The sequence below is a fragment of the Lissotriton helveticus genome, chromosome 1_1 (assembly GCF_964261635.1).
Source record: "Lissotriton helveticus chromosome 1_1, aLisHel1.1, whole genome shotgun sequence".
Classification (NCBI taxonomy): Eukaryota; Metazoa; Chordata; class Amphibia; order Caudata; family Salamandridae; genus Lissotriton; species Lissotriton helveticus.
The window spans coordinates 1,363,611,057-1,363,899,414 of record NC_136057.1 but is presented as its reverse complement, the minus strand read 5'-3'; the positions used below and the strand labels follow the sequence as shown (position 1 = coordinate 1,363,899,414).

At 46.1% G+C, this 288,358-nt stretch overlaps 1 protein-coding gene across 2 annotated transcripts; it reads left to right on the top strand.

Moving 5' to 3' along the window:
* The first annotated feature begins 75,079 nt into the window (after nucleotides 1–75,079).
* TAB1 (TGF-beta activated kinase 1 (MAP3K7) binding protein 1) lies at nucleotides 75,080–258,432 on the top strand. 2 transcript variants are annotated; one of them, XM_078683463.1, is made up of 11 exons: nucleotides 75,080–75,247; nucleotides 79,116–79,252; nucleotides 82,756–82,909; nucleotides 244,931–245,017; nucleotides 245,176–245,314; nucleotides 245,475–245,588; nucleotides 246,392–246,503; nucleotides 250,475–250,619; nucleotides 253,159–253,381; nucleotides 255,365–255,521; nucleotides 255,762–258,432. In XM_078683463.1, the coding sequence occupies exons 1-11, from the start codon at nucleotides 75,215–75,217 to the stop codon at nucleotides 255,976–255,978; spliced, it is 1,518 nt and encodes a 505-aa protein (XP_078539589.1). In that variant the 5' UTR covers nucleotides 75,080–75,214; the 3' UTR covers nucleotides 255,979–258,432. The 2 variants fall into 2 exon arrangements, with proteins under 2 accessions (XP_078539589.1, XP_078539585.1); XM_078683459.1 differs by having other exon boundaries at nucleotides 250,475–250,628.
* The last annotated feature ends 29,926 nt before the right edge of the window (nucleotides 258,433–288,358 follow it).

Here is a 288,358-nt window from a genome sequence, read left to right as displayed (position 1 = left end):
CCATAGCCAATATAAAAGTACAGACAACACCTGTCAGGTATCTTGGGATTTACCGAAACTCAGATATGTCTGAGACCTATGCCTCAAATGTAGGGGTACACTTAGCCTTGAAAAGAGTGTGCAGAAATGGCTGTGATTCCTGAGGTCCTAATGGAACGAATAGCCATAAGTAAGATGACCATGCTCCCCTGGTGCTCTACATGCTACAGCCCATGCCAGTGTGCATCCCTGAGTCCTGCTTTTGCTAACTGGATGAGTTACTCTGGCTGTTATACTGGGGACATAGGAGAGCGCAGATCAGCCTGTAGGTTATGTGACTCCCATGGGATAGCGGGGGACTACAGGATTCATACTTCAAGATATATTACTGGACAACTCATATCCAACACACAATACCATGGTTCCAGGGAGAGGTTACTAATCCTGTTGCAGGAATGCTTGTTGAACTGTTGTTTATTCCCAAGGGTTCATGGGAATAATAGTTTTCTTGCATCTTTGAAATGGCTGCTATGTGATATTAAAGTGAAGAGAGTAAAGTATAATCCTCGCCTCCAGTCCTGACATAGAATTGCAGAAGAGTGACTCGTAACACACGGTTAAAGCTGATATATCATTAATGTGTACCCAGGGATTATGTCACACCACAATGGTTGCACAGATTAGCCTCGACCAAGCAGGAACACTGTCCCAGATGCTGGCCAACCTCATGGACATATATTCATACATGGTGGACATGCCCAAATGGGGGTGCTTTCTGGGGCAAAGTGATTCAGGTGTTTTTGTCTTGTTGGAGGGGGGGGGCAGGGGGGGTCTTGACCGAACTACCATTGTAGCCCATGATGAAGCTGTGTCCTTGATCCAAAGACACTAAATATGCAGAGAAGATAGCAGAACTGGGTCTAGCCATAGCGAAGAAATGTATAGCATTGAGATGGATGACTAACCGATCACCTACTAAGTAACAATGGCTGTGGGAACTAGCACGATGGGTGCAAGCAGAATGCGGGGTAGGGACACAGATTGGTATACAGCGGGACCGACCACGGGGGTAGAATAGAGTGGGACATGGCGGTGATGCGCTAACTGCGAATATGCTGGAAGGTTTAAGGGGAAGTGTGTCTACAGGGAGTCGGCACCACCATGTGTACTGTATACAGTTTTATTTATGCTGTTTGAGTATCATGTCCTGGCTTTCAGTGAAACACGCTTGTACAGTAATACCTCTCTATCTGGATCTGTGTGGGGTGGGGGAGGGATGGAGGAGATGTTATTACCTTTGTATAGTTGCTTGATGGCAAAAATCATTAAAAGAAATATGAGAAAAGAAATATGTTTTCACTTTTGAGATGCTACAAATGAGGAATGTGAAACAAAGCAATTAAAATGCCTTAAATGAGAAAATAACTGGCTCTAAACTACTGAGTTAATGGACAATCAGTTTGCCCCTGAAGGCACCTGCTTGATATCCCTTAAGCAGGGTAATGTATGTCTAATTTTGCTGTACAAGGAACATGAAAATAAACTATCTGCAAACTCCACTCCTTCATCCATGGAAATATAATAAAACCATATCAGATATTATGTGAAACTGTGTTGAAGGTGATCCTAGACATATGTGTCGTGCCCGTTTCAAAGTTCTTCAGTAATGGTGGATAGAGAGACGGGAGCAAAGGGAAAACATAATTTGCCCAAGAGCAAACAATTTGGTCAAGTAGGAGAACTGAGATTGCAATTTATGACTGCTTGATCCTTCAAAGCTTACCAATTTTTTGGCTTAGTAGACTTTTAGATTGGGTGCGGTCTCCCTGAAGTAGTATAAAACATTACTTGGGTGCCAATTTTGTTCTCCTAGTGCAAACTTGCTACCAACTTTTATCCACTGTATGTTTTCCGAGTCTTGGTAAAAAGATGCTGGTCCTCCCGATGAACTCCTCCAGGTAAGGGGAAATGGGAGCTGCCATTTTTCTGTCTGCTGTTCCGTTCCCCGGGGCCTTGTACCACACTCAAGGTGCACAAAGTAACAACAGAGGCACTATTGGAAAGAGGCAGAACTACCCTCAACAAAGGACTCCTGCTTGGGAATTGCATCTACACCCACGCCCCCAAACAGGAATCCACGCGGATTTATTTACGTTTTTGGGGTAGATGTCCCATGGCATCAAAGCTGACCACCTTTTGGTATATATTGAAATTGGCGATTTTTCCTTCCCTGATTAGGCCCTGATGCTCCCCAATCAGCCCCACCAGGCAAGAGACTACGACAGCCGCCATATTGGTTTTGGTTTGCTGTGTGCCTGCAGGCCTTGAGCAGTCCTCGGGCATATAGTTACATGAGAAGGCTGAGCAGTTTGCTTTTCGATTTAAATGGATTGTCTTTTACCAGTGATTTCAGGTACCTTTTTGCTGATTTAAAAAAATAAAATAATTGTATGCCCCACTCTTGCTCGCACTGCATTGCGTTCACATTTCTTCTCACATCACACTCACTTAGCATCATTTTAAGTACATACATATTACTACAGTTACCTCGGCTTCCTAGGTAGCACACAGGATTTGAAGACAAAAGGTTTAGGTAGGAAACAGACATGGCCTCTTGTTCCTTGACTGCTCCCAAGCCTTAAGATAAATAAAGGAGGACGACTTTGAGGTCAGATGTGATACTGGGACTGCATCCCATGCTGAGAATCATGGATCTGGGAGTTATTTTTAAGTGATGGAGATCCGCCACGTCATGACTCCTCTTCAAGTACATCTGAAGAACATTGCAAGAGGCACGGCAAGGCAGTCATGATGTTCACTCACAATCATAACCTGTGCTTCTGTGACACTGATGGATTGAGCCACAGTCCAAAGTGCAGACAGGTGCAGCTCAGAAGAGCCCAGCAAGAGTGCTCATCTGGCAACCCCTTATTGGATTCCAGCCTGTACATCCTGCTTTCACTTGAGCTACCGGATGCAAATTGAATGCTGCAATTTATTTGGCCGTTAACTACTCCCACCTTTCCTAGAGGATGTATTCCTTGATGCAATTGTGCAGCAAACTAATTTGTGTGAAAAACTGTTTTTGAGGAAGCATGGAGACACTCTGGTGCCTCATTCTAGCGTACACTGTAGTATCCTGTGTGTCTCTATTTCCTGTATGTCTGAGCTGGTGTCTGGAATGCTGAGAGTGAATGGTGTAATGGAATGTTGATGTCTGGGCTGGAGGGGGGAGGCAGAGCCCTGACAGGACCTGCCTGCTGCTGCTGTAACATAAGGGCCTAACATTAAAGAACTTACCTCCTACCGGTGTGGCCTCAGTTTCTTATAAGAAGTCCTTCTCCTCCATCCACAACATTTGGCGACGAGTTCTTAAAGGACATGCGTGAAAATGCAGTAAGAGTCTGGGGTCAGTCGGGAGTCATCTCTGACCGAGGCAGAGGCCTGTTGTGAGAAGGAAGATGGCCCTGTGACAATGGACGACTAGTGTGGGGATGACCACCCTCAATCCACTGTCAGGTGGTGTCAGCTATTGCTGCTGGACAAAAGAAGCTCAGTGAGGAGGGTGAGTAAGGTCTGGCACACACGAGAATCCAGCAGAGGGGGGCTATACACTTGTGATGTGTCCCAATGTTTTTAATTCTAAGCTTAAGGACTGTGCCATGGAGAGAGTGTTGTAAGGTCAGCACTGTGGAGAGGCAGTAGTACATTCAATGGTGACCTATGGAGACATGTTGGTAAGTGTGCAGTACTATTACCCAATTAAGGTGACTGTGGCATGGGCTAGTCGATGCCTTGGGAGGGTCTTGTGTGCCCGGTTGGTGTTAGGGGACTGCAACAGTTGCACATTGCTCCATTTGGATTAGAGTATCATGTATGCTGGGCTCATGCATCTCTCATGACCAATAGTCACTGCTCTGTTGAGAGGCACAAGCAATGGCAGCATCGTGAGATGAGCATGCGTTGATTGACTCTGGAGCATGCATGAGGTCTAACTGAGTTTGAGCAGAACTGTGAGGTCTCTAAGCGCGCAGGCTATAGGCATTCGGCACATTTTATGATGCTCAGAGCATAGTGACCAGAGAAGATGGCTCTGCTTCTGCTAGCGCTGTGGTCAAGTCCATTGACATAGGTTTTGTGACAATGCTTAGCATCAAGAAAACTAGAAACATTCTTCTCCGGTGCGAATCAGTCTGGACCGGACGAAGCGGGTGCGGTGTTTGCAGCCATAGCAGCACCAGTATCTCGGATTCCACACCTGGGAATGTGAGCGGGGCACTGGCTTTACTTGGAGTCACAAAGGATGGTAATAAGCAGATGTTTGATTGAGACAGGTCTGGAGATGTTGAAGATGGACTACCTAGGACACCCCAGTTAATTTAGTAAGAGACCAAGGACTATTACTGCGATCATTGGAGATAGAAATGAGACAGTGTTGTTTATGGCAATAATATGTCCTGAAGCCATGGTAAGTCAAATACAAAAAGAACAATTGATGGACAGAATGCAGAACAATGTCATACATTCACCCCAGTACAGAGATCTGGGCCTTTTTGCTCACCATGCCATTCCAGTTTGGACCCAGCCATATGCAAATCAGTCTTGACCCTGCGCCCAATGGGAACAGTCCAGCCTGAACTGCCAGGCCAGGTCCTCCCTGGACTGGAAACAAGCACCCTAGGACCAGTTTTGGGCTTTCACCCCTTATCAGCAAGGATAGCTTGACTCCAGTGGTATGGAGAGCACGAGACCCATGGTAAGTCAAAACATCACCTTCCTGGCATTTGTTCAATTGCAATGTTAAAATATGACATTCAGCTAATTAATCTGTGGGGTTATTTGGCATTCATTAAGTTATTATCAATCTATGTTCTTCTAGTAAGAAATATGCCTTGTTTCCCACTAATTGTGAGGTTCATTAGGTTGGGGAACAGTTTGCTGGGCGATTCTTGCATATTGGCATGTGCCATGCACATCTAATTGGGAATGTGTGTGTTGGGTTAGTATGTTTCGGTGTCAGTTGCCTTCTGTTGTTTGGGTATTGCAGTTTATGTGAATGGTTGTGTTGTTATGAATGCTTAGTACTTCAAGACAAGCTGGGAAGTTTAAATCATGAACCTTTAGGTTGTTTTGGGAGTACTGTGTGAGCATTTACACTCAACTCCATATGTTAGACATTTGGTGGCAAGAGTGTAGTATCTATCTACATGTTGTTGTCTGCGCCCGTCCGCGCACGACCGGGCTCAGGGCCAGACCCCATGCCGGTCGGGCACACCAAGAGGGTGAGTTACTCGCCACGTGCCTTACTTAGTCTCAGACCTACAAAAAACATACATTGTAACTATGTTCACGACTCAGGCGGAATTTTTACTAACTGTGCCATATGCAGCCCGATCAAATTACAACTGACTCAAGCGCCACTGACATCCGCTGGCCTGAAATTAGCTGGACTTAACTGCAGGTCTCTCCCCATGCACGCCCTACTTATTAACCATCTGCTCGTGGATCATGAGCTGGACATCCTATTTCTTACAGAAACGTGGCTCGCACCGCACTCTGACTCGAATTTGGTCCTGGCTCTGCCCCCGGGTTTCCTTATCCAGTCCCAAGCACGCCCCTGTGGCAGAGGAGGCGGACTGGCCATTCTGCATAGAAACCACCTCTCTTGCAGAATTAGCGATGCTCACATCAAGGACTCAGAGAGCTGCCACTTCACCATTCATTTAACCCCGACAACCTCACTGACAGGTATCCTGGTGTACCGCCCCCCCCCGGCCACTTCGCCCCCTTTGCCAGCGCCCTACTGGATTCCATATCTACTCTTGCCCACTCTACACCTAATTTTACTGTGCTAGGGGACCTCAATATCCACTTTGACGACCCACTAGACACAGGGGCTGCTGACCTGGTATCAGACCTGGCTGCCTATGGTCTCCAACTAGTAAACTCCGGAGCCACCCATATTAAGGGCCACCTGCTAGACCCAGTTTTTACAAATGTCCATACCCTCCAGGCTAGACCTTCTCTCCCCCTCCCCTGGACAGACCATTTCCTGGTGCCCCTTTTTCTGACAGGAGAATTTAGGAAGCCCCCCAAGCCCACCACGTACATCCGGGACAGGGCATGGTCCAGACTCTCTAGCCAGGACTGGGCCAATGCTCTAGAATCAACGACCCCCGCCCCCTCCGGGGACCCTATTATAGCAGACAGTAACTTCAGGAAGTGGATTTCCGACTCACTGGATTCCATCATTCCTATAAAAACCCGCGAAGACAAGAGCGGAAAGATAGGCTCAGCTCCTTGGTTTAACTTGGAACTTAGAGCCCTCCGCAAGGATTGTAAAAAAGCCGAGCGAATGTGGAGGAAGGACTGGCTTCACTCCAATAAAGACGCATACCGAAGGACTGTGAGAACATATAAAGCTGCTCTGAAGATTTCTAAAGCCTCATACTATGATGTTAGGATAAAAAAATGCTACTAATTCTGCAAGAGAATCCTACCTCATTGTTAAAGAACTGCTAAAGGTTCCTGAACCCCCATCACTGATCAGGTCCAATCCAGACAGGAGTGGAGAATTAGCAAAATTCTTTGACTCCAAAATCTCTCACATCCTTGACTCACTCCCGCAGCCCAGTCAGCCAACCTGCTGGGACACTGTGGGGCCCGACACCTGCCCAGTAGGCGCCTCTCGCCCGCGGCTTAATGCCTTTAGGGCGGTTACTGCGGACAAAGTCGAGAAGACTTTGGTTAAAATGAAAAGCGGCTCACCCCTTGACCCCGTACCCATGAGGTTTCTTAAAACTATCGCCCCTGCGATTGTTCCCCCAGTGCTGGAGCTGATCAATGCCTCTTTGTCCCAAGGCATCGTCCCTCCTAGTTGGAAGGGAGCGGTAGTCAAAGCCCTGCTAAAAAAGCCCCAACTGGACCCCGCCGAACTGGCCAATTATAGACCAATCTCGCTCCTGCCAGGCATTAGCAAAATTGCCGAAAAACTGGTCAACGCTCAGCTGTCCCAATTCTTGGAAGTGAACAATCTGCTTCGACGATCCCAAACGGGATTTCGCCCTGGCCAAGGCACGGACACCGCCCTCCTCGCCGTCATCGAGGAGGCAAGGTGCATTTTGGATTCAGGGGGGTCAGTGGCAGTGATCCTCCTGGACCTTAGTGCAGCCTTCGACACGGTGAACCACCGTGTCCTGCTCCACCGGCTGGCCAGAGCAGGAATCGGGGGCAGAGCTCTGGCCTGGTTAGAGTCATTCCTGTTGGGCCGCTCATTTCAGGTCTGGGATGGCAGCTCCCGTTCTGACTCTCTTCCTTTGACAAGTGGGGTCCTCCAGGGTTCCTCACTGAGCCCCACCTTGTTTAATGCCTACATGGCCCCCTTGGAGGATGTAGTTGCCCCCTTCAACATCAAGACTGTGAGCTACGCGGACGACACGCAATTGGTCATCTCGCTCTCACACTTAGACCAATACCCAGATAATCTTCTGCACTGCCTCCAGAAAATCCACCTCTGGATGTGCGAATCCTCGCTCAAACTTAATGGTTCCAAGACAGAGGTTATGCTGATGGGCAAGAAATGGGCAACAATTCCACCATCCGTCTGGCCCGACATCATGGGTGAGTTACCCACCCCCAGAAAAGAAATTAAGAGTCTGGGGGTTTGGCTTGAACCGGACCTATCCATGAGAACCCAGGCTACTAAAACAGCGGGAACCTGCTTTGGACTTATGCGGTCAGTCCGCAAGATCCTCCCTTTGCTCCCCCCCCCTTTCCAGGAAACTGCTGGTGCAAGGACTGGTTCTTGCACGACTGGATTACAGCAATGCTGTTTACTTAGGAGCCCCTGAAGCGACCCTGGGCAAGCTGCAACAAACCCAAAATGCAGCTGCTCGGATGCTGATGGGCCTCCCTTCCAGATCCTCCGCCAGATCGGCCCTTAAGGCACTCCACTGGTTGCCAGTGCGAGAGAGGATCGAGTTCAAGGCTATGTGCATTGCCCACAAACTCCTCAATGGACAAGGCCCTTCTATCCTAGGGGACATGGTCACCCCCTACAAAGCTCCGAGATCCCTGCGCTCAGACAATGAGCGTCTGGCAAATGTCCCCAGGGTTAGGAGGGCACGTACCGGAGGTCGCCGCTTCTCAGTAAAGGCGGCCTCCCGATGGAACCTGCTCCCCCGCAGTCTGCGATTGGAACCCTGCTACCTACGCTTCCGCAAGCAGCTTAAAACGTTGCTTTTCCCTAAATAAAATCGTTTTTCTCCCCTTTCCCCCCTCTCAGCCAACCTTACCGGTTTTATAGCGCGGGGATGCCTCCGGGTCACCAGGCGCTCTACAAATCTCTAAATAAATAAATAAATAAATAGATACTTGCTGGTTGTGCATTTCCAAGTGTCACAGATGTGGTGAAAAGTAGTACTTCATTGTGAGAGACACAAGTGTAGTATACTTGTGTCTGCCGGTGCACACCAGGGAAAGATCGGTACCCATTCGCTAGAGGTTGTATAGGGGAATGACCGGCGCAGCTGGTGGAATTTGAAACTGGTGGGGCTTATGCAGAACGAATCAACGTATGGGAGTAAGGAGGGTTTGCGGGGGTTCTCTCCCGGTGAAGAAAGTTTTTAAAAATTGCATCTTTTTGGTGCGATTTTCCGCACTATTTCTGTGATAAATGGACTAAAAAATCAGTTCTTCTAGGCATTCATAAAAGAAAACTCATACATTATTTCAGAGAATTTCTGGGTTGCCAAGCAAGTCTGACTTCTGAAGGGGCCTAGGGTACTAAGTAAGACTGCTTTGGCTCTACCCTTTCCAATAGAAAACACTAGTTAGCTATGTGAACAAGTTCAATGGACAAACCTGGGGTCTAGGGAGAGTCCCTCTCCGGAGAAAGAAATTTAAAACAAATTGGCAAATGGTGCATTTTAAAGCAAATGAATACAGCTCTAAAGATGCTGGAATCGGTGCGGAAATACCGTTTCAAATGAGAAAACTCGTAGTCCAGAATAGGTCTTGCACCAGGGAATAATTTGCTCGATTCTGCGTAAATAATACCTAAAGCCGCTCATTAGATAAGGAATTTTGGAAAGATATTGTATCCACCAGAAATAGTGTATGGAATGGAAGTTATTCTACCTGCACTCTTGACGACTTTGTGTGTATCTTGCTGTTTCCTGTGGTGTGTGCATTTGAGAGAGAGGGCAAACCTTCTGCCCATGTTGTACGAGTTTTGTGTATAAAAAAGGCGTACATTGTTCCTGCCTGTCCTGCTTTGCAGCATGAGTGATGCTAGCACAGCTAGTGGCCATGTTTTCCATGTACTGTTCAGCAGAATATATGTGTTGCTGCACATATTAATGTAATGACGGATGCTTGTACGACTGCTGCTCATGCGGTCTATGCAGTGCCAGGTCAATGTTCAGGCAGAGAATGCACATTCCTAGGGCTCCTGAGGATTATTGCAAACCTACAATGTTATGTCACCATGTGCGTTCTACTCCACCTCTAGCTGTATCCGCTCTATCTCTGAGAGTTGTAAAGGAAGGTGGCATATTTGGAGAACTAAGCAGCCTGATTTCACCTCTTGATTTGCTGCTTTTAAAAGGTGATAATCTCTTTAAACTCACATACTTCAATGATTTTGGGCATTATCTAGATAGCTGTTTATCATGCGCCATGTCTCACTCTACCCCATGGTGGCCCGTCTCTTCTCTCTGCTGCTTGCTAGTCTTTCTTCGAGACCCTGCCTTTTCCATGCTGTTTGCTCCTTTCCCTTGGCGGAACGCAAGCCTGGGAGTGGCAAGGCACTGTTTCCCTCCAGCCTTTTGTGGGCCCCTTCCTTCCCTTCCACTGACAGAACAAAAACCCAGTGGAGATATAGCCATGCCTCTCAAAAACCTCATGTGGGCCTTTGCCTTTTCTTTGGCCAAAAGCCTGATAGTCGGGAGCCCCTGTCTCTCTCCAACCTCCTGTGCACCCCAACCTTCCCAACCAGCAATGGATCAAAGCTCAGGAGTGGTGAGCACATGTGTCTCTCCAAGCATCGTTGGGCCCTGCCTTCCCTACCACAGAGGAAACAATAGCCCACGAGAAGTGTGCCCATGTCGCTCATCAAACACTTATGGGTCCTGCCTTCCTTTCCAATTAGATGCACAAGGCTGGAAATGGTGATCTCCTGTTTCACTCCAAAGGCCCTTGTCTTCCCTATCAATGAGAGAACACAAACTGACTGTGGTGTACCCGTGCTTCACCAAACTCCAATGAGCCCCTGCCTACTCTTACGTCGAGGAACACAACCCTGGTAGTGATACATCACTGCCTCTCACCACCTTCAGGGGCCCCTGACTTCTCTTCCAGTGAGGAAACAAGGCTGGTGGTGTCACTACCCCGTCTCACACCAACTGCCTGTGGGCTTTCCCTTTCAACAATGAATCACAAACCTGGCAATAGTGAGCCCCCTCTCTTTCTCCAACCTTCTGCCCTCCAATGAGTAGACACAAGCCTGTGAGCCCCTGTCTGTGGTGTAGCGCTCTAGTGTTCCCGTCACGTGTTGTGACAGGGAATGCTGGGAGCACTGGGCGGACATTTCAGGACAGCCGCGAGTTATGGAGAGTGTGATTATTCCCAGCGCTCTTTGAGGAAATAAATACTTATGCTGCAGAGTTCCTCAGTGTCTGCCTGATCTTTATACCCCCACAGCCACACTACAAATTGCCGATGAGGCTGGGGGAAAGCATCCAGCTGTCCCGGTGTACCAGCGTGCTACACGTTCCAAGACACTGAGGCGGACGGCACCACCTGGAGAGCGTGGCAGCGGGACACAGAGCTGCCTCCCCGCCATTACCTCACTACAAGTCCACCAGCTTTTCAGCAGAGCCAACAGAGGGGCCGTGAGAGGCATCACAGAACCAGCACCAGCCACTCCACTCCACTGGAGCAGCCAAGGCAGCCAGCAGCAACCGTGAGTGGGGCAGTGTCCAACATTGACCATGTTGCAGGGCTGTACAAAAGGGGGTGGTGGTGGTGGTGGTGATGGACGGAGCATCTGAACCAATCAAACACTCACACCCAGTCAACAGCTCTGGGTTTAATCCATCACCGTTCTTTAGCCCACTCTGCCACCCCAGTTCAGACATGGCCATATGCAAATCAGTCTGACCCTGTGCCTCATGGGAACAGTCCAGCCCGAACTGCCAAGCCATGCCTTTCCTGGAGCGGAAACAAGCTTCCTAGGACCGGTTTCTGGCATTTCAGCCGTCTTCAGCCAGGCTTGCTTGTATCCTGTGGCAAAGTGAGCAAGGGACTCACGTCTGAGCATATCCTGCCAACTTATGGCGAACAAAGCGGTACAAAAGGGGTTGGTGATGGACGGAGCATCTGAACCAATCAAACACTCACACCCAGTCAACAGATCTGGGTTTAATCCATCACCGTTCTTTAGCCCACTCTGCCACCCCAGTTCAGAAATGGCCATATGCAAATCAGTCTGACCCTGTGCCTCATGGGAACAGTCCAGCCTGAACTGCCAAGCCATGCCTTCCCAGGACCGAAAACAAGCTTCCTAGGACCGGTTTCTGGCATTTCAGCCGTCTTCAGCCAGGCTTGCTTGAATCCAGTGGCAAAGTGAGTAAGGGACTCACGTCTGAGCATACCCTGCCAACTTATGGCGAACAAAGCGGTACAAAAGGGGGTGGTGATGGACGGAGCATCTGAACCAATCAAACACTCACACCCAGTCAACAGATCTGGGTTTAATCCATCACCGTTCTTTAGCCCACTCTGCCACCCCAGTTCAGACATGGCCATATGCAAATCAATCTGACCCTGTGCCTCATGGGAACAGTCCAGCCCGAACTGCCAAGCCATGCCTTCCCTGGACCGGAAACAAGCTTCCTAGGACCGGTTTCTGGCATTTCAGCCGTCTTCAGCCAGGCTTGCTTGAATCCAGTGGCAAAGTGAACAAGGGACTCGCGTCTGAGCATACCCTGCCAACTTATGGCGAACAAAGCGGTACAAAAGGGGGTGGTGATGGATGGAGCATCTGAACCAATTAAACACTCACACCCAGTCAACAGATCTGGGTTTAATCCATCACCGTTCTTTAGCCCACTCTGCCACCCCAGTTCAGACATGGCAAAATGCAAATCAGTCTGACCCTGCGCCTCATGGGAACAGTCCAGCCCGAACTGCCAAGCCATACCTTCCCTGGACTGGAAACAAGCTTCCTAGGACCGGTTTCTGGCATTTCAGCCGTCTTCAGCCAGGTTTGCTTGAATCCAGTGGCAAAGTGAACAAGGGACTTGCTTCTGAGCATACCCTGCCAACTTATGGTGAATAAAGCGGTACAAAAGGGGGTGGTGATGGACGGAGCATCTGAACCAATTAAACACTCACACCCAGTCAACAGATCTGGGTTTAATCCATCACCGTTCTTTAGCCCACTCTGCCACCCCAGTTCAGACATGGCCATATGCAAATCAGTCTGACCCTGTGCCTCATGGGAACAGTCCAGCCCGAACTGCCAAGCCATGCCTTCCCTGGACCGGAAACAAGCTTCCTAGGACCGGTTTCTGGCATTTCAGCCGTCTTCAGCCAGGCTTGTTTGAATTCAGTGGCAAAGTGAACAAGGGACTCACGTGCTTATCTACCGCATTGCCTCCATCTAAAAGCGTCTATGGTCTAGCTGTTTATATGTTTGTTTTTATCATGCTCAAAAGCTATATATGAATGTTTATAACGAATATCAATTTTTGAAATAAAAAAAAATTCGTACATATATGAGGTCAATCATCCAAACAAACATCCATGACTCATAATAATCTTACAAGTATATAAATAAATATCTAATTAATAAAATGAATATATTTTCCATTACTCATGTGTGACTAGTTTTGATCTATGTGGGATACAAATTATCATCATTTTTTCTATATTCTATATTCTATTTTCTATTTTAGTATTTAGTTTGTTACTTTGTTAAATATTGATTGGCTTAGCTATAGACCTTCACTTAAACTAGCTATGTTCCCCATGTATAGCAAGTCTATTAGACATATAGGGGTCCCCTTTTTCCAAATTAAATTTCAGCTGTCTTCAGCCAGGCTTGCTTGAATCCAGTGGCAAAGTGAGCCAGGGACTCACGTCTGAGCATACCCTGCCAACTTATGGCGAACAAAGCAGTACAAAAGGGTCCATCACCACCCCCTTTTGTACCAGGTTGCAGGGCTGGCAAGAGGATCACACAGGGCTGCATGAGCCAGTCATTCCCCAGGGAAACCAATACTGCCAGCAGCAACTGTGAGGACATAGTGCCCAGCATCCACCGGCACATAGCACCCCCCTGCCACCAGCCCCACAGCAACCCTCCAGGGAGGCCTGGCTGCCGCAATTGACCCAGCTACTGCTACCTAAGGAGCCTCTACACTCCAGTCCATTATCGCTTACCCAGACCCACCTCCGGCACCTGACCCTGGCGCACCAAAGCCAAGACCAAATGGGGGAGATCTCACGGCACAGGTAGAGTCTGCTCATCAGCACAACCAGGTCGTGCCTGGAAGCCCCCCGCCCATGACAGAAGGCTCTCTACCACAGAGGCCAGCCAATATGTGTGCGCAAACATTCTCCCTAACAAACCCGGTCCCCTTTCTGCCAAAACCAGGGGAGTCAGCCATGAAATGGGAGGATTGGAAAGGATACTTTCTAAACTATTTATCTGCTCTGGAAGACGAAGGTGAAGAAGTTTTTCCAAGTAAACGCAGGAAAAAAATCCTCTTGCACAATTTAGGTCCAGAAGGCCTCAGAGTGTACCTGAATATGGTAAAAAAGACTAGGCCCCCCGATGATGACGATGTGTTCCAGAACGCATTAGAAGACTTGGACAGCCATTACCAGCCGGTAGTATGCACTGCCATAGACCGTTTTAACTTCTTTCAACAGAAACAGACTGCAGGGGAGTCGGTTGATGACTGTGGCGGCGCTTAAGAGGTTGGCGAACACATGCAAATTCGGTGTGCTTCACGATGACTTGAGTGATCAAATAATCATGCACATGGTGAATACGTCCATACGGAAAAAGCTATGGGTCAGTGGCGATGCCCCCCTCAAGGAGATAGTGGCCTTGGTCAAGAAGGCAGAACTCTCCAAACATTGTGCAGAAGTGGCAAAAAAAGACAGCGCAAGTAATGCCACGGTGTGCAAAGTAAAAGACACAACCTCCCAAGAGCACAAGCTGCCGTCCACAGTCGGCACAAGGCAGTACAAGAAATTCACACCTAAGGGGTCCGCACCCCAAAGGACCCCTGGGGATAGCAAGAATAGTTGCAACAGAAGTGGCAGCCGAGCACATGCAGCCAATGACAGACGATGCCCGGCCTTCAGAGCCAAATGTTTGTATTGTGGGGTGATGGGACATTTTGAGACAGTGTGCAGACGCAAGCCCCGCAAAACCTTTGTAAAAATGTGTTCTGCAGGACTCTGACATAGAAGAAGGGGTGGGCGAGGAAGAAGAAAACTGTGTTCTGTGCATTGATGACCAGAGTTTGGGAATAGACTGTTCCAGAACAAAGAAACCTTCGTGTGTATTTTCCATTGGGGGGGTACAGGTATCCGTGGTGGCAGACTCAGGTTCCCCATACACCATCATCCAATGCAACATCTGGGACCGAGATTTCGCACACACGATAGGCACTCACCTACTCCCCACAGACATCCACCCAGTCAACTTCACAGGGGAACTGATTCCCATGGTAGGGTTCCGCCCTCTTCAGTTTGAGTTTAAAGTCCGAACCGCTGATGGCAAGCTGTACGTAGCTGAAAAAGGGCCCTTGGTGTTGGGGTGGGTCGACCAGGGAGCGTTAGGGATTCAACTAAAGCCAGGTGGCACGAAGCAGGTACTCATGACAGACCACTCCCAACATACAAGAACAACACATGGAAGGCAGACTTTCCGGCCGTCTTTGGCGGCACCATTGGGAAACTCACAAAGTTCACACACAAAATATTCCTCAAAGAGGGTGCCAAGCCAGTAAGTCACAAAGTGAGGAACATTCCATTCAATTGCAGGGAGGCAGTGCAACAAGAATTACAACGCCTAGAGGACAACAGAGTAATAGAACCAATTGAGGGTGCAGAATGGCTAGTGCCATTAATAGTAGCCCGAAAACCCAATGGAAAAGTGCGTCTCTGCCTAGACTTGCAAGAACTCAATAAAAACATAATAGTAGACAAATTCCCGTTGCCTAAAATAAATGAAATGTTGGCCCAGACCAAAGACATTAAATGGTTCTCCACAATAGACCTTACCTCTGCGTATCACCAAATTGTGCTACACCCCGCCTGCAAGAAAATTACATCCTTTATCACGACATTTGGTTGCTACAGGTTCCGGCGGATGCCCTTCGGATTGGCATCCGCCGCAGCAGTGTTTCAGAAGTTGATGCAGAAGCTATTCAAAGACACTAAGGGGATGCAATACTTCCAGGGTGACATCCTAATAATGGGAAAGACTAAATCTGACTATGACGCCAAGCTTGCTACAGTGCTACGCATATTAGCACAGAAGGGCCTCACAGCAGAGTGGGACAAGTGCAAATTCGGCCTACGCGCTGTTCCTTACCTAGGCCATGAAGTAAGCGACAAAGGAATCGCACCCAAACGTGCCAACGTGGAAGCTATTAAGAACGTACCCACACCCCGAAACAAAGACGAAGTCTGCTCCTTCCTGGAAATGGCGGAATTCTATAGCAAATTTGTGCCACATTTCGCCACCAACACCCACCACCTACGCCAGATACTCAAGGAGAAGAATGCCTTCGCATGGCCGGTGGCTGCCCACGAAGAATTCCAACCAATAAAAGACGACGTTTGCGCTGCAGTGCCTCTACATGGCTTCAACCAAACAGCATTATCTATTCTCACCACAGATGCGAGTGACAGAGGACTGGGAACAGTCCTGATGCAGAGATTCACATAAGGTGAAGTAACAACGGTTAGCTTCGCGTCTCGCTACCTCGCCCCCAATCGAAGAAAAGTTTAGTGTTCTTGAGAAAGAGATGCTAGCAGCGATCTGGGCGATGGAAAAATTCCGCCAGTTCCTATGGGGTTCCAGATTTCTCCACAGAACAGACCACAAGCCGTTGGTCAAAATACTTACATCCAGCGGACAAGCCAGTGCCACTTCACAAATAGCGAAAATTACGCTCTGGCTGCTAGACTATGTGTATGATGTAGAATACCTACCAGGCACCAAGACCAAAGTCGCAGACTACCTCAGCAGAGCAGCAGTGATGGAAGAGGCACCAGAGCACACAGACTGGGATAAGTACACAATAACTTTCGCAGAGAACCAAGAAGCAGCAATCAGTGCACAAGACTGGAAAACGGCATATGAAAATGACACGTGCCTCACGACCGTCAAACGATTCATCATGAAGGGGTGGCCGGAGAAGAAGCACCTGAACACCGATCTCTGGAAATTCTAGGAGGTCCGAGAAGAACTATCTGTAGGAGACGATGCCACATTCCTTCTGTGGGGAGACAAGGTAGTCCGTCCACAGCAGCTTGTGGACCGCCTGCTGGCGATCCTGCATGAAGGTCCTCTCGGGATCGTAAAAATGAAGCAAAGAGTCAAACAGGTATATTGGTGGCCAGCAATGGACAACCAAGTGGAGAAGCACGTCAGGGCTTGTGAGCAGTGTAGCAACGCCGACAAAGCACACACTATGCTACGACCTCCGTTGGGGAAGTCCATCAACCCCAGCAACCCTTGGGAAGAATTGTCAGTGGACATTCTGGGCCCAATACTGGATGTGCAGAGCGTTCCCAAGTATGCCATTGTCCTCATAGACCGATATTCTAAGTGGCCAGAGGTTGACCTATGTGAAACTGCAGACACGGACACTGTCCTAGCCTTTCTCACTGCCAGCTTCTTGAGAGAACGCATACCAAGGGTCATCACGTGTGATAATGGCCCACAGTTCACGTCCGATAAATTGAAGGCGTTCATGGAACGGAATGGCATCGTGACCAAGCATACCCCAGTGTATCACCCAGCGGGGAACGGTCTTGCAGAGAGGTTTAATCGAGTGATCATGGGATCGGTACAGGCAGCCATCAGCGCTGGAAAGAACTGGGAATCGAAACTTAGATGCACAGTGTGGGCGTACCGCATTACACCGACTGCGACTGGATATAGTCCATTCAAAATAACTCAGCGTGGACACAGCTCATGTTACAGAGCAAATGGTCGCCAGCAGTAGTGCGCAGCAACTTGGAAAAAGCACAAAGAATTTATGCCAGATCTGCTCTATTAAGTGACGGAAAGGTATGGTCCCAGGACAGAATGGCCAGGTGTAACAGAGTAATGAGATGGGACAAGACAGGAGCGGGCCACCAGAGAAGAACGACAGTTGGAACCTGGACGAGGAAGAACAGGCGTCAGAAATAGAAGTGTAGAGAAACAGGAGCACAAGCGCCAGGAAACAAGAGACTAGTGCACAGAGAAGTTCGGAGGATGCAGACCACACATGCTGCCAGAGAACTTATTGTGGCCGTGTCTCCTTTCAAGGAGACATTCCTGGCCGCGCGCATCGCCTTGGAGGCGATTCGAAAGGAGCACGCGCACGCGAACGCGCTCGCTGCATTCCCAGGGCTCGGCTGAACGCGCGGAAGGAACAGGGACTGTAATGCTTTTTTTTTGTTTGCTACGGGAGGGGGCTAATGCTCACTGCTGGAACGTTAATCGAAAGTTTACGGTAAAAAAAACACGCGTGCAAAGTCGGGGCTACTCGCAGTCGCAGCTGAACGCTGAACAGCTGTTCGCTACAGTTTTACAAGTCTGACCCCAACCATCCCCCAGTTATAAACTTTTTTTTATTATTACAGTACTTGCTGCTGCCGAAATGCAGAAGTGTCTTCGTTTGAATAAGTATGTTAGTGTTTTTGAGAGGTAGCCAGTGCCGGCAGTAATGCTGCTCTGGAAGCCGCCTGTTCCAAAAAGATCGCAAAAACATCCTTGCGAAGGGAACATTATATTGGGGGCGAGGGATGGTGGGGGTTGCATAGGCAGAGGGAAAAGCGGCACTGTCAGATGACTGCAACAGAAAGAGCGAGCGGCACCGTTACAGAGTCACACGGTGCAAGCTGTCCAGGGGGCATGCTGAATATGATGTGCTCCAGGGCGAAGTTTCAAGTGGTGCAACAGGTGCAGTGACTCCAGTACCCTGATTATAGCTATATTTTAGGAGTCAAACAGCGGCTAGGGGGCATTTCCTTCTCTGCCTTCGGGCCCATGGCACACTGGCTCCGTTATTGGTCTGCTCGTCATAGTCACTGGGTATCTGCGTGTGGCGGCCTGGAAAGGATCAGCTGCTTCTGCCATGGCCACCCTCACACCCCATTCAATAACTGACAACACACATTTGTAATACCTTCAGGTTCCGAGCTATGAGCACCAGCCTCCTCGCACCAAGAGCCGCAGGAGTGTGGCCACCCCCAACCTCCTTGGAGACGCCCATTGCTGGCTCAGCACCGCCCCTGGCGTCTCAGACTCCCACCCACCTCCACCTGGCACCTCCCGCTCAACACGCAGAACCCTGGAGGTAGAGCAGCAGGCGAGGGGACTCCTCCGGGACTGGGGGATACTTACACAGTCTGACTTTACTACACGTGTCCACAGAGCTGCAACAGGGGCGCGACCCTGCACTCCCTGCTACACGGGCTGCTGTGCCCTCCCGCCCGGGTCTTGACCTGTACACACCTCCCCCTTGTATTCCACCCATCCCCTGCCCCCTCACTCCTCCACTGTCCCCTTTACTCTCTCAACTGAGAACTTTTGCACATGCACTCTGCCCGGCGTCTTCTCGCCGCGCACTGTCGTGCTCTCTTTTCTCTCTTCTGTGTTTCCTGCCCCTCACTTTCTCTCCCTCCTTCACTTTCTCTCGCCGGGATTCACCTGGCCTCCTCTTCTGCCCAGATCTCCTCCCGTGCCTGGGACCCAGGTGTTAATGATTCCTGTGGAGGAGTGTTGCCATTGGGGGTGGGGGGGTATGTGTGATGTTGGGTTCCCTTGGCGTTGGGGCTCAGACCATCACGAGTCACATTCGCAGGCTTTGCCACCTCTCCTGTCGATTCTCCTAACTTGGGCCATTTAAACCCGGCACCAGGCGGCGAAAGGGGTCCCGGGAGGCCTGAGCGACGAGCGGCTCTGGCACCTATTCAGCGCCCTCCCTGGGCGAGCTCCGGCTTCCCACACACAAAGTACGAGGCCACATCAACGAACAGCATGCGCGGCACGGGGTGTTCACAGGAAACAGAGGGGGGGCCTCCAAAGTAGTTTTTTTCAGATTAACGTCTTCTGGGTGAGGGAACCCGTCGGGTATAGACAGGGAATACAAAATACAGGGTGAGCAGTGTGAGAGTGTGTAGGATGAGCAGTGTGTGTGTGTGTGAAGGGTGAGCAGAGTGTGCAGGGTGAACTGTGTGTGAGTGTGCAGGGTGAACAGTGTGTGAGTGTGCAAGGTGAGCAGTTTGTGAGTATGCAGGGTGAGCAGTACGTGGGTGTCCAGGGCCAGCAGTGTGTGAGTGTGCAGGGTGAGCAGTGTTTGAGTATGCAGGGTGAGCAGTGTGTGAGTATGCAGGGTGATCCGTATGTGGGTGTCCAGGGCCAGCAGTGTGTGAGTGTGCACGCTTTCTCCGGGCACAAACACCACCAGCCGTCAGTGCACGCTTTCACCAAGCACAAACACCACCAGCTGTCAGTGCACGCTTTCACTAGGCACAAACACCACCATCCGTCAGTGCACGCTTCCACCAGGCACACACCACCAGCCATCAGTGCACGCTTCCACCAGGCACACACACCACCAGCCATCAGTACACACATCAATTGTTAACGCATCCACAATTAACTATTGTAGCAATCGCAGTATTGCATACTTTACTTTTAAACATAATCATCTAAAGCTCAGCATGCCACCATTGCTACAATTCCAATCCAACCCACATAATTCCACTACACACCACATGCATACACTCCATAACACATGGCGAAAAGACATTGCCATTTACAATGCCATTTGCTCTAACTCAAATAAATCCGAGACCTATTGCATTTCCAATGCTTGTTCTCTGGTAGCCGGTGAAGTTCTCTCAATAAAGGTAACAAAGAGGAACCTGGTGGGCGGTTTTGTATCATCCTTGCCGCAGTGTTTTGGATCACTTGTAACTTGGAAAGCAGTGTCTCGCCCACTTCCGCCAATAGTGCGATCCCGTAATCAAGGCGACTCATCACCATCGCTTGGACCACGGTTCTTTGATGTTTCATTGGCAAGTAGGGGAGTATTTTGCGTAGAAGGCATCAGCCATAGTAACAGGAACTGATGGTGGTTGTAATGTGATCCTTCATAGTAAGGGTAATTTTACGGACTGAGTTGGGTTGGGAGCCGCTCCCAACTGATCAGGCCACCAATCAGCCGCCCAGATGGTGTAAGCTTTACCCAAGAGCATAAGCTCTGGAGGCAATTTTTCGTCATCCAATTTGAGATGGTAAGCATACCTGCAGAAAATCGTATTTTCTCATCTTCGAGATTCAAACCCATTGGGAACATCAGCTAAGTATCAGCGTAAGAGATTATTTAGAACCCAAATGGTTCAACAATTTTGGCCAGAGGGGCCATATAAACATTAAAAAGTGTGGGGATCAGACAAGAGCCCTGAGGCACACACTTATCTAGACAAAATGTCTGGGACAAATACGGTCCGAACATTATGGTTTGGTGTCTGTCTGACAGAAAGTTTACAAGCCACTTTAGGGCTAGTCCTCGAATGCCACCTGCGTGTAGTCTCTCCACGAGCAGTCGATGAGAAATGGTGTTGAAAGCCGTGGAGAGATCTATGAGGATCAGAACCATTGATCCCTCCGCATCCATAACCTGCCTCACAGAGACAGCAACTGCCAAAATGGCTGTTTCCGTGCTAAAAACCTGGGCGAAATCCAGATTGTGAGGGGTCTAAGAGCTTATTAGATTCTAGGTAGGAACTCAGTTGCTTATTTATTATAGTTTCCAATTGCTTGCCCAATAGAGGTAGCAGAGATATAGGTCTGAAGTTGCTGAGCACCTGGGGTCGGCAGTAGATTTTTTCAAGATGGGACGTACATAGGCTTCCTTCCAAATGGATGGGATCCTGCCAGATTGAACCGAACAGTTAAAAATTTTAAGAATTTCCGGCGCACATCTAGAAGAGAGAAGGGCTGTAGTTTTTGGTGGACACAGATCGCCTGGTGCACCCGATTTTGCAGACAATAGTAAATTAGTAATCTCATCAAGCGTAATTATTTCAAAATGGTCAAGAAAACTAGCAGCTGGAGTTGCCGACTCATCTGGTCCAGTGATTGATGCTAGGTTCTGAGATTCAGAAAAGTTTGTATAAATCAGTGAGATTTTTTCATGAAAATAGCTAGCTATTGAATCACAGAGTTCCTGAGACTCAACTGGTGACTGTTTACAGGCTTGAGGTGAAACAAAGTCTTTAACTACGTTAAATAAAGCTTTAGAAGAGTTATTAGACTGGTCGATTTGATTCAATATATAGGTTCGTCTGGCCTTTTTTATGTTCTGATGGTAACTAGATAGAGCTAGTTTATAGGGTTGTCTGTCCAATGAGTTTTTACTACTTCTCCATTGTCTCTCTAGCGCCTTGCAATTTGATTTGTCAGTTTTCAGCTCACCTGTATACCAGGGGGCAGATTGCCGCCGCTGGGCTAGGCACTGTTTTCTTTGTGGCATAGATCATGCGTGTTAAGTCGCGGCTCGCAATACTCGCGGGAGGGGGTGGTGTGGGAGTCGCATGGGGTCAGGAGTCGCGCAGGGGTCAGGGCAGGCCGTTTAAAAAAAAAAATCCTACCTGACCGGGTCCGCGCTGCTTCTGCTCTGGGGTCCTGTTGGCACCTACAGGTCCTGGAACAGCCACGCTACTGCTGGCAACCCCTCTCAACCAATCCTGGCGCTGCTCCAGCAGCTCCAGGATTGGCTTAGGAGGGCTGCTCACCGCCCGCCTGCCCATTAAGAGACCGAAGTTTGAGCCTTTGCTCAACCCTCGATCTCCTAATGCGCAGCCAAAGCCCGAGCAGACACAAGTGCGCATTGCTGGGCTTCTCAGAAAAATTCGCTGACCTTCCCCAGTCATGCACACTTGTGCATTGTGCTGCTGCCTGCCCCTGGTGACGGTCTGACAATGCATGTCAGTCAACATGAAGCCGGACCGCCCACCCCCTTCAGCCTCTGAAATTTCAATGTTTCACTAAAATCTCCCACTTTCCTCTTCGAAAATGCTGGCATGTATGGTCAATAGATCAACAAGGCGAGATCCTTTGGCTTTGCCACTGCTTGTTTAATATGGCCAAAAAACGTTGGTTTGCCGTTCCTGTGCAATATTTCCTTTCTGTCTATGCTTGTACTCAAATGGTTGAAAAGGGCCCTTTTGTGATGCACTCACAGAACACCAATAGTAGGTTTGCACATCAAGATTTATTGGGAGAGATGACTGCGGTTGGTGCCCCTCTCCAGCCAGTGAATAACTCTCTCCAGAGAACACTGCAGACTCATAGAACCTGAGCACACTAGAACCCTAACATACAAATATTCTACGTAAAACATTTTAAAGATACTAAACATCTTCTCCCCTTTACATAGTAGAACTATCGTCCCCCAAACCTGAAATGGAGAAGACAAAACAACACAAAAAGAATACATAAATATATATACATTACATTATATAATTATGTCAATGCCAAGGTGGTCAGCGGAACCTCCGTGTTTCTGGTGATATCCTGCCTGCCACCATTCTTTTCACTGTCTACCTAGTGTTGCTGGGGACAACACCATCTCCCCTTTCACTGGGCTCTTGATACCTAGTATGGCTACTGACATGGCTTCTCACATCTGTTCCTACATTCCTACCCAAAACAGTTTCAGCTCTCCACACCTTCTACGCTGTTGCCATCTCCTTTCTCATATGTTATTATTATGCAATCTTTATTCAGCAGTGACTCCGCCATAAAAGAGATGGTAGATTAAGAACAGAATCGAATTAATTAAAAAAACATATTTCATCATACAATAAACATACAAAAGTCACTATCATTCTCCTGGGGATCGGGACAATCTTGATCTTTAAAATAACTCTCAGTAGTAAGACAGCATTAAATAATTACATACATTTCCTATAGCATAAATACATTCATAAAATCTTTAAAATCTTCACTGTACATTTAATTCTGCTATCAAATAAACACGAATCCCTAATATCCCTCCCAATCTTAGTCGTGTCTGGATTTCCTAGATCTTAACATTGCACTTAAAAAATGTGTAACAACCGTAGAACATGGGTAGAATTCAGGGGATCCATTGGAGGAGGCGGGCCGGGGGCTCCCGCTGGGGTCCGCAAGCCACCTCCACCGCGACAGATACTTCAGCTGTTTTTAGGTATTGGGGTGGGGGGGTGGTAGTTGGATTGTTTATGTTGTTCACTTGCACTGGAACACTGTTATGTAGGGATACTACTTGTGCTCGAAACGTAGATCACTTTATGTCTCATGTTCGGAGATGCTTCCATTGTCTCACTACACGGCGTCATTGGGTTCCTAAACCACTCCATATTTGTTGGTTCAGTCTTGTCCTGAGTGTTAAAACCACCGACTTCATTAATGACAACTCCCACGGCTAGGTCGCAGGCCCCCATGGGTGATATCCAAATAGTGAGTTGGAATGTTAGGGGCGCGCTGGACAAAGTAAAGAGGGGGGCCATTCACCAACAGGCCAAACGCAATAGGGCAGATATCCTGCTGCTGCAGGAGACACACATGCTGGGAACGAAGGCCCTTTGCTTCCGTAGATTTGGATACCTGCAAGTGTTTCATGCCAAGTTCACGAAGGGTTCTTGGGGGGTAGCTATACTTATTCATCGCAGGGTCAATTATAAACAATCCAAGACGTGGGTGGATACCCTGGGGCGATACATGTTCATTATGGGTGCTATGAGGAGCAGGTGATACTGGGCAGTATTTATGCCCCCACTGCCCTTGACCTGGTCATCGGTTGAGCGCCTCACGACTGTATGGGTGGATATACCAGAAGGGCTAGCAATTATAGGGGGAGACTAGAATGATGTTATGGATATGTCGCGGGATAGGTGGAAACGGGGAGGTCAATCTATGGTGGGCCAGACCACCAAACTATACTCCCTGGTGTCAAGTCTGGGCTGGATGGACCCCTGGCGTAGGGTGCACAGAAAAGAACAGGGTTACACATATCTTTCATCAGTACATGAATCATTCTCCAGACTGGACTATATATTTGTACCACTGCATGCAGCTGGTAGGGTGAAGGAGGTAGAGATTCTCCCGAGGGGACTCTCTGATCATTCCCCAGTAGCACTAACAATACAACTAGGCCCTGCAAAACCGCCTTTTTCATGGCGCCTTTCTCCCTGGAATCTGCAGGACGAAAAGTATAAAGATCTTATAGGTCAGGCCATCTGCCTGTATTTGGAGCTTAATGTAGGCTCAGTGGTAACAGCTGAACCCGTATGGGAGGCCTTAAGACAACTATAAGAGGGGTGAACATATCGTATTGCACCGCGGCACATCGGACTCGGAGGGAATCATTGTTGAAATCAGAAGCCCATATTATGAATCTTGAGCAGATAGTAGAGAGGAAGGGGGTGGTCTGGCACTGTGTCAACTGCTGTTAGCAAGGCAGGCACATGCAGCCTTATTGATGGACGAGGCACGATTGGCATGGCTGGCATCCCGTAGTACGATTTACCAGTGGGGGGACAAATCTAGCAAGTTGCTCCACCATTTGTGCCAGGGAGACTCGAGCCCCCTGATTCTTCCCGGAGTGCCAGGGCCGGACGGGAGGGTGCTTTGAGACCCCACTTTGATTGCTGAGAGTTTTGCGAGTTACTTCGCGGAACTTTACGCATAAAAGGAATTCCTACCAGAGGATATGGTGCACCGTTTCATAAGAGACCTCCCAACCCAGACCCTCTCTGATGTAGCCCGGGCGGACTTGGACCTTCCGCTTACAGAGGAGGAACTGTCTACAGCGCTGAGAGACCTAAATTCTGGGAAAGCCCCAGGCCCTAATGGATACCCATGAACATTTTTGAAGCGGTATTCCACGTAATTGGGACCTCTTCTGCTTAGAGTAGTAGAGGAGGCGCGAACATGCGGAAGTCTCCCGTGTGATTGGCGGCACGCCGAGATAGTCGTCTTTCACAAACCGTGTCATGTTTTGGCAGCTCCTGAGTTAGCGTTTAGCACAGCTACACGGTCTTTTCTGTTAACTTGACCAAAACGAACGGGGGCCATTTTGAATCCCTCTGACTTCCGTTTCCTATGAACACGCTGCCTCGTGGTCAGTGTGCCCTTTCGTCCTTTCTCGATACCCATGGTCACTATTCTGCTCGGCAACAGGCTATTTTTAGTACTGGTCAAGCGCACATGCGCACTATGCATCAACTGGTCACTCTTTAGGAATGTTCACACTAACTGACCAGTGCTGTTGAACTCCTCCCACGTGCTGGCTGTGTTCCAAAAATGACCTTATATGTACCTAAAATGTGTAACTTGTAACCGCCTATCTTTTTATTGCTATTAAACTGTATAAAAGAGGTCGCGCACCAATGTTCGGTGTGCTACTTCTTACATTGCCGAAGGGTGCTGTAGGAATGTATCACCACCCCATGGGGTCTTAATAAACTTGTCTTTTACCTTTTCCAGTGTCCGTGCCAACTTCTATACTAAGGCGTTCGAGAGTTTAGCAGAGTATGTAGGCCTGATTTGAACCCAACACCACAATTGGCGACCACGAAGGGACTCATCGGCGACTCGGATGCCCGAAGGAGAGGTCGTGACGAAGGTCAGGAAACTCGCCATGGACGCGTACGCTGCCACTGAGTGACCCGAGTCTTGGCACCCACGGTGTGTTTTCCCTTCCTTCCGATCTGACCTTCCAGGTGGCGCCGGTCCTCGACTGAGATTCTGATCTTGGATTGTCGTGATGTGCCGTTTTGGCTGATTTGACCACAGAACTTGGCAGTTGGACTTTGGACGTTTGAAAATATTTGGTAAGCTTTTGAGCGGTGAGGTAGTCTACTGACACTTACTGTGGCTTTTTGAAACTTTGAATTTGAATTTGAATTTGTTAGCTAACGTTTTGAATCTTTGAATTTGAATTTGAATATGTGAAGTGCACCTCACATAGGCAGGCATGTAGGGATATTTCTCTGATTTATTTGATTTGAACGGTACACCGCGTTAGGTGGCATTTTTGTAGTATCACATTTTCGTGGTACTTTTTGAAACATGCCTGTTTTTAGCACACTCCGTAGGATGTGCTGTTCTGAAAATGGTACCAATTATCGATTAAGTGAAAAGCAGCCGGCTCCCCCAGAGGGGACTCCAAATCGTGAAATGTATGTCAAATTCGGTATTCCACCTATAATGTATAGTACATTATGGCATAAGTATACTAAAACTGATCGTGAATTACAGTGGCCGCTATATGGGTCGTTTGACCTTCAAAAGGTACAGTATGTAGAGCAGTGTTTGTTTCAGCGAAGGTCTAGACAAGATATGTTTGATTGTGTGCGTATGTGGGAGAAAGAGGTGCGTGAACGAGCGAAGCGTGAGGAAGCCTTGGCGGAGAAAGTGCAGCGGAAGGCTGCACATGACAAAGCTTTACAGCTACAGGAGAAGGAATTACAGGAAAAGAAAGTGAGGGAGAGACGAGAACGCAATTTACAGGTTAATGGTCAATTCCCTATCAGGCGTCCTCTTTATCCAGTCCTTACTAATGAAACAGATGATTTTTCATTACTAGATCGTTGTCCGCCTCCGTACGTCGTACCTACGGCTCCGAACGAGGACTCGGACGAGGATAGTGATCGAACACAGCGTACCAGGTTACATGCGGAACGAGCTGCGGAATTACGTTCATTTGCACGAAAACTAAATATTAATACTGTTACTGTTTCTGACGTTACTGAACAAATGGAACAGTGGCCTGATAAGGAACGACTGTATTTTTTAGATCATTTTGGAGATGAAGTTGTTGAGCGGTATAGAAAATATTCTCTCGAGTTAGAACCAAAGGAGATATCCAAGGGTCGCGAGAATTTTCGTAAAGGTCTTTTTGTTCTTTCAGATGCGGACGACTTCTTCAAGCGTTTGATTGAACTGCGTAATGAGGCGACACGACTACGGGAGTTGGAAAAGTCGAAGAATTCGTCTACGTCCGGAGCGACGGGGATATCCAAAGAATGCCCTATCTTTGAAACAGATAAGATCGCTGCGATTAATGTTAGACCTATGCGAGAAGCTGCGCCTTTATATGTCCCTCATAAAGGGGATGGCACAGATGATGATAAAAGATCCAAAGACGCGAAAGGGTATTTTGTATATAATTGGGTTTATACGCCTTGGAATAGAGCAGATGTCATGGCGCTTAAGAATGCTTTACCTGATCCCCGTAAAAACCCTGCGGCTTTTTATGAAAATGTTGAAAGTGCAATTTCTTCATGTATCATGACGTTAGTTGATATTGATCTATTTTTCGGGTTGATATTGCCCCCTGATATGTGGAGAGCGATTCGTAGGTTTGATGACCTCACGACTCTCGGGGCCACTTGGAAAGATCTTGTTCAGGCTGATTTAGATAGAGAACCAGCATGTAAGCCGTGTCAATTAATATTAGACCTTCCAGGGGCCATACTGACAAAACTAAAGACTCTTGCTCCCGCTAAAAAGATTGATTGGACTATATTAGCCTCTTGTAAGCAGAAAGCGGATGAATCAGTTTCCGATTTTTTCTCTCGCTTCGAGGAAGCGTTCCATGATTACAGTGGTCAATTATTGACAGAAGATACTGGCAGGCATTTATTCGTTGATAAGTATGTGGCTAATCTCCTACCGGAGATTGCGAAACGATTGAAAACGAGTGAAAGTTCATGGACCACAGCAACCCCTGCTTCTTTATTGACTATGGCTCAATATTATGAAAGACAGGAATTAGAGGCAAAAGAAAGTAGTGAAAAGAAAGCAAAGGATTTGAAGACGAAGGTAATGTTAGCCCAGGTTCAGGCTACGAGAGGAAATAACAGAGGAGGGCGAGGATCATACAGTAATGCTCCTCCCCCTCGTTCTGACATTTCTGTGAATCAATGTGCATACTGCAAACAGTTTGGGCATTGGATTGCAGACTGTCCGGTGTTTCGAGAGCAGCGTAATTTGAGGGGACGAGGAAGTGGAAGGTCTAGGAATTATTATGGAGGGTCAAGAGGAGGTTATGGCACGAATGATCGAGGAGGCTATGGTACGAATGATCGTGGAGGATATGGAGCAAGGGGTCGTGGTCAGTCTGATTATAATACGTTTGATAACCGCAATCAATATCAGATAAATGAGGGTGGTCCTGCTGAACCACGGGATGAGCATTATGCATAGGATTGCGTAGGATGGGGTGTGGAATCGGTTGAGGTACCAGTTGATCAAAGGGGTCCATACATAGAAGCACATGTTCTGGGTTCCACTGATCAATTTCTGGTCGATACAGGAGCTACTCGTAGCGCTTTGTCCAAATACTTGGTTCCAAGGGCTCCCCTGTCTGGCGAGGTAATTACAGCAATAGGGTTCGATGGAACACCTACTTCTAGCCCATTGTCTCAACCAGTTGCATTTCATGTTGATAAATTTGCTGCCCCTTGTCCCTTTTTGTTGTCTCCAAATACACCAGATAATATTATTGGACTCGATATGTTAAAACACTTTCGAGCTACTATTCGCTGTGCCCCAGAAGGAGTGCGAGTTGTGTTGAATGAGAATTACCCAGACTTTGAGCGAGTGTGTTTTCTCCATGAATCTGAAGTATTGGCCTCCTTACCAAACACGTTGTGGGCCACTTCTGACACGGATGTGGGGCAGATGTTAATCCCTCCAGTACGTATTACTGTAAAGGAGGGAGTATCTCTACCACGTGTCCCACAATATAAGATTTCCAGAGAAGGAGAACTTGCTTTGATGCACATTGTGAACGATTTGATTTTGGCAGGAGTAGTTGAGGAAGTCCCCTACAATGTTTGCAATAGCCCAATTTTACCGATCCTTAAAAGAGATACAGATGCTAAGGTTTACCGTTTCATTATTGATTTGAGGGAAATAAACAAGATAGTAGTGCCTCAGTACCCGGTGGTGTCTGACATCACCACGTTGCTTACGTTGGTTCCATCGACGGCAACTACTTTTACAGTCATCGATTTGAAGAATGCCTTCTTTTCGATCCCTGTACATCCTGACAGTCGATATCTATTCGGCTTTACATTAAATAATAAATCGTACAGATTCTGTCGAGTTCCTCAAGGCTATACTGAAAGTCCTAGCATTTATAGTCAGGCATTAAAAAGACAGCTTGATTCCTTTGACTTACAAGAGGGAGTGGTTCTCATTCAATATGTAGACGATATCTTACTTGCTGCAGACACGTTAGAACAATGTGAGAAGAGTACCTTTTCTTTGCTTTCCTTCCTGGCCAAACATAATCATAAAGTTTCGAAGAAAAAGCTGCAATATTGTAGACCAAAGGTGACCTACCTCGGTCATCTTTTGTCGAAGGAGGGCCGTGCATTGACACCAGATCGAATTCAAGCAATCCTAGATACTCCAGTCCCTCGCACTCAGAAAGATGTTCGCGCCTTTATAGGTTTGACGTCTTTTTGTAGGCAATGGATATTGGGTTTTTCACATATCGTTAAACCATTGTTGGCATTGTTGTCTAAAGATACACCGATTCCCATTGAATGGACGGATGAATGTCAGAATGCTTTTGAGCAATTGAGACAAGCTCTTTGTTCTGCACCAGTGTTGGGTACACCTGATTACACGAAGATCTTTACATTATATGTACACGAGAAGGATGGGTGCGCATTGTCAAGGTTAGTGCAGACACACGGAGACAAACAGAGGCCTTGTGCATACTTCTCGGCGGTACTCGACCCTGTGGCTCGAGGATTGCCTGGATGTTTTCGAGCAGTTGCAGCAACAGCAGTTGCGATACGACAAAGTGAGGGAATAGTTTTGTCACACAAATTGTTGGTGCTAGTTCCCCATGCGGTAGATGCGTTACTGAATCAAACGAAAACACAGCATCTAACTAGTGCCCGTCTGACAGGATATGAGCTAACGTTGTTGGCGCCGCACATCACACTAAAACGATGTGCGACACTAAATCCTGCTACTTTACTGCCGGATCCTGTTGCTGAGACCCAGAAGGAAGAACAACATGATTGTGTTTTTCTGACTGAGGAACAGACAAAGGGTCGTATCGATTTACAGGATACGCCATTTCCAGATGTAGATGGGGAACTGTGGGTTGATGGATCGTGCGTGAGGTTACCAGATGGTACGACTTCCGCAGCTTATGCGATCACGACACTTAAGACCGTGGTAGAAGCAGCACGAATACCCCAGAAATCGGCTCAGGCAGCTGAATTGATAGCCTTAACGAAAGCATGTGAGTTAAGTGCTGGACTATGTGTGAACATTTACACGGATAGTCGTTACGCTTTTGGAGTAGTGCATGATTTTGGCCTACTTTGGAAGGAACGAGGATTCCTGACTTCACATGGAGTACACATCATGCATGGAGAATTGGTACGCGATCTCCTGAATGCACTGTTATGCCCAAAGAAAGTTGCAATAGTCAAGTGCAGTGCACATAAAAAGGTGACGGACAAAATAGGGCAAGGCAATGCTTTTGCAGACCGCATTGCGAGAGAGACCGCTATGCTGCAAAATAATTTCCCCATGTATGTGGTGAAGTCACAAGCTGAGCGGTGGCATGATGCTAGAGAAGAAATATTAGATATACAGAAGTCAGCATCAGAGGCAGAACTTATGAAATGGGCCACTGAAGGAGTATTGGATGATGAGGGTTGCTGGCGTAGTAAAGATATGGAGAGATGGAAACTACCCATGGCCTATTTACAAACAATGGTGCAAATGACACACGGACTGGCACACATTGGAGCTCTCGCAATTACTAAATTGCTTACACGAGTTTGGGAAAATGCTGACATTGCTAGCACGGCTAAGAGAGTAGTGCAGACCTGTCTGATATGTTTGCAGCACAATCCTGGACAAGGGACTCATACTCCTAAAGGAGGGTTTGTTCCACCTACTGCACCATTCGAAGTACTACAAATGGATTACATCCAGCTGGAACGCTGTAATAATCTCAGGTATGTCCTAGTAGTGGTGTGTGCCTTCAGCAAATGGATTGAGGCTTACCCTACGAAAGACAATACAGCATTGACAACAGCTAAGGTGTTACTTAAGGAGTACTTCCCGCGCTACGGTGTTTGTAAACTTATGTGGAGTGATAATGGCCCTCATTTCATCGGGAAAGTAGTGGAATACGTCCTGAAAGGATTGGGAATCAAGCAACGATTCCATGCTGTCTTTCATCCGCAATCAGCAGGTTTAGTAGAACGATACAATGCAACTCTGAAGCTGAAGCTAGCAAAGATAGTGGCATCTACATCTCTGAAATGGCCGGATGCTTTGCCTCTGGCATTGCTGTCCATTCGATCAGTGCCACATTCTCGATCTGGCCTCACACCCTACGAAGTGGTGTTTGGAAGGCCTATGAATATTTGGGGAGTTCCAAAACCTCGTTTGATACATGATATGCCTTGTATAATGATGAACGATTATCTGGCACGATTAACAAATGATTTGCTTTCTATTCATCAACAGGTTCGAGAGGCGCTCCCTGATAACTTCACTGGTGAGGCTCACGATCTCCGCCCTGGGGACCACGTGATGGTCAAAGTATTTGAACGATCCAGCAGTTTGGAACCGAGATGGCATGGCCCTGAGCAAGTGCTGCTGGCTACGCGAACTGCTGTGAGAGTCACTAACAAGAAGCGGTGGATACATTCAACGCACTGCGGACGTGTCTCTCCGGATCTGGTGAGCCCTGTGGTACTATCCGACTACAGAAAGATTTTGGATACAGAAAAGAGCCCAGCTGTCACGCCTGATGAATTGGAGGGAGCCTTCCCGGACCACGTTGTTTCTGATAAAGTGAAGTACAATCTACGCCCCAGGAAATAAGATTCCTTTTGTGTTTTTGAAACTGGTTGGTAACCGCTCTGAGGTTTGTGAAACGGAAGCCGGGAATATCAAGGGGGGGGGATCAGTTCTGCCCAGTGTAGCGACACCCGTCTTGAATCCCGGAGAACAAATCAACGGCAGCCTCGGTTCAGAAACATCGTTTTTATTTTTCCCGCTTAGTGTTGTTTTTGAAGAGTATTGTTTTGTGAACTATGGCATCTCCTTCGACACGAAGAGGGAGAATTCTTGGTGCTGTTTTGTTTGTCTTGACCGTAGTGGTGATCGCAGTATTAGCTTGGACTATAGAACTGTTGTTTCCTGTACGAGAGCATTTGCTGCCCACCACTCCAAGTCCATCTGAACATTTTCATTTCACTCTGCCTTTTCACGAAGAAAGACATAGGCAGACTTATTTGAATAACAGCTTTATTAAGCTTCTGCATCATACTCATAACATGACCAACACGTCCAATTGTTGGGTGTGTGGAATGTTGCCCGGACATCAGAAGAAGGGAGGAACACCACTCATTCCTCTCCCGTTTTCTCATAATGGTTCTTGTCATGCTTGGTACACTCTTCTTTTTACTCTGCGATGGCCAACGAAAGGTGGACTACTTTTTCGGTTGAATAAAATATGTTATAACGACAAAGATGGCTATCCACACGCTGAAGGAACTAAGTTTGAATGGGAAGAGTACCGTCCGGACAATGTTTCTACACCTCGTGTATATACGAACCAAAGACTTATAAATGTGACAAGCCTATACATGATAACAGTTATCGATACAAAAGCAGATTTGTGTATTAGAAATAAAGGTACAATCCCTGTAGGCCGCAGTGAATGTAATATTACACTCACCTTTGATACACCAATTGGAATTGCATTTGTAGCTTCACGTAACACATATTTCATTTGTGGAAATAAGGGATACCATCGTCTACCATTGGGATGGTTGGGAACGTGTTATATAGCTTTTGTATTACCACCTGTATTTATTGCTCCTCCCATGTACCACAATGATTACGTTCTGTACCATGATTTCATACTGAACAGGGTCAAACGAACAGTAGATCTTGATGAAATAGACCAGACTGATACCACTTTACAACAATATGTAGATTTCAATTTGGGGTTATTCTCATTCGTAGGAGCTGCACTGAATAGCAGGAAGATAAGGCGGCTTACGCGTGTGGTGGAAGCAGTCGCTAACGAAACTGCCTCCGCTTTAGGGAATATTACTGAGGAATTGCAAATTACCAGAATTGTGGCGCTCCAGAATCGAATGGTTCTAGATGTGATACTAGCTGATAGAGGTGGAGCATGCCGCGTCATCGGAAGTAGTTGTTGCGTGTACGTACCAGATAACTCACCTTCTGTATATGATTCGATTACAAAATTACATAAGATAGCTGCTGAGATCCACCCAGAAAATGGAACATGGACCTTTTCTGGTTGGTTCTGGACCCTGCTTAGTACTTGGGGTTGGAAATTATTAACGATTCTCTGTGTTTTTATTGGAGTACTATTTTTCCTTTGTCTATGTATTCAATGTGGCCCTACATTATGTTCTGTATGTATCACAGCCTGTATTCCGTCCAAACGAGCTATTGTTAAGCAAGAGAAACTGATCAATGATGAAGTATTGAAAATAATGGCTATTAACATTGAGGATGAACATTCTGACTACGTCCACTATGAGGTAGCTTTTGCTAAACGCTAAAAGGGCCGTCTGTCGTGTTTTGGCAGCTCCTGAGTTAGCGTTTAGCACAGCTACACGGTCTTTTCTGTTAACTTTACCAAAACGAACGGGGGCCATTTTGAATCCCTCTGACTTCCGTTTCCTATGAACACGCTGCCTCGTGGTCAGTGTGCCCTTTCGTCCTTTCTCGATACCCATGGTCACTATTCTGCTCGGCAACAGGCTATTTTTAGTACTGGTCAAGCGCACATGCGCACTATGCATCAACTGGTCACTCTTTAGGAATGTTCACACTAACTGACCAGTGCTGTTGAACTCCTCCCACGTGCTGGCTGTGTTCCAAAAATGACCTTATATGTACCTAAAATGTGTAACTTGTAACCGCCTATCTTTTTATTGCTATTAAACTGTATAAAAGAGGTCGCGCACCAATGTTCGGTGTGCTACTTCTTACATTGCCGAAGGGTGCTGTAGGAATGTATCACCACCCCATGGGGTCTTAATAAACTTGTCTTTTACCTTTTCCAGTGTCCGTGCCAACTTCTATACTAAGGCGTTCGAGAGTTTAGCAGAGTATGTAGGCCTGATTTGAACCCAACACCACAACCGGGCCGTCCTCCGGACCAACACACCTCATATCGCCCTCTATCATTGCTAAATATAGAGGCCAAGATCCTAGCCAAGCCCTTGGCCAATCGTCTTAAATCCCATGTTACCTTCCTGATTCATCCGTACCAGGCGGGTTTCATGCCTCACAGAGCGACACGCCCCAATGTACGCCGGGTGTAGGAGAGTAGGATCTGCTTACTATGGTTACCCCCACTTTTTGATGGTGTTTCACTGTTTTTCGACTTTAGTCTGGCTGGGGCCCTGCTATTAAGGACCCCAGCCTAGCTGCTTTCTCTCTAAAATGATTACATGTACTTTAGGTACACTCCAGATTGGTTACTGGGTTACCCTTGTGAGTCCCTAGTATATGATACCTTAGGTACCAAGGGCATAGGTATCCCAGAGGCCTACCAGGGGCTGAAGCATGTAATATGCCACCCCTGGGAAGCCTTCCAAAATGGCACCAGAGGACTGCTACTGCAGTCTGGGTAAGGTGGTGCATGCACCCCTTACTAAGATATACGTTACCTATATCTACCTTTAATCACTGACACATATAAACCTATAAGTCACTCCTATAGCAGGCCTTATCAATTCTGAAGGCAGAGTGCTTGGTTTTGTGTGAGAGGGTGCCCATGCATGAGCAGGACCCCTCTGCAGCTTTCGGAATCTATTCTCTGAGGCTGTTCTGTGATGCATCCAGACCATATACTCTAAGAGCATTATAACCTCACAGTAAACGCTAACTTTGGAGTTGTAACCACCTCCCAGACAGGCTTTAGTGCATTGGGGCTGGGTGGGTGCATTCAGAGAATGCTTTTCAGACAGTGCTAGGGGCACACTTGGTGTCCCTGTGCATACCCCAGTTCAAACCGGTTGCAGGGGCACTCAACCCCTGCTCTGGCGTGAAACTGGACAAAGGGAATGGGTGTAACCACCCATCTTCCCAGACCCTCCCATAGGTGGGTCCCCAGAGTATGTCCAACCCCCTTTCTTCAAATAAGTATGGGACCCCAGTCCTTAGGACTTCAGATTACACCTGGACGAAACTCTGCAACATATATCCTGGAACTTCGACATTCTACACGACTAGAAGATGGAAGAATCTCCCTTGGGGTCAAGGAGTGACTCCCCTGTTCAAACAGGCTCCAAAGAAGCATCTTGTTGGTCTGCATTTCCGAGGTTCCCGCTGGAGCCGAAGTATTTGCGACTCAGGACACGGACTTCCAGACTTCTCAGAGGCCGACACGAGGTCCCAGCAAAGCTGAGACCTGCAGCCCTCACGAGTGACGTGGAACTGGAACTCCTGGTGACCCTTCCAGGTCGCTCCACCTACCGCACGGCCCCCGTGTGCTGGCCTCCACCACTGCTCCTGCTTGCTGCCGCCGCTGATTGCCTCCAGGGACCCCGCCCTCAGGCCTTCCCCCTCGCCGCCTCCTCCTCGCTGTTTCCCGCCTTCCAGACCCCCGCCGCTGCTCCCCTGCGGCCCCGCCCCCTTCCTCTGCCCCGTTCCCCATTCGCCGCCCCGCTCCCGCCTCCCAGCTCCTCCTCCCTCACTCCGCCCCATCCCACTCTCCATTTATGGCAGAGTCCGCGCATGCGCGCAGTGGGCGCGCCAAAGGCAAGCCCATCTGCGCCCGTCCACGCCTGGACCGCGCCCAGCGCCAGGACCCCTGGCCCCCGCCGCCGATGCAAGACTCCCCGACAGACCTGCGACGCCGCCACTCTCAACGCACTCAATGCCGGCCGGAACCCTGCCTGCTACCGAGCAACCCAGAGACGCACCCACGGACCCTTCGCCTGCCAAGCCTGCCGATTCACCTGCTACCGGACCTGCACCACCCCCGCCAAGTCGAGCACCAGCAGCAACCACCTGAAGTGCATCCTGCTCAACACCCGCTCCGTCCACAGGCACGCCGTGGAACTCTGGGACCTGCTCGACGCAACAGCACCGGACGTCGCCTTCCTCACCGAAACCTGGATGAACGCCTCCTCAGCGCCCGACATCGCCATAGCCATCTCGGATGGATACAAGATCACCCGGAAGGACCGCGTCAACCAGACGGGAGGAGGCATCGCCATCGTACACAAGAACACCATCCGCATCTCGACGAACTCCGACGAAACCTTCACCGCCGCCGAACACCTGCACTTCCAGATACACACTGACCCCAAGACCACCCTCCGAGGCACCCTCATCTACCGACCACCGGGACCACGCACACAATTCAGCAAAGACATCGCAGACTTCACCAGCCCGCACGCCCTTCCCTCTGCTGACTACATCCTCCTAGGGGACCTCAACTTCCACCTGGAGAACAACAACGACAGAAACACCACCGCCCTGCTGGACAACCTCGCCAACCTCGGACTCAAGCAACTGGTGAACACCCCCACCCACTACGCTGGCCACACGCTTGACCCCGTCTTCTCATCCAGCAAGCACATCTCCTTCAGCCAAGCCACCGGACTCCACTGGACCGACCACAGCTGCGTCCACTTCAGCTTCAGAAGAACTACGACCCACCACCACCCGCAACAGGTTCCCCGCCGAAGCTGGAGCAAGATCACCGCCGAGCAGCTCTCAACCCTCAACCAAAACACTCCCACCAGCACAACGGACCCCAACGAAGCAGCCAGCAACCTCACCAAGTGGCTGACCGCCTGCGCCGATGACCTCGCACCACTAAAGAACCCTCCCAGCAGACCCGGCAGCAAGAAAACCCCCTGGTTCACCGACGAACTCAAGGAATCCAAGAAGAACTGCCGCACCATCGAGAAAGCCTGGCGGCTCGACCAGACCACAGACAACAGGACCGCCCTCAAGCACGCCACCCGCAAACACCATCAGCTGATCCGCGCCATCAAGAAGACGGCACTCAAAGAACAACTGGACAACAACACCCACGACAGCAAGGAACTCTTCAGCATCGTCAAAGAGTTCTCCAACCCCAGCGCCGGAAACAACGACGTCACTCCCTCGCAAGACCTCTGCAACTCACTCGCCTCGTTCTTCCACCGCAAGATCGCCGACATACACAACAGCTTCGACGCACAGACCACGCACCCTACCACCGAACCAACGCCCGCCACCACCACCCTCTGCAACTGGACCCCGATCAGCACCGAAGACACCACCCGCACGATGAACTCCATCCACTCCGGATCACAAACCGACCCATGCCCACACCACGTCTTCAACAAAGCCGACACCATCATCGCACCCCATCTCCGAGACATCATCAACTCCTCCTTCCACACCGCCACCTTCCCGGAGAGCTGGAAGCACGCCGAGCTGACCGCCCTCCTGAAGAAACCAACGGCGGATCCCACCGACCTCAAGAACTACCGTCCCATCTCACTCCTTCCTTTTCCGGCCAAAGTCATCGAGAAGACCGTCAACAGACAGCTTGCCGCCTTCCTTGAGACGAACGGATCCCTCGACCCCTCGCAGTCCGGGTTCCAGGCCAACCACAGCACCGAGACCGCCCTAATCGCTGCCACCGACGACATCAGAACCCTGATCGACAACGGGGAAACAGCGGCCCTCATCCTCCTGGACCTCTCAGCGGCGTTCGACACTGTCTGCCACCGCACCCTAGTGAAGCCCCTCAGCAACATCGGAATCCGAGAGAAAGCACTGGAGTGGATCATCTCGTTCCTCGCCGGAAGAACCCAGAGAGTCCGCCTCCCTCCGTTCAGATCCGAGGCCACCGAAGTCATCTGCAGCGTACCACAAGGATCTTCACTCAGGCCAACCCTCTTCAACGTCTACATGAGCCCCCCGCAGCCATCGCACGCCAACACAACCTCAACATCATCTCCTACGCCGACGACACCCAGCGGATCCTCTCCCTCACCAACGACCCCACCACCGCCAGAGCCAACCTACATGAAGGGAAGACGTCGCCGACTGGATGAGGAACAGCCGCCTTAAACTGAACTCAGACAAGACGGAAGTCCTCATCCTGGGATCATCACCCTCCGCCTGGGACGACTCCTGGTGGCCCCCAGCCCTGGGCACCGCTCCCAAACCAACGGACCACGCACGCAACCTGGGCTTCATCCTGGACTCCTCCCTGTCGATGACCAGACAAGTCAACGCCGTCTCATCCTCATGCTTCAACACCCTGCGCATGCTCCGCAAGATCTTCAGATGGATCCCCACTGAAACCAGGAAGACCGTCACCCAGGCACTCGTCACCAGCTGACTGGACTACGGGAACACCCTCTACGCCGGAACCACAGCCAAACTTCAAAAAAGACTCCAACGCGTCCAGAACGCCTCCGCACGACTCATCCTGGACATCCCTCGACACAGCTACATCACCGGACACCTGAGAGACCTGCACTGGCTCCCCGTCAGCAAGAGAATCACGTTCAGATTCCTCACCCACGCACACAAGGCTCTCCATGACCTGGGCCCCAAATACCTCAACGACCGCATGACCTTCTACACGCCTGCCAGCTACGATCGACCAGCCACGCCCTCGCCACCGTACCACGCATCCGCAGAGCCACCGCCGGAGGAAGATCCTTCTCCTACCTGGCAGCCAAGACTTGGAACTCCCTCCCCACCCACCTTCGGCGAACCCAAGACCATCTCTCCTTCAGGAAGCAGCTCAAGACCTGGCTGTTCGAGCAGTAACATACCCCTCTCCCCCAGCGCCTTGAGACCCTCCCGGGTGAGTAGCGCACTTTACAAATGCCGTGATTGATTGATTGATTGACTGGACACTATGCACGTTTGCAAGTGCATTAACTTCCCGAGCTTTCCATAAATTGTGCGTTGGGCTACTTGTAGTCCAAGCCCCAAGCACCATCTGCACCGAAAATTGTGGGCCTACACTCCACAAGTGTTTCGTGGGCCCACTTCTAGCTTTTGTGCTCGAGGCTCCTGCGCGATCCCTGGTCCGTCGACTGATGGGTCCCCACAAAGGTAACACTGCTGTTTCTTGGGCTTTCCTGGTTGCTCCAGAGGTGCCCTGACTCCCCACCAAGTGGTGAGTCCCTCAGATCTTGGTGGTCTGCACCAACGCCAATCTTTGCTTTCTGCGTGGGTTGCTGTTGCCAAGGCTTGTTGGGTCCAATCTGGAAACCGACACTGCAACACTTGACATCCTTTGTGGGACAGCTCGAATCCAGCACCTAGTCATCGTCGACGCCTCCTGGTTCTCGTGGCTGAAGAGTCAAGCTTCACCTTCTTCACCTGAAATGACCCGACATCGGTGGGCATCTGCTCATTGCCTTCCTGGTCACTGGCTAGTGACCCAGGCTCTGTACCCTCTGCTTTCAGGTTCTTCTCATCCTTGATTCAGGCTTGGATCTCTCTGGACACTTCGGCTTGGTCGCCAGCAGCACTTTGCAGCAGATCATCATTGAAATCGACAACGAAACCCGACACCAAAAGACACTTATGCACCTGGCTTCCCTGAGTGAGGTAACTCGAGTACTCCAGTGCTCTGTGGGTATTGACTCTAGAACTGCCTAGTTCTAAAGGGGTTTGCTCCAAGTCCTCTTCTAAGTGTCCTTTATCTATGAAAATTCTAACCGCAATTTTCCTCATAGAAGTTAATAGTGATTCGCGGCTGTGTTTAGACACTGCACGCGTCCCCTGTGGGTCCCCTGTGTCACTACCTTGGGCGGTTCCTGGTAGCCCCAGTGGTTCTAAAGGCTCTAGGCCTTGTATCTATGTCAGTTATGGTTCTTATACCACTTTCTTAATATACAGTTTGGTACGCCCCTAGGGCTCAACATATATTGTGATAATTTACTGTGTGCTAAATAAGTTTACTGAATGTACTTTTGCCTCCTTAAAGACTAAGGCTGCTCTCCACAGCTACTACTAGGATAGCTTTCTCTATATGTTGTCTTTAACCCCTTCGCTGCGGGGGTTATTACCCCGCTGTGCTGGGGGGGGAGGGGGCGCGCACAGCGCCCCCATGCTCATGACGAGCTCAGCTCATCATGAGCGTCGAAGAGGTTAAACCTACCATCAATAAGGGTAGTTTGGACTGGTGCAAGGTGTCCACTAGAATAGTGGACAGCATATGGCAGGCCAACTTCTCACACCGGGCACATGTTGCCGTAACCGCAATTCGGGACTTGGATCAGGCAGCTGCACTTCTCCAAGCAGATATGGATAGGGCATTCGATTCCCTCAGCTGGACATATTTGTTCGCCCTACTAGATTATTTAAATATCGTTCCACGCTTCTTGTCCTACCTCAAACTATTATACACAGACATGACGGCATCAGTCCGCAATGCGGGCTTTGTCTCATTTACGTTCCCTATTAGACAGGGTACCCGACAGGGCTGCCAACTGTCACCATATTTGTTCGCGTTGGCGATGGAGCCCTTGGCGACCTGGGTGCGGATGGATGCACAAGCGGCAGGGTTTGAGTGGACTCGGGGACCGTCTGAAAGCATCGCATTGTATGCGTACGATGTCCTGTTCTTCCTGACGGATATCAATAAAACTGGACCGAGGCTACTACGTATTATGCGTGTATTTGGGGAATCGTCCGGTCTGTTTATGAATCCCCGTAAATCTACCCTATGGGTGTTGGGGAAACACAAAGAATTGGGCACTTGGGCCTCGGCAGTACAGGTCACTACAATAGGGGTAAAATACCTGGGAGTCTTTTTGTCCGATTTAACAAGTGTTTCTTGGGACCGAAATATTGTGCCGTGTGGACACATGTTCGGGAAGAACTGAAGACTTGGTCCCATATGCCCCTCTCTATCCCCGGTCGATCGGCCGTCTTCAAAATGGTATCGCTAACACGATTGCCATATCAACTACAGAATCACCCCTATCCGGTTACTCCGGAGTGGTTTCGCCAGGTTAATCCAGTCCTGGGCCCGTTTTAATGGAATGGAATGGAATTACCATCAGGCATCTTGCTTGGGACCACCACTTGATTCAGTGACCCTTTCTCTACAGACAGGTTCTTATGTGTTCTTACATCTTTATTTATACTACTAGCTGCCTGTAGTTGCGTAGTTGGAGGAGGAGGTATTTTGGGAACAGTTTTCAGCAGGCACTCTGCGCTGTTAAGTGTTTCCTTGGTGTCTGTTAGAACTTTATCCAGATTATCCCAAAACTGGGAAATTAACTCCGTCACCACATGCGCAAAAATTTTCTTTAGAGTGTTCCAAAAATCCCCCATATCTGCCACACCAAGCTGTATTAATGCTGCTTCCACTCTCCGTGTGCGCTAATTTTTCTTTCTTGATTTGCACAGACTTTTAGGTGCCGGAAAACCAACTGGCTCAGTCCCTTCTTTATTGATAGCTCCAGAGGAACTAGCACATTCATCTCCCCTTCCTGTGTTATAGCGCATATGGCCAAGGCATGTGAATTATCAGAATTGGCGGTCTGGGGATTCCTATCTGGCAAGTCAGTTACTTCTCTGGTATTTGATGGTAAATAACGAATTCTGAAGGGCCGGTGGCACTGTTTTCAGTGACACCTACATCACAAATTAGCAATTCGGTAAATTTACCGAATCGGTAAATTTACCGAATTTGTAAATTTACCGAATCGATAAATTTAAGGCCCCCTACATCTGAAACTCCGGTATTTGGCCTCCTAATCATGCACTTCTTTCACCTTAAACAGACCACGAAATTTGATCAGGTCACCTTCAAAGTGTCCTGACTTCACTTTTACCAGGTCGCCCACCTTAATTTTCCTATTATTTTCACTCTTAAATTCACCTCCACCCTCAAAATCTTCCTGACCGCCTAACACTTTCATCCATGCTTATGACATTTTGGTATTGGCCTTTTGTCCCATCATCACATAGAAGGGAACTTTCTTAGTCACACTACTTTAAATGGTCCTATACAATCAGACTAAATTGCTCACCATGGCCTTGACCTCTCCTTTCTTTTCCACCGCCAACTGTATTACTCCCTTTACCATGCAATTCTCCCTCTCAACACCATTCACCTGGGGATTGTACAATGAGGTACGGGCTGCATTATGCCACAAAAATTGAATAATTTCTTCGGATGTCAATTGAGTACCATTATTTAATCACTTTTTTATGGGATATCCTTTCTCTTTGTCCAACACACTGATAGTGTACCTCCTAGACAAACCACCTGCTTGGTTATTCCTCCAATCTGGTATGCATTATGCTATATTAGAACTTCTGTAGGTGAGCCGCTAAGGGAGCCCATCTCGCAGTACCTTTCCCTGCTCCACCTGGGGATAGGATTTTTAGGTCGCTGCCTAATAGACAGCTGCACTGTCTGCTTTGTTAAAGACATCATGGGGACATTCAGAAAGTTGACCCAGGAATACATTCCGCCCGTTGCTTACCATTTACTTTTTGGTTTGTAACTCACATTTTTCTGGCATTCAGTTTGCAGGCTTTTTTTGCTTTAGGCTGTCCAGCTCAAGTTCACTTCTCCCATTGCCCCAACATTGTTTACTGTATTCTTCCAAAAACTCGCTTTATGTAAACTGGCATTAAACTTTATTCTTATCTTGTCACATTTTCTGTGCAGTCAAAGATAGAGGTCAAATGTCTGTCTATGTCTTCCAGGGAGCTTGGTGTTTCTTTTTTTTCTCTGACTTCAAAGTGAGAGGATTTATATGACATCCATGCTGGCTAGTACGGGTCTGCTTGAAGAAGGCTCCACGCATTTTTTTTCCAGCACCCAACAACATTTTTAAATGTCTGACAATCAAATCAATACATTGGATGATGACATATCCAGATATTAAAGTTTGTGCGCTGTATACTTTTATCAATGAAACTTTACGTGAGCTTCAATGTAATGGTCATTTCCATTGAAGATGTGTTTTCTGCAATGGCAGTGTGCTACCACACCATGCATACTCCACATTACCCCACTCCTAGCCGCGGACCGTGCAGGTAAGGGCTGTGAGCTGGGTGGGAGGGGGGATTTCGACAGACGTCAACAAGGGAAAATTAATTATTTAATTTTCCCTCATCATCTGTCAAAATCCCCCACCGCTCTTACTTGCATGAGCCACAGCTGCCCACTCCACTCTACCATGTACCACACCACTCTACTCTGCATCAATCCATACTACCCCACTCCACTTCACACTGCGTCACTGAACACTACTCTGCACCTCTCCATGCCTTTCTATGCTACACCACTCCACTCTATGCACTCTACCCCACACTGCTCTACTATTCACCACTATACTGTTTGTCATTGCAATCTACACCACTGTCCGCTACTCCACTCTATGCTGGCCTACTCTGCAACACTGCACTCTATTCCACTGCACTCTATGCCAATGCACTCTACACCACTTTACTAAAAACCAATGCACTCTATGACAATTGCGATTCTCATATTACCATGACTAGAGAATCTGAATTTCATTAAAGACACGGAGGCTGACTCTACGCCACTGCACTCTATGCCCCTCTATTCTACTCTGCGTCGCTGCGCTCTACGCCACTTTATTCTGCTTTCCCTCAGAGTATTCTATGCCACTTCTCTCTACGCCACTCTTCTCTGTGCCACTGCACTCTATGGCACTCTACTGTGCACCACTGCACTCTACACCACTTCCCCCTAAGCCACCCTACTATACATAACTACACTATACAAAATTATACTCTGCAACACTACACTTACTGAACTCAACACTACTGCACTCTAATCCACTCTACACTGCACCACTGCACTCTACAACACTCTACTCTATACCGCTGCACTCTACGCCACTTCAATTTACTCTGAAACAATCTACTCTGCCACTGCAGTTTAAGCAACTCTATTGCACTCTGCGCCACTCCACATTACATCACTCCACACCACGCCACTGCACTCCACACCAATGCACTCTACACACTACACTCTACACCACTGCACTCAAAACCAATACACTCTATGCGGCTACGCTCTATGCCAATCGACACTGCACAACTGCACTGTGCGCCACTGTACTCTACTCTATGCCAATGCACTCTACGCCAATTTACTCTACACCATTGCACTGTACGACACTTAACCGCACGACTGTACGCTACACTAATGCACCCTACACCACTCCGCTGTATACCACTGCACTCTATGCAACTCCACTCTGCAGCACTGCATTCTCTGCCACTGAACTCTATGGCACTTTGCTCTGCGCAACTCTACTCTGAGCGACTCGACTCTACGCAACTTTACTCTAAGTTACTGCACTCTACTCTGCATCACTCTACACCAATGCACTAGTCTACACCACTCTAATATACTGTGCGCAACTGCACTCTGACACTGCAATATATGCCACTTCACTCTATGCCGCTCTACTCCACTCTGTCAGTAATAAGGGGTAACTGTTCCTGTGGTGCTGTATCTCAGGTTGGGTATGTGGTAAGGGAGTGTCTTCCTTATTAGGAAGGGATGCCCTCACACACCCGTGAAGGGGCCATTCTTCATCATCAGGCTTAGCTCCTCGTGGGGTTGACACTGCAGTACCCCCTAGGCCCCGCGAGAGGGCTCTTTAGTGGAGATCTTTTAAGTAAAACCAAGCCATGTTGGTGAGTGCGGGTGTGTGGGAGATAAGTGAAGAAGTGAATTAAAACTACCTGTGGGGTACCACAAAGTTAAATTTAATCCGGGGTCCCCTCGATAGGGATGAAAAGTGAATGTAGATAGTGCACTTCTCGTAATGGAGAAAGGCAATCTACCACTGTATATAGGTCTACATATTTCATGCCTCAGTGTTCCAGGAGGGATCCATGGATTTTCATCAGGACCAAAGAAAGTGAGAATCCCTACCCTTAGTCACGGTTGCATGGGGGGTTGTATGTTTTTGATATCCAATAATTACCACAGAAAAGAATGTATAATGGAGGGGAGTCACATTGGTACCTACTAATCAATTGACCAAAGATAGGGTCTCAACATCCAACCTTCCAAATAGGAATAATGTGCACCATGGGTCCAGGTAGAGGACAGAGACAGTGCTGCGGGAAATGTTTATGGATCGTCGCAGCACAGTCATCTACCCTTTCTTCTGCCTGCCCAGAGGCGCTAACCTTGATGGTGAAGCATGACACCTTCACTGGTGTGTGAGGGCATCATACCCAACCTGAGATACAGCACTACTGGAACAGTTATCCCTTATTACGGACATAGTTGATCTTGGGAGCAAGGGTTCTGGACCTCTTGTTAGCTCCCCTTCCCCCCTCTTATTGATATTTATCTCTACTCTACTCTGCACCACTCTACTCTATGCCAGTGCACTCTACCCCATAGCACTTTACATCACTTCACGCCACTCCACTCTGCAACAGCGCACTCTACGCCAATGCACTCTATGCCACTACTCTGTACCACTCCACTCTCTACCCTGTACCCTACCCTGCACCACTCCATTCTATACCACTTCACTCTACTCTGAAACAATCTACTCTGCACCACTGCATGCTATGCCACTGCACTTTGCCACTCTACTCCACTCTACACCACTGCAAGCAAAGCTGTGCCACTCTCCTCGATGACACTCTTCTCTTTGCCACTGCACTCTGTACCAGCACTCTATGCCACTGCACTCTACCCTGCCTCACTATACTGTACCTTGCACCACTATACTCCATTTCACTCTACTCTAAAACAATCTACTCTACACCACTGCACTCTATGCCACACTGCTCCACTCCACTTTAAGCCACTGCACTCTACGCTGTGCCACTCCACTTTATGTCACTGCACTCTATGCTGCGCCACTCTACGCCACTCTACTCTGCAGCACTGCATTCTCTGCCACTGATCTCTATGCCACTCTACTCCGTGACATTCTACTCTGTGCCACTCTACTCTGCATCACTTTAATCTATGCCAATGCACTCTACTCTGCACCACTGTATTCCACTCTTCTGCCCTCTATGGCAATGCACTCAATGCCACTCAAATCTACTGTGCACCACTTCACTCTGACACTATAATCTACGCCACTTCACTCTACACCTCTCTACTCTATGCTGTGCACTCTACCCACTCGACTCTGGACCACTGCACTCTTCCCCACTGCACTTTACACCACTTCAAGCCACTCCACTCTGAAACAGTACACTCTATGCCAATGCACTCTACGTCACTAATCTACCGTGCACCACTCACTCTATGCCACTTCACTCTACTCTGAAACAATCTACCGTAGAGCGCTCTACTCTATGCCACTGCACTTTACGCCACTCTACTCCACACTATGACCCTCCACTCTATGCCACTGCAATCAATGCTGGTTCACTCTACTCAATGTCACTCAACGGCACTGTGCTCTACACCAGTATTCAATGCTATTGCACTCTACCCTGCACCACTATACTCTACCCTGCACCACTCTACTCCACTTCACTCTACTCTAAAAAATCTACTCTACACCACTGCACTCTATTCCACTCTGGGCCACTCCACTAGATGCAACTGCACTCTATGCTGTGCTACTCTACGCCACTGCACTCTACTCTATGCCACTCTACTCTAAACCACTGTACCTATGCCAACTACTTTGCACCACTTCACTTTACACCACTATACTCTACAACATTCTACTTTATGCCACTGCACTCTATATTATTGCACGCTACGTCACTCTACACAATTGTGTCCATGTCACTGCACTCTATGCCACTCTATTCTACTCTGCACCACTGTACTCCACGTTACTGCTCTCTGCCCCACTCTACGCCACTGCACTCTACAACACTACTCTGCATAACTGCACTTTACACCACTGCACTCTATGCCACAGCACTCAATGTCACTCTTCTGCACTCTATGCCACTCTAATGCACTCTGCCACTGCACCCCTCTAATCTATGCCAATGCATTCTACCCTGTACCACTCTACTCTGCACCACTCCACTCTATACCACTTCACTCTATGCCACTCTACTCTGCAACACTGCGCTCTCCGCCACTGAACTCTCCACCACTTTACTCTGCATCACTCCCTCCAATCTACCCCACTGTAGTCTACACTACTCCACACCACTCTAAGTCACTCTAATCAACTTTGTACCCCTGCACTCTATGACACACTACTCTCTACCATTGCACTCTACGTCACTTCACTCTACTCTGAGATGTCACTGCAGCTTACTCCACTCTATTCTACTCTGCGCCAATCCACTATAATGCACTCCACACTATGCCACTCAATGTTATACCTCTGCACTCTATGCCACTGCACTCTACATCACTTTACTCAAAACCAATACTCTCTACCCCACTGCACAGTATGCCAATCGACTCTGCACCGCTGCACCCCTGCACTGTATGCCACTATACTCTACAACACTGTACTCTACACCATTGCCTTCTGTCACTTTAATCTGTACCACTATACACCACTGCACTCTACGACACTCTACTCTGCAGCACTGCACTCTCTGCTACTGAACTCTATGCCACTCTACTCTATGCCATTCCACTCTGTGCAACTTTACTATACTCTGCACCACTCTACACCACTCAAATGCACTCTAAGCCAATGCACTCCACGCCACTCTAATCTACTATTCATCACTGCACTCTACACCATTCCAGTCTAGACCACTCCACTCTGCACGACTCTACAGCACTCTGCAACACTGCACTCTATGCCAATGCACTCTACACCACTACTCTATGCCACTCTACTCTGCACCACTCCACTGAACACCACTTCACTCTACTCTGAAACAATATACTCTAATCCACTACACTCTACTCCATGCCACTGCAGTCTACGCTATGCCACTGTACTCTAAACCACTGCACTCTACGCCAATGCAGTCTACACCATTTTACTCAAAACCAATGCGCCATACAGCACTGCACCTACACCAACTACTTTGAACCACTGCACTTTACACCATTCAACTCTTTGCCACTGCACTCTACGCCAGAGCATGCTATGTCACTCTTCACCACTGCACTCTACGTCTCTGCACTCCACACCACACTATTCTACTTTGCACCTCTGTACTCTATGTCACTGTGAAAAGAATTAACACTGAGTCGATGAAAGATTCAAGGTGAGTTTAATACATCTAATCAGGAGCACGACAACCAGCCAACTGCATACTCTGTCCGTGTTGTAGAGCCTGGGCACACAGCCAGGCTATAGAACCCTTCACCAACCTTCTGTATCACCTTTAGATAAGGACATAACACATCTCCTTCCATAAACTATAACAAATTGCAATATTGATAAATTTACAATAAAGCAAAATAATTTTAAAATGTATCCGTTATAACATCTATAGAAATAAGACGCCTTTTCAAAACTAAACTCAAATCAATACATAAGATACAAAATATAGGATAAGATGTAAAGATTAAATTATCATATAAGTAAGCATAGCACATCATAAATCAATAAATAAATTACATCAGAAATTCATCATACCTTCTCAGAGTTTTGACTTCACGGTGATTTATATGGACTCTGGGCTTGTTTTTATCACACACCCCTGGCTTGGATTCATCATTCAGTTTACTCTGGCCTTTCTGTTCCTTCCTCAATGGAAACCTCACTACGTTTTTCCAATTCCATAGATTTACATCACTCAGTAGGTGTGTATTTATTCACGTTACTCACCTGGAGAGGTTCAGAATATTTAGACTCTCCTTTTCTAACCATGTGCCCATTCTGCACATGGACCCAATCACCAATCACATAGTCACCTGCCTTTCTGGTTTCACTTTCCAATGCAACCTTGCATTGATCCACTCCTTTAGACATCAATGCCCTGGTCTTGCATTCTCTCATCACTATGAAAGGAGATTTCCCTGTCATGCAATGAGGCATGGTGCGATAATACTGCAACAACTTCCTCATTGCCACGCTCCAATCTTCCCCTCCAGCCAACACCAGCTGTAAACCCTCCTTCAATGTCCTGTTCCACCTCTCTAAAAGACCATTGCTTTGAGGATAGATGATCGAATGTGTTCTATCCCGTATTCCTGGAAAAAATATGTCACGCACTATGAAAGAAATTGGACACCATTATCTAATACCATGGTCTCTGGCACCCCTTCTCTCATGAACAACCCCTTCAGAAAGTCAATTACCATCTCCGAAGTGACCTCTCCAGGAAATTTCACTTGAGGCCATCTTGACAAATAGTCAATTACCACAATGGCATATTTGGGACAACTTCCCATAACATGCAATGGACTAGTAACATTGATACCTATTTTTTTTCCATGGAGCATCTGATTTATCAGACTCTACTAGAGGGTAACTCACGTTTTTCTATGACTTGTAACTCCAAGCACACAACACACACTCTCTAATGTTCCTTTCTACCTCTTGATCCAATCTGGGCCACCAATGTTCCTCTCTTACATTTCTCTTGGTGGCATTCATTCCTATGTGCCGGTTATGTGCTCGTTCTCTTGGTGTCGATGGCACTACCAGCAAATCTCCATGCATCAAAACTCCGCTCTCCACCGACAATTCCTGACTCAGAAACACTCTGCATCCATTGAAGCACTTCCTTTATTCAGCCACCCTTCACAGAGATACTTTTCAATTTCTTGAAACACACTGACCTCCTTGAAGGCCACCAACCATTCCTCATGAGATATTCTGCCTTTAGTAATTACACTCATAAATGCCCATCCAATCATCTTCCTCATTCACAGAACTTGCCACTACTCCGGAGGGCAACCTGGACTAGAAATCAGCTAACACATTGTTCTTTCTTCTATGCGAAAGTTATACTCTGACAGACCCATAGTCCACTGGGAGATGCTCTCCTTCCACCACTTGCTGAGAACAGCTCCACAAGTGGACGATGGCCAGTCCTTTCTGTAAAAGTTGTATCCCATACATACTTTCTAAAATAATTTACTCCCCACCACACAGCTTTCGCTTCTTTCTAGTGGAGTAATTTTTCTTTGCATCTTTCAATGGTCTTAATGCATAAGCAATTGTGACATTTACACCGTTCCTCCTCTGTAGTAGTACTACAACGAATCCCACCAGACTGGCATCAGTGTTTACCATAATGGGATCATTGGTGTCAAAATGTTTAAATGCTGGCACCATTGCTAAGATTATCTTCACAGGTTTAAATTTAGTCTCACAATTCTCACACCAAACTTCTTATTCTTAACCATGAACTCAAGCTGCAAACCTTACAAAATGCAGCCACTCGGTTGCTGTGCTGTTGCTGTGCAAGGTCCCCAAACATCAATCTGTTTTAAAATTTATCTCTAAACTTTCAGTGGCTCCCTGTGAGGCAGAGGGTCATGTTTAAAGCACTGCGTATGGTATTCAAGACTCTGCACGGGCTTAGCCCTGATTTTCTGAGCAAGAGTTTCACTTGGTTTGTCTCTGCAAACTGCTGACAGTTCCCCGATTTAGATACGCCAACTGGGAAGGTAGAAGCTTTTGTGCGTGGAGCTTCTAAAGAATGGAATTCCCTTCCTTTACATATTAAATTCCTTCCTAATCTTCTTTCATTTAGAAAGCCGGTAATAACCTGGCTCTTTTCTGCTTGTTAACTGTTTTTTTTCTTACTCTGCTTTCTCTACTCAGCTAACGCCATTACGCCCTATTGGACAAGCAAGCGCTTTACATAAATTTGGAAGAGAAGCTGCCGCCGAGGCTAAGCTAAAAGGCATACGTTTATACCTATATGCTCCTTCAGGCCTGACAAAAGAAGTTAGCGGCCTAGATTCAGGATGCAGCACAATTTGCTGATAGTCCGCGGAATTATCTAAAAGGAAAAACACTTTAGCTCCCTTAATAGTTAAACATTTCTCCTATGTAGGAGAGAGGAGACCTGTCCACCTAGATTGCCACATTCAAATCCATTAAGTCTACACACAGCTTGATGTCACTGTTGCCCTTCTTAGCAATCACCACAGGAGCAAGCCACTCCGGTGATTCGATTTCTTCGATTGTCTTCGATTTCTGGCATTACCTTTGTAGTTCTGGATGCAAAGGTTCATTCATTACCAGTGGTACTACCAGAGGTTTTTGGGCGTTTGGAGTTACACCATCCCTCAACACAATCTTATGCGTGTACCCTTTGAGAGCTCCCAAATCATCCTTAAAAATATCAGGGTACTCAGCGAAGTACGGCAACCCCGTATTTACCACGCACACATCAGATTGTGTTCCCAACACCTGATCAGGATGATTCGGATCTAAACGAATTCCCAAATCACTTTGTTGAGGCCAACCCACAAACCCCCCTTAGCAAAATATACTTTAGATGTCACGACAATCTGTTGAAACTCTAGTTGTGCTTCAATGAAAGCCACTAATTCAACGGGCTTGTGACCATAAGCCACCGACCTCACATACGGACTCTTGAGTACATGATCTGAAAATGTATTAAACTATTCCTCTCTAATACGAGTATACATGGATCCAGATTCTGCCATCATTCTCATATCAACACCATCTATTCTGATAGTGCAAAATGGATTGCTTTCACCAACCTTACCGATCTGTTGATTAGCATTACATTCTGGCATTCCTCATTATTCTCGGCTCCCTCTATTACACTCACTGAGGATCTACTTTTCTCACACCCCCATTCTTCCTTTATACATTCTTGCAAAATGTTTGTTGTTATTGCACCTTCTACATACTTGTCGTGTTGCAGGACATGGTTCATTTGTTGCTACATGTCCTCTGTAACCACACTTATAGCATGTCCAATATCTCTTATCCGCCATTCTTTTTGACACTACTGTCCTCTACTTTTCTTGGTTTGCATGTTTTTCTTTGGACTGCTTCAACCTTTTCGTCTGACTTCAACTCCTTCAGCCCTTCATCTGTCATTTCTGACCTTTTCATCAAATCAATAGCCATTGGAGAGTTAATCCTTCCATGTTCAAAAGTTTCTCTTGCTCTTTCCTGTTATTTACTTTTAAAAGCAGCTGGTCCCTTAACATTTTATCTTTGTAGTTACACGTTGCAGCAAGCAATCTCAAACTGGCAACATAGCTTTTTACCAACTCACCAGGAAGATGACTTATTTACATAAATGTAAACCTCTCTACCTCTTAATTTTTCTTCTTTCCAAAATTGACATCCAATTTCCCAGCTGCAACTTCCCATTAATCGTTTTCTTCTCTTTCTTAGTCTTCCTCTTTATCTACATCAGACGATAAAGCAGGCACGAGGTTTCCCTCTTCTCCTAAACAGTGTTTTAGTATGACTAACTTGCTGGCTACCATAAACATGTCGCACCAATGGCTTGAGCATATGCTTCAAAACCCTTCTCCCAGGGCATTGTAGGGCTTCCCAGGACTTTGCAAAAAATATGTTGGTGCTACTAAACCTTCCATAACTAAGACCAACGTGACTGCTATCTATAATTGCCTTCAAGAGCTCTAATTCAATGAAATGTTGGTAGCAAAAGCAAACTGTCCTGTGTCATTTCCTAAATGTCTACAACGGTAATGCAAAACAAACAGATTTATTTTTCCGTATGTTTCAGTACCAAATATGCATTTTATATAAGACATGGAGTGTTGCACTCTAGCGTGCGTGTCACTGAAATAATGGTTAAAGTGATGTAACATGCAATATATTTCCAGTATGCCTGTCATTGAGTAACTAGATGCCGAAATACACCCCTTGCTGAATGTTCTGTCAGCTGCACAATGTAAACTGGCTTTTTCTTTAAGGGCAGGCAACAACAAAAACTCAACTGCAACGAGCAGTGATCACTCCTGGCAGCCGAGACACACCCCTCACAACATGTTCTAATACCGGCGTAATAACACTGCCTTGACGTACAACACTCTCCTCGTGACACTTTGAAAATTCATTGCAGCTGAGAAGCGCTCTTAGCAACAGTTGCTAATGTCATAAAACTGCTGCCTTGACATGCAGTGATCAATCCTCCTGTTTGACATTGCTAAGCAACCTTCAAGTGACGCTTCACCCAAGACATCCAGTGAGCTTCCCTCATGATCCCATGTTGTGCAGTTAGGCCACTTCCTCACTACTTTATATTTTTAATTTTTTTTATTGATTTTCAAAAAATGGCATAACAATGATATATCCATAAAATACATTCATCACACATAGTCTTGACCAATAACAGAGCCAAAAAATATTACAAAGGAACCGCCCAGCCCCCCACCCACCCGAGCCTGTTGATCTGCAAGTTAGAACACACTTCAGCATAATCAGACCTTATCCACTGATGGACTTGTATGTCCGCCCCAGTACACCCCATCTTATCGCGAGCTTGTACACCCTCATCTAAGACCTCAGCAGGTATCATTTCCCCGTCAATCAGTGTGAGCATTCACAGTATCCTCAGCTTGCTCACTGCGGGCCAGCAAGTATTCCCGTAGCGGGGCCCAAATGTCATTAGGACGGGATCCCCTCGGAAGTTCTTCTTCTTAAAGGGTCAGCTGTTCTAGACAATATGCCATGTCAGTAAACCATTTGGTAGTTGTCGGGCATCTTTTCCAATCCCAAGTGAACAGCACTCTTCTTTGAGCCAACAGCAGAGCAACTCTTACAAAGCGTCCTATTGCCCCCTGCACCGCAGGTACATATCCCAACAAGCATAATAGTGGGGAGCAATCAAGCCAGTGCCTAGTCATTGTGTAGATCATCCCCAGCACCTCTTCCCAGTATGCGTGCAACCCCCTGCATTGCCAAGCCAAATGTACAAAGTCTGCTCCTTCTTGGCCACATCGCCTACAGCAGCTATTGTCTCTGAGTCCCATTCTGTGGAGCCGTGCGGGAGTGTGATATGTCTGATGTATAAATTTAAGGTGTATGATGCGTAAGTTACTGTTAGCTGATAGCTTCCCCGTCATTCCACAAATCTGTCCCCACATTTCCAACGTGACCTGTGAATCTAAAACCCCGTTCCTTCTTTCTAAGCTCCTGTCTTCCGAGAGTACCGACTCTTCCTGCACCATCTTATATAATTTAGTGAGGAGGTGTTTCTTGCTGGCGTCCGTTATAACCAGTTGCAGTGACTTGGAGATTGCCGGCTCCTCTGGGAATGTTGGATAGTGGTCTCTGATGGCTATGCGCAAGCGATAGCAGGTATAAGTGAATAGCAGTGTGGGGTTAGAAATATACTATAAATCCTCACCAGTGAGATATGTCCCGTCCTTGTATAGATCACCCATCACCGAAATGCCCGCCTCTTTGAGTGCGCGAATCGACCCACGCTCCTGCGCAACCGACAGAGCACTATGACCCTCAAGAGGCATGTTTGGCGCATACAACAGGAGTTTTTTTGTTCTTTTACCTATAATCTGCCATGCAGACACCGTGGCGTCAATTGTGTTTATCTCCGACTTGGGCGTCAGTCTGCGAACATGTGTAATAATCCCTTGTAAAGGGGTCTCACCGGCGTCCCCTTCCTCGACCGCTACATGTGGAATAAACTCATGTGGCCGAAACCAGAAAAAAGCGCATTGGGCCAGTCCGCACAAGTAATATACAAAGAAGTCTGGGGCGCAGAAACCCCCTTTTCAAAGGGTAATGTGAGCGTAGCCCAGCTAATTCTCGGCGGTTTCGCCCCCCAGACCAAACGAAGCAATTGTGACTGCACCGTTTTAAAAAATTGCTTGTTTAAGCGGATCGGAATGTTACAGAACAAGTACAAAAATATAGGCAGTACTACCATTTTGATTACAGCTATACGGTACGCTAAGGACAAGGGTAGCCCCACCCATTTATCAATCTGTTGTATCAGTTCCATGTAGGCCCTTCCATAATTTTCCCGAATTACCGTCGCAGGATCTCGATGGATCCATATCCCCAGGTATTTCACAGGGTCCTCTGACCATAGTAAGGGGTAATCTACCTGAGGTGCTCTGGTGGCCGGTGTAAGGGGAACAATTACAGACTTCTCCCAATTAATGGTTAGGCCAGAGTACATCCCGTAACGAATGTATTCACGGATAACCTGCAATAAATATACTTGTGGTTCTCGAATATATAGGACCATATCATCTGCATACGCAGATTTGCCAACTGGTCTATTATTAAAATTCAGAGCCGCCGCCCTGTGGGTTTGGCGTATCCTACGAGCGAGGGGTTCCAATACAATGGCGGAAAGGGGATAGGGGGCACCCCTGTCTAGTACCACGCTGTATGGTGAACGAATCTGAGGTTAGGCCACCCACTCGCACACGCGCCGAAGTGTCCGTATACAGAATCTGTATCCAGCAGACGAAGATGGGGGGAAACCCCATCCTGTACAGAATGGATAGCATGTATTTCCATTCAATGGAATCGAACGCCTTGGCCCCGTCCAGGAGCACGGCCACAGCAGGCAGTTCAGGGTTCAGCACATGAAACATGGAAAAAATCGTTCTAAGGTTCCAGGAGGTGGATCGGTCTGGGATGAAACCAGCCTGGTCTGGTAAAACCAATAGGGGCATTTAAGGATGTAGTTTGGTGGACAATATTTTCGCGAGGACTTTAGCGTCAATATTAATTAAGGATAAGGGGCGGTACGATTCGCACCGAGACGGGTCCTTATCTTTCTTCAACAGGGTGATTATGAGTGCCTGTCTTATAGATGGTGGGAGGTGGCCAACCTCAAGCGCCTCAGCATACATTTCTAGCATGTGAGGCGTAAGCAGATCCACATATTGCTTGTAAAATTCTGCTGTCAGCCCATCAGGCCCAGGGCCCTTTTGTTAGGCAATGAGAGAATAGCCTCCCTAATATCTGTCTCGTCAATGGGCAAGCTAAGATTTTCTATGCACGTCGGACAACCAGGCGCACGCTGTATCCGATAGGTAGTCGCTCAGGGCGTATAGCTCCTCATAGAAACTGCGGAATTGACCCAGGATGTCCTCAGGAGCAAAATGTCCCCCCACCACATCATCTACAATGTGCTCTACCTGGGACGCATCTGCACGTTCACGGAGCCGATTAGCCAACACCCTACCGGGCCTCCCACCTTCCCCATATGCTCTCGCCACAAACCTCTTGGAGAGATACTTCACCTCAGAATTAGCTAGTGACTTATGTTCCTCAATGTATTCTCTAATGAGTGCCAGTGTCTCAGGTGTAGGCAGTGGGTCATACGAGGCCTCCAGTCCTCAGTACGCCGCAGTTGTCCCCTTAGATCCCGTAATATACCTGCCGATGTACCTATGCATACTCCCCTTATAGTGACTTTGAATGCCTCCCATAAGGTGGCTGCACTATCGACCAAGCCCACATTCAAGTCGAAGTATTGTACTATAGCTTTCCTAATTGTGTCCTCATATACAGGGTCTAAAAGAGAATCCGCGCGCAACCGCCAGGTGAATGGGTGGCGCATATTGAGTGGTACCAAGAGCTGCAGCAGAACTGGATTGTGGTCCGACAGAGTCCGTGGCAAATTCCTAACTTCCGTAACCCAGCCAGTAGCTACACTATCTAACAACCAATAGTCCAGTCGCGACCATGTGTTATGAGCTGGTGTGATATGTGTGCCCTCCCTATCCCTTGCATGACGTAGACGCCAAGTGTCTGACAGCCCCATCTCCTCCATGAAATCACGCACACATTGAGCCACCCTCACCATACGATTACTAGTCGAAGCAGACCTGTCCATCTGTGGATCTAGACATGTGTTCAAATCCCCCCCAAGCAACAATGCCGATTCTGGCCATGCACGCAACACCTGAAATAGAGACAGAAATTATGCTGGCTCATCGACCACCGCCCCGTAAACACTGGCTATAGTCACCATCACCCTCCCCAGCTTACCCCGCACCACCGCCCATCGTCCTTCTCCATCTGTCCTGGTGTCAAGCGGTTGAAATGGGGTACCCTTCTTGACAAGGATTAAGACTCCTCTGGCATAATTAGAGTATGAGGAGGCCAACCGGAAGGTCGCCCAACGCCGTTCCCTCAGTGTGTGTGGTCAGATGGGTTTCCTATAATAAGGCAATGCGTACGTCATGCCTGTCCAAGTGTGCGAGTACCTGTCTGGTTTTTTTAGGTGTGTTTAGTCCGCGCACATTCCATGTAATGCAGTTGTACCTCTCACCCGCCATCAGTCACCCCTGTGGGCCATCGTGAGCCAGCATCTTTCCATAGTGGGAATTCAACAAGCTCCTGCACAGAGAGTGTCAGAGTGTGTGCATACATCCATAACATATCCCGAAAGCAGATGAAAGGCTCAGGCTCAGGCCCCCCCCCCACCCACTTTGGCAACCCCAACCCGCCCCGCCAAAGACGTGATACACCCGCCCCCCCCCCCCCCCATCCCAATGGAAACAAGAACATTCGTAATACTTTTTGGGTCATTCCAATTGAGGGCCATGGCGGCGACAAACACTCCCGGCACTAGGCGGAAGTGGGCCACCACGTTCGTTGCGTCTTGTCCCCCCCCTGTAACTCGGTGCCAATAGCAGAATACGTAGCATTTCTAGAGCAAGCAGACTGCCAGTCATCAAATTTGAACTTGTATTGTGCAGGAGTCCCTCCCTTCTCCCATAAACATTTCAGATATATCCCATCAGCAGAGTCAATCTCATGTCACACCTGCAAGAGCTGTCAACCATTCGGACACTCTCCCGTCCCTCGCACTATCCTCAAAATCTCCGACATCATGTAAGAAACATTTTGCTACACAGGCAACAATAAAACAAGAATATGCAGCTTGAACATTGTTATACTCAGTCTTCAACGTCGGATGTGGAGCCAGGAGATCTGCGCCGTTTCTGTAGAGTCTTAGCATATGCCATCCCCTGTTTCGGTGTCGTGAAGATTTTCCCTCCTTCAAACTCGCCGATACCCAGTCTAGCGGGGTATAGCATGGTGTACAGGATATTTTCTTGCAGTAGCAGTTTCTTCACATTCGGGAAGTCTTTCCGCGCAGCTTTTGCGCAGTGAAATCTGGGTAGAATGATAGCGGAGTGTTCTGGTAGAGTACTTTGCCCTTTTGTCTAGTAATGCGTAGAACTGTGTCTCTGTCCCTGTAGTTGAGCAGGCGCACGATAATGGGCCTCGGCGGGGTGTCCGGGGGTGGGCGAGCCGCCAAAGACCTGTGAGCTCTTTCAACCGCAAACATAGGGATAGCTTATCCACTTCGCACACTTCTCGCATTATGGTCTCAATGTAGTCCTCTAGCCGGCCCACATTCGTCGACTCCGGTAGCCCCAGCACGCGAATATTATTGCGTCTTGACCTCGCTTCCATGTTCTCATTCTTTGCTTGAATGACCGCCAGCAGCTTGGTTATATCCGACGTTTTTTCTGCCACCTGTTGGAGACCGTCCTCTGTGTCAGAGATCCTCTGTTCCGCCTCTCCAATGCGCGTAGCTTGTTTGTCTAATTTCGTGGAAAATTGGTCCATGCGGCCATTCAGGGCTTCAATCTTCCCATCTATCGCTTGCAGGCTATTTTGGATGGCCGCCAACGCTTTCTCCAGAGTAGATGAACTCTGTGATGCGGACTCCATGTCAGGGTCTGATGTCTCAGATAGAGACGGTTTGCCGGTCTTACGGAGTTCAAATGTGAGTTTCGATTGGGCTTTGTCCGGTTTGCCCATGTCGTCCCCAAGAGCTTGCAGCCCCCTAAATCCAGACATGCAGCCACCGCCCTACTGATTTTATGATCTTCAACACTACACTAGTGGTTTTCTGGGACGGTCCCTTCAGCCACGCACACTTCGTATTATATCCACTCCCTACGCACTGCCACGAGGAGGCTCACCTTCACAGTCTTTGCAAATTACTGTGGCGACCCACCTCGGCCCGAGCACGTGGAGATCTGTTCACTCAGGGGTTGTCAGTTGTCATGCAGCGCCGCCTCACCACCTCCTCACCACCTCCTCTTTAGCTTCTGCTAGGCCCCACGAAGATTCAGCACAGGTCACAGGTTCCCCGTGAGTGCGGCGAAATTCACAGGCTATGGTTGAAAAGCAGTGGAGGACTCAATACACAGGAGTGTGCACAATCACCCAGCCAGTAGGCCTCACCGCCGAGTCATCCCCCGTACTGCTGCCTGGTCAGACTGTATATGGCAAAGCTCTCCAAGTAGGACCAGTGGCTCGATCACGAGAGCTGCGGCCCACCCGTGGCCCAGTGTATTCTCCGGAGCCAGCCGCTGGCGTGCTAGAGGGGCTCAGCGTCCGGGATCCCCATCCGGCCGCACGAAACTCGAGGACCGCCCACAGAGCCTTATAGGTGTCCCCCCGCTGTTCTCTCCAAGGGGGGCGACCGCGTCCAGGGGCAAGTGGTTCCTGTAGTCTCTGCCCCCGCTGTGTCTCCAAAGTCTGTTCGGGGATTTGGGAAGGGGAGAAGTCCGCGGCCCACTCCCTGGCCCTGTGCGTGATCCGGCCCTCAACGGCAGTCTGCTGCCCAGCGGTAAGCCTCTCCCCTCGGAGTCTCAAAACTCGAGGGCCGCTCGCGGGCGGCCGCAGCGTCCCGCAGTCGGAGCGCTCTCGCCAGGCGCAATCCTCTCCGTCAGCTCCACACTCGTGCGTACAGGCAGCCAAAGTCGTCCGGAGCAGTGGCCAGTGTCTCAGCCACACTCCGCTCCGTACTCAGCCCCACGAGACCCCAGAGTCAGCAACTAACCTGCGCCTCTATCAAAGCGCCGCGGGCCCCCACAGCTCCGGTCAGCCTCTCAAACTATAGCCTCAGGTGTCCGCAGTCTGCTCCGCGCCAATATTCGGGCAGCTGTCTCGGGCAAAGGAAGGATATTTAAGGATATTTCACGGTGGCCGGCGGAGCAGCACTACAGCGCTGCCATATTGCCGCGTGCCAAGCCACGCCCCCCACTTCCCCACTAATTTACGTTGCGCAATACCGGCACTTGAAAACCACAAATTTCCCCCAAAATTTGACCACAAGTCCTACGGACCAGCATTCCACATGGTAATACTGAGCGGCAACTTCCCAAAAGTTATCAGTGTTCATCAATCAACCGGATCTCGAGCTCCAAACGAAGACCTTGCAGGGCATGACTGTCGAGGAATACCACTGGGGAATATCTGTTGGTCTTCATGTGACCTTCCTCCCAGTCAGAAGGCCATGCTGCGTCGTCAATAAAAAGAATCAATGCTGAGACAATGAAAGATTCAAAGTGAGTTTAATACATCTGAATGGGAGGGAGGCTAACAGCCAAGTGCCTCCGCTGTCACTGTCCTAGAGCATGGGCACAGCCACGCTCTAGAACTCTTCACCAACCTTTTGTATCACCTTTAAATAAGGAAATAACACACTGCTCTCGGCACCACTCTACTCTGCACCACTTTATGACCCTGCACTCTACATACCTGCACTCTATAACCCAGCACTCTGACACACTACTCTGCATGACTGCACTGTATGCCACTGCACTCTACTCTGCACCACTCAGCTCTGTACCACTCTACTGCACTCTACACCACTGGACTCTACCCTACTGCACTCTCCTCTGCACCACTACACCCTATGCCACTTCACTCTACGAAACTCTACTCTGTGCCATTCTGCTCCACTCTACTCTAGACTGCACCACTCCATTCTATGCCATTGCACTCTATGTCACTGCAATCTACTCTGCACTGCTCTACTCTATACCTCTGAACTCTACACCATTTTCCTCAAAACCAATGCACTCTATGCCACTGCATTCTATGCCATTCTGCTCTGCACCACTGTACTTTATGCCACTTCACTCTAGCCCACTTTATGATGCTCTACTCCATTGAACTCTGCTCCACTGACACTATTCTATTCTACTCCACTCTGCTCCATTCTGTGGCATTCTACTACAGTACTCCACTCTACAACACTCTATGCAACTCCCTCTATGCCACTCCACGACACTTTACTCCACTCTGTTCTATGACACACTGCTCCACTCCACTCTATGAAAATCTACTTGGCTGTATGCCACTCTACAGCACTCTACTCCACAACACTCTACTCGACTGTATGCAACACCTTTTACGCCACTCCGCTCAGCTCTACAACACTTCACAACACTATATGCCACTCCACTCTATGACAATCTACTCCACTGTGCGCCATTCTACTCCTCAACATTCTCCTCCACAACACTCTTCTCCACTCTATGCAACACCTTCTGTTGCACTCCACTCTACACCACTCCACAACACTCTATGCCACGCCACTCAACTCTATGCCCTTCCACTTTACAACACTCCACAACATAGTCCACTACTCCATGACACTCCACTTCATTCCTTTCCACACCACTCAACTCTACTATACGCCACTCCATAACACTCTACTCTACTTTACAACACTCCACGCCACACTCCTTTACCCTACTAACATTTAGAGGAGTTGTAGTTCTTACATTGGATAGACCTATTTGCTTTGTAAATGCTTGTTAACAATGGCTTATGATCTGTTTTCAAAATTAAGAGAAACCCCTATAAATACGTCCTAAAATCATTCATGCAAATAGACCCAATTCAGGTAGAAGATCACCATTTTTCTAAGCAGAAAATGGCTCATTTTGGGTGTCTCCCGCCTGAAATTGTCTCTGCTTCAGTAGAAGTCAATGGGGAAAATACATTCTCCTGATTCTTTTTTTAAATCTCCCACTTTTCTTTCCTGTTGGCGTGTAGGTAAAATGCGGCTGCCCGCGGCCCCCGCAGGGGGCCACCTCGGAGGGCGGCCACCCTTAGTGCCATTTAGGCGCCTCCCCCATTCGCTTCTGCTGGACTCCAGGAGGAGTCCCCTTACAGGCCACGCTGGACACGTCATGTCCGTCGCGCCGGGGGATGGGGAGGGGTATTTAGGCCTCCCCGCCATTGTTGGGCTTCTTTGCTGCCCGACACGTCGTCTCCCACCCTACCACGTACCCGGTTTGGGGCAGGCAAGGGGAGTTTGAGGATGTTGTAATGTTTTCTTTGTTGTTGCAGGCGGAGTTACGGGGCGATCTGGAAGCAGTCTGGGTACAGAAGGATACCTCTGCAAGAGCACAATAAGGGTGCCAGAGCCAAATCCCAGGAGCCTCAGGGGAGGGTCCTGGTACAATGACGTTGGCGCCCCGTTAGTCCTTCGGGCGGTTGTGGGCCTGAACAACCGGGGGCTTGCCTTGCTACACTCCGCCCTGAAAGGGGTGTGCCTAATAAGGGACCAATGTGTCACGTGATCCAGTAAGGGGATCACCCCTATAAGGGGAGCGCTGATTGGGTTTCCACAGTGCTTGGCTCATCAGACGGGCAGGGTAGCATAGGTATAAACCTGCAGCCATATATTTTCTCCAAACAAAAAAGTTGTGTGGTGTATTTAAGCATGCCTTTTCTACTTTGGTGCGGGTGGGGATCATCCTGCGCCGATAATGGAACTATGCTCCTTCTCCAGCCAGTGAATACCTGTTTGTCCAGGGAACGCTACTGATAGAATACTGGAATGTTGAGATCTCAATTTAAGGAGTAACTCTAGCTTATGGCTGGTAGCAGCCGGGAGCTCAAACAGTTCAATGGTGTCTATATATTTCTCCCTTTTTTATTTATAACCTTATACCCCTAGAGCCGTGGTTTCCAAAGTGTGCGCCGCGGCACCCCGGTGCGCCGTGATGAGGAGCCCGGGGCGCTGTGCCGCCGCCCAGGGTGTGGGTCGTTAAAATTGCAGCCGCAATTCCTCCCCTTCCTTTGTGCTGAACGTGATCCCAGCGATCGTCCTCTGCATTTAAATGGCTCAATTAAGAGCTCGTGCGATTACGGAGGGTGCTGTGGACATGTTGACAGTGCACCTGGGTAATACTGTCGGATTCCAGTGGTTAGGAGAATGGGTCAAAGGTATTCCTTAGGATACTTATAGCTGGATACATACGGGAGGTTAGTTACTAGCTTTACTTTGAAACTGGCATTCGAATGAAATGAAATGAAATGAAATGAAAACAGTTTTATTAAGCGCTAACAGCTGCCCTGAGGCGTCCAGGCGCTAAGACTACAAACAGTACCTTCAGAAAAAAGAGCAGGGGAAAATCCAACTAATTAAACAGAAAAGTCTTGAGCTGTTTGCGGAAGCTCAACAGGTTAGAGTCAGCTCTAAGATGAAGGGGAAGAGCGTTCCAAAGTTTAGGGGCTTTATAAGCAAAGGATCAACCTCCGGCCCTCGCTCTTTGAATCCTAGGAACTTGAGCTAAAAAAGCATGTGAAGAGCGGAGGGCTTTAGTGGGTTGGTATGGTGATACCAGAGAGTGGCTGATTTTGGACCGGATTTCCAGTAAGCTTGGTGGGCGATGCACATGGATTTGAACTTGACTCTCTCTCTAATGGGGAGCCAGTGCAACGTTCTTAAGCCAGATTTTATTGAGGTTCTACGGGGAGTTCCAAGCAGTGTGCGGGCTGCACAGTTTTGAATACGCTGCAGTTTTTGTAGAGTGTACTCCGGCGCCCCCAGGTACAAAGCATTGCTGAAGTCAAGGCGAGATTGAATTAAGCCCTGTATAACTATCTGCCTGGCCTCAAAGGGAAGAAGTGGAAGAATTCTTTTAATCATCCTCAAGAGGCCAAAGCAGGTCGCTGAGACTTTAGTAGCCTGCATGTCGAAGGTCAATGATTTGTCCGTCCACACCCCCAGGCTTTTGATGTTATCTCTGGGGGTGGGGGCTGTGCCCATGCTCAGAGGCCATAACAGCCCCAAGGTAGAAGGGGCTGAAGGGCCTAGGAGCATAAGCTCTGTTTTATCGTCATTGAGCTTCAAACAGGACTTCGTCATCCAGCTCTTGACCTGTTCCAGGCATGTTGTTAAATTGGACTGTGGTTGTGGGCTGCTCTTTTGCACGAGGGAGACCACTAGCTGGGTATCGTCCGCATAGGTGATGATGTTAATACCATGCGGACGCACAATCCCAGCCAGCGGTCCCATGTATGCATTAAAGAGCGTAGGGCTCAATGAAGAGCTCTGCGGCACCCCACATCCCAGTGGCTTGCTGGAAGAGACCGATGTACCTTCAAAGACCTGGAAAGTTTGATCACTTAAGAAGGACCTGAGCCAAGCCAGGGCTTCTCCTGATAATCCCAGGTCAAGGAGACGGTTTAAAAGGATTTTATGATTTACCGTATCAAAGGCGGCGCTCAGGTCAAGGAGGATCACTGCCACCGACCCTCCCTGATCCAGGATCCGCCTTGTCTCTTCTGTCACAGCCAGCAAAGCAGTCTCCGTCCCATGTTTGGGGCGGAAGCCTGTCTGGGAAACGTCAAGCAGATGGTTACGCTCGAGGAACTGAGTTACAATGATGTTAATATGTTTCTCTAAGATCTTGGTTACCCAGGGAAGAAGTGATATCGGACGATAGTTGTTAAAGTTCGACGGATCCAGAGCGGGTTTCTTCAGCAAAGCTCGAACCATGGCATGCTTCCATGCCTGTGGCACTATCCCACTTACTATGGAAGAGTTCAACAACTCCATGAGTGTGGGAAGAATGACTTTATTGGCTAGGATCAGCGAGCCAGGGGGAGCAGGGTCACATGGAGAACCCAATTTTATTTGGTTTATTAAGAGCTCAAGAGTGTCAAGGTGCAGCAGGGGAAAGTGGACCAGGAAGCCTCTATCTCTATGGGTAGGTCCGATCTTTGAGTGGACAAATCTACGTCTGGATCTGAGAAGGAGAGGTAGATTGTGTTTACTTTCAGAAAGAAAGAATTAGCCAATTCGTCTCATCGAGAGGATGAATTATCATTACCTGTCGAGGGAGACGGCAGCCTAGTTAGTGTTTTCACTATCTGATAGATCTCTTTAGGCTTGGACTTAGCCAACCTAATCTTTTCAGTATAGTAAGCAGGCTGTGTGATTTTTATTTCGATTTTATAGGTCCTAATAGCTTCCCTATAGATCGCTTTGTCCGTAGAATCATAAGTCATACGCCACTTTCTTTCTAATCTTTTACAAAGACGTTTTTTCCCCCTGAGCTCTTCTGAGTACCAGGGCGCTGTTTTTTGCTGCCTTTTTGTACCAGAGGTACGGAAAGGAAGTGCGGAGTCCAAGGAGCTTGTGATCCAGTTGTTAAATAACTTGTTATTAATGCAAGGGTCACAGGAGAGTGAGGGACTAGTGGCAGTAAGAATACTGATACTGGACCAATTATCTATACTGAGCTTAGACCAGTTTCGAGTTTTTCGTGGGAGGGGGATGAAGGATGGGGATTTAGAAGTAGTCCAGGTTAAAGGGATCAAGAAATGATTAGTCCAGGGAAGGTGGCTGATACTACCCACTTTAAGGTGTTCGCTGTTACTGAATACTGGGTCTAAAAGATGACCTTTAATGTGTGTTGAACCTAAGACAAGTTGCTTTAGTTGGATAGCAGCTAAGCTGGCTGTCATTCCTGTGGCGACGGTATCTAAGATGTTATCGAAACGGATATTAAAATCTCCAAGTAGTGTAAAATTTGAGGGAGATGTGACCAATTCTGCCACGACAGAGGGAAGAGCTATTTGAAATTGTTTGATAGGTCCAGGGGGACGGTAGATAAGAATGCCAGAGAAGCTGTTATTTGGTGAAAATTCAATAACAAAGGGCAGACTTTCACAGTCAGCAATAGACTCCGTCAAACAGCGACATGTATAGATGTCCTTATAAAGGATCGCAAGGCCTCCGCCTTTGCCCTGCGGACGATCTAATCGGGCTATCTGATAGCCAGGAATAAGGGCTTGCACTAGATCACACTGGGAATCTTGGGTCAACCAAGTCTCAGTTAAAAAGACTGCATCCGGGGTGTGCTCATCCAACAACATGGATATCTCTAGGCTGTGTTTTGGAAGAGACCTGCAATTAAGAAGAAACATATGATAGTCCTTTAGAACCGGCTGGGTCAATGGATTAGTTATCTCAGACTCACAGTGAGGGCAGAGATGGGGGGTCTCCAAAGGGTGAAAGTGGTGATAGCAGCATGCTAGTGTGAAGGGTCGCAGTTGGTGCAGGGAGTCCCTATTATATATCAACCTCTGTCTCTGAAAGTGGACAGGGGGGTGGCCCCTGGTCCCGGTCGGGCGCGGACGGGCGCAGACGGGCTTGCCTTTGGCGCGCCATCGGCGCGCAGTCTGCGTGCCCGCTGCGGACGTAGAGACGTGATATTTCTATGGTGCAGAGGAGGGCGGGAGGCGTCCTGCAGCCAGACTGCAAACCCCTTAGCCCTCTCAAGATGGCGGCTATGAGCGGCTGTAAGCCCCTGTCCCTGTCCCTCAGCGCCAGCACCTACTTGGCTGCGCAGGGGATCGGGGTTGGAGGTTTGGCGAGCTCCACCATCTTTTTTAAAAATTCCCCACAAGTAAGTAAAGCTGCTTGCAGAGAAACACGGCGCAAATAATAAAAATGCAGTTTCACAGTTCGAACACAGATCCACGAACAACTCAAATCAAACAAAGGGCAACTCCTCCATCTAGTGGCATCTAATGGTGTCGATTAATATCTAGACTCTAGCAGGGTCCTTCAGAGCATTCGTTATCATCATAGTCCAGGATTTTTTGCATTTTTAGGTTTCGCCCTGGCTGTAGCAACTGCGTAGCAGTTGCTCCGCCCAGGGCAAAATCTTATGTCCTACATATGGGGCTTTGGTCCCGCCTCTGTCTTCCATTGGCTAGCTCCATAAATGAAGGCTAGCCATTGGAAGACATCGACTGTCAATCACTTTCTCCCGGTCAGAACGCGAATCGTGGGCGTTTCTGACTCTTTTTTTAAGTCCCGCCCCTTGATGCTGTGTGTCCCGGGCCGCGCTGTGATTGGCTGCCGGCCCGGGACACCCCCGTGACGTCCTTCCCCGGGCCGCACTGTGATTGGCTGTCGGCCCGGGACACCCCCGTGACGTCATTCCCCGGGCCGCGCTGTGATTGGCTGCCGGCCCGGGACCTGACTTGTTTTAGGTGGTTGTGGGTTAAATTTCAGTTTGACCACAGTTTGTAGCTCTAAAGGCAGTCAGCTGGTTGTTGAGAACTTCCTCAACAGCCATTAACATAACCCTATAATTGTATGTGCTAAATACACAATGGGACAGAAATCTGCCATTTTTTTGTTTCATTTTGTACTTAGTTCCAGACAACTCCCGCTCACCCCGCCCCTCCTGCTACAGCAACGTCTGATGCCAGAAATGTAAATTGGGGAATGATGGGACAGAACAATGTTCCTCTGCAGATTAATACCAGGAACACAAACATGCAATATCCTGGGTCTTCCGCGCCGTCCTGTTTGCGGCTCGGGCCCAATACATGAAAGCACTCGGTGGAAGCGAGGGAGCTTGCAGTCTTTCTAAAGTCTTTAGGGGACCGACAGGCTGCCAAAGAATGCATCTGTGAAACCACTTATTTCCGTCGGCTTGCCTCGCGGAGATCCATTACCAGGCAGAACACGGAGTTTTTGCTCTCAACAGAAACAAATGCACGTCCTTCCATGAAACACTTCCACGTCTGTGGTTCCAAGGTATGTCATTGTTTGCTCTCGGTTACAAATGGCTCTGCAAAAACATCCGCCCCGCTGGAGCGCACTTCCTGCCATGCCAGTCAAAGGCGGGCAGGTGCAGCTGCCTTCTCCCCGAGGGCACTGACCCGCGGCAGGGGCGCCGCGGGCGCGGAGCCGGGAACCAGCACCCCAACAAGAGAAAGGTCACGCTCGACCCCCGGAAAGGCAGAAGCCGCGAGCTTTCGGCGACAAGCAGAACATTTCTCACGCTGCGTCCAATAATGCGCCCCTTGACAAAAGGTCACCGAATCATTGATTTTCTTTGGCATTTGGCTAATCCTTTAGATGGGTCCTATTTCGGAACGCGAATTTTACTTTCAGTGCCTGTATAAGATCAGTTGTACATATCGCGCCGAGCCATACTGTCAAAAAGCTTGACAGAACAAATAGCATCAGTCTTGGTAGCCATTGCCTGCAGTTAGGATAGGAGGATTAAAGGCAGAGTCTTCCCAACGGAATTTCAAACTGTGACTCGCTCGTCGCAGCAATTGCATTAACCCACTGCGCTGGCTCCCGGTTCTGCTGTGATCTTACTGTGCGGGGATGCCACCCAAGCATGATTTCCAAAATGACAAGTTGTCACTTTCAGAATAAAATGCAAGGCTGTTTGTCACAGTTTGATGCCGTGTAAAGCCTCAGGTGTCAACAAGTATGTTGAAATAGTTTTTTAATGCTGTACAAAAATACGGTGTTAAAAATAAAAATGATTAATGTATACATTAAATGATCTACTATTTTCTTTATGCATTTTCTTTTATTGAATAGTGCTTGGCTCTGGGCGACTGTTGCGCTTACAGTCTTTTTAGCAATTAATCTCTTCACCTTAGCACTATGCCACAGCCTGATTTGGGCAGCTGACGATTTCTACAATTTGGCAGTTTAAGGATTATTTTACTGAATATTTAAAGACCTTTGTTTTAGTCCTTTGCTGGATCCTGGTTAAGGCAGAGAGGACCAAGTATACAAAGCCATTGTGTGACACCCAACAACCTCACCTGTGATTCTGGGCAAATCATTTAATCTCACCGTGCATAACACAATGAATGGGTCCCTCTTTAACGCAACGGGTGCTCATATAAAGTGCTCTGATACCTTCGAGTTGAGTTCACGCTATATAAAACTCCCTCCATCCCCAAGAAAGACTGACAGAATGGGTGGGAATAGAAGGAGTGGTTGCGAGAAAGATAGAAGAAGGCGCGAAGGTAAGGTTTGAGAGGGCAAGGGATGAGAGAGCGAGGGGCAAGAAAATAGGAAAGACTGGAAGGGGAGAGATGTAGGAGGGGGAGGAGAAAGGAAAGGAGATACGGTGAAGTGACAGGCAATGGAGGGTGAGAGCGTGTCTGTGTGCACACACTGGGGGAAGTGATTGAACAGCTATTGGTGTATTTACTTAACAGTCGTATATAGCGCCTATGCACCAACAGTTGCTAGGATGCTCTACATATAACCCTGGAGTTACACGCAATTACAAAAGACATGCCTGGAAACAAGCAAGCAAGTTGGGAGGTGGAACACAGACCAGGTCGTGGCTTCTGAGTGGGGAGAACATTTGTTGAACAATGGCAGCACCTACACAACTACTACTAATTAGCACACTGCAAGTGCGACAATTCAGTCTATTCCAGGCCCCCAAAGATATAAAAATAGCTTGGGCAGCAGGTATTTGTTGTTTTTAAAGCGCACTGAATTAATAAACATTTGCTGTTTGCTCATCTCTAATTTATACAAACAGCATCATAATGTGGTGGCTGTCATAAGTGCCAGTGTCGGCAATTACATGTCGGTGCAGACAATTAAATGCTGGTGCCAAACATTAAGTGCCGTTGCCGAGCACCGGAAACCACTGGCTCAAATTACGCACTGGGGAACAGATGTGCTTCTAGGTGCTTCCCCAAAGCAGAGAAGGTGGGCTCAATTCTGGAGCCGAGAGGTGAAGTGTCCAAGCAACAGTAGGGCTGCACAGCGTCCCTCGAGCATACCAAGACACCCTCACCGCAGCACAGCACAGAGTGACAGTCATTGTTACTGCACTGGAGAGACCTCACTGCAGAACTGTAGTGCCTGACCCTCACTGCAGGGCTGAACAGCATCCCTCCAGTATACCAAGACACCCCCACAGCAGCACTGCACAGAGGGACCACCATTATTACTGCACTGGAGAGACCTCACTGTAGAGCGTGACCCTCACTGCAGGGCTGCACAGAACAGCCCTCCGTGCAGTACTACACAAAGAAGCGCTTAATGGAGAAATGCACAGAATAATCCTCATTACCACACTACAAACAGTACCCCCCTCAGCAGCACTGCACTAGAGGGCAACACTGCAAGGTGATAATCATTACATCACTGCCCAGACCGACTCTAATTACAGCACTGCACACTGTGGCCTCCTCTGCAGCACTGCACACTGTGGCCTCCTCTGCAGCACTGCACACTGTCTCCTCCTCTGCAGCACTGCACACTGTGGCCTCCTCTGCAGCACTGCACACTGTCTCCTCCTCTGCAGCACTGCACACTGTGGCCTCCTCTCCAGCACTGCACACTGTGGCCTCCTCTGCAGCACTGCACACGGTCTCCTCCTCTGCAGCACTGCACACTGTGGCCTCCTCTGCAGCACTGTACATTGTCTTCTCCTCTGCAGCACTGCACACTGTGGCCTCCTCTGCAGCACTGCATATTCACCCTCACTGCAGAAATGTGTGTGTGTGGCTGGCTCTGTGTGTGTGTGTGTGTGTGTGTGGCTGGCTCTGGGTGTGTTTGTGTGGCTCTCGGTGTGTGTGTGTGTGCTAGTAATTGCTGTCTGCTGAGCTCGTCCGTAGGGTACAATAGGTCTCACATTTGCGAGAGATTAAGCTAATGGCAATGTAAATGACAATGCCATTTATTTATCAGGTTTTCAAAACCAACACATAAATACAAATGTTGTCATTTACATTTACAATGCCAATAGCTCAAACTTTTCCAAAGGCGGAACCATTGCATTGTAAATGCTTGTTTTGATTTTTTATGTAACAAATGGGGCCGCATTTTATGAATGAAACGGTTTTGTATTCCAGTTTCCACGAATCCTGTTCTAGAACAAAGAACAAGGTAAAAAAAAAGATAGAATGGCCACTGTATCCTTGTGGGTTTTTTTTGTTGAAGAACTCTAGTTGTGGAATACGATTTTTGATTCATCTTTTCGCTGGGGTCTGAAGGCCCAGATCTTATCATGTAACTCTTTTCTTAAAGCTAAGTGAACCTAGCGCCTAGACACCGTTTAGTTTATTTGGTTGCATAACACATGCATATATTATGTTATTACAGTAGGCGTGTAAAGAAGAACTCAGAGAAAGAGTGTCTGAAGTCTCGAAGGTTTTGCAGCTTCTAGGGATGGTGGAGGGTGAATAATGAGAAAAAGAATGTAAAACACATTGCAAGAAAATCTACACCCAGAAAAAGAGGCACTAAGGAGACCGAAATAGCCTTTGGGAGGACATGCCTTCGGTTTATTGCTTAGCTGCCATTGAGTTGTATAAATATATTTATTTCTATTGCGCTTTAAATACCCTTGGATTCCCAAAGCGCTTAATGTTTCTTTGCTGGTCCGTTTTTTTCTTCTTATACGGATCCTCATTAGCACACCCTGCCCTTTCTCTGTCTTTATACTAATTTGACTGTTGTAAGTCCTTGTAAATCCTAAAAGGGGAAAAGGAGTTGTCAGAAATACCCAGGGAGTCTATGTCCACCCGAGCAAGAAATAGCAGACTCATGCCACGTACCCCCAGCTTTGAGGCTGCCTGGATTAGCATCTCAAACAAAGGCAGCACACACGACTCAACAGAAAGAAATGCCACAAATGATGGCCTGTCGCAGGTCAGCAGTGCTGTGTGACAGCGGGAAAAGGGGAAACGCCAACTGCTGCAAGCAATCTGTTTTTGAATGCACCGGCACAGCTGATGTTGATACATTTGGATTAAATGGCGTCATCTCTGTTTTTGTACTTGACGTATCTACATTTTTGAATAATGCACATGGCTAATTAGTTGCAGCCCCTCCCCGCCTCCTGCGCCACAGCCCTTTTCACAAAGTGCGCTAACAGATGACCCTGGGGCCGGCGTGGGCAGTGCACGGCTGCCGACTGTGACGTGGGCCTAAGTCCGAGGTTCCCAAAGTGTGCGCCGCGGCACCCCGGTGCGCCGTGATGAGAAGCCAGCGGCGCCGCACCTGTAAAAAAATGGTGGGGAGCCGCGGCCAACTGCCAATTAGGTCAAGGGAGCCACGGGTCAAAAAAGTTTGGGAACCACTGCCCTAGAGGGTGGGATGTTCTATAGCCTTATATAGCCCTACCTCGAGCTATACCAGTTGTTAAAGCCCATCTGCAGGGCCTCGTCGTACTCTGGTAGTCAAGGGCTTTTAGAATGGTATAACCCTCGGCAGCGGGATATAGGTTACATTATAGAACCTGAGCACACTAGAAACCTTACAATACAAACATTCCATGACACGTTTAAATACACAAGCCCAATTAAAACAAGCATTGAAAATGCAATAGGTCTCGCAATAGAAGAGTTTAACATTTTTCGTTTTGCAAATGGATGAGTGGCGTTGCGTGGATGAGTGGCGTTGCGTGGATGAGTGGCATTGCGTGGATGAGTGGCATTGTTTGTGTGAGTGGCGTTGTTTGTGTGAGTGGCGTTGCGTGTGTGAGTGGCGTTGCGTGTGTGAGTGGCGTTGCGTGTGTGAGTGGCGTTGCGTGTGTGAGTGACGCTGTTGTTTGAGTGGCGCTGTTGTTTCAGTGGCGTTGCGTGTGTGAGTGGCGTTGCGTGTGTGAGTGGCGTTGCATGTGTGAGTGGCGTTGCGTGGTTGAGTGGCGTTGTGTTGTTGAGTGGCGTTGCATGTGTGAGTGGTGTTGCGTGGATGAGTGGCGTTGCCTGTGTGAGTGGCGTTGCATGTGTGAGTGGCGTTGCGTGTGTGAGTGGCGTTGCGTGTGTGAGTGGCGTTGCGTGGCTGAGTGGCGTTGCGTGGGTGAGTGGCATTGCGTGGGTGAGTGGCGTTGCGTGGTTGAGTGGCGTTGCGTGGGTGAGTGGCGTTGCGTGTGTGAGTGGCGTTGCGTGTGTGAGTGGCGTTGCGTGTGTGAGTGGCGTTGCGTGGTTGAGTGGCGTTGCGTGGTTGAGTGGCGTTGCGTGGTTGAGTGGCGTTGCGTTGTTGAGTGGCATTGCGTGTGTGAGTGGCGTTGCATGTGTGAGTGGCGTTGCGTGTGTGAGTGGCGTTGCATGGCTGAGTGGCGTTGCGTGGGTGAGTGGCGTTGCATGGGTGAGTGGCGTTGCGTGGGTGAGTGGCGTTGCGTGGGTGAGTGGCGTTGCGTGTGTGAGTGGCGTTGTGTGTGTGAGTGGCGTTGTGTGTGTGAGTGGCATTGCGTGGTTGAGTGTCTCGTCTTCATAAACGTTGGACAGAGTAGCGGATTGCCTCGTTGACAAAGGCCACATAAATTAGACAAACGGAAATCCAGGTAAGCACACACTGACACGGGAACTGAACAGAAAAAGACAAGCATGCACATGCATTAAAGGACATACACACAAGCCTATGAAAACACATACAATGCTAAACTAAAGCACTAGTTAGTCAGATGAGACGTTATGCAAACCTTCTTTACACAGTAATCCCGCACCAAAATTAAATAGCAGGGCTAGATTTTCCTAGAGGTTAGAGAAGCTATGTGGCCTTTAATTGAGATAGATGGCCGCGTATGACAACTCCATGTTTGTTCTGGAGTGGTTTATTGTCCCAGGAGAGCCGCAGAGTCTCATGTGAAGCAGAGGGTTGAGGAGTGTCCGCATTTTGGCAGCCCCTTTATAACAAGCATGAGATGGGACCCGAAAACACTGGAATGAGAAGGGGCTGAAAGGAGCTAGTGACAGAGTTCAACTGGAGGAGAGGTGGGCAAAAACAATGAAAAGGTGGACAAGGGAGGAGAGAAGGAAAGGTGACAGAGAACTGCTGGAGGAGCAAAGAGGAGAAAAGAAATGCGACACGGCGGGCAAGGGAGGGGGCGGAGCGGGTAAAAAAAAAAACAAGACGGAGGGAAAGGCAGATAAGGGGAGGGGGGAGGAGAAATGCGACACGGCGGGCAGGGGAGGGGGCGGAGCGGGGAGAGGGTGTGAACAAATATGTTTACTCACAAGTTAAGTAATTTCACTCCATACCTTCTGGTGCTAGCACATACAATTACATTAAGAATATTACAGTGAGTGGATTGATTTTGTTACGGTAATTTTAGCAACATATCATCTTCGAGCAGCGTTTTCACTAGACTTCAATGGAATTAACAATATTTGAGGATTCTGTCAATTATTCAATCATTTTAAGGTCTGTTTCTTTCTGATGTAAACAACGAGAACACTAGCAAAGGAGTAAAACGTGATGTGTGCGAGTGATTAATCAATGCTTGTACTGCGTCTGTGTGGTGTTTCCTGGTGCGTGTCTGTCCGTTTTCCCGTGCATTTGCAGGCAAAGGGAGCTTAACCCCAAGCATGAGATGGGACCCGAAAACACTGGAATGAGAAGGGGCTGAAAGGAGCTAGTGACAGAGTTCAACTGGAGGAGAGGTGGGCAAAAACAATGAAAAGGTGGACAAGGGAGGAGAGAAGGAAAGGTGACAGAGAACTGCTGGAGGAGCAAAGAGGAGAAAAGAAATGCGACACGGCGGGCAGGGGAGGGGGCGGAGCGGGGAGAGGGTGTGAAAGCAGCAGGGGACTGGAGTGCGGCTGAGGGAACTGAAGGGCACGCGCTTTTAAGCTCAATGAGCATGCGCATTGAGCTTAAAAGTCACGGGCACTGCAAGGAATCGCCACGATTCCTTGCAAGTTAGTTAAAGAGTGGTTAAGCCCCAATAGTCTCGCAAGGTCGATGCGCATGCGCATCGACAGGCGAGACCTAAAAAAGGCCTCTAAACAATAGCATCACATGTCTTTTGTTGGTTCCTTAGAGGTACGAAAAAAACGAGATAAAATGTTTACAAATGATTTTCTAATAGACTACCTCCCATTTGACGGTGCATGGACATTTATTACTGAACATTACTTATAGTTCGAAGGCTATTGTTCTTGTCAATGTTAACGTATAATTTTACCTGTTCTAAGATGGCCGACATTCTTGTATTTGCGTCGAAATGTCCCGACTACTTTTCCCCGCTCCACGCCTATAGCTCGTTTCTCATTGTAACAAGGGAGAACGATCCTTTTTCAATATGGCCTCCAATGCTGACGAACTTTGTAGAAATAGAAGACAGACGTATTTTGTTGACAGTGGTGGGTGCGAAAGCGTCTACCTGGTCAAGTTCAATGAACTTTAATTATATTTTGAGAGAGCAGATCACCCCCAGGGAGAGGCTGAAGTTACCTTTGGCGAAGGATGGCCGCGCACAGAAGGAGCCTGCCTCAGAATGTGAGCAACTGGGAACCTGTATGGGCAAAGGGCAATAAAGACTAGAATCACATTATGGTCCTCTCATTAGGGGGCTGCAAAATATGTCTCGGACGAGTCGCAGACCCATTAGCTGATACTGTCTAGTTGCGGTGATTTGGTGGTGTCTCTGCACATAAGGCAGAGGGATCTGCGGCTTCTGGACATTGGGATGGGGGTGGTAAGGCGTCGGGGGTAGCCTTGTTGTGGGACTTTTATAAAAGGGCGCTAGAGGGTAGCAACCACCACCTCAGTAAGACCTGTAATTGTGTGAGGTACGGGGTTTGGGGGTGAGTTACAGAGAGGGTAGGACGGGAGTTGCCTCCCCATAGGCGATTTCGAAGAGGGGAAATCTATGTGTCACTTAGCAGCTGATACCATGTGCTTTAGTTTTTTTTTTTTATCCAGACGTAATATATATTTTACAAGTTCACTTTGCATAAAAAGGCTTCAAGTTTGACTTTTTCCATTTTAAGCAAGTTGGCTCTAAAACGCAGCTGACTCGGTGCACCCATGGCATCTGCAGAGTGGCCCGTGGAAACCCTAGCATCGTCAAATTGCTCTAGAGATTGAAGGCCATGCTAAGATTGCTGCCGTTCAAAACCCGTGTTTGAGATAGAAATAATGAAGTTCTGGCACTCATAATATCTGAGTACCGGGTTGTTTTCTCCGGAAAAGGTCCGCTCCCATTAGAAGCATTTACATCCTGCTGAGGCGTGCAGGTACCCATACCCTCCACCTTTAAAAATAATTGAAGTACCGATACACCCTACCTGACAGCACCTATCTATTTAAAACAACGTGAAAACATGTGTTTAAAGACATGCACATATGTATATAATGTTAGTATAACGGATATGACAGGGTATGTATTTCCTCATTTCACGTATGGCTGTACCTCAAAAAAAATATTATTGTAACTCAGTCTGTCTGTAATCTGAAAGGGTTGGGTCGGTTCGTTGCTCACTTAAAGTGATTCTATGCCCTCCAGGTTAGATCTGCACCAGAAAAAATAGGTATGAAATACGCGCTGGCAAAGCATGAAGGTCTTGCCTTTGCGATTGTATTTTTCTGGTGCTGTATTGTATAAATTAATAAAGTCAGTATTTGTAAAGCTTGAACTAATCACCCCTAAGGGTCTCAAGGCGCTGGAGGCCGTTGGGGATATTAAGTGAGCTGTTGTCCATGGCCACATGATGTTGACCTGCCACAGTCCCCGGGGATCGAACTGTGAGTCCCACAACCTGGAGTCAGCCACTCTAGCCACTGCGCCGCAGCTCTGTATCACCCCCCCCCCCCCTTCCCCACAAAAGGCACAATAGTGCAGCCAATGTTGATGGAGACATCATTCTTTAGACAAACATGCGCCTATAAAATGACATGGGCACTATTTACTTAGATTTCTTTTTTTATCAATCAAAGATGGCGGGTACCCCTTAGATTGGTCAATTACAAAAAAGACGTATGTATGCGAAAGTGCTTTTGTCGGCAACCATTTGCTGCCTGGCTGTAAAAGAAAAGAAAAGTATTTATAAAAGAATGGTGAAGGTATGGGACAGTAGGGGAGTGGGTTGGAGATGAGCATCAGAGGAGTTGGCAAGGACACCAGGGAGAGAGCAACTCGAGCAGGGGTAGAAGTATGCAGGAGAGACAGCAACACAGTGGGCAAGAGGAGAAAAGCATATAGACGAAAGAGCAGTGCGAGGAGGGAGAAGCGCATGGTAAAGACGGAGCAACAAGGAGCCCTTGGTTGGGGAAAGAAACATGAGGGAGATTAGTGGAAAGCAGATGCTTTCTGATGGAGTGCTAAAGCAAAAGGAAAAAAGTATTTCCCTAAATGTAAGCAGTGGAAGGATAAAAATAAAGAGGCTGTGCTCCAGATAAGGTATAAACTCAAGATGGACCAGGCAAGCCATAGAATAAGAAGCAAGCAAATGAAGGTGACAATAAAGCCAACCAATCAGGGCTCGAGTTGGGGAACCACGCGGGTGGACGGCGTCCCCCCACTGATTTTACCGGGGGGATGCTGTCCCCCCTGCCAAACAGCTGGACTTCACTCTTTGGCCTCTCTGAGACGAGGGGCTCAGCACCTTTCGTGACGTCAATTCCTGTCGTGACGTCACTTCCGGTGACAGCGTCCCCCCACTTCTTTATTTTACGACTTGTGCCCTGCAACCAATGATAGGCAATGGGTGGGCTTTAACCCCTACATTAGTTTACAGTAGGTGTTTTGCATCAAGACAGCTTGCTCTGTTAACCTAAATAAAAATGGATTCTGTATTAGGCTTGATGGATTAGTGTATATATAACGTAATTAAATGGCATGGAGTGACTTGCAAAAAAAAAAATGAATTGCATGGCAGACATCACAGCAACATTTTGTTACCCTCCAAGTATGAACTTCTGTCTCAAAAACCATAACGGGTGGAGACAAAAGCCCATGTGTTGAAGAAAAGAGGGACTTTAGACGTCTCGGAGGCCTTGAAGAAAAATAAGTAGGGACTACGGTCCTCTCACAGTGCTCTGGAGATTTGGAGTAAAGGAAAACAAGATGGCACCCTCTTCACATTGTATTGCTGTAGTGAGACTTTGCAAAGAACAGCAGTGGCTGGGCTCTTCACAGATACCTCTAGGACAGGCTTCTCCAACAAGTAGCTCGTGAGCTACTGGTAGCTCTCCAGATACCTGTATGAAGCTCTCCTCTATTTATTCCAGCCTACTAAATTGGAAGCTTCTGCTTGGTTGAATAGATGGGCAGATGCCAACATTGTGTATACAAGACAAAAAAGTATGCCTTTTCAGCACTCATAAGCTGATGTTTGGAGACAAAATGGCTGAATTTCTAAAATATATGAAAGCTGATTTTTGAGTGATAAATCATATGGGGAGACCTATTACTAATATTATTACTTTCATGCCAGGGGAACCTCGGCCATGACGGACATGTATTACCTACAAAGAGGCATTCCAAATTGACAAAGCCTTTTTTACATTGCTGCTGGCAATGCTACCTGATGAGGTGATCACAGCTGGTAATCTTGCATATGGAGGTTAGGTCTGGGTGTGAAAGTCCGATCTGCTCGCAGAGTTTGCAGAGTTTTCCCTGCTCCTTGTAGTGCAGAGTTCCTGAAAAACTCTGCCTTGCGTAGCGGAGCAGAGGTTTTTTTCCTTGCTCGGGCGGGCAAGGAAAATATTACTCCAGACCACCTCCTGGTGAGATTTCTCCATGCGGGTGGGCGCAATTGGCAGCTACCGCTCGCATTGAGAAAACTTCTGTTCACGTTGAGGAAGCTGCAGCTCGAGTAGAACATCTACTCGAGCGGCAGGAAGGAGCAGCGCCCTCTTGCCCTCTACATGGTGCTGTTCGTGGTGATATTCCAGCGTGGGACAGACACCCGGCGCTAAAATTCAGCGCGACCTAACTCACTTCGCCGCTTGCCGAACTCCACGTAGCGTGGTGGAGTTTTTTGCGGAACTCCGCAGACTCCACGCAGGCCTAATGGTGGCCAATAATGTAATCTTGTCTGATGTGGTCACTATTATAACCCTAATAATAATAGCAGCTCACAACGTTTTCGATTGAACATAAGTAGCTCTTATTACACAAAAGGTTGGAGTGCCCTACTCTAGGAGTTAAAGAGCTTTGCAGGAAGGTGGAACTCAGATGAATCTTGTGTAATGAGAACCCTCAACAGAGACAAGCAAATAGCTTAATTGTAATTCTGTTCCCACCCTTTACATGATGTTGCCCCTCCATCCCCCCACCATTGCGTGTGACGCCCCAGGCAAGCCCTTTCCCCCTCTGTACTTCAGTGATTTATTCGAAGTTTCTGATTCTCGTTTTCTGCAGGAGCAGCAACCAAGCTGGACAGATGATTTGCCACCCTGCCAGCTCTCTGGTGTGGGCTCAGCCCCCAACTGTTCCTACACTAGTGAGGGCCAAGACAAAGAGGAACACCCATTCGAGGATAATTGGCTCAAGTTCAGGTGAGTTATCACTGTGGCATGCATAACACCTGTTACAATACCAGTTGTCTTTAGGCACTAGTACAGAGAGGGCAATGCATTGTCTTGCACCATGCACCCTATTTCTTTCTACCACACATGTCATACTACATTTGCTGCTGTTTCTGTTTACATCCCTGCACCCCTCCTAGAAGTAGTCTGCATCAAGGTGAGGAGCACTGAAAACTTTGGCACCCTGTATTAATATCTGTGAGCACTTCAAAATTGGAGATGTCAGTTTATGAAATGGCTACGCTTTGGCAAGCCTCCCGTGAGCTGACTACATCACATGAGGGCAGGAGAATTTTGCCTGCAACTGATGTACATTAGGGGGAAATCACTGTAAACATTCAGCACTGAAAGATGGTCAATCTAACATGAAGAAAACCCCAGCCTTTATAATGATGCTGCAAAACCAAAGGGGCTGATGGACGGAGTGTTGAACATTGCACTCACTCGCCCCCAGTCAACTGATCTGGGTTTAATGCATCATCATTCTTTAGCTCACTCCGCCACCCCAGTTCAGACATGGCTATATGCAAATCATTCTGATCCTGTGCCTCATGGGAACAGTCCAGCCCGAACTGCCAAGCCATGTCTTCCCTGGACTGGAAACAAGCATCCTTGGACCAGATCAGTTGACTGGGGTGAGTGCTTGCAATGTTCAACACTCCGTCCATCATCCCCTTTGGTTTTGCTTTATAAGGATGCTGGCTTATTCCTTTAAGGCCCAAAACGGCTGATTTCATGTGGTGAGTGGGATTGTCACACAGATATACTTGCTGGATTAACGGGGGGGTGTTAGGGTGGTTGCTACAACTGAGGCATATGATTCTGTCATATTTCTGGGCTACTACCAGTTTTATTCCTAGCAGTTGGGTGCAGGTACATCTGATAATTCCTCCCAAAAAAAACAGCATATTAATATCCTACTGAGATCACAACAGTGAGACACCCCCTTTCACAATAGTATAACTCAGCACCATGCTTTTAACATCCCGAAAGTCCTTGCTTCCCTTCTGCCTCCAATAACACTCTGGTATCCCGTTGAAATGTCCCTAGCACCCTGCCACTCCATAATACATTGGTGTCCTCCACCTAGTGGCATACCCCTGGGATCTTCATAACATCCAAGTGGCAGTATGTGAACATTTTGGGATCCACTTATCACTTCAGAATCCTCTGGCATTTTGCTAACATCACAGTATCCTGGGGTGCCCCCTAAAGTTCCTACATTGCCCTGGTATTCATCTATATTTCAGCCTTTCTGGAAAACCACTTACCCACCATATCCTCCTGAAATTCCCCTAGAACTAGCACCACTTAACATCAGCACATATTTGCTATTTCTCTTAGTTCCCAGCATTCCTGGGATAATAATTACCTACCTACCTTGGTTACCGTCCTTATCAGCATCCTGCTAGGATCCTGCATGTCACTAATATCCTAACACACCCTCGTGAATTCCCCTAAGACCCTAGAGTCTAGAAAGACCACACATGCTTAGTTCCTAACCTATCACCAATACCTTGGTAGTCCCAACACGCACCTTGGCTTCTCCCAGCACCCCTACAATTGTGCATTCTGGTTGCACGCTTTAGCAACATGGACCCCCCCTCCCCCCATAGGAATCCTGACAACTGCACGATCCCAGATGAATCACTCCGATTATCACCTAACACCTTGGGTCTCCCTGGCAGAACGCTAAAAAAAGATAGCCAAATGACCCAGAATACACTTCTGTTCATCTGACTTAGCCACTTCTCCATTGCTCCTCCTTACCCCTTAACCCACACATTCCAATACATGCTTACCATTCCAATGTTGAAAATGGGATGCTGTTGCAAAGAATTGGTTTGCCGGGTGCTATTCCCGGTGGATGGTTTGCCCACTCCCGTACCCCCTAATTAGCCCTCACTAATATACCCTAATGGACCACAAGGTTGAGGTATCATATAGGAGGGCAACCTAGTAGGATGAGATGAAGCTGATTTGTTTACGGTGGTTCTGTCACACTCTGCCACCACAGGAAGATGGCTGAGCCTACCTCACCCCCCCCCCCCCCTCCAACAGGCCGGGACAGCAGGCTATGGCCACTTTGAAGAAAGAAGAGTTTGCGCTAAGCGTCAGCTCAGGCAGATGGAAAGAGATGAAAAAAGACCATGGGGCTTGGTACTAAGAGTTGGGTATCCGTCACAAGCCAACAATTAATTAAATACATAAATAAATACTGCACATAGTCACACATACACAGGCTGCCACAAAGGGTTAGTTAAAAAACAGTCAAAGTTATAATACCCTTTGAGGTCGCTCGTCTTTCAAATTACCCTGCATACATCCATTCTCTTCATATACATTCACCCAGTCTTGAAAGAGCTGAGAACTCCACAGAATACTGAAATATTTATATCTCCAGGCTTTTTAATAGAAAATATTATTCTTTTTCCAATGCGTCTATTAAAATGAGACAACGTTAATAACAAAACATATACCTACAATCTACACAAATACAGATAAAGGGAGAGACAACAAATAAGACAATCACATTTGTCATAGAATCAAGTTAATTTGTAGGGATTCATAAAAACAGCACATTGCAGAAAACAATTTCTTTTCGAAATGTGTTATTATATTCCACAAATTTAACAAACTCCAGGCCTCGATGCTTTTCGATGGATTGTATATGATAAAACCACCTTCTTCAGGACCGCAACAAAATATATTCCTCTCCTATCGATATTATAAAATGCCGGTGAGAAGCACTAGTTTATATGTTGCTACATTTGTGTTTTTCAGCAATAAATGCGGAGACCTCATATATATTTTTATATATATATATATATAAGTTTAGATAACTTTTCCGCTTCAAATCCAAATACCCTCCAATGTGGGTATTATCAACCTTCGTAATGGCATTGAAGTTAACTTGCAGCGTTGTATAACAGAGGAGCTACGAGACAAAAATAAGAGGGCGTTCTTGCCTCCAGCTACTGGTATCTCTGCCCAGCGGTAACAGCATAGGGAGGCTTTTCAGCTCCATCCTCATCTAGCATCATCACTCCTTATTTTTGTCCTCCTTCTGTCATAAGAACCCCTTTACCACCTAACTCAACCAGCACACTGTTTCTCTCCATACCTCTGACTACTATCCTAGCCGAGCCTATCTTTCAAACCTCCTTGGTAGTCACTCTATTTCATTTCTCCCAAATACCAGCCTGCCCATCCCATCCCATCCCCCAAGAGCCTCTTCTCTCATTCCTTACCTAGGATCCCACACCCATACACCTTTCCTAACACCCAGCCCTTGCCCAAGGAATGTTTCCTTCAATAATACCCTCTCCTTCCTTCTTCCCCCACCTTCCATCCTTGACCATCTCCCCACGCTCCTTCCTCAGCTTGAACCCTTCTTAAGTGCCTCATTTTGCTGTGTCTTAAAGGTATTAGTGTTGCTGACTGGTGTTGCATTTGTCTCTCTCCTTCAACAGAAGTGACGACCGTGTGTTCCTCTACGGCGTCTTCAACGGCTACAATGGTACTCGAGTCACAAACTTTGTTGGACAGCGGTTGTCTGCAGAGTTAGTCCTTGGGCAGCTGAGCCCAGATTACAGTGACGCGGATGTGCGGCGAGTGTTGCTTCAGGTAGGGCAGTGAATGCTGCCAGTGTGTGAAAGAATAACTGGGGTGGAGGCTGAGGGGGCAGTGTTGACCTTGCACTTATACGGAGGCCTGGATAGCAAGAAAATACTTTTGCTGAAATGTTATTGTGTTTTGTTTTCTTAAGCCTACGTAGGCACATGAGGAATTCTTGGAGTGCCCTAGTTTGCGGCTTAAAACTTAATCCATGCTTTTGTTCTTAAAGAACCAGAGTTACAATAACATATGTGGTATGAGACTAATTCCTTCTAATTCCCCCTTTTTTTTGTTGCATAAATGGACCATGGAAGATCTCTTAGTCCTTATGTGAGCCTGATACCTTATTTTCTCCTTTCTTTATTAGGGGGCTGAAAAGTAGTTTCACAGCACCATAATGAGATTTTCTTTCTCCAGTCCCTCCAGCAGCGGCTGCTGTTTATTCTACGGTTTGATGCTCTTGCAATCCAACTTGACTTGTTTTTTTCCTCCCTTACACTTTTAACCAGCTTTGGCAGTGTCAATAGGCCTGGCTTATAACTTTGTGGATCAGTGATTGAGGTTAGACACTCAGTAAGTCACCAAACATGTACTCCCACTCATCCTTTCCCTCAAAGTGGAACATAACAATTAACTAGCTAATGGGCTACCAGATCCCCTCCCACTTGACGCCCTGTGAAGTGTCTCCACTAGCTAGACCAGAATGCACTATTCTGCTCACTCCCAAAAAGGCAGAACCCTTTTCTCGGTGTGTGGAGCTTCGTAGCCCAACCCAAAGGTGTGGCTATCTGGGGCTACACTCCCCTTGAAAAAACAGTTTCATCACAGCTTCTCTCTCTGCCCAAGTTGCCAGCCCGTTTGCTAAAAAAGAGCAGCCCCTCTTTTGTGTGAGACTACCATTTGCCCTTCTTCCCCTTTGAACCTCGCCTTTTGGGCTCACATTCTGCTAGGAAGAGGTCACACATCATCCCTCGGCAGGTACTTTGTTCCTCTTGTGGAGAGTCATTCTCTACTCTCACCTGGAGGGCAGAAGGCTGTCTCGAGGACAGCAGCTTGTGTGCAACTATAAACTGCTACTGGAACTTTTGGACATCAATGTAATGTAAAAAAAGTTACATTAAAGTGGACTTGGACAACAAGTTGGGCTTAATGTAACGATTTGTTTGATACCTTGAAGTACCATGTTTAGTAGTACTATTTGGAAGTTAGCACTGCTGAGTTATCAACATGTAACTTCATATTCACCTTTCCACATTAACAAACGACAATGCCAGTTGTCAGGACATGTACATTTAATAAAAAACATGTTGATCTTCATAATATAATACACCCCTACTTTAGGGCTCAGTGGACCTGCCTTAGGTGTGACTCAAAAACAGTAAAAAAAAAAGAGTCTAGGCAGTGCCATTGGTTTAAATGGCAAAGTCAAGTTAGCAGTTTAAACATCTGTCAGACAGTGGCATGGCTATGGAAGATGCCAACAGGACATGAGTGCTCTGTCCTCCACAGAGACAGTCCTGCAGCCAATTGCCTGCAGACCACGCTCCTTACAAGGTGTTGAGTGATCGGAGCCCGCTTGGAGTGCAGAGAGACACTGCTAGCCTCCTGTGCCACTACACTGGCAGTCATTTTTACCGGGCCATGCCGACTTGCTGTGGCCAGCCCGTGCACAGCTAGCACTGCTTCTGTCTGGTGGCCTGAAGGCTTGGACCTGCTGATCGACCAGCTTTGAGAGAGTTCCTGGACGGCAGGTCCTTGCTGGAGAGGGAGAATGGTGCTCCTCTTTGGACTTCCCCTGGATCAGGATGTTGGCTGCTGTGATCCACCATGCAGCCTTTTGTGCTCTCTGCTGCATGTGACGAACATAAGCTATGTTCCTGGTAGCTAATGTGAGCCAGTCCCCTGGATGCAATGAGGAGAATGTTGGACTGGTTGGGTGGGCACCTGGCCTAAGTTTGAAAGAATTGCAGCACTGATGAGCCCTGTTGGATGAGAAAGTGAGACTGTAGGGTTCACAGGTTAGGCCTAGAGATGTAACATACCTGGGAGTGGAGAACTGCGCTCGGAGTAGCTCCAGGGTGCACACGAATGGTGGTGCTCTCAACCGCGGCCCCCCTCCTGAGCATAGGCTGTACAGAACGCTTTCTGGAGTATTGCAACCCATGGGGAGGAGTGCATGGACTTATTGAGGGGCCTTCTTACACACGCTGGATTGAAGAGGGATGACCTAGTTGCATCGCCCTTTAAAGACTCGGAACGCCCTTGTAATCTATTTTGGTAAGTTTCCCTGGGGGAGCAGAGGGGCTTGTGCGATGGTGAAAGACAAGATGGTGAATCTGCAACAGAACACGATCAGGCAGTACACTCTCCGCAGAGGTCCACAAGATAGATGGATGACCAGGGACCGTTGCCACATGGGACGATGACTGAGGAGCCCACTGGAGCCCCCTGAGCTGTCATACTGGTTTACAGTAGAGAGAGCTCATAGACACTGGCTGGAGAGGCCTCCGCCGGAGTCACCTCCTCGGGCTCTGATAATCCACATCCTTAATCATAGGGACAAAGAATGCATACTCGGAGCTTTCTGTCCCGCTGTGGCCCTTACCTTTGAAAACCATACTATTGCACTCTAGCAAGACTACATTAGGAAAGTTCAGCTACAAAGCAAATCCTTTTTGAAAGTAAAACAGAAGCTTTGGGTGTTAAACCTGAAATATATGCTCCTGTTCCCAGTACATCTGAGTCATTGCGCAGGGGGATAGTAATTTCTTTGAGCAGCGAGACGTGGTGTGGAACTGGCTTGAAATGTGGGACAAGATATGGCTGCCAAGGGGAAGTGGGGCTCCCGCTCGCGGGGGTGGCTGTGCCCGCAGTCAAAAGACCTAATTGGACAAAGGCGGTGGCCCTTCCAGAGAAGCAGAGACGATTCTAATGACACCTTCTAGGGTGATTATCCAAGAAGATTGTACTATGGCTGTGGTGACCAGGAAGACAGACTGGGGTTGGAAAATCCACAAGTTGTCATGCTAGACACAGAAATGGAGACAACACCTAACAAGGTTGTGACTGCTTTTGCCTTAAACAAAGAAGGACTAGCTTTTGTGCTCCCACTTTATATACATAAATCGTCAGTATATATTAATAGGCCAGTCAGAGTGCACTAAATAGAATACTCCATATAGATTATCAATACATAAAACCATATGTGACTGTCTATGTGCTGTGAAAAATGGCTGTTTATTATAATTCAATTCAATTTAATAATGTCCATTGTTCACATATACAAACCAATTCACAGTTAAAAGTTTAAAAGCATAGGGAGGATGAAAATATAATCTTAGTACATATATCCTGTGGAAAAGCTGCTGGTTCTGTTGATGAATATGCTCAATACTGATGTGAAAATGTTAAGTGATGCCCTTGCCAATAGACTTTTTGGGACTGTGGGTTCCCTGAACCCATCTGATTAGACGTAGGTACATTCCGGTAGGAATACTGAATATAACATCAATCAGCCTTTGTATAGTGTAGCACTGTCACCCCCGGGAGGGATATCTGGGCACTGGGGTGCGGGGTCTTCGTCAAAAAGCCAGGTCTTGAGGAAATGGTGTGAAGAGGGAAGAAAGGAGCAGAGAAGGCAAAACAGAGGGCAGAAGCAGAAAAGCATAACGACAGAAGAGGGATAAATATAGCGCAGAAAAGGCCAGAGGGCAGATAACAAGCAGAAAAGGCAAAACAATGGGCAGAAAAACCGATAGAAAAAGGCAAAACATGGGGCAGAAAAACAAGCTGAAAAAGGCAAAACAGGGTGCAGAAAAAGGCAAAACAGGGCAGAAAAGAGCAAAACAAGGCAGAAAATGTTCAGAAAAGGCAAAACAAAGGGCAGAACAACGAGCAGAAAGGCAAAACAGAGCAGAAGAGGGCAGAAAAGGTAAAACGGAGGGCAGAAAAAGGTAAAACGGGACAAAAAAACAAGCACAATAAAAGCAAAACGGATCAAGAAATAATCAGAACCACAAACAGAGGGCAGCAGTTAGACAGGCAGCAGAGGGTAGCGGAAGGGCAGACAAACTGGGCAGAAGAACGTACGGGGAGCTGGCACAAGGACCTACACAATTTGGTCACTCTGCGGCCTCCATTAAGTAGGTCCTTGGGGGAAGTGGGGTGCTGGGTGGCGGAAGGAGGGAAACACAGGAAAAACAGAGGGAAGAAAGGCAAAACAGGGCTGAAGAGAGCAAAACAGGGCAGAAAAGGCAAAATGGTGGGCAGAAAAACAACCTAAAAAGGCAGACAAAATTAGCAAAGAAGGCAAAACAAAGGAAGAAATGAGCATAGGAGACACAGACAGAGGGCAGCAGGTAGACAGGTAGCGTACTGCGGGCAAGCTGGACAGGAGAACTGTCGCAGGGGGAGCTGGCACTAGGAGCTGCTCCTCCTGTTCTCTACATATGTAGATTCTTGTATGTGATGCACGTGATAGAAACATCAGATATCCAATGTGTGGTGGCATCTGGAACTTGCCTTTGACATAATGAATGGCAGTTCCTGTAGGCCGTGTTGACAGGTACGGGGTTTAGCCCATACTATGTAAGTTGGGTACAATTAATTTACAAGGGACCTAGGCCAGAGTACGCACGGGAAACATTGTGTCTGAGTCATGGTTCCTGTAACAGGGAACCAGACAGGGGTGCCCACTATCATCATCTTTAATATTCGCAATGGCATTTGAGCCATTTGCACATAGTCTGCAGAAAAGATTTTACCCATGGGGTATTAGAGAGGGAAACGTGATTCATGTGATCTTTATGTATGCGAATGATACACTAGTACATTTTAGGAGATACACAAAGATTGGTTTCAATACTACTGCAAGACCGAGAATTTTGCAGTAGCAATGGGTTTACATACCATTTGTGGTAAATCTCTGCTGTCCCCTGTGGTCGCTTAGGGCACGTTGAAGACTATTTTCCATTAAGCGTAGGACTGAACTGGGTAGGCGGCAACTTTAGATATCTAGGAGTATGGGTGACGCTGTGCCCAATATGCATGCAACATAAGCAGAGTGATGGCTGGACTGAAGCACTCTGTACCATTTTGGAACACCTTACCCCTCTCAATCATGGGCCTATGAGTTTTAGCAAACAATGTGTCTGAGGCCCTGGTGACAACCCGCAGATTAGTTTGTTGAATACATTTGTATAAGCAGGGAAACAAAGTCAAGTGTTGTTAGACATATTGAAACTTCCATCGGTGGAGGGAGGCCTTGGTCTTTTGGATCTGTTTCTGTACTTGCTGCGGTACAGTTGCAGCACGTGGTGCATTGGCCGGAGGATGTCCCTAACTAGAAGAAACCGCTCCATACTCGTATGACTTTTGGAGGAATTCTACCAGAATTATTCATAATGGGCTGCAGAATCCCAATTTGCACTCCAGGTCTTATTCGTCAGGTGTTAGGGCTGTCGCATATGGTGGTGGTCGAAGTCTTCAAAAGAAGTCTTCAGGCAATTTGCCCCTCCGTATTCTTAAACTTTTTCTGGATATGAAGCGCGAGGTGTCTTTCCACGCTTGGCAGGAGGGAGGCTGTCCCAAGGAAGTATTTAAATTATAATTTTATTACATTCAAACAGGCACAGGAACAATTTGGGCTGGCCAGTTCTTACAGTATGCCAAATTAGTGGATTCTGTTTGCTCCTTTTGGAACACATTTGCCAAGCCCTTAGCTGACCAAGTGACAATGTGCTGACTGCTGGACATGGCAGGCAGCAAAAAACGGTTTACGGTGCTTTATGCTGCAGTGGTGGTAGAGGGGAAGGGAGAACACCAGTAAAGCCAGGGAACGCTGGACGGCAAACAGCCCAGAGGACGCAAATCTTTTCAAGATCGGCTGGGCACGAAACCACAGCTCCCAGACTGCCCCGCTCACCTGCCAGTGCCAGGAGGCACACAAAGCAACACGCTGAGGCCCACTGTGTGAAACACGTGTCGTGTAGTTCCTATAAAAATATTATACAGGATCTGCGTGTTTGCACAGCATACACTGTAGGTTTAGTGTCAGACTGACTCTGTACACCCCCACCGGGTATGTTGACCTTCTGTATCAGCTAGCTCACAGTGCCACTAGAATCTCCTCTTACCGGGGAGAGAATAGTTCTTGGCAACCATCGAACATGACAACCCTGATCCCTCAGGACCGTGGAAACAATATACTACTTTTCGCTCAGTCACTTGTGTTCACTGAGTCTGTCTCAGAGATATACACAGAATAAACAGGCTGGGCGTTTTCAATAAGTATTTATTGAACAGTTGTTATTCTGGTGTAGAATAGATGAGCTGCAACAACCCTTAGACAGTATAAGATATAAATGATTAGCAGTACTAAAAAGGTAAAGGGATGGAATAGCTCTACCATCTTACAATAATCATGAATACATACGAGTATATAAAACACATGATAAAAATATGTGAACTCCTACGATGCCTTCCTAACTAGATGTACCTAAATGTACCTAGCATGTGTGTTAAGCCAAGAATCCCTCTAGGATTTAGTCAACTCAGTTATCTGAAGTGAGAGACTTTGGGACTCCGTCCTGGTCTCGAGTTGGACACCCCGCGAGGGATGTTAGACCACAGCGAGCTGGAGTGTCTGCATGCAGGAACCTCAGCGTCTCTGGTCAGTGTGTCGGCCGGGAAGTCTTGGTCTCCTCTGCCTATCTTAGCAAGATGTGATGTGTATATACCCATAGGTCTCCCCAGGGATCCTACCTTGCTATGTTACTGTGTCGGCCTAAGGATGACATCTGGCATGAACTTTATTCATAGATATTATACAGGAGATGGTAGTCCTGCTGTGGTTCTAAGAAACCTCATGCATTATGTATGAGATTCGAACTGGGGAAAACCCGCGTTCTGAATGCAGTGTCCTCTCTAGGTAAAAGGTCAGTCCCTGTAAACCGTTATAAGTGTAATGTAGGGAAGAATATAGATGAAGGGTCACAATGTTACGTGGGCCTATATTAGAGTATCTATATGAAATATAACACGCGTGTGGGCCGCACCTGGGGGAAGCCCGTGCCAATGGCGGGCCCGTCCTTGCCAGGACGAGGCAGGGCCACCCCACTTGTGTCTGGCTTCCTGACGATTTGTCGCGGACCGACTACTGTTCCACGAGGGACTGTAATTTTCTTGCTTGTTTGTTTGCTGGCCTAGGGTCAGGGTCTGGCCCTTCTAGCCCAACTATTTATTTGGCCATCTTCCAACCTGCTATCCGGCATTGAGCACTTCCCTTGGCCTGCCCAATCAACTGTTTTTAATTTCCCTCTCAAGCGCTCCCATCTGCTTTTTGGGAGAGGTTTATTTTGGTTCCTTGAGTATCTTTTAGTCTTGAGATTTTTGAAGGGACTTTTTGTTTGGTACTCTTGATCTGCCTTTCGGGGAGGGTTAAAATCCCTCGGTGGCACATAATCTTCTGTTAGCCTAAGCACTCTAGTTATTCTTTCTAGCCACTTGTTTATAACTTGTGGATAAGGCTTGGTCCCTCGATTTTTACCCTGTCCCGGACTGTGTCCTTTGAGGCTTGAGACCCGAGGCCTGGGATGGGGAAAAGGAAAGCAGTGGAGAGTGCTGGAGGCAGGTTGGCAGGGAAGGAGAAAAAAGTTAAAAAATTGTCCAAGCGCCCAGGCAGTAAGTGCGTCTTAGATCACATCGATTGGCTGCTAAACGAATGTGAAGGCATTTTAGATGCAGAGCTAGCTACTACTCTATGCAATGCTGCCAGTCAATCTTCTATCAGCACCACCAGTCTTGGCGGCTCACCAGTTATCCCTGATATGTTCAGGATATCGTTATCCAAGAGGATGTCCTAGAGCACTCAGGGGGTAGCACTCCATACTGTGAGGGCCCATTCACCACCCCCTATTTCTATATGCTGCCCCACAAACCAGCCAGATCTCGCTCTTCAATGTGCTAACCGGTTTATTCGCCTTCTGGACGTGACCGATGACCTGAAGGGTGATACTACCCACCAGCCTTCTGACGTGCTAAGCGAAATGACACCTGCACCCAATTTAGATGGTCAGAATCCGTGTGTACGTACGAACTCATTAACGACCTCAGAGCAGAATTAGGAGCTATGAGATCCATGATAGATGGCCTCACAACATTAGTTAAACAATTACTGCAGAATGGACCAGGAGCTCCATTGCTTACCGAGTCCGCCCTGCGAGTAGGCAACCAACCCACTTATGCCGGACCCACCCAACATTTGCCAGCACTCCAAAATGCGACCCCCCCCCTTAATAGGCGCCTTAACCCACACCCTGTTACTATTACACACACACAAGAACTACCTGAACCCAATGCTAATCAAACGAACTATCCTCCTAATGCAATGGCAGAGAATAGACCTTTCAAACATCTTGGGGTAAGAAGTAATAATTTGCAACTGGGGATAGCACTGCAAGAACAAGGTAGGCTCCAGTCAATATGACTAGTTCCCACCTGTACGGAAAATCTACATGGTCAATGTCCCCAAACTTGGTGGAAGAGCGGGTCCTGAGGGGGAAGTTGCATTAATCAATACAGCAATCCAGTGGATCTGTCATGTCAGGGGATGGCGCTTCGTGATTCGTGATGACATTGTAAGAGCCAGAAGATGTACTTCCCTCGACCAGCCCTTTGATTGTATCGAACTTACACTCCAAGAGGTAGAGCTGGCCAAAAAACTCCTCGCTCTAGAACACCAAACATGCTCCCCCTACACTTCCTTAATCCAATTCAAATGTTATATTTCCCAAGAGCAGATAAATCCCAATGTATTCCCACCCTTGGGTGGAACAACCAGAGGTTCTCAATTAGAGACCAACAACTGACTCTTGGGAGAAGAGTACCAGCATGCTAGACTTCTCCCTACACATCCCATTATCACTACCACCAGTGCTACCCCACTAGACCCCCAGAAGTCTGCCTGTTCGAGGGGGCAGATCCCCTGCCTGCTGCAGATTAGGGCAGTCTACTGACTTATTTTAGAGGGTCGGACCCCAGTACGAACACCAACTCCCAAGTATTGTCCCAGGCTCCTAGAAACAATTGCCCTGCCAGCTCAAGAGCTGCATAGCCCTCTAGCACTGAATCCCATCAACAGCTCAGATTAGTATTGTGGAACGTGGCAGGGTTAAGTAGTAAAATGTCACTTCCCCGCTGAAAAAAACTAATTGAAGGTTACAATATTTGTATTATCCAGGAAACCTGAAGTGTTGTCCCTTTATTTAAATCCGGCTATGCATGTTATTGTACACCAGCAACCACTAGAGGGAGAGGGTGCCCGGCAGGGGGACTGATTATTTGGGTGGGGGTCGCATTGGAATGTCAGATCAAATTTTTTAAGTGAGGAACCAGCCAATATCTCCTGATTCTAGTGTAGGCTCCACAGAACAGAACCACATGCAAGTCATTCTCCGATTTGTATGCACATGCCGGGCACGCCCCAGTCTCTGATCCACCTGCCCAAGCCTTTGTAAATGACCTTAGGGGGAGAGACCCATACCTCCATTGCAGAAAGATCTTCCTTGTAAACACCGGTGTCATGCCATCCAAAACACATTCATGGCTGTACGAATCTTTGATTTTGATAAAGAGATCGGTTAGGGACCCCTCCCGAGTGGTATCCAGGGTTTTTTGGAGCATGTAGTTGTAAAACAAAGTAGACAATGCTTTTCTGGAGATCCTTGTGCACGCGCTTTCTGGATCCGACCATAAGTCAGGCACTCCAAGAGTCACACACATTCTCCTTATGTACTTTAGCCAAGGAATTTTAGTGGCGTTTGGTAAAGTAAGAAATTCCTGGAGCTCCGCTCTGTAGTTGGCAAGATCCTGGCTACTCCACAGGCGACGCCAGTAGGTCAGGGGTTTGAGGCCCAGTTCTTCCGTGATAGGTCTCAGAGCCAGGTCTAGTCTCAGTGGGAGTAGTGGAGTACTTGGGGGAAGGGCAGCCAGCTGTCTGATGAATTTATTTTCTATGGTTTGGATAGTATGTGTCGGGGTATAACCCCACAGCTCGCTTCCATAGATAATTCCCCGCCTGAGCTTTGTAAATGTGGATGGCAGGTGCCAAAGGGCGGAGTGGGGATTTCCTAGCAATTCTCGTGATGCCTCCCGCCCTCTGCGATAGTTTCATGCTAGCTTTTGTTATATGGGCCGACCATGTTAAATTCTGGTTTAGGGTTATCCCAAGGTATTCTATTGTGTGAACCCTTTCCAGACATGTTGTGCCCAGGCGGGTATTTGGACGATTGTTGGCCTTAGGATTGAGAATCATAAATTTTGTCTTTGCAGGGTTGATTTCAAGCCCCCTTTCATTACAAAAGCCCAGGAATCCGTCCAGGACCCTCTGCAGCCCCATAGGTGATTTGGACAGCAGCAGGGTGTCATCCGCAAACATAATTGCAGGCACCCTGCTGCCGTTCAATTTTGGTGCATCAATGTTAGCAATCCTCCTCAGATGCTCTATCACCCCGTTCACAAAGAGGCAAAACAGGGTCGGGGCCAGCACACAACCCTGCCTCACCCTTCTGCGAACGGGGAACCTATCGGTCAGCTTGCCATCTTTCCCGCATCTAACTCGTGCGTAGTTATCTTTGTGGAGTCTGATTAGGATTTCAAGAATATCTCCAGGGACTCCCAACTCGGCCATTACCTCCCACAATTTTGCCCTTGGGACCAAATCGAATGCGGCACGTAGGTCCACAAAGACATCGCTTTGTCCAGGCCAAAGGGGTGTTGGCATATAGGAGTCAACGTCCTCCGACAATAATACCACTGTGAGGACAGCCGAAACGCGTCAAGGCAGGAAATTGGAAACACACAACAAATGCACATTTTTGCACAACCGGAAAGTATCGGCACCCTTCTTTTGAGAAAGGAGGAACAGTGGTCATATATATCAGTTGTTGTAATACAAGAACTTTTTCCCACCAGTGGCCGCACACAATTTCCGCCCATCTGAAATGTGCACTCAAGTGAAATAAACTTTTGCGCGGAGTCATATCACCTGTTTAAGCAGTGTTTCTTAAAGCTCTTTTTCTATTGGTCACATAAGGTCTCTCGACAGCTGCACTGTCAGGCCAGACCTCAAAGTACAAATGTGTATCCAGACGGACCAAGCGGAACATGCACAGCGGTAGTATGCTTTAGTGGCTGAACTGCAAAGTTCAATACCAGGGGACCGGCTATCTTCCTGGCTAGTCTACTTGGTCATATTTTGCCCATGTAGTGTAACTCTGACGAGTCACCGTCTCTGCCAACCACCCTCTCACCTTATTTGGCAAATTGTGACCAGGCTAGCAGTTACTTAGTAAAATAATCAAAGCCACTTAGAGTGTACATGGGAGGCTGCTGTTAATAACCGAGGGCACCCCAGTGACATTGTTAAGTCTGTTAGTGCTGGGTTAGAAGAGGCCATGAAGATAAATGACAGTAAGTACTGTTGAATATTCTACAAATGTAGAAACATTTAACTTTGCTGTTTTTATCAGCTCACTCTACACTCGAAAGCAAGCTTACATAAGTAATTATTAACTGTATAGATTAATCTATATCTATACTACTATTATAAAGAGAGAACTGTGAACCTTTGAGGCGGGTAAACTCGGGAACCACAGCGCCAATCCAAACACTCAATACATCATTGGAATTGTCAGGGTCTGCAGAGTGACGTAGGCTATATACCACCCAAAAATATACGTTCTTTAAAAAATATACGTTAAAAAAAAAAGTAGTCTCTTGGAAGTAGCGCCGGCCGTGTGCGCTAACAACGTGCGTGATGACATCATCAGGAGCCCGGGGAGGATCGGCGGACAGGAGCGCGAGGAGGAGTGGCGAACAGGAGCGCGGGGAGGAGCGGCGGACAGGAGAACGGAGTTTAGCACACAGGACCTCGGGGAGGAGCGGTGAACTTTTGCCGACTGCGCTGTGGGCTGAGGTAGGTGAGAGGCGCCCGCGGTGGGCTGAGGAGGTGGTTGGGGGCCTGGGTTTGGCCGACTGCAGCCGACACGCGCGGGGAGGAAAGGTGAAGTTTAGCGGACAGGAGCGCAGGGAGGCTGTAAGCAAGCCTGATTGCCCCCGGACAACGTCGGGACGGGCTGCTAGTTTGTTATATAGCGCTTCATAATATTTCTTCTCAAAGGTTTTAAAGAACAGGCGTTTCTTTATTGGTGACTTCAAGTGCATTTAATATTTCGTCCTTGGAAGGTTGTATTCACCTTGCGAGGTCCTCAGCCAGGGTGGGGGCTCTGAAGTTCCTCAGTAGACTGAGCATAGGGAGGCAGTTGGATGGGCAAGCTACAAAGGGGGGGTGATGTTTGCTACTGCTGTACAGAGCACAGGTGGCCGAGCAGAGAGAAAAACAGAGTTTATCCCTCAGCCACTTTTAGTCACTCTACCCATAGTTACTAGGAGTAAAACCTGGCCATTTGTGTGGCTGGGACATGCAACATTGTTGTAGCACTAAACGCAAAAGGTTGGAGGCAGGAGCAGTTGACGGGGCAATGGTCAAGGGTGTGAAAGGAAGCAAGAAGTGAGCGGGAGAGAAGCTAAAACCAGGAAACAATGAATGACTGGGGAACTGGGGCAAGCAGAAGTGGGCCATCTGTAAGGATGGGGGCAGGGCACAAGTCGGGCGAACACGTAGGTGGACTGCATCCACCCACTATTTTGACAGGGTGGACACCATCCATCCTGCCTAGAAGTTGGACCACGCTTTAAAATGCTGAACTCTTCCCGGTGCAATTTTCAAACACCAGGACACATTCAGAAGCGCCTGCATGTTGTCGGCTTTCGATCCGCGCAACAACATACCGGCGGCAGTGCGGGGCCTTTCATATTTCAGATGCCAGCTGGGCCTATAACAAAGGCTCAATTTAAGGAGCCCTCAGGCCTCCTTTTGTTCGAGTATCCAGGCTGGAAGCTATCTTACACCTAGAAGCAAATGCAGTGCAGGGGAAACAATGGCACACCCACCGCTTCTAAGCACTTCACATTAACTTAAGAAAGGCATGGTTTTGACTTTGTTCAGTCCCTGTTTATAGGAGATATGCATACGTTGTAAGAATGTCAGGTGTGTTGGTCTGTTCCAGTATTTACTCAAAATAACCATTTAAATACCACTATTTTTTATTTGTTTTAAAGCGCTACTTATCCCAAGGCAGGGTGTCAGAGCGATTGACATACATACGCATTATATTGACAATAAATCATCCAAGTTTGTAAATCAATGTACAGAATGTGCTACATAAGACAGTGAGGGTTACGTAGTGTAGGAGTCAATTATCATCCTCCATAGCTCACTATGCTATATTAGAAGGATTACAATGCAACTGCAAGTAACAAAAGGATCTGTGGTAAAAGCAGTAACCTACTTACCTATCTACATAAAACAAAAATCTGTCATCTGCATGTTACATGATGTGCTTTGAGGTGACACATTAAACCTCTATGCTACTTTGAGTCGAAACTGGGAATAGACCAAACACAGATCTAGGTCTTTCCAGCAAATGGTTAAGCACCAAAGTTATCTTACTATTATTATTCCCTCAGATTTACTGGGAACCCAAAGATCTCTGGAGCAGGTGCCTTAACTCTATAAGATATATTTTTTAAATTGAGACTTTTGCAACCATTTAGGCAGAACAGACGAGGCCCAGATCTTTGGGATTTAAAGTGCCACAAATATCCTGGTTGCGTGGCTTTGTGTTAAAAAAATAAAAAGTGTCACGTAGACGTTACATGGGTGGTGCTTGGGCGTTCCCCTGCATCCACCCATGTATTTTGATGCAAACCCATATTTACAAAGACTTGTAAACATAGGTTTGCACAAAACTGGTGGGTCTACATGAGGTTGGCGTAATGAGGAGAAATATCTTTATTTCTCCTCATTATTTCCTCTTTGCATATATGCTGCATTCTGCAGCTCACATACAAAGAGAAAATAGCCCCACAGGATAGTTTTTGCTTGGCTTTGTTAAAAAGAAAAAAAAAATGGAAGTGCATAGTGCTGCCTTGCGTTACCATGCGTCAGGTAGGCATTACATGCATGGTCGTTCCCTTGCATAGGCCCATCTATTTTGTGACAAAGCTTCCCTTTGCTCGGAATGCACCCTGGGCGGAAATAAATTTGCCACCCTTGCTGCTGCTGGTGTACAATTGGGAAGCATGGAGCTGCTTTTCATAGTCAGTTCCTGACTGAAATCAGAGGCAAGTCACTGCTTTGATGAAGCCAATCATCTTGCACCTCCCCCAACTCACCTTCAGCTTAAGACTGTCAGGCTGGTGCCAAGTTGTTTGTTGGTGTGGGGAGGCGTTGTTAGTGGACGGCAGCAGGGGATCAAAGGTACAGAAGGGGAGTGATAGCGTGTTAAATACAGCCATTGCGACATATTAAAAATTATTAGAATAGCACGATTTCGCTAATTTATAAAAAGTTGATCAACACCAGGACTGATCTGCTAGATAGTCTTCGAGGGTTGTGGACCAGAGATGGTCTAGAACTCGATGATGAGGACTGGCAGTCCGCTCTTTCTTCCCCGAAGGAAGTGGCTATCCCGGCACGTCTTCGGTTCGTTCAACTGAAAATTTTGCATAGGGTGTATGTGACTGGCCCACGTCTGGTTCGAATGGGATTTTCGATGGATGGCTTGTGCAGGCGCGGCTGCGGTATGGTGGCTATGTTCCTTCATATTATTTGGGAATGCCCTGCTGTGCTACGTTATTGGAACCGCGTGCATGAAGTAATGAGTGAGGTCACGGGAGTGCGATTAATGCCTGAAGCGCGACGATGCTTGTTGAATGTCTGGGAGCCGAATGACTACAATCAAGCGCAGCTCCGTTGGGCGACCTTGGGCAACATGGTAGCCAAGCGTGATATTGCCCAATTGTGGGGCGCTCAGAGGCCTCCGACACTTCTGGGGTGGACACAAAACATGGATTGGTGCATGTTTCGAGAAAAAACTGTGTATGTTTCCCGTGGCAGACCAGGCAAGTGGGGGAAAGTTTAGACCCAATGGAACGCATACCGTGGAGATATATGTACTCCCCCATTGTCGGAATTTGATGATGATTTGTCTTCCTCCCAACCTGACGTTTCCTCCGCAGGAATATAGTTGTATTGTATATATTTTGGTCTCATCCCCCCCCCTCTCCTCCCCCCCCCACTTATTGATTCCACTACCGCTTGATTCTCTATGTACCCCCCCCACAGACCACGTGATGACCCGTTTTAATGTACTGCCTTGTTTTGTATTGTTTTTTTGTTTTCTTGTTTTAAAATTAATAAAAAGTTAAAAAAAATAAAAAATTATTAGAATAACTTTAAACTAAATCGCTGGAACCAAGGTAGAGGAACGTTGCTGTGCGCAGGACCTTCATGCAGAGAAAACGCTCCATAGCCCCTGTGATGATTGTCGCCCTGGGCCTGGACCCAGCTCGCCCATGCCAAAGGTTTTGTTCATAAATAATATACGTAGTCTTCTTAAGGCAGTCACACTAGCTTTCCCTGGGTCAGCTCAAGAGTCCCACTTCCCTGTCAAATGATTGTGGTTACTCCCCATTTATATGAGGAGACATTACAGCAAGGTCCCGCTAGTGAGTGTAAGTCTTAAAGGTTCCACGATGGCTTCAAAAAAGTCAAAGTCCCTCTGCACTTTAGAGTGTCAGTCAGAGTAAGTTGCCCCAAGGCCTGGCGGCCCAGTATTTGGTCTTGCCCGCTCTGTTCGGAGAGCCCCGCATGTGTCTGTGGTCTGGTGCTGAGCAGAAGTCGGGATGCTACAGTAGAGGCAACATGTTCCCATTCGCTCCTCTGCCTATGCGATAAGCCTCTTTGAATCCGGTGGCTGGTCTTGAGTCCTCCTGGATTGTTGGGTAGTTGAAGCGTTGCCCTTCCTCTGCTGGTAATGGCTTGTTTCTTCTTCAAAGCTGCACATTGCTCCAGGGTGACACCCCTTTCACTTCACCACGCCCCTCCAGGCATATGGGGTTTGTAATAGTGCACACAGCGAAATGGCCCCTTCCGGTCACAGCATTGCACAGGGCGACTGCCCTCTTCTCGACAGAGCAATGCACCAGGGTGACATCCCTCAATCATAACCACAACCCCCACCTGGCATACGGATGTCATTGGCAGCACACAGATTTTCTGCATTCATTTTGTGCAATTCAGCCACTAAATGGACATCTCTTTATTTCACCTATTTCACATCAAAGATGAATGTTTTGTCTTTAATACTTGGCGCATAAGGTTAGAGTGTTGCTGCCAGCAGAAGCCACATGAAAGTCAATTCATCTTATATCTGGCCTTGATTCTTACTATACATGGTACAACATTACAGCCTATGAAATCAAACCTAGATAAGTCTAGGAACACTCAATTTGGTCCAGCTGGGAAGACAGGATTGATTCCAGGTTTCCTGCTTTCACACTGTTTATTTCAGCCATTAGATGAACATCTCTTTCGGTCTCTAATTTCTCCTGTATTACATCAAAGGGTAATTGGAGGTGGAAGCTGTAACTGTGAAAGTTTCACTTCAAATAACGACTGCCTTGCATAGTCCTACTTTTTCCTCCATAATGACCCAAATCTTTCAGTTTTATGCAGGAGTATCTAAATCTGTCACAGCACAACAACAAAAATTATTTCCAAACATTTGAAATTATGTGCTTTACTTACAGATTCCAATCACTAAATGTCAAAGTTACTTTTTTGTACCATCTCCAGTGCACCAAGTTGGTATTGTAACATGTCTAGGATATGATTACTGGCCATAGTTTGTGGTGTCTCTCGCTGTTCCTACATCTTCCCACTTGGGTAGTTTTTCTATGCTAATGAACAGTATTTCCTTCGGAAGGCCAATGTCTACCTGAAAGTGCTATTTGGGACTGGAACTGCATGTGCCTTTTTGGGTGAATTAACTTTATTACCATGTTCTTCTCATCTTTGGATACTGGATGGCTTTTACTAATTTTAATGTGGAGCTGCTACCTGGTACTGTGAATATGAAGGTGGTTTAGATATAGAATATGAACACAAGAGATGTCCGCTGCTAAATGTGAAGGGGGCTACAGGGTGTAATTTGTAAAAACATAAGTATAGAGCCCCAAACTTTTTCTGCTGGTCCTATTCTTGAATGACAGGGCTTACATAAACTTTTTCTTCCACTCCTCTACACTAGCTTATTCTTGCAGGCTCTTTTTTCATCCCCTTTTCTGCCTTCATCATTGTTATTAGGTCTCTCTTTCTCCTTTCTTCCGTTTTTAGGTTTTGCCTAGCGAAAGCTGCGCTCTGCGCAGCTTTTCGCGCAGGCGAAATCCTGTTGAGAACTGTAGGGTGCTTTGGGTCGGCCCTCGTCATTGATTGGCTGGCTCCGTAAACGGAGCCTTGCCATTGGACGAGGGGCCTGTCCGTCAATGCCGGACCAGACACGGGGGCGTTCCTGACATTCTTTGCCTTTTGCCGACGTCACGCGACGCCGGGAACGCCCCCGAGTCTGGTCCGGCATTGCCGGCACCTCCCTTGCTCTACTGTCATCACCACAACACTGCGCCCATTTTATCCCAAGCTAAACACTCGGAGAGGCGCAGTGACCGGGTCTTTGAAGGCCGCTCTCCCAATGAAAACAAGTTTTCTCTCCGAGTCAGCACGAGCAGGAAGACGAGCAGCGCGCCTCCCAGCTGGCCTCTCGCATCAGCATCCAGAGCTGCCCTGCGCGGTGTGTAGCTTCAGTGGAGCTTCAGAGTGCAGAGTGGAGCTTCAGAGTGGAGCTTCAGAGTGGAGCTTCAGAGTGGAGCTTCAGAGTGGAGCTTCAGAGTGGAGCTTCAGAGTGGAGCTTCAGAGTGCAGAGTGGAGCTTCAGAGTGCAGATTCAGAGTGGAGCTTCAGAGTGCAGAGTGGAGCTTCAGAGTGCAGATTCAGAGTGGAGCTTCAGAGTGCAGAGTGGAGCTTCAGAGTGGAGCTTCAGAGTGCAGAGTGGAGCTTCAGAGTGCAGAGTGGAGCTTCAGAGTGGAGCTTCAGAGTGCAGAGTGGAGCTTCAGAGTGCAGAGTGGAGCTTCAGAGTGGAGCTTCAGAGTGCAGAGTGGAGCTTCAGAGTGCAGAGTGGAGCTTCAGAGTGCAGAGTGGAGCTTCAGAGTGGAGCTTCAGAGTGCAGAGTGGAGCTTCAGAGTGGAGCTTCAGAGTGCAGAGTGGAGCTTCAGAGTGGAGCTTCAGAGTGCAGAGTGGAGCTTCAGAGTGGAGCTTCAGAGTGGAGCTTCAGAGTGGAGCTTCAGAGTGGAGCTTCAGAGTGGAGCTTCAGAGTGGAGCTTCAGAGTGCAGAGTGGAGCTTCAGAGTGCAGAGTGGAGCTTCAGAGTGGAGCTTCAGAGTGCAGAGTGGAGCTTCAGAGTGCAGAGTGGAGCTTCAGAGTGGAGCTTCAGAGTGGAGCTTCAGAGTGGAGCTTCAGAGTGGAGCTTCAGAGTGGAGCTTCAGAGTGGAGCTTCAGAGTGGAGCTTCAGAGTGGAGCTTCAGAGTGCAGAGTGGAGCTTCAGAGTGCAGAGTGGAGCTTCAGAGTGGAGCTTCAGAGTGGAGCTTCAGAGTGGAGCTTCAGAGTGGAGCTTCAGAGTGGAGCTTCAGAGTGGAGCTTCAGAGTGCAGAGTGGAGCTTCAGAGTGGAGCTTCAGAGTGGAGCTTCAGAGTGGAGCTTCAGAGTGGAGCTTCAGAGTGGAGCTTCAGAGAGGAGCTTCAGAGTGGAGCTTCAGAGTGGAGAGTGGAGCTTCAGAGTGGAGCTTCAGAGTGGAGCTTCAGAGTGGAGCTTCAGAGTGGAGCTTCAGAGTGGAGCTTCAGAGTGGAGCTTCAGAGTGCAGAGTGGAGCTTCAGAGTGCAGAGTGGAGCTTCAGAGTGCAGATTCAGAGTGGAGCTTCAGAGTGCAGAGTGGAGCTTCAGAGTGCAGATTCAGAGTGGAGCTTCAGAGTGCAGAGTGGAGCTTCAGAGTGGAGCTTCAGAGTGCAGAGTGGAGCTTCAGAGTGGAGCTTCAGAGTGCAGAGTGGAGCTTCAGAGTGGAGCTTCAGAGTGGAGCTTCAGAGTGGAGCTTCAGAGTGGAGCTTCAGAGTGGAGCTTCAGAGTGGAGCTTCAGAGTGCAGAGTGGAGCTTCAGAGTGCAGAGTGGAGCTTCAGAGTGGAGCTTCAGAGTGCAGAGTGGAGCTTCAGAGTGCAGAGTGGAGCTTCAGAGTGGAGCTTCAGAGTGCAGAGTGGAGCTTCAGAGTGGAGCTTCAGAGTGCAGATTCAGAGTGGAGCTTCAGAGTGCAGAGTGGAGCTTCAGAGTGGAGCTTCAGAGTGGAGCTTCAGAGTGGAGCTTCAGAGTGGAGCTTCAGAGTGGAGCTTCAGAGTGGAGCTTCAGAGTGGAGCTTCAGAGTGGAGCTTCAGAGTGGAGCTTCAGAGTGGAGCTTCAGAGTGGAGCTTCAGAGTGGAGCTTCAGAGTGGAGCTTCAGAGTGCAGAGTGGAGCTTCAGAGTGCAGAGTGGAGCTTCAGAGTGGAGCTTCAGAGTGCAGAGTGGAGCTTCAGAGTGCAGAGTGGAGCTTCAGAGTGGAGCTTCAGAGTGGAGCTTCAGAGTGGAGCTTCAGAGTGGAGCTTCAGAGTGGAGCTTCAGAGTGGAGCTTCAGAGTGGAGCTTCAGAGTGGAGCTTCAGAGTGGAGCTTCAGAGTGGAGCTTCAGAGTGGAGCTTCAGAGTGGAGCTTCAGAGTGGAGCTTCAGAGTGGAGAGTGGAGCTTCAGAGTGGAGCTTCAGAGTGGAGCTTCAGAGTGGAGCTTCAGAGTGGAGCTTCAGAGTGGAGCTTCAGAGTGCAGAGTGGAGCTTCAGAGTGCAGAGTGGAGCTTCAGAGTGCAGATTCAGAGTGGAGCTTCAGAGTGCAGAGTGGAGCTTCAGAGTGCAGATTCAGAGTGGAGCTTCAGAGTGCAGAGTGGAGCTTCAGAGTGGAGCTTCAGAGTGCAGAGTGGAGCTTCAGAGTGGAGCTTCAGAGTGCAGAGTGGAGCTTCAGAGTGGAGCTTCAGAGTGGAGCTTCAGAGTGGAGCTTCAGAGTGGAGCTTCAGAGTGGAGCTTCAGAGTGGAGCTTCAGAGTGGAGCTTCAGAGTGGAGCTTCAGAGTGCAGAGTGGAGCTTCAGAGTGGAGCTTCAGAGTGCAGAGTGGAGCTTCAGAGTGCAGAGTGGAGCTTCAGAGTGGAGCTTCAGAGTGCAGAGTGGAGCTTCAGAGTGCAGAGTGGAGCTTCAGAGTGCAGATTCAGAGTGGAGCTTCAGAGTGCAGAGTGGAGCTTCAGAGTGGAGCTTCAGAGTGGAGCTTCAGAGTGGAGCTTCAGAGTGGAGCTTCAGAGTGGAGCTTCAGAGTGGAGCTTCAGAGTGGAGCTTCAGAGTGGAGCTTCAGAGTGGAGCTTCAGAGTGGAGCTTCAGAGTGGAGCTTCAGAGTGGAGCTTCAGAGTGGAGCTTCAGAGTGGAGCTTCAGAGTGGAGCTTCAGAGTGCAGATTCAGAGTGGAGCTTCAGAGTGCAGAGTGGAGCTTCAGAGTGCAGAGTGGAGCTTCAGAGTGGAGCTTCAGAGTGCAGAGTGGAGCTTCAGAGTGCAGAGTGGAGCTTCAGAGTGCAGAGTGGAGCTTCAGAGTGCAGAGTGGAGCTTCAGAGTGCAGAGTGGAGCTTCAGAGTGCAGAGTGGAGCTTCAGAGTGGAGCTTCAGAGTGGAGCTTCAGAGTGGAGCTTCAGAGTGGAGCTTCAGAGTGGAGCTTCAGAGTGCAGAGTGGAGCTTCAGAGTGGAGCTTCAGAGTGGAGCTGCAGAGTGCAGAGTGGAGCTTCAGAGTGCAGATTCAGAGTGGAGCTTCAGAGTGCAGAGTGGAGCTTCAGAGTGGAGCTTCAGAGTGCAGAGTGGAGCTTCAGAGTGCAGAGTGGAGCTTCAGAGTGGAGCTTCAGAGTGCAGAGTGGAGCTTCAGAGTGGAGCTTCAGAGTGCAGAGTGGAGCTTCAGAGTGGAGCTTCAGAGTGCAGAGTGGAGCTTCAGAGTGGAGCTTCAGAGTGCAGAGTGGAGCTTCAGAGTGGAGCTTCAGAGTGGAGCTTCAGAGTGCAGATTCAGAGTGGAGCTTCAGAGTGCAGAGTGGAGCTTCAGAGTGGAGCTTCAGAGTGCAGAGTGGAGCTTCAGAGTGGAGCTTCAGAGTGGAGCTTCAGAGTGGAGCTTCAGAGTGGAGCTTCAGAGTGGAGCTTCAGAGTGGAGCTTCAGAGTGGAGCTTCAGAGTGCAGCTTCAGAGTGGAGCTTCAGAGTGCAGAGTGGAGCTTCAGAGTGCAGATTCAGAGTGGAGCTTCAGAGTGCAGAGTGGAGCTTCAGAGTGGAGCTTCAGAGTGCAGAGTGGAGCTTCAGAGTGGAGCTTCAGAGTGCAGAGTGGAGCTTCAGAGTGGAGCTTCAGAGTGGAGCTTCAGAGTGGAGCTTCAGAGTGGAGCTTCAGAGTGGAGCTTCAGAGTGGAGCTTCAGAGTGGAGCTTCAGAGTGGAGCTTCAGAGTGGAGCTTCAGAGTGGAGCTTCAGAGTGCAGATTCAGAGTGCAGAGTGGAGCTTCAGAGTGCAGAGTGGAGCTTCAGAGTGCAGAGTGGAGCTTCAGAGTGGAGCTTCAGAGTGGAGCTTCAGAGTGGAGCTTCAGAGTGGAGCTTCAGAGTGGAGCTTCAGAGTGGAGCTTCAGAGTGGAGATTCAGAGTGGAGCTTCAGAGTGGAGATTCAGAGTGCAGAGTGGAGCTGCAGATTCAGAGTGGAGCTGCAGAGTGCAGATTCAGAGTGCAGAGTGGAGCTTCAGAGTGCAGATTCAGAGTGGAGCTTCAGAGTGCAGATTCAGAGTGGAGCATCAGAGTGCAGATTCAGAGTGGAGCTTCAGAGTGCAGAGTGGAGCTTCAGAGTGCAGATTCAGAGTGGAGCTTCAGAGTGCAGAGTGGAGCTTCAGAGTGCAGATTCAGAGTGGAGCTTCAGAGTGCAGAGTGGAGCTTCAGAGTGGAGCTTCAGAGTGCAGAGTGGAGCTTCAGAGTGCAGAGTGGAGCTTCAGAGTGGAGCTTCAGAGTGCAGAGTGGAGCTTCAGAGTGCAGAGTGGAGCTTCAGAGTGGAGCTTCAGAGTGGAGCTTCAAAATGGAGCTTCAGAGTGGAGCTTCAGAGTGGAGCTTCAGAGTGGAGCTTCAGAGTGGAGCTTCAGAGTGGAGCTTCAGAGTGGAGCTTCAGAGTGGAGCTTCAGAGTGGAGCTTCAGAGTGCAGAGTGGAGCTTCAGAGTGGAGCTTCAGAGTGGAGCTTCAGAGTGGAGCTTCAGAGTGGAGCTTCAGAGTGGAGCTTCAGAGTGGAGCTTCAGAGTGGAGCTTCAGAGTGGAGCTTCAGAGTGGAGAGTGGAGCTTCAGAGTGGAGCTTCAGAGTGGAGCTTCAGAGTGGAGCTTCAGAGTGGAGCTTCAGAGTGCAGAGTGGAGCTTCAGAGTGCAGATTCAGAGTGGAGCTTCAGAGTGCAGAGTGGAGCTTCAGAGTGCAGATTCAGAGTGGAGCTTCAGAGTGCAGAGTGGAGCTTCAGAGTGGAGCTTCAGAGTGCAGAGTGGAGCTTCAGAGTGGAGCTTCAGAGTGGAGCTTCAGAGTGGAGCTTCAGAGTGGAGCTTCAGAGTGGAGCTTCAGAGTGGAGCTTCAGAGTGGAGCTTCAGAGTGGAGCTTCAGAGTGGAGCTTCAGAGTGGAGCTTCAGAGTGGAGCTTCAGAGTGCAGAGTGGAGCTTCAGAGTGCAGAGTGGAGCTTCAGAGTGGAGCTTCAGAGTGCAGAGTGGAGCTTCAGAGTGCAGAGTGGAGCTTCAGAGTGGAGCTTCAGAGTGCAGAGTGGAGCTTCAGAGTGCAGAGTGGAGCTTCAGAGTGCAGATTCAGAGTGGAGCTTCAGAGTGCAGAGTGGAGCTTCAGAGTGGAGCTTCAGAGTGGAGCTTCAGAGTGGAGCTTCAGAGTGGAGCTTCAGAGTGGAGCTTCAGAGTGGAGCTTCAGAGTGGAGCTTCAGAGTGCAGATTCAGAGTGGAGCTTCAGAGTGGAGCTTCAGAGTGCAGATTCAGAGTGGAGCTTCAGAGTGCAGAGTGGAGCTTCAGAGTGCAGATTCAGAGTGGAGCTTCAGAGTGCAGAGTGGAGCTTCAGAGTGGAGCTTCAGAGTGCAGAGTGGAGCTTCAGAGTGCAGAGTGGAGCTTCAGAGTGCAGCTTCAGAGTGCAGAGTGGAGCTTCAGAGTGGAGCTTCAGAGTGCAGAGTGGAGCTTCAGAGTGGAGCTTCAGAGTGGAGCTTCAGAGTGGAGCTTCAGAGTGGAGCTTCAGAGTGGAGCTTCAGAGTGGAGCTTCAGAGTGGAGCTTCAGAGTGGAGCTTCAGAGTGCAGAGTGGAGCTTCAGAGTGGAGCTTCAGAGTGGAGCTTCAGAGTGGAGCTTCAGAGTGGAGCTGCAGAGTGCAGAGTGGAGCTTCAGAGTGCAGATTCAGAGTGGAGCTTCAGAGTGCAGAGTGGAGCTTCAGAGTGGAGCTTCAGAGTGCAGAGTGGAGCTTCAGAGTGCAGAGTGGAGCTTCAGAGTGGAGCTTCAGAGTGCAGAGTGGAGCTTCAGAGTGGAGCTTCAGAGTGCAGAGTGGAGCTTCAGAGTGGAGCTTCAGAGTGCAGAGTGGAGCTTCAGAGTGGAGCTTCAGAGTGCAGAGTGGAGCTTCAGAGTGGAGCTTCAGAGTGGAGCTTCAGAGTGGAGCTTCAGAGTGCAGAGTGGAGCTTCAGAGTGCAGATTCAGAGTGGAGCTTCAGAGTGCAGAGTGGAGCTTCAGAGTGGAGCTTCAGAGTGCAGAGTGGAGCTTCAGAGTGGAGCTTCAGAGTGGAGCTTCAGAGTGGAGCTTCAGAGTGGAGCTTCAGAGTGGAGCTTCAGAGTGGAGCTTCAGAGTGGAGCTTCAGAGTGGAGCTTCAGAGTGGAGCTTCAGAGTGGAGCTTCAGAGTGGAGCTTCAGAGTGCAGCTTCAGAGTGGAGCTTCAGAGTGCAGAGTGGAGCTTCAGAGTGCAGATTCAGAGTGGAGCTTCAGAGTGCAGAGTGGAGCTTCAGAGTGGAGCTTCAGAGTGCAGAGTGGAGCTTCAGAGTGGAGCTTCAGAGTGCAGAGTGGAGCTTCAGAGTGGAGCTTCAGAGTGCAGAGTGGAGCTTCAGAGTGGAGCTTCAGAGTGGAGCTTCAGAGTGGAGCTTCAGAGTGGAGCTTCAGAGTGGAGCTTCAGAGTGGAGCTTCAGAGTGGAGCTTCAGAGTGGAGCTTCAGAGTGGAGCTTCAGAGTGCAGAGTGGAGCTTCAGAGTGCAGAGTGGAGCTTCAGAGTGCAGAGTGGAGCTTCAGAGTGCAGAGTGGAGCTTCAGAGTGCAGAGTGGAGCTTCAGAGTGGAGCTTCAGAGTGGAGCTTCAGAGTGGAGCTTCAGAGTGGAGCTTCAGAGTGGAGCTTCAGAGTGGAGCTTCAGAGTGGAGCTTCAGAGTGGAGCTTCAGAGTGGAGATTCAGAGTGGAGATTCAGAGTGGAGCTTCAGAGTGCAGAGTGGAGCTGCAGATTCAGAGTGGAGCTGCAGAGTGCAGATTCAGAGTGCAGAGTGGAGCTTCAGAGTGCAGATTCAGAGTGGAGCATCAGAGTGCAGATTCAGAGTGGAGCTTCAGAGTGCAGAGTGGAGCTTCAGAGTGCAGAGTGCAGAGTGGAGCTTCAGAGTGCAGAGTGGAGCTTCAGAGTGCAGATTCAGAGTGGAGCTTCAGAGTGCAGAGTGGAGCTTCAGAGTGGAGCTTCAGAGTGCAGAGTGGAGCTTCAGAGTGCAGAGTGGAGCTTCAGAGTGGAGCTTCAGAGTGCAGAGTGGAGCTTCAGAGTGCAGAGTGGAGCTTCAGAGTGCAGAGTGGAGCTTCAGAGTGGAGCTTCAGAGTGGAGCTTCAGAGTGGAGCTTCAGAGTGGAGCTTCAGAGTGGAGCTTCAGAGTGGAGCATCAGAGTGGAGCATCAGAGTGGAGCATCAGAGTGGAGCTTCAGAGTGGAGCTTCAGAGTGGAGCATCAGAGTGGAGCTTCAGAGTGGAGCTTCAGAGTGGAGCTTCAGAGTGGAGCTTCAGAGTGGAGCTTCAGAGTGGAGCTTCAGAGTGGAGCTTCAGAGTGGAGCTTCAGAGTGGAGCTTCAGAGTGGAGCTTCAGAGTGGAGCTTCAGAGTGGAGCTTCAGAGTGGAGCATCAGAGTGCAGAGTGGAGCTTCAGAGTGCAGAGTGGAGCTTCAGAGTGCAGATTCAGAGTGGAGCTTCAGAGTGCAGAGTGGAGCTTCAGAGTGCAAAGTGGAGCTTCAGAGTGCAGATTCAGAGTGGAGCTTCAGAGTGCAGAGTGGAGCTTCAGAGTGCAGAGTGGAGCTTCAGAGTGCAGATTCAGAGTGCAGAGTGGAGCTTCAGAGTGGAGCTTCAGAGTGGAGCTTCAGAGTGGAGCTTCAGAGTGGAGCTTCAGAGTGGAGCTTCAGAGTGGAGCTTCAGAGTGGAGCTTCAGAGTGGAGCTTCAGAGTGGAGCTTCAGAGTGGAGCTTCAGAGTGGAGCTTCAGAGTGGAGCTTCAGAGTGCAGAGTGGAGCTTCAGAGTGCAGATTCAGAGTGGAGCTTCAGAGTGCAGATTCAGAGTGGAGCTTCAGAGTGCAGATTCAGAGTGGAGCTTCAGAGTGCAGATTCAGAGTGGAGCTTCAGAGTGCAGATTCAGAGTGGAGCTTCAGAGTGGAGCTTCAGAGTGGAGCTTCAGAGTGGAGCTTCAGAGTGGAGCTTCAGAGTGGAGCTTCAGAGTGGAGCTTCAGAGTGGAGCTTCAGAGTGGAGCTTCAGAGTGGAGCTTCAGAGTGGAGCTTCAGAGTGGAGCTTCAGAGTGCAGAGTGGAGCTTCAGAGTGCAGATTCAGAGTGGAGCTTCAGAGTGCAGATTCAGAGTGGAGCTTCAGAGTGCAGATTCAGAGTGGAGCTTCAGAGTGCAGATTCAGAGTGGAGCTTCAGAGTGCAGATTCAGAGTGGAGCTTCAGAGTGCAGATTCAGAGTGGAGCTTCAGAGTGCAGATTCAGAGTGGAGCTTCAGAGTGCAGATTCAGAGTGGAGATTCAGAGTGCAGCTTCAGAGTGCAGAGTGGAGCTGCAGATTCAGAGTGGAGCTGCAGAGTGCAGATTCAGAGTGCAGAGTGGAGCTTCAGAGTGCAGATTCAGAGTGCAGAGTGGAGCTTCAGAGTGCAGATTCAGAGTGCAGAGTGGAGCATCAGAGTGCAGATTCAGAGTGGAGCTTCAGAGTGCAGAGTGGAGCTTCAGAGTGCAGATTCAGAGTGGAGCTTCAGAGTGCAGAGTGGAGCATCAGAGTGCAGATTCAGAGTGGAGCTTCAGAGTGCAGAGTGGAGCTTCAGAGTGCAGATTCAGAGTGGAGCTTCAGAGTGCAGAGTGGAGCTTCAGAGTGCAGATTCAGAGTGGAGCTTCAGAGTGCAGAGTGGAGCTTCAGAGTGCAGATTCAGAGTGGAGCTTCAGAGTGCAGAGTGGAGCTTCAGAGTGCAGATTCAGAGTGGAGCTTCAGAGTGCAGAGTGGAGCTTCAGAGTGCAGATTCAGAGTGGAGCTTCAGAGTGCAGAGTGGAGCTTCAGAGTGGAGCTTCAGAGTGCAGAGTGGAGCTTCAGAGTGCAGAGTGGAGCTTCAGAGTGGAGCTTCAGAGTGCAGAGTGGAGCTTCAGAGTGGAGCTTCAGAGTGCAGAGTGGAGCTTCAGAGTGGAGCTTCAGAGTGGAGCTTCAGAGTGGAGCTTCAGAGTGGAGCTTCAGAGTGGAGCTTCAGAGTGGAGCTTCAGAGTGGAGCTTCAGAGTGGAGCATCAGAGTGGAGCTTCAGAGTGGAGCTTCAGAGTGGAGCTTCAGAGTGGAGCTTCAGAGTGGAGCTTCAGAGTGGAGCTTCAGAGTGGAGCTTCAGAGTGGAGCTTCAGAGTGGAGCTTCAGAGTGGAGCTTCAGAGTGGAGCTTCAGAGTGGAGCTTCAGAGTGCAGAGTGGAGCTTCAGAGTGCAGAGTGGAGCTTCAGAGTGCAGATTCAGAGTGGAGCTTCAGAGTGCAGAGTGGAGCTTCAGAGTGCAGATTCAGAGTGGAGCTTCAGAGTGCAGAGTGGAGCTTCAGAGTGCAGAGTGGAGCTTCAGAGTGCAGAGTGGAGCTTCAGAGTGCAGATTCAGAGTGGAGCTTCAGAGTGCAGAGTGGAGCTTCAGAGTGCAGAGTGGAGCTTCAGAGTGCAGAGTGGAGCTTCAGAGTGCAGAGTGGAGCTTCAGAGTGCAGAGTGGAGCTTCAGAGTGGAGCTTCAGAGTGGAGCTTCAGAGTGGAGCTTCAGAGTGGAGCTTCAGAGTGGAGCTTCAGAGTGGAGCTTCAGAGTGGAGCTTCAGAGTGGAGCTTCAGAGTGGAGCTTCAGAGTGGAGCTTCAGAGTGGAGCTTCAGAGTGGAGCTTCAGAGTGCAGCTTCAGAGTGCAGAGTGGAGCTTCAGAGTGCAGCTTCAGAGTGCAGAGTGGAGCTTCAGAGTGCAGAGTGGAGCTTCAGAGTGCAGAGTGGAGCTTCAGAGTGCAGAGTGGAGCTTCAGAGTGCAGAGTGGAGCTTCAGAGTGGAGCTTCAGAGTGTCAAGAGCAATGCCAATAGCTCTAACTTTAACAAAGGCAAAACCATTGCATTGTAAATGCTTGTTGTCTTTCTCTCCTGCTTTGGGCCATGGTCTGGTGGCGAAAAATGACCCCCCAGTCTCCTAAAATTAGTGCCGGTGCCCACCACAAATACATTACGTGGTGGGTAGGGCTGAGTAAGCATACTTCGCGCATGAGAGCGGTCTCACCTTTAGTGAGCGCAGGCAGCTAAAGTAATCACATCTACATGGAAATGTGCTACTTATGGAATATTATGATTGGTGGAGGAGGCTGGCAGTAGAGTTAGTTTGTTCAATTATTGTGTAAAGGAAGCTTTACGCTGACAAAAGGCAATATTGTTTTATGTGTAGATTACAAAAGTGTGATCTTCAGCCTAAATCAGGAGTGTTGGCATGTATACTCATAAAGCGCTCAAATGCACTTGTGATAGACACATATGAGGTCTTAAGATCTGATGCCCATTCTTATGATGTTACTTACCGTAAAGTCATGTGTTGTGACGCCACGTATTGTGATGTAATTTCCTGTAATGCGATGTACAATGTCTTTTGCCTTAATGTCACTTGCATACTGTCTAACTTGGTTAGTCCCCCCACTTCTTTTTTAGTACTTGTGACCTGGATGAGGGGATTGAGAGTGAGTCGTGGGATGAGTGAAAACGAAGCAAGGGGCTATCCGTACCCATGGTGCGCTCAAGTAAAATGCTATAAAAATATAGAAAAAATTGATTAAAAAAATTGCTTGACATCAGTAGAGGGAAGGATGCAACTCACACAATCACAACAGTGAAAACTAAATGCTGTAGATGTGGGATAAACACGTGAATTGAGAGGAAAGCCATCAAATCAGAAAGAGGGAATTGAAATGGACAAGAAGGCCATCCAGTCTCGAGCAGGTGACTGACCAGGGGTGGCTCCTCAAGTAGGGTGGAGGAGTGTCGCACCACTGCTTTCTCGCGGTGCGAGAAGCAGAAACACAAAAAGGTAAAACTACAATTTTATGTTTCTGCTTCTTGCACTGCGATAAAGCCGAAGTGTTTGGTGGCGGGTGGGCGGGCTGCTCTAGGGGCAGGGCTGGGCAGGGGAGGAGTGGTGTGCCCACTCCTGAGTGAGCATGACTGGTTTGGTCAGCCCTCTGGGCCTGCCCGAACCAGTCATGTGCACTCTGCCCTTCCTACAAGCAGGCTGTAATGCAGCCTACATGGAGAAAATGGCCTCCCCATAGATGCCTGGCTGGGCGCTGCCCTGACCAATCAGAACGCAGCGTTGTGATTGGCGGAGGGGAGGGAGGCCGCCTGATTTGAGAGCAGAAGCAGGAGCCAAGGAAACGAGAGACCAACCGGCCTGCGGACAGGTACGTTTTTTTATTTTATTATTATTTTATCCCCCGACCAACTATCCCCCCCCCCCTCTCCACACACACACGCGATGAATGTGGCCTCGACTGGGACTGACCAGAGCCACCACCAAATTTTAATGCATTGGAAATATTAGGTCTTAGGCAGGCTGCTAAAGCGGTCTTTATTTTGAGACCTTAAAAGAAAAGATATCGGAGTGCGTTACTGAGCTTGCCCACTAGAAGGAGACGTTTCCTAGTCTATGCGGTTCATACTTATTCTGGCCAATGCAGAAAATGCAGAGTGAATCTGGACCAAACACTGATTTCTTATCATATAAACAAAATGGTCGATTACATAATATGTTAATGGACTTCATGATTTAACGATTTATTAATAAAAATGTTGGTCTACCGCCTCTGTACGTATAGGCAGAAAGCATTTGCAAATTAGAATAGAGTTTAAGTAAAAAAAAAAAAAAAGTTACGAAAATTAATGGGTCAATTCACATTGTACTATGGAGAGTTAGAAAACACTGTCCGATAATATGTTCAACTCAGTGAGTGGTGACAGCTGGATTTAAATATATGGTTGTGTTAAAGGGCAGCTTGTCTCAGCCCACACCAGGCTGTTCAGTGACAGCATTCTGGGTACGAATTCAGAAGAAGCTTGGTGCTTAGTGGCCCTCGGAAAAAATGTTTCAAAAGGTCAAGAGATTGAAACGCACCGACACCTAGAAGAGCAAGGGAATCAATTGGATTGAAAATAAAAAACTAAAACACTTACTGAAGGGTCATACTCAGCAAAGTGGGGTTGCCCCTTGGCTGAATGTTATTCATCCCTTTGAATATTGATAGTGGGGTACACAAGCAATGCTATAACTCCCCACATGGACGTTTTTTGAAACAATTGACTAGTTGCTCCGAATCTCAGCTGGGTTTGAAAATAAAAATACCCTGTACTTTAGGATACAAACGCACACGTGTTCACCTTTGTCCTGGCTTGTTCTTTTTTGTATCATGGTTTGTTGGGAGCACACGTCTGTACCATGTCTGATGCATGGCGATTGATGGCATTAATTTACAATGTGCTCCGACCTGTTGTCTGACAAAATAATATAAACTGAATAATTTAAAAAAGTTTTAAAGTACTGGTGCAATTTATTCGCAAAAGATGGTCATTCAAGTGCACCATTTTCACAGAGATCAGTAGAGGCACCTTCTTTTGTCAGCTGTAAGGTTCAGAAATTGCTCATACTCACAATTACTATTACAAAATGGTTGATATGAGTCAACAAGCCAAAAGAGGTTAAACCATTAATATTTCCAGCAATATCGAAAGTGGTATCTGGTAATTCTCAACCGAGTTAACAAACATCTTTGTTTAATATTCCTAATATCATGTGTGTCCCATGTGTTCGTATCAGGTCTTGGCTCTCCTTAATTTGGCAACAGTAAATACAAAAAGTCAACTTAATGAATTGTCCACTGCCAATCAGAATTAGGAATACTAGTCAACAGCATAAGATGACAAACTATCCTGTATTTGAGGCACCATGCCGGTTCGCCAGCAGAATTCTGCACCGCTCTGCAGTACTCCAGAGATCAATCAGCTTCTTGGCCTTAATACACAGGTAAACACTGTCCTGGTCCTATTCTGTGCCCTACTAACCCTGAAGAGGCGCTCCCATGTGCCAGGTGCTGCCTTACTCTTTTGAATCAAAAAAACAGAATGCTCCAAATGAGGGTAGCCTCATCCCTAAAACCTACGCTCATATTTAATACTTTCCAATGCACGCTAGTTAATACACGGTCTTTAGTCAAACAGGCTCTGGAGTGTGCAGACTTTCTGCAAACTCAGGAGTAATCTCCCGAGATTGCATTACCTTCATAACGGCGTCATGGACAGACATAACCTCAGACCCAGAAATGGCCACTGCAGTTCATACACAGACAAGACTGTGCTAGGAAAAAAGGCAACAGTTTAGCCATCATTTACCGTAGCACTATGAAAAGTACGCTTATAAATCAAAATTGTCTCACTGATCTTGAAGCATCTTCTTCAAAATTCAGCTCACTAACAATCATTCGTTTATAGATTTACTCATTTATCGAGCCCCGGCCACAAAATAGCTTCTTTACAGGCCTTGAGCTAACTTCTGGAAACTGTGGTTCAGTTGTCACATTTCACTATCCTGGGTGATTTTAATATTAATTTGGAGGACGCTAACGACAATGATGCTATACATCTGATTGACATAATGGAGAGCACGGGTCTCGCCCAACATGCCTCAGGCAGACTTTGAGGCCTGCGGAGCTTCCACTTCCTCAGCAGGATAGGCTTAGAAGAGGCGTAAGGCACTAAAAACCTGGCTCTTTGTAGAAGCTTACTCGTAGTCTGGCACTATTTCATTTCATAAGCAGCTGTACCATCTTTCCTGGCGCCTTGATGCCCTTGGGCTAAGTTGCGCTCGACAAATCCCCCTTCATTCATTCATTCATTCACTATTTGCAGGGCAAAACAGGTCTAGTTTGAGACACTCATCTCATTTCTATCTTTATTTCGGTTCTTATAAAACCATAACAGCACACATAAAATACACACAGTGCATAAAAACATGAAAGGTTAAAAAGAGTCCACTTTAGTGCACATAGACTTAGAAGATAAACATAGTACAATCATAATCACTCATGTGAGGACACAAATGGTCGAAGAAGGAAGAAATGTAAACAAGGAAGAACATGCAGGGAGGGTGCACCAGAGCAGGATGTGCTGGAGAGGAGTGATCCAGCATTCAGATAGTGAGCGCGGAAGCAGGGCCTAAAAAAAAAAAGTTACAAAAATGAAGAAAATTTAGAACAGAACAAAATCATTCCATTTGTGAACTACTTCTAAAGTGTTCACATCTGCAAAATGTGTTGGGCTTATTCCAGCATCAACGAACAGCACTGCTGACCATTGTCAAAAGCCTGCTGAATGGTTGCAACCAATGACTGCCTTTAGGTTATCCAAAAGCGTATCATGGTGTGAGTGACAACATGAGCCCTTGCCAAACTGCTACAGCAGTCTTTGGGCTACAACTAAAGAGGGAACTGGGGAATAAAACGACAGGGATAGAGATAGACCCTAGGAAGAACGTGTAGACTGAATATATGATCCTGTAAAAGTAAAAAAAGAAATAATGAGTGAGTTAAACACCCATAGAGACACTCTGGGAATAATAAATAATGGTGCTGCACCATATACACATTTTGAAAGTGTTTTAATGTATTATGTGTAAAATCTGTCTCCCGTTCAGATATCTAAGTTCACATTGAAATTTTAAAACGATATGTTCATGGACACATCAGGACAGTGAGATGAGATGACAGAAGCAGGGCAGGGCAGACAGAAGCGGTTGACAAAGACGAACATCATAAAATAAATCATTCATGCAGCGGGTGTTTATCATCTGTTTCTAATGAAAAACACTGTTTCAACAGGAGCAGAACAAAGGGAGGAGGCAGCCGAAGCCAAGAAAATGTCAATGTGCAGTCACAGATGCAATGGTCTCTGAGGCGAATTATCTTTGTTAATATGAGCGACCTGCAGGACCTTCCTGAAAACACTACGGTCTTCTAAACAATCTGCAAATTAAAACTCAGACAGACAAGCAGGCAGAGTGGGAGGAACCCGGACAATCCTGGGTACAGAACACTGGGGGTGACAACACATCCAACCAATAGCTTATTCACGAACAAAACAGTGTAAGCAAACGGTGACACGTACAGACTACAAACGCTGCCAGAGGTACGCACTTTGTAAAGCAAGGTAACCAGGCTAGTGATGGTCTTTAAACCCACAAAGACGTGAGTTTTTTTTATAAAACTATTGTTGGAATAGATGCTGTAAATTGTCCATGAGCGGCAGCCGGTGTGATAAGGGCCAGCCCGAAACGATGAAGTGCTTCATTAGAATAAAATGAAGGTCAATGACGCAAGCGCGCTACACGTGGGCGAGGTACCGCCAGGAAAGAGAGCTGTCATCAGAGGCTGCAGCACATTGGGTCATTCATCACTGCCACCTCCAGGGCTGACGCTGACTGGGAGAGGAGCCGGCAGAGAGGCAGGCTGACCTTTGCACCCAGTCTTTCATTCCCAGTCAAGCTGCCAGTGATAACCAGAGATCAATGCACGGATGCAATAAAACGGCCATCGTATGAAAAGACCTTAACGATGTGTGAGCTGCAACATTCGAAGATGGGAGTGTGTCACTGAAAGGGAGCCCCCACACCAAGACCCTCATTAGGAATGGCCCAACTCAAGTGGGGTCATTAACAGGAGTGACTGGCCCCAGCGGTGACACAGCGGGTCAGTGGTGTGAAAATAATGCCCCCAGTGTAGGTAAGGTGGGGGAGGAAGAGTTATGGAAACAACTCCGGGGCACGGGGAATGACGACACCCCCTCTAATGATTGGTTGACAAACTAACCTATAAAGAGTCCAGATTTGTGCTGCCGCAGGGAAAGAGTGACAATGTAAATCGAAGCTTAATGATGAAGCTAAGCGTATGCTACGTTAAACAAGGGTGAAATACAGCCTAACTGACGTCGCTCTGGAGCCTGCAGTGGAGCCCGCCCTTCCTCTCCATGACCACGGTGCAGGACGTGCGGCGTCTGACGGCCCGCTTCGCGCCTGCGCTTTCATCCTTCTCTGACGACTACAACCCAAACAAGTCGGCCTGGAGCGCGCCTTTGAAGAGACGCGGGAGGGCAGGAACGTGACGCCGTGATAGTGCACGTTGGCGTTCCCTGTGGCTCGCGTGTTCACAGACCGGTGTCTGCTTGTGCACCGGTCTGTACCACTTGGGGAGGCAACACAACGACAATAAGGCTCGCTAGCGGCAGCGCTTCGCACTGCAACGCCAGTCGAGCCCTAAAAAGTGATCTGCACAAAAGGTAGCAATAATCCAATTGTCGATGTCCAAAGAGTGTAAATTGGAGTCTCTCCAATCAAAAAATGGCACAGGATGGAGAGGGAAGGCAGTGTGGAAGAAGGAAAAGTAAAAACAAAGAGTCAAAACTTCTCTTTAAAAATTCTACCCTCCAACCCTTGGCTGCCAAAAAAAAGGGGAAAACACAATTTGTAACCAATAAGTATTTCACAAATTCTCAAGTACTGGTTCCTTCTAAGCCCACGGATCCACGTGCCTTCCTCTTTGCTGCTGGAAAGTCTAGCTCATCTGGGTTGTGTGACGTAGTAGGCATTGCCATCTAAAACGACCTATAGTTTCACATGAAACCAAATCTAGATGGCAGTTGTGCTAGCTAACTTCCACCTCTTGAATACTCTTCCCCCCTCCCCCCCCCGGAGTGTTATATAGCGTGAAATTGATCCGAAGTTATCAGAGCGCTTTACATGAGCACCAGTTACGTTACACAAGGACACATTCATTTTTTGTTTGGCACGGGTATAATAAGTGATTTGTCCAGAATCACAGTATGTTGAGTGTCCCTGCCAAAACTCAAACACAGTTCCCCCGATTTGAGATCGACCTTGACCCTTTAGACCACATCATCTCCTCAACTCTCCGACTTACAGCTCTTTCTTCTGATACAAAGACCACATCTGTTGTCTGCCGTCCTTGTTACAATTTCTCTCTGAGATCCAAATAAACCATCCCAGTCTCTGTTGTAGTTGGATATGAGCCTCTGGTAGGGATCCTTATCTCCTTGCAGATCTCCTGCGGTGTCCAAGTTAAAACTAGTTCTTCCGGAAATTTAACCACAGGGGTAGCAGGGAATCCCACCTCCTCGCTCCACCCCGCCTGGCCCTATCAGACCGGTGTCTATAACATTTCAGTAATACCTTTTCCCAAGATTCTCTTTAAAAGGGTGTCTTGGACTAGTGGTTCTGCTGTAGACCAGTACGAAGGTCCTCCAAAACCAGTGTCCTGGTAGCTTAAGGCTACACCAAGACTTCTAAAATATTATTTTTTGTTTCAAACAAACACATTCTCATTACGGTTTGTATTTGCACTGTTATCTTCCAAAGTTTTGCTGGTTGACTTTTTTCCCCCTCTATCTTGATTTTGAGTCTTAGCTTGTATATTATTCCGTGCTATTAAACCTTTTTATCACATTGCACTTACCTGATTTTTTGTAAAGCACTCTTAGGACTCCTGTGAATAACAACGTTATACAAATTAGAAAATGATCTAAATCTCATATGATTGGAATCAAAGAACAAATAATGACTCATAATGCGTAGAAACAGCCGGTGTGTTTGTTTATGGAATGTTATAATGTTGCTTGTCTAAATGTTTTTCTTGTCTGCGCTCCGTCCTTCACAAACATGATTGTACAATGCCTGCATTATCCACCCACTCAGGGTTCTGTATTCATAGTGTCTGTCGGTAAAGCCAAGTACCACTTTCGTACTTTTATAAAACATTAATTTTAGAAATGTCCTATTGCTCAAATATATAGATATACGTGGTAGCTCTCAGAAGAGACTATTCCCTGTGTAGAGGGGCCAGGACACTGGTGATTTTTTAAGTCTGTCTTTGCGACTGCTTTAGCTGTCTTGCCAGTCTCATGCTTTAAAAAAAATGCATAATGAAAATACATACAGACACAGGAAGTGCTTTCTATCAGTCCCCTTCATCCATTTGTCTGTTCAATTGCCATTCACATGTTGCTTCCATCCACCACATCATTTAGCAGGAGGCAATAGGTCAGGCAATTTCATCCACTGGCTTTCTTGTCCTGAGTGATGGCATGTTGCCTGATCATGTGCACAGCCCACTGAAAATTAGTTAACTTTAGTGCCAACTTGGGTTGCAAGGCCACATCTTTATTGTTATATTTTTTAATCTTTTTTTTTTTTTTTTTGTATAATGCAAATATTTGCAAAATTAAGTAAAGGATGCACACTCACCAAGACCTGAACTCTTGTCTTTGAAAATGTTTATTACATGTTTGACCGTCTTTCTGTAAGAAATCGAGTTATTACTTGATGGGGCTAAGTTGCCGTCTCAAATAATATTCACAGTTCTTGGCCATGGGAACCACTAAATTCCCTAAATAAATCTAAGCTCAACCCCTTAGTAGCTATGGCACAGAGCAGACCGAGTAATTTTAAAGGAAATGTGTAAAGTATGTATGCGATACGAAATCAATAATCAAGTCGAAATGCAAAACAAAACAATTTCCCAAAATGAATTAGAAACGCTCAGTAAAATTTAATTAACATAGGACTCTAAAATGACAAAAATCTAGTAAGGAGAACCTGAAGTATGAATTTTAAAAGCTTTAAGTAAACTAGTGCCAAGAAGCTCAAAGTGGCAATGATGGTCAAAGGGCGCAGTAGCCTGAGACCTAGGCACAATTTGATACTGACCGTGATGGAGTGTGGGTAAGATACCCCAACCAGGTCTGTCCTGGTCAAAGATTTTACCTTCTGAATGTTGTCCTTTAAGTCCTAATCCACCATAGGATTGCACTTCTTAAGTCCCCCAGGAACTTAAAGACTTGCAGGCTGGCAGACAGTCCATTCCAGGCCCTGTTGCCAGTGATCAGCTGGGCAGTTACAGGAAAAACCTTTTGTAGCTTGTTGTATCCCTCTAGCTTGAACAGAAGGCCAGTCTTATGACCCTTGACGTACAATTCTTCTTGTACGGCAAGAAGCCCACTGTGCTAGACGCCAGTCTGGCTAGAGGGACACATGAAGGGTGTAAGTCTAGGTGTTAGCTACATCTGCTGTTGACAGGGTAGGCCACTTTGAAGCTAATCAAGTCCTTGAGCCCAGCCCACAGACCTTCCTGTCCAAGGCAATACATCACCTCTCCACATCCAAAGCTTTTTGTCTCTGTCCTAAAAGCAGGTTCACACCATATTCACACCTGTGAATATTTCTAGCAGAGGCCGGAGAGGAAAATGCAGATTTAACTTCCAGGGACTTAAGGCAAAGGTAACTTTCTAAAGGTTACTGTTTCCTAATATCTAGAAAAAAATCAGACTTTATTATTGAATTGGATTTTTAATAACTCGTACAAATAGTTGTTCCATTATTTTTTTTAATGTTATACATTTTTTATTTTGGCGGTTTTGTATAGCGCGAGCAAGACACTTGCGGGTATCAGAGCGCTTTACGGGGCAAATATATCGACATATACATATAAGTACTGTGAATTATGTGAATACAGTCAAGGTAAAAATTAGAGACTAGCATATATTTTCAAGAATGTATAAAAAAGGGTCAGGTGAATTTGGCCAAGAGAATCGATTATAAATAGTCCCATTCCCGAGATTCAGTATTGCAATTTAATATTGCATCCCTTTGCTTTCCTTTGGAACACCCAAATCGCTTTGAGGTGCTAGTCATTGTAAGGGCATGTTTAACATTAGGCAGTACATGTCCTACTTTAAATTCCATACGCCCTGCTTTAGTGGGCAGTAAGGATTACTTAGGGCTGACTTATAAATATTTAAAAGGAGGGTTTCGGACCCTTCGAAAGGGTTTATTTTGACAGGTCAAATTTGCAGTTTAAGCCTGCACAGCCAGGCAGTCTTGCAGTCATGTTTCCTCTGTCACTCTAATGGATGGGGCAATGGGTACTGCAGCCCTCTGGTGACATTTAACTTCCCGGCCCTGAGTATTCTATGTGTATCGTATACTAGGGTCTTGTAGATAACTCAAATATACCAGTTAGGTGTAGGCCAATTTCATTGTGTTTGAAAGGAGGAGCACAAGCATTTTAACACTGGTTAGCTGCGCTATGTGCACAGAGTTCTATAGCCAGCAAAAATAGGGTTCAGCAAATAGGGGGAAAAAAGATTCTGGGTGACCCTGCTCAAGGGGTAAATTACCAACACTTTCACAGCCTGCCAAAAGGCGGCAATAGAATTCAAATCTAAGAAATGCATTGAACAGCTTACCCTGGATTTTGTAACACTTTAGCATGGCAGTGGCTTTATGGCGCAACGAAAGTTGACAAAATAATGAAGAGGGGAACTGTAATCATGGTGGCCTGACCATGGGCGTCCGCAGAAATGATTCCAGGGGGGCACATTTTTAACTTCATCACCATCCCCCTTGCACCCTTCTGCCCTCTGCCTTGACCCTTCTCGCCCTCCCCCTTGCACCCTTCTCGCCCTCCCCCTTGCACCCTTCTCTCCTCCCCCTTTCAACCTTCTACCCCTTCCCCTTGTACCCTACTCCACCTCTGCCTTGCACCCTTCTGCCCTCTGCCTTGCACCCTTCTCCCCTCTGCCTTGCACCCTTCTCCACCTCCGCCTTTCACCCTTCGCTGCCTTGCACCCTTCTCCCCTCTGCCTTGCACCCTTCTCCCCTCTGCCTTGCACCCTTCTCCCCTCTGCCTTGCACCCTTCTCCCCCTCCCACCCTTCTCCTCATCTACCTTGCACCCTTCTCCCCCTCCGCCTTGCACCCTTCTCCCCCTCCGCCTTGCACCCTTCTCCCCCTCCGCCTTGCACCCTTCTCCCTCTCCGCCTTGCACCCTTCTCCCCTCTGCCTTGCACCCTTCTCCCCCTCCGCCTTACACCCTTCTCCCCCCTCCGCCTTGCACCCTTCTCCCCCTCCGCCTTGCTCCCTTCTCCCCCTCCGCCTTGCTCCCTTCTCCCCCTCCGCCTTGCACCCTTCTCCCCCTCCGCCTTGCACCCTTCTCCGCCTTGCACCCTTCTCCCCCTCTGCCTTGCAACCTTCTCGTCCTCCCCCTTTCACCCTTCTCCCCCTCCCCTTGTACCCTTCTCCACTTCCGCCATGCACCCCTCTCTGCCTTGCACCCTTCTCCTCTCTGCCTTGCACCCTTCTCCTCTCTGCCTTGCACCCTTCTCCCCTCTGCCTTGCACCCTTCTCCCCTCTGCCTTGCACCCTGCTCCCCCCCCTTGTACCCTTCTCCACCTCCGCTTTGCACCATTCTCCCCTCTGCCTTACACCATTCTCCCCTCTACCTTGCACCCTTCTCCTCTCTGCCTTGCCCCCTTCTCCTCTTTGCCTTGCCCCCTTCTCCCCTCTGCCTTGCCCCCTTCTCCCCTCTGCCTTGCACCCTTCTCCCCTCTGCCTTGCACCCTTCTCCCCTCTGCCTTGCACCCTTCTCCCCTCTGCCTTGCACCCTTCTCCCCTCTGCCTTGCACCCTTCTCCCCTCTGCCTTGCACCCTGCTCCCCCTCCCCCTTGTACCCTTCTCCACCTCCGCTTTGCACCATTCTCCCCTCTGCCTTACACCATTCTCCCCTCTACCTTGCACCCTTTTTCTCTCTGCCTTGCCCCCTTCTCCTATCGGCCTTGCCCCTTCTCCTATCGGCCTTGCCCCCTTCTCCTATCGGCCTTGCCCCCTTCTCCTATCGGCCTTGCACCCTTCTCCCCTCTGCCTTGCACCCTTCTCCCCTCTGCCTTGCACCCTTCTCCCCTCTGCCTTGCACCCCTCCCCCCCTGCTTGCACCCTTCTGCTCTCTGCCTTGCACCCTATTCCTCTCTGCCTTGCACCCTTGCACCCTTCTCCCCTCTGCCTTGCACCCTTCTCCTCTCTGCCTTGCACCCTTCTCCTCTCTGCCTTGCACCCTTCTCCTCTCTGCCTTGCACCCTTCTCCTCTCTGCCTTGCACCCTTCTCCTCTCTACCTTGCACCCTTCTCCCCTTCCGCCTTGCACCCTTCTCCCCTTCCGCCTCGCACCCTTCTCCCCCTCTGTCTTACACCCTTCTCCCCTCTGCCTTGCACCCTTCTCCCCCTGCGCCTTACACCCTTCTCCCCTCTGCCTTGCACCCTTTTCGGCCACCCCCTTGCACCCTTCTCCCCCTCCCCCTTTTACCCTTCTCCACCTCCGCCTCGCACCCTTCACTGCCTTGCACCCTTCTCCTCTCTGCCTTGCACCCTTCTCCCCCTCGCACCCTTCTCTCCTCTGCCTTGCACCTTTCTCCCCCTCCCCGTTGCACCCTTCTCCCCTCTGCCTTGCACCCATCTCCCCCTCCCCATTGCACCCTTCTCCCCCCTGCCTTGCACCCTGCTCCTCCTCCCCTTGTACCCTTCTCCTCTCTGCCTTGCACCCTTCTCCTCTCTGCCTTGCACCCTTCTCCTCTCTGCCTTGCACCTTTCTCCCCCTCCGACTTGCACCTTTCTCCCCCTCCGCCTTTCACCCTTCTCCCCCTCCGCCTGGCACCCTTCTCCCCTTCTACCTTGCACCCTTCTCCGCCTTGCACCCTTCTCCCCCCTGCCTTGCACCCTTCTCTACCTTGCACCATTCTCCCCTCCGCCTTGCACCCTTCTTGCCCTCTGCCTTGCACCCTTCTAGCCCTCTGCCTTGCACCCTTCTCGGCCACCCCCTTGCACCCTTCCCACCCAATGGAGGGGGCTGCCTGGAACAATGGCACCACTTCAAAAGCATGATGGACTAGGGCCGGCCCTGACTGGGCCCACACCAGACGCACTGACGATACAGAGGGGAGAGGGGGGGGGGGGCAAGTGCCCCCCCCTGCGGATGCCCATGGGCGTGACCAGTGAACCACTTTGGCAATTAAGTTGAGTACCACAAGCCCAGGGTGCAGGACACAAATACCCCTACCTTGCTTTGGGAGGGCTAGCATGTGTGAGATATTTTTAACAGAGTCAAACTTAGACACTGGAGGAGCAGATGAAGATCACCCCGCAATGGCAGTCTGAGGCACGGATTTTAAGAAGGATAAACATGCTCACCACCATCCTTACAGTCATGAGCGCCAAGACTGGCACTTATTGTTAATTGATTAGAAAATAATTGTTGCAACACTGGAAATCCAGGTCAAATAATGGTGTTGAGCGATCCCCACGTCCAACCTAGTGTTACCTTATGCAAAACGTCATGAGGTTTAGTACTTTGGTGGTACAGTAAGGTAAAATAAACTACCACAAAGGCCGATTGTACTTGCACCACGGCAGAGGTTTCACCATCTATGCAGCTTCCATCCAAGAGAATGTCTGATGGTCCCACATGCAATAAAATGGCGCCCATTCCGATGCCCTGCCTGTAGACTTTCAGCTCCTGGGTGCTTACACCCTTGAGGCCCAACATTTCACATGTTCTACAATAATATTTTAATACGTGTTCGTCCCTCTCATGTGGCAATACAGGCAAAATGTACTTCCCAGAGCGGTAACATTTTTTAGTATTGGTGTCCTAGCCCACCTGCGTTTTTATACAAGTGACGGATATTGTGGAAAAAGGTACACGGTTTTCAATATTTAACAATGCTGCACAATATATTTTTGGGGTTCTCGCGTTGTGGCAGGTTCCCAGGGTTATATCTTGCCCCTAATTCCTAGTTTATCCACATGCTAGAGGTGCAGAGTTATTGAATGTGTCCAAAAATAGTGAATCCACTTATAAAGATTCATAAAATTGCAGACCACTGCATCTGTGTATAGAATTATGCAAACCTACTTGAATACTTGAGCGTGTAGCGCATCTCACCACATTGACCTACCCCTGCATGGATTCTGCTTGTGGTGTTATTTATTCTTCCTGACGTGTGGGTTGTGTGCTCTAATGCCCGACTGCCAAATCTGAGCTTTCCTAGAACTGCAAATATGTAAGTAGTGCTTCACCACTTAGCCAGGTGGGCGGAAAATACATTAATGTAGGTTTGCAAACTAAAATCTATCACTTGTGCTAATTGCCTGTGAAGGCAGACAGTGCAGATCAGTTACCCCCTTAGAACATACATTTCACAAGTGGAGTCACTTTAACACTACAGCACCATAGGAAGACCTGCACAACTTTAATCTTACTACGTTCGAAGCTGCTGGTGAACTTCCATTACAAAATGAGAACCTGGAGCTGCAAGTTGACATCTGTCCCCAGAGATGCTTTAATGGCAAGGTTGCCAAACCCTGGTTTAGCTCTGAACCGAGAAAGGCCTGACTGGCAACCAGACAAGCTGAAATAACATGGGAGAGAACTATCCCCCAGACATTGAAGCAAGATACAGAGCCCAGCTTCTGCTTTAAATCTTCATTTGTGCCAATTACTGCATGTGGTGAGCACCGCACTCCACTTGTTTTTGGGGGACCAAGACTTCTTTTTAATAATCAGACTTTGACTAAAATCATGCGAAAAAGGCAGACATGGAAAAGGAGAACAAAAAGCCAGAAAACTTTTGACAACAGGAGAGAGCAGAGATGAAAAAGAACCTGCATGAGTGATGAAATGACTTGATTTGTTGATGGTGGATGAAAGAGGGATGATCTGGACGAAGACTGGGCTGCCTTGGCACTCAGCAGCGGCAGCACTCTGCAGCTCCTGCGGCAGGCTCCTAAGAAGATTGTGAGGCCACTACATGCAAGTATTCACAGGAGCTGTTAGCAGCTTGCCCACCTTTTCTCTAATACGATTATCAAGATATGTGGTATAGTCTGTTAAGTCAGAGCTAATTTCCACTTTACAACTTTTTGGGAATTGCAAACCACTTTCCAGACAGAAATCTAATTTACCACCTAACTCACCAAAGGAGGTTGCATAAGCTCTTGGCTGTCTCAAGTCATGTTCTCTTCTGGTTCTATGTTCTATAATTTTTTTGTAGTCACTGACACCAAAAAGATCTTTCCACATAGCGGATACCATCATAATTTTTTTCTCCAAGTGGGCATTGTCCTTGACTTATTAGGTCTCGACTCTAGACGGCGCATGTGCTGTCTTTTTTTTTTAATTTAAAATATTTTATTGAACAAAAGCAGAGGTAGTATTTAGCAAACAATCATGAGTTACAATCTTGCCATAGATCACGCACTTTACAGCAGTTCACCACAATCACAATTACAAGGGGGGATTAGGTCTGGTCATTTCCATGTCTGCTGAGGGGGTAGTACACAGTTCGCCTCTATAAATATTCCATTGTCCCCATTTCTTATCCCAAACACCAGGACAACCCCTGATCTTGTAGACCGTTTTGCATGTGCTCTCTTGAAAGAGAACTGCTGTACCTACTTTGTGGGCTTCAGCACTCCCCATAGGCTTCCCACTTGCTGCCTCCATTGTTGCTCTTTTATTCCTTCTCCCCATTTGTCCATGGCATGCATGTGTCATGCCTCTTCCTGTGTTTAGCCCACCCCAAGAGCAGAGACCAATTACTACAATCCATCCACGTTTCCCATTTAATGCCCATTTTAGGAACCTCTTTTTCTGTGTCTAACAGCCCTTGTCAGGAGTGCTTGTGTTTTCACTTGATTCAAGCGCCGTTGTAAACAGGGCTGTGTATCCTGTTCTTATCTCTTCACATTGCTGAGAATTTAAAGATCGAGATCAAATGTCAGACATTGTTTTCACAGAGCACCCGCTGTGTGCCCCAACCCCCTCCCGCTTCAGTGCTTGTTCTAAAATTAGCAAATAACTTGTTTAATTTGCTGCTTGAGGCCCGAGTCCTTAGTATGTGTCTAGACAGTCTTTACAACTGCCTCACCAGCACAACCGTTATCTTCCGCTTGTGAGGACTGCATTTGTTTTGGCCTAAAGCCAGCCTATAAGTTATGTTGTAAGCCATTCCTATTTTGCTGGACGCACCATCTTATGTGCATGGCTATTCAGAACTGCACGCACTTCAAGGTGTAGTGTATCCACGTGTGCCACGTTGGGAGCTCTGTTAAAAGCTGGAGTGCAAGAAATGTGTTACTCAGAGAAGAAAGAAACCGCATTGACGCACCGGGAATAACTGGTTGACTAACTTGTTCTTCAGCGAAGGATGCGGTATGGCAGGAATGCTGACTGGAGTGTGACCCAAAAGTACCAGTAGCACTTAAATATGGACATTCAGTGGGAGCGCTCATGTGTGACTTTGGAAACACTAGTACACGACTGGCCTTTTGATAAAATCTATTTTCTTTGAAATATTTCTGCGTTGTGAATTGACACCCATTTCCCAAAATAGCTGCAATGTGTGGCAAAATCCAATACTGCTTCTACTACTGGATATGCATTGTGCTGGCAGAGACATTTTATTTTTTGTAATCAAACATTTAATTTTGCGCACTCCAACTCTTTTCGTTTGCAGTGGCAGCCTAGCAGTGAATATGGACTTTTCAGCATGGCCGCTAGCCTGTATTGAATTTGGAGACTAAAAAAAATCCTATAATACCCACATTGAATCGAGCAATGTGACCGACTTAAAACTGTTGCTGTACATTATTCTGCATAAATAAAATCTGATCTTGGGCATCTGTGCTCTGCCTGGGACGGTGCAGCAGCTGTCGCTGTAAATGTACAACTTAGCTACTGTGGCTTTGTTGTGCTGTTTCTGAAATAGCCATCTAGGTACTTTGACTGAATATAACAGTCTTTCATATTCCATACCCACGATCCAGCTAAATTGTAGAAAAAGGCTTCTAAGGTACAACTCCAGTCTATCATAGTGTCTGTTGATATTATGCACCGAAGCCCAAACTCGTTCCAGTTCTATTTTGGAACGCCATACCGTTCTCGCTCACTAATGGTGAGGGGGAGACCAGTGTTTTCAAACCTGTTTGCATCCCTCAACGTGGCCCATCGCTCCATCGTGTGCTCCTGTTTTCTGACTTTGAAATAGAGGATCATGCCTTGAGCTGCTGTTGCTGTCTCGCGTTGATAAGGTGCAGATGTCAGGACTTCCTCCTTTCCCCTTGCTCTGCTTTCTACTACTTGTGGTGTCTCCTATGGATTATTATTGACAGCACTCAACAGACACCTAGCACAACATCCACACCTTGCTAAGACATGGCATCAGGCACTTTGTATCAACTGAACTGTCAGCACCCTCTTATGGGGACATTGCCAGCTCAATGCTTATGTTCAGAAGCTAAACCCCAATACAGAAGTGAAAGTTGCATCTTTCATTCACCATGTCTGGATTGACCATTTCTTGCCTCCTATTTTACAAAATCTTTCAGTCTCAGTTGACCGAGATAGTAACCCAGGGGTCATATTCAGTGCTGAATGAACATTTATTTCCCAGATTTCAGCTGCCTCAACGGCCTGGTGGTACCCTAGATGTATTCCTCTTTTCCTTTTCCTGTCTACTGTCAAAGCACTAGTCTCTTACAAACACTACTATGTCAATTTTAAGCGTTCTGAATCCACCATACCTGCTAATTGCTGCAGCTCAGATCATCATACATCTCACTTGTAGAGCTAACACCACCGCAGCTTTTTGTTCACGACATTGGCGGCAGGTAGGCAGATGGCGTAGAGCTATCACACCCAAACTCCTTCCACAGCAGTGCCTGCCTGTGTCAGCAGCCAAGCCAACAAAGCACATATGATGCCCAATGCAATCCTCTGAAGCATGCCCCTTGCTCCTCTATTTCTTGAAAAGAGCACATGCGGGTTGTCTTGAAGTTTATACTCCAACTGCTGCTTTTTGCAGGCAACTCCCTCTCGACATTGGGTCTTTTCATGGATATTTGAACTTCTGCAGACTCTGCTGTCGACAAGCAAATTAAAGTGAGCCACTTGACCATTGCTGCGTGTACATGCTACTGGTGCCATGAAGCCATACTAGATGATATGGAGCTGATTTAATTTTACATGGCATCCAAAATAGACCCTCATACAAATGGGTGGAATGTCTTAATCTTATGGGAACTGGGTAACTACTTGGCTGCATCTAGAAACCTGCATGGATACTAGTCTGCATGTCACCAGAAGCAAAGTATGTTGCCCTCCTTCTATAAGAGTCTGAGCAAGTGTGGTTGGGCAACGCCTATGTTCACTGATAACATTTTGGCATGTAAAACCTTAAACTTAATTTTCGTAACGCCATGCTCAGCCTTGCAAGCCAACACAGATGCTTTCCTCAACAAATACTTCTAATCAGATACACAGGAAATATTGGTTTGTGCTCCTCATATGCAGAGCTTGACTGGATAACAAATTCAGGAGGTGGCGCAGTGGTGCGGTCATTCTTCACTATGGCTGCACACTGCAGTCTGTGCTGGCTGCCAGCTGTTCTTCTACTGCCCCATTGCCCCTTCGGAGCTGCCGCGGTGTCAGGGTGGAACATTACTGTGCTCACAGTAAGGGGCATTAGGTTTTGTCACTAATGGGGAGACATGGGTGTCAACACGGTGATAACTTTCAGGGTCTTGGGCAGAGTAAAATACAGATTAAAGCAAATCACGAGGGTAATGAACCAGGCTGTGGAATGAATTAATGTCGTGCAATGCCCCTAGTCCCAGCGCCATAAACCAACGCAGGTTTGGTGGCGACTCGATGCACGACACATGGCTAAAACACATTAGCAACGCCTATAGCTCTGATTGCTGAGATTTATTGGCTTTGCCAATGCTTGTGTTAGAAAAGAGTTGTTATCCCACTCTTGAAAAAGTGGATTTGTCCCTGATGGATCTGACTAATTATAGTCTCATTACTCTTCTGTCAGCACAGGCCAAGGTTATGGAGCAAACGGCTACCTAAATGACTTACAGCCACTATTGAAGGTACAGGATTGATTGGCGGGCAGTGGGTTTCCTCCCAGGACACAGAACTGAAACCACTTATTATGACCACCATTGATCCCCTTTGTGCCATGAGAGATCAAAAACCGATCACCGGTCTCATGCTTTTTGACCTGTTTGCCTCTTTTGATGCTGTATATCATAACATCCTCCTTGATCAGTTAGCCAATCTAGCCTTACTTGCTTAGAAGTGGCTTTCAGTCTGTGAGAAAAGAGTGAAACCAACTAATTTCACTACTGCTGTTTCATTCTGCTGGAATGGTGTTGAGATGTGGGATCCAAGAAGATTCCACTATCTCCTCTATCCAATTTAGTTTGCATCCCCCTATTAGGGGAGTTGATGAGGAAGATCTGATTTAGTTTTTGTCCTATCCTGATGTTACCAAATTGCTCTTGAAACAGGTCTGCCATAGAGCTCATGGGTCCCTTTCTTAAGGATTGCCTTCATATCCTACAAGGCAGGATAGCTGTTCACCTTTGGAAGCTTAATGGTAGTACGTCTGAAATTCTGCTTATGAGGACAGCACCACCTGATCTAATGAGCTTGGATCATCATCCATGGGTGCTTTACCCACCCGTGCTCGGTTTTAAAAATCTAGGTTTCTGGTTTTATAAAGACTTTCCCCTTCATTTTTACATCCACAAACCTCCAACTTTTTGTTTCCAGCTCCTCCAGGCCTGTAAAAATAACTTTTCGCCACGTGAATCTCACACATCTGTGATAATCTTCCCACTTCTTTGTCTGTTGGATTGTGCCAACACTGTCTATCCATGGCCCGGTGAGACCCAGGTTAACAAATTACAAAGTATTCAGAACCTGACAGTCCAGCTTGTAGCTGGCTTGTTTGAATTATATCACATTTCCAAAGCTCAACGTAATTTACACAGGCTTCCGGTTAAACAGAGCATCCAGTTAAAGGCCCTGTGCTTGATTCCATCATGCCTTCCACCGGAAGGAAACCAGAATTCTTCTCTTAGTTGCTGGTGGTGTATGCTTCTTTCAGATCCTCTAAATCTATCTTTTGCCTTTTGTTGCTGAATATCCTGTGCTACAAGAAGGAACTTAGCAAGGTAGAGCATTTTGGAGCTCCGACTATAAATTTTGGAATGGGCTACCCCTGAAACTGAGACAGACATCGCATGCTATGGCCCTCCCTAAAACGTGGAAAACATTGCTATTTTGCGGATACCTTATTTTCTTGTCTTTGTCTTTCTTGTGTATCCTTTCTTCTGTTTTGTTTCTTTTCCTAGCACCATGATGCTTTCTAATGGTAGGTCTGGTAGTTTATTAGTTAAAAACATGAATAAATAAACTATTGTAGGAGGACTGATGTGGAGTTCCACCTATTGGGAGCATACCTCAAGAATAATGTTTTGGAAGAGCAGTGCTTTGTCTGTAAGAACATCTGAGTTTATGGGGCTTGTAGTACATTGTGTGCTTTTCCTTGCTGCTTCCTGGTAAGGTAACCAGAACTGATATATGTGTTAATCTGCCAATTTGCAGCACTCTGCATGTCTCAACGGTCAACTAGTGTGCTAGTCAGGGCTCTTGAATATTGAGATTGGCAAAACTGTTCTTAGCACTTCTTTGAAGAAGCCAGTGTTGTCCAGTACCTTATTCCTGTAGGCCACAGAGAAAAAGAACAAGGCCTGGATCCTTTGTTCTAGGCTCCGCAAGGGCGTCTGCACAGCATATTGAGGTTGAGCTGAGAATTACCTCGCAGGTGGTATGATGAAGTTATCTAGAACAGGTTTGCAAACGGTGCAGGGGCTTAGGGGAAATTCCTTATCCACTGGTGGCAGCGCGCTCCTGTGCCCAGGAGGAAATGTACTAGATGTTTTATTTGATAAGGCAGACTTGCGCCAAGGAGGAAATGTACTAGATGTTCTGTTTGATAGATTTTTTTCAAAATTGGACGACAAAGTTCAGTTTGGGGATAGCAGGTCACGCCTAGAGTTCTTAAATCTTTAGCAATAGCTGTGTATTGTCTGCATACTGGTACACAGGAGGACACTTAATTTCCCCCTCTGATTTCTCAACGGTAATTTATATCGATAAAATATCTGGTGGTGGCCGTGCTAACGTCTGTTACACGTCCAACTGGGGCTAGAGTGAGAACTGATCTGTTCTGCAACAATCCCATATCAGCCAATCCGGAACAAGCTACCGCTGGATGCACATGTCCCACTCTGTCAAAGCGACCCAGCTTAGCAACAAACCGGCTATCTTGTCTTCCAGTATTAGCAACTCAAAGTTCCGGTTATTCTTTATAGCCTGAAAAGTGCTGCACCTTGGTAGCAGCTGGATTTAAACTGGTGGGTAAATTAGTAGCCCTCCAGTAATATTTCTAGTTGCCATGCCAAATATTTTTGAATAGCTTTGGCCAAAAGGGAAAATTCGTTATCGGTCAACCATTATTCTGTGCTCGGTGATCCAGTTAGGGCATTGTTTGTGCTGCCCTGGAAAACAATCTTCTTTAAAAGGATAAGTTAATGATTTGCAGAGATGCATGTTCAAAAGAAATTTCCGTTATGAATAGTCCTGGCTGGACAACACATGCGAAAAACGTAGTCTGCTTTATGGCAGCAAATATCTTGTCATTTTCAGCGTGGCCATCTCTGCAGCTGTTCACTCTGACTGATACAGTTCCTGTGACTATTACATTTTTTGTGCTTTGTTGTGTAATTTCAGATGCTTTTTAGGAAATAGTTTAGCAAAGTTATTTCCTATTTCAGGCAAGTGTTGTACTTTTTGCGCACTTCCAGCATGGATCTCAATTTTAGCAACTGAATGCAAGTGTTTAAATGCCTAATTTATTTAAAAAAGGCGGAATTTCTCGTTTACTTTCCAGAAGAAATGGCCACAATTCCCTCCTCTCCACCCCACCCTATTTTACCAGTTTTATAAAAGTATTCAAGAGGCAAAGCTAAAGGAGACATTTGACTTCAGCCTCTGTTTTTGTTTGCAGACGAAAGTGGTGGTAAATGGGATTATTAAATAAATTGACCTGTTTACGCAGGCAGAAGAGACCCTGACCACATCCAGTGTTGGTTGATTAAGCAAGGCTATAAACCATGTCATGCATTCCCACAAGGATTGGCAAATGTTAGTCGGTCCATTTGAGGTGACCAAACATTTAGCCAATGTGTGTGGCGCCGTCTCTGGTCAGTAGCATACGAGTGGCTGCCCAAATGACAGGTTGGGTGCTAGCCTCCATTACAGATGGAAAAAGCCAAGCTTTGGTCTGTAACTGAACCTAGCAAACCTTACATTTCCCAAATCAGTGGGGCCTAAAGAGTCTAGACGTTCGGGGTAAGCTTTCTTTTTTGGCTAATTGCTGACCAAGAAGCCTTACTGTGAATGCGCTTTTATTTTATTTATTAGTGAGTTCTTTGCGTCCATGTTGTTCCTGCCCCTCTCCTTTGGAAAAAAAATGACATTAGTGAAGGTGGATTCAGATATTCGTTCCCTATAACCTACTTCGTCATTAAGAGAATTATATGCGTTTGCACAGAGGATGAGGTTACCAAAGCCAGCGCGGCAAAATGAGGGCATGCGTCGCAGAATAACCGCTATGGTGTAAATTATGTTTATATAATTAAAGAGAAGGTAGGAGCTAGTTAGAGGTTAGTCAGAGTTGAGTAGTGCATAGTAGGGAACGAAGGAGTTGGATGGGTGTCTGTTAACCTGTACTGCTAATGAAGCCACTTTTTCTGCAAAATATCGGACTGAACTTCAATATACAGTATATGCCTACCTCAAGTATAAAACACAATTATTTGCAAGCGTTGCGATCAATGACTTCCAGAACTTAGTACATGATTCTCTTTACATTAGTCATATACTTTGTTACCACATTTTCTTTGCGCGTCTCATTATTTTGGGGTTTCTCAAGGTTCATCCTAAAGATACAGCAGAAGAACGGCATAAAAAATATATCTAAGAAAAATCGGATGCTGCAGTGTGTTATCGAATTCTTCATTCGCCATAATTGAAAACAATTGTGTTAAGTGCTTCAGTGTTGCAAATAGTATATATTGAAGTCTTGTCCATGTTAGTATAATTCTGTATGTACAAATGGTAGTGGTGGTCTAATTGGTAGCCCTTCACTCTCTTTGTGCATCATATATAAACATCTAAATCTTGGTGCCCCTCAAGGTAAAAAAGATCTACACCCCACTACCTAAGGTGTCAAATCACTAAGGCCCAAATGGACCCAGTGAAAACGTTGAACAAGTACATAAACCTCGGCACTCTATTCAATTCTGTGTTGATTCATACAATTTTTCCATACAAGTCAATTTGAACTATCAGCAGGACATACGATTTTTTCTTGCCATATCAATTAGGCCCTTACCATTTTGGTCAACCTTCCATCGATGCCTGCTTTCCCTCATCCTCGGGACTCCACTGGGCAACTTCACTGTGCTGCCGTAGACCTCCGGGCCGCGACTGCCAGGAGACTACACCTCCCAGCAGGCAGTGCGGTTCTGCGAGAGGTGCGGCGAGATCCACCGCGACCTAGCCACCACCGGGAGATAAATCTGGCAGAGGGCTCCCGTTGCGCGGGATGCGCCCGGGTTTGCCCGGGCCCGTCCGGGCCCATCTAAGCCCGAATAAGACTGGACTGGGCCATCCCCCTGACATTACATCTAGCGGACCTGCCTGCCCCCCTCGTCTGGTAAGAGAACGTGCTTAACAGAGATTCCTGACTCATGGCTAATGGGACAACGTACAATATAACTACCTAACACTTTAGCTTTCACCCCTTGAGAATCATTCCATTGGACTTCCTGCTAATTATCAGACAAGCTTTGACTTGTTTTTACATTTATTGGGGGAAGTCTGCTGGGAAGCCCTAACGATTCTATGTATGTACTATTTTGTACCTGTTAATGATAAACTGTGCTAGGTTTACACTCGGTGTTTAGGAATTTTGTATATTATACTTAATATTAGCTTTTGAGAGCTTACTGCGCATGCTTAGCACACCCATACTCTTTGTGCAGATCTGCTTACTGTGCTAGGCGTATAATAATAATGGGGGAAAGGAAAGCGGTAGAAGCAACCACAGGCAGGGAAAAAATCCCAAGGACACAGAAGTTGCCAAAATCTGCAGCTCAGAACTGCACACTAGCCGCCATTGATAACCTTATTGAAGAGGTGGAGAACATGTTGGCTAATGGTAAGGAGTCTAATTCTAAAGGCAGTACTAAAATGTCATCATACTATGGCAAAAAGGATAAAACCTCAAGTGGAAACGCCGACAGCCATATAGTTACAGTCCACCAGAGAATAGGAAAGGATTGTCCTCTTGTAACATTAGCTCCTAACCCCCAAAAAGAAGGGACTAACATAAGTAACACTAATATTACAAGTAATGAAACAGTAGTCAACTTAGGTACTGATGTTGTTCCCCATGACGAAATTATAACAATCGAATGTTCTAACCGATATTCAGTGTTAGCATAAAACCCAGAAACCACTATAGGGCTTCATTTGTGGGGGGTCAACCACCTAGCAGGAGTCTGTCCAAACCATCCTCATCACATGCCCAGGTGCAAACACACGTTGCTGACACACACAGCTTGGTGATAGTGTTGACCAATAAACTGAGTGTAGTTGAGGAAGAAGTCAGAGTGATTAAAACAATTATAGAAACTCTTACCAGTAGTTTGTGTACAAGTGAAAAGGGTCCATCTACTACATCAGACACAATCAAATCCGTAGAGAAAATATCATTACTGGAACGAATAGGTCCAAGAATCAAACTGGAGCAGCAGAAAACTTACAAATGTATAACCCTTATGGGTGGCATAGTATAGGCCATACCCGTAGCTTACGACCAGACCTAGGATATCCAGTGATCACCTTACAGGAACAGCACAGAGCACATAGAGGACAGCAAATTCCTTCGCACATGAACAGGCCCCCCGATAGTCTATCACCTGCCAGTATGCGTAAGGGGGACTGGGAACGGGAAAATAGACAGAGAAAAGAAGTACCCCAACAAGCATCAAACTTGGAACTGTCGCGCAAGTTCTATGGGGGTCATCCCCCTTACGTTTTCCTTACAAATGTCCCCAGATTAAAGCCGGGAACCAGGGAGGATGAGGACTCCTTGGTTAACAAGGTTATACATTGGACAAGGACCAAACGCCACTGCCTCTCTGTAATCAAATCTGACATAAAGAGCACTGAATGGTTGCAGCAAGAAGGAGGGGGCCTAGATTATATCAGGGTAACCTTGTATTCAAAAGTAATAGCTGACAATTTGATAACCTTGAACTTAAGGACTCACTCATTATTTGATTCAAATATTTCCATCAGGCAAAATAAAACAGATAGATTGAGTTGTGGTTCTTCTTCTTCGAACTCTACTATGACCAAAATTAATCTTGGTGCCCCTGGTATTATTCCGATGCCCCAAAGTGGTCTTGAAGCAGTAGATTGACTAGGTTCATCTACTGACCCGACACCGTTGCAAAAAATATTAAAGGGGCATAAGTATCCCCGGGGAAAACCATTATGATACATATGCACTGCACTTTATAATGCTAACTGCCTATCGCACTGAGAATGTAATGGTCATGCTTTTTTGCACTGTTGTTTTGATCGTACTTTATTCTGGAAATGCGTATTTGCACAAATGTAATGATTTAAAAAAAATTTAACCTATTTTTCGAAAGGATTATTACACTGGACTGAAAGGATGTAATTCTAGTACAGTGTTGTTTTTTCTTTTATGATTCTATGAATCGAATAAAGATGTTTTGATGATGAATTTAATATGAGTATAAAACAGAGTTTTAAATCACAAGTTTAAAAGCAGTAACATTATAATCCAAGAATAGAAAGCTTGGTACAATAATCGTCCTTTCAAGCTTTGAACCGGCAGCAGACACGTGTTTCGTTTCATAGAAACTTTTTCAAGACTTCAATAACTAGTCAGGTTAAGACCGAAAAGTTGTAAAGGAATGTCCAAGTCTTGTAGTTGGGAGTCGTCTGTCCCTAAATGCATTAAAGTTCTTTCTCGGAACACAAATTCCCACCGTAGAGCTCAATACACCCAGTCTGCTTGTGTGTGCTAATTGAAGCCCTGCTGCATAAAACCAACGTGACTGGGACCTTTCTCTTGTCCATTAATTGGCGCTTGCCACAAAACCTTTGACGTGTACTGCTCTAGAGCTTATTGCAAGTCAAAGCAAAAAATTTGAGTCTGAAAAGAGTTGTTTTAAGGGACTGAGCAAAGTTGAGCCAGTTCACAGATGCATGCCGTCAGAGCTGGCGACCAGCCAACCAAAATCTTTTCTGGTGCCCAAGTTTCAAGAGCAAGACTGGCCTCCAAGCTACATCCGCAAAGGATTGGACTAGTTGACTAGTTTGTTGTTGCTCAGTTCAAGAAAGAAACTATAGATCAGGCCTCCCATTGGGCAATGAACCTTTTAGATAGGTTTCTCACTCCGTCTGTACCCAGCTGGGAAGAGAACTGAAGCCAACGCTGTTGGCTTCCATGAGTGTTAGCTACGCCCTTTGCACGAAAAATCCACAATGGACTTCACGTCCTCCACACTGGTGCCAGGGGCGTCGTGGGCTGCTGGTTTCTCGAACAGTGGTTGGCAAGCTGACTCCAATATTGACTGGCACAAAGGAGAAGAGCACCCTGAACTGCTGCAACTCCAGAGGGCCCAGCTGGGCCCTGTGGAACGACAGGAGTAACTGTGTCCCTATGCTCCCACCAAATTATTCCATACCGACTTTTACTACACTGATTAAACAAAATTCTGAAAGTGTGGTTTCAGGCACTCCCAGCCTGCACCAGAATTCTAAAATGCTGGACCTCTTGGCTTGGAAGCAATGGCCGTCTGGCGGTTTCTTTTTTTCTATCTTGCACTTCAAAGACAACTCCTGGATGCAGCAGAGCAGGAGCAGGCAGCTTGCTAGCAAACTGCCCTTTGTATTACTAATGTTTGGGAGTCCAAGCAGGCAAAGATGTTCATCAGCACAAGCAATCCTGTAGAAGTTCCAGAGAGCTGTATGTACTGTGCCGTCTCGATTAAAGTGGCATTCGATAATCTCTTTGAGAGGAACAGCTTAAAAAACAAAAGCTTAAATTCGTTTGTTTCATTTCATTTGTTACAGCAAAAGTTACATCAACTTTTTTTTTTAAGTCACTCGATTACTTGTATAGCCATGGTCAGATGCTTTTCCTGGCACTGACTTTCTGCAACTTACACTCTTGCCTGTCCCGCGGCAAGCATCCGTAATGACAGTAACTGCATTGCAGGAGTTTAACTCATGGGAATCTTTCAATGTCCATCAAATTACTTCTGCCTTGGGTGGGCTAGTATTGTTCTTTTCTCTGCCTGCCCTGTATTGTGTTCCATTTGCAATGTTTTTCTGTAAATTCCGGCCCCAGGAATAGATCCATTTTGGATTAGGAGCATTTGTTTAATGCAGTCAAAGCAGCAGCACTCCGCTCTCGAGCATTGCATTTCAGCACAACTCCCATGGCTTCAACCAGTTGCCCTTCTGGCAAGCAGCAGCCTGCTGTTTTTAGATGCAAGTAGGTATAGGCTTGTCTAAACAAGACCAGGCTTTATTTAGTCAGCTGGTTTAGTTGTAAACATTTGTCAAAAAGGAAGCAAGGGAGGAACAAGGCTTTGAAGTACAGTGTGATTGTTTGATGCCTCATCGACAAATAAAACACAGAGAAGCTTGAGTAAGCCCTCGTCAGGAGGCCATGCACTAGCCCGTTTCTCCGGTTAGCGCTGCCTAAATCAGGGCCAACTGCAAACCATGAAAGTGGGGAGAGGATCTGGGGTAATGGTCAGAGCTGCAGGCTTTGGAGCTGGGGAACCAGGTTTCAGTCTCGGCGTCATCTCAACATTCTTTGATTCTGGGCCTATCACTTAATCTCTACCTAAATGAGTGTGTCCTTAACTGATGCTCATAAAAAGAGCTAGTGTTGATAAGTGCCGGTGCTGACCACCGGCTCAAATTAAGCACTCTCGAGGGTGATGGGTGGAGTGCTTGTGTTGGACTTGGCCAGTGGTTCTTAGTTTTGGAACATTCTTTTGCATATTTTTGGCTTTGTGTGCTGATGCGGACAGTGGTTGGCCTTCTGAGAGATAGTTTTCACCATTACCCATGGGAAGGACAATCTCGCCTGAAGCGCACGGATGCATCCACTTTGGACCTAAACTAGAACTGCTCTAGACAGTCTTGGACGTGGTTGAGCCTCAACAGTGATGCACTGCTCGAGTACCCAGTTTGCATACGGTTGGCCCTGACTATAATCCAGGCCACTGGCATTATGCGATTCTGCAGCAGCTGAGTTTTTTCTGCACAATTACAGATTTGCTGCACTTGCCACATAATCTATCACCTGCTGCATAACTTTTAGATTTGAACAAAAAAAATTCTAGGTCAAACGGATATAAAAGTACTAAAAATGCAGCTACTTGTTTTGCCATAGTGACCAGTATGAGAGCCTCAGTTGTGAGGAATCTGCGAATTTTGCAGATCCTACGTAGATGGAAAAAGCAGGACGATGTAACTGCGTTAATTTGAGGTCTCATAGACAGGTCACTGGATATGATGACGCCAAGGCTTTTCACCGAATTGACAGGACAGGGTGGGGTGCCAAGAGCGGAGGGCCAAAAACTGGGGCTCCAGGGGTTAGCTGACCCACCTGTTAGTACCAACTCTGTCTTGCTGGGATTAAGCTTCAGCTGACTAAAATGCATCCACTCCGAGATAGTGAGCATGGTGGACTGGAAATTGGCACGGGAAGAGGGGGATGAGTCAACAGGAAAAATCAACTGTAAGTCATCCGCGTAATTGAAAATAGTGACAGGGGTGTGACGGAGAGAAACTATAAGGGGTTGCATATAAAGACTAAACAAAAGAGGTGAGAGAGCCGAACCCTGAGGAACACCACAGGAGAGTGCAGAATAAGGTGCTGAGAAAGTGGAAAGGTGAACTGATTGGGAATGTTGGTGCAAGAAAGATCTGATCCAAGTGAGAGCCAAGCCCCGGATACCCGCATTGTTGACACGGTCGATCAAGATAGCATGATCGACCGTGTCAAAGGCGGCCGACAGATCTAGTAAAACAAGAGCTTGAGCCAAGTTTTTGTCGGCGCCTTGCTTCAGTACATCCATTACGGCCACGATGACAGCTTCTGTGGAGTGAGCCGGTCTAAAACAAACTCCATTAAACGATTGTCCTGGAACATAGCTGGTCTTACAAAAAAACTTTTGGAACCTGATTGGCAAGACTATATAGATAAACACGACTTATGCCTTTTTCAAGAGACCTGGGCGCTGGAACCCCTATACAAGGTAGGGTTTCGAACATTCAGTATCAAGGCAATTCAATCAAAACAAGCATTTGCAATGCAATAGGTCTCGCAATTACGCGGGTTTGAGCTATTGGCATAGAAAATGACAATGCCTTTTTATTTATGTTTTGGTTTTTAAAACATAAATACAAGGCATTGTCTTTTACAATGCCAATACCTTAAACTTGCGGAAATGCAAGACCTATTGCATTGCAAATGCTTATTAAATAAGTGAATACAAAAATAGTCGCAACAGCACTTGCCTGCCACTTGCTGGTGAGATGGGGTGAAAACGGTCTCCTCGTTGACACGTTTTGTAAAGAGATGCATGTGGAAAGACAGCCAGACGACACCTATGTTTGAATTGCAAGACTTATATTACTGACGGGATTTTGGAAATGCTGCAGAGAAAAACATTTCTGCCTGAAGCAATAAATGATTAACTCGTATATTCTGCTTATGCATTATAGCAGGCAATAATAGCAGTTATAACATCAGTATGTTAATGTGATAAAAAGCGCTTTGACGCCTCGTCATGGAGTATTAAGCGCTATATGAAAGCAAATACAATATAATAATGGGTCTCTGGCGGAGTAGTAATAATCAACAAGCATTAGAAAAGCCAACAGGTCTAATTTGAATGCACTGACGCTTTTGAACGAACACAGGCAAGCACAAATACGTGCGTGTCTCCCTGTAGCCTACATCTTTCTGTGCCTAAGAAACAGGCTGCACAGAGCCATGGCACTTCTAATCTGCGTTCAATTATGCATGTCCGTGTCCGTATACATTAGAATAATAATGACGGTCATGTATATTCATAATGATGCACGCCAAAATATTCTGGGCCTCTGTTTCAATATCTTCCAGTTATTAAACCAGGATTCGCAAGCATATTTACCAGCAGCAAAACACACGAGTTGAAGTGCGCTTCTTATGCACAGCGAAGGCTAAGCAAACCTCATGTAAAAGAAAAAACAAACTTTCAGTCCTGTCAGTGAAGATATTAGATAGTCAGTAATCAAATCGAAATTTCCAGAAGAAGGGTTGCTTACAGTTCTATATTTTTCTGACTAATAAAACAATATTATATTAGACCTGAAACAATTCCTAAGCAAGGTCCGTTTTTGCAGCTCTTAATTGGGGTAACCTGCATGCCACATGTTTAAATCCTGAGAGTTCTTTCTCGTCTTTGCAAGGTTTATATATTGTGTACAATTAAAAAGGTTTATAGTAGCCCATACTGTTTGCTGAGTTTGAAATGTCACACAGTGGCGTTACGTGCGATCTAAAACTATTTATTGTTAAATGGGGAAGTGGGGATCCCTGCCCCCCTCTAGTGCAACTCCCAATGATTCTACATTCACTACGGTCAGTGTCCATCAAATTATAGACCTACTACATGGAAGGTCATCGTCTTTTGTTTAAGAACTATTTCACTATTGATTCTAATTACTTTTTAAGAAGAAAGGGAAGTAACAAACTATCTGCAGGTCAATGGCAGTACGTCCGAGATAGTCTTATTTGTAGTAAAATTCGATGAAAAACTATCCATGACAAGCTTTTGGCATTGCTGTGGGGGGGTGGGCGGAGGGGGGGGGGGGCGGACTGGGTGGGTGGGGGGGTGGGGGGGAGCAGCACCCTTTGATGTGCGAGCGAGTGGGAGGCTAGCATGTCCTGACAAGCAGCGAGCAAATCATTCATGCAGCGGGGCACCGCCAGGGCTCCAAACAAAGGCAGCTTCCCTCTCAATGTTTATATAATGAGAAGTGAATATTTCATAACCAATCTAAGCCGCTTGGTGCTAAGCCATCTTGCTATACATCTGAATTAACCTCAGTGAATTTCATGTTTGGTTTTACTGCAGACTGGTGTTAGGAATGACAGTAAATCTTTGCAAGTTAAAAACAAGACGGAGGGCATTGCTGTGGGGAGGGGGAGGAGAAATGCGACACGGCGGGCAGGGGAGGGGGCGGAGCGGGGAGAGCGGCATGAGGGTGTGAAGCGGCAGGGGCCTTTGAAGTGAAGCTAAGCTTCACTTCAAAGGTGTGGGAGGAGTGCGGCTCAGGCAGTGCGCACGCTGGGGGAAGCTTGTGGGGCGGAGCGGGAAGAGCTGCCGGGGAACAGATGGCTGGCGATTTGATGCTGTGCACGCGCATTTTAGGTCAATGCGCTTGCGCATTGACCTAAAAGCGCACAGGCACAGCATCAAATCGCCAGTTAGTTAAAGTCTGTTTAAGCCCCTATAGTCTCGCTCCGCTCAATGCGCATGCGCATTGACAGGTTGCGAGACCTAAAAAGGTAGACCCTCTGGTGAGCTTTTAATATGGGTTAAGAATCAAGTAAATGCTGAAATAGACAACATACCGACTAGCTCAGATGATATTCAGGGATTATATTTAAAGTTCCCCAACAAATCTATGATCTCATTCCTTAATATATACATAAGACCACAAGATCACTCCAAGGAATAACCTCTAATTTCTCAATTAGGAGGGATTATTGATTTTATCACAAATAATGGCCCCATTGTAATTGGTGACGATTTCAACTGTTGTTACGAACGACTAAGGGGCATGGAAACCATATTGGAGGAAGAGGATCTAGCACTGGGCATCCCCTTATAAAGCACTGAAAGACCTATGAGGTATACCGTCTCAACCCTGCAGATTTTTAATCTCACTGTAGAAAAAGGGCTACGGGCTTGCAATGGAAGATGCCCCTCTGACACTGAGCGGACAAACAGTTTTTTAAGGGGTCAATCGTCCTCAACTTTACACTATATTATGATAAGTGCTGCACATTGGGCTTACATGACTGATTTTAGAGTAGAGGCTAGGAGGGAAAGCAACCACCTCCCCCTATGCCTAGAATTGGAAGCAAAATATTTCCAGTACCAACCTAGACCAGGTCAGCAGGTACCACAGCCTATGCTGCGTAATAATAGACGGGCAGTAAGATGGCCAATTATCCTAGGGAAACTTGAACCCCTTACTTCCATTTATAATATTTTTAGCGACCTTTTATCTTCTTTTCTTTCCAACGAGGATTTGAACCCTATTCCAATTACACAAATCCATGCAAAACTAGTGGAAAGAATTGAACCCCATCTCAATAGAGCAGTGATGGGCAGAACCTCTTCGAATGATAAGATGATATCAGCCAATCCCTGGCTTAATGAAGTTTGCAGAGAAGCTAAGAAGAATCTAATCAAGACCTTGCGGCTGAAAGAACCGATTAAAATCAGGCAAGAGAGGAAAAACTATAATCAGTCATTAAAACTAGCACACAAAAATTGGGAGGATGTAGGCTGGGAAGATTTGTTAGCTGCAGCGAGGGCAAGAGATCATTCACTTTTTTTGGCGGATTATCGCAAATAGCAACAAGTCTAGCAAGCCAGCCCAGGATTACTACTTAGATCCTAAAACATGGTTCAACCACTTTGCACATTTATATGCATGCCCTGGTTCCCCATCAAGTGAGAATCTACGTATAATCAATGAGTAGACAATGTCTAATGAGATCGATCCACTACACTTTAGTATCTTAGACACCAAGCAGGCTATAGCCGGCATTAAGTTGTCCAAAGCGCCCAGATAATATTCCGGGGGACCTTTTTAGGCATGATCCAGAGGTATGGGCACCGTATATTAACTTACTGTGTGATGCAATAAGCAGTGGGCAGCCCATCCCTGCATCATATGGTGCGGAGATTGTCCCTATATACAAGAAGGGTAGTAGCGACAAGCCCGCCAATTATAGACCTATCCGCTTGATAGATAACACCCAAAGGTCTACTCAAAGCAAATACTGGATAAGCTAAACGACTGGCTAATTGATAATGATATATTGTCCCCGTACCAGGCAGGGTTCAGAAAAAGAACCAGCACCATAGATCAGGTGTTTAGGCTGTTAACCATTGCCTGGAAATACACCAAACTAAGATCTGGCAATTTGTATGTGGCCTTTATTGACTTAAAGGCCGCTTCTGATTCAATCCCAAGAGATCTGCTGTGGGTAAATTTGCTAAAACAAGGGGTCCCCAAAAAACATACTGGCACAACTCATAAAATTACACAATGATAACTTTGCGAAAGTGCGCTGGGGCTTGGGTGGGGAATTAACAGCGGAGATTCCGGTGAGGAAACTGCCGCTCTTTATGGCTCTGAGTTGTGGGGCGGGGAGCAAACATCCACCTTAACTGTGGGAGAAATTAGGGTTTTAAGAGCGATGGCCCCCTCCCCCAAAACACACCGGTGATCCCCTACATGTACGACTTGGGTTAAAACGTATTGAGCACAGGGCAGTTTTGAGGACCTTGTCATATTGGATTAGGTTATGGGTTACGGATGAACTCCACATTTATAGGCAGGCACTAAGTGAACTTATTGCACTAGACACCCATGTCACTTTCCCATGGCTGATCAATATACGTAGATGGCTCCTGGACTTGGGGCTTAGGGAATTCTGGCACCACCCAGAAAGGTTGACTGCAGCTTCAAAAAAGGAATTCAGAAGTGTTTATTGGAACTCAATTGTGCACAAAGTTTTACAAAACAGTGGAGCTGGCTCACCCACAAATGAATTTTTGATGATCAAACCCACATCCCGTTTTGAGGTATTTTTAGATCAAATCAAACCTCAACTTGCGAAAATATTGTATTTGAAATTTACGTACGGGACCCTCTGTGTTAAGTCTTTTACAATCAAATAGGAAAAGTCCCTTAACGGGGGGGAAGACAGTGAGTGTAAAATGTGCCAGCTGGCCACGCAGGAAAATTTAGCACATGTTATGTTATTTTTCCACATTTATATGAGAGCCAGACGGAAATGGATTGTACCGTTGGGTAGGAAACTGGGTGTGAGGAGATATAATGATATGCTACGCATTTTAAAAACAGGTAACACCCAGCTTATTGTCTTTGGAGTTTCCAGATTTGTATTGGCTGTTAACTATATAAGAATGAAGAAGGGTTTGACATTTTAATTAGGATCCTACAACAGTGAACTAAAGCTCATTAACTGTGTATTGTAGGACCATGTTGTCGATTTTCTTTTATTGTATATAGTATTTAATATTTTATAATGAATTTAGCTTTTAGCAACTTTTTTATATTAATTGACCTTGCAACAAATATTAAAGGGGCATAAGTATCCCCGGGGGAAACCATTATGATACATATGCACTGCACTTTATAATGCTAGCTGCCTATTGCACTGAGAATTTAATGGTCATGCTTTTTTGCACTGTTGTTTTGATCGTACTTTATTCTGGAAATGCGTATTTGCACAAATGTAATGATTTAAAAAAAATGTAACCTATTTTTCGAAAGGATTATTGCACTGGACTGAAAGGATGTAATTATAGTACAGTATTGTTTGTTCTTTTATGATTCTATGAATCGAATAAAGATATTTTGATGATGAATTTAATATGAGTATAAAACAGAGTTTTAAATCACAAGTTTAAAAGCAGTAACATTATAATCCAAGAATAGAAAGCTTGGTACAATAATCGTCCTTTCAAGCTTTGAACCGGCAGCCGACAAGTGTTTCGTTTCATAGAAACTTTTTCAAGACTTCAATAACTAGTCAGGTTAAGACCGAAAAGTTGTAAAGGAATGTCCAAGTCTTGTAGTTGGGAGTCGTCTGTCCCTAAATGCATTAAAGTTCTTTCTCGGAACATAAATTCCCCCAGTAGAGCTCAATACACCCAGTCTGCTTGTGTGTGCTAATTGAAGCCCTGCTGCATAAAACCAACGTGACTGGGACCTTTCTCTTTTGCTCATTAATTGGCGCTTGCCACAAAACCTTTGATGTGTACTGCTCTAGAGCTTATTGCAAGTCAAAGCAAAAAATTAGAGTCTGAAAAGAGTTGTTTTAAGGGACTGAGCAAAGTTGAGCCAGTTCACAGGTGCATGCCATCAGATAGAGCTGGCGAGTTAACACAGCCAACCAAAATCTTTCTGGTGCCCAAGTTTCAAGAGCAAGACTGGCCTCCAAGCTACATCCGCAAAGGATTGGACTAGTTGACTAGTTTGTTGTTGCTCAGTTCAAGAAAGAAACTATAGATCAGGCCTCCCATTGGGCATAGAACCTTTTAGAAAGGTGTCTCACTCCGTCTGTACCCAGCTGGGAAGAGAACTGAAGCCAACGCTGTTGGCTTCCATGAGTGTTCGCTACGCCCTTTGCACGAAAAATACACAATGGACTTCACGTCCTCCAAACTGGTGCCAGGGGCGTCGTGGGCTGCTGGTTTCTCGAACAGTGGTTGGCAAGCTAACTCCATTATTGACTGGCACAAAGGAGAAGAGAACCCTGAACTGCTGCAACTCCAGAGGGCCCAGCTGGGCCCTGTGGAAGGACAGGAGTAACTGTGTCCCTATGCTCCCACCAAATTATTCCATACCGACTTTTACTACACTGATTAAACAAAATTCTGAAAGTGTGGTTTCAGGCACTCCCAGCCTGCACCAGAATTCTAAAATGCTGGACATCTTGGCTTGGAAGCAATGGCCGTCTGGCGGTTTCTTTTCCTCTATCTTGCACTTCAAAGACAACTCCTGGATGCAGCAGAGCAGGAGCAGGCAGCTTGCTAGCAAACTGCCCTGTGTATTACTAATGTTTGGGAGTCCAAGCAGGCTTTTTATCAAAGATGTTCATCAGAACAAGCAATCCTATAGAAGTTCCAGAGAGCTGTATCTACTGTGCTGTCTCGATTAAAGTGGCATTCGATAATCTCTTTGAGAGGAACAGCTTAAAAAACAAAAGCTTAAATTTGTTTGTTTCATTTCATTTGTTACAGCAAAAGTTACATAGACTTTTTAGGTTTCGCCTTGGCCGTTGCAACTGCGTAGCAGTTGCTCCGCCCAGGGCGAAATCTCATGATCCTACATATGGGGCTTTGGTTCCGCCTCTGTCTCCCATTGGCTAGCTCCATAAATGGAGGCTAGCCATTGGAAGACATCAGCGTCAATCACGCTTTCCCCGTGAAAACGCGATTCGGGGGCGTTTCTCGGTCTTTTTTTAAGTCCCGCCCCTTTGTCCTGGGCCGCGCTGTGATTGGCTGCCGGCCCGGGACATCCCAGTGATGTCATTCCCCGGGCCGCGCTGTGATTGGCTGGCCGGCCCGGGACCTGACTTGTTCCATTTCTTTTCGGTCTCCTGTTACTTCCCGCTCCCGCTAGCTTCTGTCACTGCTATCCAGCCCGGTTTAGTCCATGTTGATGTCATCCTTCCTGTACACTTTGAAAGCCTCAGTTGCAAGAAGTCATGTTTTGCTGTGACTGTCTCCTTGTCACCAGCAGTGCACTTTGTCAGCACCGCGGCGTCCCTTCACAGTGAATTCCACAAACAGTCCCGAGACCTTATGCTGGGCTCGTGTTTCCTGTCGCACCCTGTCAGGCAGCATTGCAACGGTCCAAAGTGAGGAGCAGGCGAGCCTGAGCTACAGGTCCGGCTCATCTATTGGGGGAGGGGGGGCAGGGTATCTACATCTGCAAACACTGCTCATAATCAATTCATCCTACAGGTTCTTACTGGCGGGCGTGCTGGTGATAGAAATGATAAAGCAATGTCTAAACATTTAGCATTGATCTGTATATGCAAAATAGATGGGTGACTCGTTTACAAAACAATTCCAATGCCCTCGTCTTTACCATCTGTAACCTAACCCAAGCATTTTACCTGCGTGATTCAACTTACAAGTCTGAGGTTTTAATGCATGTTTTCCTAGTCACACTGGTATTCGAGCATTGCAGTCTGCCACTGTTAAAGCTCACTCCACAGCTCCCAGTGCTGTTGGTTGTAAATCACACAATGCTTTTGTGCAGGAATATACTACAACTTAGCTGCTTAAATCCGTGTAAGCTAGGTGTAATGTCATTGTCACCTGAAGAAGAGATCGGTGAGACCTCTACAGCTAATGCATTGTATCACCTGCCATTTTGTTTTCGTTACTCCATTCAACACTTGGAGTGCTGAGTTAATTGTTAGGGGAAATCCATCTGAGTCGGCTCCACATTTCTACAGTTTCACCTAGTTGTTGTTTAAGAGTAACTTTTGTGTGGCACAATAATGAAAGCAGGAGAGAATTGTGTGAGGGATGCAATGTATGATCCTAACCACGGGTATTTTTCTGTAGCTGCCGTTCTCACAGCAGGATTTCGGGTGAATTCTTGCCGGACAGCTACATTTTCGGAAATCATGGAGCAAAACTCCTGCTGTAGTGGAACTTAGTTTCTTAAGCAGTGGGTCTGAGTCTAGCAAGATTGTGACTCCATCAGGTGCCTTCGCTCTGGCCCTTTTTTGGTAACCTGGTAGCCTGCAAGTGTCCAGTGCAACCCGGTTTTTGAGCCTCTCTACCTCCGGTTTAAAAAACTCAAGCATCAGTGTTCCATCATTTTTGCGGGTGCAAATAGGTGACACCCCCCTAACCTCCCCCACAACAATCTCAACTCGGCAGCCCATACCAAGTTTTTCCTAAGTTCATCTTGCTGTACCAGATGCAGAATGGTGGGCAGTGTGCTCTGGGCCAGTGGTTTTGTGTTACATGTTTTCGTTACTTTTGGTAGATGTGTGTGTGTTTGGTGCGTGTGTTTAGTTTGTATTTGGTGTTTTGCCATACGTGTCTTGTATGCTAAACTGCATTGGTGCGCCTTTGAAAGTTTATAATTGAGTTCAATGTATGTTTGGGTATGTGCACATGTCGTTTTGATATGTACATGTCTGTGACATAAGAGTGTTCTGTGTGTGTCGAATGTATGCATTATGTATGAGTGATTGGTTGTGCTTCTATCGCTGTGATTTGTGTTACATATGTTTGTAAGTTTTTGTTTGTGTTTTGTGGTTGTGTGCCTACCCCGAATGCACAGGAGTTTGTATTGTTATAGGAGTACATGGTTTGATTGCTGTATGTGTCTACTTCGGTGAAGTATTCCTGTAATTGTGTTTTGGGCTCACACGTCCTTTTGAGTGTGTGTACTTTGAGTATGCGTGTTTGCGTGAATGTTGAGTGTTCATGCTGCTGTTGCGCTTTTTTTTTTTTTTACAGCTGCCAGCTCAACTTGGGAATGATGGACTGTCCGGATCTGGGACTGGAAGGGAGTTTTAGGCAAACGGGGGGCTTGCACTTTCCGAAGGGTCTGTGAGCAGGTCTGATAAACTTAGCGGCAAGGTCAGAGCTACTGCCTCCGAGCACCTCATCCAGGCACCTATCTATCTATCTATCTTTGGTGCAAGGTGAAGATACTTAGTTACAGTGGAGTGGACAATGAGACAATGGGTCCTAACTCAAGAAGAATAATTATCCTCCTACCCTCGGTTTTAGTAACCAATTGGCATAACTGAAGTTCAGTGCTTCGTCAACTCCCTGGGCCCCATTGTGACCCTACCTGCAGTGCTTATGATAGCTACGCCCCTAAGCATGTGATGTCCACACTCACTTCAATTGATGTTTTTCACCTGCTCCTTTCCAAATGTGTCTATCACATGTGCTCCTTGCCCTCTCTCTCCTGTCTTCTCTCACACTTTTGGCTTCACTCTCCATCTACCTCCCCATTTTCTCCTCACTCTCTATCCTTCTCTCATTATCTTTCCTTTTTGCACACTCTCTCGCTCCTGCCCTCCTTCCTGCTCTCTTCTTCTTTCCTGTCTTCCCTATCCCTTCTGCCTTCTCTCACTCTATTCCCTCTGCCCTCCTTCTTGCTTTCCCTCTCTTCTGCCATCCCTCTCTCTTCTGCCTTCTTACTTTCTCCTGTCCTCCCTTTCCAGCTCTCTCTTCTGCTCTCTTTCACCTTCTTGTCCTCCATCTCTCTCTTGTTCTCTCTCCTTCCTGTCCTCTCCTCCTCTAGCCCTCCTTCTCCTTCCTGCCCTCCCTCTCCTACCTGTCGGCATCTCCTTTCTGCCCTCTCTCACACACTCCTACCTTCCCTCCTGCCCTCCCACTCCTTCTTGCCCTCCCTCTCCTTTCTGCCTCTTTTCCTTCCTGCCCTCTCCTCCTTTTGACCTCTCTTCCTTCTTCCTTCTTACTCCTGCTCTCCTTAACTTCTATATCTATCACTTCTTCTCTTGCACTCAGTCTCCATCTCGATCCCTCTTGCCCTCTCTCTTTATCTTACACTCTCTCCTTCTTGCCCTCTCTCTCCTTCTTGCCCTCTCTCTCCTGTCTTCTCTCACACTCCTGGCTTCACTAACATGCTAACATGCTTTATGAAATAACGTGTATTCTAATTCACTGTGCATCTGCAACTAATTGCATTATAAATGCAATCCATATTTCTGTGTAAAGTAAAACACATCAACGTTTTACACATAATTCAAAGAAGCTAGAAAAGACCATTTGTCAAAAGCAATACCAAAAGCTCAAACTTTAACAAAGGCGAAACCATTGCATTGTAAATGCTTGTTTTTTTTTTTAGTCACTCGATTACTTGTATAGCCATGATCAGATGCTTTTCCTGGCACTGACTTTCTGCAACTTACACACTTACCTGTCCCGCGGCAAGCATCCGTAATGACCATAACTGCATTGAAGGAGTTTAACTCATGGGAATCTCTTTCATTGTCCATCAAATTACTTCTGCCTTGGGTGGGCTAGTATTGTTCTTTTCTCTGCCTGCCCTGTATTGTGTTCCATTTGCAATGTTTTTCTGTAAATTCCGGCCCCAGGAATAGATCCATTTTGGATTAGGAGCATTTGTTTAATGCAGTCAAAGCAGCAGCACTCCGCTCTCGAGCATTGCATTTCAGCACAACTCCCATGGCTTCAACCAGTTGCCCTTCTGGCAAACAGCAGCCTGCTGTTTTTAGATGCAAGTAGGTATAGGCTTGTCTAAACAAGACCAGGCTTTATTTAGTCAGCTGGTTTACTTGTAAACATTTGTCAAAAAGGAAGCAAGGGAGGAACAAGGCTTTGAAGTACAGTGTGATTGTTTGATGCCTCATCGACAAATAAAACACAGAGAAGCTTGAGTAAGCCCACGTCAGGAGACCATGCACCAGCCCGTTTCTCCGGTTAGCGCTGCCTAAATCAGGGCCAACTGCAAACGATGAAAGTGGGGAGAGGATCTGGGGTAATGGTCAGAGCTGCAGGCTTTGGAGCTGGGGAACCAGGTTTCAGTCTCGGCGTCATCTCAACATTCTTTGATTCTGGGCCTATCACTTAATCTCTACCTAAATGAGTGTGTCCTTAACTGATGCTCATAAAAAGAGCTAGTGTTGATAAGTGCCGGTGCTGACCACCGGCTCAAATTAAGCACTCTCGAGGGTGATGGGTGGAGTGCTTGTGTTGGACTTGGCCAGTTGTTCTTAGTTTTGGAACATTCTTTTGCATATTTTTGGCTTTGTGTGCTGATGCGGACAGTGGTTGGCCTTCTGAGAGATAGTTTTCACCATTACCCATGGGAAGGACAATCTCGCCTGAAGTGCACGGATGCATCCACTTTGGACCTAAACTGGAACTGCTCTAGACAGTCTTCGACGTGGTTGAGCCTCAACAGTGATGCACTGTTCGAGTACCCAGTTTGCATACGGTTGGCCCTGACTATAATCCAGGCCACTGGCATTATGCGATTCTGCAGCAGCTGAGTTTTTTCTGCACAATTACAGATTTGCTGCACTTGCCACATAATCTATCACCTGCTGCATAACTTTTAGATTTGAACAAAAAAAATTCTAGGTCAAACGGATATAAAAGTACTAAAAATGCAGCTACTTGTGTTGCCATAGTGACCAGTATGAGAGCCTCAGTTGTGAGGAATCTGCGAATTTTGCAGATCCTACGTAGATGGAAAAAGCAGGACGATGTAACTGCGTTAATTTGAGGTCTCATAGACAGGTCACTGGATATGATGACGCCAAGGCTTTTCACCGAATTGACAGGACAGGGTGGGGTGCCAAGAGCGGAGGGCCAAAAACTGGGGCTCCAGGGGTTAGCTGACCCACCTGTTAGTACCAACTCTGTCTTGCTGGGATTAAGCTTCAGCTGGCTAAAATGCATCCACTCCGAGATAGTGAGCATGGTGGACTGGAAATTGGCACGGGAAGAGGGGGATGAGTCAACAGGAAAAATCAACTGTAAGTCATCCGCGTAATTGAAAATAGTGACAGGGGTGTGACGGAGAGAAACTATAAGGGGTTGCATATAAAGATTAAACAAAAGAGGTGAGAGAGCCGAACCCTGAGGAACACCACAAGAGACTGCAGAATAAGGTGCTGAGAAAGTGGAAAGGTGAACTGATTGGGAACGTTGGTGCAAGAAAGATCTGATCCAAGTGAGAGCCAAGCCCCGGATACCCGCATTGTTGACACGGTCGATCAAGATAGCATGATCGACCGTGTCAAAGGCGGCCGACAGATCTAGTAAAACAAGAGCTTGAGCCAAGTTTTTGTCTGCGCCTTGCTTCAGTACATCCATTACGGCCACGATGACGGCTTCTGTGGAGTGAGCCGGTCTAAAACAAACTCCATTAAACGATTGTCCTGGAACATAGCTGGTCTTACAAAAAAACTTTTGGAACCTGATTGGCAAGACTATATAGATAAACACGACTTATGCCTTTTTCAAGAGACCTGGGCGCTGGAACCCCTATACAAGGTAGGGTTTCGAACATTCAGTATCAAGGCAATTCAATCAAAACAAGAATTTGCAATGCAATAGGTCTCGCATTTACGCGGGTCTGAGCTATTGGCATAGAAAATGACAATGCCTTTTTATTTATGTTTTGGTTTTTAAAACATAAATACAAGGCATTGTCTTTTACAATGCCAATACCTTAAACTTGCGGAAATGCAAGACCTATTGCATTGCAAATGCTTATTAAATAAGTGAATACAAAAATAGTCGCAACAGCACTTGCCTGCCACTTGCTGGTGAGATGGGGTGAAAACGGTCTCCTCGTTGACACGTTTTGTAAAGAGATGCATGTGGAAAGACAGCCAGACGACAGACGACACCTATGTTTGAATTGCAAGACTTATATTACTGACGGGATTTTGGAAATGCTGCAGAGAAAAACATTTCTGCCTGAAGCAATAAATGATTAACTCGTATATTCTGCTTATGCATTATAGCAGGCAATAATAGCAGTTATAACATCAGTATGTTAATGTGATAAAAAGCGCTTTGACGCCTCGTCATGGAGTATTAAGCGCTATATGAAAGCAAATACAATATAATAATGGGTCTCTGGCGGAGTAGTAATAATCAACAAGCATTAGAAAAGCCAACAGGTCTAATTTGAATGCACTGACGCTTTTGAACGAACACAGGCAAGCACAAATACGTGCGTGTCTCCCTGTAGCCTACATCTTTCTGTGCCTAAGAAACAGGCTGCACAGAGCCATGGCACTTCTAATCTGCGTTCAATTATGCATGTCCGTGTCCGTATACATTAGAATAATAATGACGGTCATGTATATTCATAATGATGCACGCCAAAATATTCTGGGCCTCTGTTTCAATATCTTCCAGTTATTAAACCAGGATTCGCAAGCATATTTACCAGCAGCAAAACACACGAGTTGAAGTGCGCTTCTTATGCACAGCGAAGGCTAAGCAAACCTCATGTAAAAGAAAAAACTAACTTTCAGTCCTGTCAGTGAAGATATTAGATAGTCAGTAATCAAATCGAAATTTCCAGAAGAAGGGTTGCTTACAGTTCTATATTTTTCTGACTAATAAAACAATATTATATTAGACCTGAAACAATTCCTAAGCAAGGTCCGTTTTTGCAGCTCTTAATTGGGGTAACCTGCATGCCACATGTTTAAATCCTGAGAGTTCTTTCTCGTCTTTGCAAGGTTTATATATTGTGTACAATTAAATAGGTTTATAGTAGCCCATACTGTTTGCTGAGTTTGAAATGTCACACAGTAGCGTTACGTGCGATCTAAAACTATTTATTGTTAAATGGGGAAGTGGGGATCCCTGCCCCCCTCTAGTGCAACTCCCAATGATTCTACATTCACTACGGTCAGTGTCCATCAAATTATAGACCTACTACATGGAAGGTCATCGTCTTTTGTTTACGAACTATTTCACTATTGATTCTAATTACTTTTTAAGAAGAAAGGGAAGTAACAAACTATCTGCAGGTCAATGGCAGTACGTCCGAGATAGTCTTATTTGTAGTAAAATTCGATGAAAAACTATCCATGACAAGCTTTCGGCATTGCTGTGGGGGGGTGGGCGGAGGGGGGGGGGCGGACTGGGTGGGTGGGGGGGCGGGGGGGGGAGCAGCACCCTTTGATGTGCGAGCGAGTGGGAGGCTAGCATGTCCTGACAAGCAGCGAGCAAATCATTCATGCAGCGGGGCACCGCCAGGGCTCCAAACAAAGGCAGCTTCCCTCTCAATGTTTATATAATGAGAAGTGAATATTTCATAACCAATCAAAGCCGCTTGGTGCTAAGCCATCTTGCTATACATCTGAATTAACCTCAGTGAATTTCATGTTTGGTTTTACTGCAGACTGGTGTTAGGAATGACAGTAAATCTTTGCAAGTTAAAAACAAGACGGAGGGCATTGCTGTGGGGAGGGGGAGGAGAAATGCGACACGGCGGGCAGGGGAGGGGGCGGAGCGGGGAGAGCGGCATGAGGGTGTGAAGCAGCAGGGGCCTTTGAAGTGAAGCTAAGCTTCACTTCAAAGGTGTGGGAGGAGTGCGGCTCAGGCAGTGCGCACGCTGGGGGAAGCTTGTGGGGCGGAGCGGGAAGAGCTGCTGGGGAACAGATGGCTGGCGATTTGATGCTGTGCACGCGCATTTTAGGTCAATGCGCTTGCGCATTGACCTAAAAGCGCACAGGCACAGCATCAAATCGCCAGTTAGTTAAAGTCTGTTTAAGCCCCTATAGTCTCGCTCCGCTCAATGCGCATGCGCATTGACAGGTCGCGAGACCTAAAAAGGTAGACCCTCTGGTGAGCTTTTAATATGGGTTAAGAATCAAGTAAATGCTGAAATAGACAACATACCGACTAGCTCAGATGATATTCAGGGATTATATTTAAAGTTCCCCAACAAATCTATGATCTCATTCCTTAATATATACATAAGACCACAAGATCACTCCAAGGAATAACCTCTAATTTCTCAATTAGGAGGGATTATTGATTCTATCACAAATAATGGCCCCATTGTAATTGGTGACGATTTCAACTGTTGTTACGAACGACTAAGGGGCATGGAAACCATATTGGAGGAAGAGGATCTAGCACTGGGCATCCCCTTATAAAGCACTGAAAGACCTATGAGGTATACCGTCTCAACCCTGCAGATTTTTAATCTCACTGTAGAAAAAGGGCTACGGGCTTGCAATGGAAGATGCCCCTCTGACACTGAGCGGACAAACAGTTTTTTAAGGGGTCAATCGTCCTCAACTTTACACTATATTATGATAAGTGCTGCACATTGGGCTTACATGACTGATTTTAGAGTAGAGGCTAGGAGGGAAAGCAACCACCTCCCCCTATGCCTAGAATTGGAAGCAAAATATTTCCAGTACCAACCTAGACCAGGTCAGCAGGTACCACAGCCTATGCTGCGTAATAATAGACGGGCAGTAAGATGGCCAATTATCCTAGGGAAACTTGAACCCCTTACTTCCATTTATAATATTTTTAGCGACCTTTTATCTTCTTTTCTTTCCAACGAGGATTTGAACCCTATTCCAATTACACAAATCCAGCAAAACTAGTGGAAAGAATTGAACCCCATCTCACTAGAGCAGTGATGGGCAGAACCTCTTCGAATGATAAGATGATATCAGCCAATCCCTGGCTTAATGAAGTTTGCAGAGAAGCTGAGAAGAATCTAATCAAGACCTTGCGGCTGAAAGAACCGATTAAAATCAGGCAAGAGAGGAAAAACTATAATCAGACATTAAAACTAGCACACAAAAATTGGGAGGATGTAGGCTGGGAAGATTTGTTAGCTGCAGCGAGGGCAAGAGATCATTCACTTTTTTTGGCGGATTATCGCAAATAGCAACAAGTCTAGCAAGCCAGCCCAGGATTACTACTTAGATCCTAAAACATGGTTCAACTACTTTGCACATTTATATGCATGCCCTGGTTCCCCATCAAGTGAGAATCTACGTATAATCAATGAGTAGACAATGTCTAATGAGATCGATCCACTACACTTTAGCATCTTAGACACCAAGGAGGCTATAGCCGGCATTAAGTTGTCCAAAGCGCCCAGATAATATTCCGGGGGACCTTTTTAGGCATGATCCAGAGGTATGGGCACCGTATATTAACTTACTGTGTAATGCAATAAGCAGTGGGCATCCCATCCCTGCATCATATGGTGCGGAGATTGTCCCTATATACAAGAAGGGTAGTAGCGACAAGCCCGCCAATTATAGACCTATCCGCTTGATAGATAACACCCAAAGGTCTACTCAAAGCAAATACTGCATAAGCTAAACGACTGGCTAATTGATAATGATATATTGTCCCCGTACCAGGCAGGGTTCAGAAAAAGAACCAGCACCATAGATCAGGTGTTTAGGCTGTTAACCATTGCCTGGAAATACACCAAACTAAGATCTGCCAATTTGTATGTGGCCTTTATTGACTTAAAGGCCGCTTCTGATTCAATCCCAAGAGATCTGCTGTGGGTAAATTTGCTAAAACAAGGGGTCCCCAAAAAACATACTGGCACAACTCATAAAATTACACGATGATAACTTTGCGAAAGTGCGCTGGGGCTTGGGTGGGGAATTAACAGCGGAGATTCCGGTGAGGAAACTGCCGCTCTTTATGGCTCTGAGTTGTGGGGCGGGGAGCAAACATCCACCTTAACTGTGGGAGAAATTAGGGTTTTAAGAGCGATGGCCCCCTCCCCCAAAACACACCGGTGATCCCCTACATGTACGACTTGGGTTAAAACGTATTGAGCACAGGGCAGTTTTGAGGACCTTGTCATATTGGATTAGGTTATGGGTTACTGATGAACTCCACATTTATAGGCAGGCAGTAAGTGAACTTATTGCACTAGACACCCATGTCACTTTCCCATGGCTGATCAATATACGTAGATGGCTCCTGGACTTGGGGCTTAGGGAATTCTGGCACCACCCAGAATGGTTGACTGCAGCTTCAAAAAAGGAATTCAGAAGTGTTTATTGGAACTCAATTGTGCACAAAGTTTTACAAAACAGTGGAGCTGGCTCACCCACAAATGAATTTTTGATGATCAAACCCACATCCCGTTTTGAGGTATTTTTAGATCAAATCAAACCTCAACTTGCGAAAATATTGTATTTGAAATTTACGTACGGGACCCTCCGTGTTAAGTCTTTTACAATCAAATAGGAAAAGTCCCTTAACGGGGTGGAAGACAGTGAGTGTAAAATGTGCCAGCTGGCCACGCAGGAAAATTTAGCACATGTTATGTTATTTTTCCACATTTATATGAGAGCCAGACGGAAATGGATTGTACCGTTGGGTAGGAAACTGGATGTGAGGAGATATAATGATATGCTACGCATTTTAAAAACAGGTAACACCCAGCTTATTGTCTTTGGAGTTTCCAGATTTGTATTGGCTGTTAACTATATAAGAATGAAGAAGGGTTTGACATTTTAATTAGGATCCTACAACAGTGAACTAAAGCTCATTAACTGTGTATTGTAGGACCATGTTGTCGATTTTCTTTTATTGTATATAGTATTTAATATTTTATAATGAATTTAGCTTTTAGCAACTTTTTTATATTAATTGACCTTGCAACAAATATTAAAGGGGCATAAGTATCCCCGGGGGAAACCATTATGATACATATGCTCTGCACTTTATAATGCTAACTGCCTATTGCACTGAGAATTTAATGGTCATGCTTTTTTGCACTGTTGTTTTGATCGTACTTTATTCTGGAAATGCGTATTTGCACAAATGTAATGATTTAAAAAAATTTTAACCTATTTTTCGAAAGGATTATTGCACTGGACTGAAAGGATGTAATTATAGTACAGTATTGTTTGTTCTTTTATGATTCTATGAATCGAATAAAGATGTTTTGATGATGAATTTAATATGAGTATAAAACAGAGTTTTAAATCACAAGTTTAAAAGCAGTAACATTATAATCCAAGAATAGAAAGCTTGGTACAATAATCGTCCTTTCAAGCTTTGAACCGGCAGCCGACAAGTGTTTCGTTTCATAGAAACTTTTTCAAGACTTCAATAACTAGTCAGGTTAAGACCGAAAAGTTGTAAAGGAATGTCCAAGTCTTGTAGTTGGGAGTCGTCTGTCCCTAAATGCATTAAAGTTCTTTCTCGGAACAAAAATTCCCCCAGTAGAGCTCAATACACCCAGTCTGCTTGTGTGTGCTAATTGAAGCCCTGCTGCATAAAACCAACGTGACTGGGACCTTTCTCTTTTGCTCATTAATTGGCGCTTGCCACAAAACCTTTGATGTGTACTGCTCTAGAGCTTATTGCAAGTCAAAGCAAAAAATTAGAGTCTGAAAAGAGTTGTTTTAAGGGACTGAGCAAAGTTGAGCCAGTTCACAGGTGCATGCCATCAGATAGAGCTGGCGAGTTAACACAGCCAACCAAAATCTTTCTGGTGCCCAAGTTTCAAGAGCAAGACTGGCCTCCAAGCTACATCCGCAAAGGATTGGACTAGTTGACTAGTTTGTTGTTGCTCAGTTCAAGAAAGAAACTATAGATCAGGCCTCCCATTGGGCAATGAACCTTTTAGAAAGGTGTCTCACTCCGTCTGTACCCAGCTGGGAAGAGAACTGAAGCCAACGCTGTTGGCTTCCATGAGTGTTCGCTACGCCCTTTGCATGAAAAATACACAATGGACTTCACGTCCTCCAAACTGGTGCCAGGGCCGTCGTGGGCTGCTGGTTTCTCGAACAGTGGTTGGCAAGCTAACTCCATTATTGACTGGCACAAAGGAGAAGAGAACCCTGAACTGCTGCAACTCCAGAGGGCCCAGCTGGGCCCTGTGGAAGGACAGGAGTAACTGTGTCCCTATGCTCCCACCAAATTATTCCATACTGACTTTTACTACACTGATTAAACAAAATTCTGAAAGTGTGGTTTCAGGCACTCCCAGCCTGCACCAGAATTCTAAAATGCTGGACCTCTTGGCTTGGAAGCAATGGCCGTCTGGCGGTTTCTTTTCCTCTATCTTGCACTTCAAAGACAACTCCTGGATGCAGCAGAGCAGGAGCAGGCAGCTTGCTAGCAAACTGCCCTGTGTATTACTAATGTTTGGGAGTCCAAGCAGGCTTTTTATCAAAGATGTTCGTCAGCACAAGCAATCCTATAGAAGTTCCAGAGAGCTGTATCTACTGTGCTGTCTCGATTAAAGTGGCATTCGATAATCTCTTTGAGAGGAATACCTTAAAAAACAAAAGCTTAAATTTGTTTGTTTCATTTCATTTGTTACAGCAAAAGTTACATAGACTTTTTAGGTTTCGCCTTGGCCGTTGCAACTGCGTAGCAGTTGCTCCGCCCAGGGCGAAATCTCATGATCCTACATATGGGGCTTTGGTTTCGCCTCTGTCTCCCATTGGCTAGCTCCATAAATGGAGGCTAGCCATTGGAAGACATCAGCGTCAATCATGCTTTCCCCGTGAAAACGCGATTCGGGGGCGTTTCTCGGTCTTTTTTTAAGTCCCGCCCCTTTGTCCTGGGCCGCGCTGTGATTGGCTGCCGGCCCGGGACACCCCCGTGATGTCATTCCCCGGGCCGCGCTGTGATTGGCTGGCCGGCCCGGGACCTGACTTGTTCCATTTCTTTTCGGTCTCCTGTTACTTCCCGCTCCCGCTAGCTTCTGTCACTGCTATCCAGCCCGGTTTTGTCCATGTTGATGTCATCCTTCCTGTACACTTTGAAAGCCTCAGTTGCAAGAAGTTATGTTTTGCTGTGACTGTCTCCTTGTCACCAGCAGTGCACTTTGTCAGCACCGCGGCGTCCCTTCACAGTGAATTCCACAAACAGTCCCGAGACCTTATGCTGGGCTCGTGTTTCCTGTCGCACCCTGTCAGGCAGCATTGCAACGGTCCAAAGTGAGGAGCAGGCGAGCCTGAGCTACAGGTCCGGCTCATCTATTGGGGGAGGGGGGGCAGGGTATCTACATCTGCAAACACTGCTCATAATCAATTCATCCTACAGGTTCTTACTGGCGGGCGTGCTGGTGATAGAAATGATAAATCTACATGAATATGGGACCCCCTCTAATTGTACTTTACTGGTCGGGGAAAGAGGGGAAACAATATGATATCCAAAGCACAGAACTTCCCTCTCGACCTTCTAATTTAAACAAATCACAACATTACTACTTTTAAGAAGATTTATCAACACAAGGTGAACATTTTTTCTCTTTTGGAGTATTTTATTATTTTATATTCTCATTTTTTTGTTTTTTGTTATTACTTAGTGTTATTCTTATTTAATTTGAAACATTATTTTACAAAAAAAAAATTATACAAACTTCAGCATTAGAAAACTTAATACACAGATCCCAAACAGAGAAAACATAAACTAATACATATATATCACAATATCAAACATACACTTTCATCCATTCAACATTCATACTAAATTCTGTATCGGAGGAATCACAGATTGTTGTGTGATGAGTACGCAAGGTCGACGCGTTTCGGTGGAGTGAGACCACCTTCCTCAGGACCTCTTAGCAGAATCCCCAATCTTACTCAAAAAAACTTTTTATACTCTGTGTGGATATCTGTAATAGTAAAAAATAGCATTGAATATAATGATTACTATATATCTATTACATATACTTTCAGGTTTTTAACATGTATTCTATCATTTCTACAGCTATTAACAATTAAAAACACACCCTGTGAAGAATGCATAATGTGATAAATCATATTTTCACTTGATTTGTTTGTAACCTTTGTCAAAATGGATCACTCCACAGTAATATCAGCACATCTATCATACCTAGACAACCCCTAGTAGGTCTTTCCAAAGCCAGAAATATTTAGAAAGAGCAAATGAGTGATAAAATGAGGAAAAGAGAAAGGACACTATTTCACAAAAGGATCAATTGAAAAAAACACCGAATTTTGAGAATTAACATTTCACTGATTTCATATTAATCTTACCCTGATTAATCTGTTTAGGAAAACACCTTCTCTTTGGATTTCATATGATGTCAGGGACGGTACTGTAGGATATACCTATGTCATACCATTTCTCCTTGGATTTTGTTTATTTTCAGAGTTAGTATTGTAGGTATGACCTATGACATTTTGTAAAGAATGGAAACTGATTTAAGGACTCTACTCTAATTTTAAAAACTTTATTTCTATTTACAAACCCTACTCAACGCTTACCTCTATTGTCTTATTCCTAGGTAAGAACACTCTGGGGTGTAGGGAGTAATCGCCTTATATTCGTATAGGTTTACTTCAATGAATGCATTTGTGAAAAAAATTATTAAGAGAAAAGATTTGCTAGATCTAATCAGCTATATCACTGTGGTTGTGTTACTAGTAAAGCATGAAAGAATATGGTTGAAGGGAAACTAACCTTTCGCATAAATGAATCCCCATTTATACTTTATCCATTTGTATTTTTCTTATCTTGTCCACAGGTTTCACTAAATCTGTAGCCGTCCACTTATATTTTGAAGACTGAAAACCAAATAATAACCAAACATATCTTAGAATACCTATCGTCTATGTTCATTTTTGGTGTATTAATACATAACTAACAATTGGTTTATTTAGTCCAAATCCTATCGTTAAGATAGTGAACAGTATGATCATAACTACGCAGTTAACTATCCAAGCAGACCCTAACTTCTATCTGCACTCGATAAGCACATATACAGATATGGTCTCGAATTCAACCACAACTAAAAGCTTACTGGTTTCAAGTTTACGACATGTTTGAAGACAGCTAGGTTTACGCGATCATGTCTCTACGGCAATTTAGATGCTTTAAGTTTTAATTGTGCGTCTTCGCATTGATTTGCTGTTTAAATACCCGCTTTTTTTATAAAAGGAAACGCCTTAAATCACACGGCTAAGTGCATAACTTATCTCCGTTTAAGCGTTCGGTAGTCTAAATACCTAGGTATCACTCCCGCTACTATTTCGGCTTACCTTAGTCCCCGAGCAGCGCGGCCGACTCACAGATCACTCTCCAACACCCCAGAGGTTAAGTCATTAATGCGCGCGAGAGTTTATTTAAGTATTCTGGTTTACGCGCCAAACGTCTCTCACCTAAATTGGAGAGTGACTTGAAAATATATCGGCGCCATTTGTAAGTGATGTATTTAGTTATCCCGCCGAATGTATCTTTCCTTAATTGGAGAGTGGCTTAGAAACATAAGCGCCATTTGTAAGTGGTATCACTAAATTCGAATGTGCGTATTTGACATTAGGGATAGTCGATGTTAGATATTTATTTATAAGCTCAGTATGATGTTATAACGAGCAGAGTATCAATTAAAGACGGTTTCCTTCTTTAGAGCGATTGCACGTTAAAGAGGAGGAACGGACCACATCAAAAATGAGCGCCATATTTAGATGATGTCGAATCCCAACATTCGTAACGTCATATGAATATTATGTGATAATAGAATTGCAACGCGTGTATACCATGTGATAAACGACATTGCAGTTCAAGGTCTCATATTTGGGCTGCCATTATTTACCAAGTTATGTATATGTAATATATCATTCAATACTGAGCAGACCTCGGTTTATCCAGATTTAATATGAGTTTGACTAAAACAAACCCAGTATAGTTATTATGTCTCTCCCTCGTTTTAGATAATTCCTAGAAACATGTAAACCAAAAACATTTATTTTATGGATGTCTGTCCAACAGAAGATATAAGTGATCTTGATTATTGATTATACAGGATCATTAAAAAACTGGTTTATTAAATGCAACCTACTAATTTTCGAATTATTAGTGTTGCATGACCCTTACTTAGGAAGATGAGTGCATGATGGCCCATTACTATAATTATTAGTTATTACCCTGACTCCACTCAACGCACGCATGTATTGTTTGGAGGTGGTTCTCCTAAACAATTTTTTTGAGTTTGAGGGTAGCCTTTACAAGCAGATAAAGGGCACAAGTATGGGAGCATCTTGTGCCCCAAGTGTGGCTAACACATATATGGGAGAATGGGAAAGAAAAAATATTTTTAACTCAGATGCCCCTTTTTTTGAAAATGTCTCGATCTGGCGACGCTTTATCGACGACATTTTTTTCATTTGGCAAGGCAATACAACACAACTTGAGGAATATATTTTATGGCTGAATGCAAGCGATCAGAATTTAAAATTCACCTCCAATTTTAGTCGCAGTTGAGTCGAATATCTAGATATAGCGATTGAGGGAAAGGACGGTACTTTGCAGGTAAGTCTCTACCGAAAACCAACTGCAAAAAATACCATCCTCCAGTTTGGGAGTTTTCATCCCCATTGCCAAAAGGAGTCAATCCCCTTTGGGGAATTTTTACGCATTCGTCGTAATTGCACTTCTCTGACTGATTACAACACTCACAGTGCAGCCTTGAAAAAAAGATTAGTTGCGAGAGGTTACCCACATCGCTTGGTACGCCAAGCACAGAAAAGAGCAAAATATTACGACAGAGATGCCCTGCTCAATCGTAATAGACCTAAAACTCAGAATAAGATAACATGTGTTATAAACCACTCGACACTCAACTATAAAATAAAAAATGTTATCAATAAGAATTGGAGAATTCTTGAGGTGGAGAGTGAAACTCCACTAGAGAAACCCCTGGTAACTTACAGACGCAACAGAAACCTTAGAGACCGGCTGGTTCACACAAGGAATAAACCTAGACTACGGGAAACACAGACAACCCTGACGGGTTTGGACGCTATTCGGGGAAATCATAGATGTGGCAATTGTCACGCCTGCGACTCCGCGATAGTCAGTGATACTTTGCAACACAACAATGTGAACATTACATTAAGATCATTTACTAATTGTAGAAGTAAAAACATTGTTTATTACATTATCTGTCCTTGTGGACTCGCATATATTGGCGAAACAGGAAGAGAGTTTAGACAGAGGTATAGTGAACATAAATCTGCTGTAAGAACCACCAAATTGACAGCACCTCTGACTCAACATTGTATTGATTTGAACCATAATGAATCAGATCTTAAATGGAGTATTCTTGAAAAAGTCCAACATAAAAATGGTGAAATAATGGAAAGAACTAGGAAAAAACGAGAATGTTTTTGGATTTTTCGTTTGGACACCGTAAAAGTGGGTCTAAATGAAAATATTTCCTGGTATATAACAGAATAACAATCCCTATATACCTTGGATAGCAGCATGAACTTTGTTTGGCTTCTGACCTGATAAGAATTTTGGCTAGATAGATAAACAGGAATATCAGGTCTGAGACACCAACAAAACATGCGTGCGTTGAGTGGAGTCAGGGTAATAACTAATAATTATAGTAATGGGCCATCATGCACTCATCTTCCTAAGTAAGGGTCATGCAACACTAATAATTCGAAAATTAGTAGGTTGCATTTAATAAACCAGTTTTTTAATGATCCTGTATAATCAATAATCAAGATCACTTATATCTTCTGTTGGACATCCATAAAATAAATGTTTTTGGTTTACATGTTTCTAGGAATTATCTAAAACGAGGGAGAGACATAATAACTATACTGGGTTTGTTTTAGTCAAACTCATATTAAATCTGGATAAACCGAGGTCTGCTCAGTATTGAATGATATATTACATATACATAACTTGGTAAATAATGGCAGCCCAAATATGAGACCTTGAACTGCAATGTCGTTTATCACATGGTATACACGCGTTGCAATTCTATTATCACATAATATTCATATGACGTTACGAATGTTGGGATTCGACATCATCTAAATATGGCGCTCATTTTTGATGTGGTCCGTTCCTCCTCTTTAACGTGCAATCGCTCTAAAGAAGGAAACAGTCTTTAATTGATACTCTGCTCGTTATAACATCATACTGAGCTTATAAATAAATATCTAACATCGACTATCCCTAATGTCAAATACGCACATTCGAATTTAGTGATACCACTTACAAATGGCGCTTATGTTTCTAAGCCACTCTCCAATTAAGGAAAGATACATTCGGCGGGATAACTAAATACATCACTTACAAATGGCGCTGATATATTTTCAAGTCACTCTCCAATTTAGGTGAGAGACGTTTGGCGCGTAAACCAGAATACTTAAATAAACTCTCGCGCGCATTAATGACTTTACCTCTGGGGTGTTGGAGAGTGATCTGTGAGTCGGCCGCGCTGCTCGGGGACTAAGGTAAGCCGAAATAGTAGCGGGAGTGATACCTAGGTATTTAGACTACCGAACGCTTAAACTGAGATAAGTTATGCGCTTAGCCGTGTGATTTAAGGCGTTTCCTTTTATAAAAAAACGCGGGTATTTAAACAGCAAATCAATGCGAAGACGCACAATTAAAACTTAAAGCATCTAAATTGCCGTAGAGACATGATCGCGTAAACCTAGCTGTCTTCAAACATGTCGTAAACTTGAAACCAGTAAGCTTTTAGTTGTGGTTGAATTCGAGACCATATCTGTATATGTGCTTATCGAGTGCAGATAGAAGTTAGGGTCTGCTTGGATAATTAACTGCGTAGTTATGATCATACTGTTCACTATCTTAACGATAGGATTTGGACTAAATAAACCAATTGTTAGTTATGTATTAATACACCAAAAATGAACATAGACGATAGGTATTCTAAGATATGTTTGGTTATTATTTGGTTTTCAGTCTTCAAAATATAAGTGGACGGCTACAGATTTAGTGAAACCTGTGGACAAGATAAGAAAAATACAAATGGATAAAGTATAAATGGGGATTCATTTATGCCAAAGGTTAGTTTCCCTTCAACCATATTCTTTCATGCTTTACTAGTAACACAACCACAGTGATATAGCTGATTAGATCTAGCAAATCTTTTCTCTTAATAATTTTTTTCAGAAATGCATTCATTGAAGTAAACCTATACGAATATAAGGCGATTACTCCCTACACCCCAGAGTGTTCTTACCTAGGAATAAGACAATAGAGGTAAGCGTTGAGTAGGGTTTGTAAATAGAAATAAAGTTTTTAAAATTAGAGTAGAGTCCTTAAATCAGTTTCCATTCTTTACAAAATGTCATAGGTCATACCTACAATACTAACTCTGAAAATAAACGAAATCCAAGGAGAAATGGTATGACATAGGTATACCCTACAGTACCGTCCCTGACATCATATGAAATCCAAAGAGAAGGTGTTTTCCTAAACAGATTAATCAGGGTAAGATTAATATGAAATCAGTGAAATGTTAATTCTCAAAATTCGGTGTTTTTTTCAATTGATCCTTTTGTGAAATAGTGTCCTTTCTCTTTTCCTCATTTTATCACTCATTTGCTCTTTCTAAATATTTCTGGCTTTGGAAAGACCTACTAGGGGTTGTCTAGGTATGATAGATGTGCTGATATTACTGTGGAGTGATCCATTTTGACAAAGGTTACAAAGAAATCAAGTGAAAATATGATTTATCACATTATGCATTCTTCACAGGGTGTGTTTTTAATTGTTAATAGCTGTAGAAATGATAGAATACATGTTAAAAACCTGAAAGTATATGTAATAGATATATAGTAATCATTATATTCAATGCTATTTTTTACTATTACAGATATCCACACAGAGTATAAAAAGTTTTTTTGAGTAAGATTGGGGATTCTGCTAAGAGGTCCTGAGGAAGGTGGTCTCACTCCACCGAAACGCGTCGACCTTGCGTACTCATCACACAACAATCTGTGATTCCTCCGATACAGAATTTAGTATGAATGTTGAATGGATGAAAGTGTATGTTTGATATTGTGATATATATGTATTAGTTTATATTTTCTCTGTTTGGGATCTGTGTATTAAGTTTTCTAATGCTGAAGTTTGTATAACATTTTTTTTGTAAAATAATGTTTCAAATTAAATAAGAATAACACTAAGTAATAATAAAAAAACAAAAAAATGAGAATATAAAATAATAAAATACTCCAAAAGAGAAAAAAATGTTCACCTTGTGTTGATAAATCTTCTTAAAAGTAGTAATGTTGTGATTTGTTTAAATTAGAAGGTCGAGAGGGAAGTTATGTGCTTTGGATAGAAATGATAAAGCAATGTCTAAACATTTAGCATTGATCTATATATGCAAAATAGATGGGTGACTCGTTTACAAAACAATTCCAATGCCCTCGTCTTTACCATCTGTAACCTAACCCAAGCATTTTACCTGCGTGATTCAACTTACAAGTCTGAGGTTTTAATGCATGTTTTCCTAGTCACACTGGTATTCGAGCATTGCAGTCTGCCACTGTTAAAGCTCACTCCACAGCTCCCAGTGCTGTTGGTTGTAAATCACACAATGCTTTTGTGCAGGAATATACTACAACTTAGCTGCTTAAATCCGTGTAAGCTAGGTGTAATGTCATTGTCACCTGAAGAAGAGATCGGTGAGACCTCTACAGCTAATGCATTGTATCACCTGCCATTTTGTTTTCGTTGCTCCATTCAACACTTGGAGTGCTGAGTTAATTGTTAGGGGAAATCCATTTGAGTCGGCTCCACATTTCTACAGTTTCACCTAGTTGTTGTTTAAGAGTAACTTTTGTGTGGCACAATAATGAAAGCAGGAGAGAATTGTGTAAGGGATGCAATGTATGATCCTAACCACGGGTATTTTTCTGTAGCTGCCGTTCTCACAGCAGGATTTCGGGTGAATTCTTGCTGGACAGCTACATTTTCGGAAATCATGGAGCAAAACTCCTGCTGTAGTGGAACTTAGTTACTTAAGCAGTGGGTCTGAGTCTAGCAAGATTGTGCCTCCATCAGGTGCCTTCGCTCTGGCCCTTTTTTGGTAACCTGGTAGCCTGCAAGTGTCCAGTGCAACCCGGTTTTTGAGCCTCTCTACCTCCGGTTTAAAAAACTCAAGCATCAGTGTTCCATCATTTTTGCGGGTGCAAATAGGTGACACCCCCCTAACCTCCCCCACAACAATCTCAACTCGGCAGCCCATACCAAGTTTTTCCTAAGTTCATCTTGCTGTACCAGATGCAGAATGGTGGGCAGTGTGCTCTGGGCCAGTGGTTTTGTGTTACATGTTTTCGTTACTTTTGGTAGATGTGTGTGTGTTTGGTGCGTGTGTTTAGTTTGTATTTGGTGTTTTGCCATACGTGTCTTGTATGCTAAACTGCATTGGTGCGCCTTTGAAAGTTTATAATTGAGTTCAATGTATGTTTGGGTATGTGCACATGTCGTTTTGATATGTACATGTCTGTGACATAAGAGTGTTCTGTGTGTGTCGAATGTATGCATTATGTATGAGTGATTGGTTGTGCTTCTATCGCTGTGATTTGTGTTACATATGTTTGTAAGTTTTTGTTTGTGTTTTGTGGTTGTGTGCCTACCCCGAATGCACAGGAGTTTGTATTGTTATAGGAGTACATGGTTTGATTGCTGTATGTGTGTACTTCGGTGAAGTATTCCTGTAATTGTGTTTTGGGCTCACACGTCCTTTTGAGTGTGTGTACTTTGAGTATGCGTGTTTGCGTGAATGTTGGGTGTTCATGCTGCTGTTGCGCATTTTTTTTTTTACAGCTGCCAGCTCAACTTGGGAATGATGGACTGTCCGGATCTGGGACTGGAAGGGAGTTTTAGGCAAACGGGGGGCTTGCACTTTCCGAAGGGTCTGTGAGCATGTCTGATAAACTTAGCGGCAAGGTCAGAGCTGCTGCTTCCGAGCACCTCATCCAGGCGCCTATCTATCTATCTATCTTTGGTGCAAGGTGAAGATACTTAGTTACAGTGGAGTGGACAATGAGACAATGGGTCCTAACTCAAGAAGAAGAATTATCCTCCTACCCTCGGTTTTAGTAACCAATTGGCATAACTGAAGTTCAGTGCTTCGTCAACTCCCTGGGCCCCATTGTGACCCTACCTGCAGTGCTTATGATAGCTACGCCCCTAAGCATGTGATGTCCACACTCACTTCAATTGATGTTTTTCACCTGCTCCTTTCCAAATGTGTCTATCACATGTGCTCCTTGCCCTCTCTCTCCTGTCTTCTCTCACACTTTTGGCTTCACTCTCCATCTACCTCCCCATTTTCTCCTCACTCTCTATCCTTCTCTCATTATCTTTCCTTTTTGCACACTCTCTCGCTCCTGCCCTCCTTCCTGCTCTCTTCTTCTTTCCTGTCTTCCCTATCCCTTCTGCCTTCTCTCACTCTATTCCCTCTGCCCTCCTTCTTGCTTTCTCTCTCGTCTGCCATCCCTCTCTCTTCGGCCTTCTTACTCTCTCCTATCCTCCCTTTCCAGCTCTCTCTTCTACTCTCTTTCACCTTCTTGTCCTCCATCTCTCTCTTGTTCTCTCCTCCTTCCTGTCCTCTCCTCCTCTAGCCCTCCTTCTCCTTCCTGCCCTCCCTCTCCTACCTGTCGCCCTCTCCTTTCTGCCCTCTCTCACACACTCCTACCTTCCCTCCTGCCCTCCCACTCCTTCTTGCCCTCCCTCTCCTTTCTGCCTCTTTTCCTTCCTGCCCTCTCTTCCTTTTGACCTCTCTTCCTTCTTCCTTCTTCCTTCTTACTCCTGCTCTCCTTAACTTCTATATCTATCACTTCTTCTCTTGCACTCAGTCTCCATCTCGATCCCTCTTGCCCTCTCTCTTTATCTTACACTCTCTCCTTCTTGCCCTCTCTCTCCTTCTTGCCCTCTCTCTCCTGTCTTCTCTCACACTCCTGGCTTCACTAACATGCTAACATGCTTTATGAAATAACGTGTATTCTAATTCACTGTGCATCTGCAACTAATTGCATTATAAATGCAATCCATATTTCTGTGTAAAGTAAAACACATCAACGTTTTAAACATAATTCAAAGAAGCTAGAAAAGACCATTTGTCAAAAGCAATACCAAAAGCTCAAACTTTAACAAAGGCGAAACCATTGCATTGTAAATGCTTTTTTTTTTTTTTTAGTCACTCGATTACTTGTATAGCCATGATCAGATGCTTTTCCTGGCACTGACTTTCTGCAACTTACACACTTACCTGTCCCGCGGCAAGCATCCGTAATGACCATAACTGCATTGAAGGAGTTTAACTCATGGGAATCTCTTTCATTGTCCATCAAATTACTTCTGCCTTGGGTGGGCTAGTATTGTTCTTTTCTCTGCCTGCCCTGTATTGTGTTCCATTTGCAATGTTTTTCTGTAAATTCCGGCACCAGGAATAGATCCATTTTGGATTAGGAGCATTTGTTTAATGCAGTCAAAGCAGCAGCACTCCGCTCTCGAGCATTGCATTTCAGCACAACTCCCATGGCTTCAACCAGTTGCCCTTCTGGCAAACAGCAGCCTGCTGTTTTTAGATGCAAGTAGGTATAGGCTTGTCTAAACAAGACCAGGCTTTATTTAGTCAGCTGGTTTAGTTGTAAACATTTGTCAAAAAGGAAGCAAGGGAGGAACAAGGCTTTGAAGTACAGTGTGATTGTTTGATGCCTCATCGACAAATAAAACACAGAGAAGCTTGAGTAAGCCCACGTCAGGAGACCATGCACCAGCCCGTTTCTCCGGTTAGCGCTGCCTAAATCAGGGCCAACTGCAAACGATGAAAGTGGGGAGAGGATCTGGGGTAATGGTCAGGGCTGCAGGCTTTGGAGCTGGGGAACCAGGTTTCAGTCTCGGCGTCATCTCAACATTCTTTGATTCTGGGCCTATCACTTAATCTCTACCTAAATGAGTGTGTCCTTAACTGATGCTCATAAAAAGAGCTAGTGTTGATAAGTGCCGGTGCTGACCACCGGCTCAAATTAAGCACTCTCGAGGGTGATGGGTGGAGTGCTTGTGTTGGACTTGGCCAGTTGTTCTTAGTTTTGGAACATTCTTTTGCATATTTTTGGCTTTGTGTGCTGATGCGGACAGTGGTTGGCCTTCTGAGAGATAGTTTTCACCATTACCCATGGGAAGGACAATCTCGCCTGAAGTGCACGGATGCATCCACTTTGGACCTTAACTGGAACTGCTCTAGACAGTCTTCGACGTGGTTGAGCCTCAACAGTGATGCACTGCTCGAGTACCCAGTTTGCATACGGTTGGCCCTGACTATAATCCAGGCCACTGGCATTATGCGATTCTGCAGCAGCTGAGTTTTTTCTGCACAATTACAGATTTGCTGCACTTGCCACATAATCTATCACCTGCTGCATAACTTTTAGATTTGAACAAAAAAAATTCTAGGTCAAACGGATATAAAAGTACTAAAAATGCAGCTACTTGTGTTGCCATAGTGACCAGTATGAGAGCCTCAGTTGTGAGGAATCTGCGAATTTTGCAGATCCTACGTAGATGGAAAAAGCAGGACGATGTAACTGCGTTAATTTGAGGTCTCATAGACAGGTCACTGGATATGATGACGCCAAGGCTTTTCACCGAATTGACAGGACAGGGTGGGGTGCCAAGAGCGGAGGGCCAAAAACTGGGGCTCCAGGGGTTAGCTGACCCACCTGTTAGTACCAACTCTGTCTTGCTGGGATTAAGCTTCAGCTGACTAAAATGCATCCACTCCGAGATAGTGAGCATGGTGGACTAGAAATTGGCACGGGAAGAGGGGGATGAGTCAACAGGAAAACTCAACTGTAAGTCATCCGCGTAATTGAAAATAGTGACAGGGGTGTGACGGAGAGAAACTATAAGGGGTTGCATATAAAGATTAAACAAAAGAGGTGAGAGAGCCGAACCCTGAGGAACACCACAAGAGACTGCAGAATAAGGTGCTGAGAAAGTGGAAAGGTGAACTGATTGGGAACGTTGGTGCAAGAAAGATCTGATCCAAGTGAGAGCCAAGCCCCGGATACCCGCATTGTTGACACGGTCGATCAAGATAGCATGATCGACCGTGTCAAAGGCGGCCGACAGATCTAGTAAAACAAGAGCTTGAGCCAAGTTTTTGTCTGCGCCTTGCTTCAGTACATCCATTACGGCCACGATGACAGCTTCTGTGGAGTGAGCCGGTCTAAAACAAACTCCATTAAACGATTGTCCTGGAACATAGCTGGTCTTACAAAAAAACTTTTGGAACCTGATTAGCAAGACTATATAGATAAGCACGACTTATGCCTTTTTCAAGAGACCTGGGCGCTGGAACCCCTATACAAGGTAGGGTTTCGAACATTCAGTATCAAGGCAATTCAATCAAAACAAGCATTTGCAATGCAATAGGTCTCGCATTTACGCGGGTCTGAGCTATTGGCATAGAAAATGACAATGCCTTTTTATTTATGTTTTGGTTTTTAAAACATAAATACAAGGCATTGTCTTTTACAATGCCAATACCTTAAACTTGCGGAAATGCAAGACCTATTGCATTGCAAATGCTTATTAAATAAGTGAATACAAAAATAGTCGCAACAGCACTTGCCTGCCACTTGCTGGTGAGATGGGGTGAAAACGGTCTCCTCGTTGACACGTTTTGTAAAGAGATGCATGTGGAAAGACAGCCAGACGACAGACGACACCTATGTTTGAATTGCAAGACTTATATTACTGACGGGATTTTGGAAATGCTGCAGAGAAAAACATTTCTGCCTGAAGCAATAAATGATTAACTCGTATATTCTGCTTATGCATTATAGCAGGCAATAATAGCAGTTATAACATCAGTATGTTAATGTGATAAAAAGCGCTTTGACGCCTCGTCATGGAGTATTAAGCGCTATATGAAAGCAAATACAATATAATAATGGGTCTCTGGCGGAGTAGTAATAATCAACAAGCATTAGAAAAGCCAACAGGTCTAATTTGAATGCACTGACGCTTTTGAACGAACACAGGCAAGCACAAATACGTGCGTGTCTCCCTGTAGCCTACATCTTTCTGTGCCTAAGAAACAGGCTGCACAGAGCCATGGCACTTCTAATCTGCGTTCAATTATGCATGTCCGTGTCCGTATACTTTAGAATAATAATGACGGTCATGTATATTCATAATGATGCACGCCAAAATATTCTGGGCCTCTGTTTCAATATCTTCCAGTTACTAAACCAGGATTCGCAAGCATATTTACCAGCAGCAAAACACACGAGTTGAAGTGCGCTTCTTATGCACAGCGAAGGCTAAGCAAACCTCATGTAAAAGAAAAAACAAACTTTCAGTCCTGTCAGTGAAGATATTAGATAGTCAGTAATCAAATCGAAATTTCCAGAAGAAGGGTTGCTTACAGTTCTATATTTTTCTGACTAATAAAACAATATTATATTAGACCTGAAACAATTCCTAAGCAAGGTCCGTTTTTGCAGCTCTTAATTGGGGTAACCTGCATGCCACATGTTTAAATCCTGAGAGTTCTTTCTCGTCTTTGCAAGGTTTATATATTGTGTACAATTAAATAGGTTTATAGTAGCCCATACTGTTTGCTGAGTTTGAAATGTCACACAGTGGCGTTACGTGCGATCTAAAACTATTTATTGTTAAATGGGGAAGTGGGGATCCCTGCCCCCCTCTAGTGCAACTCCCAATGATTCTACATTCACTACGGTCAGTGTCCATCAAATTATAGACCTACTACATAGAAGGTCATCGTCTTTTGTTTACGAACTATTTCACTATTGATTCTAATTACTTTTTAAGAAGAAAGGGAAGTAACAAACTATCTGCAGGTCAATGGCAGTACGTCCGAGATAGTCTTATTTGTAGTAAAATTCGATGAAAAACTATCCATGACAAGCTTTCGGCATTGCTGTGGGGGGGTGGGCGGAGGGGGGGGCGGACTGGGTGGGTGGGGGATGGGGGGGAGCAGCACCCTTTGATGTGCGAGCGAGTGGGAGGCTAGCATGTCCTGACAAGCAGCGAGCAAATCATTCATGCAGCGGGGCACCGCCAGGGCTCCAAACAAAGGCAGCTTCCCTCTCAATGTTTATATAATGAGAAGTGAATATTTCATAACCAATCAAAGCCGCTTGGTGCTAAGCCATCTTGCTATACATCTGAATTAACCTCAGTGAATTTCATGTTTGGTTTTACTGCAGACTGGTGTTAGGAATGACAGTAAATCTTTGCAAGTTAAAAACAAGACGGAGGGCATTGCTGTGGGGAGGGGGAGGAGAAATGCGACACGGCGGGCAGGGGAGGGGGCGGAGCGGGGAGAGCGGCATGAGGGTGTGAAGCAGCAGGGGCCTTTGAAGTGAAGCTAAGCTTCACTTCAAAGGTGTGGGAGGAGTGCGGCTCAGGCAGTGCGCACGCTGGGGGAAGCTTGTGGGGCGGAGCGGGAAGAGCTGCTGGGGAACAGATGGCTGGCGATTTGATGCTGTGCACGCGCATTTTAGGTCAATGCGCTTGCGCATTGACCTAAAAGCGCACAGGCACAGCATCAAATCGCCAGTTAGTTAAAGTCTGTTTAAGCCCCTATAGTCTCGCTCCGCTCAATGCGCATGCGCATTGACAGTTCGCGAGACCTAAAAAGGTAGACCCTCTGGTGAGCTTTTAATATGGGTTAAGAATCAAGTAAATGCTGAAATAGACAACATACCGACTAGCTCAGATGATATTCAGGGATTATATTTAAAGTTCCCCAACAAATCTATGATCTCATTCCTTAATATATACATAAGACCACAAGATCACTCCAAGGAATAACCTCTAATTTCTCAATTAGGAGGGATTATTGATTCTATCACAAATAATGGCCCCATTGTAATTGGTGACGATTTCAACTGTTGTTACGAACGACTAAGGGGCATGGAAACCATATTGGAGGAAGAGGATCTAGCACTGGGCATCCCCTTATAAAGCACTGAAAGACCTATGAGGTATACCGTCTCAACCCTGCAGATTTTTAATCTCACTGTAGAAAAAGGGCTACAGGCTTGCAATGGAAGATGCCCCTCTGACACTGAGCGGACAAACAGTTTTTTAAGGGGTCAATCGTCCTCAACTTTACACTATATTATGATAAGTGCTGCACATTGGGCTTACATGACTGATTTTAGAGTAGAGGCTAGGAGGGAAAGCAACCACCTCCCCCTATGCCTAGAATTGGAAGCAAAATATTTCCAGTACCAACCTAGACCAGGTCAGCAGGTACCACAGCCTATGCTGCGTAATAATAGACGGGCAGTAAGATGGCCAATTATCCTAGGGAAACTTGAACCCCTTACTTCCATTTATAATATTTTTAGCGACCTTTTATCTTCTTTTCTTTCCAACGAGGATTTGAACCCTATTCCAATTACACAAATCCAGCAAAACTAGTGGAAAGAATTGAACCCCATCTCACTAGAGCAGTGATGGGCAGAACCTCTTCGAATGATAAGATGATATCAGCCAATCCCTGGCTTAATGAAGTTTGCAGAGAAGCTAAGAAGAATCTAATCAAGACCTTGCGGCTGAAAGAACCGATTAAAATCAGGCAAGAGAGGAAAAACTATAATCAGACATTAAAACTAGCACACAAAAATTGGGAGGATGTAGGCTGGGAAGATTTGTTAGCTGCAGCGAGGGCAAGAGATCATTCACTTTTTTTGGCGGATTATCGCAAATAGCAACAAGTCTAGCAAGCCAGCCCAGGATTACTACTTAGATCCTAAAACATGGTTCAACCACTTTGCACATTTATATGCATGCCCTGGTTTCCCATCAAGTGGGAATCTACGTATAATCAATGAGTAGACAATGTCTAATGAGATCGATCCACTACACTTTAGCATCTTAGACACCAAGCAGGCTATAGCCGGCATTAAGTTGTCCAAAGCGCCCAGATAATATTCCGGGGGACCTTTTTAGGCATGATCCAGAGGTATGGGCACCGTATATTAACTTACTGTGTAATGCAATAAGCAGTGGGCATCCCATCCCTGCATCATATGGTGCGGAGTTTGTCCCTATATACAAGAAGGGTAGTAGCGACAAGCCCGCCAATTATAGACCTATCCGCTTGATAGATAACACCCAAAGGTCTACTCAAAGCAAATACTGGATAAGCTAAACGACTGGCTAATTGATAATGATATATTGTACCCGTACCAGGCAGGGTTCAGAAAAAGAACCAGCACCATAGATCAGGTGTTTAGGCTGTTAACCATTGCCTGGAAATACACCAAACTAAGATCTGCCAATTTGTATGTGGCCTTTATTGACTTAAAGGCCGCTTCTGATTCAATCCCAAGAGATCTGCTGTGGGTAAATTTGCTAAAACAAGGGGTCCCCAAAAAACATACTGGCACAACTCATAAAATTACACGATGATAACTTTGCGAAAGTGCGCTGGGGCTTGGGTGGGGAATTAACAGCGGAGATTCCGGTGAGGAAACTGCCGCTCTTTATGGCTCTGAGTTGTGGGGCGGGGAGCAAACATCCACCTTAACTGTGGGAGAAATTAGGGTTTTAAGAGCGATGGCCCCCTCCCCCAAAACACACCGGTGATCCCCTACATGTACGACTTGGGTTAAAACGTATTGAGCACAGGGCAGTTTTGAGGACCTTGTCATATTGGATTAGGTTATGGGTTACTGATGAACTCCACATTTATAGGCAGGCAGTAAGTGAACTTATTGCACTAGACACCCATGTCACTTTCCCATGGCTGATCAATATACGTAGATGGCTCCTGGACTTGGGGCTTAGGGAATTCTGGCACCACCCAGAAAGGTTGACTGCAGCTTCAAAAAAGGAATTCAGAAGTGTTTATTGGAACTCAATTGTGCACAAAGTTTTACAAAACAGTGGAGCTGGCTCACCCACAAATGAATTTTTGATGATCAAACCCACATCCCGTTTTGAGGTATTTTTAGATCAAATCAAACCTCAACTTGCGAAAATATTATATTCGAAATTTACGTACGGGACCCTCCGTGTTAAGTCTTTTACAATCAAATAGGAAAAGTCCCTTAACGGGGGGGAAGACAGTGAGTGTAAAATGTGCCTGCTGGCCACGCAGGAAAATTTAGCACATGTTATGTTATTTTTCCACATTTATATGAGAGCCAGACGGAAATGGATTGTACCGTTGGGTAGGAAACTGGGTGTGAGGAGATATAATGATATGCTACGCATTTTAAAAACAGGTAACACCCAGCTTATTGTCTTTGGAGTTTCCAGATTTGTATTGGCTGTTAACTATATAAGAATGAAGAAGGGTTTGACATTTTAATTAGGATCCTACAACAGTGAACTAAAGCTCATTAACTGTGTATTGTAGGACCATGTTGTCGATTTTCTTTTATTGTATATAGTATTTAATATTTTATAATGAATTTAGCTTTTAGCAACTTTTTTATATTAATTGACCTTGCAACAAATATTAAAGGGGCATAAGTATCCCCGGGGGAAACCATTATGATACATATGCTCTGCACTTTATAATGCTAACTGCCTATTGCACTGAGAATTTAATGGTCATGCTTTTTTGCACTGTTGTTTTGATCGTACTTTATTCTGGAAATGCGTATTTGCACAAATGTAATGATTTAAAAAAAATTTAACCTATTTTTCGAAAGGATTATTGCACTGGACTGAAAGGATGTAATTATAGTACAGTATTGTTTGTTCTTTTATGATTCTATGAATCGAATAAAGATGTTTTGATGATGAATTTAATATGAGTATAAAACAGAGTTTTAAATGACAAGTTTAAAAGCAGTAACATTATAATCCAAGAATAGAAAGCTTGGTACAATAATCGTCCTTTCAAGCTTTGAACCGGCAGCCGACAAGTGTTTCGTTTCATAGAAACTTTTTCAAGACTTCAATAACTAGTCAGGTTAAGACCGAAAAGTTGTAAAGGAATGTCCAAGTCTTGTAGTTGGGAGTCGTCTGTCCCTAAATGCATTAAAGTTCTTTCTCGGAACAAAAATTCCCCCAGTAGAGCTCAATACACCCAGTCTGCTTGTGTGTGCTAATTGAAGCCCTGCTGCATAAAACCAACGTGACTGGGACCTTTCTCTTTTGCTCATTAATTGGCGCTTGCCACAAAACCTTTGATGTGTACTGCTCTAGAGCTTATTGCAAGTCAAAGCAAAAAATTAGAGTCTGAAAAGAGTTGTTTTAAGGGACTGAGCAAAGTTGAGCCAGTTCACAGGTGCATGCCATCAGATAGAGCTGGCGAGTTAACACAGCCAACCAAAATCTTTCTGGTGCCCAAGTTTCAAGAGCAAGACTGGCCTCCAAGCTACATCCGCAAAGGATTTGACTAGTTGACTAGTTTGTTGTTGCTCAGTTCAAGAAAGAAACTATAGATCAGGCCTCCCATTGGGCAATGAACCTTTTAGAAAGGTGTCTCACTCCGTCTGTACCCAGCTGGGAAGAGAACTGAAGCCAACGCTGTTGGCTTCCATGAGTGTTCGCTACGCCCTTTGCACGAAAAATACACAATGGACTTCACGTCCTCCAAACTGGTGCCAGGGGCGTCGTGGGCTGCTGGGTTCTCGAACAGTGGTTGGCAAGCTAACTCCATTATTGACTGGCACAAAGGAGAAGAGAACCCTGAACTGCTGCAACTCCAGAGGGCCCAGCTGGGCCCTGTGGAAGGACAGGAGTAACTGTGTCCCTATGCTCCCACCAAATTATTCCATACTGACTTTTACTACACTGATTAAACAAAATTCTGAAAGTGTGGTTTCAGGCACTCCCAGCCTGCACCAGAATTCTAAAATGCTGGACCTCTTGGCTTGGAAGCAATGGCCGTCTGGCGGTTTCTTTTCCTCTATCTTGCACTTCAAAGACAACTCCTGGATGCAGCAGAGCAGGAGCAGGCAGCTTGCTAGCAAACTGCCCTGTGTATTACTAATGTTTGGGAGTCCAAGCAGGCTTTTTATCAAAGATGTTCATCAGCACAAGCAATCCTATAGAAGTTCCAGAGAGCTGTATCTACTGTGCTGTCTCGATTAAAGTGGCATTCGATAATCTCTTTGAGAGGAATACCTTAAAAAACAAAAGCTTAAATTTGTTTGTTTCATTTCATTTGTTACAGCAAAAGTTACATAGACTTTTTAGGTTTCGCCTTGGCCGTTGCAACTGCGTAGCAGTTGCTCCGCCCAGGGCGAAATCTCATGATCCTACATATGGGGCTTTGGTTTCGCCTCTGTCTCCCATTGGCTAGCTCCATAAATGGAGGCTAGCCATTGGAAGACATCAGCGTCAATCATGCTTTCCCCGAGAAAACGCGATTCGGGGGTGTTTCTCGGTCTTTTTTAAGTCCCGCCCCTTTGTCCTGGGCCGCGCTGTGATTGGCTGCCGGCCCGGGACACCCCCGTGATGTCATTCCCCGGGCTGCGCTGTGATTGGCTGGCCGGCCTGACTTGTTCCATTTCTTTTCGGTCTCCTGTTACTTCCCGCTCCCGCTAGCTTCTGTCACTGCTATCCAGCCCGGTTTTGTCCATGTTGATGTCATCCTTCCTGTACACTTTGAAAGCCTCAGTTGCAAGAAGTTATGTTTTGCTGTGACTGTCTCCTTGTCACCAGCAGTGCACTTTGTCAGCACCGCGGCGTCCCTTCACAGTGAATTCCACAAACAGTCCCGAGACCTTATGCTGGGCTCGTGTTTCCTGTCGCACCCTGTCAGGCAGCATTGCAACGGTCCAAAGTGAGGAGCAGGCGAGCCTGAGCTACAGGTCCGGCTCATCTATTGGGGGAGGGGGGGCAGGGTATCTACATCTGCAAACACTGCTCATAATCAATTCATCCTACAGGTTCTTACTGGCGGGCGTGCTGGTGATAGAAATGATAAATCTACATGAATATGGGACCCCCTCTAATTGTACTTTACTGGTCGGGGAAAGAGGGGAAACAATATGATATCCAAAGCACAGAACTTCCCTCTCGACCTTCTAATTTAAACAAATCACAACATTACTACTTTTAAGAAGATTTATCAACACAAGGTGAAATTTTTTTCTCTTTTGGAGTATTTTATTATTTTATATTCTCATTTTTTTGTTTTTTGTTATTACTTAGTGTTATTCTTATTTAATTTGAAACATTATTTTACAAAAAAAAATTATACAAACTTCAGCATTAGAAAACTTAATACACAGATCCCAAACAGAGAAAACATAAACTAATACATATATATCACAATATCAAACATACACTTTCATCCATTCAACATTCATACTAAATTCTGTATCGGAAGAATCACAGATTGTTGTGTGATGAGTACGCAAGGTCGACGCATTTCGGTGGAGTGAGACCACCTTCCTCAGGGCCTCTTAGCAGAATCCCCAATCTTACTCAAAAAAACTTTTTATACTCTGTGTGGATATCTGTAATAGTAAAAAATAGCATTGAATATAATGATTACTATATATCTATTACATATACTTTCAGGTTTTTAACATGTATTCTATCATTTCTACAGCTATTAACAATTAAAAACACACCCTGTGAAGAATGCATAATGTGATAAATCATATTTTCACTTGATTTGTTTGTAACCTTTGTCAAAATGGATCACTCCACAGTAATATCAGCACATCTATCATACCTAGACAACCCCTAGTAGGTCTTTCCAAAGCCAGAAATATTTAGAAAGAGCAAATGAGTGATAAAATGAGGAAAAGAGAAAGGACACTATTTCACAAAAGGATCAATTGAAAAAAACACCGAGAGACATAATAACTATACTGGGTTTGTTTTAGTCAAACTCATATTAAATCTGGATAAACCGAGGTCTGCTCAGTATTGAATGATATATTACATATACATAACTTGGTAAATAATGGCAGCCCAAATATGAGACCTTGAACTGCAATGTCGTTTATCACATGGTATACACGCGTTGCAATTCTATTATCACATAATATTCACATGACGTTACGAATGTTGGGATTCGACATCATCTAAATATGGCGCTCATTTTTGATGTGGTCCGTTCCTCCTCTTTAACGTGCAATCGCACTAAAGAAGGAAACAGTCTTTAATTGATACTCTGCTCGTTATAACATCATACTGAGCTTATAAATAAATATCTAACATCGACTATCCCTAATGTCAAATACGCACATTCGAATTTAGTGATACCACTTACAAATGGCGCTTATGTTTCTAAGCCACTCTCCAATTAAGGAAAGATACATTCGGCGGGATAACTAAATACATCACTTACAAATGGCGCCGATATATTTTCAAGTCACTCTCCAATTTAGGTGAGAGACGTTTGGCGCGTAAACCAGAATACTTAAATAAACTCTCGCGCGCATTAATGACTTAACCTCTGGGGTGTTGGAGAGTGATCTGTGAGTCGGCCGCGCTGCTCGGGGACTAAGGTAAGCCGAAATAGTAGCGGGAGTGATACCTAGGTATTTAGACTACCGAACGCTTAAACTGAGATAAGTTATGCGCTTAGCCGTGTGATTTAAGGCGTTTCCTTTTATAAAAAAACGCGGGTATTTAAACAGCAAATCAATGCGAAGACGCACAATTAAAACTTAAAGCATCTAAATTGCCGTAGAGACATGATCGCGTAAACCTAGCTGTCTTCAAACATGTCGTAAACTTGAAACCAGTAAGCTTTTAGTTGTGGTTGAATTCGAGACCATATCTGTATATGTGCTTATCGAGTGCAGATAGAAGTTAGGGTCTGCTTGGATAATTAACTGCGTAGTTATGATCATACTGTTCACTATCTTAACGATAGGATTTGGACTAAATAAACCAATTGTTAGTTATGTATTAATACACCAAAAATGAACATAGACGATAGGTATTCTAAGATATGTTTGGTTATTATTTGGTTTTCAGTCTTCAAAATATAAGTGGACGGCTACAGATTTAGTGAAACCTGTGGACAAGATAAGAAAAATACAAATGGATAAAGTATAAATGGGGATTCATTTATGCCAAAGGTTAGTTTCCCTTCAACCATATTCTTTCATGCTTTACTAGTAACACAACCACAGTGATATAGCTGATTAGATCTAGCAAATCTTTTCTCTTAATAATTTTTTTCAGAAATGCATTCATTGAAGTAAACCTATACGAATATAAGGCGATTACTCCCTACACCCCAGAGTGTTCTTACCTAGGAATAAGACAATAGAGGTAAGCGTTGAGTAGGGTTTGTAAATAGAAATAAAGTTTTTAAAATTAGAGTAGAGTCCTTAAATCAGTTTCCATTCTTTACAAAATGTCATAGGTCATACCTACAATACTAACTCTGAAAATAAACGAAATCCAAGGAGAAATGGTATGACATAGGTATACCCTACAGTACCGTCCCTGACATCATATGAAATCCAAAGAGAAGGTGTTTTCCTAAACAGATTAATCAGGGTAAGATTAATGTGAAATCAGTGAAATGTTAATTCTCAAAATTCGGTGTTTTTTTCAATTGATCCTTTTGTGAAATAGTGTCCTTTCTCTTTTCCTCATTTTATCACTCATTTGCTCTTTCTAAATATTTCTGGCTTTGGAAAGACCTACTAGAGGTTGTCTAGGTATGATAGATGTGCTGATATTACTGTGGAGTGATCCATTTTGACAAAGGTTACAAAGAAATCAAGTGAAAATATGATTTATCACATTATGCATTCTTCACAGGGTGTGTTTTTAATTGTTAATAGCTGTAGAAATGATAGAATACATGTTAAAAACCTGAAAGTATATGTAATAGATATATAGTAATCATTATATTCAATGCTATTTTTTACTATTACAGATATCCACACAGAGTATAAAAAGTTTTTTTGAGTAAGATTGGGGATTCTGCTAAGAGGTCCTGAGGAAGGTGGTCTCACTCCACCGAAACGCGTCGACCTTGCGTACTCATCACACAACAATCTGTGATTCCTCCGATACAGAATTTAGTATGAATGTTGAATGGATGAAAGTGTATGTTTGATATTGTGATATATATGTATTAGTTTATATTTTCTCTGTTTGGGATCTGTGTATTAAGTTTTCTAATGCTGAAGTTTGTATAACATTTTTTTTGTAAAATAATGTTTCAAATTAAATAAGAATAACACTAAGTAATAATAAAAAACAAAAAAATGAGAATATAAAATAATAAAATACTCCAAAAGAGAGAAAAATGTTCACCTTGTGTTGATAAATCTTCTTAAAAGTAGTAATGTTGTGATTTGTTTAAATTAGAAGGTCGAGAGGGAAGTTATGTGCTTTGGATAGAAATGATAAAGCAATGTCTAAACATTTAGCATTGATCTATATATGCAAAATAGATGGGTGACTCGTTTACAAAACAATTCCAATGCCCTCGTCTTTACCATCTGTAACCTAACCCAAGCATTTTACCTGCGTGATTCAACTTACAAGTCTGAGGTTTTAATGCATGTTTTCCTAGTCACACTGGTATTCGAGCATTGCAGTCTGCCACTGTTAAAGCTCACTCCACAGCTCCCAGTGCTGTTGGTTGTAAATCACACAATGCTTTTGTGCAGGAATATACTACAACTTAGCTGCTTAAATCCGTGTAAGCTAGGTGTAATGTCATTGTCACCTGAAGAAGAGATCGGTGAGACCTCTACAGCTAATGCATTGTATCACCTGCCATTTTGTTTTCGTTGCTCCATTCAACACTTGGAGTGCTGAGTTAATTGTTAGGGGAAATCCATCTGAGTCGGCTCCACATTTTTACAGTTTCACCTAGTTGTTGTTTAAGAGTAACTTTTTTGTGGCACAATAATGAAAGCAGGAGAGAATTGTGTGAGGGATGCAATGTATGATCCTAACCACGGGTATTTTTCTGTAGCTGCCGTTCTCACAGCAGGATTTCAGGTGAATTCTTGCTGGACAGCTACATTTTCGGAAATCATGGAGCAAAACTCCTGCTGTAGTGGAACTTAGTTTCTTAAGCAGTGGGTCTGAGTCTAGCAAGATTGTGCCTCCATCAGGTGCCTTCGCTCTGGCCCTTTTTTGGTAACCTAGTAGCCTGCAAGTGTCCAGTGCAACCCGGTTTTTGAGCCTCTCTACCTCCGGTTTAAAAAACTCAAGCATCAGTGTTCCATCATTTTTGCGGGTGCAAATAGGTGACACCCCCCTAACCTCCCCCACAACAATCTCAACTCGGCAGCCCATACCAAGTTTTTCCTAAGTTCATCTTGCTGTACCAGATGCAGAATGGTGGGCAGTGTGCTCTGGGCCAGTGGTTTTGTGTTACATGTTTTCGTTACTTTTGGTAGATGTGTGTGTGTTTGGTGCGTGTGTTTAGTTTGTATTTGGTGTTTTGCCATACGTGTCTTGTATGCTAAACTGCATTGGTGCGCCTTTGAAAGTTTATAATTGAGTTCAATGTATGTTTGGGTATGTGCCCATGTCGTTTTGATATGTACATGTCTGTGACATAAGAGTGTTCTGTGTGTGTCGAATGTATGCATTATGTATGAGTGATTGGTTGTGCTTCTATCGCTGTGATTTGTGTTACATATGTTTGTACGTTTTTGTTTGTGTTTTGTGGTTGTGTGCCTACCCCGAATGCACAGGAGTTTGTATTGTTATAGGAGTACATGGTTTGATTGCTGTATGTGTGTACTTCGGTGAAGTATTCCTGTAATTGTGTTTTGGGCTCACACGTCCTTTTGAGTGTGTGTACTTTGAGTATGCGTGTTTGCGTGAATGTTGGGTGTTCATGCTGCTGTTGCGCATTTTTTTTTTTACAGCTGCCAGCTCAACTTGGGAATGATGGACTGTCCGGATCTGGGACTGGAAGGGAGTTTTAGGCAAACGGGGGGCTTGCACTTTCCGAAGGGTCTGTGAGCACGTCTGATAAACTTAGCGGCAAGGTCAGAGCTGCTGCTTCCGAGCACCTCATCCAGGCGCCTATCTATCTATCTATCTTTGGTGCAAGGTGAAGATACTTAGTTACAGTGGAGTGGACAATGAGACAATGGGTCCTAACTCAAGAAGAATAATTATCCTCATACCCTCGGTTTTAGTAACCAATTGGCATAACTGAAGTTCAGTGCTTCGTCAACTCCCTGGGCCCCATTGTGACCCTACCTGCAGTGCTTATGATAGCTACGCCCCTAAGCATGTGATGTCCACACTCACTTCAATTGATGTTTTTCACCTGCTCCTTTCCAAATGTGTCTATCACATGTGCTCCTTGCCCTCTCTCTCCTGTCTTCTCTCACACTTTTGGCTTCACTCTCCATCTACCTCCCCATTTTCTCCTCACTCTCTATCCTTCTCTCATTATCTTTCCTTTTTGCACACTCTCTCGCTCCTGCCCTCCTTCCTGCTCTCTTCTTCTTTCCTGTCTTCCCTATCCCTTCTGCCTTCTCTCACTCTATTCCCTCTGCCCTCCTTCTTGCTTTCTCTCTCTTCTGCCATCCCTCTCTCTTCGGCCTTCTTACTCTCTCCTATCCTCCCTTTCCAGCTCTCTCTTCTACTCTCTTTCACCTTCTTGTCCTCCATCTCTCTCTTGTTCTCTCCTCCTTCCTGTCCTCTCCTCCTCTAGCCCTCCTTCTCCTTCCTGCCCTCCCTCTCCTACCTGTCGCCCTCTCCTTTCTGCCCTCTCTCACACACTCCTACCTTCCCTCCTGCCCTCCCACTCCTTCTTGCCCTCCCTCTCCTTTCTGCCTCTTTTCCTTCCTGCCCTCCCTCTATCTCCTGCCCTCTCTTCCTTTTGACCTCTCTTCCTTCTTCCTTCTTACTCCTGCTCTCCTTTACTTCTATATCTATCACTTCTTCTCTTGCACTCAGTCTCCATCTCGATCCCTCTTGCCCTCTCTCTTTATCTTACACTCTCTCCTTCTTGCCCTCTCTCTCCTGTCTTCTCTCACACTCCTGGCTTCACTAACATGCTAACATGCTTTATGAAATAACGTGTATTCTAATTCACTGTGCATCTGCAACTAATTGCATTATAAATGCAATCCATATTTCTGTGTAAAGTAAAACACATCAACGTTTTACACATAATTCAAAGAAGCTAGAAAAGACCATTTGTCAAAAGCAATACCAAAAGCTCAAACTTTAACAAAGGCGAAACCATTGCATTGTAAATGATTTTTTTTTTTTTTTTAGTCACTCGATTACTTGTATAGCCATGATCAGATGCTTTTCCTGGCACTGACTTTCTGCAACTTACACTCTTACCTGTCCCGCGGCAAGCATCCGTAATGACCGTAACTGCATTGAAGGAGTTTAACTCATGGGAATCTCTTTCATTGTCCATCAAATTACTTCTGCCTTGGGTGGGCTAGTATTGTTCTTTTCTCTGCCTGCCCTGTATTGTGTTCCATTTGCAATGTTTTTCTGTAAATTCCGGCCCCAGGAATAGATCCATTTTGGATTAGGAGCATTTGTTTAATGCAGTCAAAGCAGCAGCACTCCGCTCTCGAGCATTGCATTTCAGCACAACTCCCATGGCTTCAACCAGTTGCCCTTCTGGCAAGCAGCAGCCTGCTGTTTTTAGATGCAAGTAGGTATAGGCTTGTCTAAACAAGACCAGGCTTTATTTAGTCAGCTGGTTTAGTTGTAAACATTTGTCAAAAAGGAAGCAAGGGAAGAACAAGGCTTTGAAGTACAGTGTGATTGTTTGATGCCTCATTGACAAATAAAACACAGAGAAGCTTGAGTAAGCCCTCGTCAGGAGGCCATGCACCAGCCCGTTTCTCCGGTTAGCGCTGCCTAAATCAGGGCCAACTGCAAACCATGAAAGCGGGGAGAGGATCTGGGGTAATGGTCAGAGCTGCAGCCTTTGGAGCTGGGGAACCAGGTTTCAGTCTCGGCGTCATCTCAGCATCGTTTGATTCTGGGCCTATCACTTAATCTCTACCTAAATGAGTGTGTCCTTAACTGATGCTCATAAAAAGAGCTAGTGTTGATAAGTGCCGGTGCTGACCACCGGCTCAAATTAAGCACTCTCGAGGGTGATGGGTGGAGTGCTTGTGTTGGACTTGGCCAGTGGTTCTTAGTTTTGGAACATTCTTGTGTAAATTTTTGGCTTTGTGTGCTGTTGCGGACTGTGGTTGGCCTTCTGAGAGATAGTTTTCACCATTACCCATGGGAAGGACAATCTCGCCTGAAGTGCACGGATGCATCCACTTTGGACCTAAACTGGAACTGCTGTAGACAGTCTTCGACGTGGTTGAGCCTCCACAGTGATGCACTGCTCGAGTACCCAGTTTACATACGGTTGGCCCTGACTATAAACCAGGCCACTGACATTATGCGATTCTGCAGCAGCCGAGTTTTTTTTTTGCACAATTATGGATTTGCTACACTTGCCACATAATCTATTACCTGCTGCATAACTTGTAGATTTGAAAAAAAAAAATCTAGGTCAAACGGATCAAAAAGTACTAAAAATGCAGCTACTTCTGTTGCTGCGCAGTGGAAGGCCGTTCCCGGAAGTTGACTGATCACCTTTCAGTAACTTATTGCTGAATTTGAGTGTTAAAGCGTTACTAATGAAGCAAAACCTTTGCTAAGACAGTGTTACCATGAGTCAAAATAACAAAATAATGAAGTAATACGGTCACAAAAAGTGCCACATTGCGCTGCTTAATTTGCCTTATGTTGTCACTTTGTGTAGACAACTCTCCCACATAATTTGGTCCTCTTTTGCCACATAATTCTAGTTGCCATGGCTATAATAATCAGTGTAATTAATCAACTGGGAGGGATGAGGAATTTTGCGTGTCCGTTTCTTTCCCCAAAGTATTCACTTAGCAATCAACAAAAAAGGACACTTGTAACACTATTCGACTTTCGGCTTAGTGCAAATAAGAAACCCTCAGAGAGGTCAATGTTTACTTGCGAGTAGCGGTTTATTCGTTTCATCCGCCCCACATTGACACTCATGCAGTTATCATCGGGTTTTTCCTCTTGGTATGTACTGCTCGCCTCATCCAGAGGCACCTCAAGTCTCAAGTGTAGTGTCCAGAGACAAAAGGACTTTCCCAAAAGGATTAATAAAAAATGAAAAAGAGTACCCTGAAAATTTTTTAATATTGGGTAAACTTACATTATTAAAAGGTTTTGAATACTCATAGGTAGACCAAGTTACGTGACTACATGGTATTGCTAGAGTGGTTTTGTCGACATGTTTCAGCTCTATTGGGCCGGGCGGTCTGTAGAGCTTTCGTCAGGACTAACAAGGGGTAATACAAACAAACATATATAAAACTACTCACACGGATTGTGCGGTAATTCCACAACTCAATACATTGGTTTGAGTATTCTTCTCAATCTATGAAGAAATATACACACAAAGCTATATTATACTTCATGCTGCGAGGCCTAAAGGGAGGTAAGTGCAGTAACATGTATAGTGCTTATATTAACACTCTTGTAGAAATCATGAGATATTATCATGAAAAAGAGGGCGTTAAAGTTTCAGGTAAATAAATTGCTAAACACTGAAAAACGCTTGTGTGCTATTAGAAAGGTAGGTGACTGTGGCTATAGATGCTATTATAAAACAAGCGCTTATAGATTTTGCGGCGTGAAGTAGGCAAGCACTGGTAATCACAAATGCAAAAAACAAACCAAGCATCATCTGTGGTGTTATTCATATAGTCATAAAAGATGCAGTTTCATTCGCTTCAATTATTTTAACTAGAAGTGCACACCATTGTTTTCAAAACTCTCGTCTGTGTGACGCATTATTTACTTGATAGACGCTCTGCATTAGGGTCTAGTAGGCGGCGAGGTTAAGGTAAACACAGGGCGGCTGACGCGACATTACAGGGGGCTTACCTGTCGTTATTACGACTTCTGCTTCCTTCGGGGGTTCTTCAGACGCTACAGAGCTGAAGCGGAGAAGGAACCTCGGTCAGGGCCAGTTAAATTAGAAGGGCTTACCTAGGAAGGCGATCTCGAGACTCTAGCGCACTCCGCCATTACCCGCATGGAGTCCTCCTCCTGCCTTGTGCTGACTCTGCCCCCGGAGTGCTGGGTGCCAGATTGTAGTTTCTTTTTATAGGAAATAGGCACATCAGAGAAAGTACATTTTAGGCGCATTATCGTGGCTCGCTGATGCAAGAGTTTTAAGAGTTTTAAAAGGACAATACTTCACCCTGTGTGGAGGCATAGCTAATATCTGTAGGGTCTATTTCCAGGGTCAGTGCCACATGTCGATTATAGAGTCCATTGAAACCAAAAAACGGACATTATTGGGTGTCCAGGGTGGAGGATCTCAAATCCTATTAAACTGGTAGAGATTGTGGTGAATTACTTTGCGAAGTGATGCCAAGCCACATTATCATTTAAACCAGTGTCAAAAGTACGTAGACGGTCCACCCATCTTTGCTCTTTTTCATAGAGGGTCTTCTCAGCATTGCCAGATTTGTTAGTCAGCATTTCTATAACTGTCCATTGCATTTCTTCATGCGTGTGATTTTTTTCGATGAAATGGGCACAAAGTTTCGTGGTATTCTTTTTTAGTTTTATGTTGCTCCTGTGCTCTCCTATCCGGAGTTTTACCTTGCGGCAAGTCATCCCAATGTATCTCTTTTGACACGGGCACTGGATCATATAAATCACATGAGATGAATTGCAGTTGGTAAACTGTCTCTGGGTCCAAACAAAATCCTCTCCCAATTTCAGGCTTTTTGTTGCTGATGTAGTCTTACAGGCTACGCATGCTCCGCAGGGGAAATGTCCTGAGAGCGGGGTCATGTGAGCACTGTTGGTTGTTGAGGTTGTAGCTACCAGCCTGGGACGTGTGTGTACCAGGGTGTCTTTAAGGTTCTTGGTCCTTCGATTCGCGAATCTTGGTCTTGGCCAATCAAACTTGCCAGTATTGACTATGTGCCAGTTCTTCTTAATGAGCTTTTGGACAGCATATGTAGCTGGATTAAAAGTGGTCACACATGTAGTTAGGTCCTTTACTGGTTCCTTTGGGAACGTTTGTAAAAGGCACTCTCGCGGTTGATTATCTGCCCTCTTCTTACATTTTTTGATGACTTTCTCTGTATAGTCTCGCATTTTCAGTTTCTTGCTCAATTCAGCTGCTTGTGTTTGATAATCGCAGTTTTTGCTGCAATTCCTCTTCAAGCGTAGGAATTGGCTAAAAGGTAGATTATCCCGAAGAGGTTTCGGGTGGTGACTCTTGTGGGACAACAAACTGTTTTTCGCAGTTGGCTTCGTGAAAGTTTTGGTTTGTAGGGTACTGTTGTCCTCAAAAATTGTTAGGTCCAGGAAATCAAGACGGCTACTGCTGGAGGTGTGTGTAAATTTCAGCCAAGGATCCAAAGAGTTTAGCCATAACATGAATCCAGGGAGGTCTTGTTGGGTGTTCCATATTAGAAAAATATCATCGATATATCTCTTCCAGTATATTATAATAATCAGTGAGCAACACACAGTGAGCAAAAAAAGATAGAATGGAATACATCTAGAGCCATTCATGGTTAGGTGTAACCCATGCGTTTCCACCAATTACGTTTTTAGGTCGAGGACCTAAAGGCTGTGCTTGCGCAGTCTTTGACCGGAGATTTAATGATTTTTAGACAGGGCTTGGAACCCGCCTCTCTCCTCCACCTCTTTTCCATTGGCTGGCTTCCTAAACGGAGGCCAGCCATTGGAGGAGAGGGCAGTCACTCCAATGAAGCCCCGTCTCTTTCGGATTCGGGGGCGTGTTTTTGGCGTTCATTCGCCCTGTGACGTCACTCAGAACGCCTAAACACGCCTCCGAAACTTTTCGGATGTTTATGGCCGCCATTTTTTTTGTTGCCGTTTTTCTTGTTTTTGCTACTTGCTCATCAAAAACACCCCTTTTGTTGCACATAAGAGTGTGGGGCCTCAAAGCAGGAGAGCGACAGTGCCTCCCTGTCTCTAACGATCGCGGCTCCAATCCTTCAGGGAAGCGCAGCTGGGATGGAATCGATCTTCGAAAGGAGGAAGGTAGGAAAGGTCCCGCGGCGATCAGAGGGTGATCGGATTGATGTATGTGTGTCAGGACTCCACAGATGCAGGTGGTAGCGACTGGGCAGGGAGAACCAAGTCCTGGCCAGAGGTGCAGCCTTAAACTAAATTGGTCCGATCTGACTCGAAGATGGCGCCTGAACAGGCCGCCAGAGTCAGATCGAGATTAGCATTCTAGTTTAAATTGCCGCTCTACTGTGCTCTAGGTGAGGCGCGCGCAGCTGTCAAGCCGCGCACTTCACCAAGATTCCAACCGAGACGGCAGCGTTCACCGTGTCCCGGTTTTCAGTCAGAGATAACAGCTCAAGTAATTATAGTTTAAAGTAAAGGAAGCAAGTAGGGAGATTAGCGTATCAGATATCAGGCGCAACCTCCGTGAGGGCAAAACGAAGCGGAATTCAAGAGCAGTTTTTGAAGGGCGAGAGAAGACAAGTCGGCTGACGGTCTTTCGAGGAGGAGATTAAGCGGAAGCATAAGCTAAGTGACAAACACAGAAAAGACTGAAGTCAATGTAAAGTTTAATGCATTATAAAAGAGTCGTGATACATGAGAGTCATTAGGAAAAGGAAACGGAATGAAATGATTTTTTAGTCAGAGTCAGTTAGAAAAAAATCTCAGCGTCTGAGGAGATAACAGAGTAAAAGGCTTTCAGAACGTGAATTAAAAGTTGTATTCATTTCCAGTTGGAGTCAGCATAGGAAAAGCTCTACAACATTTAAGATAATATAGCGTTTGCTAGAACTACCTAGTAAGGTCAAGTCTCAGTTTTGGCATAAGAATAACGAACAAGGAATTATAACTTACCGAGTTGAGGGTCCTCCTCAGCTAGACATCCTAAGCAAATCCTCTAGTCAACCTATAAAGAAAAGAAAAAAGATAAAACATATACATATTAAAAAACAGAGCACAAGGAAGGAAGCAAAAGGACAGCAAGCATCCAAACCAAGACACAGCAATAAACAGGGAATACCAATTAAAGAAATGTTCGCAAGAACATGAGAACACCGACATCTCGACCTAGAACCAATACCATATAAGATGTCATAAAAGAAGAATCGTTAAGAAAAAGAATAGAAGAGAGGCAGAGTTTCTGAAGGCTTAGGGTTATCTCGAGTAAATAGAAGTCTGCTGGACGGACTGACGAGGAACCCATCAGGACAGCCTCTTCTCTCTTTTTCTCTTTATTATTTTATCCAATATCCTCCTTCCCTTAGAATAGCCTCACTAGAGACTTGTGACCTCAAGCTCTAGGTTGCTGTTTTGAGTGGAGTTGGGAATTAGCATCTCTGTTCCTGTGTACCCAAAAGATATCGGATCTGACAGAGTGAAGTGCCCAAGTTGCAATTTACACCCGAACAGAGATGGCAGGTGAAATAGATTTGCAGGGGTTAGGAACAATCCTGGATACTATACAAAAGGAGTTGAGCGCAGTTAGAGAGGAGAATCAGAATCTTAGGCAAGAAATAGTGAATTCAAGGAAAGAGACCGCGGAATTGGCACAAAGGTTTAGACAACCTTTTGGGTCAAGTCCAGGTGCTCAAAACCCAATGGTAGAAGGAACAAGTAGAACAACAACTCAAGTAATCCACTCATTATCACCCGTCATTCCTTTAGCAGCCCCCGAACGTTTTAGTGGGGATCCACAAAAGGCCCAGATATTCATCACACAATGCTCATTACATTTTTTGTGTCGTCCATCTATTTTCCCTGATGCGCAGTCACGAGTAGCTTTTGTTTTGTCGTATTTGAGTGGAGATGCAGCTTCTTGGTCTTTGCCTTTGATAACAAAGAACGATCCAATTCTGAGAGATTATGAGAACTTCAAGGAAGAGTTCCTTCGTATATTTGACAGACGGCGAATCTCTCAAGCAGTCGACAACGAACTATTCGATTTGCGACAGGGGAATCGTGATGTGGTTTCGTATCTAGCTCAATTCAACAAGCTCGTGGTGGAGACAAACTGGCCAGAGAGCAAGAGAGCAGCGGTCTTCTATCGTGGTTTGAAGGACGAACTGAAAGACGTTCTGGCAGGAATACCAAACCGACCCACGGAGATCTCTGCGCTAGTAGACTTAGTTCTAGAAATCGATTTCCGTCAAGGAGAAAGAAAAGGAGAAAGGAAGAAAGATTACCGAGTAGTGGCGCCAAGGTTTGACCGAGTAAGATCGGAAGGAGGTCGGAGTTATGACGCACCACAGGGTGTTGAACCAATGCAGATTGGAACGATCCGTGGTCCTCTCACCAAAGAGGAAAAAGAAAAACGAAGAACCGGCAATCTTTGTATGTATTGCGGATCCGGAGGCCATTTTGTACGAAACTGTCCGAAAAAACCCAAGGTAAACTTCAAGCCGAAGGAAAACTAGCAGCACCACCTGTTGGAGGAGTTGGACAGGTGGATGCGGTTTTAGATCAAACTCCAGGAGAACACCGAGTGGCAAATACTCTACAATCAGCGGCTCCCCATTTAATTCTATCCATGGAAATCAGTTTCCGACAAGTAACATTGATGGAGGTCTCAGTAATGATTGACTCAGGAGCCACCGGAAACTTTTGCGATCTGAAATTTGCGAGCAGAGTGGGAATCAAGGCCATCCAGAAATCGAGAAGTGAACCGGTCAGAGCAGTGGACGGCACCAATTTATCTTCTGGCCCAATAGTCAGTCACACAGAGTTAATACAGCTGATTTCGAATGAAGGGCATCAGGAGAAAATTCAGTTTAATTTAATTGATGCCCCCCAATTTCAATTAATTTTAGGACTCCCATGGCTCACCGAACATAACCCGAGCATTAACTGGAGTGCAAGAACCGTGGAGATGGAGTCGAGTTATTGCTTAGAGAATTGTTTTGGAAAATCCAGGACAGAACCAGAGGAAAATCCTGCACATTTATTATGTCAAATCGAAAGATCAATCTGTGCTATCCAAACACAAGAAATACCAGGGGAATACCAAGAGTTTGAAGATGTTTTCAATGAAGTAGAAGCGGAACAGCTACCACCGCACCGCCCTTATGATTGTAAGATCGAGTTGGAACCAGGTTCAAATCTGCCCTGTAGTCGTGTGTATGCGCTTACAGAGAAGGAACATCGCCACCTCAGAGAGTACTTGGATAAGTACTTAGCGAATGGTTTCATCCGTCCTTCGCAGTCCCCCGTCTCCTCCCCTCTGTTTTTCGTGCCTAAGAAGGAGGGAGACCTGAGGACTTGCATTGACTACAGAGCGATTAACAAGATCACGAAGAAAAACCGCTATCCGCTACCGCTGATATCGGTGCTGCTCGATCAAGTAAAGGGAGCAAAAATCTACACGAAATTGGATTTGAGAGGGGCCTATCATCTGGTAAGAATGAAAGAAGGAGATGAATGGAAAACGGCCTTTCGGACAAGGTTCGGCCTGTTTGAATATCAGGTTATGCCCTACGGCTTATGCAACGCTCCAGCTGCCTTTCAGCACTTCATAAACGATGTGCTGAAGGAATTCATCGATCAGTGTGCCATCGTGTACATCGATGATATCCTTATTTACTCTGGGGACGAAGGAAGTCATCAGGATCAGGTCAGAGGGGTTTTGCAAAAACTACGAGAAAACAGACTGTTTGTCAAGCTAGAAAAATGTGCCTTCGGTGTATCCCAAGTCGAATTCCTAGGTTTCGTAATTTCTCCTACAGGGATATTGATGGACCAGAAGAAAATCGAAGCAGTAATCAACTGGAAATCCCCAGAGAGCGTGAAAGAGGTGCAAAGTTTTATTGGATTTGCAAACTTCTATAGGAGATTCATTAGTGAGTTCTCACATAAGATCTTTCCACTCACTAGGCTGTTAAAGAAAGGCACCAAATTTGAATGGACCACAGTGGCAGAAGAGGCCTTTCAATCCTTAAAGGAGAGTTTCACGTCTGCTCCAATCCTACAGCATGCAGACCCAGCTGAGCCTTTTTACGTGGAGACAGATGCATCTGACCAAGCTGTTGGAGGGGTCCTATCACAGAGAAGCAAAATCACAGGGCAATTACATCCAGTGGCTTATAGATCCAGAAAATTGAACTCGGCCGAAGTCAACTATACGATCACAGAAAAAGAGTTATTGGCGATAAAAGACGCTTTTAAGGATTGGAGACATCACCTGATGGGGGCACAACACCAAGTCACAGTGTATACAGATCATAGAAATTTGAAATTCCTGAAGACAGCTAGAACACTAACCCCCAGACAACTACGATGGTCACTGTATTTTGCTGAATACGACTTCATCATCACCTATCGACCAGGAGCCCAGAATGGAAAAGCTGATGCACTCTCCAGAATTGACACAGAAAATCATAAAACCCCGATAGGAGACCAGGCAATAATTCCAAAAGAAAGAATCATCGGAGCTACTACTTCAATAAATTTGGAGAGCGGAATTTTGAAGGCAATGGATGACAGGGCCATGAAGGATTGGGCGAACAAGGAAGGAGGAGAAATACATCATCGATTGCCGTATTACCAAGGGGCTCTGTATATTCCAACCAAAGAACTACAAGAACAGATAATGAAGGAATGTCATGATGCAAAATTGGCTGGACATAAAGGCGAGGCAAAGACCAAGGACTTGATCCAGCGTCATTATTGGTGGCCAGAAATGTCAAAAGACATAGAACAATACGTCAAAACTTGTGAGATATGCGCTCAGGGAAAATCAGAAAGACAGGCTCCAAAAGGGCTACTTATGCCGTTGCCAACTCCACCCTATCCCTGGCACACAGTTACCCTAGATCTCATCACAGATTTACCTCTTAGTCAGGGTTTTAACACTATCCTAGTGGTGGTGGATTCCTTTTCAAAGATGGTTCATTTTACCGCCCTGAAGGGAGTGCCGACAGCGAAGCAGTTGGCGGCTCATTTCAGCGCCCAGATTGTTAAGATCCACGGAATTCCAAGGGTGGTAATAACTGACCGGGGCCCACAGTTCATTTCTCACTTTTGGAAGTCATTCATGGAAGGGTTAGGCACAGAAGTCCGTTTTTCCACCAGTTATCACCCAGAGACGGATGGTCAGACAGAGAGGGTGAACCAAGAGCTAGAACAGTATTTGAGATTGTTTCTTTTGAAACAAGAAGGAAATTGGTCAGATTATTTGTGGGCAGCAGAGTTTGCTCACAATAATGCAAAAAATGTATCAACTGGGTTTTCCCCGTTTTTTATGAATTACGGAAGACATCCAAATTCAACTCTAGGCCAAGTTGATATCTCAGTCCCAGCAGTTGAGGAGATAGTTACACAACTTGAACAGGTGCATCAGAGTGCAACAGAAAATCTCCAAAAGGCCAAAGAAAAATATAAGGTTTATGCAGACAGAAAGAGACGTGTTGGGCCTCAGTTAGAAATAGGGGACAAGGTGTGGTTAAGTACTAAGAATTTGAGACTCAAAGGCAATCGGAAATTTCAACCAAGGTTTATAGGGCCATACAGAGTAGAAGGAAGAGTGAACCCAGTAACTTATCGACTCCAGCTGCCATCAAGGCTGAAGATCCATCCAGTTTTTCACATATCTCTACTAAAGAAGGCCTCAGAGGGTTTGCGAAAAGAGTTGCCACCCAAACCTTTGCAATTCGAGACAGGTGCTGAGTTCGAAGTAAAGGGAATCCTCGATTCAAAAAGACTAAAAGGGAAACTATATTATCTCGTGGACTGGAAGGGTTATGGACCAGAGGAGAGGTCTTGGGAACGAGAAGAAGATGTGCATGCACCAAGACTGACCAAAATATTCCATCAACAATACCCGACGAAACCTCGGAAGGGAGAGTCTACCTTGTTGGAGGGTACTGTCAGGACTCCACAGATGCAGGTGGTAGCGACTGGGCAGGGAGAACCAAGTCCTGGCCAGAGGTGCAGCCTTAAACTAAATTGGTCCGATCTGACTCGAAGATGGCGCCTGAACAGGCCGCCAGAGTCAGATCGAGATTAGCATTCTAGTTTAAATTGCCGCTCTACTGTGCTCTAGGTGAGGCGCGCGCAGCTGTCAAGCCGCGCACTTCACCAAGATTCCAACCGAGACGGCAGCGTTCACCGTGTCCCGGTTTTCAGTCAGAGATAACAGCTCAAGTAATTATAGTTTAAAGTAAAGGAAGCAAGTAGGGAGATTAGCGTATCAGATATCAGGCGCAACCTCCGTGAGGGCAAAACGAAGCGGAATTCAAGAGCAGTTTTTGAAGGGCGAGAGAAGACAAGTCGGCTGACGGTCTTTCGAGGAGGAGATTAAGCGGAAGCATAAGCTAAGTGACAAACACAGAAAAGACTGAAGTCAATGTAAAGTTTAATGCATTATAAAAGAGTCGTGATACATGAGAGTCATTAGGAAAAGGAAACGGAATGAAATGATTTTTTAGTCAGTCAGTTAGAAAAAAATCTCAGCGTCTGAGGAGATAACAGAGTAAAAGGCTTTCAGAACGTGAATTAAAAGTTGTATTCATTTCCAGTTGGAGTCAGCATAGGAAAAGCTCTACAACATTTAAGATAATATAGCGTTTGCTAGAACTACCTAGTAAGGTCAAGTCTCAGTTTTGGCATAAGAATAACGAACAAGGAATTATAACTTACCGAGTTGAGGGTCCTCCTCAGCTAGACATCCTAAGCAAATCCTCTAGTCAACCTATAAAGAAAAGAAAAAAGATAAAACATATACATATTAAAAAACAGAGCACAAGGAAGGAAGCAAAAGGACAGCAAGCATCCAAACCAAGACACAGCAATAAACAGGGAATACCAATTAAAGAAATGTTCGCAAGAACATGAGAACACCGACATCTCGACCTAGAACCAATACCATATAAGATGTCATAAAAGAAGAATCGTTAAGAAAAAGAATAGAAGAGAGGCAGAGTTTCTGAAGGCTTAGGGTTATCTCGAGTAAATAGAAGTCTGCTGGACGGACTGACGAGGAACCCATCAGGACAGCCTCTTCTCTCTTTTTCTCTTTATTATTTTATCCAATATCCCCCTTCCCTTAGAATAGCCTCACTAGAGACTTGTGACCTCAAGCTCTAGGTTGCTGTTTTGAGTGGAGTTGGGAATTAGCATCTCTGTTCCTGTGTACCCAAAAGATATCGGATCTGACAATGTGAAGCAGTGAGCTGTCACCGCGGTGAAGCGCTGTCCGCTCACAACACTCTGCTTCTCTGGAGTCAAGGTGGTATCTCTGCCTGCTACCGAGGGCGGTGGTCCTGCGGCGATCAGGGGGTGATCGGATTGATGTCTGTGAGGCAGTGAGCTGTCACCGCGGTGCAGCGCTGTCCGCTGCTCTGCTTCTCTGGAGTCAAGGTGGTATCTCTGTCTGCTACCGAGGGCGGTGCTCCGTGACGTGCGAGCCCCCCTTCCCGCTCTCAGAGGTACCGAGCAAGCCTGGCCATAGAAACGCCATAGGCGCAACGCCAGGGATGTACTGGGAGAAAGGACGGCCAGCCCTCCCTCTTATACTGAACAATGTTATAACGCGTTATTTGTTGGAATCCTGATCCAAAATAATGCACTTTTTTAAATCCACCGCAGGGATTTTATTGTAACTTCTTGATGGCGTTGTGACTCACAATAGATGGATTCTTGATTGGCCAATTACAGTCCCGTTCCTCACTCGCATGTAAACATTTGAATATCATGTGAATGCCTGCTTGGAGACTTGACGCTTCGATCCCTAAACGTTGCTGCTCGTAGCACTAGCAATGGAGGAAACCTGCATGGGGTCCTAGATTCCTACCCCAGAGGGGTATCTCTGCCACTGAACAATCGCCATCTTGGTTCTGCATCACGCCTGCGGTCATTCCTCCTAGGGCTGCTGGCGGAGAGGCAGATGCTCCCAAATCTGGGAACAAAAGGGCCGGAGCTGTTCACTTGTCAGAAAGGCATCTCCGCATGGCCAGAGCTCTGTGCTGGAGCAATGGTGGGACGGAGCGATCAGTTTGGGGGTGTGACCCCGGCCCCCCTCCCCCGTGCAGCCTGTGGGGTGGATGCATTGTCTGGGAGTGTTTTGCAACAGGACGGCCCCAGACCTGCGTGGAGTGCAGTGTCTCAATCACTGGTTTAGCAAATGTGTCACAAACCCTCGTGCGAGCTAGGAAATTGCCCCCATGCAGCAGGTCTGTAGCAACATGTAGCCATACTTGGGGTACAGAGGGCTCCTTGCATCCCTGGGCCGCGGCGACACGGCTCCTACTGCACTATTGCCAGCTTCGCCCTTGGTTTCAGTGTGTTTGAGGATAAGATCGCCCGTCTCAGGGTTGTATGAGAAGCTGTGATTGCAGGTATGTGACCTCAGTGCTGTGTGGAGAGTAGTGTCCATGGTGCTGTGACCTCACCTCAGTTCTGTGTGGAGATTAGTGTCCATGGTGCTGTGACCTCAGTGCTGTGTGGAGAGTAGTGTCTGTGACATCAGTGGTGTGTGGAGAGTAGTGTCCGTGGTGCTGTGACCTCACCTCAGTGCTGTGTGGAGGTTAGTGTCCGTGGTGCTGTGACCTCAGTGCTGTGTGGAGAGTAGTGTCTGTGACATCAGTGGTGTGTGGAGAGTAGTGTCCGTGGTGCTGTGACCTCACCTCAGTGCTGTGTGGAGGTTAGTGTCCGTGGTGCTGTGACCTCAGTGCTGTGTGGAGAGTAGTGTCTGTGACATCAGTGGTGTGTGGAGAGTAGTGTCCGTGGTGCTGTGACCTCAGTGCTGTGTGGGGGTTTAGTGTGTTTAAGGGTTACGGTCCCTGTACTGTTTGGCGTGCAGTATCAGCGGATAATAACTCCTAGTGCTGTTTGGAGTGTTGTGCTAAAGGTGTCTGTCAAAGTGCTGTATGTAGTGCAGTGCCCAAGTGTGCCGGGGGTTTTGACCACCACAGCTGCGTGTGCTGATGTACGCTGTATGCATTGATTCAGTGGGAGTGCAGTGCGCTGTTCCTGTCACCTCGGGGCTGTGTACTGGGTTAAGGGCCGTAGACTGACTCGGTGTGTGTCTGGACACTGCCAGCACTGTGTGTGTAGTGGGAACATTCCACCCCACAGGCAGTACTGGGCTGTAGAGAGCCCTCATAGCTGTGCGTGCACTGGATCCATCATCCACCGGTGCAGTGAGCTCTGGCACGACGGGTTATGCTGGCTGGTTTCTTTTTGTTTTGTTTTGCAGTTTTATATAGGCGAACTCGACCCGAAGGCAGTGGAGCGCTTTACAAGAAAACCAGTTACATTACACAAGGACACATTCCCTTTTGGAAGGCACAGGGAGATTAGCTGATTTGCACAGAATCACAGAATGGTGAGTCGACGCCAAGACTCGAACCCGGTTCCCCAGTTTCACGCTCGGCAGATATGGTTGTCATGCCACATCCTTGTGCTTTAGGGAGATTGTCTACCGTCCTATTGTGTGCCTATTCTCTGTTTTGTACGGTTTTGTTGCAGACAGGGCTTCTGCACCCCTAATTTTGTGTGCAGTCGCCATAGTGAGAAGCAGTGCATCAGGTGTTGGTGTGGTAAGAGGGGATCTGGGGACACTGTGGAGCAGTGGGTTGTAGAGTTATTCTATGGAAGTGTGCTTGGGGGTGGTACTGATCCCTTAGTATGTGGCAAAACACTCTGCGCTGGGTCCCGCCCTATAAATAATAAGGCACCCCATAGATTGGCAGAACTGTTCCGATCTCAGACTCTCAAAATAAAACTTCGAATAAGTAGAGTTTCACTCTGAATAAGTAAGATTCAGCGGCTCGTCGTTTTGTCAGTCAAAAAAGCTGGGAGACGGTGATAAATGGGATTTGCGCAGGATCACAGTTTTGTGAAGCGGATCTCTCACACCTACCGATTCTAAAGGCCACAATTCCCCAAAAGAAAGATGAATCCAACATATTAATAACTCGCTCCCCCCTTCTGCTTTTGACCAACGTAGAAGGTCCAAACAATAATCCTCCACTTTTGTCAGTGTTGTAAAAAAAAACAACAACCTTAAAATGAAATAAATATTTCTATCTACTCGCAGTTTCATGAGCTGGAGCTTTCCGTTCAATCCAAAAAGGAACACCCCCCCCCCCGTAGATTCCATTATACTCTGTTATAGCTAAAGGACAGGGCGCCGACCAGGAATACGCAAACACGAGATGCGTGACTCCGAATTGTACCTATCATAGTTCTGCGTGCACCCAAAGTCACACCGTGAACTTATAGCTGTGCTGATTAAACTCACAAAACCTCTGTCACCCCTCTCACCACACGCGCACTCGTGAAATGCCGGCCTCGAACTGCACAGTGAGTCTACCCCAAAGCATGGGTCAAATTTTAAGAAACCTGGCGAGCTGAGGAGTCACGTGTTACAAGAACTGGTGAAAAGTGTGCGCAGTGGTATCTTGAACCCAAAGAGTTTAGTTATAGAGGCAATATGCATTCACCAGCTATGCACGCACTTATAGTTCTATATAGCCCCGCCCTATACTCATGGCGCAGAATCGGCACTAGCGCCGTTGTAAGTTGTTGGATATAGAAAAATATGTTTTCAGAGCCCGCTTTCTGACATTTGTGCAAGGAAGAAAACGACCCAAAAAGTTTTCGTCCGTGTTTCAGAGAACTTCCGTTTTAAGTCTTTCTATGTAAGCAGTCAAAGAAGTCAAAATTAATTAATTATTTTAGTTAATTAAAACTATAATATTGTAAATAAACGGTATAATGCAAATAAGTCACATATGCATGTGGGATGTATAAAAGCACAATATACACACTTATGTATGTGTGTGTGAATGGTACAATGCCACCATAGTGCAAACATATCCCTCAGACAGATCGATCTCTTGAACTATTGGTCGCAGGCGGGAGTCCGCCGCTGTAGTTTGCAGCGCGGTGTGCAGAGGTACTAAGGCGAGCCCGGTGGTGCGTCGCGGCTGGGCCCGTCCTTTTAGCTCCTTCACCATGCTCGCTGATAATCAGCGAGGAGTGACTAGCACAACCGGCCCTGGCAAGTACCGGCGTGGTTGGCGTTTGCACTTGCACTCTGTGGCTCTGGGTGTGTGTGTGGCTCTGGGTGTGTGTGTGGCTCTGGGTGTGTGTGTGGCTCTGGGTGTGGGGGCTCTGTGTGGGGGGGGCTCTGTGTGTGGGGGGGGCTCTGTGTGTGGGGGGGGCTCTGTGTGTGGGGGGGGCTCTGTGTGTGGGGGGGGGCTCTGTGTGTGGGGGGGGGCTCTGTGTGTGGGGGGGGGCTCTGTGTGTGGGGGGGGCTCTGTGTATGGGGGGGGCTCTGTGTGTGGGGGGGGGCTCTGTGTGTGTGGGGGGGCTCTGTGTGTGGGGGGGCTCTGTGTGTGGGGGGCTCTGTGTGTGGGGCTGTGTGTGTGTGGGGGGCTCTGTGTGTGTGGGGCTCTGTGTGTGGGGCTCTGTGTGTGGGGCTCTGTGTGTGGGGCTCTGTGTGTGGGGCTCTGTGTGTGGGGCTCTGTGTGTGGGGCTCTGTGTGTGGGGCTCTGTGTGTGGGGCTCTGTGTGTGGGGCTCTGTGTGTGGGGCTCTGTGTGTGGGGCTCTGTGTGTGGGGCTCTGTGTGTGGGGGCTCTGTGTGTGTGTGTGGGGGGGCTCTGTGTGTGTGGGGGGGCTCTGTGTGTGTGGGGGGGGCTCTGTGTGTGTGGGGGGGGCTCTGTGTGTGTGTGGGGGGCTCTGTGTGTGTGTGGGGGGCTCTGTGTGTGGGGGGCTCTGTGTGTGGGGGGCTCTGTGTGTGGGGGGCTCTGTGTGTGTGTGGGGGGGCTATGTGTGTGGGGGGGCTCTGTGTGTGGGGGGGCTCTGTGTGTGGGGGGGCTCTGTGTGTGTGGGGGGCTCTGTGTGTGTGTTTGTGGGGCTCTGTGTGTGTGTGGGGCTCTTTGTGTGTGTGTGGCTCTGTGTGTGTGTGTGTGTGTGTGTCTGTGGCTCTGTGTGTGTGTCTGTGGCTCTGTGTGGGTGGCTCTGTATGTGTGTGTGGGTGGCTTTGTGTATGTGGCTCTGTGTGGGTTTATATGCAATAGGTCCTGCATTTGCGAGCGATTAAGCTATTGGCATTGTAAATGACAATGCCATTTATTTAACGATTAAGCTATTGGCAATGTAAATTACAAGGCCATTTATTTATGATTTAAAAAAAAAATGTCATGAGCAATGCCAATAGCTCTACCTTTAATAATGCCGAGACCATTGCATTGTAAATGCTTGTTTGTTTGTCTAAGTGAGCCACCCTTAAGTGGCGAAAATGTTATAGCTCTCTCTGTCATGACTCGGCTGTGCTTTGCTCGTGGAGTTGGATGGAGCCGAGAGGCGTCTGGGAGTTTCAGTGACATGACATGGCCTGGTGTTTCAGGCTGGGCTTTTTAAATTGTGGTGTAGCCAGGATTTATTGGCATATGCTTGGTCTCTGTAGCAGCGCTTGAAGAGGAACGATGGAATAAAAGATCCTAGTAGCAACTGCCATTGGCTGAGGGTCGTGAACCATTTACTTTAGTTCCTTTTTAGGTCTCGGCAACGAGAACTATTGTCGCCTAGTAAGCTAGCAAGGGACTACAGAGAGGTGGACGAGCCGACCAGGGTCTGTGGACGCGCACAAAGCCAGGCAGGCAGGCAGGCAGGCAGGCATGCGCCAGACACACACACACAGACAGACAGACAGACACACGCACGCACGCATGCATGCATGCACACACACACACACACTCTCACACTCTCTCTCTCTCTGCCGCCCCCCCCCCCCACTCACCGGGCTCTTTCCCTCCGCATCGGGTCAGTCACGGCAGAAGGCAGACTCGTGTCTTCTCCAGCGATCTTCAGCTGATGTGCACGCCCACGCTGCGTCGTGCGCGCCCACCACGCTGTATCGCGCCCGTTGATCCTCAGCTTGTTTACAATAGCGATCGTTTCTTCCGCTAGCACTCCGTGGCATCTCAGACGCACACCAGGTAGCATTAGCACCTCTTGTTTTAAAATGCGTTTGTTTATCTAGGACGGACACGTTTACTGGTTGCTTGTTTTTAAGTGTTCTCATGACGGAATGGTTCCGTCATGAGCACACTTGTGCTCATGAGTGAACCATTCCGTCATTAGCATGGAAGGTGTTAAAGCAGATGTTTGTAAATATTAATTCTGTTGAAAAAATAGAAGTGTGAACTGTCGAGGGAATATGAAAGTCATTGGAACGTCTCAATAGCAAAAAAGAAACGGCGAGTGTGCATTAAGGCAAACCGAAGCCTGGACAGGGGATATAGCAGGAAGGGAGCTACGCAGAGTGCGGGGAATGAGGAGATGTAGTTTGTAGGGGGAGGTGGACCACAGAAAAATAAATATGGAGTGCAGGGACACCCCGTCCACAACTCTCTCTGTCACATGAGGCGTACTGACAGGCCTAGAAAGAAATTAAGTGCACACGCTATTTTAGATGCGACGTGGACTGACTCTGACTCCCGCTGCGCAACTTCCTTTTATTATTCCCTGATGTCACCAAGGGCAAAACTAAACATGCACTGATGGCGGGGGTCTTCCACATGCACTACCTGTGCATTTGGTATCGTCGTCCGGGACGTGCTCCCAAATTTGGCACAAAAGTCGGCACTTGGGTTAACACGCGGGAAAAAAGATTAAACATTTTGAATAATCATATAGGTTTGTTTTTTTAAATAGATGTTTATTCATTTTCAGCAGGTTCAGTAGTGAGTAGTGAGTGCAGAGTAGTAAGTAGTGAGTGCAGAGTAGTGAGTAGTGAGTGCAGAGTAGTGAGTAGTGAGTAGTGAGTGCAGAGTAGTGAGTAGTGAGTGCAGAGTAGTGAGTGCAGAGTAGTGAGTGCAGAGTAGTGAGTGCAGAGTAGTGAGTAGTGAGTGCAGAGTAGTGAGTGCAGAGTAGTGAGTAGTGAGTGCAGAGTAGTGAGTAGTGAGTGCAGAGTAGTGAGTAGTGAGTGCAGAGTAGTGAGTAGTGAGTGCAGAGTAGTGAGTGCAGAGTTGTGAGTGCAGAGTGCAGAGTAGTGAGTAGTGAGTGCAGAGTAGTGAGTGCAGAGTAGTGAGTGCAGAGTGCAGAGTAGTGAGTAGTGAGTGCAGAGTAGTGAGTGCAGAGTAGTGAGTGCAGAGTAGTGAGTGCAGAGTAGTGAGTAGTGAGTGCAGAGTAGTGAGTGCAGAGTAGTGAGTGCAGAGTAGTGAGTAGTGAATGCAGAGTAGTGAGTAGTGAGTGCAGAGTAGTGAGTGCAGAGTGCAGAGTAGTGAGTGCAGAGTGCAGAGTAGTGAGTGCAGAGTGCAGAGTAGTGAGTGCAGAGTGCAGAGTAGTGAGTGCAGAGTGCAGAGTAGTGAGTGCAGAGTAGTGAGTGCAGAGTGCAGAGTAGTGAGTGCAGAGTGCAGAGTAGTGAGTGCAGAGTGCAGAGTAGTGAGTGCAGAGTGCAGAGTAGTGAGTGCAGAGTAGTGAGTGCAGAGTGCAGTGCAGTGCAGTGCAGGTGAGTGCAGTGCAGGTGAGTGCAGTGCAGGTGAGTGCAGTGCAGGTGAGTGCAGTGCAGTGCAGGTGAGTGCAGTGCAGGTGAGTGCAGTGCAGGTGAGTGCAGTGCAGTGCAGGTGAGTGCAGTGCAGTGCAGGTGAGTGCAGTGCAGTGCAGGTGAGTGCAGTGCAGTGCAGGTGAGTGCAGTGCAGTGCAGGTGAGTGCAGTGCAGGTGAGTGCAGTGCATGTGAGTGCAGTGCAGTGCAGGTGAGTGCAGTGCAGGTGAGTGCAGTGCAGGTGAGTGCAGTGCAGGTGAGTGCAGTGCAGGTGAGTGCAGTGCAGTGCACGTGAGTGCAGTGCAGTGCAGGTGAGTGCAGTGCACGTGAGTGCAGTGCAGTGCAGGTGAGTGCAGTGCAGGTGAGTGCAGTGCAGGTGAGTGCAGTGCAGTGCAGGTGAGTGCAGTGCAGGTGAGTGCAGTGCAGGTGAGTGCAGTGCAGTGCAGGTGAGTGCAGTGCAGTGCAGGTGAGTGCAGTGCAGGTGAGTGCAGTGCAGTGCAGTGCAGTGCAGGTGAGTGCAGTGCAGGGTAGGTGAGTGCAGTGGAGTGTAGGTGAGTGCAGTGGAGTGCAGTGCAATGCAGGTGAGTGCAGTGCTGGTGAGTGCAGTGCAGGTGAGTGCAGTGCAGGTGAGTGCAGTGCAGGTGAGTGCAGTGGAGTGCAGTGCAGTGCAGTGCAGGTGAGTGCAGTGCAGTGCAGGTGAGTGCAGTGCAGTGCAGTGCAGGTGAGTGCAGTGCAGTGCAGTGCAGTGCAGGTGAGTGCAGTGCAGTGCAGGTGAGTGCAGTGCAGGTGAGTGCAGTGCATGTGAGTGCAGTGCAGTGCAGGTGAGTGCAGTGCAGGTGAGTGCAGTGCAGGTGAGTGCAGTGCAGGTGAGTGCAGTGCAGGTGAGTGCAGTGCAGTGCAGGTGAGTGCAGTGCAGGTGAGTGCAGTGCAGGTGAGTGCAGTGCACGTGAGTGCAGTGCAGTGCAGGTGAGTGCAGTGCAGGTGAGTGCAGTGCAGGTGAGTGCAGTGCAGGTGAGTGCAGTGCAGGTGAGTGCAGTGCAGTGGAGTGCAGTGCAGGTGAGTGCAGTGCAGTGCAGGTGAGTGCAGTGCAGTGTAGTGTAGGTGAGTGCAGTGCAGTGCAGTGCAGGTGAGTGCAGGTGAGTGCAGTGCAGGTGAGTGCAGTGCAGTGCAGGTGAGTGCAGTGCAGGTGAGTGCAGTGCAGGTGAGTGCAGTGCAGGTGAGTGCTGTGCAGGTGAGTGCAGTGCAGGTGAGTGGAGTGCAGGTGAGTGCAGTGCAGGTGAGTGCAGTGCAGGTGAGTGCAGTGCAGTGCAGGTGAGTGCAGTGCAGTGCAGGTGAGTGCAGTGCAGGTGAGTGCAGTGGAGTGCAGTGCAGGTGAGTGCAGGTGAGTGCAGTGCAGGTGAGTGCAGTGCAGTGCAGGTGAGTGCAGTGCAGGTGAGTGCAGTGCGTGCAGTGCAGGTGAGTGCAGTGCAGGTGAGTGCAGTGCAGGTGAGTGCAGTGCAGGTGAGTGCAGTGCAGGTGAGTGCAGTGCAGGTGAGTGCAGTGCAGTGCAGGTGAGTGCAGTGCATGTGAGTGCAGTGCAGGTGAGTGCAGTGCAGTGCAGGTGAGTGCAGTGCAGGTGAGTGCAGTGCAGATGAGTGCATTGCAGGTGAGTGCAGTGCAGTGCAGGTGAGTGCAGTGCAGGTGAGTGCAGTGCAGGTGAGTGCAGTGGAGTGCAGGTGAGTGCAGTGCAGGTGAGTGCAGTGCAGTGGCATGCAGGTGAGTGCAGTGCAGGTGAGTGCAGTGGCGTGCAGGTGAGTGCAGTGCAGGTGAGTGCAGTGCAGGTGAGTGCAGTGCAGTGCAGGTTAGTGCAGTGCAGGTGAGTGCAGTGCAGGTGAGTGCAGTGCAGTGCAGGTGAGTGCAGTGCAGGTGAGTGCAGGTGAGTGCAGTGCAGGTGAGTGCAGTGCAGTGCATGTGAATGCAGTGCAGGTGAGTGCAGGTGAGTGCAGTGCAGGTGAGTGCAGTGCAGGTGAGTGCAGTGCAGGTGAGTGCAGGTGAGTGCAGTGCAGGTGAGTGCAGTGCAGTGCAGGTGAGTGCAGTGCAGTGCAGTGCAGGTGAGTGCAGTGCAGTGCAGGTGAGTGCAGTGCAGTGCAGGTGAGTGCAGTGCAGGTGAGTGCAGTGCAGGTGAGTGCAGTGCAGGTGAGTGCAGTGCAGGTGAGTGCAGTGCAGTGCAGGTGAGTGCAGTTGAGTGCAGAGTGGTGTGTATTGACAATGTAAATGACAATGCCATTTATTTATGATTTAAAGAAAAAAAAAGAAATGTCATGAGCAATGCCAATAGCTCTACCTTTAATGATGCCGAGACCATTGCATTGTAAATGCTTGTTATTATGAAAGTGAATAGACTGAACTTTACTCACATACTTCTAAATTTGCATACAGAAACAATAAGCTTGTATACTGGAACGAACACCTCTTGGAAACATATACCCCAACGACTTTGTGAAGCTGCACAATTCACTTTTTCATAAAGAAAAATGGCGTAAATTGTTTTACATTTGACTTGTAAGTAGTGCATTTGTGTAAATGTCGTAGCTAGCAGAAGGCAGCGCTTATACAGCAACATGTGGGCAATTTCCAAGCTTATTACTACTTGCACCATATTCTGTAATTAATTCATTTATAACCCAGGCTCGCTTATTAAAGTCTTAGAAACAAGCCTACTTCTTCAAAGCAGACGAACCATAAAAGTCCGTGCAGTGCAATATATATTTCAACATAGCGGTGCTAGTTTAACGTCTCGTTCTGAACGTGGCCTGGTGGCCTGACTGACTGTAATCAGGCCATGCAAATTAGTTACTCCTCTATCACCTCTGGGTGCACGCCATTGAGTATTGCCCCAGACAGCCTGTACCTAGGGAATGCCTCTTGGTTGCTCTGTTGTAACTACTTGGTGGACTCTGTCGATCATTGTCTATGGCCAGTGGTGTAGCTAGACCCACTGCCACCCGTGGCGACCCCTAAGTTTGCCACCAGTTGCAAGTATTAGCGGTGGGGGGGTGGGAGGGGGGGCCGGCCGATGGACGACTAGTTCGCGGGGGTGGTGGTGGTAGTCGACAGACACGACTTGCTCACCTCCCCCGCCCCCAAAAAGAGTGCTGCCTGGGGCGGACCGCCCCACCCTAGCTAGGCTACTGTCCACGACTGCGTCCACCGAACCCATATGTGCGGGTTGAGAGCTCCTCCATTACCCAAGTAAACTGAACAAACCTTTACCCTGGCTGCCTGCACCCCGCGCATGCCTGCGGGTTGCTTTGTCACTCTTAGGTGGGCTCTATTGAATATTTACTATGGCTGCCCATAATTCTTACAGGTGTTCCGTTAGTGGCTCCTGGGTGAAATCTAAAGACCATATACTCTGCCTCCTAATAGCCTTCACTTTCCTGTGGGTTGCTTCTCTGCCACACAAACCCCTCTGGGAAGTGGAGGACAGGAGTGAATTCCGCTACTCGCTACCTAAATAGTGCACACTAAACTAAATGAAGTTTTTACTTCGCAAATGCCATTACTACGCAAGTTTTTAGTGCCCATACTTTTACTTAGCAATAGCTTAAAAAAAAAATGTTTTGACTTCGCACTAAAAAACATCGCTTACAACTACAACACATTACTACCCCCAGCAAAACCCTGCCCCTACCCCCAGTACTGTCCCTACTCCCAAATACAACACATCACGACCCTGACACCACCCTAAACCCAAATACGCTACACTACACAAACACAACTATACTACCCTAAAACCTAAGACTACCCCTGCACGACCTTGCCCCTACCCCCAATCCGTTCCCTACACTCAAACATTACCCTGCACGACCCCCAGACACTTCCCTAAACCCTAAAACAGTACCCTACACTACACTAACAGCACAGCACTACCCTAAAACACTAGCCCCAGCATGACCCTGCCCCTACCCCCAGTTCGGTCCCTACACCCAAACACTACCCTGCATGACCCCCGACACTTCCCTAAACCACTACCCTACACTACACTACCACACACTACACTAAGCCCTAAAACACTACCCCTACACGACCCTGCCCCTACCCCCAGTCCGTTACCTACACTGAAATACTACCCTGCACAACCCTCTCACACTACCCTAACCCTAAAACACTACCCCCAGCATGACCCTGCCCCTATCCCCAGTCCTGTCCCTACTCCCAGACACTACCCTTACCCCGTGCATGACCCTACACAGCCCCTCTTACCTCTCTCTCCTTGTGGTTCCTTTCTTCTTTTTCAAGCGTGGTTCCTCTCTTCCCCGGCTTCCAGCGTCGTCAGCTGTGCACGTCGATGTGTCCAAACGGAAGCGAGTCTGTTTCCACACAACAAAGTAGATAACCATTACAACGTATGCGTTACAACATGCGTAGTAAAGGCTACGTGTTGTTACATCGCATGCGTTGTAAAGCTTGCGAAGTAATGGTATGCGAATTGACAGCCGCGTACACTCGCTGTTTACCCTATGGTGATCACACCCAAGGCCAGTATTTTTTCCACGTGGGACACATTGCTATTCAGGGCTGTTCAAGCCAAACACTCCCCTATATGTAGTGTGCCACCCATCCTGTAACCAAACAATCCTCTATATTACACGTGTCACCCATCCTGTGACCATACACTCCCCTAAATGTAGAGTGCCACCCATCCTGTAACCAAACACTCCCCTACATGGTGCGTGCCACCCATCCTGTAACCAAACACTCCCCTACATGTAGTGTGCCACCCATCCTGTGGCCAAACACTCCCCTACACGCAGTGTGCCACCCATCCTGTAACCAAACACTCCCCTACATGTAGTGTGCCACCCATCCTGTGGCCAAACAATCCCCTACATGCAGTGTGCCACCCATCCTGTGACCAAATACTCCCCTGCATATAGTGTGCCACCCATCCTGTGTTCAAACACTACCCTACACGCAGTGTGCCACCCATGCTATAACCAAAAACTCCCCTACATGTAGTGTGCCATCCATCCTGTAGTCACTCTCTTACATGTAGTGTGCCACCCATCCTGTAACCAAACACTCCCCTACACGTTTTTGGTGTTTACTGCCCATCCTGTGACCAAACACTCCCCTACATGCAGAGTACCACCCCGCCTGTGACCAAACACTCCCCTACATGTAGTGCACCATCCATCCTGCAGCCAAACACTCTCCTGCATGTAGTGTCCACCCATCCTGTGTCCAAACACTCCCCTGCATGCAGTGTACCACCCTTCTGTGACCATGCACTCCCCTGCATGTAGTGTGCCACCCATCCTGTGGCCAAACACTCTCCTGCATGTAGTGTGCCACCCATCCTGTGGCCAAACACTCCCCTGCATGTAGTGTGCCACCCATCCTGTGGCCAAACACTCCCCTGCATGTAGTGTGCCACCCATCCTGTGGCCTAACACTCCCCTGCATGTAGTGTGACCCCCATCCTGTGACCAAGCACTCCCCTGCATATTGTGTGCCACCCATCCTGTTGACAAACACTCCTCTGTAATGCAGTGTGCCACCCATCCTGTAACCAAACACTCCCCTACATATAGTGTGCCACCCATCCCGTGTCCAAACACTCCCCTACACGCAGTGTGCCACCCATCCTATAACCAAACACTCCCCTACACGCAGTGTGCCACCCATCCTATAACCAAACACTCCCCTACACGCAGTGTGCCACCCATCCTATAACCAAACACTCCCCTACATGCAGTGTACCACCCATTCTGTGACCAAACACTCCCCTACATGTTGTAGTGTACCGCCCATCCTGTAACCAGACACTCCCCTGCATGTAGTGTGCCACCCACCCTGTAACCAGACACTCCCCTGCATGTAGTGTGCCATCCAGACTGTATCAAGACACTCCCCTGCATGTGGTGTGCCACGCATCCTGTGACCAGACACTCTCCTGCATGTAGTGTGCCACCCATCCTGTGACCAGACACTCCCCTGCATGTAGTGTGCCACCCATCCTGTGACCAGACACTCCCCTGCATGTAGTGTGCCATCCAGACTGTATCAAGACACTCCCCTGCGTGTGGTGTGCCACGCATCCTGTGACCAGACACTCCCCTGCATGTAGTGTGCCACCCATCCTGTGACCAGACACTCCCCTGCATGTAGTGTGCCATCCAGACTGTAACAAGACACTCCCCTGCATGTGGTGTGCCACGCGTCCTGTGACCAGACACTCCCCTGCATGTAGTGTGCCACCCATCCTGTGACCAGACACTCCCCTGCATGTAGTGTGCCACCCATTCTGTGACCAAACACTCCCCTACATGTTGTAGTGTACCGCCCATCCTGTAACCAGACACTCCCCTGCATGTAGTGTGCCACCCATCCTGTAACCAGACACTCCCCTGCATGTAGTGTGCCATCCAGACTGGATCAAGACACTCCCCTGCATGTGGTGTGCCACGCATCCTGTGACCAGCCACTCCCCTGCATGTAGTGTGCCACCCATCCTGTGACCAGACACTCCCCTGCATGTAGTGTGCCACGCATCCTGTGACCAGACACTCCCCTGCATGTAGTGTGCCATCCAGACTGTATCAAGACACTCCCCTGCATGTAGTGTGCCACCCATCCTGTGACCAGACACTCCCCTGCATGTAGTGTGCCATACAGACTGTATCAAGACACTCCCCTGCATGTGGTGTGCCACGCATCCTGTGACCAGACACTCCCCTGCATGTAGTGTGCCACCCATCCTGTGGCCAAACACTCCCCTGCATGTAGTGTGCCACCCATCCTGTGACCAAACACTCCCCTGCATGTGGTGTGCCACCCATCCTGTTGACAAACACTCCCCTGCATGTAGTGTGCCACCCATCCTGTGGCCAAACACTCCCCTGCATGTAGTGTGACCCCCATCCTGTGACCAAACACTCCCCTGCATGTAGTGTGCCACCCATCCTATGACCAAGCACTCCCCTGCATATTGTGTGCCACCCATCCTGTGACCAAACACTCCCCTGCATCCAGTGTGCCACCCATCCTGTTGACAAACACTCCTCTGTAATGCAGTGTGCCACCCATCCTGTAACCAAACACTCCCCTACATAGTGTGCCACCCATCACGTGTCCAAACACTCCCCTACACGCAGTGTGCCACCCATCCTATAACAAAACACTCCCCTACACGCAGTGTGCCACCCATCCTATAACCAAACACTCCCCTACACGCAGTGTGCCACCCATCCTATAACCAAACACTCCCCTACATGCAGTGTACCACCCATTCTGTGACCAAACACTCCCCTGCATGCAGTGTACCACCCATTCTGTGACCAAACACTCCCCTGCATGCAGTGTGCCACCCATTCTGTAACCAAACACTCCCCTACATGTTGTAGTGTACCGCCCATCCTGTAACCAGACACTCCCCTGCATGTAGTGTGCCACCCATCCTGTAACCAAACACTCCCCTACATGTTGTAGTGTACCACCCATCCTGTAACCAGACACTCCCCTGCATGTAGTGTGCCATCCAGACTGTATCAAGACACTCCCCTGCATGTGGTGTGCCATCCAGACTGTATCAAGACACTCCCCTGCATGTAGTGTGCCACCCATCTTGTGACCAGACACTCCCCTGCATGTAGTGTGCCACGCATCCTGTGACCAAACACTCCCCTACATGTTGTAGTGTACCGCCCATCCTGTAACCAGACACTCCCCTGCATGTAGTGTGCCACCCATCCTGTAGTCAAACACTCTTACATGTAGTGTGCCACCCATCCTGTAACCAAACACTCCCCTACATGTTGTAGTGTACCACCCATCCTGTAACTAGACACTCCCCTGCATGTAGTGTGCCATACAGACTGTATCAAGACACTCCCCTGCATGTAGTGTGCCATACAGACTGTATCAAGACACTCCCCTGCATGTGGTGTGCCACGCATCCTGTGACCAGACACTCCCCTGCATGTAGTGTGCCACCCATCCTGTGACCAGACATTCCCCTGCATGTAGTGTGCCACCCATCCTGTGACCAGACACTCCCCTGCATGTAGTGTGCCATCCAGACTGTATCAAGACACTCCCCTGCATTTGGTGTGCCACGCATCCTGTGACCAGACACTCCCCTGCATGTAGTGTGCCACCCATCCTGTGACCAGACACTCCCCTGCATGTAGTGTGCCACCCATCCTGTAGTCAAACACTCTTACATGTAGTGTGCCACCCATCCTGTAACCAAACACTCCCCTACATGTTGTAGTGTACCACCCATCCTGTAACCAGACACTCCCCTGCATGTAGTGTGCCATACAGACTGTATCAAGACACTCCCCTGCATGTAGTGTGCCATACAGACTGTATCAAGACACTCCCCTGCATGTGGTGTGCCACGCATCCTGTGACCAGACACTCCCCTGCATGTAGTGTGCTACCCATCCTGTGACCAGACACTCCCCTGCATGTAGTGTGCCACCCATCCTGTGACCAGACACTCCCCTGCATGTAGTGTGCCATCCAGACTGTATCAAGACACTCCCCTGCATGTGGTGTGCCACGCATCCTGTGACCAGACACTCCCCTGCATGTAGTGTGCCACCCATCCTGTGACCAGACACTCCCCTGCATGTAGTGTGCCACGCATCCTGTGACCAGACACTCCCCTGCATGTAGTGTGCCATCCAGACTGTATCAAGACACTCCCCTGCATGTGGTGTGCCACCCATCCTGTGACCAAACACTCCCCTGCATGTAGTGTGCCACGCATCCTGTGACCAGACACTCCCCTGCATGTAACGCGCCACCCACCCTGTAACCAAACACTCTCCTGAATGCAGTGTACCACCCATCCTGTGACCAGACACTCCCCTGCATGTAGTGTGCCACGCATCCTGTGACCAGACACTCCCCTGCATGTAGTGTGCCATCCAGACTGTATCAAGACACTCCCCTCCATGTGGTGTGCCACGCATCCTGTGACCAGACACTCCCCTGCATGTAGTGTGCCACCCATCCTGTGACCAGACACTCCCCTGCATGTAGTGTGCCACCCATCCTGTAGTCAAACACTCTTACATGTAGTGTGCCACCCACCCTGTAACCAAACACTCCCCTACATGTTGTAGTGTACCACCCATCCTGTAACCAGACACTCCCCTGCATGTAGTGTGCCATACAGACTGTATCAAGACACTCCCCTGCATGTAGTGTGCCATACAGACTGTATCAAGACACTCCCCTACATGTGGTGTGCCACGCATCCTGTGACCAGACACTCCCCTGCATGTAGTGTGCCACCCATCCTGTGACCAGACACTCCCCTGCATGTAGTGTGCCACCCATCCTGTGACCAGACACTCCCCTGCATGTAGTGTGCCACCCATCCTGTGACCAGACACTCCCCTGCATGTAGTGTGCCACGCATCCTGTGACCAGACACTCCCCTGCATGTAGTGTGCCATCCAGACTGTATCAAGACACTCCCCTGCATGTGGTGTGCCACCCATCCTGTGACCAAACACTCCCCTGCATGTTGTGTGCCACGCATCCTGTGACCAGACACTCCCCTGCATGTAACGCGCCACCCACCCTGAAACCAAACACTCTCCTGAATGCAGTGTACCACCCATCCTGTGACCAGACACCCCCCTGCATGTAGTGTGCCACCCATCCTGTGACCAGACACTCCCCTGCATGTAGTGTGCCACGCATCCTGTGACCAGACACTCCCCTGCATGTAGTGTGCCACCCATCCTGTGACCAGACACTCCCCTGCATGTAGTGTGCCACGCATCCTGTGACCAGACACTCCCCTGCATGTAACGCGCCACCCACCCTGTAACCAAACACTCTCCTGAATGCAGTGTACCACCCATCCTGTGACCAGACACTCCCCTGCATGTAGTGTACCACCCATCCTGTGACCAGACACTCCCCTGCATGTAGCGCGCCATCCATCCAGTGCCAAACAGTTTACTACCACCCTTCCTGTAACCCGCTTCCGCACCTCATCAGGGGTGTGTAGTACCAACCAAACACTCTCCTGAATGCAGTGTACCACCCATCCTGTGACCAGACACTCCCCTGCATGTAGTGTACCACCCATCCTGTGACCAGACACTCCCCTGCATGTAGCGCGCCATCCATCCAGTGCCAAACAGTTTACTACCACCCTTCCTGTAACCCGCTTCCGCACCTCATCAGGGGTGTGTAGTACCAACCAAACACTCTCCTGAATGCAGTGTACCACCCATCCTGTGACCAGACACTCCCCTGCATGTAGTGTGCCACGCATCCTGTGACCAGACACTCCCCTGCATGTAACGCACCACCCACCCTGTAACCAAATACTCTCCTGAATGCAGTGTACCACCCATCCTGTGACCAGACACTCCCCTGCATGTAGTGTGCCACGCATCCCGTGACCAGACACTCCCCTGCATGTAGTGTGCCACCCATCCTGTGACCAGACACTCCCCTGCATGTAGTGTGCCACGCATCCTGTGACCAGACACTCCCCTGCATGTAACGCGCCACCCACCCTGTAACCAAACACTCCCCTGCATGTAGTGTGCCACCCATCCTGTGACCAGACACTCCCCTGCATGTAGTGTGCCACCCATCCTGTGACCAGACACTCCCCTGCATGTAGTGTGCCATCCAGACTGTATCAAGACACTCCCCTGCATGTAGTGTGCCACGCATCCTGTGACCAGACACTCCCCTGCATGTAGTGGGCCATCCAGACTGTATCAAGACACTCCCCTGCATGTGGTGTGCCACCCATCCTGTGACCAGACACTCCCCTGCATGTAGTGTGCCACCCATCCTGTGACCAGACACTCCCCTGCATGTAGTGTGCCACGCATCCTGTGACCAGACACTCCCCTGCATGTAACGCGCCACCCACCCTGTAACCAAACACTCTCCTGAATGCAGTGTACCACCCATCCTGTGACCAGACACTCCCCTGCATGTAGTGTGCCACGCATCCTGTGACCAGACACTCCCCTGCATGTAGTGTGCCACCCATCCTGTGACCAGACACTCCCCTGCATGTAGTGTGCCACGCATCCTGTGACCAGACACTCCCCTGCATGTAACGCGCCACCCACCCTGTAACCAAACACTCTCCTGAATGCAGTGTACCACCCATCCTGTGACCAGACACTCCCCTGCATGTAGTGTGCCACGCATCCTGTGACCAGACACTCCCCTGCATGTAACGCGCCACCCACCCTGTGACCAAACACTCTCCTGAATGCAGTGTACCACCCATCCTGTGACCAGACACTCCCCTGCATGTAGCGCGCCATCCATCCAGTGCCAAACAGTTCACTGCCACCCTTCCTGTAACCCGCTTCAGCACCTCATCAGGGGTGTGTAGTACCATATAAACGCAACTATAGTACAATACAAATCAGTATGGTTTTCTGCTTTAATATACGGTTGATCAGACAGATGCGTGTAACCACCCCTGTGCTTTTTTGCTGCTAGATCCCGGCACAATGGCAAAGCAGGCCACGTGAAGAAAGTCACTTTTCTCACAATGCATCTTAGAAGTGTTAGGGTTGCGTGGTGGGGATGGCCCCTCATATGCCCCAGTCTATTTTACTACGTGCATTTTTAATAGAAACTGGATCCCCTTACACATCCCAGTTGGCTTGGCCTGTGCTCGGTATTGCTCCTCTTATTGCAGTCTGATCATTAGGAAGGGGGGTTTCTAGTGCTTTATTGTAAAAGAACGAGTGCTTGTGCCCAAAGTTCTGCCCAGAAGCCCATGGCCAGTGCTATTTATAATGTGTGAGTGCGCCAAATACTGAGGTTTTGTAGTCTGGAATCTACCTCATGCCTCTTTAATGGACTACCAGAACTCACTCCTGCAGGTTCATGCTTTCACCATTTATGACCGTGTTTCCGCCTTTCTCTTTCTCCTTCTCCTCCTTTCTCCTTCGTATGGTTTTCGCTCTCTTGATCTCGGGAAATGTCTGATGAGGACAAATCTATGGCAGGCCCCAAAAATGAGTGCCGGTGGTCCCCGCCGGCTCATCTTAAGCACTGGGTTTTTCCTTTTAACGGAAGCAAGCAAGGGCTGAGGCTGGCATACAGCCTTCAGTAGAAGTCACTACCCAAAGGGAGCAAAAGAAAAAGTATTTGGAGACCTGATATTTAGGAAATCGAAGGCACTATGCTAGTTCTGTTAAACATTGCCCACAGTTTCTAGGTCTCCCCTTTGAGTGTAATCTGCCTGGTTGCAAAAGACCTGTTGTGTGTGGGCTTAGACTAGAGCCTACTTATTGCTTACACTTGGTTGGCTGTAATGTCACTCATGTGCTTGTTGCTTAATCAACGGATTTCCTTCCTCTTGTGGTTTGCCCCTCCCCTGGAGCATAGACTCTGATATTTTGATTGGCTGGCTTGTATCCTTCCACTACACGCATTTAGGAAACTGCGGTTTTCTTTTTCATTCAGTTTTCTTCAAGAGTGAGTGTATTTTCTAGCTCTCACCCTAGTGTGCTGCTTCTCCTCCTAAAATCCCACCCCACCTACAGTGCGGCGCCCCCACCCAACATACAGGCTATTTTTTCTCGGGTATGGCTGAAGGGCAGACTTTAAGGGCAATGTTTGTGTTGGCTTCTTCATTCCTCATATTGCATGACAGCACAAGCTTTGGCACACAAAGGTTTTTATGGCACTTGGGAGAGGACCATCTGCTGCACTTACTCATCCGGGATCTGAGACAGAAAGTGTACTTAGCATGACACCTTTTCTGCAGGCCCATAAATCTACTCCCAGTGCTACTACAAAGGACCAAATTGCTGAATCCTGTGGAAACTAAATTAGGCCTGGGCAAGTGTTTCACTTTACATTCTGACAATTTTTTTATGATCATTTCAAATTCCAGCCTGCACAATTTTTGTTGGATGAAACCAAGGTACAATATCTTAGCTCTGTCAGGGGCCTCTTTTAAAATTATGTTCAGAATTTCTAGAGTGAAACATATTTGGAAAATAAACCATGCCATTTATGAATATAGAAAAGCTTTGAATTGAATGTAGTTCTGAGATACCATAACATGTCTCCCCAGTTATTGAAAACACCTGGACCTTCTGTGCGAAATACACACTGGGTCTACCAAAAATATGAGGATGCAGCACTGTAAGGAGCAATGGTAATAGCCTTAGTAAGGATTGAAGCAATGCCTTCAAGCCCCACCACTATTATTTTGTCCTCCTGAAGAAATCGCCACAATCCACTAAGCAATGAAACCTGTGGCCCTGTCTTTCTCAAATGGTCCTAAACATATCCTGGTGATTTTAATATGCAGAGAGTGAATTATTAAGTACTCCCACTCCTTTGATACATTTTTAATCCCCTCGTTATAACTCCCCACAATTTTAGAACATCTTAGAAAGCAGAGACTATGTCCCCTGGTTATTTGACATTAGAATTAGTCCAGGGCCAAATATCTCTAGACCTCCCTCTTCACTACAGTTAAGTTTATCGTGGGTGCTAAAAAGAGTGACTTTTAGCCCTGTTACTTGTAAGTCCTGCCATTGCTTGGTAGTTGACACAGATTATGAGACGCCTGGGACAAAGTAGACCCAGCATCTCTATTCCATTCCAGAAGCTCTTGGTAGGTGTCTCCTGTACTTTGGGTAGTGTATCTGCTCCTCGTTTTTATTTGAATATTGCATGTTTATTTACAATCTGAGTGGGGCCCCTTAGATTCCAGTTTCAAACGGTATGGTACTGTGCGTAGGAAGAGCTTTCCCCTTACTCAGAGTGGACATTGTCACATTGAAGTACAGACCCCCTGGTTGGATTTCTTAGTATTTGATTCAGTTTGAGGTGATAGTTTCTTAATCAGTTGTCATCCCTCTTTAATCCAGTTTGGCCTCACACCTAATTAGGTATAGCTCCACTGTACTTGCCCTAGACACACTGGTCCACATAGGAAGATTATCCACTGACCTATAGACAGCTGCCCCAATCGATAATCTCTGGTTTGTTCAGAAAGGAAGGATATTGGGACTGGGGCAACGACCCATTATAGATTGTGTGATGGCGTGCACATGGCTACCTTGGAACTTAGCCACTTTGCATATGTAGCCTTAATGTTCCGTGGCTGACTCTGGAAGCAGTAGGCTCTAAACTTACCTTCTTAATCAAAAATGTACGATCCCCGGCAAATCACATCATCTCCCTGTGTTGGCATATTTACACACGTTAACACTATCTGGGCAAAGGATCCAACTCATTATTCGCAGCAGGACACCCAACTATAGCAATAAGCAAAAGAAAGATAACTAGTCAACCTTTGTGAAGGGTCTTCCACTGCGCAGCAACATGTCACAGCCACTTTAGTAACTCGTAATCCATTTAAGCTAGAAACAAAATGTTCTTTTTGTTAAAATCTGCAGATTATTCAGTACTTAAGTCTATCCAAAGCCAATAGCCATGGTATAGACAAACATCTTCAATTTCATGTTCAATACAATAATCTTTCTACACTCTGAAAGGGGGCTTCCATTCTTCCGCTCTTAAAAAAAGCTAGTCTGGACCCGGAAGACTCCTCTAATTACCGACCTATTTCCAGACTTCCTTTTCCAACCGAAATAATGGAAACAAATCATGAGCAGTAAACTAAATCCAATTATTAAAGAGTAATCAGTTGGGGTCCAACACAATTTGGGTTCAGATTCGAACACAGTACTGAAACAGCCCTTATTAAGGCCACTGAGGAACTCAAGATCATTGTAGAATGTAGATGATGGAGGAAAGGCTGCTCTGATCCTCCTGGATCTGCCGGCAGCTTTTGACATGGTGGACCACCCAACTCTTATTTCTCACCTGGAAGACATAGGTATAACAAGCATTTGCAATGCAATAGGTCTCGCATTAGGAAAGTTTGAGCTATTGGTATTGTAAATGACAAATGTTTTATTTATGTGTTGGTTTTGAAAATAGTGAAATTAATAGCTTTGTCATTTACAATGCCAATAGTATTAACTTCCGCAAATGTGACACCTATAGCATTTGTAATGCAATATGTGTTGTATTTACGTGACTTAGATGTATTGATATTACAAATAACAATGTTTTTAAAAAAAAATAATTAATGCTTAAATAAGTTATTGTTATTTATAATGGCAATAGCTTAAACTTTTGTAAATACATTTCGTGAAGATTATGTTCAGTGTATTTTATTGTGACGAAAATCCAAGAACAGAAGTGAAATATTAACATTTTTTCGTGACATTGCCCGGCACCATTTAAACTGGTTATTCAATAAGTATATCTCTCACCCGATGAACAATTTGAATATTTGATAGAAAGAAGAAATGACCTCGGAGGCGGAGCCTGGATGTGAAACATACCCCTTGAGTTAGTCAGACTTGATTGAGCTGCGCGTAGTAATCAGAGCCCTTGCCCTTCTTAAACTGGGACATTGACGCAGCGGGTGTTAGCTGATAGCTGCCATTAGCATAGAAGAGAGGCAGAGCCCTCAAGTGGGTGCTAAAAGGCGTTTTTGACACTTTCAGACATTCACAGAACGCTAGTAGTTCTGTAATCAGCCGTTTTTAAAGCCTTGTAAAGCGACCCAATGGAGCAACCCACCACAGGGAGTCATGGTTCAGCCTACGAAGGGGGCCAGGGAGGGGCCTGTGCTTTTAGCACCTGCTGACTAACGAACACGGAGGCCCGGTTAACCTCCAGGCCTGGTGCTCGGAGATAGAACTGTGGCGCCCTTGCTGATGCTAGTAGATGCTTACCATACTCTAAAAATGCTTCAATATACACACGATGATGCAGGGAGGCCAATCAATCTTGTGACCATGAATGAATAAACACTGCATGATGAATGCTTTTATTCAAAAATGAGAAATGTTTTGCTTTATTTGATTTATGGAGCTCGCCAGACTATCAAGCTCATTAAGCTCAGTTTATTCCCCAAGGAAGGCTGTGTTCCACGCGGACTATTTTCCTTTCAAACTATAAAATGCAGATGAAGGCTTGCCAGAGATTAAATTACATTTTACAAATAATTACAATTTCAGACGTGCGCGTTCCAAAGAACTAATCCTCATTTTTAAAGATTTTATATGAAAATATATAAACACACAAGCTTATAGAGCGGTGGGCATTCATGAATAATGTGCACGTTTATGAGCTAGAGCCTTGCCTCCTCGCTCGTTAAAGACGGCATCCTTAACAAAACACAAGGCTTTGCTGGATTCCCATTCTCCAGTCCCTATCGTTTGGCAACAAATAACCAGCTGTACCTCAAAGCTGGCACTCACACCATTAGGATATTCAAAAGAAACGGCCTGCGCCATAAAGCTTTTAAAGTCGTAAATTTGGCCCCGTAGGAGTTACTCTTATGTTTGAGCATCTTACTCACTGAAATCTTGACAGGATTCTTTGAGGAGGCTCAGTCATTAAATGTAACATGCACTTTTCACACACAAATCTGAAGCAAATGAGCATTTATGCCTATAGCTAAAACGTGTACATTTATCCATTTTTGTTCCTCCACGGTGAACCTATTTAGGCTCGGCCCTTGAGACGGATCTTTTAACGCTTTCCCTTTACTTATGGTTGTTTTTACTTCCAACTCTGAAACTGGAAATACCGCGTACATTTTAAGGTCAAGCATAGAGGCGTACATTAGACACCAGTCTATTTAATGCCTCTCATCAGCAGCAACAACAAGGTAAAAAGAACAGTCGTCAGAACATAGAGCAGAACACATCCATTAATAAATTAATTAGTACCGCAAATCACCGCCGTCACTGTGCCGGCCTGCGACCAGGAAGTCAGGCAGGCCGGCGCGACAACAGGAAACAGGAAGTAGGAGGGCGGGAGCCTACCCCGCCTCCAACGGAAGAGCCGCGATGGGAGCCGCGTTTCAAGCACCGGAGCTGGCAGGAGCCAGAGCCGCGTTTCAAGCACCGGAGCTGGCAGGAGCCTACCCTGCGGGTGCCGAAGGAGGGAAGAAGAGTCCTGCTGCCGGGCCCTGCAGCTGAGGAGAGCCGCCGCAGGAATGAAGCCGGTGAGTGGGTTGCTGAGCCGGGGGGGGGGGGGGGGGGGAGCATGTGTTCGCGCGCGCGAGTGCGGGGGGAGGTGGGCTGTGTATGTGTGTGTGCGTGCGTGTGTGTATGTGTCTGGAGTGCGTGTGTGTGACTGTGGGGGAGGGGGGTGTGTGTGAGCGAGTGTCTGCAGTGTGCCTGTATGTGTGTGCCTGCGTGTGCATGCGCTCGCCTGTGTGTGCGCATGCAGAGGGGTGGGGGGTGGGGGCTGCCTATATGTAAAGCGCTCTGATACCTGATTCGGTTCGGGGCTGGGGAAAAAAAAAAAATGGCTGAGTTACTCTGCGCATGCGCGGGTGAGACGCGCGCTCCCGCGGTGAAAACCGCGAAGGAAACGCTCGTCCACATCGGTGTCCACATTCCCATTAACGGGCAACAATAGTTGTCGAGCAGACACTCCGTCTGCTCGACCTAAAAAAGATGTCCTTGGAGTTACTCTGATCCTTCCTAAACAACAGGGATAACCTGTTCAAATTTGATACCTTCAGTTCGAACCTTCTCATTGCCCTGTGCAGTGTCACAGGGATCTTCGCTCAGCACCACCCTTTTCAATTTATATGCAACAAAACTCGCCCCTTTGATTCAATCCTTTGGTTTCTCCCTCACGTCATATGCGGATGACACGCAGATTGTGCGTTCCGCCACTCATGATACTAATTAGAGCGGCCTCAGAATTCATAACTGCATGAGAGAAATTAGTACATGGATGAACAAGCACTTTCTCAAATGAAACTTTGAAAAGGTGATTCTCCTGGGGAAAAAAGTCCCAATTTCTGGTCCACGGCTTGCTGGTCATCAGAATAAGGCATGCTCCCCTTGCTGACTCCCAAAGCCAAGAGTCTTGGGGTAATTCTAGATGACCGCCTTATTCTTAGCAAGCAAAGTAATACAGTCGCGTCATCCTCTTATAATACTCTCAGAATCCTACAGAAAAATTCTAAACTTTTTCCTCATTAACTCTAGAAAGACAGTGATTTCCACATTAATTCTCTCCAAAACGGGTTACTGTAATGGTGTATATATCAGTCTTCAGGCACAATATATCAACAAACCTCAGGTCCTGCAGAACTCAGCCACCAGGCTACTTCTTGGCCTTCTCAAGCATCATTCAGTTTATCAAGCCATTAAAGATCTTCACTGGTTGACTGTTTGGAATCGGATCAAATTCAAAGTACTTTGTTTTACATACAAGGCCCTGCACGATTCGGGACCAGCATTTCTGAAACAAACCATTTCTTGGTATGTTCTCAATAGAAATCTCAGACCAATGAGAGCCTTCAAAGCGAACACCCTCAGATACAAAAAATCCAAATGGGGTGGAAGCAGCTTTCTTGCCGGAGCAACCATACAATGGAATCTCCTGCCTATAAACATTAGATCAGTTTCCTCTCTTCAGATGTTTAGCAAGCTTCTTAAAACCTGGCTTTTCAACCAGTAATCTCCGCCTTTCTCACATAAGCTCGTTACCTAGGCTAGTGCCAAGACATCCTTGGGGATACAGTGCACGCAATAAAAAATTTAACATAACATTATTTGGCAAATGCAGAAAATCCATAAACATGACGGAAGCTATGCAGCCACAAAATCTACTTCAAGTGACCCTGCTTATTGTGAGTCCTTAGAAACTGGCTGAGTGCCCTTGTGACGGGATATATTTCGAAATATTGCGGATTTGATTGAGTTCTAATGGCACAGAGGAAAAAGGAAGTTCTGCCTAAAAATAACTATAATTGGACTATGTAATTTCGTAAGTTAGCTATATTAACAATCAGTAATAACATTTCTTGACATTTATAAAATGAATAGCAAAGAATATTACAGCAGCAAAAGAATGTCTTCAACGTCACTAAAGTTTTAATAAGTTGCATAGGAAATATGCATTTTAAAGATTGTGTATTTTGCTTGGTAAATAGACCTAAATGAGTATCTGGACAGAGGGGTGCAGTTGGGGCGGGGTTTCCCATGAGTAGTTAATGGATTGAAAAGAGTTTGGAGGTGATGGGGAGGGCGTATTCTCCCTGTTGGCAAACTGTTTGGCTATGTACCCACATCTATGCTTACAAAAACTTGTATTTTATTTTTAAACCTACAGGTAAAATGCAAATAATAGGATTAAATTAAAATATATCTATGGGAAGTGGAGCTTTTTAAAACATATTTTGCTCCAGTCATATAATACACTGAAAACGAGGTTATTGTAAAAGATGTTCTGCTAAAGAACTTATAAAAAAATGTTTCGGGAAACTATTTTAACACAAAGAACGGTCGTAGAGCGGTGCCAGAATGTGTGCTGGCAGGAACGCTTGGGAATGTTCCATCGAGTTTTGTCTTAAAAATGTAAAAACCTCAGTTTCCGTCTGTGGCAGTTTCTACACTTAATAGCAAGTACACGAGAAGGGTTGCTAGGTGGATGGCCACTCCAAACAGATATGGCCTCTTCAGGGTCGGATTGGGATCACAATTTGGCCCGGGCACTGATGAAAAAAGTGTCCCACACTTGCAGGGTGTGGCCCACTTTCGCGGCCGTGGCCCACATTCGCGGCCGTGCCATTTCATGAAACACACAAGGAATGTAAGTGGAAGGATATTGTTCTTGGGAAGGACACAGGGCCAAGGTGACAATGTCCTACAAGCTGAGCACCTGAAAAACAGCCAGGCCACTTTATATTACCAAATGATTCAGCCCTCCAGCACAGGAGCATCTGAAAGCAGCGATGCCCCTTTCTCTTAAAAAATTATTCCTTAGCCCTACAGCGCAGGAGCACCTGAAAACAGCGAGGCCCCTTTCTCTTAAAAAATTATTCCCCAGCCCTCCAGTGCAGGAGAACCTGAAAAACAGTGGGGCTCCAGCTATTTGTAAATTACTCTGCCCTCCCCAGCCCTTCAGTGCCTCAGGGCAATGGCGTGGCAGGAGAGGGGCTAAAGCAAAAACACAGCTTCTGGGCCATCCATGGGGGTGGGGAGGAGGCTAAGTTGAAGATGGTGCGAGTTCCCCACATCACCTGGCCCCCATAGTGATACCCATTCTTCCTCGCCCACTATGCCCTGAATGAGAAGGGCTGTGGGCGAGGACTAATGCAAGCACTGTTTCTGGGCTGCGTGGGCCCCAGGGGGGGCCGAGGTGAAAATGTCTCATAGGCCTGAGCAACACCTGGCCCCCTGGGAGGCCGAATCTGGCACACAGTCACCCCTCCCCAGCCCACCATCAGCATGATTGCTTGGCAGGGCATGGGGTTAAGGAGAATCCACAGCTGATCATCACTGAACGGGGAAAAACCGACCCACAGAGTGCACTGAGACACCGGCCCTTCGGCCCATGCCCGAGTGCCCGCAGTGCCAATCCGCCCCTGGGCCTATTGGAGCAGAGCCCAGTGCTAAAATTAGACTCCAAAACAATTTTTGTTATTTCCTCTGGGAAAGTGGCTGATACACCCTGTTCCCATGGAACTTAGAATACTGTGTGTGCAGATTGGTTTATGTAATGATACCAAAAGCTGTCTAATTTAATAATATTTATGTAGCTGTACTGATCACTACCTGGATTGTCACCTGCTCCCTAAAGAAAATGGTTTGTAATGGAGAAATCAAAGACCAAACTTGCACCACCAGAGCAGGATCTCTCTGATCTGCAGATTCCACAAAAATGTGTGCACCGGTTGCATTCACCCTCCGAACTGTTGTACCAGGATTCAAACGCTGGGCTTGCAGGTTGCACTCGGTGGCGGGTGGTGAACTTTGAAAGTGGTGAGACAAAATAGCTGCCCCAAATTACACTAAACAAGTAAGTCAAGCAAGCAACCTTCACTTTCCCCTAGGGATTTTTTCTACAATCGCAAAAACAATTGTACAGATATGGAGCCTACTTTTGTAGTACGTGTTTTAAAAGTTTGAGGTTTTGCAGGCCATTTAGAGGGGGAACTCCTGACATATTCGAATAATTGTTCACGGTATGCCAAATAATAATGACCCTGCTCAGGGGTTCTAAATGACTGTTCTCCACCCCCCACTAATGGTTTCATTAGTATACAGCTGACCCCACAACATCCCTACTTGCCTTCCACTACCATAAACAGTGAGTGGGTGGCTCTACTCCTGTAGGACCAACCTGAGTCAAAAGGTGGTGGTCCACGCGATAAGCCATTGTCTCAGTCTGCCAGTCTTTCAGAGATGATGGTGTTTTTTTTAAAGTTTTTATATAGCGCTGGCTAGACCTGGAGTAATCCGAGCGCTTTACATGAGAATCAGAACATAGTTCCAGGTTACATTGTTACAAAGGTAACACAGTTATTAGAGCTTGGCAAAAATAGTTACATGTAAGGTCGAGGCAAAACAAAAGGACATATACATAAAGGAAAAAGCAGGCAAGGGGAGAGATTCAGGGGAGGTGGGTAGGAGCAGGGGAAGTAGACAGAGAATGGAGGAGGGAAAGAGGAGGGGAGGTTGAGAGACAGCATGAAAAGAGGAGGGGGAGGGTGACGGACAAAAACCCGGTAGACGAGTCAAAGCTGCGTCCAAAGTACAGTAAGCTGTGATCCCTGGGGAAGTGGTATCATTTCCCTATCCCTGTTGCGAGAGACTCTCTATACGCAGTGGACTCTCTCATAGGGGTCTCTGAGACTCCAAGGCCTACATACTGTATCCTTCCCCAAAAAAGGGGAGAGGGAGTGCTTTGGCAAGGGGTGCCATACCATACCTCTAACGCGAATGGGTCCCTGGGCGCTGTGGACTCTCTCAGCGTGTTCGCTGAGACTCAAGATTATAAATATTGGTTCTTTTCCCAACAAGGGGAGAAGGAGTGCTTACTTAAAAGGCAAAAAAGGACAGGGGGCTGGGCGGTGTAGCAGGTAAGGGGAGAGATTCAGGTGAGCGGGGTTAAGAGCAAAGGAAGTAGACAAAGAAAGAAGCAAAGGAAGTAGACAAAAAAAGAAGAGTACTAAATGAAATTAAATGAAATTAAATGAGATGAAGAAGGTTCTTAGTAAAGCGCACTGCGACCAAGCGGCTTCCTGGCGCTGAGATAGAAGGCTAAAGCAGATGGAGGATACTAAGAAGTAATTCATAATAATGGGAACACACAGCATCAGTTAGGGGGCTCTTGCACTATTTACATGCTTAAAAGTTAATTGATCCGGGGATTTTATCAACCTCCACGGTATAAGCCAGGGATGGCGCTAATTGAGGAAATAAGTACAAATATTGAGATTGCACCAAGTCTCTGTAGCATGAGCTCAACCCACTGACCTATCTTACTGATACTTGCTGATCATTGTAGGCTTCCGCCCAATGTAGGTTGTGCCGGGCACCCCCAGGGGTCAGAATCCGCAAATATGAACAGGGGTCGGCCGATGCTTACCCCCTCCGGTCCCCACTGTATCAGATGCTATGCGCACCAATTGCTTCTGAGTGGGGGAAGGCTGCCAGTGCGTAGGTCCAGCGCGGGTCGCCATTTTAAGGCCAAGCATAGTCCAGAGTTGATGCAGCGTCTGGGTGCATATAGGGATGCGTCGGCTCCTCTCTAGGGGCAGGTGACGTCTCTGGGTACAGCAAGCTACCTACTCATGGTTATAAGAGTGCTCTGGTGGAGGGCTGCAACATTCCACTCTCTTAGAATCAGCTGCGAAGTCCAGCGGGCGCCATTTTGGAGTCAGGCGTCCGTGAGCAATCAATGGCGCCATAATCCAGGTTTAGCGGTATCACCAGTTCCCCTTGCCCGCTGATCTCAGGCGGGAAGATGGCTCCTCACTGCCGCGCCGTCAGCCAGTGCGGGTCTGAATCCTTAGGCTATAGAGGCCGATTCGCTGATGCCAGTCCGGCTCCACTCTTTCCCGTAGGCATTCCGACTTGCTCCGTAGGTGCTGACGGTTGGTCCGCTACCCCACCGCTCCTCAGGGGAGAGTCTTTCTCCCCATAAATTATGCTGTGGGAGCCTCGCGATTAGACGCGGGCTCCGCGGATGGGGACCAGTCTCCGGTGGTGGACAGTGGACTGGTCTAACTGACTATTCAGAGACATTGGTCCTTCAGTATACCTCCTACCTTGCCCTCTTGAGTGCAGTTTCAACTGCCTTGAAATTATTTTCCCCTCCCAACATATGACATGCCTTTTACTGACTTTGTAGAGGTCACTGCCTTTAATCGCAGCAGGTCAAACACCCTTTCAACCATTTGAGGCCGATAATATAAGTAACATTGAACTGTTATCCAGTGCAAAGATGTCCTAAAGAAATGAACGTGGCACATTATAAATACACATGCCATCCAAGCGATGTACCCTCAGCGAGATGAATCTGAAAGATAACGGTCTGTGATTAGCTTTCAGAACATCTCCAATAATCTGTCACATACTATGTTGCATCCCAAATCCCCCTACCCCAAAATATGCACATTTACATGCTAGCAAACAAACTTTTCTTGACCTCTGTTTTATCTCTGCACCAGTTGGCTTCTGTGCTTGAATCTCAAGCTCTACAGACTCAAACAATCTAAGTTTTAAAGCATTCAACCACATACACGCACAGTACACAATAGCTCATAAAGGAGCACACATTAACTGTTCAAAGACAATGCATCTAGGCCCTGACAGACAAGCCATTGTTCACCTTTCAAGCATAGAGACGAAAACACACCAGTTTGTACAAAAGCGGCCAAATATGAAGACGAAGACTTCGGCCTCACTCTTAGAGTAAATACATTTGCACAGGTTCCTAAAAAATCGTAAAGGCAAAACTGACGATTGCACCTAATGTTTGGAATCTGAGCAGTTAGCGAGAGGAAACTCTGTCCGAACTCCCTACTGTTGGTTTCATTAGCACCTCCTTATTCATGTACTGTTGTAGTCTTCCGCTGTTCATTTGTTTTTCGGAGCTCGAATCTTCCGAATATGAAAATATACTTTTAATATGAATGTGAGTAGCAGAGGAGTCGTCTCCGCATTCTTAGCTGGTACAGAGGGTCGCACAGGAAAATTGTTGCAGTTCAGCAACATTTCAGCATGTCCAGTACTCGGAGGCGCCCTCTGCACCTGTTCGCTCTGAGCTGCCACTGCTCGAGATGGGCTGGTCCTACATAACCAGTGACCGAGTAAGAACAGCGTGACTTCCTAAAGAGGCACCAAAGGCAGCCATTTTTGAATGGCGTCTCTTTTAAGTCTTCACGGTTCCACAGTCAGATGGATTGCAAAATCAACATTATTTTTCAACAAATGTATAAACATGCTTCCGATTTGCAAGCAGATGAAAATATCACCTTTATTTCAAAACAAAAAAGTCAACATCAAGATTAGTACAGAAAGGAAAGAAACAGAAGAGGAAATTCAACATGACCCTGCCTTATACGTGCCTGCATAATAATGGCTTTGCAGTGCTTCGTTCACCGGGGCACATGCCAAAATTGTCCCTCCATGGTCCTTAGCCACATGACAGCGTTTAAACAGAGACGTAACCGGCAGTGATGGGGTACGGTGGCTAGGAGGTGGGCTTTAAAAGTCCCCGCTTCTTCAGTGGCTGGGACTCAAGGTCTTGCTGAGGCTGAGAAAGTAAGATAACCCCATCCTTTCCCAAGTCGTCATAGGGTCGAGTGGATTGCCTATTACTATCCCCACCCACCCTTTGACGACTTGGGAAAGGGTGGGAGAGGCCTTTTAATTAGCATGCAGCCATGCTCCTGATGCTCATGCCGCCCGGGCCTGCTGCAAAAAGATGAGGCTGCGGCGCGTCATCTGGGGCTGGACCTCATAGAAGATAGGTAAGAGTAGGCTAGGCCTGAAATGAAATAAGCCCATGAGCAGCCACAATGTCTGACACATGCGACCTACCCGTGTCCGTGAAAGTGCCAGCCTGGTTGCCTGACACTTGCATAATGCGAGGGTCAGAGTTTGACACCAGCACTGAGGGCAGGCACTAGCAATATGGCGTCGGCTGTCTGCCAGATACGTTTTCCTGCTTCATGTGCCATCACACTGGTAATTAAATTATTACAATACACAGAGTGTAATCTGATTATTTAGTTACTAGTATAGATGGAACATAAAGCAGGGGGGGCATAGCCCCACCGCTCAAACTATGCAGCCGCCCCTGGTTGTCATCTTTCAGGAGTGGGTCGTCAAATCACTGAGCAACGTGAGGGCCCATTTGGTAAAATCCGTGTGTGAGATTATTAAAACTAAAGCAAGTGTGAAAGAGGTCTGTGGTGGCAAGACTACAGAAGTGGGGGCAACATTGTGTTCCCCTATCTCCACTACTAAGCTACTGTATCTGATCGTAAACTGCTTCTTCGGGTTAAATCCCCTTAGGCAGGGATGCTGCTGACTGGCTGCTTTGCTTCCCGAAGGTTTCAGTGCCAATCAGGCCTGTATTAGAACTTAGCAACTGTCTCGCTCCTCCCCTCCCACATACCCCTTGGGCTTGCTCCCTCACAGCTACCACATTGAGATTGTGGCACCTCCCCCTTCTTTTGTAATCTCTCTCCCAGGACTTCCAGGAAGGGCATCTAAGTGAAACTCTGACGGGTTAAAGGCATCTTTCTGTGGGAATTTCGATGTTGTGGCCTTTTATGGACTGCAACCTATGTTGCCTTCTTCATGTCTTATCCCCACTTGACTCACCATCGCCATCTTAAACCTAAATGAGACTATTGCCACAAGGCTCCCAACTTTCGACTCCTTGTAGGTGTCTCGGAATTCTGTGCTTCTGCAGGTAGCATCTTGCTGTGTCTACATGGACCCATTATACATAATGCCCACTCCCGTGGTGTTTGACTCCCTTTGGTTATCCCCTCACAGATGTAGGTGCCTGTTTTTTTTGTTGGTGTGCACCATTTCTACTTCCAATTGAGCACCCTTGACCATCGACTATGGTTGCCTCGACCCCATGCTATGATCACCGGTGTCAGGCTGGCAGTGGAGGAGCAGGTGGTGGTTGTGGTGAATAAAAGAAAAATAAACCTGGATAGGCGGAGGACGGGGAAAAGCACACGAGGGAGAGAGCAACTGTGAGAGTGTCTCTCTTGCATGGTTAGCCCCCCTCTTTTTGCCTGGTTTTGATGTGGTTTCAAGTGTAATGCACAGGGTCCCTGACTACCAGGTCCCCTGTGCCAGTTCTCCTTCACTGAAACAAACCCCCAATTGGTACTTCTGCCCACTGAAAGTCCGTAGTAAATGGTACCCTGGGTACCTAGGGCCTGGAGACTGAAGAAGGTCGATTGGGACCTCCCTCACTAGGACCATGCCACAGCCTTTGCAGCTTGCGTGCACCAGTAAGGGAAAAAAACAACAAAGTCAACATGACACCCTGCATAGGTGTCATGCCAGCGAGCACTACCTGACATCATAGGTAACTCACCCCTCTAGCAGGCCTCACAGCCCTAAGGCAGAGTACGCTATACTAGAGGTGAAGATATATCTGCATGAGAAGATATGCACCTACAATATTGGCCACCATTTCCTAATATTGTAAGTGCCAGTGAAGCCAGAGAGTACATGGGCTGTGAACTTGACAACTCTGGTTCCACAGCACCATGATGGCTTCACTGAAAATAGGAGTGTTTGGTAGCAAACTACTCCTTTCAATAAATCCACACCGATGCCAATGTGGGATTTATTGTACCATGTACCAAGAGGGTACCTCGGAGGTGCCTCTGAATCCTTACTAACCCTGGTGTGGTGTCTGAGCGGCTGAAGGCAGCCAGCCTCCACCAGACAGGTTTCTGGACCTATGGGTAGGAGAGCCGCTGCTCTCTGGGACCAGAAACAATGCACATCCTGAGCAGAGGTGTCATGCCTCCTCTCCCAGAATGGGACAGTGTTCAAAGAGGGGCAGCTTCAAGGGCTTGCCACCTTTGTAATGTGACTACCAGCTTCTGCTTCTAGCAGCAGATGGCAGCCCCTGGTTTTCACCCCCGCTTTGGGTGGGAAAACCAGCAGAAAAAAATAAACAAGCATTTGGAATGCAATAGGTTTCGCATTTCCAAGAGTTTAAGCGATTAGCATTTTACATTACAATGCCTTATATTTATATTTTAAAAACAAAAACATAAATAAAAGGCATTGTCATTTACAATGCCAATAGCTCAAACTCATGTAAATGCAAGACCTATTGCAGTGCAAATGCTTGTTATATTTGGGGCGCAATGTGAATTAGAAAAAGTATTTTATTTGAATTTATAGTATGAGGATGGAGATGGAGATTATTAACTGTATTGTTTTTAACATTCCATATCGTATAAGTCTTTTTTTAAATGTTTTATCAATATCTATTGCTGTATTTTATTCTTGTACTTTCATGGCCTACTTTAAATTTTCCAAATAAAGATTTTGAATTGATTGACTGAGGCAACATTGAAAACATTACTTCCTGGTACCAATGCATAGAAACACAGGTCTATTTAATAAGGCTTTTGCTAGCGTGCTTTAAATAGCTGCTATGTACAGTGCTGCTATGTCTGCTAACCAGCCAGTGCCCAGCTGGTTTGGTTAAGCTGCATGCGGTGTGTCTTGGGCCCTATAACTTCTGTAACAGATCATTAAGTGGTTGGCGAAGCCTCTTCACGTCGTACATTTAACCAAGCACTCATTCCTAATAGCTATAATGGAGTCACAGTTGAACTTAGCAGCAATAAGGAGGCATTGGTGAGGTGAAATGACAGGCACATTGCTGTTCAAAAGCAGGACTGTGGGTAGGCTAATGAAATCCAACTTTTTCCACCGAACAGACCCCTGTTAACAACGAGCCGGAAAATAAACGCGATGAGAAAAAAGAACTGGGATCTCCTCATAAAATCAGATTGCGCTTAATGTCGTGTGATTTGGACATAAATGAGAATACTTATTGTAAATAAAATGAGAACTACTTGGGGACTTGGTCCAGCCAGTTGTTGGACCGTGTTATTGCTCCCCTCCTCCCCTTCATTGCAAATAAAGGTTTAAAATGTCCGAGTAGAGGTTTTATTTTCAAACTGGAGTTCTTATTTTTTTTTTATAAATAAAAGGATACCTCTAATCATATAATTGGCCAGCTGGTAATCTTAACCTATGCGTGACACGCCAGTTGGCAGGTACAGTGCACCCGCCTCCCCGCCCTCATCGCCTGGGACTGCCTCAAAGCTCCCCTGTCTCATCTCTCCTGGGGACCGTCCCCAAACATTTTAAAGTTCTTTTTGAAAAAGGGCGTCCAGCTGTCTGAGCTAATGACAGTCGGCGGACATGCAGATGGAGCGGGCGGGAGGCGGTCAGCCCAAGAGCACACCTGAAATATGGCTTTCCATTCAGCAGCTGTCTTGCTCGCCCCAGTGCCCATCTCAGTCTGACGTGCCCCGTGGCCCAAACCGGGCCTTTTTAATTATCCAAGCGTAGGTGTGGCTTCCCCTTTTAGACATGAATAATGGCAACTCCGCCAAGCAGTTCTCCATTGAAGCATGAAATGAAAGGTACCTAAAATGCCCTAGGAAATCCCCTGTGCGTTCGTTGTTTTATTTCGATATATTTTCGTTTCTTCTTCCCTTGCTCGCAGCCTTTCCGGCAGCTCTGACTGAAATGTGACATGCGAAATGACGGACAAACCTTAGGCCCTTTTTGGAAAAAGAGCTTGTGAGACAGCGATAGAAAACAAGTCAGGTCCCGGGCCGTGCTGTGATTGGCTGACGTCACGGGGGTGTCCCGGCCGGCAGCCAATCACAGCGCGGCCCGGGAAATGACGTCACGGGGGTGTCCCGGGCCGGCAGCCAATCACAGCGCGGCCCGGGACAAAGGGGCGGGGCTTAAAAAAAGCCCGAGAAACGCCCCCGAATCGCGTTTTCCCCGAGAAAGCGCGATTGACAGCCTCTGTCTCCCAATGACTAGCCTCCATTTATGGAGCTAGCCAATGAGAGGCAGAGGCGGGTCATCTATCATATATTCAACTCAATAGGTTTTTTAGCGCATGCGCACTACGTGCGCACTTGCAGGCAAAACCTAAAAAGATAGGAGATGCACCCACCCCTAAGGTAGGGGAAGAGAGGTGATGAAGCACAACTTGGGGGGGGGGGGGGGGGGGGGGAAGTCCTCTAATCGGAGCTAAAATGATGCTCCCTCCCACTGGAGGATGAGATATCAGAGGGTATAGTCACCTCAAGTAAGGTGCCCATTGCCCCCCCCCCCCCGGGTTACTCCCCTATTACGCCTCCTAAATTTAGTATTTAGGTGGCTCCCCCAGACCTGGTCCTTAGATCTGCAACGACCTAAGAAGAAAGAAGACCTTGCAGCAGAAGCCAGAAGACGGCAACTTCCTTGGCCCCAGCCCTACTGGTCTGTCTCCTGCTTTGACGACCCTGCATCTTGCACCAGCAACCTCTAAAACCCCTGAGAGGACTATAGCCTTCAATAAAGACTCAAATCTCCCGTGGACAGCGGGCCTGTCCAGAAGAACCCAACTCCAAAGACTCTGGATCCTGGCGGATCCGCGACCCCAGCCCACTCTGCACCCGGCTCACCTGTGTGTTGAAGGCTCCCTGGTGATCCTGACCTCGTGTCCTCTCCTATCCTCCACGACGGCACCTGCAGTGTAAATCCAGAGGCTCTCCCCGACCGGCTCCGGTAAAAAAAAAACTGACGCAGAAAGGCACCCCTGCACCGAAGACCCTGGACCTTGGTGAGCTGAACCAATGGTGCCCCTACCACCCCCTCCTTCCCAACTTACCTCTGCTTGCGATGATCTCCCTCCTACAACCTCTTGTGACACGGTTGCAGCCTCTTTGCTGCCAGGAGAATCCTCATTGAAAAGCATTGGGCGTCCTACATCGAATTTGCACCCTGCACCTGACTGCTCCGTACCGCTGGTGGTGTATGTTTGGTGGTGCTTTGTGACCCCCCCTGTGCTTGTGCTAACCTCCAAAGCTTGGTCCCACCAACCGATTTAACTACCTGTTAGTAGTGTGACTCCAGGCACCTCCTGTCTCCATTGGAAAGAATTGGTTCTAACTCTGATTTTGATCTCTGCACCCAGACGCCCTTGTTTGCTGGTAGTGCAGGTTTGGTACCTACCTGACTCCTGTCCCATGCTGAGTTTGGCTCATAAGATTGAGATTGCAAGATTACCTGTTTAACCGCAATATTGTTTTCCCCGTAGGATAACATTGGACCGTGTGAAAAAGTTTGATTTTTCAAAGTGAGAAGTATTTCTAATAAAAAATGTACTTACCTGATTACGAAGACCTGGGTCTTAAAACAAAGTACACACAAAGGTTTTTTTTTTAATTGGTCTCGATCTCCTTACTAAGTTGTGTATCCGTTATTGATCACTGTTGTGCAATACATGTCTTACACCCCAAGGCTTCTTCCCCACACTACCACTAATAGAGCACTTTAGGTTTTACATTGAGCCATGTAACTTTTGGGGAACCCCTGGACTCTGTGCAAGGTATTACCACCTAGTGACAGTATCATATACAGAGCCAGCTTCCTACAGCAACACGGTGATGAGGAGAGAAGCATGAGAGAAAGAGTTGAAAAAATTAAGCAATGTCATAGAGTGCTTAACCAAAAAGAAACAAAGCATTGGCAAAGCCAATGGGTCTCTCCTATGGAAGAGCTATTGGCTTGCCAGTATGTTTTAGCCAGGCTGTGCCCCAGTGTGGCTGCTGTTAAGCATGGCTAAGAGTTAGTGGTGTAAAGGGGAGTGATGTGGAGATGTATGGGGTGTCATAAAGTGGAGTGTCGTAGAGGTGTAGAGAGTGGTGTAGAGTTGAGTGGCGTGGAGTGGAGTGTGTGGAGGGAGTAGTGTTGTAGATTGGGAGGGCGTAGTGTGTCAGAGTTGAGTTGCATAGAGTGGAATGGCATAGAGCATGGGTACTCTCAAACATTGGCCCTGGGGCCACAATGTACCGTCTCTAATGTGTCCAAGGGCCGCACTGATGACAGCAGGGTGATGGTAGCGGGTCTGGGTTTGTCAAGGATTGTGTAAAGAGGTCTAAATCATTTTAAATAAACAGGAAAACATTTATTTGCAGTTTAATACATGCTTGCCTGTTTATTTAACTTTTTTCTCTGGATATTAGTGTTCAGCAATTTAACAGTAGCTCGTCCTGCTGTTCACCAGGGGGGGGCCGCATGTAAAGGTCAAGAGGGCCGCAAGCGGCCCCCGGGCCGTACTTTGAGTATCACTGGTATAGAGTGTTGTGGATTGGCGCAGAGTGGAGTGCTGTAGAGAGTGTTGTGTAGAGTTTTGTAGAAAAGAGTAATGTAGAGTGGAATGGCATAGAGTGGAGTAGAGTGTTGTAGATTAGAGTGTTGTGGAGTGGAGGGTCATAGTGTCATAGAATGCAGTGGCATAGAGTGTGTCGAATTGAGTGGAGTAAAGTTCCATGATGCAGAATAGAGTGCAGTGGCATAGAATGCAGTGGTTCAGAGTATTTGGCATAGAGTGCATTGGTTTTGAGGAAAATGGTGCTGACCCACTCACACAAGACTCTACACAACCAAGGACCTGCCTACATTAACCACCGGCTGAACTTCCACCAACCATCACGAAGACTGCGCTCTGCCTCCCTTTCACTTGCCCATATTCCCTGCATCTACCGAAGCAGAGTGGAGGTGGCTCCTTCTCCCACATCGCAAATGGAATAGCCTCTCCACATACCTCCAGACCATCGCCTCACTTTCAGAATTCCTTATGACCCTCAGGACCTGGCTGTTTGAATAAGTCTCCGGGATCTGCAAGCGCCTGGATACCCTATCGGGTGATTGGCTGCGCTTTATAAATCCTGATTGATTGATTGATTGAGTGCAGTTTTAGAGTAGAGTGGCGTAGAGGCAAGTGACGTTGACTGGTACAGCTTAAATTGCAATGGTGTAAAGTGCATTGGCATAGGGTACAGTGGTTAAAGTGGAGTGGTGCAGGTAGAGTGCAGTGACATAGCGTATACCGGCGTAGAGTGAAGTGGTACAGAGTAGAGTACATTGGCGTAGGATGCAGTGTTGAAGAGTAGAGTGGCATAGACTAGAGTGACCTAGTGTGGCATGGCATGGAGTGCAGCGTCCTAGAGTGCAGTGGTGCACAGTAGAGTGTAGTGGCGAAGTGTGGTGCAGAGTAGAATGGCATAGAGCGTACTGGCACAGAGTACAGTGGTGCCGAGAAGGCTACAGAGGCATAGAGTTCAATGACCTAGAGTGCAATGGTGTATAGTGTTGCTGGGTATTATGGCACACACAGTGCGTTGTAGGTTGGCATAGAGTGCAGTGACGTAGAGTGTATTGGTTTTGAGGTAAAGCGGCATAGAGTGCAGTGGCATAGAGATGAGTGCAGTGGCTCAGGGTATAGTGCAGTGGCATACAGAGGGATGGCTAAGTAGAGTGCAGTGGCGTACTGTAGATTGTTTCAGAGTAGAGTGCAGTGGCATAAAATGCAATATTGTAGAGTGCAGTGGTGGAGAGTAGAGTGGCGTAGAGTACATTGGTGCAGAGTATAATGCAGTAGCATAGGATGTTGTAGAGTATAGTGGCATAGAGTTCAGTGGTGCAGAGTATAATGCAGTGGCATAGGATGTTGTAGAGTATAGTGGCATAGAGTTCAGTGGTGCAGAGTAGATTGGCGTGGAGTGAATTAGTTTTGATTAAAGTTGTGTAGAGTGCATTGCGTAGAGTGGTGTACACTAGAGTGGAGTGGTACAGCGTAGATTGCAGTGGCATTTAGTAGTGTGGAGTGGCGCAGGGGAGAGTGATGGGGTGTGGAGTGCAGTGGTGCAGAGTAGGGTGCATTGATATAGAGTGCAGTGTAGTAGAATGGAGTGGCCTGGAGTGGTGTCAAGTGGAGTGGTGTAGAGTTCAGTGGTGCAGAGGGCTGTGACATGGGTTAGAGTGGAGTATGCATGGTGTGGTAAGGCACTGCCATAACAGACAGCACATCTTTATTTGAAACGTCATTACATTTGCACAGACATACAGTTTTACTGACAAAAGTATACAGCTCACAAAGGATAATGTGTCGAAATGTCATGGGCTAGTGTATTGATTTGTTTTTATTGTAATATAATAATTGTTTCCACCACGCTTTAGAATTACCCAAAAAATATGCTTAATTTGTGCTTTCCTAATTCTGATATATTCTAAAATATCTGCACAGATCATTTACAGACATCTACATTTTGTAGTGTGCTAGAAAAAAAGAACACTTCGAGAAGCCAGCATGATTATTACATAAAACCTCTCACTTTGAAGTCAGAGAAAGAAAAGTAAACGCCAAGCTTCCATAGAAGACCGAACCTGACATTTGACCTCTGCCTTTGCATCCACAGTACATGCATCAAGGTTTAAAGACCTGTTTCCAGAAAGCGAGTAGTGGTGGATTGGAGACTCCTGTGCGTGCTCTAGAGGTGGCTGAAGACCCCTAGTTGTGCTCTAGAGGTCTCTGGCTCGAGGGACAAAATTAGGGAGGCCCTGGTGCATATGCTCAGCTTAGGAGTTGAATGGCCATGGGGTGCTGGTTTCTGAGCCCAGTTTAAAGGTGGCGGGCCGATTCCTGGTCTAAATATTAAAGGAGAGGCTGCTGGTTCCTGGAGAAAATGTATCCATCATTAATTCTGCCCTCACATAAAGCGGACTGTGATATCATCCTGCGTATATGGCGAGCAGTGGGAAAAGTACGTATTTTCCCATAAACTAGACAGTTGTTTCTCGGTCAGCCCTTATAATTGATTTATGGAGTAGGTGGGACAAGTGGATTTTACACGACATGTAGATCTCAGTACCATTTTGTCCCTTGGCCAAGTAGATTATTAAAAAAATTCCACACCCCTGGTGGAAGAACACAGTAAATAGGATATGGGCCACCAAAGGTGCAAACTGAAACTGGACAGCCTATAACAAATATAGCCAGCTAATAGAGAGCAATCAAATGTGACTTACAAAACACAAAGCCAGTGATAAATAATGGGCAGAATGCATTGCCAGGGAAGCTTTCCCAATATCCCCAAGATGTTGTTAGCAACCAGACAGCTTAGACCTAAAATGTAGTTTGCTAAAGTGATCAATTGAAAGATAAACGTCAGCAAGTCAAAGGGATTGTAAAAAGGGTATGCTCCTGCGGAGGGACACACACAAGAAAGAGGCAAGCCATCAATTAAGAAGTAGGCAACTGAAAGTGACCAAGCTGACCAATGCTAAACAGTGGGCAGGCTGTAAACCCAATGAAAGTTCACAGTAGGTATTTTGCAACCGGACAGGTGAGACCTAAAAAAGGAGATGTATAGTTAATTAAGGAAATCGGGATAAATGACTTAAGTGGGTAGGGTAATGGAACTCAAGCAATATTAATTAGAAAAGTTTTTTGGGGGGAGCGGGGATGAAATATAAAATGTTCAAATAATACACTTCAACATACTTAGTCCACATTAAAATCAAAGTGATTAATAAAACATAAATGCATGATTTAGGTGACAGAACCTCACAATAGCAAATACAACATGATATCTTGGCACTCGCCTCAAAGACTTTTCAGCAGTACTATTCGAGAATGTATATAATCTCCAAATTCCTCCAAAAGAAGGAAGAATTGCTAGAATTGATAATTGTATCATAATCAGAGGAGGCTGGTGAAGTGGCAGCTTATTTTCAAGAATTCTGTGAGGTCATGTCCTATTCTCAGTTGTTCAGTAGTCTTTTAGTAACAACTATGGAGTAAAGACCTGTTTTGGTAAAAAATGTGTTGAAATGTTTACATCTCTAGATGTTATGCTGCCACTAGTAAAAGTGTTACTTACATTTCTGGCTAGATGACCTTATTAGAGTATGTTCAATTTTGAAACTGTACAATTTAAACTGTGAGCGCGAGGATGCACGCACAACTGCGGTAATCTTTAGGACACTATGCTGGTTCAAAACCTCACCTGCAAAATTTACCAGTAGAACTGATGGAAACTGGTGAAGCTGCATTCTTGTTGGCTGAGACCTTCTGCATGCAATACTTTCCAGGCAACCGTCTGTTTAGTCCACCACAATAAGCACTGGAAATTTGAAAAAATCTAGTTAGGGGGAAACTAAGCCTCTTTCACAAGCTGGGCGCAGAGAAAGGTCAAACCATGTCTAGGATCTTACGGAGACGTACAAGGATCCAGTTGACAAGGCAGTGGACAGCTTAGTTCAGTTATTACAAATCCAAAATTACAACATTGAGAGCCTTATTCTGAGTGTTTTAAAAGAAAACTGGATAGAAGTATTTTATTTATTTATTTTAATGTTTTATAGAGCGCAAACTTGACCCCTGCGGGTATCAGAACGCTTTACAGGTTCATGGAGTAATACAGAAAAGACGGTTATCACATGAGAGCAATACATCGGAGGGCTATACAGAATCAAGGGTCATATGGTAGGCAGGGTGTCAAAGGGGAATGTGCAAAGGAGGGAGGGGGTGAAAGCTGTACATAGGAACATTTTACAGAATAGAGGGTCATACAATAGGGAGGATATTGCAGGGGTGCTTTACATTAAGAGACTGAAAAAGAAAAGAAAACTATACACAGGGTAATTTACAGAGTCAAGGATCATACAGTAGACAGGATATCACACGGTACTAAGTCTCTCGGTGGCTGTGGAGCGGGTTTAGCCAAGGAATTTACCCATGAGGAAGGATTTAGCCTCTTTTTTGAAGCGTGCCAGGGAGTGGATACTTCTGATGTCAGGAGGGAAGGAGTCCCATATTCTTGGAGCAGTCCCGGTGAAAGCCCGATTGTAGTTTTTTTTTTCTTAAAACGTGCAGGCCGGAGTAGGAAGGTATTTGCCGATCGTGATTTTCTGCTTCCTCTGGATATCGCAAGCTTCTGTGCTAGATACGCCGGGGAGTTGGTGTGGAAGGCCTTGTGCGTGATGCATGCCAGCTTGAGGTGAATCCTAGCCTCGAGGGGAAGCCAGTTCAACACTTTCAGGTGAGGAGTGATGTGATCGAATTTTCTAGAGCCAGTAAGTAGTCTGGCGGCTGCGTTGAGGCAGGCTTTTAAGGGTGCCAGAGAGACCTTGGGTAAACCAGAGAGGGTGGAGCAACCATATTCCAGCCGAGAGATAACTAATTAATGGACTGCAAGTTTTAGGTCGGGAGCAGCTAGAAAGGTTTTCAGTTTCCATAGGTAGCTCAGGTGGAATCTGGCAGATTTGGCCATTAAGTTGATGTGGTTTCGCATGTTTAGGTTGTAATCCAAGGTGATTCCCAGTGACTTGGCCGAGTCCACAATGGGCGGGGGACAGTTTAAGGCTGTGATAGATTTGATCCAAGTCTGTATCTCCGAGTTGCTCTTGGCGGGGAGATTAGAAGGAACTCAGTTTTATCAGCATTGAGTTTGAGTTGGTTTGAGGCGAGCCATCGGACGGTCAGTTTCAGGGCCTCATTCAGGGTGAGGATCTCCGCAATAGATGAGATTTTTATGTAGATCTGAGTATCATCAGCGTACATATGGAAGGAGATATTTGCAGTGCGAAGGACTTTGGCAAGGGGTTCTAAATAGAATAAAAAGGGTGGGGGACAACGTTGATCCTTGAGGGACTCCCACCGTGACCACGGAGGGGGTGGAATGTTCGCCATTGATTAGGAATCTCTGAGATCGGTTTTGGAGGTAGGAACTAAACCAATCGAGTACTGTGCCATCTAAACCCATCCTAAGTTTGAGGCGTTCAAGTAGCATCTCGTGGTTGACCGTATCGAAGGCCGAGGATAGATCAAGGAGGATTAGGAGACAAGTTTTGTCTTGGTCAAGGGCTTGAAGAGCATCATCGACAATGTGGAGCATAGTGGTTTCAGTGCTATGTCCCGGTCGGAAGCCGGATTAGCAGTCATCGAGTAGATGGAAGTTGTTGATGTGGTGACTTAGCTGTATATGAACACACTTTTCCAGCACTTTCGCTAAGAGGGGAATGTTGGAGATTGGTCTAAAGTTATCTGGGGAGGCTGGGTCCAGCGATGGCTTTTTCAGAATGGGGAGGACTTGGCCTGCTTTCAGCGAGGTCGGGATTGATCCCTGCCGGAGAGAGGCGTTGATTATCGCAGTCCAGCAAGGAATAATGGATTTGGCAACAGTCGCAAGACAGTTCGAGGGGAGCAGGTCGTTGAAATGGTTATTCGGGTTTAAGGAGGAAAGGATATTTGCGACAGAGTCTTCATCGTAGGGTGAGAATTCGGACCAGTGCGCTAGATTCTTGGGTGAGGTCATTGTCGGTAGCAGTGATGGAGGAGGCGGATGGTCAATGTTCGGTGGGGGGAGTGAGGCAGCTTTCAGTTCGGTACCTAAGGTTTTGATTTTGTTTGCGAAAAACGAGGAGAAATCTTCGGAGGTGATGAGAGACTTGTGGTTTTCTTTTGCTGTTTTGGACAGTTTGTTCGATTGGAGTTTGATCATCTCAAAGAGTTTGCGAGGCCTGTTCTGGGCATTTCCTAGTTCCGCTCTGAAAAACTCTTTTTTTGAATTGAGGATGTTTTTGTTGTAAGCATTGCTGGCCTGGCGAAGAAGTTTCAGGTGATCTGCCGATGGGTGCTGTCTCCAGATTCTTTCGGCTTGTCGGAGGGATCTTCTCTCGTCGTGAGGGAACCAGTGAACCATGGGCTTCTATCTTTGACTTAAGAAGTAGTACTCAAAACACTAAACATCAATAAAAAAACTCATATAAAGTATGCCTTCTACCACTACACGTTCCTCTTCAACAGAAAGGTATGTTAAAATCCAGAACTTTCACTGCATCTAGATTAGATAAAGTTAGCAAGGGTGTCACAGCCAGAGTTGCAAATAAAATGTTGCAAATTAAATGCGCAGATTGCTGTTTATGAAGAACTAACTTTTAGAAACAGACAAGCATGTTGTATCAGAGCATATTTTTAATCATTCTGTAGCCGCAAGCATTGTAGAAGGACATCCAAGTCAAGATAAATTTGATTTGGTACCTTGGCGGCACAGGCCTGAGAAGCAGTTAAGGGTCGTGTACCTGTTTCTGCTGCTGATTGTCAATATAAAGAGTTGCACAATGAAAAAAAGTCACTGTTGCTAAGCTGTTTATACCAGGGCTATGTATCGTAATTCCTTGATGGCTAGCTCCAGTACCAATGATTTTCAGCTGAGCTTTATGCTGGGGTTGTGTGAGAGAGGATGAAAAAGCGTGTGACTGATCTATCAAAAAACTGGTCGTAATGAAACTTGCTCCACTGAAATGGAGAACAGAAACAGCTTCCTCTGATCCTGGATCCTGAAATAAGAGGCATGCAATTTAGCCCCTCTATCATGTTAATTACCAAACATGAGATCCCAGACACTGTAATGCAGGTTAACGGATTTAGTTTTTTTAAATCAAGTTGTGGATGAATGGTACTGCATGTATTGGCCAGCTAAATTGGACCACGGCCAACTCCTTTCTAGCAAGGAAGCGACTTGTCATCACTGACCTTCACCCCATTAGGTCCTGTAATCAGTCCCTTTCAAAATATGTATATTTACATGCTTCTCCCCCAACCTCTCCAGCATTGCTAGACCGTGCACCATGTCCTAAAAGGCCTCCATGTTACCACAGACCTAGTTAGGGAGAGATTGGTATGCTTGGTATGCTTTCATGTACAGAATCTTTAGTTTTTGTGTGCTTTTTTTCTGTAAGAGTGTTTACTTAATCTGCCCCCAAAACACTCACATAAGTGAGTCAGCCATGTTGCCCAAACCTGTAGCTATAAAATTACCCCTCCCCCCTCAACCTGCTATCTTTTAAAATTCCGAGCAAGGCTTCCACTTCTACAACAGTTAACCTTGAGAATCAAACAGCCCAGCTCAATTTCTTGTTCTCCCCATCTGCCACTAAACCCGACTCCTGGCATCCTCTGCTCCTGCCGTGGTTTTGCTCCTGTGCCTATGAGGATCCACACACAAAGACTGATGCCAGCCAAGTTGTTTCAGGAGAATGCCTGGGTAAAAGAATATGCAGGCAGAGGTGTGGTGGTTACACCCTCCACTCCTGCCAACTCTGTTAAGTATTGAGGGATGGTAGGAGGACTAGGTTGGCCTTACACAACATAAATCTGTAAGGAGAGGATACTTCTGCACATAGAAAAAGCACTGTGCCACAGGAACCTGCCTTAGTGAAACACCATGACTGAATCACTTTATGTAACCCAAGCACACCCGTTGGCCATACTTGTCTGTCATAAGACTCCAATCAAGTATTTTCACTTCCCGCTTCATGTTGTTTTACTCTATAATTAGTGTCTCTGTCTCTATTGTACCCGCTGTTACTGCTCATATTGCCTAAGTCATGCAAATCTGTTGTCTTGCTCAAGAAATCCTGCTGATAAACAGGAAGGGACCCTCTGGACATCCCAGAAGTATGCAACCTAGGGTAGGAGCATGAGCACTGAACACCTGGTCCATGCCGCAGTTGGAGGCGAGTGCTATGGCAATCTTTTAGCACCCTGGGCGTGGCTTTCACCCACACTCTGGCATCTCTACCCTCGCAGAAGTCTGAATGCCCAAGTATGAAGAACCCAGGGATTATGTAGCTTACTCACCTCTCCCTCTTTTAGCTCCTTTTTCAGCTGGTGGCTGATGGTTTTTCACAACCACTTACAAATGTCCCAGACTCAAGGCAAGTCTGTGTCAAAGGCTGGACACAGGGGTTGATCCTTCAGTTCGCAGAGGGCACTGCGGTCCAGCCACCGCTGCACCGGCAGTCCAACTGCCCAATTACAGATAGGGTGGTCTGACCGCCCTGGGACTGCCGCAAGGCATCTTCCGCCAGGGTAGCTCCTTTCCCTGGCCATGGTGCAGTGGTCAGAGGCAGCAATATGTTTGGCAGGACATTGGCAAAATGTATTTTTTCATGTTGCTCTTTCTAATGTTAGCTTAAGTTTCTTCCTCAACCATCTGCTCCTCTCTCTCTCTGCCTTCTTTTCAGGCATTCGATGTGGTGGAAAGAAGTTTTCTGGAGTCTATTGATGATGAACTGGCAGAAAAGGCAAGCCTTCTGTCCCAACTACCAGAGGTAATCCGTCCTCTATAACCAAGGGATGGCAGTGCTGAGGGTTAGCTTTGCTGTCTCTGGCATGAACCTTTTAATTAAAAGTGCACCAAATTTGTCTGTCGTCTAGTTTCTCATTGTCATTCTTTTAATTCTCTACTTTTGCCCTTCTTGCCCTTTAGGGTGTACCGCACCATCAGCTTCCTCCTCAGTACCAGAAGATCTTAGAGCGTCTAGCGACTTTGGAGCGGGAGATTTCAGGAGGGGCTATGGTTATTGTAGCACTGATCCTAAATAACAAACTGTACATCGCCAACGTTGGTAGGTTGAATGGGAGTTCATTTTCATTTACCTGCTGAAGGGGTTATTAAAGTCTGCTAAAGAAATGCAATCTTTGGTGACACGAGACCCACATACCACACTTATAACAACACCCGCTATCTGAGAGAGCTTCTGCAGTAAACTTTGTCTGCCTCCATAGGAACCAATCGTGCCCTGCTCTGTAAGTCGACGGTGGATGGTTTACAAGTTACCCAGCTTAATGTTGCACACACTGTGGAGAACGAGGATGAACTCTTCCGACTCTCTGAACTGGGTGAGTGCCTGTTTCTTGGAAAGTGTCCTCCAACAAGTGATTGGTCTGATTTGTGAGGAAGGGGAAGGATCTTGGTATGTTAAAGAAAGTTGCGGCTGCGTACGTTTTACCCAGGGTTCCCTGGAAGGCTGTTGTGTAACGTTATTTGTGGGACTCTGGGCCTTTTCAGTCTACAAATTCCCAGCTCTTAAGTTCTGAAGCCTTCAGGACTAATACTATTTCCCCTTTCCAGCCCTGCTTCTTGGACCTTACGTGGTACATCTTGAAGTTTGTTCTCAGAACCTCCAAGCACTGCCCTCCAGAATTCCAACCCCTCAGATCTATTCCTGTTGGACTACTCAAGGCTGTGGGTTTTTTAGTACTGGCCTTGAAGAACCATGCCAAACATTTGACATCCAGAATTTCAGGCCCCTCTGTGAACAAAACTCAAAGTGTGATTTCTCAGTTCTGCCCTCCAGGCCTACTGCCATTTGGATTTGCTCTCTAATACACCACTCCTTCAGAATCTTGCGACCAAGACTCTGCCCTCTTTTTATATTTGACCTCAAATACACCAGCCCCTTGGAGGAGTAATGCACTCTAAAATAACTGCTGATCAGAGCTACCGATTATGGGCCTTGACTCCTCACGTCTGCCTTTCACTATGTCTGCATTCTGACACTGGCTCCTCCGATCTTTCCTTGGAGGCTTTCACCTCAATGAGATGTGCACATCTCTAGCTCCTCATGCCTTTCCTCCCAGGTATCAGGCATGCAGTTCATTCTATAGTTGTTTGAATATATTCATGTTCTCACAATCTGCAGGTCTGGATCCTGGGAAGGTGAAGCAGTTGGGTCTTATCGGGGGTCAGGAGAGCACACGGCGCATCGGGGACTACAAGGTGAAGTATGGCTTCAGTGACATCGACCTGCTGAGGTAAGCATGTGCCCCTTCTTCTTTTCAGTAACCACTCTCCCCCCTCTGCTACTCATTTTATGTAACCTGCATTGGTTTTAAGCACATTTTCACAATACGGATAAAATCAATTAGACTGATCCAGTTAATTGTAGTATACGTGACAGGGCGATACAAAGCTTTTACTGCCTCACCAGTTGGTATACATTTTAAAAGGAGTTCAGTACAAACATATGGAACACATAATTGTGTATAATTGCTCACACAGTTGGTTGGTTCCTTGCTCAAGTCCTTGGTCCATTAATTTTTAGTTTTTGTCAAAAAGACCTCCTTTACTTTTGATTCACAAATTGCATTCTTGTGTCTGGCACAAGCTCAGATATCCATTCTCCGCTTCAGCGCTCAATCTATCTAACACCCCTATCACTTTCCTGTCACTCTGTGATCATTCACCACTCACCTACCACATCCCATGTAGCACCCTTCTTGTCTGATAAGCCATGCATTTTTTGCATGGAAAGCAAGTTTTGCTTTCTGTGGGTGAAATTCAACAAACCAAATCTCATCAAAAGCAGTGGTAGATTTATTTACTAAGTCGTGAAAAGGGAGAACCCGAATACTGCAATGTCCGTATATAAGCACTGCATTAAAGCAAGACGCCATTCCCGGTTATCTCGAACAAACACTTATATCTGAAGATTTGATTTCCAGTTGTTGAGGATTTGAGAAAGGGATGAAGTGTGTTCTTGTGGCCATTTTCATCATCATCACCTTTGCAGAAAAAAGTCCTCTCCTAATTGACAATGAGGTGCAAAGTGAGCTTCTTAGCCCACTTTGTAGTTTGGAAGCAGTGTAAAGACGAGTATCATGGGTGTCATTTGAGCTGAGCTTCTGTGCTGCAAGCCCAGCTCAAGTACAGGAAAAACAGACATATGGTGCCTGAACCTCTTCTAGATTCATACGCATTGCATTTATTCTACCGTATAATTGGTGTGTCTAGAAAAATAGTGCACGATTAAATGTTTTTTTTCTTTTTGGCAAAACAGACAAAAACTTCTTTGATGTCAAAAACACTTATCACGTGGATTGATGCGTAAAATATCGATGTTATAAAGAAGTCTAAACCTTTGAGCTCGGCATTGAAAGATAAATAAGACCTGAGGAATGTTAAGGATAATGACACAACACAAAAACACAACACAAAAAGCCCATAAAATTGGTCTGCGACAAAAGGCTTGGTTGGCGTAGAAAGACATAAAGCATAGACTTGAAGACAAATTGGCAGATTTTTGGTAATGGTAATTTGTTTAGCGCATGTTCGCAAAAGTTTCTTGGCACTGTAAGCTGTTTGGTTGTAGAAGAGATGGTCCGCCATAAGGAAGATTATGTGCAAGGTTAGGTATTAAAAACAAAGGTCTTCAATATTCTCCTAGAAATAGTGATGGATGATTTCCTAAATGCTGAGACTGTGAATTCCAAGGTTTGGCCACGGGTACAGAAACTGAATTATCGTCTGAAAGTTGATGTTCTAACTTTGGGAACTTGTAGAAGTAATTTATTTTCCAGTTGAAGCAGTCTGGGAGGCTTCTAGTGATAAAAAGTTTTGGAGAGAAATTCTGGTTTATTTGTAAAGAGAACTTTATGCACAATGGTCAAAGTTTTAGAATCAATACATTTGTGTACTGGTAACCAGTGTAGCGTTGCAAGGATAGGGGAAATAGTCCTATTTCTTGAGACAGCAGGGCAGCCTGCAGCAGTGTTTTTGAATAAACTGGAGCGTGGAAAAGGTGCTCTTAGGGACGTTAAGGAGTCTGTGTTTTCTGTAATTCAGATGGGATTATATGTGTGTGATGGCAACTGGAGCCCTGTGTTCCTTATATAGGAGTGGGAAACTTTTCTTTAAATTTTCAGGTGGGAGAAGTAGTTTTGGACACCTTGGGGTACATGAGAATTAGGTCGGAGCTTTGACTCAATATGGATACTGAAATTGCAGACTTGTGTAGCAGCTGTAGAAGCAGGATCAGAAGAAGATGGCTAGTTAAGATCTTATATCTGAATTGTGGGAGAGTTTAGCAGAATCTGTTTTGTTATAGTGTTTAGATTCAGGAAGTTGTTATTCATTCCCCATCAAGTTATTAGAGGACACAGAGAGATGGGTGATCACGCTTAAATATGAAGGGATATGCCAAAGATTAGTTATATATTGTTGGCACATATATAGTAAATTACATTCACCTGATGAAACAGGTACGCCAACAGTCTCATGTAAATATTGAAGAGTAAGGGGTGGGTAGGGTCAAACCCTGTGCAACCCCACATTCAATGTTTTTTTTTTCCAGATGGGAAAGCTTAACGCATAGCCATCTACTGAGGTAGGGTTGAGAAATCATTTAACCAGAATCCTGAAGATTCCCGTTTCTCAATGAGTAATGCCCCATCCGTGGAACATCAGCTACAAGCTGCAATATAAAACTCCCCTTCACCTTCAACACATTAGCACAGCTTTTTGGCAATAAACAGCTTGTCTGAGGCATGAAAGCGCTTCACGGCAAGGCTGCAGGGAGTGTGCGCCGCCGAGTCTCCAGGGAGTGACCAAAACAGCAAAAGGATCAATTAGTGTCTTGTAAAGCATGACTACTCACCCTTACTGGTCTCAGTAAGGTGTGTGTGTGGGGGTGGGGGGGCTGCTGATCCATCTGAGGCACTGTAGTTCTGTTGAAGAGCCAGGTCTTGAGGTAATTCTTGAATTGCGGTGGTGACGACAATTTCCTGAGGTGGAGGTGCAGGGTGTTCCAGGTCTTTGCTGCAAGGTAGGAGATGGATCTTCCTCCGGCCGTGGTCTTGTGAATAAGTAGGACGGTGGCCAGAGCCAGTTGGGCGGAGCAGAGGTCTCTGGTGGGTGCGTGGAATGCGAGACGTTGGTTAAGGTACCTAGGTCCCGTGTTGTGTAGGGCGTTGTAGGGGGGACAAATGTAAGCTATAGAGCAATGAAAACAAAGGTTTTTTAAAAGCACATGAAAGAACCAATCAAAAGCGATGGGCGTGCTGAATGCCCACACACTGGATACAGCATGCCTTGCGGACCGGCGCATGGGTGCTGCTAGGCTCAACCTAAAAAAAAACTGAAATAGTGGACATAGGCAATTATTATTTTGGGCAGACCATTCAGAGCTCCACCTCATTCTGCGACTATAAAAAGAGATGCAATAAATAGCAAGGTAAATGGAATGCTTCAATTAATTTAATTGAAAATTGTCTTTTTGGTAACAACTGCCTCGCTATTCAGGGTCCATGAAATGCAAGCTATTACTATGTAAGAGCCATACTTCCAAGTACATGTAGATAAAGTGGTGCTGAGACATAACTCAAAGATCCTAAGGTGGTATTCAGTTTTCATGTTAACCAATCAGTAATGGTGTAAATAGTAGCAGAAACTGCACTACACACACTAGTTTTCCAGAGGGCTATTATGTATTGCGAAGATGTTACAAATGACATTTGAAAAACACAATAGTGTTACTCATGCATAAGAATTGAAAGGGCACCCGGTATCGAAAGCTACCGTAGCCAGATGGATTGTACAAAACATTCTACTGGGAAGAAAAATATTAGTACTCAACAAGAGAATGCCTATGCCTTTTGACAAATGTTTGGTGCTGCCGCAGGCACATTTCTTGATCCATGTGCGCTCTCTATTGTCTCATTGTTGCTGTTAGATGGTCGGACTGCTATGCCCTGCAAGGGATTTTTAACACTTTAATTCCCCACTAATATGGGATAGACGTAAATAAACAAATTACAGCTCCCTCTGTGCACCTCTCACCCCACAGCAACCTTTTGCGAATTACAACTTTCATCCCCGAGTGCTATCACACTTGATGCACCTCTCTCGCCACAACAATTTCTCACTATGGCTCTTGAGGGACACCCCCTCTATTTGCAGTAACTCACTTATGAGCATCACCGCATCACTTTCCATCTCTTCCTCTCAGCACTGCAAAGTCCAAACCAATCACAGCGGAGCCGGAGGTGCATGGTGGACACCCCCTAGATGGTGTGACGGGGTTCCTAGTGCTGATGTCAGAGGGACTCTACAAGGCTTTGGAGTGCGCGCATGGGCCTGGTCAGGCCAATCAGGTGAGAGAGGTCAGCATGTGCAAAAGATGGTGTGGGAGGGTACTGGCATGGGCACAGGAACATACTTCCAAGACATACATACATCTCCACCTACAAAATCCAGAATTCAAAAATATTTTTCTATTGTGATTAATTTACCATAAGCAAGAATTGAAGAAAGATACATTTTGTAAAAAGACAAGAAATGGTGAGAAAACCAGAAGTAGAAGAAAAAGAGATCCCACAAAACAGAAATCTTTGACCATACCAGTGTTTACAAGTTATTTTTACCAAAAAGTAATATCGGTTTTCCGAAAAGCTATATCAATCAGTTATAACCACTGTACCCAAATTATGAGATGGGGTTGTTACAACAACATTCTTATGATTCACTTAAATTGGGGATTATCGTGGCAGACTTAACATTTGCCAATTTGCTTTTTGATATCATTGTAATATTAATGCTTCAAATTAAAAAGCCAAAGTTACATATTTCTTGATTGGCCGAGTTTGAGATTTAATAGAAATATGGGCAAATCGCAATTGATTAATAAGATTCATACCATATATTGCAGTTAAGTAAAAAAATAAATTAATAAAACGAATTTCGTAGCGTGCCCTGCATCGCATTTTGCGATGCAGGGCACGGAACGAAATTCGTTTTATTAATCTAATTGTTTACTCACCCTCAATCATCCATATTCCGGTGTTTATCACCCCCCACCCTGCCCCTCTCCCGCCCCGCCTGCCTGCCCCACGGAACTCCCTCCACGGGCCGCAGCTGTTTATATACATTTTTACCCATCCATATGATAAATTGAGGATTAAAACAATTAAGTTGAAAACGACATTAATTTTTTCTTACCTGAAAATTTAAATTAAGACTTAATTAAAGATGTGATCACCTTATTGCCCGTATTTTGATTCATGCTGTGGGCACTGTCCATTAATATTTGTTTTCTAGAAAATAGAATAGAATATCTATGAAAAGATATTTTGCTAAACTATGCCTGGATTAAGCGTGTTAATAAAAAACATTATAGGCAAGGACATTTTGCAAAGGAACTGTTAATGCTTCGCCATTATTAGATGAGATGAGACCTTTGTTTGCAAATGTAGTTTATAAAGAATATCTGAAAAACAAGATATATGAAATGCTCCGGTCTTAATTGAGGGAAGAATCAAAAAACAAATCAATTAATTATCAATTTAGAGTAGTAGAGTAGAGTAGTAGAGAGAAGTAAAAACGTTAAGAAATCTCACCAGACTGATAACATGATAACCCCCTGGCTAACCCGTTGTATATTAGTTAAACATCAAAGACCACGGACGGTTTAACGCCATCGTATTTACAGTGGACGCCATATTGGCTGCTATGTACTGGAAGTGTTGCATGTTATTGGCCAAAAGAAAGACTATGGTTTGAAGGAAAGACGGTGGGTTAAGCCGCGATATACATTCTAGTGTAGCAACACATGCTATAGAGAGAAAGGTGATACCAAAGAAAAAAATGTTAATGTTTTTTTTTAAATACATTTTGAAAATCTTTTGACTGACAAATATGTACAAAATCCAAAGAGATGTTTGTAAATTAAATACTTACTATTCATTCACAATCAATCAAAGATATTGTGATTAAACGTATGACTTTAAAATTACGGGGAAATGTTTAAATATAGTGCAAAACCAAGTTAAAAGCCCTGAACCCTTAATTGCTGGGAACATATGCCTCGGTTTGTGGCTTTAGAAGTACTCCGTATTCAGAATGGACTTGAAAGTTAAATTTTTAGTATTATAACAGGCATTTTCGTGGTGAGGAGAAACCCATAATGAGGAGTATCTAAGTGTATAGCAAATAAATAAGCAATTCAGACCCTTGTCTAATCAAGTAGAGACACCCAGTTTCTGACTTGGTGCCTGATCTAAGCCCATGATAAAAAGTCAAGTTAAAATCAGTAACAGCAATATTTCTAGTGGTGAAAATGCACATAAGTCATATTATCTTAAAGATACAAAGGATTGTTGACCAAAAAGTAAAAATCGGTAACATAAACAATGCATTTCAAATCATTATTGAGACACTGTTTTAGTTTCTCATTGTGATCAAAACCATAAGATGTAATACTGACACTTAATGTAATCATAGTGGAACAATGTATCATATTTAAAATGTGGAGTAGTAATTCAGGCGTCCATAAAACAAGTTCTAATAATAATCACTGGTAAATTCTTTAGTGGCTTTTAAGAATTTATTGTGTTCATCATCAAGGCTTTAGCCAAACATTGTGGATTTCAGTTGATTGATCCAAAAGCTTGCCTTCTCTCTAAGGCTCTCTGGCGAATGTACAGGAGGGTTAAAGATCCATGGCACAAGTATAAACGAAATGAGGGTCCCAATCATAGGTCTGCCTTTGTCATATCCAGTTAGAGGTGGATCATGTTCCCTATGTCTGTGTACCGGGTCAATGGTGAACGAGCATTGTTTGTGTTACTATCTGTGGCCTCTGTTGACCCCTACCTCTTTTCTCTCTCCTGCTCTCTATCAATGCTATTGCTGCAGGAGATTGCTGCGATGATTGCTACAGAATTCGCCAAACAGGGGTCCCTGGATGCGGTGGCCCAGGCTGTGGTGGACCGCGTTAGACGCATTCACCGAGACACTTTCGCAAGTGGTGGTGAGCGATCCCGCTTCTGTTCCAGGCATGAGGATATGACACTCCTAGTCCGCAACTTTGGCTACCCATTGGAGGAAGCAAATGCACCCACTTTGACCCCAACCCAAGGTAGGTGTCGCCCTGCTTGCACTCTCATGCAAGCTTTTGCCCCTTTCGCTAAAGAGGGCTAATGGTGGGGGAAGTCACCAGTGTATTGGGGATGGAGTTTTTCTATTTGTGCACCATTTTCTTCATAGCCCTTGTCAGGGATACTGGCCTGCAAAAAGCATCAAGTCCAAGTATAGGCGCTTTCTGAAATGAAGCACCTCCAAGGACCAGGACCAGCGCACGAGATGCAAGCCGAGCATTTCGCAATATTATTAACCTTCAATTTAATTGATACACCCTCTTATGATACATTTACCAGTAATGATTACCAGAGTCACACCACTCCCTGCATTTGTTATTCACTTGTCAGGGTATTTGGTTAAAGTTAAAAAACACTGAGGGTGTGGCAGCTTTGCAGAGGTCAAATCTACTTCGACGTCCTAATGAGAATAGTACATTTTCCTTTTGCTCTGATGTGGGAAGTGAGCTAATAAATCTGTATTAGCTGGAATTATTTCAAGGTAAAATACGACATTATTATAAAAATGTCCGTCTCAAAACATTTAAGCTCGTTTTTGTCTGTTTTTGTCATTAATTTTAAATTTAGCGCATGGATTGCTTCCAAAATGGGCTTCTGGGTGGCCTTGTTATGTTGAAAGGCATGCTATTCCCTTAGTAGAGGTGAGGGAAGTAGGGTGGATGGTGTCACGGCAAGCTAGTGAAACATGCTGCTTCAGTGTGCGCATTGTTCTCGCCAAGTTCCAAAGTCTCCTCCTTGAAACCAATGTTTCTGAGAGGAGATGCCTTAATGTCAACCCCACAGCCTACGTTTTCTTTCCTGGCGAACAATGGATTTAACCCAGATCTCGTGACTGGGGGTGGATGTATGATTTATTCATCATTCCGTCCATCATTTGTTTGCGTACCACTTTTCGCCCTAAGTGGGATGTTTATGCCCAGACATGGGTCCCTTACTCACTGTGCCACTGGATTCAAGCTAGCCTGGCCGATGATGGGTAATACCAAGAAACCGGTCTCAGGATGCTTGTTTCCGGTCCAGGGAGGACCTGGCTTGGCAGTTCAGTCTGGACTGTTCCCCTGAGGCACAGGGTCAAGACTGATTTGCATGTGGCTGGGTCTAAACTGGGGTGGCATGGTGAGCAAATGAACAATGGATTTAACCCAGATCTCTTGACAGGGGGTGAATGTATGATTTATTCAGCATTCCGTCCATCATTTGTTTGCATAGCACTTTTCATGGGATTGAGGATGACCCTGAACATTTACCAGGCACTGTGAATGGAGTCACACGTCTATCTAGTGTTATTACCACCATCTGATAACATTTGGTTTCATTGTACAGACGTAGTGTTACCAAGCATATAGCAAAGAATCGGGCACCCTTTGCACAACAGCCCTGCTACCCCCGATATTCCCTAAACAGAAGTTCTGCTAGCTGCACCTCGGGCGACCCCTACATCTTTAAACTGTAGAAACCCGTAGTACATTCTCTCTAGCCTCTGATCCACACATACACTTGCGCCTGTTCTCCCCCGCAGTCCTGCTACACCAGGAGGAGGAGGCGAGCAACTTGGCACAGGCTTGCACACGCTGTACTTAGAGCGCTCTGTCCTGGCCCTACACACTGCGTAGCAGACCTGCCATGTTTTTCCGCGACTGGCCTCCTCCCCGTGCCGGCTGTTGTGGTGTCTGTCTAGTCTCCTTACTCCAGCCCGGCTCCTCCACAGCAGTCTCTCGCGTGCACTCGCAGGCCGTGGCGCGCGCTACCCGCGGCCCCACTGCCAGTGACGCCTGGAGCATTGCAAGGGGGCTTTGTTCGGTAGTTTGGCTGACGTCCACCCCGTCCATTCCTCTCGTTCTTCTGCAGCTCTCTATGGGCGTCTCTGCTTTCGGCTGTGAATCGTGGCACCGGCTTTTCTCCCACAACGCTCCTTTTGTCCTCACTAAAGTTCCTCTGTTTTTTCTTTTCCTTTCTCTGCGTAGGGGGGCGCATATACCCAGTCTCTGTGCCTTACTCCAGTGCGCAGAACACCAGCAAGACCAGCGTCACTCTCTCGCTGGTCATGCCGTCGCAGGGGCAGATGGTGAACGGGAGTCACAGCAGCTCCACTCTGGACGAGGTGACGCCCACGCTAACCAAGTAAGAAACATGGCGGCCGCGAGCTGAGGGTGGCGGGCTGCGATGTGTCTGAGGGGACCCTGCTGGCTTTAGGAAGCGAAGGGGGCAGGGCCGCAGAGCTATTATTGAAGTGTGCTCAGTCGGTACAGAGGAAGGGACTAGGGGGGACGCAGAGAAGCAGCTTGTAGGTGAGGATACTCGCGCTGGCGTCGCCACCATCTGATATTAATCATTGTCCCTCTTCTCTTTCCATTACCGCAGCCAGAGCCCCACCGTCACCTTGCAGTCCACGAACACCAACACGCACACGCAGAGCAGCAGCTCGAGCTCGGACGGGGGCCTCTTCCGCTCGCGGCCCTCGCACTCTCTGCAGCCGGACCAGGATGGCCGCGTGGAGCCCTACGTGGACTTCACCGAGTTCTACTGCCTCTGGAATAAGGACCACGGGGAGCAGGGGCCACCGCTGACAGCCCAGTGAGGGCCGCTCGTCATCCAGGCCAGCCACCTCCGGCGAAGAAGTGAAAGCCCGGCAAGCCCCCACCGCCTGCAGAGAGAGGTTCTCTTTATAGGCCACCCAAGTGGAATCCAATCGCCTGAAGATCAGCTGTGTCCAGCGGTCATCATCATCTGTGCTGACCACACTAGGGGGTTCATGGAGGACAATAATGAGGAGCTAGTGGTCTATAGCAGTGCGTCATAAGACATCTCACCTGACAGCGAACTGCTGCCTTCAGCTGTAACCAGAGGACAGCGGTCTCTACCAGCCTCCTATCTGGGCTCCCGGCGGACAGGGTGATGCTGTGCCCAGACCCAAGGAGGTGACAATAGTCTGTACCAACTTCCCATACAGACAGTGTGCTGTTTTGTCAAGCCATATCTAGATGTCATTTGAGGAATGTGTGCTCCCGGCATACCTTGCTGAATAGACTGGAGGACTGTTCATTAGGTACGAGCCGACACATTCCTCGTTGAGCTGAGAACCGCTTGCCCACTTTATTACTTTATTAGAGTAGTTTATACCCTACCCACGAGGTGAAACATCTACCTAGTTTGTCACTGTCCTAGCAGTTCTCTTACTGTACCGCATCGAGGTCTGTGAACCCTTGGTTGGTCTGAACTCGTATCCTCTGCTAATGCCCCACAGTCCATCACAGGAAGCTGCCTTACTTGGTTTTTGCTTTTGGCTGTGTATGACCTGTAGTGATTGTGCCTTGTCTGAGTCAGGAAGTATGGTGGTTTTGTGTCTGATTAGCACCTTGCAGTGGCATATTATAGAAAAGTAAACATTAAAAGCGTCAATTGTGCAGTGAAGAAAATAAACGTGCAACGACTAGATAGAGGGTAATACATTTGACTTGGGAGAGCTCCCAAAATGAATAAAAAAGGACAATAGAATATATGTCATTACTGCTTTTTCAAGCCGCTCACTGCTCAGATGAGTGTTCCACTGACATGGATACTGTTTTAACTGCTACTTAAAACTTAAAAACATGGTAACAATTGTTCAAACACATACCTGTCCTGCGTAACCAACAGTATTAGTTCTTGGGTCATTTTCTGTGTACACGGTTCAACGTGGAGCCAGCCCATGGCAGTCTGGTGAAAGCTTCGCTTTAACTACAAAACATATTGAATAGTACTCGTCACAGAAGATATACATTGCATTGTTTATTATTAGTTGGAGGCCTCAGGAGCTATGGAGAAAGAAAGCTGGTTTTTATTTCAATTCTGAGCCACACATGAGGCCACTTGGTGGTAATGTGCGGTGAGCCAAGGAATCTGCTAACTTTTAGAGACCACACTGAACTGAGTTACTGTGTTCTTTGGCAGGTACCTAATGTATTGTTTCACAGAGGAGGTGGAGCAAGTTGTCATAATTGTCTGTCATACATGCTGCACTTTAAATTGAATTATAACTTGTCACAGGGAGCCAAGATTAAGATGGTAGTAGGGCTCTGGTCTTATGTACTAAAGTAAAACATAATGTACTAAGGTAAAACATAAAACTAACTGTAACAATGTGTTCCCGTTCAAGGGTGTTTGTATACATTTAACCATTCTATCTGCCTACAGGAAATTTGTCATGTGTAGTCCTGAATTAATAGAGTGGGTATTTTATCTTCAGCATATGAAAGCAACATATCATAGGTGCAGCTATCGTTTGCATTATTAAACATGTTTTAGGGTATGTATGTTAATGCTTTCATTTGAGAACTGGATTGATCTGGTTATGTGGAATTTGCTAGAAATTTGGTAGCAAGAAGATAAACCTCATGGTTAGGGGGCCTGAGTGTGCTATCCGACAAATGAAATGAAATACCAGTATTTGTAAAGCGCACAACTACCTCCGAAGTGGTGTCCCGGCGCTGGGGGCCCTCGGTAAGATTAAGCAAGCTATTGCCCAGCGTCACATGGTGCTGGGCTGACCTGCCACAGATTCGGGGATCGAACCATGAGCCCCAGATTCCAGCGTCAGTCGCCCTGGCCTCTGCGCCACACCTCTTCCAAAGACAACCTTTGTATCTTCCCTGCTAAACTATAACCAGCTTTTTTACTTCCAAGATTTTGGAGTAATAAAATGTTTGTGTTGATATGCATGTCTAAACTAGGGTTGATAACTGAGTAAGACAGGAAGTTGGGGTTGGGAACAACTCCATGGGACTCAACACTGGCGCTCCCTGGTAGGTGAAGGAATGGGAGCTAGTTTAATTTGTAGAATCCTCTTTAGAACAAATTAAGAAAACCAGGATAGAACTTTAGTAAAGTGTAGGTTTTGGTTTGACCTTGTAATGATTTGTAATATGCAAACAATGCCAGGATTCCAGCATCTAATTGAGTAAAACGGTAAGAGATACATAATCCATTAGGGACTACAGTGTATAATTAAATATTCAACAACAAATGAATAAAAGAAAATAGAAACTCTGTTAAATCCATAGCAAATTCGTGTGTGTGCCATACATATAAAGTAAGCCCAGAGGAAGCAAGCTGAAAAGAAGACTTTACGTGTTGACTTTGAGATAAATTATGTCATCGTTCTACTCTTGCGTCTACTCAAGCTAAAGGCATGGTATCCAGTCAAACAGCGTGCACTCTTTTAATACTATCTGTTGTTATGCCGTAACAATTTATGCTTTTGTTCGGTGAAATTCTCCTGTTGCCTTAGATCTTTAGCCAAATTGTTCTTGAGTTTTTTCACTGTCACTTTAAATAATCTGCCTTTAAATGTGGATGCACACTATTTGGAGATAAACAGCCACAGCGGAAAAACACGTGTGTTGGTTGGTGCAAATGGAAGCCACCTGACTGGTATTTTGGGCCTTTCTCATTGATGCTTCTAAACTAAGCACAGAATTCTGTACTGGACCTGGTAAACGGTGGTCTGCCAAGCCTCTGAAGGAAATATGGTCGATTGAGAAAGCAGATGTGGGGGAGAAAGCAAATGCAGGTAATTTTGTTCTTATCTGCTGCATCGCATGCACCATCCTATGCCATGAGCAGTGTAGACGTTGGTCTGAGGGAAGGTGGGATTTGGATTGACAGAACCGGTGTCTTGGCAAGATTTTCAAGACCTTTGGTAGTCCAAGGAAACTAGCAACAAGTTAAGAACTGCTTACCCGTATATGGTGGACAGAAGGGCATTTCTGGTTATTTACGGAGGAGAATGACATGTTCAAGGTGGTACAGGGGATCTGGGTAAACATATTGGCGTCAATCCTAGTATGGAAAAAAAATCTGGCTCAGCAAAGGGGGCTGTAGGTGCAAATGTTTGTAAAATAGAAGTTACTGAACCACATAAGATCATTTTAAAACGAAAAAGCCCGTCAACAGTAAACTGCGGAATCTGATGCAGCTAGAGGATGCCTTTTATGTACTTTCCTGGGAAGGAGGTAGAAAAGTTATTCTAAAGTTCTTGTGTCGGTCTACTTTTGACTATAATGGGCAGTACAGTAGGCTCTCCACTTCAAGGTACAGCTCACTTCATGTGAGGAAATCCTGCTCTACTTGGAGCACTTGGTTTGCTAGGAATTTTTGGTTATGGACATTTTTCAGTTATTGCTCCTCTGATGCATAATATGATAGGCCCAAGAATACAGATGGACTGGTTCTACTGGGGGCATAGGTGGGCAACGCCTTCCTTGATTTTGAGGGTGTAGGGGCAGCCATAGCCAGCAAAGCAGGGGTGCTGCCCTACTTTTCATTCTCTTTTTTGATGCATAGAGAACTGACAATTGCTTTCCAGGTTTTGTAAAGTAGAGCAAAACGTGTGGCTTATATTTCTTCTCGGTTCCCTCTATGCCATGTTAGCATCCAAATGGATTCTGAGAGCAACAGATGGACACCTTGTAATGCTCTGCTGATACTCATGATCACTAAAACAAGGCTGCACTAGTAGAATTAGTTAATTTAAGGTACACATTTTAGGCTCACAGTTCTGAATTTGGGTTTGAAGCTGACGCCCTGTGTGTTACTGGGTGGGTTCCAGCATTTCTTCACACGTGAGAATAAGTAATGCCAGCGGCGGCTGCTGCAAATCTGACGTGGGGGGGCAGCACAGTGAAAAATAGTAACAATAAATAAATGTACACTTACCTATCGTTGCCACCTCCGTGATCTTCTGCTCCCGCGCCACACTTCACTGCTCCTGGTACTGCAATCCCTATGAGCACAGGCTCCCAAACTCCCCATGTAATCCCAATTCTGCTCTCATGCTATTACCCAGCATGAGAGAAGCGCTTGGATTGGGTGGAGCGGGCCAGTTTAACACTGAAGCAGGGACTGGGAGCTTGTGCTCAAGAGCACTGCTGATATCTCCAAGGAACAGCCTGGAGATATCCAGATGCGCATGTCTGTTTGGCCAAATTGACATGCACGCTTTCAGTGCCTACCACTTCTCCTCCTTCTGCTACTGACGCTGCAACATGGCCCCGCCCTAGCCTCAGCTGACTGGAAGGGAAAAATACAATGACAAAATAGTTTTATTCTCATTTTATTGTTCTTCTGTCTGCTGCCTTTTAGCAGTGGGGTGAAGCTCCTCCGCCATAGAGCAAGAGCCGCCCCTGAAATGCTCTACACCACCCAGAGTCACCCATTCTGGGCAGACAGTCTGGATGCAATTTTGCCCATCGGTTTCTATGAGGAAATGGCATGTGTGTATGTTGGAAATGTGTTGTAAAATGAGACTAAAAAAAATTTGCAGAAGTAATGATTTCACACTGGCGTGAACCCATGTTTCTGAAAGGACCTTTCTGCAGGGTCGCCCATTGGGCAAAGTTTGCGCAGAACAAGATACATTTCATTCATTCAGGGGAAGGCTGTATATTTGCACAAACTTAATGATGGTACATGTAATGCGCCAAAATTAGATTAGTCATTACAGATGTGCATGCTCATGGTCTCCCATATGTCCTGGTCAATGTCTCGTTTGTGCCTTGCACCTTACTAGTTCTTTTTTTTCTGCCATCCGTTATGGACTGTAATTACTCCACTTAGTTTGTTTTTCAGGGCTGTGTAATTGAGCCACTGTTTCTTCACTCACTTCACATTATCTTCTGATAGATACCTCACCAATTGCAGATTCCTGACTTTTTGAATACTCCCAGGCACCAGACTGAATCCGAATATTTTCCTCAGCATTACTCTTTTGTGCCGGTAGGTGGTGTGATGCTGCTTCGCCCATCTCCAGAAGTGCTGCTGGAGCCACATATATATAAGACACCTGTCTTTTGACATCCTTTCCTTTCTTTCTGCACCTTGGATATGGATCCGGTGCTTGCTCCTCAACTTTTTCACATCTGTTTAACAAGTTTTTCTTGTAAAAAAATGTCTCTAAATATGCAATTCTCAATGTGCAATGGAAATGTCCCCTCTGAAGCCGGATTTGAGGTACACGGACCTATGAAGGCACCACCGATGCATGCTATCTGTTCATTGTCAAGAGACGTGGATCTGGAGCTACCCCGTCACCCCTCTGAGACACTTATACAAACATCTCTACCAAAAGCAGTGTGCTTGTGAAATATGTCAGCGGCCAAGTCTACAGAACTTATAATCTTTGGGAAATGTTGCTAACAAATGTCTGTGCCTAACCTACATATGGGTTGCCTCTGTGGTGTCTGGTTGGATCACGGATCCAAGGCAAGCAGTGACTCTTTTATGAGGCACACAAAGGCCTTTTGAGACTGGGAAATAAAGCTCTTAGTGGCGAAACACGTTCTTGAATTGTTTGGTACGGGCTACGATGCTGGGGACGACCTTGCAAAGCATTGCCTATCGGACAACTGGTACAAGGCCCGCCAAGATGCCATTGGTCTGGGTCCCTGCCCAGGCACTGAACTAGTTTCCCCACCAGGGCCAGCCATTGCAAAAGAGCCTTCCTTTGTTATGGCTATACGAATGGTGGCAGAGGTTCGTGATCTTTGCCCCTCTGGAAGTTAAAGCCAGTGTTCTGGCAAGTCGAGTTCTGACCCTCTTCATACATTCAATGAGGCTCTTACTCATACATTCTTGGGTACCTGGAACAAACCCTGCTTCGGACCACCTGCGCACTGCCAGATGGCCAGACGCCATCGCCCTCCTTAAGGCGAATCAGCTTTCCATACCCAGCACCCCATTCCTGAGAGCCTTGTAGTGCAGGCTTCGGCCAGTACAGTCAACTTAAAATTCTTTCACCCTACTCCCCTTGGCAAGGATTCGAAGAGGACAGAGACTTATGGTAAGTGGGTTTTTTCATCTACCAGATAGGCCCTTTGCCCAGTGAATGCTAGCTGCCTCTTAAGGTGCTACTCTCACGCCTTGTGGGGCTCTGTGACTCCAATATTGCCCATGGTTCCAAAGGAAGTCATGCCATTCTTTCCCAAGCCATGCAAGTTGGTCATGAATGCGGTCAAGTTTACCATCCGCTGCGGACTGGATACCACAAACCCCATTGGCAGGGCTATTGCCACCATTGTGGCCATTTGTAGGCAGGCTTAGATGTGGTCCACTTTTTGGAAAATAAGGGGACCCCTACTCAAGATATATTCACTACCAGTAGGGACTAACAACAATTATTTTGAAAAGGAACAGTAGTGAAATACAATGAACCAAATGCCAAAACCTAGGGGATTCAACTAAATGTACATTCACTGTGACAAATGAGCATGATTAAAAGAGACCAAACATAATTTAGATATCGAGGTACTGTTTTTAATTTATTTATCGTTTTCTCTTCATTTTTTTTTTTATTTATAAAGTTTCCAGGTTAAAATTGCATCTGAGCATTTCAATAAAAAAATCAATAAAGAACACACAATTTTACAACACAAAAATATATAACAGAAAAGGGAGGAACCCAAATAACGTAGTTGTGGTTGTGGGCTGATGAAGTTAGCAAAGCGGTGGATGAAAACTCTATGCACGTTTCGGCTATTGCCTTCTTCAGGAGTCCGTCATTTGCAACAGGACAAAATAAACAATCACTAAAAAACACAAAGAAATCAATGTCACATTTCATACTACTATGCTATCTTACAAAGTATACATAATTACCCTAAAACCCTAGGCCTAGGTCATGTTAATAGAGCTTAGTATCAAAAGTTAGTATGCATAGATAAAATTCAAAAAGCTGGATTTATATTTGCCCTAATTTATACATTTCGATATAATTTTATCTTGTCATTTTAATTACATATTCGAATTCATTTCATTTTTATACACTTTTTTTGGGCTGATTATCTATTCACAAAAAAGGCTTTTTTCTCTTTTTCATCATGTATCGAAAGGACACTTAGATCAGATTCTATGCTTGTATATTATTTTCAAGATTCATCTTCCATTTAGACTAACATTATTTGCAATCATATAAGGAACTATTTACATGTGGAAGAAATTTGAAAGAAAAGATTTTTTATAAGTTCAAATCATTTTTTATTAAACAGTAACAAAAATGATAGCGGCAAGAAGGCATCAGTAGAATTACAGTCGTATTACAAGGATACCGCAAGCAAACATGGATTATTACATAAAACAATGCGTAATACAGTAAAGGAAAATAAAGTACCAACGTTGCATTCTACAGTTGTATATAGTTCCGTAGAGCCCTCCGCCCAAATCTAGCCATATAATACCATTTATACTTTATCGTTCCTGCTTTGTGTATCTAAGATTGTCAAGCCCATGAGCACAGGGTATAGCCATTACAGTTGATGCAGCATGCACCCCACAATTTACTGAGTATGGACCTCATAGTTAGTACTTCAGGGTGGGTCGAAGATGAAGGAGGCCTTATCCAAGGAAGACCATAATTTTTTGTTGGTAACCTGCCATGGTGATGAGTGTAAAGCGGGATTGTCAGTGCCCCTAATGCAGGACAGCCATTCCCTCCATGCATTGAAGGAGACCTCACTCGTTGATTTCCAATTGCATAGGATCACCTTGCATGCTAATGTTAGTAAAAGGTCCAGGAGCTGGCGGTCATGGTCCCCCTTTAATAATGGGTCTAAGGCTCCTAGGAGAATGTAGATGAATTCCCTTGTAGGATGTATGTTAAACGTGTGCCCAATGTAGTCAAAGATTTTCGCCCAAAAGGTGTGAAGCATGGGGCAATCAAACAACACGTGCGGAAGGTCACCAACGCCAGAGGAGCAGTTCCAGCAATTCGGTGTATCCCGCAGGCCAACCTTAAATAGTCTTTGTGGGGTCCAGAAAGCCCTGTTAATAATCATATACTTGGTCTGTGATAGTATCGGCGATACCTTGTGTGTGAGTGCTGAAGCATGTATCCTGACCCAGTCTATACTTATGCCAGTGTCGTTTGGTTCTGATTCCCATTTGATCTCATTGCGCCTCATCGACTTGTTGGCCGTTGGCGCGAGTAGTTTATATATTTTTGAGACAAAATGTCCAGAGGATTGAAAGTGGGGTAGCATGGCTTTTAGCCAAGGCGTCGCTAGCTTGAATGTTCTAGTGGATAGGGCTGACTTTAGCTTCAGGAAAGCATAAAAGTCAATCGGTAACAGGGAGTGTCTAGCTTGCAGAGTCGAGAATGGCAGTGGCATATTATTTTCATGTAGGTCAGCAACCACATTAATACCTTTATCAGACCAGTGGTCCCATGTGATGGGCGATCCGCCAATTTTAATGGACGGGTTACGCCATAAAGATGCAGAGGAAGAATTGTGGATTCGTTGACCAGTGATGTGAACGCGATCTATCCGCAGAAGTGCTCTCTTTGTATTGAGCATGATGTATTTAGAGTTCGTAAGGTGTGAGAGGTCCATCGTTAGGACAGCAGAGAGCGGGGCCTTGCCTATAATGGATTTTTCAATATCGATCCATAAGGGCGTATAAACAGGGTCTTCGATAAACCAGGAGGCTCCCTGCCTACAGAGAAAGGCGGTCTGTTAGTTCCTGAAATTTGGTAATCCTAATCCCCCTTTAAGCTTTGGAAGTTTCAGTTTTTTCATGGCAATTCTCGGTTTCTTCCCCTTCCACAAGAAATCCGAGAGCAATTTCTCAACTTTATGCAGGAAGTCCTCCGTGAAGGTCATGGGGAGCATACATGCCATGTAATTTACCAAGGGACTGATCATCATTTTTAGTGTTTCCGCCCTACCCCACCACGAGAGGAATTTAGGGGACCAACCGTCTAATAGTTTTTGTATTTTTTTGTAGAGCAGCTCTTCATTAATTTTTAAGGTGGATATCAAATCCTTTTCAAATTCCACTCCTAAATATTTAAAACTCTTCGGCTGCCAGGTAAGCCCGGAGTCGCCCAGGATGTTTTTACTACACAGGTTATTTAATGATTTCACCTCAGTTTTATCCTTGTTCAAGGAGTATCCAGATACACTTGAGAATTCTTCTATTGTGGACAGCAGCGCCGGGATAGCCCTATCAGCTTGTTCACTCATGACCAACACGTCATCAGCATAGGCCGTGAGTTTAATTATACAATCAGCAAACCGAATTCCAGCAATGTCAGGATTTTCCCTTATGTAGTACAGAAAGGGCTCAATAGCCAGGAGGAATAAGGACGGGGATAATGGACAGCCCTGCCTAGTGCCCTGCTCTAGACTAAAGGGGGAGGAAAAAGCGCCGCCAGCTCGTACTCTAGCAGATGGACAGGCATAGAGGGACATGACTAATTTAGTGAATAGGGGACCCAGATCGAATTTGTGTAGTACAGCATGTAAGTAAGTCCAGTCTACTTTGTCGAACGCTTTCTCAGCGTCTAGTGTAATGGCAATGGTAGGTGTGGACAAGAGTTTCGCTTTTTCAATAACATGAGCCAGGATTCTCGTGTTATCGCTCGAGAGCCTGTTCTTCAGGAAACCCGCTTGCGAGGGATGTATTAGGGATGGCAGGACCTTTTGAATGCGGCTCGCTAAAATCGATGCTAGGAGCTTACAATCTAAATTTATCAGTGAAATAGACCTGTAGTTTTTGGGAAGTTTGTGGTCTTTGCCTTCCTTGGGTATTACCGCAATTACAGCCTCTGCCATGGTTCCCTTAACTTCGCCTGTACTGCTAATTTCATGAAAGACCTCTAGAAGAGGAGTTGAGAGAATATGGGCAAAGGTCTTATAAAATTGTGCTGTATAGCCGTCAGGGCCAGGGGCTTTCCCCTTTTTGAGGGATTTGAGCGCACTAATAACCTCTGATTCAGAGATTGGTTCATTCAAGGAGTCTCTTTCTGCGGTCGTAGGCGTTGGGAGTGTGCAACTGGAGAGGTATTTCTTCATTTTCTCACTGTCCACGCGCATGTTCTTAGCATAGAGTTTCTCATAAAAGTCTTTGAAGATATTCGCAATCTTAGTGGGATCGGAGTTAGGAGTACCATTTCCATCGAGTAAGGAGGCAATGGTATTCTTCTGAATTTTAAATTTAAGATAAGCCGCTAGCCCCTTCCCCGCTTTGTTCGAGTCACAAATTTTGAAACGCTTCCTCCTGTCCAGCCAAATTCCTGCCTTTTCACTAATAAGTTTGTTATAGGTGTATTTCTGATTGGACAGTTCAGTTAGGATCTCAGGGTTTCTACTCCTCAAGTATGTGTGCTGTAGTTTTGAAATGTCCTCCTCTAATTTCAACAAGGCTGCAGTGCGGTTCTTATTAATTGCAGACGATATCTTTATAATAAGTCCCCTTATGGTGGATTTCAGTGCCTCCCATCGGGTGGTGTCTGAGGTATCCCCCCTCTTGTTTAACAGTAAGAAATCTTTAATGGCAGCGTCAAGGGTTTCTTTGCGTTTCGTGTCATTAATAATAGTGTCATTGAATCGCCACATAGATTGACGGGTAGTTGGTTTAATATTAGATAATGTGAGGGAGATGCAGGAATGATCAGAGACTAATCTGGGAGCAATGTCCGCGTCCTCAACTCTTGCCACCGCGTTTTTAGATATGAGTATGTAGTCGATTCTTGAAAACGAATCATGTGGTGGGGAGTAGGAGTAGTAGTCTCTACCATCAGGATGCATCAAGCGCCACGTGTCTACCATATGAAATCTATTGCATAGTTTCATGAACGCCTTATGGGCTTTTCCCGGGCGAAAGACGCATTTAGAGTCTCTATCTAATATTGGGTCATATGGGAGATTGAAGTCGCCCGCCAAAATATGGACTGCTGTGTCTGGGATGGAATTTATCTGCTTCGTTAGGCCTACCCAGAAGGACGGATCATGTGTATTTGGGGCATAGATAGTCGTGATAAAGAATTCAGTGTCATCCTTGAGTAGTCTCGCCGAAACCCATCTACCTTTTGTATCTGTTGCACTAGAGACTATTTCCACATTTGCATTCTTGGCCACTAGCATCACCACCCCATTCTTTTTTGAAATTGCCTCAGAGCCCACCACTTCGGTATAGTATTTGTTGCGCAGTGTGTGAAATTGCTTTGTTTCTAGTTTTGTTTCCTGTAGTAAGGCTATATCTCCACGCTGCCTTCGTAAATAGTCAAGTGTCTTCTGGCGTTTAACCGGCTGGTTAAGTCCTTTCACGTTCAACGATAGTATTCTAAGGTTAGCTATAGTTGTCGTCCCTATTGGAGTATCTAAAACAGGAGCCATCAACTATGCAGACAGTGATATCGTCTCATAACACATGTGTATGCATAAGGGATTGGGTCGTGAAAGCAGACTCATACCCCTGGAAAAACCAGTAGTACCTTTTTTCACGTAAAATGTAGGGCTAGCACAATATGCAGGAACTAGGAGAACAGAGTATAAGCTTCGGAACGTAATGTGGTACAATGGATGCAAGCTAGAATGCAAGATGGACATAATTAAACAAAACCATATGGAAAATGCCAAAACAATCCCCCCCCCATCCTCCCTACCAACCTCCCTCCACCCCCCTCCCTCACCCACAGCCCACCCCTCCCTCCCCAATAGTAGAAACAACAGAACATGGCGACTCGGGAAGGACGTCCACGAGGCCGCCCCCAAGCAGCTTACTCATAACTATTGATCTTTGGGGCTGCAACCCTTATCTAGGGAAAAAATAAGCCAAGTATTTAGGTAACAATAAACAACAGTGACGCCATAACAGTGAGCATAGGAAAGTCGCTGCATTAACTTCAGTGTCGTGAGCCAAGCACAACAGTAATTATCGGTCTTTGGGGCTGCAACCCTTATCTAGGGAAAAATTAAGCCAAGCATTTAGGTAACAATAAACAACAGTGACGCCATAACAGTGAGCATAGGAAAGTCGCTGCGTTAACCTCAGTGTCGCGAGCCAATCACAACAGTAATTATCGAGGAATAATCTTGGGTGCACTTAACAGCAAGGAGAATTGCTACATAACAACATCACAACATAGTACCAGTTGAGGTCCAAAAAGGGATACGAGCAATATCATGGCAGCATAGACATAACTTTTATGGTATAGCATTTGAGTTAAGAGATCAAGAAGCCAGAGGATCAGTGTCAGAGAGTCCAAAGGTACACAGAAGAGCACCATTTCAATCAGAAGAACAGGCCAAAATTAACCAAAACCATCTCCAGTTGAGTGTGATCTACGAGGATTCAGGAACATTAGAGTAATAAGAACACGAGAGAGTAATTGCACCAAAGCCCCAGATCAGAGCTTATCCTAGGCCAGATGGGGAGGCTCCTTGCTGAGCTGAAGGGGAGACTTCCATTGAGCCATCTGCGTGGTCGAACAGGAGTTGTCTCAATTTTCGCGGGTCCGAGAACACGAGTCACACCTTTTATAGTTACTCTAAACTTAGTCGGACCAATAAAGCCATACATGTGACCAAGCGATTTCAGTTGGGGTCTCAATGCAAGGAAGGCTTTCCTAGTTTCCATTGTCTCCTTACTGAAGTCCTGTGAGATGAAGATTTTGTGACCCCTCCATAGCACATGGTTATGTTTGCGAGCGAAAGTGAGTATCTGCTCTGCATGCTGGTACCTAAGTGGTTTGCACACAATTGCTCTTGGGCCTTTCTGATCCTTGGAAATTCGTCCCGGCACCCTATGTGCTCTATCAAACTCTAATGGCTGAGTGAAGGTTAGATTTGTGGCCTGCGTGAACCACTCCTCGAGGAAGGGTATGCATGAGTCATGGGATTCCTCCGATTATTCCGGCATACCAAAAATTCTTAGGTTCCCCCATCTGTTTCTGTCCTCTAATTCCGCAACTTTCTTCACGAGATGGTCAGAACATAAGGAGAGGTTCTTGATAGCTCCACATGTTTTATTTTCAAAGTCTTCCAATTTGCTGATCCTGCTCTCGGACTCTGTTAGTCTTGAATTTATGTCTTTGATATCCTGGCGGACAGCAACAACCTCATCTTTGGTGGATTGTGCCAAGTCTCTAACTTCTTCTAGCTTGCTCAAAATTGTTTCCATGGCTTCCGCCATTAGTCTGTTCCCTTTGACCGGTGTCGGTGGGTTAGATTTCAGACGTTTGGAAGCCGCACCGTTATCCTTGTCCCCCATTTTAGTCGTGTATAGCAATGGGTCGTGTAAATACCTTGGCGCCCTTCAGGTGTACAACGCTGTACAACGCTGAGTCCAATCTATGTTGTGACAGTGCAGGCCGACTGATTAGATACTTCTCCCTTAGCGAAAGTGCTTTATTCAATTGGAAGTGATGTATTCAATAGCAATCTATAAGCTGCATTCCCTTCCAGAAACGCACATCGGTAGGCGTCACTACTTTATACAGTGATAGTATCACTCTCTGTAACTACTGGTTACATTAAGTTGTTATAAGGGATCAGTCAGTATAGCACACCGTGTTGTATGTTTGTTTATATGTATATGCTCCCAGTTCACTAGATGTTTGACGGCTTTAGATCTGCCTCGATAGCAACCACAGCAAACACAGCAATTATGGCAAATGTAGGGCAGGCATTAAGGATGAACACAGCAGTTGATAAGCACCTAGATCGTTTTCATTATTTTTCGCAGCGACATATCCCAGAGGCTGTATACATCCTAATCCACACAGCAGCAGGTCTCAGAGTGATATATGCGTGATGCCAGGTGCGCTGTAGAGCCACTGTATGGGACGTTTTAGATGTTTTGCACCACTCCTCACAACTAACACATAGGCACAGACTCAGGCACTGAGGCACTGAGCAGAGTGGCAGGGTGATCTCGCAGCAGGATGACCCAGCTACGATGTCTGCGTGACTTCAGGCGCGCTGGGGAGCCGCCATTACAAGCTGCCACAACATAGAATTGGATCTGTTAAGACCGTGTGCATTCGGCGCATTAGTGTGGGGAAGAGACCGTACAAAAAGCGGCAGTGTGCACATGGCCCTCGTTATGCTATTATCTGGTATTGGCTGTTGAGAGGATGCAGGGCACCGAGACCAGTCGCAGTATAGCTGTCGCCGCCATTTTGCTTACGCGGGTTTCGTGGGCTCAGCTGCTGCGCGTTTACACACATATCCATACCGGTATTGATGCATTGTGACGTCGAGTGTGGCCAGAAGCAGACAAATATAGATGGTCACAGTAGTCTTATGTAGTTTGCATACAGTCCCGCAAAGAGCGTGGAGCGGCTTTCTAAATCGGGAGCTCGATCATACCGCTACCGGAGTTGCAGACAATTCGCGCCCTTTTCCTTTCCTCTCAAACAGTCAGCAGAAGCGTACTCACGGTTTCGGCATAGATCATGCCGCCAGTTAGGGAGGAGTTGAGGCCATTCCCGACATCGTAATGGCTCCGTCACTGCCCGCGGTGAAGCGGACCAGATGCCTGGGGCAACCACGTTGTTATATCCGGCCTCAGTCTCCGCCCCGCTCCGCAGTCACCATCGGTCGGGATAAAAAGGTCTCTTTTCACCTGGTTTCCGAGCTCAGAATCAGCCCAGATTTTCAGGGCATGTCGAGTTAGGGTTCCGATGATCGAATTCCTCGTATTTCAGGAACTGGATCCAGGTAGCAGCCGTCTGTGGTCGAAAATGGTGTAGCTGCCTGGAGGAGGACTGAATCACGCCGCCATTCCTCCCGGCGTCCAAGCCACGCCCCATTTTGAAAGAAAAGATAAGGAAAAGAAAATATAGATTAAGATAAAATGAAAAAAAAAGGGGGAAGTGGCAGCAAATTTTGTTAGTATTGATTGTCACTTACAGAAGAGATGGAGACAATCGTTCGACCAAACTCTATGATAATTTATGAAGTACTTTTTGTCTGGAATATGTTCTTTTTCATTTCAACAATAGATATCTGTATTGAAGACATAGTATGGATATTGCATAAGAGATATGCTCAAAAGATTATATAGCGTATGAATGATAACTGCGGGGAGGCTACTCACATAATAGCTGACCGCCATATCTTTGCATTCAAAAAAGTATTACGACAAATCCTTGTCTAGCACAGTATCGTGGAGATTATAACCTGAAATAAATAACGGATCTAATAAGTATAACAGTGGCCTGGGAGTTCTTTTGCCTAACTTTTTACCTACTTATCCTAGTTTATTACATAATTTAATTACCGGGTTGTTTGCGGTCGCTTTGTGCGTCTCGAAGGATGATTCAGAACTCGAGAGCCAAAAGCAGGCGTTGTCAGCGGGGCTAGATAAACGCTGGTCAACCTCTGTAGTAACTGCCAAAAAATATATATATATATTTACAGAGGGCCCCAATCCAAAGATGATAGAGTGGGCAAAGATCTTGTAGCTGAAAATAGCACTAACAACAAAGTATGACTAAGTACCTTCAAAAGCACTGATGTGGTCAAAATGAATCCTCAAAGTGATCCTTAAAATGCACGGTTACTTGCAGTGTGTTGATAGAAATAGCTACATCGGGGATGTGAATGACTCTTCTATTTTTCTATATAATATAAAAGAGTTGTACATGGTTTTAGTAATCAAAACACGGTCTTCAGGAGATACATTACCCCTGTTTTCTAAGAAGAAGTAAACTGATTCATGGATGTATAAATACCTTAGGCAATATGGCAGAATACGTCCTTAACCGTCCACGCCCTGAATTCTAATGGCGACCGTGGCGGGAAGTATAACTCTAAAATTTAAGACAGAAGAGGCCATGAATACAAAGAGGTTCTAGTGATTTAACAAAAAAAGCCTCTAGTTATGCCGAATCTTACCTCTTAAAATATTTAGCCGAGTCTGTAGATGGGAGTCTGATGAACGGCAACCACTGGCCGCAACTGGGTAGGACTATAGAATAAGTGTGTTTGACGATCTGTTTATATACTCGGGGCCACATTAATTAGGTACAGGTGTAAAAATCACGTTACGGACTACAGCGCACAGCGATGACATGCCGTGATGACCCCGTGGCTCTAAGCCCACTGCCAATCAGTCAAGAGTGCAAAGGTGCAGAGTGTATCCCACGAACTACAGAAAGTCGCCAAATAATGATGTGTTAGTTACAAAGATCCTTATAGTTTTGTTGCGCATTGCGCAGTAAAAACTTGCTGGATTCTTTTATGTTCATTGTAAACTTAAAGCGATTATTGAATAGAGCTATTTTAAAACATGCAGGTGATTATGCAAAAGGCGATGGAAATATCAAAAATGAGGCCAAAGTTGTATAATGCACTTTACCAACATAAAGGTAGGACCAGATACTGGGTATTCGGTCTAGTCGCCATCTTAGGTGTGGATACCATATATCACCGTTATTTGTGTTATAAATACACCAGATGAGTCTCTCTCTATTACTGTATGAATTCAAAAAGATATGTTTCTTTAAGCTATAATTTTACATTAGTACCACCTATTCATTGTAAAGTATGTATTATGCATGGTGGAAATCTAAAGTGAAAAACAGTGCTAACTAGAAGCAAACAACGGAATACCGATTTATCAATCTCATTATATTATTGCTTGCTCCCATGGAATCTCTAGGTTCAGGCCATTGGTGGCTGTATTGAGTAAAAAAAATCCAATAGATTTCCCTTTTATTGCGGATTTTTTCTGGGCATAGTCCTGGCCTAGTTAGTATGTTCTCTAAAATAAACCAAAGTCTTCAGGGGAATGTTCATGTTCTATAAAATGTGATACCAATGGTGCGTTCATCTTTTTTGTACGGACTGCAGACTTATGTTCTGTAACTCTCTTATTGATGGCTCTTGAAGTTTCACCTACATATCCCTTGCTACAGGGACATGTAAGAAGATATACCACATTTTGGGTTTTACAGTTCGTCATGGTTTTAGGCGCAATTCTCACATTATTAAATGTGAGTTCACTGCCTACTATGGCCTGAGGGCATGTCTTACAATTGCCACACTTAAAATTTCCTATGACAGGATTGTGATCTAAGTGTCCTTTCGATACATGATGAAAAAGAGAAAAAAGCCTTTTTTGTGAATAGATAATCAGCCCAAAAAAAGTGTATAAAATTAAATGAATTCGAATATATAATTAAAATGACAAGATAAAATTATATCGAAATGTATAAATTAGGGCAAATATAAATCCAGCTTTTTGAATTTTATCTATGCATACTCACTTTTGATACTAAGCTCTATTAACATGACCTAGGCCTAGGGTTTTAGGGTAATTATGTATACTTTGTAAGATAACATAGTAGTATGAAATGTGACATTGATTTCTTTGTGTTTTTTAGTGATTGTTTATTTTGTCCTGTTGCAAATGACGGACTCCTGAAGAAGGCAATAGCTGAAACGCACGTAGAGTTTTCATCCACATCTTTGCTGACTTCATCAGCCCACAACCACAACTACGTCATTTGGGTTCCTCCCTTTTCTGTTATATATTTTTGTGTTGTAAAATTGTGTGTTCTTTATTGATTTTTTCATTGAAATGCTCAGATGCAATTTTAACCTGGAAACTTTATAAATAAAAAAAAATGAAGAGAAAAAGATAAATAAATTAAAAACAGTACCTTGATATGTAAATTATGTTTGGTCTCTTTTAATCATGCTCATTTGCCACAGTGAATGTACATTTAGTTGAATCCCCTAGGTTTTGGCATTTGGTTCATTAGATGTGGTTCACTGATATTTCTGGAGATGTTCAGGCCAGGGTTATGCACATGCCCTTCAATGGCTCCCAGCTTTTTGAGGAAAGGTGGAGTCATCCTTGGAGTACTTCAACAATAGTAAGGTCACAGCACGCTCCCTGGTCTCTCTGCACCTCTGCATCAGCTGCACCAGCAGTGTCATACTCTCCATAGGTCTGATGGGGGCTTCCAATACTGACAACAGCCTCAGCAGATGCAGCAATCTCCCTAGTCTTTTTGTGACCACAGCCTCGGTACTCAAAGTCTCAGTAGATGACAACAAGGACAGCATGCAGTCCAGGATGTAACCCCCCACCCCTGCCATCTATCACCTCTCACAAGCCTTTTTAGCGTGCCCTCGACAGTACACAGCTACCTTGTCGGAGGCAGGATCTGACACTTTCTGGCAGGGTGGCAGGCAATAACTTCAGATAGGTGGATCCTACAAATTGTTCTGTCTGGTTTCATTTCACTATTTTTCAAACCCTGCTGCACCTTCCAAAATCCTAGGACTGGTTGTCACTGTTGGAGCAGAAAGGGCAGGTTCCTTTGGAAAAAGGAGCCATAGAGAGGGTATCGGCACCAGCAGTTCGTCTTTCTTGTTATTCCCCCTCCTTCCTGGTGCCGAAAAAGGATAAGGGCCTGTTGCCCATTGAAGACCCTCATTATTTCAATGCCTTTCTGTAAAAAGACAGGTTCACAATGCTAACCATAGCCCATGTTTTGTCCGCTTTGGACCCTGGACACTAAATGGTAGCGCTGGACCTGCTGGACGCTTATCTTCACATCCCTATCCTGCAGGCCACAGGCGTTATCTGTGGTTCATGTTAGCCTATGAGTGTTTTCAGTTTGCTATGCTCCCCTTTAGCATCACCAGCGCCCTTCAGGTGTTCATGAAAGTGATGCCAATGGAAGCAGCATGTCTCTGGAGGAAGGAGGTTCCAGTCTCTCCTACCACAACGACTGGTTGTTGAAGTCTGTCCTGCCCCAAGCAGTCAACTTACTCCCAGACATCCAACTTCCTGACATCCTTGGTGTTCACTCTCAATGTTCCGAAGTTCCACCTGACTCCTTTGCAGAGGCTTCCCTTCATCAGAGCCATTCTGGACACCATGCCTATCTCCCCCCCCTCCCCTCACCCACCCCCCTCCCAAGCGAAGATTCCAGGACATTTGGGCTACGATCCCGATGTTTAAACCTCTGTCCTGGATCTCTCTGAAGATGATTCTGAGCCTGCTAGGGCTGATAGCTTTCTGCATCCTGCTCATCAAGCATGTGAGATGGCATATGTAGGCTTTGAAGTGGGATTTGAAGTCCCAGTAGACGCATCACCACAGGATCGTTCCGATTTAGTCCAGTTTTCTGAGGAGGCTACTCAAGATCTGCAGTGGTGGCTGCGGAACCATGATTGGGTTAGCAGTTGAACCTTGTGTACCCCACCCACAGCTCACACTGGTAACCAATGCACTCCTGGTTTTGGGAGGCTAGCTGGGAGAGGTGGAGATCAGAGTCTTCTGGTATCTGGTGGAGGTTCAGCTCCATAAGAACCTTCTGGAGCTGATGGCAAGCCACCTGGTGTTGAAAGCTTTCCTGTCCTTCATTAAAGGGAATCTGGTGCAGATGCTCAAGGACAACACCACCTGCATTTAGCACTGTAAAAAAGAGGACTGGGTGGGGTCGTGGACCCTGTGCCAGGAGGCTTTGCATCATTCGACATCGCTGGCCGGCAAGTCGTTTTTCTGCTGACACCACCTGGTGGATTTCCTGTATGCAAGAGCAGACAAATTAAGCAATCCACACCTTGCGGATCACAAATGGCAGTTACATATGGAGTTGGTGCATGGCCTTTCCCCGAGTGGTGAGAACCTCACTTGATCTTTTTGCCACCACTGAGAGCGTGCAGTGTCGGCACTTTTGTGTGTTGGAGTTTCCAGCGTATCTCTTACTCAGAGAAACATTTCACATAATGGACCTCAGGACGTCTATACCCCTACCCATCAATACCTCTCCTTCCCTGAGTTCTGAAAAATATAAGACCTACTGTGCCCAAGTATTTCTAGTGTCTCTGGATTGGCCAGAGTATGAAACCCCGAACTCCTGGGCATGAGCATCTGTCCTCCGATCATGCTGCCCTTTCAGGAGGATCTCTTGTTGAGCTAATGAGCTTGTTACAGGCCCTGTATGTCAACTTGCCTTGCACCACTTACTACCCAGACAAGCTGGTTCAGTGGCCTCAAGCCTACTTCTGAAGATTCTGACTCCCTTTCATGTCTTTCAGAATACAACTCTTGCAGTGTTCTTTGCTCCACTTCACCCCTCTAAAAAAGGAGGAGGAAAAACCCCATAGGCTGAATCTGTAAAGGGCTCTCAACTTCTATATTGATCGTACCAGAGAACATCGGGCAAAGAAAGGGAGACCATCTCTTGCTGGATCGTGCTCAGCATTAAGATCTGCTATATATTGGCAAAAAAAGCAGTCCCCTGAAGGCTAATTTCTTCGGAGCTTGGGCTCATACCAGTTCGTTGGTATGTGGTGTGCCTGTGCTTGACATTTGCCAGGCGACTATGAGTACGTCTCTTCATACGTTCTAGAAGCACTACTGTTTGGATACTCAGGTTTGTCGAGATGGGCATTTTGTCTGTTCGGTCCTGCAGGAATGTTTGGTTTGAGACAGTTCACAAAACCGTCACCTGGTTAGGAATCTGCAGTTAAAAGTGTTTATCATAAGAACAAGTTACATAGCTTCGGTAATGCTCTTTCAGGTAGAGACTCTATCTAAATAACCACAGATTCCCTATGATTCTCCCTTGTCCCTGTTTTATGAAGTGGAATCTCTTCACCATCCTTAAAGATTCCAATTTAGAGATCTGCATGCTGTCACATATGATCAGTTAATAAGCTCTACTTCCGATGGTACAGGCAGAGTCAAGAAAGAAACTGATATCCATGCACAGGGGTGGTTCATATATGTAAGTCTGCTGTCCTTCCGTGGTGGGGTGAAGCTGCACACCATTATCTACCAGCGCAAGTGAAAAATGCTGGTGCCTGGGAGTGTTCACAAGGCACAGAATCTGCAATTAAAGAGTATTCACCAGAAAGAGCACATCCAAAGATAAGTAGCTTGCTCATTATAGCCAGTACTTTCTTCACTTCGAGTGGATAAAAAATCAAGGTAGCACTGCCAGGGTCACAACAGTTAGCACAAAACACTGTAACAGATTACTCAATCCCCTAGCTTTCCCAATGATATGGCCTGCTACGGCAGGTGCTGCTTGTGTCTACATTAGGAGGAAAGCTGCCACAGCCCATGAGCCATTTTTATGTCCAGGAGGTCCACCTGTGCGGTGTAGCTACCACAATGCTTGACAATTAAGAGTATTAACCACAGCCTCACTACCAGTGACCATGCTTCATCTCAAAAGTTTTAGGTCGCTCCTACTATAATGTACAAACTTGCTGGCTGCAGAAGCTCTGTGGTGGGCTTACCAAGAACTCACATAAGGCTTACAACCCCGACTGCTTACACCATCCAGAAACCATCTCCATGGAAAACTTTACCTAATTATCCAGGTCAAGATGTCGAAGAAAATGCACAGCACGCTAGTAAGGAGACCCAGCAAAGATGCCCAGGCAACCTGAACATAAGCAACTTATAGCACCAGGGTGACCACAGCTATGCACCCATGTCAAAATGCTGGGCTATAGGCCCAGGGGTCTCCTGCAGCGCCTGGACTCATAGACTTGCATATGATTAAAAACGTAGGATCAAGAGTTTAGGGAATATGCGTTGTCCCTTTCTGCAGCGCCAGAGAGACCAAGGTCAATCATCCTTGTCAAATACCTAGTGAGGCCACCACAGGGCTTTTCAATGGCCCTGGTCTGGAAATCCACGCATAACTTCCTATTTGAATGCATACAATTGCTTTCTGTGGTTGAACTGAGATAACGGTGGTCCCAGACACAAATACCAAGTAGCAAGGACAAGAGTTGAAAAACCGCACCAGCCTGAAATTCACAGCCCAGGTGAAAGGACTGTGGTAGTATGACTGTAACGCTAATAATCCTTTCAGTGTTTCACCTTATATTGGATGAGTAACAACTGTCTTAAATTAATCTCAACCAAGACGAAAGTCCTGCTTTTCGGACACAATGTTTCCTTCTGGTCATCCTCTTTGTGGTCATAAGACTTGGAACAATTCCCATGCCAGCAAAAAAAGTTAAGAAAAAAATGTAGGTGTTCTCCTGGAGGACCAGCTTACCTACAAAGACCAAGTCAATACTGTCATCTCTTCCTCTTTTTTTTTTTTTACATCTTGAGGATAATAAAGAAAATCACCAATCTTGTCCCCTTTTATTCCTTAAAGACCGTGGTCACAGTCTTAGTCCTTGCAAGACTGGATTTCTGCAATGGACTCTTCCAAAATCTTTCAAAAAAGGTCATAGAATAAACTCCAGACAATGCAGACCACTGCAGCACGGATGCGCCTTTACATTTCCAAATTCGAGTCGGCATCTCGGGCCATAAGTAAGCTACATTGGCTGCCTATCGAGCAGTGTATCGTCTTTATGGCTCTCTGCATAGCTTTCAAAGCACTTTATGGAATTGGCCCTGACTACATGAAGAACAACCTTAAATGGCCACCACTCTTTTGGCTTTCAGAAAGTTGCTAAAAACTCAGCTTTTCACTAACTAACTGGCCCTCCTCCATTGATCACAGACGGCGCCAAGACCCCTCTAGGTATATGTGCCCTCTGCAAATCATATAAATAATATCAATATCCCTTATGGATATGTCCATCAATAGGTCCCACCTATTTGACTACAAGGCTGACTCTACCCTTGAACGTTTTAAAAAACACAGAACCACAGTGCATTCCTTGGACTTTGCTACCCCTGCTCGTCAGTTCCTCTAGCAGTATCGCTCCTTCAGCAATTATTCCAGAGAACTAGCATGTAGACAAAGTAAGGCCCTGCAACATCCACCCCTGCCCTCTTGGGACCCGGTTCAGGAATTTGAGCAGAAATTGCACTGGTCATCAGTGTCAAGTCTCTTCTTAGTCTGCCACCACTGCGGCATCAACCTCCAAAGGTTATGCCCTTCCATTTCTCTTCGGTCTACCACATCTGAGCGGCTATCAGATGTGCACCTCTCCATCTTGCTACAAGATATGCAGGCCTTACAGGGTACAATGCCCATAGAGAGGAAGCCAGCCTTGGAAGTGGGGATGGATTGTTACTCCCGCCATTTCCTTGTGCCAAACAAGGACAGAGGCCATCGCCCTTTCTGAATGCCTTCCCGTTGAAGGACACATTCCAAATGCTCACACAGGCCAGAGTGACTGGAATCCCACAGACTTGACCTGCAGCTCCTGGAAGGCCCAGGATCAATTTTAGTTTGCTGTACTCCGCTTCAGCCTTACTAGCGTCCCTCAGGTGTTCATGAAAGTGATGGCGATGGTCACTGCCCAATTTCAAAGATTGTGCATACCTTTTTCCCTCTATCTCGACGTTTGGCTGTTAAAGGTGGGCTCGCCACAGTTAATCATAGACCACCACCAGATGACAGTGAACCTTTTGACATCGGAGGGATTCTCTGCCAATGAGCTAAAGTCACACATGACTCCTTCACAGAGGCTTCCTTTTATTGAAGCTGTTCTCTTCATGGTGCAGTTCCAGGACTGTACTCCCTTGCAAGGAGCCCAGGACATTAAAACTATGATCCCAAAGTTTTAGTCGCAGTCCTGGATCTCGGTGAGAGCAGCTCTAAGGTTTCTTGGCCTGCTGGCCTCATCCATCCTGCTTGGCAGGCACATGTGGGCTCTGCAGTAGGATCTGAAGTCTAAGTGAGCTCAGCACCAAGGATACCTCTTAGATGTCATCCAGGTTTCTAAGGTGATGCCACGTAATCTGCAGTGGTGGCAAATCAACTGCACCCTCCCAGAGCTGATGGATGTATTCCTGCAGGCCATCTACGTGCCTGTTGTCCATCAAGGGAAGGCCAGTGCAAGTTCTTGCAGACAATGCCATTGCCATGTGGTATTGCGACGTGCAGGTCAGATGTGGAGTTCGCTAGAGCCTCAAGGCATTTCCCTAAGAACCGTGACAACTGGCACAAATTATATACAAATTATATATATACAATTATATATATACGCAAAACACAAGTAAAAGAAATTACTAACTAGTGAACATATTATAAAATTTAATAACAATGATAAAAGTTTGATGAGCACATATAATCTAATACAAAAAGTGATAAAAAGATAATAAAAAGAGAATGCATAATCATGTTCTCAATAAATCAATGAGGGGAAATGAAATATGATAATATCCCCCGCTGATTGTCAAAATTGATGTTCGTCTGCCAACGCGTTTCGACACTACCAGGGTGTCTTCATCAGGACAGTATCAGCGTATTTCTACAATTTAAGAAGACCAGATTACAAAAATATTCACTCGTGTTTTGACAATAATAATTTCATTACTTCTTTTCTTTTCTTACAGATTGCCAGAAATGTCTTACAACAAAAACAAATTCTACCACAGTTTGAGCACACATAGAACCACAAACTCACATAGGGCTGAACAAAAAAACGTTACAGTGATTATTTCGTTAGTATAAGAACAAACTCTCTAGATAATATCTCCAAGGAAGACTTATGGTGTGGCATCCTAAAAAATCGATTTATTAATTTGGTGGCAGTACTGGTAACATGACATGTGATCAACTTATATGCTCCTAACATTTTATGGTGGAACATAGAGATCATTGGTGCTAATTCTTTACCCAAAGAGGGGTACTCTAAGTATAACTGGGTGTTAAATAGGTAAGGTCTCTATTTCTATATTACTAAAGGGACAATCCTATTTATGCAGGGAACAGCTGACCATTTTAGCATACTGAATATGTACATGTTCAACGTACCAATGATAGATAGTAATGCATTTCTTCATGTACTTATGTACACATTACTCAGACTTCATAGAGTTAAAAGGATGGTACAGCATAGAATATACTGTAACGTAGTCACTTTGCTATCTAGAAGGAAATTAGAAATCAAGAAATTATTAGAAGACACTATTAGGTTTAACCTAATAGTGTCTTCTAATAATTTCTTATTTCCTTCTAGATAGCAAAGTGACTACGTTACAGTATATTCTATGCTGTACCATCCTTTTAACTCTATGAAGTCTGAGTAATGTGTACATAAGTACATGAAGAAATGCATTACTATCTATCATTGGTACGTTCAACATGTACATATTCAGTATGCTAAAATGGTCAGCTGTTCCCTGCATAAATAGGATTGTCCCTTTAGTAATATAGAAATAGAGACCTTACCTATTTAACACCCAGTTATACTTAGAGTACCCCTCTTTGGGTAAAGAATTAGCACCAATGATCTCTATGTTCCACCATAAAATGTTAGGAGCATATAAGTTGATCACATGTCATGTTACCAGTACTGCCACCAAATTAATAAATCGATTTTTTAGGATGCCACACCATAAGTCTTCCTTGGAGATATTATCTAGAGAGTTTGTTCTTATACTAACGAAATAATCACTGTAAAGTTTTTTTGTTCAGCCCTTTGTGAGTTTGTGGTTCTATGTGTGCTCAAACTGTGGTAGAATTTGTTTTTGTTGTAAGACATTTCTGGCAATCTGTAAGAAAAGAAAAGAAGTAATGAAATTATTATTGTCAAAACACGAGTGAATATTTTTGTAATCTGGTCTTCTTAAATTGTAGAAATACGCTGATACTGTCCTGATGAAGACACCCTGGTAGTGTCGAAACCCGTTGGCAGACGAACATCAATTCTGACAATCAGCGGGGGATATTATCATATTTCATTTCCCCTCATTGATTTATTGAGAACACGATTATGCATTCTCTTTTTATTATCTTTTTATCACTTTTTGTATTAGATTATATGTGCTCATCAAACTTTTATCATTGTTATTAAATTTTATAATATCATGTTCACTAGTTAGTAATTTCATTTACTTGTGTTTTGCGTATATATATAATTTGTGCCAGTTGTCTACATTGTGAGTGCCTGGATATATTACCTTCGCAATCATTTGCTTTGCCCTGATCCAGGATTTTGATCATATTCAGGGGGTCCTTGTTCTAATGCCATAATTTCCCTAAGAACCACCATGTGCGATCTTTAAACCCTTGGCCGCGGCGGTAATTCCGCCGCGGCGCTGGGCGGGAGGGGAGGCTACGCGGCGCTGCCATGCTGGTGACGGAACCACTCCATCACCAGCCACAGGCGCGCTGTGCTTGTGACGGAGTGGTTCCGTCACGGCCCCGCCCACCTAATAGAACGCGCCACGCAGGCGCGAATTTAATGCTGCGCAGGCGCGGCGGCCGGGCCGTGACGGAACCACTCCGTCATTAGCACAGCCCACCCGTGGCTGGTGACGGAGTGGTTCCGTCACCAGCATCCAAGGGGCTAAATGCCAGAGAAGACTCGCTCAGCCAGCAATGCCTGGTGGATCATGAATGATGATTGCATCCTGAGGTGGTGCAGCACATCTTCCCACAGTGGGAACAGCCATGGCCAGATCTTTTAGCAACTATTGAGTATGTGTAGTGTCAAAACTTGTGCGAATTTGAGTTCCTCAAGAACATACGCTCTAGGAGACACAGGCTAAAGTGGAGCACAGGACACTTTTAAGCCTTCTGCCTCTCCTTCCTCGTGTTTAGAAGAAGACCATGAACAGTGGAGCCCTAGTCATCCTAGTGACTCCAGGTTGGGCCAGGAGAATGTGGTTTTCAAACCCTTTAGACATGAGCATCAGGGCTCCAATCAGGCTACCACTTCTGGAGAATCGTCTGGCACAGCATCAGGGCAGGGTTCTGCACTTGAACCTGCGCAATCTACATATACATGTGCAGAGATTAAACAGTGGCAGTTAACTGAGTTCAATATGCCTGCTGATATTCTGGTTGTCATGCTTGCAATCAGGTGTCCGTCTACAGACTTTTCGCAGGACATGGCATTCCTGCTTGCATTCCACAAAACAGACTCCTTACAAACCAAACTGCTGGATGTTTTTATGTTTATCGCTGGCTAAGCAAGGACTTGCAGTGAGCACCATTAAAGGTTATAAGTCATCCTTTTTGTGATTGCTGGACCAACTGTCCATGTTTAAATCACTGGTTGTGATGCAGTTTAAGAAAGGTTTGACATATATGTTCCTTCCCAAATTGTTTGTGATGCTACAGTGGGATCTTAATTTGGTCTGGACATTCCACGTGTGTACCCCCTTCAAGACAATGTCCAGCTGCTCATTGCATTTTCTGACTCAAAACCACCTTCCTCGTTGCAATTGCTTGAGCTTCTTGCATGACTGAGCTCCATACTCTCTCTACATCCACCTTTTATATTGACAAACTAGTGTTGTGAACCAAGGCAGCCTTTTTGCCTCAAGTCCTAACGCCTTTTCACATTGGGCACTCCACCCTCCCAACATTCTTTTCCCCACCTCAACCCTTGAAAGAGGAGGAGACAACACTTGAGCTTTAACATCAATTGCACCAACGACCATTTGTTTGCAGTGGTGGCATCTATATGCAGCTCTGCTCTCTCACTTCCAAGACAGAACGAGGCTAACGCGAAGCTGCATGATGCCACATAGCGGCGCACAGGAGCACTACTGTGAAAATGTCTAGATATAGTCTGGCATCTCGAGAGCTTTTCAAAGGTGAGGAATCTGCAATTAGATAAAGAATCTACAAGAAAGAGTGTTACCAAAGGTAAGTAACTTGTTTATTTGCCATTGAGCAACAGCTAGTACTCAGCATTGTTAAATGGTTGATTGAGCGTGACAGGGTTTTTAGAGAAGGAGGAATTGTTACAAAAGCTGAGCCAATGGATTTGCAGTATTGAGAGCATTGGTTTAGGAAATACTCCTAAGCATTACAGTGCACATTTACCTGTTAAATTTGCCTCACTAAATTACTGGCAGATGCCCCATATTTGCCTAAGTAATCTTGGTAGTTCTGATATATACTTAATAAAAATGATAGGCTCTTGGAACTGGAAAATCAACTTATTTTATTAGGTTTGTTCCCTACTTTGGAAAAGCTTGTTCACAAACAGAAAATTAGAATGCTTATGCCCTTCCTGCAAGGGAGGGAATTTCATGACCAAAATAGAACTCAGAGATTGTTTGCTTATCTCTATTCTTTTACACCACAGGCATACTACAGGTTTGCAGTGGAAGAAAATGTTACTAACCTGTAACATCAGTTCTCCATCGGGGTGTCTTAATTAAATTCTTAAACATTAGCGTATGCATATATCTGAATATGCAGAGACATTCTCATGTTGGTAGAGGAGAATGAATATGTACAAGAGCTTATTTCATAGATGTGCAGTATTGAGAGTTTAAAGGTCAGGAAATTCTCATCAATAACACACTGGACTGTCATATTTCACGTTTACCTCTCCAAACCACTAGCTGATGAACTATATATGCCTAATAAACTTGGTTGTTCTGGATAATAATTTCTGTAATGATAGACTCTTGAAATAAAAAAGTCCTTATAATCATTTTGTTATTTTCATGACGGATACAGTTTTGCTACTGATGTTGGAAAATGTTTGTCCGCAAACAGATGATGAGAATGCTTAACACTTTCCCCGCAGGCAGGAAATTTCATGACCAAAGTAGAGCTCGGAGATTGTTTGCTCAGCTTTACTCATTTATACCACAGGTGTGGTAGAAGAAAAATGTACAAACCTTTAACATCCGTTCTCCACCATGGTTATCTTCTTTAAATGGATAAACATTAGAATAAACAATGAGCTAAAAGGAGGAGGAGGAGGGACCAGCTCCCATCATGGGCGCTCGGAGCTGAAGGTCCGTTGGGAACCCTCGCTCCAGCCTCAAGAACGGCGTTTCCACCTAATTGCTTTTTCACCCTCTAGGAAGTTTCCACAACCGGAATGTAAGCGGCTCACCCTGAGACCAATTTCGCCCTTCTCCGATTGATCTTCGCGGCAATATCTGCTGTGACGTCCCTCCCATTGAATAAGCTAAGATGGTGCCCGGGGAGCTATGAACAAGTGCCTGGTGCCGACTGAAGTGCACCGTGATGCCAGTGACCTCCGTTCCAACCAGCAATCAACGCCCCGCCACCTGCTGACCCCACTGGGGTGAATAGGCCGCTTTGTGCTATCTCGTGTACCCGCTCTGCTGATAAGGTAGGTTTGCGGCTGGAGAGGGAGGGGCACTCGAGCTCGACTGCAGTGTCCCCCAAGATCCACAGCGAACACGCTTCAGAGGCGGTGAGTGGGGGAACGGAAAAATAGCCACATGCGATCCCAATGTGGGTTCATAGGACCTGCTGGCGCTTAAATTAATCCCCCATAAAATGCGGCAAATACTTTAAAATTGGAACACACCGAGCCTGACACCAAAATGGTGCCTTCCTAGGTATCTCCATCGGAGAGGGAAAATGTCCCATTAGACGAGGGGGTCCCTATGTTCTCTCCGGATAAATGGCATAGCTGAGTAAATGAACCACAGAACTAGAGACAAGCCCAGCTGCAGAGTCACGGGGATCAACAGACTCAACTTGCCTGACTGTAAGATGGCAGCCAAGCTACATAACCATTCCTATCCTGCCATCCTCGTCATCTCCACTCTTTCCAGTTTCTGGACTCAAGACTTTCGGTCACTTCATGATCTTCATTCTAAACCGGCGGAGCCCGAGCCACATGGCCAATTCTCGGTGGAGCTGCCCCGACAGCTATAGGGGAGACTGGCTCCGGCTTAGGCTCTGGCCGTCATCTACCCAGCCAGACCTCGGACATATGTCTCGTCTTTTTCTCAGCTGCTGTCTCCACCCTGTGGACTGCCAGCTCTCTTGGTCTTTTTGGGTCTCGTTTTTTGTGTTCGCTAGTAACTTCTGTCTTGACTATGTAATCATTCTGTAATTTATGTGAAATTCTGTAACTTGCAACTCGCTGTTTGCTTATGTAAATCGCTCTGATACCTCCGGGTGTAACCAGCGCTACATAAACCTCATTAATAAAATAAATAATTAAATAGATAGAATAAGAAATGAGCTCATGCACCAATATTTCAATGTTAATAAAATGAAGATTGATAATGGATGATAAAAAGTTATTAGTCACACGTCGTACATCATTGGTAGCTTCATTAGGAATGATAATCATTGAAATTCTGCTTTGTTGTAGGTTTGAGAGATTAGATTTCTATTTGGGGTTGGTGACTAACTACCGTAAGAAATAATCAAAACCTGGATCTGAGTGAACCCTCAGAGACACTAAATTAACTAGAGCTCAACCCCTTGGTAGGCCAAAATGCAAAACAATACAAATCCCAAACCGAATTAGACAAATATAGTAAAATTTAATAAACAAAATAACACAAAATGCAATATGTTGAAATGGAGATGTGTTTTTTAAACTTTCAAGTAGGAATAGCGCCAAAAAGAGCTAAGTGCCAATGATATATTACGGTTAGGGTAGACTGGGACTTCAGTGCAATTTCAGGCTAATCGTGATAATAGACGAGGCGGATACATCAACCAGGTTAATCTTGATCACATTTTTTACCGTCTGTCTTAGTCTTTTAAATTCTAATCCACCACACTTCTAAAGCCCCGCAAAGACCTCAGGCTAGACTAGGTGACTCCCTGGATGTCAGGCAAAGGCCAATAGCAGGGCTCAGTACTGGTCCATTTGCCTCTGGACAGCTGGGTACTTCCAGGAAAAGGCCTTAATGTCACATGATTTAAGCCATTATATATAATCCAAAAGTTCCTGTTAGTTACCCTGTCAGGTGAAGAAAATGTTGTCAATGTTCCGGTAGCACAATCTCTCCCATGTGAAGTGTGGCATCTCTTCAGTTAAAATTCATCAACATACATATTTTCAAGACTTGAGGCAAAAGTTGCTCCCATAAATGTACCCTGTTTCTGTAAGTTAAAAGTTTTCTTTTATTGAAAACAACTCTGCATTAGAACTACCCCAGAATTGAATAAAGTCACTTGTGGCCGTAAAATGTTGTTCTGTCGGACCAGCTTTTGTTTAACCACTTGACAAGTGAAAAAGTGAGCAAAAAATCCAGTATTTAGCGATGATTGGGCCTGGCTTCCGAAAATTCTCACTAAAGGTTGAAGCGCATGAATGATGCCTAAATAGCTTGACCAATACAAATACATCTTGATAACTCTGCTTGAAGATCAAGATACAGTAACTTTTATACAAAACTTTGCAGTTCTAATGTTTCAGAAAACATGGAATATGTGTAAAGTACCGATAATTGGATATCAGGAGTATGCTGACCTTGCATCCTGTTCGTCTATCTATGGTTGTGCAGTGGTGGGCTATCTACCTATGTGTCATTGCACCTGGATATCGAGCATTATGAAATTGACTTTCAGTTAGCAAGGCTTCTATGTGTCAAAATTGTTTTTTTTAAAACCAACAATATTTTTAAACGTCCACCTAAGCACAAAGAGAACAGTTAAGACATCCCAATTTACTGCACTTTGGGAAATAGTTAAAATCTTGAATCATCAATACCCTGCCACCATGTTAATTATTTCAGTAGACTTTAACATGCATTTACTCTCTAAAAATCAGGCTGACAAACCAAGCAGAGCTTTAATCCAGATGTGTCATTGACAGCTAAATAAATATAATCTTATGCTACTACAGGAAGATAATCAAAATATTATTGAGTTTTCCAACATTTGAAAACTTGCTGTGGGGGGCGAGGCCGGGCATGATGGCCGATCGGACGTAGACCGTCTCAGCTCCCGGTCCACGCGCTGTTCCGGCCCAGCTCCTGGTGACTGAATGAAGCTCTGAACCTCGCACATGTTCCTTATCTCAAACGGAAGATGTGGGGTACTTGAGGGGCTGTTCCGATCTTTGCAGGCACTGCTAAGACGGCTTAGATCTGCCGTGCGAGGAGAGGACGGCAGCGATTAAAATGGCGGCCGAAGCCCTGCAGCGAGTGACAACGGTCTCAAACCTCTGTAGGTGGTATGCTTAACAGACAAAACTTAAGGGGCGCAGCAGCTGTTGCTAGTTGCGGACAATCTTGGGGACATCTGTAGCGGCATGATCCCGGGGGCGGCCCCAGTCGTAGTTTGCCTTCCCATGCCTGCCTGACCTTAAAATGTCGGCCGGATGCTGCACGCAACTACTGATCGGCGCCACTGCTTGATCGCCTGGGCCCAGCGCTTACTGCCTCTCAACAGATGTTGCGTCTGTTGCCACGAATTGCGGCCCCCGTCTGTACTGCTGGGCTGGCAACGCCATTGGCCTGCCCTGGGGTGTCGTGGTGCTGCTCTGCTTCGCCACATACTCACCTGCCTGCAGTGGCACCCGTCCTGCCCCGTAATGGAGAATGCACACTCA

What these genes read in the sequence shown, in the direction of transcription:
- TAB1 (XM_078683459.1), top strand. Translation starts at nt 75,215, where the DNA reads ATGGCCGCGCACAGAAGGAGCCTGCCTCAGAAT. An exon ending in ACTGTACATCGCCAACGTTG is followed by an intron (nt 245,315 to 245,474) that starts GTAGGTTGAATG and finishes CTGCCTCCATAG; the next exon opens with GAACCAATCGTGCCCTGCTC. An exon ending in AGGCCAATCAGGTGAGAGAG is followed by an intron (nt 250,629 to 253,158) that starts GTCAGCATGTGC and finishes CTATTGCTGCAG; the next exon opens with GAGATTGCTGCGATGATTGC.